Source organism: Harpia harpyja, chromosome 1 (assembly GCF_026419915.1).
Source record: "Harpia harpyja isolate bHarHar1 chromosome 1, bHarHar1 primary haplotype, whole genome shotgun sequence".
NCBI lineage: Eukaryota > Metazoa > Chordata > Aves > Accipitriformes > Accipitridae > Harpia > Harpia harpyja.
The window spans coordinates 85,327,648-85,539,700 of record NC_068940.1 but is presented as its reverse complement, the minus strand read 5'-3'; the positions used below and the strand labels follow the sequence as shown (position 1 = coordinate 85,539,700).

The window sequence follows — 212,053 nt, the reverse complement described above, 5'->3', positions numbered from 1 at the left end:
CCAATCTATGTATTTGTAACAGCTTATCTCCCCTCTAAATGGAGGGAGCCATGTCCCATGAGATGGAATCACCCATTGCTCTGGCTGGTGCTAATGCAGATGAGAGAGAACAAACATTTTCTTTACTATTGATGAATCCATGCATGTGCAGAGCTGGACATGAATTTTAATAAGACTGTGATTATTTCCCACTGTACTGAAGCACCTTGGCCTTTGCATGAAAATAAAAAAAATAACAACCTGAAGAAAAGGTACCGTGATTTTCCTAGAACACAGAGATGTTCTTTGAGCAGAGCAGACTTGAAAGAAATTACATGGGATGTTTCAGTGGAAAAGCTTTTGACATCTGGTTCTGCTCACACAAATCATTTGCTACCACAGTAACTCCTGGAGGCTGAAATGGCCTGACCTCAACGTAGGGAAGGGATGGAGGAAGAAGGGTCTTTGACTCCCAAAAGATACTATGGCTGGGAAGAGTTGGCTAAGGGTCCTTCTGGCCATCTACCACCCCTGAAGGGGGATTCTCAAATGCTTCTTGTGCAGGGGCTGAGGGCTAGGTATGAGTGAGAGAGTTGCCCAGGAGAGATGGAAAATCGAGGGTAAAGTGCAGCTCTAGAGAAGATGTTTTCCAGCAGTCATGCCTGTTACACCACCCTGCAGCTGCTTTGTCTTTTTTAACAGTCAGAACATGACTGCAAATAAAAAAAAAGAACAGTATGGGCAAGCAGGAAAAAAATAAATGCTTAGGAAGGAAGTGACTGGTGGATGGACTGTCAGAAAGTACCTTATCACCATCTCCGCATTTGCGGTCATTCTTGTTTAGTTGGGAAGGAGAACTCAGAAATCAACTACCTTGCATCTGCCCAAAACCAAGGATTTAGATGAGCACCAGACATGTATTATAACCTGTAATTCTGTGATTGATGACTAGAGAATTCTCTCTGAGGCAGTCCTTCTTCCAGCTTGCATGTCCTCAGAGAAGACTGCTGGTGAGGGCTGGGGATGAGGGGCACCCGACCAGGCTGGCTAGACCCAGCATCACTAGTTCTCAGCTGGGTTCCCATATCCATCTGTCCAGTACCATAAAGTACTCGGTTACTTCTTCTGCAAGAATCAAATCCAAGATATTGGTATCCAGTGCAAAAATCCTGTCCAACTCATCTAAATACAGACAACAGTGGGGGCACCGCTGGAAATATGGGTTTATCATCTTAGTACACTTTGATTTAATTCAACACTGCATGGCATTCCTGTAACTGGCTGGCTGTTCCCTTAGCAATTTGATCCAACACTTCCATGGGTCTGGGTGCAAAGACTGGTATTTTCTCTTTTTTGTTTTCCCTACGGAGCTGGAACATCCAGAACAGCCCAGTTCAGATCTACCTGGACTTGTGCAAAGCATTTGATACTGTCCCACACAACATCCTTGTCTCTAAAATGGAAAGATGTGGATTTCGCAGGTGGACCATTCAGTGGATAAGGAATTCGCTGGATGGTTGCACCCAAAGAGTTGCACTCACATAGTTGCAGTCAACGGCTCAATGTCTGGGAGGAGACCAGTGACAATGGTGTCCCTCAGGGGTCCATATTGACACCAGTATTATTTAACATCTTTGTTGAGGACATGGACAGTGGGATTGAGTGCACGCTCAGCAAGTTTGCTGATGACACCAAGCTGAGTGGTGCAGTTGATACTCTAGAGGGATGGGATGCCATCCAGAGAGACCTTGATGGGCTTGAGAGGTGGGCCCATGTGAACCTCATGAAGTTCAACAAGGCCAGGTGTAAGCTCCTGCACTTGAGTCAGGGTAATCCCAAACACAGATACAGGCTGGGTGATGAGTGGATTGAGAGCAGCCCTTTGGAGGAGGACTTGGGGTTACTGGTGGATGAAAAACTGAGTACAAGCCAGCCATGTGTGCTAGCAGCCCAGAAAGCCAATCGCATCCTGAGCTGCATCAAAAGAAGCATGGCCGGCAGGTTGAGAGAGGTAATTCTCCCCCTCTACTGCACTCTCATGAGACCCCACCTGGAGTACTGTGTTCAGCTCTGGGGGCCCCAGCATAAGAAAGACATGGACCTGTTGGAGTGAGTCCAGAGGAAGGCCACGAAGATGATCAGAGGGTGGAGCACCTCTCCTGTGAGGACAGGCTGAGAGAGCTGGGGTTGTTCAGCCTGGAGAAGAGAAGGCTCCAGGGAGACCTTATAGCAGCCTTCCCATACCTAAAGGGGGCCTACAAGAAAGCCAGAGAGGGACATTTTACAAGGCCGTGTAGTGATAGGACAAGGGGTAATGGCTTTAAACTGAAAGAGGGTAGGTTTAGATTAGATATAAGGAAGAATTTCTTCACTATGAGGGTGGTAAGGCACTGGAACAGATTGCCCAGAGAGGTTGTGGATGCCCCATCCCTGGAAGTGTTCGAGGCCAGGTTAGATGGGGCTTTGAGCAACCTAGTCTAGTGGAAGGTGGGGGGGTTGCAGCTAGATGATCTTTAAAGTCCCTTCCAGCCCAAACCATTCCATGATTCTATGAAATGGCATGCAATGATAACGGCCCAGTGCAAGGCTAGAGCAAACTACAGGGGCCACAAATACAAACTGGATGCATGCCAGCCTGTGAACAGGGTGGCATCTATGTGAAGTGACTGCAGATCAGCACAGCCAAATATCCCAGTTATTCTCAGCAGAGTACAAAGTAACTGGAAAAACACCAAAATAATTCACAACTTGGATACCACCACACTTTGACTGTAATGAGAAAGGCTGCACCTCTAGTCATTGCCAATATTTTAAAGATACGATCTGATGAAACTCAGAGCTGCATTTTAGTAACTTCATTATTCTAAAATTACAAAGAGGTTACAGAAAAGCGGACTTTTTGTAGCTGGACAACTCTGTTGAAGTTGGCCATTAACATGATATCCTAAATATCTGCTACTGAGACCCTGCTGTCTTCATAAAGAGTCAAAGAAGCATGAGATAGAGAAGACCTGCAAGGTCATCTAGTCCATCTCCTTGACAGTGTTTGTTGTTTTGTTCCTCCCTGGTTTCCCATGTCTTAATTTAAACTTATTTCCTTCTTCCTTATCAAACATATGGATCTCCTTTAAAATAACTGCCCTTCTCCTCAGTATCAGATCAGATAATACAGTACACATTTCATGTCTTTCTTTTGTAGAACCTGAAGTTAATCTGTTGCCATTAAGAGCTCAATTGCAATTAATCACTATTGTCCCCATCTCTTCATTTTTGCTTGTTCCATGCATTTTGCTTTTTGTCAGCTGTGGGCAATAGTCCCCCTCTCCCTTACCCACTCACCTGTGAAATTTTGCTTGCATTTAGTCACAAAACTTTTTTTAATCATCTTTTTAATGATTAGTGAATATTAAGATCTGCATCTGATTTTATTTTCACAAAAGCCAGCAGTGATGGACTTCTTGGGCCAAGATAATATGTCTGTTTTCACTTGTTCTTAGTCTGAATCCTTCTCTTCCTTGCTTGCAAGTTCCTTAGCTTGCTTCCTTTATAATTCCCTTGAGGCCAACAATGATGTCTTCTCTTGCTCTTTCTTTCCTTGTTCCCACTGATGAACATTTAATCTACTTGTAATGCTTCCATCATTATTTTTTGAACACTTTTATTTTAACCCCAGAGCCTGGGTTGTTGGCTGCTTGGCAAGGCTCTCCTGACATTTTCTAAAGGAAATTGACCTCAGGATAACAACTGCTAGTTACAACTAAAAACTAACGACCAGTCACAATTAACTGCCCAGTTACTAACTACTCTTTTCTTTGAACTTGTCTTCTTAATTATGCTCATTTAAAATGTTACTGAAAATTATAGCAGGTTTTCAATAGATTTCATTATACTGTAGCACAACAAATATATCTAAAAAAATGCCATTACCAGCTCCATTAGTACTCTAATGTGCAATTATCAGGTTATAATTGATTTGCCAAGGTAACCTTGTGAGTACTCCAGTTCCTGAAGCAGGAGAAACCACAGTAAAGATGAGTCATTTTCTCACCTTTATAAGCTGGCTATTCAAACAGCCATGTAAAAACATGAATCTGAACCATCTCTATGTGCAAAAGCCAAGGAACCCTCAGTATTTTGCAGTGCCTTTACTGCATTTTCAATTTCCCAAGGACATAAGAAAACTTGAATATACTGAGGCCATTTATTTTCACTTGGTCAAAATATTTTTAATATACCACTGTCTTAAGCTAATGAAGACTGGGCAGGCTGCGCATAGTGCCTGATGCATGTAAGATGGAGGGGCTGTCCTCCTCTACCTCTGTAACGAATATGTAAGATCATCTTTTTTGCTGAACTTCAGAGCAAAGATGCATTCCAGTATCCTTGCAGGTACTGGGGATTTTCAAGCTACTGGCACTCTTAATACTCCCTCTTACTAGAATGCTTTAGTGACTTTTGAATTACTATGAAGCTGGCCATCATTGCAGAGTTAGATTCCAATGAACTTCTTCTGCCCCAGCTTGCTTGAAAAAACAATCCATGAGGTTTTTCAGGGAGCAACATGTCCTCCAGAGAACAGGCTTCCATCATTTTCTGTGTCAAAGATCTTCCAAATCAAAAGCTGAAACAAAGTCCTTTGACTTAATCAAGACAAAATGCTCTGACTTCACTCAAATGAAATGTTCTGAAAGTCCACTTTGGTATTGCCAAAATTCAACTTCGGGGAATACATGGTATATGGGGGAGTATGAATTTTGTCTTTTCATTCCAACTGGAGATGAAAGCAAATTCAGATGGCTTTTTTTTTTTTTTTCCCCCCAGAACAGAACTTCAGCATTTCAACCAGCTCATGGCAGATTCCCATTTACAGTGTGGATTTCCTGTCTGCTCTACAACCTTCTCTAGGAGTTTGAGGCTAAAACTTTCTGCTCCCCTCCTCAGTAGATCAACAGATTAAAACAGTATCTGATCCTTAGTAACCAAGGGCTATAGCTTAAAAAACCCCATCATTTCCCTCTGCACTTTATTTTTGTTTGCCCAAGGGAGTGCAGAGAAAGCAAATATTATCTACAGACATTTTTTTGGTTTTCAGAGGCCACATGCACAAAGATCCCCCCCTCCTTGGAGTTGCAACTCCTTTTTCCCTATAGCTCTCTGCGATACCTCATATATCCTTCCTCTCGTTATTTGTTGTGTGTCTTCCAACACAAACACAACTGCAGAACCACAGGATAGCTTCAGATTGCAAGGCATAGGATCAAAAACTGTATTGACTTTAGGCTGGAGGCAATGCTGCTGCACATGGGGATTTGAGTTAAATCTCTCTAAAAGGCTGCTATTTTTTCCATTCCCTTGTAAATACTAGAGCAACGTTCACAACAATGCCTTCATGTTTTTCAAGAAGCAGCAGCCACTTGGTTTCATGTTTTGATGAACAGAGAATGTTCCTGCAGCAATTTTTAGTGGGAGAACTTTATCCCATAAATGCACTATAAAAGAACACTCTAGAGGATGTGGGATGGTTATTGGTATACTCAGGAGGGTAAAATCCTGTTCTGTTGGGCTTCATTTGTGTTTCTCAGATGGGAGTGTGGGGAACTGGAATTCCAGTTCAGATTGGTTCTGCATAAATTAATATGTGGTTGTGCATTGCACAAGACTGCATACCCCATACGCTGCATTGCCCAAGCACCCAGCATGAAAGAAACAAATGGCTTCACATCATCATAGCACTGTTGCTCAGTTCCTAAATAGCCTCTTGAAAGCGACTTAAGTACCAGTTCCCTAGACTACAGAAGAAGGAAATGGCACATGAACTCTAGCATATCAGCAGCAAGACAGTTTATTTTAGAAGCTTAGCTTCAGCTAGTAAACTCTGAAGAAGATTTGTTGGTTTAAAGATGAATCGGGAATATATGGAAATCAGTACCATTTGCACAAATGCGAACCAGGATGTATAGGGCAATCTGCATGTTCTGTGTGATAATGCATTTTCTTACCTTCTGGGAAAGTGGAGGGACTTAGGGCAGGTGGGTGCGGGCAGACACGTGTTCGTTCTGCCTGCACTCTGAGCTGGCAGGAGAGGAGCCAGCTCCCATCTGGAAGCTGTACCAACACATTAGCGCGGCACTGTGCCAAACCTAATGTTCACCACCTTTCAGCACTTAGTCCTTGTTATAGGCCTGTTATTCAACATACTGTTCACTATAAGGCCCCACGACTCCAGTCAAATGGGGGAAATGGATACAACTTCTTTGAGAGACCATCAGATAAATAAGCATCATGCATCATGGGGTTAATTGTATGCCAATATTAGGTTAGGAAAAGAAAAAAAGGTCTTAATATTTGTTAATAAAAATTTCTTCTCTTCTAGACTATTCTTTTGACTCACCTTCTCTTGACTTGCCTCTCAAGGCTTAGTCCTACTCGCTCTCCAGTCACCTGTACAGTCTTCCCATAAAAATAAAGCAAATACAACTTGGTGTTCTGATGTAAAACACAAGTAGAAAAGAAGACTTTCTGTGGCTGTAGGATATTTCCTATTTCTTTCAAGGGACAGCACTCATCATTCCCTATTTTATACTACGACTGTTGTGGAAGAATGAAAACAAGCAGAATTGAACCACAGAGCTTGATATTTCTAAATGTTTTCTCTGATTTAGTATGTCCTCACTTGACAGTGTAATTCAAGGCAGATAGATACTATGAATGAAGAGATTTTATTTCACACAAAAGTAATCTCAGTTACAGAAAGTTTACAGATCTCCCCCTTAGGTGACACTGTCTTCCGCAAAGGTTAGCACAGCCTCAGGTAGGATGTGCCAGTCAGTGCTTCCTTGGCACAGCTGCAAGTGAAGACTCAGCAGAACTGCCTAAAGATTAGAAATACCAAGAAACACGTAGTCTCATTTCTACCTGCTTATGATATTTCAAGAAGTCTCAGGAAAAAAAAAATCATTAAATGTTTATACGTATAATTTGAATGTTATGTTTGAAATAGAAAGCTACACAACAGCTTTGGCCAAAAGTCAGGCCGACAGCTGTAGCCAGCAGCCCATGACTGGTGGGTCTCTCAACTCACTCTCCGAGGTGAATATAGTATCCAGAAAGTCAGAATTCCCTAATTCTGGACCAAATAGTTTGGCCAGGATGAATGAGATCTGCTAGCACAAACGATCCCAACCTCCATTTTATACTGCTGTTGCTTTAATCAGCTGTGGAGACGGAGCTGGAAGAGGAACAGGGGCTGTAAACAGCACTTCTGAGCCACTTCACTGGCTCGGGGACCTTTTGGGTAGTGCTGTGTAATCACGGTCAAGCAGCAGAGTGGAGAAGAGCTGTCATAATATTCAAGTATTTGTTTTCACTATGAATAAGACACAGATGAAATATGCTGAAGTTAAAAAAAAAGTAAATAAAAGTATTTAGAAAGATCTCTAGAGGGTGCTTATGCTTACACACAAAACAGAAGAAAGCACTTTTTCTGTTTGAGAGTAGAAATAAAAATGCAAAAAAGCTTGGAGTAAGATATAAAAATGTGGAGGAAAAAAAAACAACGCAGAAGTTAAAATAAATCTCAAACGGATTAGGTGAGACAGGAGAATTTGCTTTTTTTTCTTTAAACCGGAACCAGCAAAGAGGACTCCCGCCCTGAGGCCAAGCGCTGTCCTTCCTGTCCTCCCGGGCCGCTGCTCCACGACTACGTCTTGCCATCAGACCTGGGCTGCGCCCACCCACGGGGCGGCTGGGCAAAGGGCACGGTGGGCCCAGGGCCGGCGGGGGGTGGTGGCCCCTCTGCCAGCGGCAGCCCCTCAGCCACACGGCCGAGGCCACAGGCAGCTGGCACCCCGGGGGTGCCTCCGGCCTGGGGCTTCGAGGGGGAAGCCACGAAGAGGTCCCTGCGCATTGCAGGCGGGCCGGACTAGAGGACCTTTAACGGTCCCTTCCGACCCAAGCCATTCTATGATTCTATAACCGCCCAGTGACCGCCGGCTGCCGCGGGGCTGCCCCGAGCCTTCAAGGGGGCCCTGAGCGCGCAGCACCGGAGGGCTCGGGGAGGGGACGAGGCGAGAGCCAGGACGGCGCCCGGGGAACCCCCCTGGGGACACGGCTGCCTCCGCTGCGTGCAAGGGGAGAGAGCAGGGGCCCCCCTCCCGCCCTCGGGCGCCTTCCCCCGCGCAGCCCCGGCCCCGCCGAACAAGCGCCTCCCGCGGCCTCGGAGCGGGACGGGGCTGCGGCCGGCCGAGGCGCGCTCCGCGCCCTCAGGCGCTCGGGCGGCGGCGGCGGCGCCGTAGCCGGTGGCGCAGCGCCCCCCGGCGGCCGCGGCGCTGCCGGGGCCTGGCGGCGGGTGGCGGCCCCTTCACTTCTGTGAAGAAGCAACGGTCTGGCCGCTGCTGCCTGCCCGGCGGCGCTTACGGGCCCCTTCGGTGGCAGCAGTTGCTCCGAGTTGTAAGTTTGGGGAGGCGGTCCTTCCGTAGAGGTACTTGCAATTCTCTGGCTGCGGTCACCCTAAGGACTGCCGCTCCCGCAGCCAGTCGGCGGGCTGGGGAGGCCCCGGTGCCCCGCTCCCGCTGCCGTCGGTCGGTGGCACCGGAGCCACCGGAGCCACCACAGCCTCTCCTGGCTGGGGCCTGTCTGGTCCCGCTGGGCTCTTCGGCGCCGAGCATGAGGGGGGACGCGGGGGACGCAAGGGTCAGAGGCGCTCAACGCCGCTCTACACCTGGCTTCCTATCTCTGGAGGCGATAAGTGTCTCAGTAATTTGAAATAATGACGATGGCAGCGCGCCGAACCTGCGGTGCAACTAGCGGGTGTCCAGTTGATCCAGAGAAGTAACATCAAATATTCTTACCTAAATATTTGCTATAAAACACAGTCCGTGTTTGTCATTACAAATAAACTGAGCGTTTCTGGGATAACTTAATGTGGCATTTGTCAGGGAAAAAGAGCCGTCTTGAAGCGAAGTCACTGGGGTGCATTTCTGGTGGAAATTACATTTATCTGATAGGCCATGACCAGTTTCGTCTCTGTTTTACTATGGAAAAAGTCACGGCTTACTTCATGAATATAAAATTTGATGAGCTACAGAAAATCAAATAAGTTTGGGGGACGACTTCTTTTAAAATCTGTTGACTTTACTACGTTTTAATCTTTATGAAATAAACTTTCCCTTAATTTGTAAACCAGGTCACTTACCAGATGGTAACACTTCTGTAATTATTATGCAAACCCAATATAGGGGCAGCTCAAAGGAGAACCATGCAGAAAAAAATTGGGAAAATGAAAAGATGTGATGACATCCCACCTTACAGTTACGGAACATTTAAAGGCTAAATTCTCCTCGTAAATGTCAGTCATTTCAGGAGAAACGTATTACCCCTGTGATTTACTTTTAGTGTCTGATGCTTAGCTGTACACAAGCTGCATCAATTTGTCCATTTCATACTGGCAATCTCTACTTTGTTACTGCACAAATTAACATCCATGGCTGAAGGTATAGTAATAAATACATATTCATTACATTTATTTAAATCAAAGATGTTGGCTTTTGGTGCTTATTCCTACCTGAAAGTAATGAGTTGTAGTTCTACTACAGTGGATGTTTTGGGGCTGGCTATTACAATGAAAGATGTCACAATGAGCTGAAATGATTTTACCTGTCAGTCATGATTTTTAAATTAGTTCCTACAGTGTATACCAAATATATCTACTCTATCTCAAGATACCTTTAAAAAAATAGACAAAATTTTAGGGACTTTTCAGCATATAGAATCATAGAATCGCTTAGGTTGGAAAAGACCTTTAAGATCATCGAGTCCAACTGTCAACCCAACACCACCATGCTCACTAAACCATGTCCTCGAGTGCCTTGTCTACATGTCTTTTAAATACCTCCAGGGATGGTGACACCACCACTTCCCTGGGCAGCCTGTTCCAATGCCTGACAACCCTTTCAGTAAACAAATTTTTCCTAATATCCAATCTAAACCTGCCCTGGTGCAACTTGTGAGTATGAATATGAACTTAACAATATGTGAATTGTTAAGCAACATAAGGAATACCTTAAGTGGCAGTAGGCGTATTGATTACTTTTTGCGTTCTTCATCCTCATTGCACATCGCAGGTTATTATTCTTATGGAATAGGCAAAATGTTCAGAATAAACAAGAAAAGGTGCTAGTAAATACAAAATATACTCTATTTTTTGTAGAAACCCAGGCTGTAGAATTCCAGTAAGCTGTTGAGGAAAGTAAAATATGTCAGGCCTTTTCAAAAGCAAAGAAACAATAACCCCATTGCCACTGACATTATTGGAGTCATCTATTGAGCAATTAGGGCACTTTCAGCTCTTCCAAAGTGGTCCAGAAATCATATGGAGAACCGCAATGTGAAGTGACAGAGGAGTCATGAATGGAAGCTTCTCAAACGCACTATGTACTTCTGAGTGTAGTCATCCAATAATAAGCATTAGTTCCTTTGTTTTTCCTGAAGGAATTGAAGATAAGTGTTCCTGTTTAATTCATCAAAAGATTCTTTTGCCCACTTTGCATAACTTGGTTATTGTACTACTTGGGAGCTGAGGCCGAGGCTGACTCTAAAACTGCAAACAGTGATCGCTCTCCAGCACGCAGCCGAAGGCTGTTGGTCGCAGTAACCATTCCTCCCGCTGCACTAGGAGGCAGCTCTGAGATCACATCTGCAAATCATTCAGATAAGTGACTTTGGTTCCCCATAAAATAATCTCTTACAACTGTCCAGTTCTGGAATTTATATGTGGTTAGTGTGATAAATGCTAAATGATCTTATATATATATACACACAACAGACAAAGGATAATCATAGGGTCAATGAAAAATGATAGTGAGGAATAGATATTGGGTGATAGGAAATAGCACATTTGTTAAACAGTTCATTTGTAGCTGTCTGCAGAAAGGAAAAGGAGGGTGAGAGTCTGCCCACGTGTTAGAGATAACAGCAGTATTAGCTGTAAAAATTCTAGATGCACTAAAAGCAGACAGAGCCTAAAGTCCAGATAATGTATATCCATAAGTTTTTAGGAGAGGCACATCTGCAGTCCTTTCACTGACATTTTCTAAAAGTTCACAGGGGTTAGGAAGAGATTCCTAAAGATTAAGAAGTAGAAGATTTGAATCCCACATTTTAAAGAGGCCAAAGGACAGGAAACTATAAACTAGCAAATGGAACATTGTTTGTAGAGAAACCTGGACGCTGCTTAAGTGATTTGGCTAAAGAACACCTGGAAAGGTTCACTCAGATTAACAAAAGCTAGAATGGTTTATAATTCATTATATTGTTTGAGGTCTTTAGAGATATTACTGCCATCGAAGTTCTTTATAGGTATGATGACTGCTGTGAATCAGATACATTCATTTGTATCATGATAATGTGAGTATGCTTAGCGTGAAGCAACAGCACATACTACAGCTTTTTGATGCTCCAGCTGAAGTTTCTGTGGAGATGCAAGAAAAGTTAAATGCTGGACAGAGGCTGCTGTTTTCAGTGGTAGGAAAGAGGTTAAAAACCAAAGGCTGTTAGAATACCTTTATTCTATGGATTTTTTTTTCATTCTCTTTTTTTAAATTCCGTTTTCACGAACATTTGGGAACATTATATTAAATCATTTTTAAAATAAGTATTTTATTCATCCCTTGGTATTTTTTACAGCAATACAGTGAATCCTAGTATCTTGCAGTCAGGGCAAAATTAATTTCACTGGCAAAGTCCACTGACATAGCAATGCATTCCCTTCCAACCAGAACTGAGAAATTGGGGCAGGGAGGTGAATACATAGTGAACACACCTGTGCCCCATGCAGACCTTCTGCAAAGCTGTTCTGTATTTGTTGTTTCTCTCAAGAGTGCTGGGTAAAACAAAGGTGCACGAGGAACAGGTGTTTCTCCACCTGTCCTGCTCACTGCAGTGAGGTTTTCTGCCAGGCTTTGCCATCTCAGGCAGAGGCGATGTTTCAGTGGGACTCTCTTCTTGCAGACTTTTTCCCTTCTCTCCTGAGAGTTGTTCTCCAGCCATACTCATTCGAGTAATACTTACTGCATTAGGGAGCTGTCCCTTTCCACTCTTCCGTCAGGACATCAGTTTTGCTTTCTCCACCAACCCCAGCCCTTTGGAAACAGCGGAGGTTGAGGCTGGATGCTGCTGTGCAAAGCAGACCTGTCAGGGGAGGCTGCTCTCCTGGTGCATCACAGGTGCACACACAGTCAGATTTTCTAGCCCTAAAAGATACCGTGTACAAGGAGCGAAGGGCAACTAGGATTTCTGGACACTTCCCACCTTCTAGCAGTCTGATTAAACAGGCCTGGCTGCCAATAAAGAAGGAAAACAAATTATTACCCCTGTGTATTGGAACCTACTGGAAAATTACTTACTGCTCAGCATTGTCATTAACTCAGCAATAGATTTTCATAAGGTTTCCATTTTCACAGGCTAAGGGCCAAATTCATCCCAGATGTAACTTCGTAAGTGCCAATACAGCTACACAGAATAAATTTGGCCCCATGATTTTAGGATCTCTGTGTGTGGGGAATCTTATATAGTCCATGTCACTAGTTGTGTCAAACCATGAAAAGGACGATCTCTTGGAGTCACCTAACTGTTCAGCAGAGATTTTATTTAAAACTAAACAGCTCAAGATCAGGTACCTCTCCAGTGACCAGGAGCTCCACAGCCAACAGTGCTTTTCCTGGTACAGCCTGAGCCACGGACAGATGAAGCTGGCATGTAGCTGGGAGGAGGCTATACAGCCCCATAGCTGTGTCCTCCCACCCCTCCCTCAGGACTAACGCCTGGCTAAATCCCACTCAGATTGTGTGATAATTCACTATTTCTCAACTTCATATGTGGTAACTATAGTTACATAGAAGGGGTAGAGAGATCAAATAGGTGATCCTAAGAGGGGTAGAGGGATTAAGATGTAGAAATTATTTTGAAGCAGAACTATCATGAGGGCAGTCAAGAATATGGAGCACCAAATGTTCCCAGAATTCTCCTTATTGATATTTCACTGTGTTAAATTTAAATAGCATATCTTTCAGGCATTGTATAAATGGAAGAAAACCTAATTTGTGTGTCCACACTGGTGAGACTTTTTAAAAATACAGTGATGTCTCTGACACTGCATGCTATTCTGAGTATCCTCAGGCTACCCAAGGTTTCATTCAGGTACTTGCCAATGAAAAGAGTGTTAACTTTTTATGAAGAGTTAAATTTCTGAAGCCAGAAACTGCACTCAGTACAGGCCTCAGTACACTCAGTACCCGGCATTCCTTCTGAGAGCTCGAACGGCTTCTATAAAAATACCATTGATCAGGCTTTTCTATCTGTAGCTCAGACAGGTCTTTCAACACTCTATTGTGCTTTGTTATTACCAGCAATGAGGATGACTTTATACCTGTGTTTAGTCAATGCTCACATTGACAAGCAAAGCCAGAAAGCATTTGCTCAATTTCTCTTCTGAGGTAGTTAAATGATCTCCACACAGTCTTTTAATTGCAGTGTTACACTCACATTAATGACATTTATTCACTTTATTAGAGTTTTTATGTGTGTATCTGAACACAGAATCAAGCTTAGATTTGGATTTCATTTAATTTCAAAATATTGGTCTTTCTTTCCTTTCCTTTTAAAAATTTGTTCTTTGCCAGAGTTTGTATCAAAACAATACATTGGTTTTATCTATTGCACAAAGGGTTACATTTGACTCTGCACACTCATTTTTGTGTTACTGCTCTGGGCCCTGTCTGAGTTTAATTGTTTAAAGTTAAGCAAGTGCTTAAATATTTTGTGAGGTGGGAGCCTCAGGCCTCACAGAACTACTGAAGAGATATGTAAGGGTTGTTTCTCTTTTAAAGAAAGGTGAATGAGTGATGCTTGAGGGTGTTTAGTGTCATGAAAGAGCTTAGGGCTTATTCCTAGACAGGAACTTTCTGTGTTTAATTTAGAAGACTTCAAGTTATGGAGGAAATAACAAAGAATTATGTAAGAGGAGAAAATACGTGTTTGGTTGGGGGGGGGGGGTGTCTGTTCTTGTTTTAAGTCCAACATCCGAAGCTGGAAATTTCAGGCAGTTTCTGGAGTAGTTCAGAGGTAGCTCCTGTGCACCATCATGACTGGTGATAGACCCATGATGCTAGGAGCTCTCTGTCATAGGAGGTTTTCTGCATGCAGTTTACAATACTAAGCAGGTTGGTAGCTCAGCCTTGTATAAGGAGCCTCAACAGCCTTAGGAGCTGTGGAGACTTCCTACCTGCTGGGAGTACTATGATCTGTTGCCACCTGGTCCCCAATCCCTTGTACTCTTGAATTCTTATCGGACATTTTCTAGAACACACTATCCCTCTTCCAGCTTTGCAGCTTACAGGTTAAGGCAGGGAAAGGAACAGAGAGTAGGATGGGGCTAAGGGACACGACAGTCCCCTTCAGGTGGTGGCAACTTGCTTGAGGTATCTCTTTCCTTTGGAGATAGGGCATAGATGGGACTGGTTTGTCCTGTGAAGATTTCTTCTCCATGTGCTGTGGCAGCAACACATCCCTGGAGAGCAGGCTAGTGGGCTGGGGGTGGAGTGGGTGCCAGGGCTTACTTTGCAGGGGAGAAAAACCTTCATCTTTTCTCATTTCTTTCTTTTCAGAACAACAGAGATGGAACACTCCAAGGAGGTGTTTCTGGTGTTTCTTTCTTATGAGTTTTAGCACTGGATGGCATCTGCATTTGCCCCAGTAACTGCTTTTCCCCTCTCCTACACATTGTCATAAGACAGCATCTTAGAGGGCTTTTCTGGCTGCCCTTGCATTCTGCATCAGAGATGTTTTAGTTATGTCACATTTGATCCATGATTTATCGTTTTTTGCCTCTATCCTCTGTCTTCTCCCTTTTTCTGATGTTTTATTTTATTTTTTGCTTTTTTCTCAGATGGACCTTGTTTAAATGGTAAGAAGCTGTTTCCATATTAGTGTGTTTATGTTTTCAACATATGTTTATTTTGCTGCAGAACACTCCAAATGACCTGGGAAAAGAACTGGCAGCTTTTATAAATAAAGCCATTACTGTAATTATTCTGATTTTTAACTTACAGTGTATTTTTATGTCACTTGAGAGATGCAAACAGAAAAAATTCCAGGCCACACTTAATCAAATAAGTATTACTTTGTTTAACTGTATTATCAGCAAGAAAGTCTGGTCTTGGCTCACTGCAAGCTGACTTTTATACTTAACACGAGAGGCTTTCAAAATTTCAGCCTGCTTCTTTCAGGTAACTACACTCAAATATCCTGGCTTTCATTAAGAATGTAGTAAGACATTATTTTTTCCTTTTGAACTTAGGTGATTTTAATTACAGGAGGTTTTACTGAGAAGATAGCTCCTTTATGATTTGGATCCAGATTGCTGATCGTAACTTCCATGACTTCTGTAAAATACTTCCCTCTCCCTAGATCCTTCACCTACTGTGGCTCTCACCCCCCACCTCAGGCTGTTTAGGTGCAGCAAACACTCTCTGCAATGATGAGTTTCCAGGGCATTTCCCCCTCTGTCCAAAGCACACTGGATCCAGCCCTATTTTTGCAGTGGAGTTCGATGAGTGAAGAACTAATTGAGCTTCTAAGTTTATGAGTTTATAATGGAACAAAATTCCTTTTGGACTCTTACTGTAGCATTCTCTTGCTAGTGCTGGAAATATGTGCAATGACACAGCAGTGGGTATTATGCACACTGCAATTCATTTCAGCAGTACGGCTTCTCAGAGCAGCCACACACTTTATTTTGAGAAATAAAGAGAAATGCACAGTTAGGAAAGAGCATTCAAGTAAAATCAGCCCATTCATGTGATGTGGATTTTGTAATGAACATTGCATTATGTATCCATCAGATTTATGTTCATAAAAGCCCAATGTTATGCTATATATGAGAACTACCTTTCAGTTATGTCTTAGCGTAAAGCACTTATCACTCAAGTATAAAAGTGTTTTCTGTTGACCTTTTGCTCTAGTGTCATTTGATGGATTTTGTGTCCATATGGGAGTAAAAAGACTATTGCAATGATGGTCTCAAAAACAAGCAGAGAAGAAATTCAGTATAAACATTAGATATACTTTGTGGTTATCCTGCTGTGTGATGTTGACTCCCTGACTGCAATACCAGTATTCTTCAGCTGGTGGACCAGTCTGTCACCAGCACCTTCTTTCTGTATTGTTCTTCTCCTTTTCATTCTTTGTCATCAATTTTTTCCATGTCTGGTAGAAAATAATAGACATTTCTTTGGCACCACTTCTAGCTAATCTCTCATGGGACTCAGTATATGCAAACTCACTCCTCTACTTACTGCCTGCGGCTTTCTCATTTGGACTCAGAGCTGTTCCTCAGAAGAGGTTTTTATGGTAATGAAAGACCCTCTTCTTTGTTCTTTCCATTCAGGTTTTCTCCTATAGACTTGACTTTCTTAGGGACCTATTATTAGCATTCTTAACACAAAAATTCTTGTGAATGCGAGATCCATTAGAATGTTATTAAGATCTCATAAGGCAAGAAAAATGTGGCCCCCACTGAAAACTGTACTATTACATGCCACCTGTAGGAGAAAAGATGGAAATTTTCGTACTTTCACACATGATCTCACAAAATTACAGGGTTTGGGGTAGAAGAGTATTGGGGTTTATGTTAAATTTTGTGTGTAGCCTATTTTTATTTGCTCTGCTTTGGCTTATTTATCTAAGAAGGATTTTTGTTGCCTAGACCTTTCATAGTAATTTGTCTGAGACATTTCAGGAGGGAAAAAATGAGGTGGTGGCAGTTAGACTTCTTCTTTTGAGACTATTCTATAAAAAGCCACAATGCTTAAGGTGAGCTTAATTATGGCTATTCTGACACAGCTGAACACAGTTTTCTGCTCAGTGAGGGAGAGCTGGCCACATCTCAGACTCTCTTAAGAGCAGGACCCAAATAAAGTCACTTCTTGAACTGGAACTAGGACTGCGTTTGTTTGGGAAACAGCCAAGGAAACTACAGGTACTGGTAAGCCAGTGAGAACATTATCAGGGACAGTATGCCAGTCTAGCTCCAACCCCATACATTATTTTACAGTGTCAGGAGGTCTGTAGGAGTGTTTATATTTGCTGTCTGACATCCCTCTATTTCATTTTTATGATGTGTGATGGACAACATGTTCTTATTAAGCAGAGAGCTTTCAGGACAGCTTCCCTCTAGATAAGGAATCAGTAAGCCAGAGAACAGTGGCCATCCCTTGTAAGCTGCAGCCAGGAGGGCTTGGGGTGAAAGACTCCAGCATGTATTTTCAAGGACTGATTGAAATTTGTTGATGCAGGGGAAAACGAGGAATTTCGAAGAGGCAGCAGGGCTCTACAGTCCTTAGGCAATATCTGAACAATCAGACTTGAAAAAGTTCCTGCATCCAGACTGGTAAGTCTCTTACCAGTGTGAGCTGTGGATGTGTGTTCTACTAGTCCTCTTTTCCCTGCCACATACCATGGTTTTTGCAAGAAGGAAAACTGAAGCCTGTGTTGGAGCATGTCAGCCAATTCCACAGTCAGGGATCAATATCCCCCACACATCCATCTCTCCTGCTCCAGGCTTGGATCATACAATAGCTGCCAAAACCAAGTACTTCTCATACTGCCAGTAGGCTTCCTATGTCAAAGAGCCATTCACAGACTTGGCAGTGCTTTGGCCCAGCTGGGAGCAAGGTCTGTCTGAGCAGCCCTGTGGTCCCAGTAGCCCACAGTCTTGAGTCCAACCAGGTCTTCTTGTTCTCCAGTGTCCCACAGGGTCCCCAAAGCATAATGCTGTCATGAAGGGCTACAGGTCTTTTTACAGGCCTTTCTAAATCAGCTGTAAAGTTGTCTACAAAATATGTTTAACATATTTTAAATAATAAAAAGAATCACTCATTTCTTCAAGAAAAAACTGAAATCCATAATTTTTATTCGCTAAAACATGAATATGTCCAATTCTATGCCCAATCTATGCAGTTGTGTGTTGTATGTATGAAAAAAATAGAACAGCAAGCTCTGAATTGCTTTGCAAGAGAAATATCCAATAAAGAGCTCAGTTATTGAAACAACACATTCTTGTGGAAATGTAATAATTAGATGACTGAACTATATTAGATAAGCAATAAGGTCTCAGGAAAAATTTTAACTACATAGGAAATTACAGTTTTTCTTTTATAGTCACTCTATATGCTGAGGATTCATAGCATATTCTGTAAGACATGAATCAATAAATGACAGGCTTTAAAATAGGGTTTTAATTAATGTGTTGTATTTAAACATGAAATAACATGAACATTGACTTTTTTAGATTTACAAGGATGTGAAATTTAACACAGACAAACCACCTTCTGCAAAGATTGCATTTCATTTTATGGCATTCACCTGATAGTTTGCAATCCTCAGTTTGGAGTTCTTTCAGCAGCGTTAAAAACCCAGCTCCTGAGCATGAGTGCCCAAAAAACTCCCACACGTGTAAAATCACACCCATGATATCTCAGAGTTCATTTCCCACTCCCTCACTGTAAACCCTTAGGGTCTGAAAATGAAACAGCTCTCAAGCCTTAGAAGTGAAATTCACTTCACCTGCATGAAATCATAGTAATCAAGTTTTTTATGGGTGAAGTATGGCAAGGGAGAGGGAGGAAAAATTTACACTACAAGAGTGTGGGGTCAAGTCAGGAGGTCCTACACAGCCGTTTTCCCTTCCTCCTTCTCTTGCAGCTGCTCCTTTTTCTGGCCTATAGGCAGTATCAGCAGCTGAAATTCTTCAACGAGCACAAAAATCCAGGGCTCCAGGAGCTGCAGACAGCTTACAGCCAGGGGCTCTCTCTCCAGCCCTCTGTGGCCTCTGCTGTAGTCTTTCCTGCACAGCTGTCCCCCTGGGGTCCCATCTATTCATCCTTACCTTGAGACTTGCTTGGTATCAGCTGCCTGATTAATTGAACCATTTAGGTCCTAATACAGAGCTCCTAAAGGTAGTAAGAGCTTTGCCAATGAATTTGAGATTTAAACTCAAGGTGGGTCCCTTAAAATGAGCAGGATGATATGAAGTGGCAAAATGAAAGTAACTGTGGAAAATCCAGGACTGGTGCTTGACAAAATTGTTGGGATTCACCAGCAATGGTAAGGGCAAACTCAGACTGTCTAAAGTAGCCTCCAATAAACTGCATTAACACAGACCTCCTACAGCAGTAAGGTAAAAACTGGACGTTAACAGTACATATGCCAGAGGTGCTATCGGAAATTAACTCAAATAAGTTGAGGTTGGTCTGTGGGTATAAAAATTTCATAGGAAATTTTTATAGGAAAGTATTAGATGAAACTGACAGTTGCCATGCCACAACAGGCATTGCAAACACTGTAATTAAAGTACAGAGATGCTTTTTACCCATCTGCAAATGCATGGCTTTCAAACAAGGTATGAACTTCTGAGGGCTGTCAGAAGTACAAATGCTATCTCTGCTATGGGACAGAAATTGCAGCAAAGCCAAGCAAAAAAACCTAGATTATATGTGCATTGATCTGATTTTAGAACACTCCCTAGATGAGACAGTGTTAGGTAAGATTTGCAAAGGCTACAACAGGTGGTGAAACCCTGCAGAAAGAAATTCAGACTTAGGATAGGAAGGATTGTACTGGATTGTCAGTCTTGTTTAGCAGGGTGTTGGACTGTTGTAGAAAACTGTGCTATGAAGAATATGTGAATGTAATCAGGGGATGAAGCAAGCTAGAAGTGATGTTTTATAATAACCTCAGATGAACAGTGACATTAGGGAAGCAGTGTTAAACATATGCCAAAATTCAGGCCAAATTAAGCAGCTATGTTCATGATGTGGTACAGGAAAATTGGCCTGTGGAAACAAAGTAACTGTAGATTTGTGTATGTCGGAGGGAAAAAAGTCTCTTAAATGTTTCCTAACCTATTATTCTTGCTTCTCTGAGGTGGCCTTGCCTGAAGAAACTACAGGTGATTGTGCATACCCAGTTTGATTTTGCTACATATGTTTTACTTGACCTGGAAGTATTTGAAAGCAGCTATGGGGCACAGGACATGATTTTAAGTGCTTCATAAAGAAACAGGCTTTTAGATACATCTTCTCATTTCCATGAACACCATATGACAGGTTCTTGGGGGAACTATGTCTGAATTGTAAAACGTCCATGAAAATAGTTGTAGAGTCAGACACTGATCATTGTTTAGCCCTTTGAAGATCCAGAAATGCGTGAAAGCCAGTTCTGCGGACGCCTCTGTGGGAGACCCATTTCCCTCTAATCACCAGCATTGGTTTTTAGAAGTTTTGGTCTGGACAATGCACTTCCCAGGCCAGGAACTAGTATTGCTGGCAGTCCTTCTGGTTGTGCAAGGGGGTCATGGCTCAAAGATCAGGAGGACAGTGTCATCTCTAAGGCCACAACCATTTAACATGCTCACCCTGGCACTGCTTGGGGTAAGAGCTGAGTCTCTGACATAGTGGTATTTCAAGATGTGTGCTTTGTTAGTGCACACTCATACTGAATTCTAACTGATATCCTGGGAAAACTACCAAATGAAACAATGGTTTTAAAGTCTCGGGGGACTAACATCGAGTGTTGGATTTAGATTTTAGTTTTCTGAATTTACATCTTTTTTCAATGTCTTGTTTCCTTCTGTCATTTTTAACAAACACTTAGACCTTGTGACAAAATCCCCAGTGCCCAAGTTTCAGTCCACACAGAGTTAGCAGCTAACCTGGACGCTTATATGACTTGCAATAATTCGGAGAACTGTTGGGGTATTTCCAGTAACTAAAGACTACATTGCAGAAGTCTGCAACTGATGGTGCTTATCACCAATTTACATTACAGATTTAAGTAAGAAAAAGTTATTAGTACCAGAGAAGAATTAACTGAAATATTTTGCACCTAAATTTTATTCTTTAACAAGGAAAATAGAAATATATCTATCTGTGAAGGTAAAGGAGATGTTCCAAATTATTTGTAAAATCATTTGTAAAAATACCTTGCATGCCAAAAAATAAAGAAATTCAATAGCTTTTTTCTATTTTAGGTTATCAGTAAGATTTAAACTAAGGTTTTCCCACCTGCAGGCTATGAAAGAAGTGATTATATGAAACCAGAGTACTGCTGCCTACTCCAGACATTACCAGTACCCTCAGTACCAATTACTCAGTCTTGGACCAAAGGCTTAGCAGTTACATATTTCTCAGTTCTTCTCTAATAATAGCGTTGCAGAGAGAGTGCAGGGGACCTGCCTCATGGCTGTGCTGTTCTCGTCACCTGTACCTTATTAGAGGAAAAAGGCTCCAGCACTAGATGCCAATATTTTAAGGAATGTAACAGCCCTTTCCATCCATGGGAGTATTTCCTGCTCTGCTTTCTCTGATATAGCCTGTGGTTCAGAAAAAGTCCTGGGTAAAGACTGCATTTGTAATATTTTCTAGCTGTATTCCCAGTGTTTAAACTTCAACATCTAGCCTCCAACCTAGCTGGAGCAGTTGGTGGTCAATCCATATATCAATTCTTAGATCTTTTCACAGATGAAGTTTTGGATGGTGGGTTTTTTAGTTATGGTAGGGTGGGCTTTTTTCTGATTTTTGTTTATTACACTTCCATCTCAAAGCCATTGCTGCTTTCCCAGTAACTTGTTTTCTGCTTAGTCTTGCCACATACTTCAGAAATTAAGACAAAGATGTTATAACACTGTTGGCCCCAAATACAGTCACCTCATTTTCAGGTATCTTCACAAGGACATACCCGCTCTAGTGGCTGCTGGTATCTCCAGAGGATAGCAACATGCCAATAATAACACACTGTAGTGTTTTTCACTACAGAGCCTTACTGAAGGTTTTAAACCCTGGGCAGGGTGCCTGCACGGCCCTGCACCCCTTTCCTTGCCCCACCTGGCACCCTTCACCCCAGGCAGCCCCTTGTGCACACTGCATGCCCTTTGTGGTGCAGAGCATGGACGCCGATGCATCCTTACCTTGTCACACAGCCAAAGGGGTGAGGTGGGTGCCCTCAGCAGTGCTGCTGCGCATCTGTCCATGGGGGCACTTAGGTCTGCAACCTGTCCCAGCAGGTCTGCCAGCTTTGATCATGGGCTGTCCCGACTGCTCAGGGCTCTCTTAAACACAGACTCTGTATGGGAGTGTCTGAATGTCTTCAAATAGTTCATCTGTTTTTCAGGAACAACTTTTTTTTTCCTAATAGTGCTTTTGCAAGATTAAGTAAGTGTGAAACAGGCATTTATATGATCCCTGTCTATAAAAGATGTTATCTGCCTGCTGAGCTTCCCTCCCCTGTTTGCTAATGGGAGTCAAGTCCTTCAATTCATGGTGCTAAATTTAGTGTAATTAATTATATCTCTATTCCAGTGCTGTCTTCATAATGGGTAATAATCGTATGCTCTGTAAAGATAGATGTTCCTATGGTACTGTCACAGGCCTGCCTGTGCTGGGATATGAACATGCTCACAGAGGTTACTGAAGACTGAAGTTTCAGTTTTATATTGCAGCAGGGAGTCAGACCACTACTATGTATTATTCCTTTTTTTAGGAACTTAATTCTTTCTTTGTAAGCTTTTCATAGGCTAAGAAACACAAATTGCAACAAAAGACAATTTCACACATGACACGTTGCTGTATGAAGTGCACAATACTTATACTCAATAGATATTGTACAGGGAAGTTTTACAAAGCTATGACCATTACAGGTGTTCAGGGAAGGGATAATACTGGCTGATTTTGTTCCCTGCTTTGTTTTTCAGGGGGACAAGAGGGAACTGAACTTCTGTACCAGAAATTTCTGTGGGTTTAATATCCAGATATCTAGGTATTTAGGACAATTGCAAAAGCTGTATCTAAACCTGTTTCTTAGGATACCATAACTGTAGAATAATTATCTCCTGTTACTGTTAAAGAAAAATAACAGTATGGCGTGCTCCAAAGCACATGGATGACAGATGCTCGGTCCCCCTGACAGGCACATTAAACCCTCCCTGGAGCCACGTAGGGCTGTTGATCACACTCTGCCAGAGCATTGGTATGTCCGCAACTGGACCTGTGTAAGTGAGCAGGCTGTGTTACAGACCTGATGCTGTAATACACTGTTCGCGTGTGTAGACTGTGCGTCATACTTTCTACTGCACATATAACTTGCTTTCTGGTGAGCAGGTCCAGTCAGGACTAAAGATCCCTTGATCTTTTCCTTAGCTTGGTTGCTAGTCTAGTAGATCAGCTTATATGTCATTTAACTTGTTTCTTCATTTCAGTTGTAGATCAGGGGTCTCAAACTTGTCTTCTTCTTGAAACCTACTGGTAAAAAGTACTACACAGAACTAGATGTTCATCTAATTGACATACAGTATGACATCTGACTTCTTGAAATATACTGGTGAAAAGTATTACGCAAAACTAGGTGCCCATATAATTAACACTGCTTATTCAATTTGTACAAATAAAAATAACTACTTGTATTCTATGGCTTACAATGGTTCCCACCCTGGTAGAACTGTAGCATTATAAAAAAATGCTGCAAATATATTTAAAGGGTTTTTTTCCCTTTAACCTGAACCGTACTTGATGAAATGGAAGGATTTCTCGGCTGAATCATGTACACCAAAGAGAAGTCTGGAAAACAGTTGTTAACATTTTACAACTGAGTTATGAACTTTTGAAAATACAAGCTTTCTCTTAAGTTTGGCAGGAGAGTATACCCTTTTACTAATCTGGCTTGCAAGTGATGCTGGGTTTATTAAGCTCAAACACTCTATTTTTTTGAAACTTTTGAGTGGTGCAATGTCTGTGTCTGTTGCCCTGTAGCTATACTTCTCAAGATTTATTTATTCACAGAGATTTCTTTTTCAGTGTTGAAAATGTAATGTAACTTACATTTTTAATCTTTCTAAAAGTAGAATTTCAACATAGTATTCCAGGGAGAAAATAATATCTTAAAGGAGTTCTGTGTGAGACTTACAAGTTTAAAATTGTTTAGCCTCTCAAGGGATGCTGCAGCAGGCTTGTATATTTGCCAAATGTATTTCTATGTGAAAGGCTACTGTTGCATCTTTTCTCTCCTTGTATTCTGGGGAGACTGGCCATGAGCCTGCTGCAGTATGGAAACTGGACATTTTAGATACGGTACTGTCCAACGTGTAATGAAACTTCCAACCTGTCCATATGGACATAGCCTAAGTTGTTCAGGTACACATTTTCCTGTTGGCCAAGAGTCATTAGCAAGAACTAAATACCAAAACTTCTACTTTGGGAAGCATAAAATCTGTGGAGGACTTCAGAGAGATCAAAAATGGGATTTTTCCAAGTCTCGTGTCAAAACAGTTGGGAGATACTTGGGTTAAAAATGTTAAGTGATATGGGCACCAAGGAACGAGGCCAGCATGAAGATGAAGTCTCTAAGTCTCCAACAGTGATTCATGCAGCATTCAAGCTGTACTTTGGAACCCTGTGGCCCCTCTAGCAGGCTTATGGGTGAAAGCTAGAGAAAATGGTGAAACAAACAGTGAAGAGACAGCAGTGAAATGTAAAATATTAATGAAATTAATGAAATGTAACATAATATTATATATTTATTTTTTAAGAAGAATGGAGATTGGCTATTTTTTCTTGGCATTCATATGGCATTGATTAATTCGAATGATGTGTGAGTGGGACACACTCTGAAGAACACACTGTGAAATTTGTGTTTCTACCTACCCTGTCAGTACCTTTTCTCCTCACGTTACTGTTCTATTTTGCTGCAGGTTTTGTTTTATTTGGGAATTTTGCCTTATTTCAATATGCTGTTTAAGCTCTATGGCAACTAGAGACATAGTGAAATGATGAATTCGTAAGAAAATCAGGTAATCAAGAGGAGAGAGTAATTTTAAGTCAAGCTGCTTAGCAATCTCTGCAGAGCATGATTTAACCTTACTTAACATTTAACAAGAGATTCAATTACGTAAAAGTGATGCAATTAAGGTGCCAGAGCTCCTAATAAAAATCCCTGAGGCTTCCTACAAGTCTTGCAGCAAAATCAAAGAATATTAATTTCAACTTTCTTGATCTTTCTAAGGCAAATATTTTGGACTCTTCAGGAAAAATTGAAAACTTATTTAGAAGAAAATACCTCACTTCATTGAAAACGGTTTCTGTGAAAGTTTTATGTTTCCTTTGAAAATATAAGTTTCCACTAAAAACGTGTAAAGTAAAAGTGCAATTTATTCAGTTTTCTGCAAGTCCATCAAGAAAAAACATCTGAAGTACTCAATAAAACCACTGTATTTCTTTAATCTTTTCATAAATTGAATTAAACTTCAAAGATTAAACACACACACACAGTATTTATATGGAGGAACGTAAATGAAGGAGACGTGAGAGGGCACAGAGGACTCCGTGGTGGACATGGTTCAAATGTGGAGTGAGCTGCTCCAGTGAGGACCCCAGAGCCCACCCATGCCATGCACCAGGTGTGTTTAGGATCCTGGTGGATGATTGGCATTACCAGTTCTACTCCATGAGGACAGACTGTCATTTAGATAGGCCTGCACAACAGACTTGGATAAAGAAATGAAAAGGTAAAAGTTTTTGGACAGTAGAATATAAAGTAGAAAAGTTCTAAGTACGTAGAGCATCGTACACATTCTGTCTGCCTCAAACTGTCATAAGGCATACTAATGAACACTTGCATTTTTCCTTTCGATGCAACCTTTCACAAGCTCCTTAGGGCACAGAATGTCTTTAATTTCCCCTCACAAAACTTCAGTGATAGTGTTAAACAGCAAAAAACCTTAAATAACTACAAATATATTAGCAGATAATTAAGTACTGATCTGCTTTTTAAAATAGTACATCATTTCTCTATGACCTGTTCTATTTTAGAAACCATTATGGGTAGGTCTATTCTAACAATGAGCTTACTGCAAGATACAATTATACTAACATACATGCCAAAAGTACACCTACAGATTACTTATGTGAAAAAGCCCAGTAATAGCATACTGATCATGTAGTTCTCAAAATAGCCTAACAGCCCTTTTTTAATACCCCCTCTAAATATTTTAGGGAAACAAAGCTATTGACAGCAGATAAAGTTGGAGGGGTGGGCAAAAGGGTAAAGATGCCTGACTCTCTGAAACATACTCTACTAATCTCAAAAACATAATGTAAGCAGTTTGTGCAGTGGTGTGGGGGGTTTTATTATTTTTAAGCTGGATTGCTGTTTCCCCATCTTTCTACAGCTTTGTACTAACAAAATAGTTTTGTGATCCCATTATGCAGGTCCATCACTATCACAGTGAAACATACTCCAAAAGTAAAAAAAGTAGGAAACGAAATTAGTTTGAAGTGATTTTCTGTGAAAAGCTAATGTTCAACAAAAGGATGTGATTTGCATTTTTTTCCAAATGTCCCCAGCAGGACAGTATTTCATAAAAAAAGGAGCTGTTAATTTCAGGCAAATGTCAAGGTACATCTGAGGACCAAAATAAATATTCTATGTCTTGGTGAGAAATAGGTCTTGGTAAAAACCCCTGAGGGCAGCTGACTCCCTTCTATGCAGTTCAGGCAGTAGTAGCCATAAGACTACCTTTGGGCACTGCGTCAATAGCCACTGAATGCATTATCCTTGAATACAATTACGACGATTAAACTTTTTCTCCTGTCAATAAGAGACAAAGAAAAGGAGGCTCTAAGCAGCTGGAAATTTCCTTGATCCCGTCAAGTGAAGCTCCCTCCTTTAGTCAAAAAAATCACATCCCAAGTGGGATTTCATGATGTAAAGCATCTCAAAGCCTGTTTGTGGAATTTTTTTCCCAATCCCTTCCCACAAAATAAAGCCGAAAATCCATGCACAGAAGCAGGCAAGGCAGTGTCTGCCCAGCCAGCTGGACAGGAGGCATGGCAGGAAGTCCAGTAAATGCTTCTAAAGTAAGTTAAGGTATGTTCCTGAAACACTAATCTCCCCCTTTCATTCAGAAATCCTCACAGGATAAGCTTTGCTGACTTGAGAGGAAAAAAAGGAAAACTTTTTCTTCCCGTAAATACTTAAGCAGAAGGGAAATTTCACAGGGGAAAATGATCATCATAAAGGTCATAAATCTTTAAGGAGCTTAGTAATACAAGGCGTCTGGAGTTAAAGAATCTTTTAATATCACCTTAGAGAAACTAGAGGTCCCAATCCTCAGCCTTCCTGCTCTTCAAGATACCTTCCCTCTGACACTGAGAGAAAAATGTGGGAATTATTACCTCCTTGCATCATTGCAAAGAAAAACTACCCCATGATGTTCACATGTCTGGCCACACAAGCGCAAAACAGTTCTATAAGTGATCCCTGAATGCATATAAATCCTGCGAGTCCATGTTCTATCAGCACAGGCTATACATTTCATATCTTTTCAGCCACCTCTGTTCTGACTGTTGGCTAGTGGATGGTGTAAACCACCCTCTCCATTTTCAACAGGAATTTTCTTTTTTTTTTAATGGTCTGGCAAATATGGAGATTGGTTTAAAAGTTAGAAATTAAGTTGGAAATAGCATAAGTGAGTGAAATTATCTTCCAAACTTAGTTTTGGTTTTCTTCCCTCCCTTCCACCCACTTTGGTCATCAGAAGATTTGCATTGGGACTGAATTACCTAGAAGTATATTCCCGGTCCTGCCAAGTTGTCCAGACTGGATAAGCATGACCAGTATCTTTTTCACTTTCTGGAATGGCAGAGTTTGCCACTGCCTGCAAGGTCTCCTAGACAAGAATAGAAAGGACAGCTGCACCAGCTGCAAAACCTCCTTTTACACTGAAATGTCATCAGTCTGAGTACTGGGGAAAAAAATCAAGCGAGTTAGGCTCAAATCTTTCCCAAATGCCAAGTCCCACTCCTCTGATAGGCCCCAGATTGGAAAGATTCATACATATTCATAGAAAATTATGAAAAGCTTCCTCTAAAACTGTTCATAAAGTGAGAGATCCCAGGCCTTTTGGTGATGTTGAAGGACACACAGTTGGGGTCTGCCAGTAAGAGCAAAAAACGGTTTAAATTTTCAGAAGTGATGGACACTGCTGCAGTTGAATGTCACAGATCTTACAGGCTGCAAAAGGGAATTATAATTTCTCTCTTGTATTATCAAGGTGCCTAGGGACCCCCAGACAAACCATTCCTATTTGTTGTAGTAGATATTTTGCAGAGGACAGTCTTAGTGCCAGGGCATTCTCAGCTCTGAGAGGAGACAGTTCTTCCTTTGGGTTGATCTGATCTGCTGCTCCAGCTAGATCTGCTCTCATGTCTATGAAACAGTGCTTCTGCTGCAGCGGAGAGGGCTGAGGATACTCAGGCTGCCTCTCCAGTCTTTCCTTCCAGAGACAAGAGCTGATACTGGCTTCTACAAGCAACACTAATTCCATACATCTGGAAGTGAAAGAAGCAAACTCATACCTCTGTGTTGCATCGTGTCCCTGGAAATGGTTTCTGTGGAGGAGAGTCTGTTCTTCTCCTGACTTGCTCCAAATAACAGAGCAGATGATTCTCTGTTGAAATTAAAGATACATCAGATACAGTTCCAAAGTCTGTCCAAGGTCTGGTTCTAGTTGGTTTTTTTTTTAATAATTTGTATGCTTGAAAGGAGAGTAGGCTTATTAAATTCATAGATGACACCAGGCTGGGAGAAACAGCAAGAGTAACGGAGGACAGGACTAAAAGTCAGAATTATCTTGACAAATTAAAACAGTGTTCTGATATGAAAAAGATGAAGTTCAGTAAAGACAAGGTACTTAGGTAATTGGGTATAAGGACGGAGCATGACTGGCCGGATAGCATTTTGCAGAGGAGAGAGCATAGAGAATCTAAAGTTGAACATAAGTCATGGACCTAAAATGTCACCTCCTGAGCTGTATAAACAAAAGCATTGCCTACAAAACATAGGAGTATTTATTCTCTTGTTATGTTAGTGAGTCTTTGGCAGGAGGATTATGCCTGATGTGGGGCAGCATATGAGAGTTGCTGGTTTCTGAATTTTAAAACACCATATGCCTTCCTGGTGCTTCAGGGCGTGCATTGCCCTTCAGACCTCCCCAGCTCCTTTAGGGATGCTCTGGCTTTCACTTCAGTCACAGCCACATCCAAGTCGTGACTCTGTGCTGCCAAAGGCAGCTCTGAAGAACGGGGCAGGAAAGCAGCTGCGGATTTTTCTATGTTTCAACCTCAAAACCCATGTCCCCTATTAAAATAAAGAGGAAATACGAGAGCAGGCAATATATCACGTGTTTTTAATAAGGCATGTGAGATTTGAGGCTTAAACCTGGGAAATCCTACATTATAAGGGATGTCTGGCAACTCCAGTTACTTTGAGAAAAATGTGGATGATCTGGAAGGGGTCCAAAGGAGGACAGTAAGAATGATTAGCTGTCTGGAAAGATTGACAGCCAAAAGAAGAGAAGACTGAGGAGGGAGACAGCAATAAGCTTCAAACATGTAAAAGTTGCTGCTGCAAAGAGGAAGTAATCTGTTTGCCGTGTTCATGTTGGATAGGACAAAAAATAAGAAGATTATGTGTCACTGAGGGAGATTTAGGTTAGATGTTAGAGAGTGTTTCTGAATAGACAGGGCAGAGAAGCATTGAAATCAGATTGCCAGGGGAGTGAATTGGGACATATGGTCCCGATCACTGTGGATGGCTGAGAATGGGCTGCAGAGACTGAGCATAGCCTAAGCAGAAGAATGGTGAGAGCAACCTCGCAGAGTCCTTCTCAGTACTGGAAGTCTTCCCAGTACTGTTTATAGGTCTGTCAACAGCAGCAGAAAGAGGTAATCAGCTGAGTGGTGATTTTGAAGTATTGCCTTGAAGAATTCATTAGCTCTTCAGGCAACAGGAAAGTTCCCATAGTGTGTCTTGGAAAGTATGAAACTTACCTTTAATACTCAATGTTGCTTTCTTTGAAACATTCTCAGGTAATAGTCTGCACGAAATAAATTACTAAATTCAAGTCAAAGTTAAAGACCAAATTTTGCCTTTTATCATCTGCCTTCCTTTACAGATAGGCATCGTGTACAGGAACAAGGAGTGCAGTACTGTGTCTTACAACATGGTAAGGAAGGAACAGAATTTTTTATTGCAATGTTGACAATGCTATTTTTCTTTAGGTAGTGCCTTGTCCCTGAATAATACACATTAATCAAGGAAGAACTGTCATGACTGTGGTTAACTTATCATTTTAATTATACTGCGTGATGAAACAGCTATATTAAATAACTTCACTAATGACTAAGCCTTACAGTACAAGTTGTGGTATGATTTTTCTTTAAGATATTAATTTTATCTTAAGACTTGATTTTTTTCTGACATGGATAATGTTTTTGCACTGACATCTTCATAGTGCAAAATTAATTACGTCTAGGCAGAGATGAGTTTCTGAATTCTAAATAAAATAGAATTGTATCTTATTGTATTCCCTTTTTAATATTTGAAGGTACCATGAAAAATTATTTAAATTTCCTCACTCTTTCACTGCTCTGTTTCATTTTGAAGCAATATACATTTTTCCAAGACCTAATAAAGGAGAAACTGTTCCTAAAATATTATTTTTATGGTTTTCCATTTTCTGTATTTAGTCATATAAAGGTGATATCATTACCCTGTGGGGACTGTGCTTTTTGTTTGCAGTGGCACCCAAGAGACAGTATAAGGATGCATTTACATAGCCATTGCCCTCAGGAATGTCATATTATCAAGTTTAACTTACTGAGCAATAAATTCTTACCAGCTTTCAAATCCAAAAGGGGCAGCATGGGAATTACTCTTTATACTACATCTTTAAACAAACATTTCTTGTATTTTCTATGTGATAGAAAAATTACAGTGAAGTAGGGAGGGAGGAAAGGGGAAAAAACAATAATCTGACTCATGGTGGGAAAATATGAAAAGGTCATTCCTTGTTTCTGGCCTGCTAGCCTTGGGGCACATTTTTCTCTGTTTCACTGCCCAACTTTTACTAGTGCTTTTGAGATGAGGCAAAGACTCATCTACCTTCATGATGCGGTTCTGTTTCTGGGTGAAGATAGGACTGAAAACAAAACTGAATAGGAACAAATACTGTGGGAAGATGCTTTCAGCCAAGTGCTCTGGAATTCCCCCTTCAATTCTCTTTTCTGACACCAGATTCTTCTTCTGACACCAGATGCTTGAGGAAAAGGAACAGTTTGGATCAGCTTCCTCACCCTGTTCTCAACTACTAGTTCAGCTTTGACTTACGCCTGTTTTTACCTCCATAACAGGTTTCAAGCACAGCCCAAATTAAATTTCTCTTTTAGCTTTGATTGTTCATGCACATAATCTGTCATTTAGGCAGCCTCTCTCTCCATCTCCCTCTTTCTAGTCAGTGTGACCTAGGAACTGAAAAAGTATTGCTTTTGACGGCATATGTGAACCCCAAATTAAAGGTATTAGTATGGTCACTGCCCAGTTCTGGAGTCATTACATTTAAAATTGTAAACAAAAGCCTAGAAATATTCAAACATACTCTCCTGTTAAACTATGCTTCATTCTAATTATCTGTCATATGTAAATACTTGTAACTACAAGCTGCAGATTCCCATTGCAGCAACAGGCAACTCTGCAGCCTAGCCAGTGGGTGGCAAACATGTTTAACTGGAAATCTGATCTGCCCCTGCTATGTGGCCCCTAGTCTGCAATATTTTAGATATCGCTTTCAGCATGTCACTCCCATCAGAGGTCCTGCTATAAAGCTTCAGCACCTGTACTGCTCAGAAAGGCAGCTCTAATCCAGTCATTTGTGGTCCTGGTCAAGACCTCACTTCTTCCACACTCAGTAGAGGCCCCAAGATCAATACAGTCCATCATCATGACAAACACACTGGCTCCAGATGCATAATGAGATATATATCCCTAGGAGGAAGGTCTAAAATACCCACAGCAGTGGAAACAGATCAAGCCTCTGAGATAAAGGCACACCAGAATCCCATACATGAACCAGCTGCTATAAAACAGGTGAAGAATGTCCCCAGTGCTCCTCCTTTCCATCCTACCTACCTGGGAGGACAAGACTGAAACAAGCTCCTTCACTCCCTTCTTCACCTCCAGATAGATGCCACTGTGACAAAGTCAACATGGGAGGCGAAGTGGCAAATAACCATGTTGGCAGGATTTCTGCAGTTTGACAATTGCATCAGGTATCTTCCCACTCTTTATAATATTTCTGCTTGCTTCTTTCATTTTGATTAGTATATGAAAATAGCAAAAGCTAAAGGACTTTCTTCCCACAGAATAAAAATACAGGATGCTGGAAAAGGAAGTTCAGAAGGTTCCTGAAACTCTAGGGAAAAAAAAAAAAAAAAAAGAAAATACAACTTTTCCATCATTCAAAAGAGGCAGATATTTAGCATTTCTCATTTCTTAATGTTCTGATGTATTAAAAACCCAGTCATCACCAAGACTCTTACTGGTCTGCTCTAAAAGAAAAATGGTTTAACAGCTGGGTACTGTCCTTGGACAACTGCATGAGGTGACAGTGCACCACCACCATCTACTGATCAACTGGCTGTACTACCAACAGAGGACCTCAGACCGATCTGGATTTGCAGAGATTTTAATTCACACGTTAAACTTCTTGTACTGAGCCAGAGTTTGTCACATGTTGCATATGCCTCAAAAGAAGAGCAAAGACAGCTGAATGCAAGAGTCTAGAAGAATCATGAAACTGAAAAATTTCAGGGAGCAACTATTTAGGTTTCTTGCATAATGTTGAGCTACTGCTGGAAAAACTACAGATACAAGTTATTCGAACAGCATTTTGCTTTGACTTTTACAAATCATGAAAAACTGGTGACAGTAGGGTAGGCAACACTTATTAATGTTGCACTGAAAGGATTAAAAACTTCTTTCTCTTCCTGCACTTTTACTCATGCTAATGAAAATAATCAGAAGTATTGTGTAAATTATTTTTGACAACTCTTCCAAGGTATTCAGCTATCTACATCCATTTAAAGAGCTCAGTAATGTAATGCATTACATTGCATAGGACACACACTCGGTTCTTCGTGCTAAGCTCAGAGCACATTTCTTAGGAGGAGCTAAGCTGTCGCTTCTCAGTATGTCTTCTTGAATTTGACTATATAAATTAAAAATTATTTCATAGCAAGGTATTTTTGTAGTTATGAAAGGACTAAACTGATGTCAAATTTCTTAGCTTAAAAAGGGTTATTTTGTTTTATATTCTTTATAATATCAGTTTTTCTTTTTCTAAGCTTTCAAGGTCTCTATGTACTTAGACCACCTATTCCCTTTTTTAAGAGGCTGCATAGAATCTTTGACTGCCTCTGTAGTACATGGAAAATTTTTACTGAAAAGGTTACTGATATTGAAAGTGTGATCTCTCAGCTTGTCTATGTTATTGATTCCTTTTGGTCTGATATTGCTGTAAACCAAGTTGATGTGAATGAGGATTAGCCTGGTGGAGTCAAAGTTGTGTAGAAGTGGGAGACAATTAACAAGAATCCTGCTGGGTAGTTTGTGCAGTATCTACACCTCTGCCAAAGGGATCTATCAAAAATACCCAGTCAGAGCACAGAATTTCACATCTATTCTGTGTTAGTGTAAATGTCTGTGCATTGTGTATGAAGACACAGATTGGTGCTCAGAGCCATCCCTTCCACTTCAGGTCTACTGTCTTTTGTTAAAGTGCTTCATAGGGCTACCCCTTCAATCCGGTTATCTTCTTTTGTCTGTGCTGATGGAGTTGTGCCAACTTACAGCAATAGATAATAAGGCGTTACGTTCTGTACAAGTGTTACCTCCATGTTTCACTTTGCTGTGTCTGTGCACTAACTTAGATGATGGGTATTTGAGGCCAGTCACCTTTGATTTACTGTTGAGAGTGCCATGCACACCTCTGTCACTGTAGACACAACAAATAGTGTGATAATAACAACTTACTCCCATTGAACAAGAAAGCAGACACATTACCTAGTGGGCTGTCTTGTCTTTGACTGCAACCAAGGGAATTTACAGGTGTTCAGCTGGCCACAGGAGGGCTCTCATATTCCCTAGATTCAGTAAGGAATAGAATGTGAACAAAGAACACGTAATTCAGATCAGACAAATTCTCTCTCTTCCTAGATTACACTCATAGCTTATGAAAAATGGAGTTTTTTATAGTTCTTAAACAAAGCCTTTCCATCAGGGTTAAGGCCAGCTGGGACAATTAGATCATCTTACAGAATATGAATCCATTATTCCCAACATTTTTGTAGCCAGAACTTCCTGCAGCCACCTTCTCCATTTTCCCAGTCCCTAGACTTTACCTTTGTCTGGTCCTTTCCACTTCTGTTTTCCTCCTTGTGCTCTCCCTCAGTTTAATGTGTCTTAATGGCAACAGCAGGGAGGTCATGCTAATTATCCGAGCAGGGTTTATTAACCTGGACTCCAGTCACTGCCATGCTTTGCCTCTAATGCCATGACTCTATTCTGAAGCACACCTTAGTGACTGGAAAGTAAGAACATGAGCTATAAGATTTTACCAATGTGCTTTTGTTTTGTCAAGATATTTTTGCTGAATACATGTTTGTGTGCCTTTACACAGTACAGTCATTTTTAAAGAATTATACTAACTCCACAGACTTTAGAGTGAACAAGGAATGAAAGCCTTTTACTTAGTTAATACTTTTCTTATATATATAGGTCTACCAGTGGCATGCATGTACAGATACAGCTGTATGCATACCTATATGTATTTATGTGTCTTGATATATATCTATGTATACATTAACAATATATACATAAAGATTGAAAAAGGACAGTATTGCACAGTGACGTTGCAAACACATAAACAAAAGCTTTTCATGGAGGGGAAATACAAGAAAAGCATGCTTGAATTGTACAACTTCCATGTTGATATTGCTGGATTTCCATTTTCAATAGTTTGTGTGTAGCCACAGGCATGTGCATGGATACATGGTTAAGTCTAACATCTGAAGAGTTCCAGTTCCCTACAGTCAATGTTTCAGTAGTGTTTATGTAGGTTATGACCACCCTGAGGCCTTAATTTTAATGGGAATTCCGTGTCTAAACTTTCTTGAGAACACTGTGCCTGACAGTCAGAGGTACTGAAGTCCTTCAACTCAAAGCCAGCACATCTCAAAAGCAGGCTGGCATGCGCTCAGCAAGTCTGAAACAGGCAGACAAATTCAGTGCACATTTGGACAGCGTAGCTTTTGGGACTACTCTGAGTCACTCTCATGCTGAAATGATGTCCCCACAACCAGGCCAAATACAGGGCTTCCAGAGCACATCTCACTCTTGTCAAGTATGTGATCCAGTTTTGGGCCGGTCTACTTTTCTTGGGCCAAACCCACTCATTTTTATCTTCATTTTCTCAAGCTAGAGAATATCACAACATCATAAGATACATGTAATGAGTTCACATCTCATTTTCTGGGTTTCCCCAGAAAAGTTACATTGATTGTGGTCTGGAAGACATGTTGCAATGGATGTCTTTTAATTGGCATAATGTTTTCAGTTGAAAGCAGAAACAGCCTGCATCTCATTTTTTGTGGCACACTGGTTCTGTACTCTGTTTGATAGCCATACCATTTCTGTCAACGAGTGAGCTCAATATATTTTCCCAGTTCCTGTCTCCTGTATTGTTCTTTTGCAGTTTACAGGGGTTGTAAGAGAAGCTGAGTAGTCCTTGTGTCCTTGAGCCCTGCACTACAGGGACAGCCTGGCTCTTATCTATTGACATTATTCCACAATCCCACGCTCAGCAGTCCCATAAGTTTCTTCCCTCCTAGGGAAAAAAAAGAAAATATTTTTAGATTTCTTATTAGCCTTTACCCTGTCTTCCCAACATATGGCCACAAACTCTCTTGCCTTCAGTAGTTTTCTCTGTGTTGGATGCAGGGGCTGATAATAACACTTCTTTCTTTTTTTTTTTTCCCCTTTACAGAAGGCATACGTTCAGCTGGAGGAATGTTCCTAGAGCAGCATGGGGTGTAGGAGTGCTCAGTGAGGGGCTGTGAATATTCCTCAGAAAGCAGCACAGAGTTTGGTGTAAGATTAAACTGGGTAATCCATAACCAGAGCAGGCATATGATGTGTCAGCATGGTGGGAAACACCAAGAAATCAGGCAAAGGCTGTGAGCAGAGCTAAGGGGAATGGCCTGGGAAATCCAGAAGTTTGCTGCCTTTCCTAGAAGCAGCTGATCCATGCTTCAGTGACATCAGCATTTTGTTGCTCCCAGGAGTCTGCTCCAGTAGGCAACTATCTACTTTGCCTTTCTCAGAGCCAGTCCTGCCCACATCAGTCTTCAAACGGTTCAGAATGCCAGACACAAAAGCAATTTCACAGCACTTCAGCCCCCATCTCCTGAGGCTTGTGCCTCTTGAGAAGCTTCAATGTTTTCCTAAGTAATCATGAAATGAGTCCCTCCCAGCCAGCTACATTTATGATGAATTACAATGCCTGGTCTTATTCACTCATGAGACAAGTAATACAGTCCTGCCCATCATTTCAGTATTTCGCATTTCACTGTGTTAATCTTGCACACTACTTAAGCTCTGTCTTTTCCAGATGATGAGTAATTCAGGCAAAACCACCTGCAGATGCTCCTTCTCTCATTCACGCTCCCCTCCCTTGGAAATCTGTGGAGGCATCTGTTTCAGACAGACAGTCCTCCAAAAGAATGGGAAGAGCTGATTCTCAGACAGCAACTGAGACAATAACTGCTCTCCTATCTTTTTAATGTCATTTAATAAAAATTTCAGCAAATGTTCAATTCTGGTACATTTGTAATCAACAGCACAGATATCAGGTTTAATCAGGAGTCAGTGATGGGTTCTGTATTTGTGGTTCAGTCAATATGCCCTACAGTATCAAGTATACTGCAAACTTAAAGTGAAAAGTATCGCAGTTCAAATGAACAGACTATTCAGCCGTATCTACATGCTCTGGACAAATATAGGAATAAAATGAAAAGGAGAGAACAGTGCAGACAGAGTTCTGTGCGTTTCTAATAAGTATACAGCAAAATACCAGGGAAGATATGGAAAACCTGACCTGAAAAAGTCCTGGCACAAGTGTATAAATATTTGCCAGTATGGTAATTAATGTCTTGATTGAATCTAGATTACATAAAATGTTCAGTCTCAGTGCACTCAGAGAAGAAAAGCAGTGGACCACAAAAAGAAGAGGAAGACTATTTAAATATAATATTGAATTTAATTTAATTTTTTTAGTTGTCAGGTGAACCCCCTTCATTTTAAATTCTATCATTTGTATTTTAAATGCATAGTGAAAGAGCTGCTATCTCCTTTTCACTAAAGCAGGGACTAAGTTAATTCTCTCCTAAACTCTGGCGTAGAGAACGCTGTCATGTCTCCTTTCCCTAGCTGACAAAAACACTTACATTGTTCATCAGTCCTTTGGTCACCTTCCTCCAACAGGTTTCTGACATTGCCTTCCTTCCTTCCATGCCAGATGCACCTTTGACCCTTTGCTTCCTATGTGCTCTCTCATTTCCATTGCTTCCTCCCTCTGTGCTATGCACAGAGAATGGGTGCACTTGGGGTCTTCAGGGGCAACCTGAAAACAGCACAACTGTGACTATCTTTACTTCCATGCATAAAAAAGGTTGCAGGGAATGGCAAAATCTTAAGCATGATGGGTTTGGCGTTTGATTACTTCCAAAATAATGGGAGATGGCGGGACAAGGAAAAGGCGCAAGTACACCGAGATGCTTCCTGAGACAATGACCTTGGGAAATCCTAAGACTCACAATAATAGCAAGTAAGCCATCAGAACCATTTATGAGCATAAATACATGTGAAAAAACAAGCAGTTTCCAGATATTAATATTGTAGGATTTAATACTTACATGTCACATGAAACAACTTGGTAGCAAACGCTATGAGAGCTTGAAGACATTGCTAATGAGCCTGAGTTTAGTGATAGAAGGAAAAAAAATCACTTTGCAATGTGCGTCACATTAATTGTGGTGGCACTAGCACTAGCTAATTCAAAGCTGGGCCCTTGGGATCTAAGAAACTAGTTGCGTTTGCTGGCACAGCTGTAGCTGTCTAAGAGATTACTAAGCTGTGGTGGGATGTATGTGGGAATCAGATGCAGCAGACCAGTCATTTGAGAAAAATTGTATCAGTAATAGCCTCGATCTTTTGGTTTTAACTAGGTAGATAAAATTAAAATATTCCAAACATTATTTCTGCTGGCATAATGTGGTGAAATAAATACCTGAAATATTTTAAAAGTCAATCTTAGAACCTGGAAGGTTATACTTTACAGAGGTTCCAGGATTACAATATAATTCTCTGTCTTTGTAAATTACCAATAACTGTGAATTATTTTCAAGTGGCTGCATAACTGCATTTGAAAAAAACCTGAGCTTTAACTTTAAAAATGGTAAGTCTCCAGTTCTTACGAAGAAATAACGAATCAAACTGATGCGGCGTTGTCTGTTTGAATCAGCAAGTGTATTGACACCAAAGATAAGGGGTTAATTCTGATCAGTCAAAACCAACCATTCCTCAATTTAGATTAAAGAAGGAAAGAGGTTGAAGTAGGAAGGTGGGAGTGGATAGGGATGGACCTGTAGTAATTGAGATCAGGTAAAACTTCTCGAACTGTAGCAGTAGGCATGTTTAGGATAAAGTAAAGTTTAAAAAGATAAACTGGGATAAATGTATGAGATAAAACAGATGAGAAGAAAGAGAAAAAATAGAAGTACTGTTTAGAAGTATGGGCGAGAGGTAACAATAAGCAGGTTTTAAATAAAAGAAATAAAGGACATGATTTTTGAGGAGAAAGTTATAATTTCCAATTGTAAAGCTGATGTGCTTGAAACTAAAAGGTTGAAGTAACAAAATTTGGAGTAGAAAGATAAATGAGATTTTGGTAATGTAGGCAGTAGCTGAAACCCTGAGAGTAAGTGAAGTATCCTGGGTGAGAGGAAGTCTGAGAGCAGAGGTAACAGGCAGGTGGGAGGAAGAGGAGCTGCAGAAAGATGATTGACACAATTGACTGGAGAACTTTAGTGAAATTCAGTTTTAAAAATCTTCCTAAGATTATGGCTTCTGAGAACGTTTGCCAGTTTTGTATTCATTTATAAAGTGGGTTTTGTTTTGTTTTGTTTCGAAAAGACTAAAACCTGTACAGAACTTCTTAATGACAGCTCGAGGCCATTAAGCAAGACTCTCTTGCATTTTATTTTTGCTGACTCAAAGGGAGACAACAGAAGGAACTATCATCAGGAGGCACAGGGAAGCACAGGCACTCGCAAACTCCCTGAACAGAGCTGTGCCTAGACGGGTGTTTCTATCTCCATAAACTTCCAGAAGAGCTGTACTGCTGCGGTGGCACAGGCAGGGACAACTGAGAGCAACGGTGTGACTCGGGTGAGGAACTCGGATCCAAACCGTTTTGAGTGTATTTCATCAAGGCAATTAAATAGTGAGTGGAGGCTCTTAGATTTAGTCAAAAGCCATTAAGAGCTTTAGGGAAGACAGTGGTTTTAGTAAGGCATTACACCAAAATGGCACTTTAGAAAGCTTCTGTTTTGCTGGTATGCTTTTGTCATCCTTTGATGTAGCACAAAAATAGTTTAGTTTATTTAAATCTGACATATTTTGTTTCATAACAGCTTTGTAGCAGTTCAGACAATCACATAAGTAGTGTCCAGCAGAATTTAAGCCAGGCCTTCTCCAGAAAAAGTTTTAAGTTCTCCTAGCTTATATCCAAATGATAGTCATCCCTTCAGCTAAATGGAGCCATAAGTAACAGAAAAGAGAAAAGGATTTTTGAGCTGAATAACAACTTCCTTTTAATTATAGTCTGTGTTAACCTTATAACAATCGTTAGTATGAATGTTGTCACCTTTTCTTACTTAATTGAGAATTTTGTTACGTTGGTGTTCTTACTAAATCCTTAGCTCTCAGAGTCAGGGGCTCATCTGGGACCCTCAGATATTTGCTGTTTGTTTTAAATTCAGGTTTCAGAAGTGCAGGAAAAAGCTGGAAAACATCGCTGCCCTAGAGGTTAAAAAAAAACCCTTGCCAGTCACAAAATGTGCAAAGTAATTCCATTTGGGGATGGGAGAAGGTGAGGTGTCTGGTTTTTTTTTTTATATTTAGGATTAGTGATACTGAATATCTGAAATTAATACACTAAGGAGTAAGGAAAACAATTCTCTGTGTGTGCACTTGATGCATTATACATGGTGCTATGTTTTCAGATACACAAGAACTGAATCTTAAGACCAGGACTTCCTTTAGCCTCTCAGCATTAAGCAAGACTAAAGTTTTGTATGTTTGCATGAGAACTGGAGCAGGAACTGGCAGAAGTTAAAAAGAATCATAACTACAGTTCTGTTTTAGAGCATCTGTGGTCAGATACTGAGACCTTGATTTGCTTCTCAGTGTTCTAATTTTGGATTATCTTAATGTTTTGTCTTTCAATTAAATGAAATCCCTTCAGCCTAGCACTAGTGGGTTCTCACTTGTTTGTTGTTAGTAAGCTGCCCACAAGGCTAGATTCCCTCTCTGGCCTGTCCTCTGCTCTTATAAAACTTCTTAGTTTATAAAATAATGATTTGATCATATCCCCATGTGTGGATTTTACTATCTCCCCATGTTTTATAGAGAGACTTCCAGCTGCTGAACACAGCTGCTGAATATATTCTGCCCTAACTCAGTGGCTGCAAACTGAAGTATCCATGCTTGTCTTACCAAGACATGTATTGTTACTGGGAAATATCTAGATACCAGGACTGGCATTTCTACACTGGACTGGTAGACTAATGTCTGAAAGCCTTTTTTATCACATGCTTCCACCAAATGTTTTTCCAGCAGAAGTATGGGTTGCTTCAAAAAAGTGATAGGTTATTGTATGGTATTTCTGGACTTGCATTTTCCCCTCTCAGAAATGCTGAACAGCAGGATATGGAGGTTTGGGTTTTTTTAAAACCTCTGCCCTAGACTCCTTACGATCCTTGGGGTTAGTCCAGACCTTTTCTTCTTCCAAGACAGACTGAGTATCATTCAGCTATTTGTTTCAGTCTTCAGGGAAATACAAACACTGTGCCTCAGCTATTCTAAGCAGACATTGCACAAACAGTGTTGACAGAGGAAACTAGTTTTTGATGTAGGCAGCTGCCTGGGGCAGCAGTCTACGGGAGCTGCCATTCACCCCAGTGAGGGACAGATGTTTCCCCATAGCTCACCTGCCAATGGGGTTAAGCACAGCTTACTGCTCTCAGAAGCGGACTTTGGTTTTTGCAGCTACGCACAGGGCCAGACTTGCTGCTCTTCCTGCTAAGGGAAGGGCTGGGGTGGGAGGAACAGGGGCCACTTTGAAGGGGAGTCTGTGATCCACTGGTAGCAGCAGTCGCTACTCTCTCGCTTCTTCCCTGGTGCCGCTCTCCCCTTCCATTGCTCTCGGCCCTGAGCCTGCTCTTCACCTTCATGTGTTGTCTCCCTCGGCAGGAGCAGAGGCTGCTCTTTCTGCTAAGAGGGAGAAGGGATCTGGGAAGGAAGACAGCAGGGATCTGCTCATCTTCTGAGCAGATCATGCTGGAGGGAGAGGCACAAGCTCACAGACACTGATATCTCCCATAGCTCCCAAAAGCTCCACAGACCCCACACAGCCCTTCCTTCATCCTTCCTTCCCCTTTCCCAAAGCCCACTGACTCCTCGGTCGTCCTTTCATCCCTGCTTCACATCTACCACTGTCTCCCCGTCCTTTCTCAGCTGCTGGAGCCCAGCCTCCTAAAACCCTCATTTTAAGTTCAAGACACCCTGCTAGCCTCTCCTCTGCAACCTTTAGGCAATGCTTACAGATCTTTTTTTTTTTTAATCTCACCCTAGTCCTACTCTGGTAGCTCCCACAAGATAAATATTATTTTATTTAATATAGAAATAGGGCAGTGAAACCTACTTTTGGCTCTAGTATTTATTGAAGCCTTGAGCTGGTCCCCATCTAGTTGTCTATCAAGGGATTTAGTGTGCAGTCAGGTATGGGGATGTATTTCACACATAACTGTTCCACACTGACTTCCCTATGTAAACAAGTACTTAGGTCTTGCTTAGGCAAACATTTCTTTACCTTATGAGCACGTATAGGCACTAGCTGACTTTCACAGCATGTGTATGTCAATATTGAAATGATCTGAGATCTTCAGGGTAAAAGGTATTTATGCCAAAGATAGCATTATGTTTTGGTATCCACACTCAGCATGGCTACAACTAAAACAACAGTCATACTCAAACGCTGCTAGATTTCTGGTACGGATAGGAAGTTATTGTTGTCCTGGCCATAAAACTTTGCTTTTCTTTTTGAAAGATCCAGGACTAAATAGCTTCTATAATTTCCATGTGAAATGTTGAATACCACATAATCAGTAACTGGGTCAGCTAGCAGGAGCATTGCAAAATAATCTTCAGTGCTTTGTACTCTTGACATTCAATTTTTTTTTTAGATTTAGTTTTGTGTGGTCTTCCATACGTAAAGTAACTTGTGCATTGGTAAACAAGGACTCTGCTAGAAATGATAAAAGTACTTCAAAGCCATTCTCAAATGCACAGACCAGTACTACCAACCAGAAACGCAAGATAACAGCTTGCTAGAGATATGTCTTTATCACAAATATTTGCATCTCTTGGTTCATGGAATTAACCTGCTATATAGAAAATATTTAACTGTTAATGCATTATAGATTTGTCACTGGTTCTCTAAACACTGCTTTCATAATTTACATTTGTGTACATGGACATAATACCACAAGAAAAACTGTATTAGAAGTTGGGAGAGAGAACAGAACTAATTAGCCCAAATTTTTGCTTAAGCATATCCAGCATACCATTCAAAAGTGTCTATGAAATTACTCATCATAGAAAATTGAAAATTTTAACTGTAGGCCTAACCTCAAAGTAAGCCATGTACTCTTCAAGGCACTCTTTGAACATGTCTATCTACTAATGATTGATACAGAGAGCCTCATTAATAGCTAATCATGTTGTAAGTACATTAGTATGCATGACTTGAATGGTCGACTATTTGGAAATTCATTTGTTTGTACAATTTAAAATGTAATTTACATTGTCTGTACAATGTAAAAATGTACAATGTGTAGCCTCAGCATGGCCTGGACAAATAGGAAATGCTGTAGAAAGGAAAAATTTCCTTTTGCACCTTGGGGTATGAATAGGTCCATCCATCTAGTTCCCATTGCATCTCAAGTACTAGGGCTGAAGTATTCATTCTGAATAGAAATCACAGAATCACAGAAGGGTTGAGGTTGGAAGGCACCTCTGGAGGTCACCTGGTCCAACCTCCCTGCTCAAGCAGGGCCACCTAGAGCCAACAGCTCAGGGTCGTGTCCAGACTGCTTTTGAGTATCTACATAGATGGAGACTCCACAACCTCTTTGGGTAACCTGTGTCAGTGCTCAGTCACCTTCACAGTGAAAAAGTGTTTCCTTTTGTTCAGAGGGAACCTCCTGTGTTTCAGTTTGTGCCCATTGCCTCTGGTCCTGTCACTGGGCACCACTGACAAAGTCTGGCTCCATCCTCTTTGCACCCTCCCTTCAGGTATTTATGGTACATTAATATGATCCCACCTGAGCCTTCTGTTCTCCAGGCTGAACAGTCCCAGCTCTCTCAGCCTTTCCTCATGGGAGAGATGCTCCAGTTCCTTCATCATCTTCGTGACCCTTCATCGGACTGTCTCCAGTATGCCCCTGTCTCTCTTGTGCTGGGGAGCCCAGAACTGGACACAGCACTCCAGGTGTGGCCTTACCAGTGCTGAGGGGAGGGGAAGGATCACCTCCCTCAACCTGCTGGCAATACTTTGTCTAATGTAGCTAAGGATACCATTCACCTTCTTTGCTGCAAGGGCACACTGCTGGCTCATGTATGACCAGAGTTAGAGCTGAGCTCTCACTAGAGCCTGACTTAGGTCATATTATTGTATTTATGTTATTTACTGAGACCTCTCCTGTGGTGTTTACTCAGACCGCAGTAAATTGGCTCCTTTTTTTCTTTAAAGGTGTCTAGCCAATGGGTATCAGCAAACAAGGCATGAAAACATGACTGGAGTATAACTGATATTTGCTTAAGCTTGAAGAGGATTTGAATCGAGCTCTAAGACGTGAACTATCCCATGTGTCACAGGGAGTGTTTATCAAAAAATCAATGGCATTACCAATAAGTCAGTCTAGACACTTCAGTGCTCATCGAAGCAAGGGAGAAAAGATCATTTCAAGAGAAGCTGTTTGGAGGAATAGCTCAGTTTCATTACATGAATGGGTGCATTTATGAGAATGCTACCATATAATTATATACATAAATTTAGCTTATTCAGGAAGGAGACAAGCCCTGTGTACCCAGCATAGTCTAGAAGTATATCTGGGCTGCAGTAAAGAGGGCTAATGCAAGGAGTGTGTGGTATTATATATAGCTTGTGTTTTCAAAATCTGCATAGCCTATTTAGGATCAGGTATCCACATCTCACTTCGGTAGGTCAAAATATTTATGGGAATATGATGAAAAAATATGGCTTTTCTTTTCATCCTCTGCCATGTTATTGTTAGATGGGATATTGTAATATCAAGATCTAGATATTAACTTTTACATAATTTGAAAATAAGAGATTTGTGAATAACCACTTCTAGAGAAGCTTTTATCCTTTCTTCATGTCTAATGGGCTTTTGTGAAGTGGTAGACGTTGTATGATGACATCTCCTAGTCATGGAATCCATATAGCTGAGCTATATTTCCCAGGCTAAATAAAACCCAAAAGCTATGAGACCACCCACCTAATAAAGTTGAATTTCCTAACTTTAAGGAAGCTTAGTCAAGTTCGGTAGCAAAACAGCATAGGAGGGCCAAAGCAGCCTGTAATTTCAATGAGTTGTGGTAGTTCCCAATGCACAGGCACAGGAGAGGGGAAAGTGCTACAGTGAGTGGCTCCAAGTAGTGTTCTTTCTTCTTTAAAGGAAGAAGGCAATGATGAAAATTTAACCTTTCATATGCCTGTAGCTTGTAGTATGAATTAGGAAGCATCCCTTGCTTGAACTGTAAATCCATTGCATAATGGGTCAAGTGAGCAAATGCTGCCAAAACTGAGTCTTGAAACAGACCATTTGTTTACTAGTGATAAAGCAGAATTTTCTGTTTTTGTAAAAGATGATTAAGGGAAGGGCCTAAATATAAATTCTAGACAATATTCAGTGCAATATCCTATTTCTCAGTGCAATATCTCATTTCTTTTCCAGCCCCAATCATTATGTGTTATCCACTGATGTTGCAAGGACCATGGTATCTGTTTTCTGTGAAAATACAACTATGTTCAGGAAAATGCATATTCCTCTTTGTAACAAATCGCTCTAGCTTTCCTTATGGACAGAAATAGGTTTAAATAAATTTCTGGCTATGAGCCTATCTTATTTATGTTAATTTAAATCAATGGGCATCCAGAGAAAGGGAAATGGGATGTCAAAAAAGATGCTATATAATGTGTGATTATTTACCACGTAGCCAACCTTCTTTCTTTAGGAAGGAGTTGCCTCACAGTCACTAACAGACAGCCCCTAAACTTTGATCAGCTTTGTTATAAATCCACTGGGCTCTTCAGACCATGCTTGGTACTCGATAACTGTTTAGACATGAGTTCACAATATTGAAATCTTTGTTTTATGATAAGCAGGAATAAGATCAGATGATCTGTATTTGCTCATTTGGTCTCCTCTGTGAACTGAATAGCCTTTTTGTACCTACTTTTCTTATAGAACCAAGCTTTACAAATAAAGCCTCCAAATTCTCAGGACAAAAAGTTGCAGTGTCTATACCGTATTTATCAACTCTCAGAAAATGTATTTGAACAACTTAACGGTAAAACCAGAGTGACATATATTGTAAACAATTGGAGTGTCTCTAAAAAGGAACAGGAAAATCAGTTTTAACACTTCTGGGGCACAGGAATTTCATAAAATTCATAAAAGCCTGTAGCTCATGGTATAGCTACTCTGGTCAACCACTGGAGTGACAAAGTAAACAACTATACTGCTTTCAAAAAATAAATGTATAACGCATTGCATTTTTATGGCAGATTTCATTTAAAAACAGACGTTACAAATAAAACCTGAAGCTTTAAGACACCTCTGTGAGAGATTAAACTTGTAGGTAATACAAACTTCAGTCTTACAGGCAAACTGAAGCATTGGCAGGGTTTGGGAGCAGATCGTGGGAAATCCATGAGCCGGCGGGGCAGAGGCTTTGCTTTGCACAGCTGTGTAAAGACTTGCCATAATAGCTGTCTGTAGCAGCAGTCCCCGCACTGAAGGAAACACGAGGAGTGCCTGTTCTCCCCCCCCTACGAAGCATAATGCTCAGCAGAGCCCGGGGAGGAGTGAGTGCTGTGGCCTTGTATTCTGTCTCCGCTGGCCTGCAGAAAAGTACACCGAGAGATGCTCTTACGGGTGGTGCAAAAGAACACCGGTGAGAAAGCCCCCAGGGAAACTGCCCTGCGCTTGCTGCAGTTTCCAGAGTGCTGCTTCTGCCGTGGCCTGGCCGGTGCAGCGGTGGGAGGCCGCCACACCGCCACTGCCGCGTCCCCGGGGATCCTGCGAGCCCCTGGCAGAGCCCTGGCTCACCTCCGCCTGCCACGCCAGCGTTTCGACCTCGAAGTTTGCCTTGCTTGTGCAGTTTGCGGTAGCACTTTTTAAACAATTTTGTATAAAAGCCAGTAGATGGATGCATTTTCTGTTGTTCTTTGGTTGCCTTTTTTTTTTTTTAATTTAAAAACCGCTTTAAATACACCACCAGCAGCAGCAGCAGCAGGGGAGCGGGCCGGGGGGCCGCGCACGGCAGTGGCGGCTGGGCCGCGGGGGACCCTGTGACTCGACACGTCTCAGCCGTGCCATTATAAGCCACCACGTCCATCTTCCCCCTCGTCCCTCCCGCTGGGCTGCGGCTGAAGGCGAGCGAGCCGCCGCGGCGGGGGACAGACCGTACCATCGAGGAGGCCATTTTGCAGCCGGTGAGGGAGCGGGGGGGAGTGAGAGAGAGGGAGGGAGGGAGAGGGCGGCGGGCGCGGCCGGGCAGGACCCGGCCCCCCGCGGCAGGTAAGCGCAGCAGCACCTGGCGAAGGGGAAGGAGCGGGCTGCCCGCCCGCCGGGGCCACGCGCCTGCCCCCGGGCGGCAGCCGGTCTCGCTGGGCGACGCGGCTCGGCGGGGGCCCGGCAGGCTCCGCTGATCGCCGGGGAGCCGCGGCCCCTGGCCCCGCGGCGGGCCGGCAGGGCAGGGCAGGGCTGGGCTGGGCTGGGCGGGGCGCGGCCGGCAGGGGGCGCTGTCCCGCTGGGCCCGCCGCGCGGGGCAGGGGGGTCCGCAAAGGGTTAAGGAGCGGGCGGCGGAGCCTGGCCGCCCCTGCCGGGAGACCGGGGCGGGGGGGAATAAACGGGGGGGGGGGGGGGGGGGATAAAAAATAAACGCAGGCAGGCAGCCGGGGCCACGGAGCACTCCCGCCTCTCCTTCCCCATCCCCCCCACCCCGCCGCTCGCCGGCGGGGACAGCGCGGGACGCGGAGGCCGGGGCGCAGCGGCGGGACGACAATGCAGCAGGCGGAGAAAGCAGGAGGGGCAGCGCACGGCAACATGGAGGGAGGCGCGGAGCGGGCCAGCCCCTGATGCGGCTCTTTCTCCTCCTCCTCCGGGCAGCGGCTCCGGCGGCGATTCCCTCCCTGGCGGCGGCTGGCGGCGGCGGGTGGAAATGAGCAGGTCGGCGGCGCTTCTCCTCTGCCTGCTGGGCTGCAACGTGTGGAAGGCGGTGACCAAAACCTTAGGGGCGCCCGAGGCGGCTCAAGGTCGGTGCGGGAAGGGCGGCGGGACTGGCCCGCTTTGTGCGGCGGCCCCCGGGGCGGCGGGGGGCTGCATTGTGCGGGCGGCGGCAAACTTGGGGGGCCGGACCGGGGGCTTGGCGTTGGGGGGGGAGGGGGCGGCGGACGACGGGCGGCGATACGAGACCTCTCCCGGCTCCCACCGCCCGCCGGCTGCGGGGCGCAGCGGGGGCGCCGCCCGCTGCAGACACCCTCCACCCCCTCAGGCCCGGGGTGGTGAAGGCAGCCCCGCGGCGGAGGCCAGTGCAAGCCCCGCGGCTGGGGAGCTTTTGTTAACGGAAGGGGCAGGAGCTGCCGCTGGCCTCATTTTGCTGCCCCCTCCCTCAGCGCCGCCGGAGCTGTTGCATTGCATCTTTCTCCCCCGGTTCCCCCCACTCCCCGCCGTGCCCGCTGCAGGGCCCGACGCGGCGGTGAGAGGCGGGCCGAGGGGCACCGGCGGCCGCGGGCCCTGCCCCCGGCCTTGCAGTGCCGCCTGCCTGCGGGTTCGCCCCCCGGGCTGGCGGCGCGGCTCGGCCCGCCGCCCCGGGACGTTTCCGGGCCTCGCCCGGGCCTTTTGTTCGGCGCGGTGGGCTGCCCGCCGGCCGGGCGGGGGTCTGTCACGGCGCCGGGCGGCCGCTGCGCCCCTCGGCAGCCGGGGAGAGACGCTTCACCGGCCAAGCAGGGTCGCCCTCGCCCGGGCGGGAGCAGAAGCGGCAGCGGGGTAGTGCCCGAGCTCCACCGGGAGGCCGCGGTGGCTCCCCCGGCACCTGGGGCAGCTCCTGGGCCGGGCCAGGGTCCGGCCGGGGGCTGCTCTGCCCTGAACCTCACAGGTGCCGTGGTGAGGCATCCCCTCGGCGGCGAGGCGCACCTGCCCTCCAGCCCTCTCCCCCTGTGGAAACTCGGCCGGGGGGAGATGCTCCCTCGTGCCCCGCTTGCCCTCGGCCTTGCGTGTGGTGGCAGGAGGGCAGCCCCTCCGTCAGCCTCCTCCTGCCAGGCTCCGACAGGGATCCGGCGCCAGCGTCACCCCTGCCGGGACCACGCCGCGCTACGAAGCAGAAAACTTGTCTACCTAAGGGTACAAAATGTGCTGGGAGGAAATGCGTCCTCCCCGATGGTCAGTGTTAGCCTCGCAGCATGGCATGCGTTGTCAAGTGGCTAAATGTGTCATCTGGGATGAGAAATAGTACGCCGGCTTAGCCTTCGTGGCCATGGGTTGGCAGCGTCCTTCCCGCTGCGGTGGGGTGGAAGTACACCACACGAAGAGTATACTTGCGTCCCGTTTCCTCTAAGATTTCCTGTCTCACGTGTCGGTAAGAATCAGTAAGCGATGCTTGCCACAGGAAGGAAAACGTTAAAAGTAACCTTTTTGAACTCTTTCTTTCGTGGTTGTATTTGCAGTATACTAAGTAAGATCTAGGCAGGCCTGTGCTCTCATACAGAGTATTCAAAAGGTATTGGTATCTTGTAGCAAAACCTACCACGCTAGGCCATCTGACATCAAATGTAATGTCAGATTCTGCATTTTTTTAAAGACAAAACAATAACAGTTCTGGAATAAGAAGTATTAAACTATAACTCAAGGGCCAGTAAACTCAGGACTATACTGAGTTTATTGATGAGCGTGCCAGAAAAATAGAACTGTCTTCATCCCTTGAAGCTAGCTCTTCAGATACCAAGGTAATATCAAAATCTATTGTAATTTCTGTATCATAAGGAAACTCTATTTCATATATGTGATCAAAGTGGTGAGGTATTGGCAAAATTAGTGCCTTTCAACTGCCCTGTCGATCTCATCTTCTATTGTCAAGCTCAAATCATGGTATGTGGAAAGACTTGTCTCTATAGCTGTTACATCCACATCAAGCCTGATAGCTGATTATTTAAGTAGTAGCAGCTATGTCAGTGAGGAAAGAATATTTCTATCTAAATAGAATGGTTTAATTTTATCTTCTGAGTAAGAACATCTGAGTTTTCATAGATAGCATCATTTTCCAAAGTCTAATTACGAGCCCAATCTTTACTCTTTGGACATGTACATTGGTAGTGGATATGTAGAGCTAATCTCATATTGAAGTGTATTCTGCTCTCTAGTTACCAGCTACTTACCATGAGTCTTTTTTTGAAAGTTTATGTGTTTATGGGATGCCAGCTTGTAACCTTGACTAAGTTCCTAATCATCAGGTGTGAACATCTTCTGGGGAAAAGAGTTTTAGTACCAAGCACATTCCTTGTTTGTATACTGAGCACAGTAAGTGCTAAATGGTTGTAAAACCTAAACCAACTGTTTTTCCCTCCTGCCCTTTTAGCACTGTGGTGATAGTTGTAGCTACAGGTGAAGGGCCATTGCAAAATTTCAGGGAAGTTTGCAGATGACTGACTTTGCCCTTGTGGCTGGGAAAAGACTAGTGAAAAACCAAGGGATTGGAATAAGGTGGCGGTGAGAAAGCTGGAGGATGCTATCAGGGATTAATTGCTTCAGCTGCAGTATTTACTATTGGACAGGTTACAAGAGACTAGGGCGGAGAGCCCTCCTCGTGGTGGGACACATTAGAGGAGACTCAGTTAAGATTTGGGTTAACAGACCAAATAAACAGGTCTTGAGTTTGGAGCTATTTGAAGGTGGGTTTTGTAGTCAGTATTCTGGTTAAGGAAGGGATGAGGAGCAATGCTTTGCATCGAGCATTTCTCTCTTTCACTGCTCCCAGCTGTATGTTCAGACAGTCCCAGCTTCAAATTCTGCTCGGCCAGACTGATTACATAATTTGTGAATATGGGAAGTACTGGTAATTAAGCTCTGCATTTAGCACTCTATTTAGAAAATTGGATGACTTTGGCAGGCTGTTACCTTATTTGATCCATTATGCAGATCTGTTGTGGCCTCTGAAGGTCACAGCGGTACCCTCTAAGTTTCAATAACTTATTTACTTTAATATGGTAAAATCCACACAGATGAGTTGTTCATTTTTGTCAGCGTTGATGCTTAGAGCCCCAGCAGTGAGGTTGTTGGAAGTCCATGAAGGTACACTTTAGGATTGGTAAGGCTTTACCTCTTTAACTTCTCTCAAATACTTAAAACCTGACAAGTGTTTCAGATGAGGACTTAAATGATGGGTTTGAAGGGTTTTTGGTGGTTTTGTTTGGTTTTTAGTTGTTCTGTCAGGTATTCCAGAACTTAAATTGGCTTGAATGCTGAAATGAATGTGTAGAAATTTTAATTAAAACACAAAAACAAACCAACCCTTAAGCTGCATTCCTATTTGGGACTGGTGATTTGTCTGCGTACAGACAAAATACAGAGTGAGTTTTCCTCATGTGAGCATATCCCTTTTAAACTTAGGGAGCCTTGGCAAATAGGAACTTAAGAGTTATATGAAGAGGTAACACTAACCCAGGGAGAATGTAAGCAAGATCAGTGTAATTTGAGAAGGGGTTAAATTTCTTTGTCGCCTATAAACTTACCTTCGCAGTAGATGAGAATGATTCGTTCATAGATGCTAGGGAGGCTCTTTTAAAAGAAATCCTAGAATATTGTGTTGTAGTGTGGAAGTCCAGTATGACTTTTGTCTGCTGCAGTGGGTTTAATTCATGTCTTCATATTGTCATTAGTCGTTCAAAACAAAGAAGTTATGAATAATAAAGTAATGTGTCTTGAGACAGTGCTAATTGCCATGTGTTACCTAACACAAAGGTTAAAACAACCTTCTCCCCCCTCTCTTTTGTCTTTTTTTTTCTTTAAACCTCACACTGATACCTCTTACTGCTTGTGACTAGAATCTGGTTCATGAAATTTTTAGGGACGGCTGCTTTCTGTGCCAACTTCTGGCCAAGTGAATGGTTTCAAGTAGCAGTCCCCTCTCTACAGGAGAGGCTTCTGGTAGCAATGAAATGCAATTTTACCATATGTTTGTTAATGTAACAGAAGCCTGGGTATATGTATTTGTGTGCTGGGGAGGAAGAAGGATTGTGCTTTCAGGTTTGTTGGAAAACTTAAGAAATCTCCAATGGTTTTGGTGCATGGAGGAGCAGAAATGTCACTCTGCCTCCTGTTAGTACAAACTTCAAGTTAGTTTTTTACTGTTGTCTTCTGTGGGCAATGACTAGCCACAGTCTTGGTGCATGAAGAAAACTGAGAGGAAAATGCATGGCAAGGAAACTCAATGCATAGGTCGTGTCAGTATAGGTATGTACAGTACCTGGCAGCTTGGTGGCAGCTTTAATGGCATTTCTTAACAACCCTGCTTGAAGTTTGGCTGTTAGCAATATGCTTGGGAATGATGCTTCTTTTCCATCTATCTCAAATTACTTTAGTACAGTTGATCAATACAGTTGTGTCGTGTACCTTGAGCTTATAATTTAAGGAGAGTGTTATTTTTCCAGTCAGCCAAAGACAAACTAAATAATCTCTCCAAAATACCTGCAACCTGAAATCAGAGTGTGCACTTTCAGTATTTCTGTTACCTTATACCCTGATTACTTTGTGCAAGCTGCATTTGTTTGAGGATTAATTTCCATTTGCTCCAGTATATATCAGTTCTGCACTGTCAGTGTTCTGCCTCTCCCACAGGTCTCAGTGGTTTTACTACTTACCTGTCAGGGAGCACAAATAAGGGAGACAAGAAGCCTGTATAAAGGGTTGTATTTACTAGAACAAATGACTTTAATAATACTAAATATAATACACACTAATAATATACACTAAAACATTTTGTTTTGGGAAATACCAAAGAGAACTGAGTGCTGCTTTTGTTTTAACTTCAGAAATTCCAGAAACGTTTTCCTGTAAGCTGGTTTACATTAAGTTTTCAGTTAATGTAATATCTGGCTTGTTGCGCAAGGGTAATAAGCACTATACACAACCTTTTTACAAACACCATCTTTAGTTTGATTGGAAAGTGGAAAGATATGTATATATTTGTTAATACAGAGTCATAAGAATGTGAACATACTGTATTTTCGTGTTGCTTTTAGTAAGTGCATTGAATCTTTCACTTCAAAATATCAAGACAGAATCATGTTTGACGTAATGGCAAGTCTGAGGCCTTGAAAGTAGTATTTAAGTATATTTCAACATAGAGCTACATTTTCATTTCATGTAAAATGCCAATGTTCTGGTTCAGATGTACCCATGTCACTTTTTTGTTAGCTTGAAGAGCAACAGATCTTGAGACGATCTGGAGGAAAAATTCATTTATGCACAGTAGAGCCTGTAAATTTGGCTCCCTCACTAGCTACTTGGGGGATTGGGTATATTTAAACAGAACTGCTGTGGATATAAAGCATGTTTTGAATAGAAGCAGTCTCTGCAGGCAGGGCACAAAAGTCCCTGGAAATCCAACACTGAAGCTACCTTTTAATTGTTCTTCCTCTTAGCTTTTGCAGTTCTGTGAGCTGTCACTGCCTGTGCCATACTGTGGAGGCATACTAGGGAGTGAAATGCTGTCTTTATCCATTATCTGTATGCCTTGCACACCAGGAGGTGAAGCCTCCCTGTCACTGTGAGTAGGAACCTGCACCATGGAAAACTCTGCTATGCTGCTGTAATGGTTGTTTTCCAGGTGGGGAGGCAGGAGCACATGACAGTAGAGAGGACCCCACATAAGCCTTGCTGGACTTGTGGTGACCCTTGTAGGGGCCACCCTCAGCTTCTCTGCCTTGTGGGAGCCAGGCTTTGAGGAGACACAGCGGCAACTGCAGTTAGCAGGGAGGAAATGAAGCGTGGGGGGCAAGCCAAGGGGAAGGAAGGAGCAGCATGCTTTTGGCTTGGGGACGACAAAGTAGCTGAATCCAATAAGGTGCAAAATGCTTCCAGTTTTCTTAAGTTCTAGCAGCAGAAGTGCTGAGAACTACTGTGCTGTGTGGTAGGTGTGAGTAATACAATAGCAATGTTTAACAGTAAAGGGGAGCTTACCTTGACAGTCAGTAAATGCTGAGATAAATAAGAGGCAGAGGCATAAGGTACTCCTGCTTTGTTAAACAGAGGCCTTTCTTCTTTGTGCAGTAATTAACAGAGGTGATAGCAGTGTGGGAGCTCCCTCTTGTTTTATCCCACCTTTGTGATTGTCATTACTGAAAAAACGGTGTCTTTCATCCTTTATAAGCAAGAGTGTATACTAATACAGCAACAAGTATTTCTCAAATAAGTTGTGAGATTTGCTTGATTATAAAGCAACAACAAATTAAGGTAAATGCTGTATTTGGACTGCTGCTGGGAGGAAATTAATGTGTCAGCAGTTTGTCCAGCCTTCTTGCTCTCCACCATACTGTGAACAGTTGTGCAAAGTGAAAGGTTAAGATCCAAACATCTCATCTCTCAGTCTGTACTTGATATGTGAATGTAAGACTTCTCATGCAAGGGATATGCACCTGTCATCCAGGGTAGGAGGCATCTCACCTAACTCAGGTGTCTGCAAGTATCTACATCTTGGCTAGTCATCCACGGTCCTTTTACAGAGATGAAGTTCTAATCTTTTCAGCTAATGGAGCCAAGGGTCATTCCTGTCACCAGGAGTAAGCACATTTGGTCAGATGAATCGTGCTGTGTGGATCTCCACTGAATAGCATGGCAGCCTAGACAATGCTGTTGTACTCCCATTTAGTCAGATGAATCCTCCTTCAGATACTGTAGCTGGAAGTTTCACCAGCGTGGTATTGCCCTCAGGCTCAGCCTTAGAGCTACTGAACATATACCATGTAATAAGCGATGTGAAGGAACACACACTCTTGGATTACCTGGCTGCGTTATCTTGCATTTCTCAAGACTCAAACAAGAGTTATTGTCTATTACATTTCTAAACCATTTGTCTTTGTAGCAGTATGCTTATGAGCCTAAGTGTTTCACTCCCAAGAGTAAATAAACAAAAAGAAAGGTTCAGAAACAAGCATGGAGTCTTGCAGAGTTGTTTGGGCTTGTCTAGGTGTTTATGCCATGTTTTTAATTAGCTTTGTATTCCCAGGAGTTGATTTATTCTGGAATAAGCTGCATTGTTACTCTCACCTTTGTCTGTTTTCTCTTACTGGCATTTGTGTAGCAATGTGGTAAACCAGACTGGGGAAGTTATGCAACTGAAAACTCCTGTATGCACCAGTTCAGTCTTCACCTGGATTACTTTCCGAGTTGGATTCATCGGGAATTACAGAAATGCTGTTGCTGGTGCAAAGGAAAGGGCTGAGAGGAGCTGATAAGGGAAAACAAGGACTTCATGGCAACGATGTCAGTTGACGCAGGATTAAATTGTTTGTAGAACTAACATGAGATGTAGGGCACAATATTTAGCAAGTTAACCATTTTAAAAGTTACTGCTCAAAGGACACAGCTATTGTCTGAAAATGTGATACCACCCCATTGCTCAAAGAAAAAGCATCAAGAATTTATTGAAAACTAATTTGCCTACAGCAGATGAAAAGACTGCATTAGAGCAGTGAATACTGGCAGACCTGGACCTAGGTACTGGCAGACGATTTGAGATGCTTTCAGCTGCGACTGTCTCCATCAGGACAGGTTTATGTCCCTGCCTCAGATATTCCAGTTTGTACCCTGCATGGGAGTTTAAACAGAGCTTCATCCACAGTTTTAGCTCAAGCGAACTGTGAGATGTAGTGCACATGAGTTTCTCCCACTTGTAGGGTAATGGGTGGGTTAGTACCCGAGTCATCTTTTTCTCTGCTCTCTGGATGTCCCAAATGGCTTGAGAGGAAATGATGCACTTTGGCCTGTTTAAACGCCAAAGAAATGTGGAGGGCAGTACTGGGCGCTTAGCGTAGCATTCTGGTAGAGTAACTTTTGTCAGCTAGCTGTGAATGTATGATTTGGCATGATTAGCGCATGATGCCTGATAGTGTCTGGTCATTCCTCTCTGAACTGTCTGTCAACCAGAGCAATTCCCACTTTCTTCCAGATAATTGCCTTGCTTTCCTTAGTTACTGCCCTTCTGCATTGATGTCTTCTAGATTATGGTGTCTGCTGAGAGATAAGAAGTTTTCACTACTTATCCTACCCTTCCTCCTGTCCCTGTGTTAACCCTCATGTATTTAAAGGCTTGCAGTGCTCTTGCTGCAGACCAGCAGGTAAGTCTGCTAGGGAGTGTTCGTGGCCATTTCTTGTTTCTGAGTTCGGCAAGCATTGCTAGGGAAATAAATAGGTCCAGGAGCTCTGGAGATAGGACTGATGGTCTGCAGGGGGTGAGGCAGACGAGGGCAGGAACACGCTGCTGGGCAGCAGGGTGATAAACTTGTCCAGGCGCTGCATTGTGTTTGCAGAATGGGTGGCATCAGCTCAAGATGGGAGCAACAGTTGCTCTCTGCTTTCCCTCTGAATTGTGCTTCTGGCAAGTTCTGAAACCCACTGAGTAGCATGCTGACCTGGACAAATATTACAGTAGTTTAAGAAGCTACTTGTGGTAATAATGTTGACAGACACAGTGAAGCACAGCAATATACTTGCTCTTTTAGCTTTACTGCTAGTACCCAGAGCATTCTTGCAACTCAGCTTATTTCAGTGTGTGTGCTGTAGTTGAGGTCCTGGCAAATAACTTAAGTTTGAGCCAGTCTCTAGGTTCATGATGTATGATTTACAGGAGCCAGGAACACAGATGTTTGAAATGAGAGCTGTATTTTCTTTGTTTTGCAGAGTGCCTGTGTGTGGGGACTGTTACTTTTTTACCTACCATTAAAAATTTAATACGAGGAAGCTCCTTTTCTTCAAAAGTTAAAATTTCCTTTGTTCTTACAGGATAGTTATTTCATTCTTTAATATACTGCTAGTTAAAACTTTTTAGAGGGAACTATGGCATTAAACTTACTTGATGTAAATATTGTTGTTAGCAGTTTATGTGAAAATTAAAAATACACTTTCTTCAAGCAGTCTGAAGCAGTAGGAGCAAGAGCTTCTAATGGGATGAATTTCAAGTTTACTTATTGCTGCAAGCTATTGAGTTATGACTGCAGCAGGCTTTGGAATATTAAACTAGTAAAAACACTTTAAAAATCAGTTGCTGAAGGAAGAGAACCTGATGTACTAAAATTCTTGTTGAAAACTATTAGTTTTTCCAGACATTTCATTAGATAAGGACTTCCTTCTTTATATCAGATATGAGTAGTTATCTGCTCTGTGAAACTTTACCTCAGCGAAAACTACTTGGCACTCTTTATCTATGTTCAAAATCTTGCTGTAGATCTTGTTTTATTTAGTAATTTTACCTGTGAGTATGTAATTAGTCTTTCAGTAACATTCTCCCCCCCCCTTTTTTTTTTTTAAAAAGCATGGTTTACTATTGCTGCTGAAATAGCTGAGTGAGCCCTCTCAGCAGATGTCATTAGAAAGGGGATCAAAGCAGTGTCATGTCACAAGCTAACTTTCTGCACAGAAAAACCCTTGGGTTTTGAGGGGTGAGGGACTAGGTAACAGACAGTAAAGCAGTTTCTGTGATGGTGTCGTAGAAAGGTAATGGTTATTCCCATGTGCAAGTTAATGCATGCTTTTAAGTGAATACTCCATACTTTCATAAATTCTTCTGTGGTGAAGAAAAATCAAAAAAGAGTGTATTTAAGCTCTCAGGACCAAACTCTTATAAATGATAGACATGTAGATTTCTTCAGAGCAGTAGAGAATCTTTGTTTACCACAGATGATTGCACATAAACAAAGATGCTTTTTAATATCTGATGCATTCAAGTATTAAGTCTTGCATCAGGCACTCAGAATGATCAAATGTCATCTTCCCTTACCCCTAGCCTAATTGCATGGTAGGAAATATTAGAGCTCAAATTCTTATGGCCACACTCTCTCGGGTGTTTCTTCAGTCCAGGTATTATTTAATCTGCAAGCCTGTGCCTTACAAATCTGTGGTGATTTTAGCATTTCCAAGAAGGTATGTATTGAATTGGAGGAAGACCAAATGCACAGCAGTGTTACCTGACCATGATGCTGACATGGGGCAGAAATTTCTTTGCCTCGCTGCTACTTCATGCCATTCTGTCTACTGCTATACAGATTAACGGTTAGTAAGGATATACTCTAAATAGTCCATCATGAAAGAGCTATGGTACATCTGGGGGCTGGCTATGAACAAATAGTATCTGACAGTATCGGGTTGCAGGACTGATCATTGCTTACATTCTGGTGTGTCTTTGCGGAGATAGTAAAGTGCAGCCTTCATTACTCCAAATCTTGTTAAAATTCAGAAGAGCTTTTAACAGTCCAAAGGCTTTGAAGGAAATGCGTACGTTTGCCAAAAGGAATAGCGCAGAAGATAAGGTCAGGAGTAAAGAGAAAGTGCAGTGATCAAGATGGCACACTGTCTAGGCCAGGGCTGGGAAGGAAACCAAGGCCACACAAGAGTCTGGTCTTAATTCATGCCATTTTTACTTTAATGACTAGGGGGCTTTTAACGAATTTACTGATACTCAGTCATGGCGGTTTCTTCTTGGACCCTTGTGAAATAATTTTCAGATTTAGTCACCCTTTTCTTGCCATTTCATGCTTTTCTTTGTCACGCTTGCATGAGTGTAAAGGGTAAAGGCAGAGAGCTGCCTGGCAGTGGGCAGCACAGTGGTGTGTCAGCAGTCTGGGCTTGCTTTCGGCCTCCTGGGAAGGCAGACAGCCCCCACCTGCTACACCGATGTTCAGATTTGAGGATATTTTTTTGTAAGTAGATGCACAGCCACTCGTCCCCAAAATGGATGGCAAGGTTGGTTTCTGAATTTATATATGTGTAATGAAAGTACGGAGAGGAAACAAAACGGGGGAAGAAAAAACAAAGATGATAGGTTGGCATGTTAAAGTTCCTATATAGGAAATGAATTTTGAGTGGGTTCCAGCCACAAGTACTAAGAAGCTCCTTCCTTTTCCTTTTGTTCTTTCCCTCACCTTCCCTTCCTTATTAAGTTGAGCTTAATTTTTAACTTTATTTCCGTCTGCCAGAAGACAACGTACTTTTTCAAAAGTAGTCATGTAAACAAATCTGTATTTCAGACATACTCACAAGCCTGATGTTGCTAGTAACATCAGAATCTCATTTCATGTTCTTAAGCAGCAGGAGGATAAAACACCTCAAAGCCAAGGTGCTGTTAAAAAGTCAGTACTTGTCTGTAGTTACAATGCGGAAAATACCATAAGAAGCAATTATTTTAATTCCAAGAGCAAGGCAACACAGGTGAATGTTGATTTCAGAGAATTTTGCTGATAGCTAATTGAACTTGTAAATAATAGTCTCTGTGCTCCTAGTATAATGTTTTGTTTAGCTTTTTTTAAAAAATTTTAAACCCAGACTGAAGACCTATGATTTTATGAGGTAGCCATGTATTGCATTCACTGGACCTTTTTGCCTGAGGGGGAAATAAAAATATTGTATGTTTTATACCACGTTAAACAGAATAGGGGAAAAGAAAAGAACTTAATAATATGTCCATTGATCTCTTTCCTTGATGTGAATTATTCAGATACTAGTGTGATGAGTTTTGTTAGGTTTTAGCAGGGGTTTTTTGAAGCTTTGTAAAGAAGAGGGCAAATACAAACAAAACTAGGTATTATTTTGATGGTAGGTATTTGCTTCACACCTTAATTTATCTCAGTTTGTGTTAATTACCAGGTTTCTGAGACAAAAATAGTGAGTTAGTATGATTAGCTTTCCTGTATGACTCTGAAAAACTATGAATTTAGTGTTTACTGGAATCTTCCTGTCTTCTTACTTCTGCTAGAAGACTGGGATGGATACAATTGCGGGTTGGAGACCTCAGCTTTTGTGCACACATGTGCAGACGTGCACACATGCTTGTCTTGTAAGGCCATATGGTATGAATCAAAGCTTACCTCACAGTAGTAAAACTGTAATGCATTTTCCACCATTTTCAGTTACGTGTTCATGGCATTGTATTCTGTACTTTGAACAACTTACAGTGATTTTCCTTTCTAAATGGTCATTATTCTATGAAATTAATGTGTTATCCAGGATACTTGGCTTCAATTTTGTCCTTGGATTGCTGTGGCTATTTCAATAACACCAGAAGTTGTGTCTTCTTTTCTGCTCACTTGCTTTGTTCAAAGCAGCTTTGGCTTGCAAACGTATACAGATGTGTTTGTTCTTTCTTGTTCATGGCAATAGATTTGAAGTAAACCCTTGCTAGCAGATAGAAGGCATGTGAATTAATTGAGTGTATGAGTATGTGTACTTCCTTGTTTAAGATTTTTAAAAAATCTGTTGAGGCCTCTAATTAAGCGTCACAGGCTTCTGGTCTTTTTTTCCTGCAGTTTTCATGGTATTTGCATACTATTATCAGGAGTTCTTACGAATTTCCAACTTTCTCAGGAAAAGTGGATTTTAATGTTAGACTTTTAAATCTTTTACATAAACCTGTACTGCTTAGAATTTTTTTCTCTCATTCTAATAGCTCAAGACAATTCAACCTTTAGTCTATGATAGTGCCTTCAGTGCCATTAAAAATTATCCTTTCTAAAACCACAAATATTCTTAGCATTAAAATGGAGAGCTGACCATCTTCATATCTTTTTATCTGTATTAAGATAAGTAGGGTTCCAGAGGTAGTTAAGACACCCTAAAATATGACCAGATGTTGAATCAGATGTATTTACCCAGAACTGGTGAATTCCATATATTTCTATTTCTTTTTCCCAACTCAGTGGTGCTTTGTGCTAGAGCCTATGTGATTCTGTATTGATGCTTTGGGACCAAAGAAAACAAAATAATACCATACGTCCAAGATGATATTACCCTGATGTAAGGTAAGACATTCAATTAAAGTCACAATACCTTGTAACAAGAGAATGGGAACTTCATGGATATTTTTAATACAGGTAAAAGTGACAGAATAATGTCTTACTCTGCAAGTTATGTTAGTGAAAATCAATACTAGTAGGTTCTTTTCTTTGGTACCATTAGTAGGTTCTTAGTTTCTAACTACTCCTGTACTCTCAGTATACCTGTTTGGAACTGATATGTTGTCGTGTATCAGAAATATAAAGTATCAAACAAAATCATGAATATTTAATGTAATGTGTCTTCTACATTGATCTTTTTGTACAGTTTGTAAACATTCTGATCCTTCTCTTCTGAATATGTCTGGTGGCTGAACCTTCTGCCATACTTGTCACTTTTGACAAGAGGACTTCTGTTGCCAGCAGCTGTGGTATAGAAATTGGCCTTGGTGGAGTGGCCACTAACTTCTTCACACAGTCGTGACTACCTTGACTTTCAGAGGAGGTGAACATCTGTCCTCCTCAGCATGCTCCCACAGTTCTCTTAGAGCAAGGAGCATACTCAGGCCAGAGTATGAAGGAGATGAATAGTTCATCGGGGAGTTGTGCTAAGACTTACTTAGTTGTTTCCTGATTCTTGTTTCTGGAGGCTGTCCATCCTCGTGGTGATTCTGGAGACATTTTATGCTTTGTCAGATTCACTTGAACTTGCCTCTGACTGGTGTTTCCAACTGTGCATTGTAAAAGTTGTATTACCTGGGTATTTACTCATGAGTTAGTTGTCCCTGACAACTTGGCAATGTTTCAACCTGTCCTTCCAGTTGCTTGAAATACAGCTGTGTTTCAGCTTCTGGAATACTTTCCTCCATGTGTCTTGTTCTTCTCCCAGATTCTTAATCCCTATCAGAAGAGATTGAGAAGGATTTGGTTGCTCAGTGGTTCCTGTAGTGAGAGATGCTGAATGTGTAGGTGGTATAAGGCATTTTGCTGGCCTTTACTAGCACACAGGGATGTGCATAGATGGGGCTGTAGCTAGAACAGTGTGTTTCTGCATGTGTTTTTCCTACTTGAGGGAAGCATGGTTAGCTTGATGGCCATGGCAGTATCTCATGGCTGCTAACTGTTGTGGTTTTGGCCAGTCCTTTTTATTCTTTTTGACACATTGCAGCCAGACTTAGAAAGGTCTGTCATGTTGGCTTTCTGCCAGCTGAGGATCCTAGACTGCAGCTTCTTCGGTGTGGGCTCATGTGGCAGAACATACAGCAGTGAGCAGGCTCTGCTCCTCTTCTTCACACTCATCCCAGCCCCACTGCTGCTTCTTTTTGAGGAACTCTGTATCCAGGTTGTATGGATCTGTGCAATAATTAAAATAAAAGGATGATTCTTACGAACATTTTTTGAACTCATTGGGGGAAACGAAGAAACAAAATCATCTTATTGGCTTCCATTCAGAAGAACAGTGGCTGCTGTGCAGTTGTTTTTGCCTTGCTGTGTGAGCTTGGAACAAATGTCTCATTGTTTTGCTCTTGGTGCTTGCAGGAGGCAGATGCTGGGCTTGCACTGCGTACCACCACTGTAAATTCTTGCTTGGCTATTATATATCTGTAAATAGCAGTAGTGCATGAGGGCCTCAGCTTGTGGTTGGGGTTCTGCTGGGCTGTAACCTGTCAAGTTGTTGCATTTTTTTTCCTTTTTCTGTTGCCAGGAAGCTAAACAGCAGAAGTTCTGCTTTGTGACCCCTTCTAATGCTGTAAGCTGTGCAGTAGGAAAAGGCAAATAAGGTAGAAACAGAGGAAAAAAAGTTCATATGAAAACACAAGTAGTTGGAAGAGGTAAACAAAATAGAAGAGCATACGTGAAAGGTACCCATCTGTGTCTTACTGGCTGTGGCTGCTTGCTCTAAACTGGTAAGAGAAGAATGTGTCCACCCTTACTTGCCAAAGGCTGGCATGCTTCAGGACTGCTTCAGAGCTACTATCCAGCAATACTGAGTAGGAGTCAGCGGGTAGTTTACTGTTCATTAGTTCTTGCTGACAGCTTGGAATTGATGGAAGTGGATGCTTTTAGAGGAAGTAAATTTAGTGTAAGGTTATGAAATGATGGGATAGCAGTTTATCTGTCTTTAAATGTTAGTTTCTCTATCTGCATTGGGTTTCTCTGCTTTAGGGAGGTTTGTATTGCCTAGATATAGGGGCTCGATGTAGCAATATGTGACGTTTGTATGATGGAATAGCCTTTCTCCATAGGTGCAGAAAAGAGGAGCTTATTGTAAAAAGGGCATTTATTTGAAGAATTATAAATATAAGCATTTCTTTTTCTTACTCAATTGTGCAAAAGCTTCTGTCTTGGATATTCTCGTCAAAGATGGTCTCTGATTGCTATGTGGCGCTTCCCCTTCAGATCTTGCAATGCTGACCTCATGTCTGATCTGATTTCACTGTGGCTGGGTTTTAGTGCTATACGTTGGTCTTTACTTTCTGAGCACCTTCAACAAGAAACTGGTGTGTTGTGTGCTTGAATACCACCTCAGACTGCTCCTTTTTAATAAGTGCTCAAGGTTTTATGCTCTTGTTTGTCCCTTTCACTGTAGAGTGCTATTTGGCTCTGTCCTTGTCCCTCCTCTCTGCATATCTTCCCCCTCTAAGAAATCATACTGCTCTCTTCGGCCTTACCCGTCACATCTATGTAGGTCATATCTGATTCTACATACTCTTAATTTTGATTTCTCTGTCTGTTTGGTCTCAGTCAGCTCCTGGCTACACCATAATTTATTACAAGTGACAGATTTGGAGGAGAAGGTCCTCTGCTTTATCGTATCTCTGATTATTGTACTGATGGCAGAAGATCGTGCTGTGACATTCCTCTGCATGGGTGTTTTAAAGTTCCAGGGTGGAGGAACTGACATGCTCTGCAAATTTTAAAACCCAAAGGAGTTCAAAGTAACAGATGCCAAACAGCTTTAACTCTTAACTTTCTGTCTTGGTTTATATTATGAGTGAGGAATAAAGTTAATATTTTTCTATGAAAAAAAAAAAAAAATTCAGACTGCACTGTGAACTGATGAGAATCAGATGCTAACTTTTTATTGTGTGATTCTTTAAAGAGTTAAAACATGATAGCAAGGGTGTTAATCTAGCAAATGTCTTCTGTTCATGTTTTAAACCCAGCATGAACAGAGATGGATGTTTTTAATAAAAAGACAGATATTTAATTCCAAGAAATATACAGGTCTTATGCCAGAACAAATGCAATTTGTGATTTCTGGTTAATTTTTTATTATTATTATTTTAGAATTATTTCCTCAGGGGCCATCTGCAGTCTTTGGAGCACTCTGTAACTTTCGGTAATAGCCTCAAGATTTTGTGTATTACATAAACTTCAGATTTCCTTGCTAGTAATCTGTGTTTGTTTGACTTTTCAGAAAGCCATTAGAGGCACCAGCAATAGCCTGTACTTGATTTTTGGAGGAGGAGGAGGAGGAGGAGGAGGAGGAGGAGGAGGAGTTGTTGTTGTTGTTGTTGTTGTTGTTGTTGTTGTTGTTGTTGTTGTTGTTGTTGTTGTTGTTGTTGTTGTTGTTGTTGTTGTTGTTGTTGTTGTTGTTGTTGTTGTTGTTGTTGTTGTTGTTGTTGTTGTTGTTGTTGTTGTTGTTGTTGTTGTTGTTGTTGTTGTTGTTGTTGTTGTTGTTGTTGTTGTTGTTGTTGTTGTTGTTGTTGTTGTTGTTGTTGTTGTTGTTGTTGTTGTTGTTGTTGTTGTTGTTGTTGTTGTTGTTGTTGTTGTTGTTGTTGTTGTTGTTGTTGTTGTTGTTGTTGTTGTTGTTGTTGTTGTTGTTGTTGTTGTTGTTGTTGTTGTTGTTGTTGTTGTTGTTGTTGTTGTTGTTGTTGTTGTTGTTGTTGTTGTTGTTGTTGTTGTTGTTGTTGTTGTTGTTGTTGTTGTTGTTGTTGTTGTTGTTGTTGTTGTTGTTGTTGTTGTTATACTTTTTTTCCCCAACTTGTTTGGTCTGATAGGTCTACCTTGTCTCCTTTGCTTTCAGCCTGGAGCAGGATGATTGTTAACTGCAGAACATGGAAAGCAAATATTTGCTAGCTAAAAGTAAAGGGAGGCTGTCTTATTTCTCCTTTTTGGTGTGCAAAATGATTGCATGTTGTTTTTGGAGCGAGTAGCTTGGTCTGCATGGTTGCAGCTGGTGCTTGTACGCAGAACAGAAGTGGGGACTAGGTGAAATTCCTTAGTGTTATATTGCGGATCATACCAAATGACCCTTCTGCCATCCAATCTGTGAATGTATTACTGCAGAAATTACAGGTGGTGTGCAAGATATGACCACAACTCTCTCTGTAGATGGGGTGAGGTAATGAAGTGCAGCAATATGTTAACTTCTGTGTTTGACCTAAATATGTGTGGAACGCAGTTTTGAATATGAATCGTGAGCTCGATGAAAGTGTAGGTGTATGGGACTGGAACAGACTGGATTGTTATCTCTATAGCAGGTGCCATGTGAGCTCTTCTTGAATCTGATTGACCTCATCTTAAAACTGAGTTCTGCTTGATTCCACCATTTGTGAATCAGAGGATGTTTCAAAGCATTTAACTGTTATTAGTAATATTATTAGTAATTTTGTACTATCCAGTATAAAATTTTCCAATACTTTTTATCTGCAACAGCAACTAAAATAGTTAAGTCATAGCTCATGAGTGAGCCAACAGCTTGATCCATCTGGCTGAGTTCAGTGAAAGTAGCAGTTGTACAAATGCCCTCATGTTTAAAAAAAAAAAAATTTACAAAAAAAAAAAAATTTACAAACTAAAAATTGGTCACATGGGGTCACTGCCAACAGAGATGCTGAAAACACTTTGTGGTACAGAGCCACAAGTGTTCAGAAAAAGCAAATAATTCCTATCCAGTTGGTATTCAGGAGAATTTAGGTAACTGAACTGTAGTGTTAAGCTAGTCTGAACCTGATAATCCCTTATACTTTCCTTTTCTAGTCTTATCCAAATGAATGTAGCTTGCACATGGTCCTGTTTCTTAGAACGGTAATCTTTCAGACCAGCTTGTGAAATAGAAAAACAGCAGACAAGCTTGTAGGCATAAAGGGTTTATCCATGTCTTGGACAAAGTTGGCTTTCCAACTTGTACGTACCTCAGTACAACTGCTCTGACTTTAATTTGGTTAAGTTAGTATCGAGACGAGTTGAAGGGGGGAAATAAAGTACAATTAACATCCATCAAATTGGGGAAAGGAAGGCATTGAAATAGTGGAGGGCTAGGATCACAGAATCACAATGATTGAGGTTGGCAGGAACCTCTGGAGGTCACCTGGTCTAACCCCCTGCTCAAGCAGGGCCACCTAAGGCCAGTGGCCCAGGATTGTGTCCAGATGGGTTTTGAGTATCTCCATGGATGCAGACTCCACAACCTCTCTGGGCAATCTGTTCCAGTGCTTAGTCATCCTCACAGTGAAAAAGTGTTTCCTGATGTTTGGAGGAAACCTCCTGTGTTTTCTGTTTGTGCCCATTGTCTCTAGTCCTGTTACTGGGCACCACTGAGAAGAGCCTGGCTCCATCATCTTTACAATAAAGTACGAGGTGAGGAAAAACTGTGACACATGATATTAGCATAATTATGCCACATTTGAAGCTGTTTTTTCCAAGCTGAACTTGGCTGGAAGGTGCTGCTACTGATAAGACCAGAAAGGGTGGAAAAACTTTTGTGTTTGAAAAATTATCAAACTTTCACTAATTATTCATTCACTAGAAGATATCTGACTTGGAAATCAAGCCTTGCATGTTTCCTTAAAATTATTAATTCCATACTGGAGCCAAGAAGTTGCCAGTATGCCAGGTTATTTTGAGTGGAGTTGCTTTCATAGCATTTGTTGTTAAAACATGAACAGTAAAGATACAAGGTGGACTGCCGGAAATTTTGGATGTTTAACAGTTGCCTGTGATGTAAAATGTCTCAAGGACAATGTTTTCACACTGCATCTGTCTGTCCAGAGCTGTGGCTATGTAGAACGTAATATACAGGGAGTTGTGGTACTACCCTGCTTGTATGGTTTTTTTAGTGCCATATGTGTTGACATCTATATCTTACTTGATAAGCAATTTTATAACATACTCCTTATACTGTTTCCTCCTTACAGGTAAGATACGATCATATTATCCTTCCAGATCTAGCAGGATCAGCTAGTTAGTGAGAGAGTGCTATTCTACCGTTTGGATAACTTCAATTGATTTTCACCAAAAACATGTCAGCTCTATTGGTGGATGGAGTCACTGCCAGGCTGCTTTTGCATGGATATAGATGAGGTGTGCTCAAGTAATGCTCTGCAATCCTTCAGCTGTAGAAGTAATAATATGCAGATGAGGGATGGTGCTAGACAGCTTGGGTATGAGCATCTTCATCTGCTACTGATGTTTGTGATTATGCCATTTCATATACCTTTGGTATCCATGGTGAATAGCTGTTATAACAGTATTTGATCCCGTTCAAAAGGCAGTCTTACTTTTGTGGCTAATCAGAAGCGAATGTTATTTACCTATACAGAAAAGGTTGCTGTTGCTAGCCTGAGCTCACAGCTTTGTGAAGCCATGTGGGGCTGTGTTTATTCTCTTGATGTCAGTTTGTGCCACCTGGCACAGCTCCATTGCATTCAATTTTTCCTCCTTTCCCAGAAAGGAGGAAACAGGCGCTTCAGGCCCTAAATAATCATCTAAACACCAGTGTGTGATGACTGGAGATAATAAAAGAATTATTAAACTTTATTTCTTGTTTGTACGATGTTCGTTGCTACCTAGCTTTTGAACTACAGATGAACTTGCTCAATCACGCTTTTTTTCCTCATGGCATAATTAACTTAGTTTTCCTCTAGTACATATTGCTCACATAAATCATTTTATATGATAGATTGTATCAGCATGTCAGAGTATATCATTGTGTTCTTTTTTGACTTTCAGCTTTCTGTGACCTAATGCTGCATCCCACCCAGTACTTGCAAAACTTTTAGATGTCTGTACCTCAAAAAAAAAAAAAAAGTGGGGGAGGGGTTGGAGAAAATTGAGCTGGTTGTCTGAAGGCCAGACCCTGCCACCCTTTCCACCATTTTGGAAAAGATTTTGGATAACAGCAGATGCTTGAGCTCCTGAGCGGAGTAGGAATTATTGTCACTGCCTCCTTGCAAGAGTAGGATGTGTAGCTGGAAATTCCCCATCTCAGGTGCTGGGCATGGAGCTGGGGACTTGTGCAGTTGGGGTCCTGGCTGCTGGATGGCCTGGCACAGAGGGCTTCTCTCAGGGTTACACCCTGCCTTTGCAGTTCTTGAGAGTGGACCACCTTTTAAAAGCACTTTTCTTTTTGTTATCAGTTGTAAATCCCTAAGACTTGTATTCATGGAAACATCACAGTTCAACCTATTTACAGCATTTATTACTGTAATGATGTACTTCCAGTTGTTAAAAATAGGAAGCTAATTCTCATATAAATTTTCCTAAACCTTTTTATCCCCAGATCTTTGTATTGTTTTGCTTACCTTACTGTCCTTAATGTTCTGTGGTCTTAGTTACGCAGTTCTGCTTTTCTTATGGAGTTGAAATGCTCTTTTCAAAGTTGATTACCAGAAAAGTATGTGCTTGCTTTATGCTGTTTTTTTAAGGGCAGTCACAAAATGAGCCTCATCATATTAATATTAAACAACATAAATACATCCAGTCATGTCCCTATCCTCCACTTAGCATATACATTAATGGTCTTGGAAATAAATGGTAGCATGAGAAAGCATCATATTTATCAGGAGCACTTTTTAGCAATTTGAATCTTAAATTTTCACTTGTAATCTTCTATCTAATTTTTAACTTGATAAAGGCTTCAATGTGTCTTCAGACTGCATTTGTATTTAGGCTTCCAGAACTGATGCCTTGGGCTCATGGTTTTGGTTTTTGGTTGGGTTTTGTTTTTTTTTTTTTGTTAGGGAAGTTGTCTGTCATTTTATACTACTTCTGCTCTTTTATTTGTAAGAGTCGGAAAATGGCTGTGACAAAGAACATTCATGACTGTTTTCCAGCTGTTTTCTACAAAGCTGAAACTTTGATAGATAGACTCTTGTAAAAGCTATTTTGGATCTTTCTCTCTAACATGTTAACATTGCACGTAAGCTTCTGTTAATAATTGGATGGGGCAATAGTGCTGTTCCTCTTCAGCTTATGGACCCCAAACCTTACCATACTTGCAGTAACAAAGCTGTTAGTAATGTTTCATAAGGATTTTGCCTTCCATTTGGCATTGCAAAAGTATTCCTGTGTGACCAAACACACTAGCCTGTGAATAGATACTGAATATTTTTACTAGTGGGTTTTCATTCACACTTCTAATAACATTTATAAAGCTTTAATTTTATAACATTCTTTACAACATGAGGCAACTATATTACAGTATGAATTTGTGTATTTTGGGACCAATAAAAAGAATTTTTAAGTTGGAGGCTTATCAGTTGTTAGTCACAGAGGAAGAAACAGATACAAGAGTATTGATCAATCACAGGGTGTTTTATGAGCCACCAAAGTGACTCTGCTATGGAAAAAGCAGATGTGATTGCAGAATGTGTTGGGTGAGTTCTCCTCAGCAGAAAGGGTGATATTAATGCTATTGTAAAGACATTGGCAGCACCTTCTCTGAAATTCTGGTTACCATTCTGTTCCTTATTTGGAAAACAGTTCAAACATTTGGTAATACCTTTTAAGTTGAGAAAACAAAAGAGGATGCATCTCAATTAATGGAGAACAAAAAAAAAAGGGGGGACTTAGCAAAATGAAGAGTGAAACGTGATTGCTCTCTGCAGATGTAGAAAGGACCTGTTTAAGGAAAGAATAACACTTGACAGTTTGGCCACAAGAAAAGTATGTAGGGAAAAGATGTAGCCATTGAATGGGGTTCTGTCACAGCAGCCAAGTGTGTAGGGGTGTAAGATGTGTAATTACCTTTTTAAGATGGAACTTGAAAAGCTTGAGCTTTTTTTTATTATGCATGTTTCTTGTGGTGACAGAGGCCTGGATTTGACTACCCACAAGATTCCTTTATGTCCTTTATTCTAATTTAAAACATTCTTACTAAGAACAAGTGAAAAGGATAGAAACAGAAAAGATGTAGTAGCACAATGAAGATCCAGCTAAAATATTTTTCCTTTGGTTTTCATTTTTGGTTTTCAGTGGAATACCAAAAAAAAAAATCCTTTTTTAAAAATGGCCTGAGGTGACTTAGTATTTAAATAAACTAAAACCAACACAAGAAGTCGAAAAAGTGACTCTCTAATTTCTTGAGATTTACACTTCCTTTTGTACTTGTATTGCAGTTTATTAGGGATTGTATGTTAGTATTTCTTGATAATTTCTGTACAGATTACTTTTTTTTTGAAGTGCAAGTCACTTTTGTCACTTCTTACTGCAATAGAGCTCATACTCTGTTGAAAATAATTACAGTTTTATTCCTGGTGCACATGGAAAATCATTAATGTGTGGATAAAGGACTGAAAGGAGGAATATTGTAACTGCATTTCAGTGCTGATTTGAATGACTATTGAATATGGAAGAATTTGCTTTCTTGTTTGTGCTGGGTTTGGTTTTTTTTTTAATCACAAATACAAAACCACCACTGGATAGCAAGAGGAATACAAAAAACTAACCAAACTTGTAAATGCAGCTGCTGATTTTGGGAAAAGTTAAATAGCTGTTAAACGGCTATTCTATGATCACACAAAGGTGTAACTACTGCGGATGTTATCTTAATGAGTTGATGGAATGAAATTTATATAATGGTGGCTGTGTTCTTCAGCAAACCTGCTTGCAGAACGTCAGTCTGTGGGTTTCTTTGTGTTCATTTGTAGTGTAAAAGACTTGGGTGATAAAGTGGCAAAGGTTGAAGCTTTAAATACACTATCCAAGTATTCTCAACACTTGGATGAGAACAGAGAGCTACTCAAACTTAGAGAGCTAATTGATGCAGTATTTAGCTATAGTTTGATGTTATGACCACCAAAGAGGTAATTCAGAACTTTAGAAACATTAGATTTTTTTGATGCAAAATATCTAAAGTTTTAATAAAGCTTAGCTCATTTAGTATACAGATCAAATTGCTTTTGAGAGGAAGTGGTCTGATTTGTTTCAAGAAGCTTTCTATGGTAGTTTGTTCTTTGCCATTCATAGTGCCAAAGATGGGACCCTGGGACAGGTATTGGCTTGGGAACATTGTGTTGCTGATTTTCACAGGGGAGCAACAGAAGTCTCTAGTTTCTGTCTATGGAAAATCATAGAATCATAGAATGGTTTGGGTTGGAAGGGACCTTAAAGATCACCTAGTTCCAACCCCCCTGCCATGGGCAGGGACAGCTTTCACTAGACCAGGTTGCTCAAAGCCCCATCCAACCTGGCCTTGAACACTTCCAGGGATGGGGCATCCGCAACCTCTCTGGGCAACCTGTTCCAGTGACTCACCACCCTCATAGTGAAGAATTTCCTCCTTATATCTAATCTAAATCCACCCTCTTTCAGTTTAAAGCCATTACCCCTTGTCCTATCACTACATGCCCTTGTAAAATGTCCCTCTCCAGCTTTCGTTGTAGGCCCCCTTTAGATACTGGAAGGCCGAATAAGGTCTCCCTGCAGCCTTCTCTTCTCCATGCTGGACAACCCCAACTCTCTCAGTCTGTTTTCATAGGAGAGGTGCTCCACCCTCTGATCATCTTTGTGGCCCTCCTCTGGACTCACTCCAACAGGTCCATGTCCTTCTTATGCTGGGGCCCCCAGAGCTGAAGACAGTACTCCAGGTGGGGTCTCACAAGAGCAGAGTAGAGGGGGAGAATCACCTGTCTCGACCTGCTTGCTGGTCATGCTTCTTTTGATGCAGCCCGTGGTCTCAGAAATAGCTAATGTCAGTCTTTCCCTCTGAAATGGTGTACTTTGTCCTGGGAAATTCAGTCTACTCAGTGTGCTCCTTTACCTTTATTTCACATCCACATTTAAAATTTAATAATATTTTATTTTAGCTCAACTTTTCTGCATGGTTCTTGGTGGGAATTGTGCTTACGGTATTTTGTGAGAATGCCTTGGATTATGGAATATCCTTCTTCACAAAGTTCCCTGCACAGCTAAGTCTGTCCAAGTTTACTGCAAATAACTATTTAACTGTTTTCAATAATATTTAATGTTTTAACTATTTTTCAGCCAAAGAATGTTCTGGTTTTACATTTGGTTTGACGAAATTGGCTGTTAGTTGAAAACCGATCCCAAGTGAAATTGCAATAAAAGTAGATACCAGGAACAAGTCCTTTTTTTTTTTTGCTGTGTGGCCTTGTCTTGTGCCTTGCTTACTGCTCCAGTGTGGTATGTACAGTCCACTATGGCTTGCCTGCAAGTTGATCTTTTCCTGGACAATTCTCTCAAGCAGTTTCATAGATTTATTGGAGGGGGGGATGGGTTGGGGTTTTTCTGGTTTCTGCTCACTCTTTCCTTTGCTTCAGAATTTTGTTGGACCTCAACAGACCATACAATGCCATTACATGGCCACTGTGTCTATTTACAAGAAGGTAGATTTTTAACATAGATCAGTCTGAACTGAGCAGTTTTTTGCCTGGGAAAGTTTTTTGGTTTTGTTTGTTTTTTTTTAATCCTAATAAAATGGATGTTGGAATTATTTCCTGATGATTTAACTAATTCCCTCATGGGGAGTTTCTTGATAACCATGAAACATCTGAAAGGATATATGTTGTCAGGAACTCTTTTCATCTCCCAAAATGTAAAACTGAGTGAGAAAAATGAGTACACTGGTATTCCTGCAAATGTGAAAATCAGGGTACACTCCACTGTTCTTGATCTTAGTCACTCATCTGTCTTCTGTACCACCTTTTGGCTGTACTGGCACCACCACTACCCACTACACCCAGTCAATGACTTGATCTGGGTTAAAAACAAATCCTCCCCTTCTTAGTTAAGTTTTTTGACTAGGGTCTGTTAACCAGCCCAGATATGTGGGGAAGTGGAAGGAATTGAAGGCCTATGGAGTTTTTCCCTACAAAACTCTCAAGTGCAACTGTACCCTGGTAAGTCCCTTCTGTAACCACATCTGAAGAAGGTCTCTTCTTGCACCTACTGGAAAGTTTTTGGGTTTTTTTTTTTCCCCATCAGTTCTTTTAAAATTCCTTTATCAAATGTAAGTGCTTGACAGATGGAGCCCCATCTGTCACAATGCCATTATCTGTTGTATTTCTAAACTTGCTCTCACTTGTAGTGCTTGTGAGAATACTTTAGCATTGTTCTTAATTGTTCCTTGGACTGCTTGCAGAGTTATAACCTTGAACAGTGAATTAACTCTTGCAAAACTGCATAATTTATTACATGACTTTATCTAAGACAATACACTTTCCCTTATCCTTTACTCTTTCACTTTTATATACATATGTTATGCAACTTTTTTTTTCTTTTTTTAATTAGGCTGACTTTGTCACTTTCTTGCCAATCTGTGGTATTGAGCCAATGCCAAAGGCAAATACCATGTTAGATACAGTAGTGGCCTGATCTGGTGTGGCAAATCCTATTGCCATTCTTTAATGAATGTTGTTTTTAAAAATATATCTGTTAGCGTAAGGTCTGATTTACCTAAATCCAAACCACAGTGAAATATTGCTAATTACTTTGTAATACTTCTGTATCTTGAGGCTGAGTGTAGATTAAATTGTGTCTAAAAGCATAAAGGAATGTGTGGCCTTTGGGAGTGTCAATATAATGGTTTAATCAGGTGAATAAGTCAGGTTTAATTATTTCAGTAGTCACACTAGTAAATTGCAGAACCCAACAAAAGATAACGCAGCTTATAGGCTCACTGGCTCAAGTTCAGCCCATATACATCATTCAGGAGTCCCTGATCTGTAAAGTAATATTTGCTGCTACCATAAAAAACCACTCAAACTTCCTGAAGGCACACTCTAGTGGTTCGGCCTCATTCCCCAGCTTTGATACTTGGTTTTAGTCACAACAGTGACTGAGTGCTGTCACAGAGCATCTATCAGGTGGACTGTACCTACCCTCTGGCTCTGGATAACCCTAAATTTGTGTGGCTAAAACCCATCTCAAACACACAAACAGAAATCAATGGATTAGTCAATTTTCTGCCTTGCTTGTTGTCAGTTAAAGGACACTGTACCCTGTGTTGCAGTAGGGAAATAATTGGCAAATGTTTTTGTTGAGGACCATACAGTCCTATTTTTCAAAAAGTTAATGCAATAGTGGAGTTGGTTTACTTTTAATGTTTTGCATCATTTTTGTCAATATCTTGACAAATATAAAACAATTGGCTAGTTAAGAGAATATCTGGTTTTAAGTGCTTAGTGGAGGTTGATGATAATTCATGGTCCACTGTAGATGTTGCTTTTGCTGTCAAGATATAACTTACCACACTTGACAATGACTTGCATTGAACTTGACTTCATAGACTCCTAGGACTGCGTGGGGGATAGTTTTCTTATTAGATAGTTTTCTTATCTTGAGAAAATGCCCTTTTCAAACATCTTATGGCTCAAGAGGCTACAAGCTTCTTCCAGTTCAGTGACTGGAACTGGGATGTCCATTTGTCTCCTTACACCAGCAAATGTGTTCATTTTGTGCTGTTTCTAACCCGCTGAAGATATATTCACTGGCAAGATGATTAGGACATGTGGAATACGGAAAAGTTGATATTTAAAGTCACTAAAACAACTATCATGACTCGTAACAGGGACATGAATCTACAGAGTAGACATGTGAGGACTATTGATACACTTTTATCTGTGTAACTCAGCAAAGGTGCAGCCCATCAGGTACTTTTTCAGACTCTTCTCTTTCTGATAACCAGACAAAGATGCAAGTTCAAAGTTACTGAAGTTAATTGTAATGACTGTTCACCTGCCTGTCTTTGCAACTGTTCAGGTCTTTTGTAGCTCTGGTGGATACGCTGTAGATGTTGCAGTGATACTGAGCCCCATCTTGTCACTTGGTAATATATATGTGCCTAAGGTACAGAAATTGGACTTTCTTTGCGGAATCAACACCAGGGAAGCAGCAATTTGAGTAAAACCAAGGAAGAGCTTGACGCTGCTGCTTTTTTATGTAAATGATATTGCTAAGTAGAAAAAAATAGCTTATAGTTGGACATAAGCAGAGAGAGGAAATAGATCTTTCTATCTGGAAAAAATGAAAGATCTTTAGACTGAATTGGAATCTCATCTGGAACCTCATGAAGGTCATCATGCATCAGTATTCATACAGGTTTCCCTCCTGCTTTCCCCCCCTACACACACTCACTCACTCTTTTTAGTAACAAGCCAAGGCTTGGAAAAAGTAATAACCGGCTTTCCTGAACCCGAGATGTAGAGGTCTCCTCGTAGCACTACTTCCTGTAAAGTTGGAGAATTGCTTCATAGGATCATGAGGCTACTAAAAGGATAAATGCCTTTACTTAAAATACCTATGAATATTAACATTCTTAATGCAGTTTTTCCTCCTCCTGTCCAGACCGTATAGCCGTATTCGGATAGTGTTGATAAAGTTACTAAGCAAGACAGGTGCTGAATGGACAGACTTACCGACCTTCCAGATCTTTCCAACCAAACTTCCTTTAGAGAAAAGGACTGCCTTAATGGTTCATTTCCTTGATGTTCATCCTTTCTGTGGTGTGTGTTGTCTGATCTGGAGTCCCAAACTGGATGGCACCTGTGCACTATTGCAGAAGGAGCTCAGAATAGTTCTGATACAGCCAAATATGGGGTTCTGTCCATTGCAAGTTGACTTGCTTAAAATGCTAGTTGGGTTTGTACTTACCTGTCATCAATATCGTGGAGAAAAAATGTGACCAGTTTAAAAAATGGGAAAGTCATTTAATTATACCTCAAAATCCTGTATGCTTTGCTTCCATGTGATTATTGCATCAATGCTGTTTTCCAGTGGTGCATGCCAAGAGGAGGCTTCTGTGCTCAGGAGAAGGAAACTGTGCACATTCTTTCCTTTTGTCCCTTTCCCCAACCCAACTGTCATGGTTTAACCCCAGCCAGCAACTAAACACCATGCAACCGCTTGCTCACTCCTCCCCTCTCCCAGTGGGATGGGGAGGAGAATAAAAAAAAAAAGTAATAAAACTCGTGGGTTGAGATATGAGCAGCTTAATAAGTAAAGTAAAATAAAATATAGTAATAAAATGTAATAATTGTAATGAAAAGGAATATTTAAAAAAAAAAGAGAGAGAGAAATAAAACACAAAGACAAGTGATGCACAGTGCAGTTGCTCACCACCTGCTGACCAATGCCTGAGCAGCGATGGGCTATGCCCAGCCAACTTCCCCATTTATATATACTGAGCATGATGTTCTATGGTATGGAATATCCCTTTGGCTAGTTCAGGTCAGCTGTCTTGGCCACGCTCCCTCCCAGCTTCTTGTACACCTGCTTGCTGGCACAGCATGGGAAATTGAAACGTCCTTAACTTAGGATAAGTGCTCCTTAGCAACAATTAAAACATCAGTGTGTTATCAACATTATTTTCACACTAAATCTAAAACATGCTGTACCAGCTACTAAGAAGAAAATTAGCTCTATGCCACCTGAAACCAGAACACTAACACATGAAGGCAGATGAGGGATAAGGGGTTGAGAGCTGTAGTATTCTTGTATACCCAGGAGAAAACATCCCTTCAGTCAAATGTTCATGCAGATCATTGAAGACATTTTCTGAAGATCTGAATTTGCTCTTTCTTTACTCAGGTAGTGTTTTCCCCCCCCCCCCACTCCCCTTCCAAAAGTAGGTTGTCTGAAGTCACGTGTATTGTGTAGCTCAAACACAGGCTAATGTGGTTAGTGAGACTTTTCTGCATTCAGCAAGAAAGTCTAATTGAAGGCATCCATTCAATAACTTTCCTAAATATTTACCAAAACTGTGGAAGTTTTGGTCATTGACCATAATGCTTAAATCAGCTAACAGCCTTAAAAAAGAAACTTTCTTAAAAGCCCACAAAAAACAAGGTAGTGACCTAAGCCAATTTAAGTTGGCTAAATGTGAAAGATTATATACAGTATTTTGTAAAAATACAATTAAGCAATGTGGGTTTGATTTATGTTATTCTTGGCAGGTAAGCGGTGTTGCTTTTGCATTGCCATATTGCCTTTTCGCTTGCTTGTATCGTGTTGACTTGTGAGCAACCATATTAACTTTACTTGAAACTGAACATTTCATTGCACTTTAAGCCCTGTTTGTGCAAAACATGCCTTTAATGAGCATGCGCATTTAACTGTAACTGATTGAAAACAGGAGGACTCTGAATAGAAAAATTTGTATTTTGAAAGCTTGCCCACTACTATCCTTTGTTTCCAACATTATGGTAAACTAATGCAGTGTTACAGCTCTGGCTTCTGCTTGTGGTTGGGCTTTTTTTGTTGTTGTTTTTTGGGGTGGGGGATTGGCTGTAATTAAGGCGATATATCCATTATATTCACATATAGGAACTGTTAAGTAAGGTACTTTTACCTTCAACTAACGTTTAATGTGTATGTTAACTCAAATGTCAAATGAAATTGAGGTGCAAATGCAGTCGTTATTGAAAAGGTCTTGAGGAGGCATCAGGAGTGAAAGCACCCCAAGGAGAAATGGAATCCAATTGATTTTAAAAAGTGGCTTGATGACGATAATGTTCTCTTTTAAGCATGGAGGAAAAACAGATTGCTTTTTAAACCAGTTTCCAGGCTGCTTTAGTGTTATGTCTTTTCCATACTACTCTTTCACTGTATTTTCTCAAAGGACATCTTTCAGCAAGACCACTCTTTCAGGATGGTTTAGAATAAGATAATTTATTGCAGCGCAATTTGAGTGAGGAGCATTTCTTGCTATATAAAATCATACAGTATCCACTTTGCTTTCTCCTTTGGACACAGTGGCCAGCAGGCAAAAAATATATGGTTGCAAGATATTGGGACACCTCAACTAAAATCTCAACACTGTTCTTTTCTAGGTGTAACTAAAAGGGGAGGGGAGCCTATCAAATGCAGGAGGCCTAATTTTGTAGGCAGGCTTTGTTTGTTATCAATGTGTTTGTGGATTGACTTAATGAAGACTCTAGGAAAGCTGGAATTGGACCATCTGAAAACTAGAATATCACTTCATTTCCTTGCCTCAGTGTATTCTCTTAATTAGGAGATGATTTTCCTGGAAAAATATGTGGGTTTTATGCATTGCTTTCACCCTCATAGTGGTATCAGTATTGATAACAGGCTGATTAACTACATTTTTAGTGACTTTGCAGTGGTCAGAAAGCAAAGGGAGATAATACCACTGAGGGTTAAAGATTGCTTTGTGAAATTACTCTAAACTGACAAATAATGGTTTGCTGTCTTTGACATCTGTTAAATAAATGAATACAGCTGAATTTAAGTCAACTAGAGGGAACGCTGCTCCATTAATCAGTCTCCCTTTCCCCTTTGCTTACCAAGTACTTCTTGGAGAGACAGTTTGACTACAAACTTTTTTTTCCAATTGCCACATTATTTTTCTGCATAAATCTTCATGTAGGTACATGGAATGAATGTTTTTCCATATCAATTTTAAACTAGTGTGGGCTTTTAACTTGCTTGCAAATCGAAGTACCAAAATAAGCATACTGTATTCTTTGCATTATCACTGGAGAAATGCTGACCTTCCCTGGAGGTGGTGGATTTGAATGCTTCTGGCAGCTTAAAACTTATGATATAAGACCCCCTCCTTATGTCTCCACTGCAGATTTTTACACTGTTAGAGCTTTATCTGATAATTGCAACACTTTTGATCTGCAAAGAAAAGAAGTCAGAATAAGGTAAAAGATCTGAAAGGCAAGTCAGATGTCAGGGAGTAGCAGTCCTGCATTGAACGGTCCTGTGGCTTTCTTCTGGTGATGAAACCTCCAGAGCCCCTGGGGAGCTGTAGTCATGGGGAACAACCTCAGTAGAGCTGGAGAGTCACCGAAGACCATTGTGGTACAATCGTCCTGCTCACGTCACTGTCTTGTCAACCACATGTATGTGCTGTCTGGTTGACAAGAGGGAAAGGTGGATCTTCACAGAGTTCTGCTTCTGGCTCTGTCACTGTAGGATTTTACATCGAGGTAATTTTTTTATCAGTGGGTATGCTGTGCATGGATGGTGCGATTCAAGCAGCCACACCACATTGCTGGATCCATCCTGAGGTGTGACATATTTCAATTCTTAAATATATTGTGTTCATATGGTACTGCATAAATATTCCTGGTTTTGAGCTACAAGATCGAGAACCTTCCAGTCCTCAAAATGTCAGATACAATAAGTTTTTGCTTGCCACTTAACAATTAAATGACTGCCAGACTGAATGGTGCTGAACTGAAGTTTGCCTAAAATTGTAGTACGATTAAGGCCTTTCTGGTCAGGTTTCTTAGCTCTGTATTAATACCATATGATGAAGTGTTCTAGCCCTGAAACAAAGCCCACATGAAGTGGAAACTGTGGTTTCTTGATTTAACTGCAAGGAAGTTGGTCCTCTCTCTCCTTTATGCATCTGAGCCAATACTTCTATTAAAGATGTAATGCATAAGGAGTGTAATGCATAAACCCCACAAAGTTTTGTAGGAAGATAATCTCCAAATTAAGAGAATACACTGAGGCAGTGAAATTAAGTGATATTCTCATTTTCAGATGTTTCAATTCTACCTTGTCTAGGCTGAAGGAAGTTACAAACTTCCCATTTAATTGTTTCCTTCTTAATAAATGACTCATCTTAAACATTCTTTCCTTGTCCTGCATGAAAATATAATTTTAAGATAGGCAATGTGGTAGTATCACTAATAGCTGTAAACTATGTGAGGGTGTATACTAACAAAATAGGTTGAATTCCTGTGGTGGCCAAGTTTTACTCTGCCTCTGGCACAGAGCATAACAAAAGCACTTGGTGTGCAGCAGCGGGCTTTTAGTGCATGTCCTGCTGTGGTGAACTGTTGCCTTCTCCTCCCTGTAACCACAGATGCAATAGTAATCTTCTCAGGAGGGAAACTGCTACTTTTAAAACACCACCCACAGATTCGGTTTTCTACATTGCAAAGTCTCAGCAACCTATTATCTCTTTCACTAGCTGTCAAGGTATTGACTGTGTAAGTTTATAATGCAAAATTAAAAACTCTTTATCCTTGTAGAGTTGTCAGAAAGCTGCAAATCTATTACAAGTAAAAAAAGCAGAGCATAATTAGATGTCTTAGTGATCTGCACCGCCTTTCTTTGCCCTCCACCATTTCTCTCTTTTTTTTTTCTTCCTTTTTTTTTTTGTAAAGTGAAAAGAGGCAACAGCATCTCTGTGTAAAGCTAGCCCAAATCACAATAGCAGCCTTTATTTTCCATTGAGGTGCTGTGTAAGTTTATAGGTCTTCCAGTCAGCTTAAGGCCCTGCTGAGAAAGCAGTGATGTCCTCAAAGGAGAAGAAAAGTCAAGAGTATTTTTCTTGTCTAGTATGGCCTTGGCTTCAGGATGGCTGTTTCCTTTTGCCTGGTTCTGCAGTGTAACCTGGGGCTCCATGTGCTGTTGAGGCTGATTAATTGAGAAGATTTGCATAAAGAAATGTTTTGTTTCTGTTTATGATAAACCCAGAATAACTCCTTTATTAGTCTTGATATCTTTGCCCAATTAAATTTAAAAAGAGAGTCAGCAACTCATCCTTGCCCACAAATCAGACAATAACCACTGATCAAAATGAGCCCAGTCTAAAACATTGCCATGTAGAAATCAACTTGATAGATTTTTTCATGTTGGTTGGTGTTGGGGGGGCAGGGGGGTGTGTGTTTGGGGTTTTTTTAAGGCTGGGTAAGGGGAAGAGCCTCAAACTGTGTCTTTGGGACTTGAATGTGGTTGAGCCCACAAGATGGTAGAAGGGTGGTTCTTGGTTTCCCATCTGCTGTTGGGGTCTCTTGGTTTCAGTAATGCAAGGAAATCCATTTTCAACACTCCCACATGATAGCTCCTGTGTTGCTGTGGCAGCAAAGCAGGGTGAGAGTTGGCTTCCGAAACAGGCACATGAGGGGTTCTGCAGTGAAAATTCAAGGCAGCGATTAGTGCATCACCAGATTCCTGCTTGTTCTCGCAAAGAGGTTGTCATCCGCAGCCCACTCACCCCATTGTGAGCCCTCTTGAGCTAGCTTTGAATAAAAGAGACATTGTGAACATACTTGCCTGGGAGGCAGTCTCCCCTTCAGCTCAATGAAGAAATACTTCCATGTGGTCACCACGCAGTTCACAAAATATCAAGCCTTGTTGATCTCTTTTATTAAAAACTAAAAAAATAAAGGACGTTAATAGAAACATCCATTCCCCCTGCAGTTACCTGGTTCTCTCTTGGTCCCGTGTGTCATACTGTAGTATCTCTGTCACACTTCCCTGGAGGAGCAATGTGGGAAAGAGCATGTTGGCTAGATGTGCAATACAGCCAGGCTCCTTGGCATGAGGAGTGTCTAGAACTGAGAAACTTCTCCCATGTCTGCCCATGGTCTATCCCCCTCAAACCCCAGGAGTGCTTGTCATCCTTTCTTCATTATAAAACTTTAGCCAGTCACCTTCCTGCCTGACTCTGTCTCCGAGTCTGGGCAGAACCCAGGCTGGAAACTGGAGGGGTCTGGTCACTTGGTGAACTTCACAGCTGGTTTTCCTACATTAAAACTACTATTAAAGTGGTATTCTTAGAATTAAGTTTCATACACATCAGATGATTTAGTTTTTTTTTTTATTTTTTTAAAGATCAAGTTCTGTGAAGAAAGGACTTTCTTTACTAGATGTGAATTATAAATATGAACGCAAGATTTTTCAGACCAGATGTAAGTGAGAACAATTTTACATACCCTGTTTTGTGGGGGTTTTTTGAAGCTCTTTTGTAAGCTATGAATTTATTGTGTGTGTTCTATTTAAAAACACAGGTTGATTAAATCTTCAGATTGTAGTGTATAAGGCTTGAATTATAGCTGTTTATTAATAAGCTGTCCTCGCTAATGGTGCTTTTGAATCTCTCAAAAATCCCAGTATAGCCAAAATACTGCAAATGAAGCCTGTGAGTCTGTAGAATGTAGGTATGATAGGCAATGCTACTCACACTTCTAATGCTGTTGACCTTGGTGATGTTGTCCATGTGCTCACACCTTAAAAGCTTGCTTTTCTGGGTACTCATCTGTGGTGGTCTGGCAGCTAGACGTGAGTGTAGAACCAAACAACTGCCTGGTAAACACTTTCTATATTCTGTATGGTCTCTGACACTTCAAAGTAAAATTGGATTAGTGTTAAGAACTAATTATTTTCTTCGTGTACTAACCTCTAAACACTTCAGAACTAGTTTGTTAGATGTATACAGGCAGAGCATTCAAAAATACTTGCCTAACCTTACACTCCAAACATTGCTTGACTTTTTCCCAAAGGTATGCTGGTGAAATAGGAGCGTGAATCCCTACAGCCTCTGGAATTGTGGAGGTGTATACAGACTACTTGAAAAACTTCATTTTCCAGACTTGCTAAAGCTTGTGGTTTCTGAAGTAGCTTAACCTGGAAGTGAGAGAGTCCTACAGTTGTCCTTTGCAGCACCAGTGAGCATTTCAAATAAAACTCTAATGGAAAATTCCTGTGTAAAAGCTATCAAATGTTTTACTGGCCATGAGGAACATAATTAAACTAATGAAAAAATATATATATAATCATCATCTGTAGTCATTTAACATCCAAAAAAACACGAAGATTTTTTGAGTTAAGGCAGCTATGACATATTTTGCATTTAAGCATACTGTTTTTACTAGTTTTCACTTTAGGTATTGCTTCATATTTGATTGCTGATGTGTTTCAAAGATGTATAGATGTTTTTCACCACCATTCACCACTGTGAGTGACAAATCTATTCCATTTAACTTTTTTTTTTTTTTTCTCTCCATAAAGTAATATGCAGATCATCTTCTGGCACTTACTTAGCTGCTTAACTTATGGGTTACTTAAGTGTTTGAGAGAGCCACGTTAGTGTTAGATACCTTTCTCATTGCAACTTGCTCTGGTTTTATCTTGCAAACTGCAGCAAGTGTCCCAGATGCTGAGTGCTGTCACACAGGCTATGCCAAAGCTTCAGAGGGAGAGGGCTCTACCATGTGCCTTGCAGTTCTGGCTGGGGTGGGACACAGATGGGTTAGAGCTATTCCAAAATTTCATCTTGTGGAAAGCAAGCTGCAGAAGTCCTAGGTCTCCTCCCAGCATGGGACTGGGATCTGTCAAAGCAGTGCATACAGACCTGAGAGCCAAGAAATTTCCCTAGGTCCCATAGCAGAAGACTGGAGTTGGTGGTTTTGCACAACTCAGATGGTTTCAGGGCATGCTGTTTGATATACCTTCCCTCACCCCGCATACCCTGCTGCTGGTTTTGACGCTTGCATGATGTGCAGTCAATGTTTGTATGAGTCATTCTGTGCCTCTGGAGGGAGGGAGGGATAGAAGGGTGTAATATTCCTGCAGTCCCTGAGCAGCATCAGAGCACAGTGTGTGGGTAGAGAAGCGTTTGTATCTCTCACAGCCTGTCTTGACTGCTGCGAAGGGCAAAGGCAGAGCCTTGGATTATTTTTTCTCCCCTCTCCACATCACTTCCTTACCCGCTAGCTGACAGCCTTGAGATGGTGGGGTGAGGGTGGTATCTGTGGGAGATAAGAGGCCAAAATGACCTGGTGGGCAGGAGAGTACGCCGGCTGCTGAGCAGAGCTGCCTTGTTCTGCAACCTGGCTCCACGACAGCACGGCTGCATACAGCCCTTGGGCTGAAACATCTTGGGCCACAGCAGTAACGTAGTCCTGTGCAAATCAAAGGGAGCAGCCTGAAATACTCAACTTTTTTTTTTTTTTTTTTTTTTTGTCCCGATACTCCCACATCCAGGGGGAGATGATACTTTGCATATACAAACCCCACATGCGTAGGAGGATCTTAAACTTGAACAGCCAGCTGCTGTAATAAATAAAACATAGCAAATGATCCCAAAGAGAAAGGGGAAATGGGAGTCAAAAGGCCAAGGTGTTCTGGCCCAAAGCAGATGTTGGCAGTATCTGGGGTGGACGTGCTGGAAGAGGAGTGAATCTTGGATGATGTCAATGAAGTGTGTAGGTCCAACGATGGGGGATGGGGCAACCCCCCCAGCAGAGCACTAAGGAAGCCCAGCTGCTTTTTGCTATCTGTGGGGAACATAGCTTTGCGCTGCCTCTGCTGCCTTACACCTCAGTCCTGAAGAACTTGGCAGGTAAGGAAAGGGGTGCAATGGGTGTATTGGAGAGCAGGGCCTGTGGCATGGTGTAGGTGTTATTCTCTCACTACTGCACCAAGGAAAAATTTTCTCTGCATCTTCTCTTGATACTTTTGGATCAGTTTTAAGGCGAGTCCAAGTAAGAGCAAATTGCAACAGTCAGTCTAGAGCTGATGGGAATTACTGGAATATGATAAGGACTTACAAAGGAAGGAGAGACCAGTATTCAGGGAGAAAAATGCTTATTTTTTTTAAATGCTCCAGCAAGACAGAGGGACAGCATCTGCAGACCTGTGACTTTCCCGTAAGCATCTCTTCTCATTCTCGTTTCCTTGTTGCAGTGGATGGAGACTGTCCACCTCTTCCCATGTCTTCCTGTCCCCTCCCATCCTTCCCAGCTGACCGACATGGCAGGTAACCGGGTGGCCTCCCAGCTGTGTTAGTTGTCTGTGCCTGTGGTGTTAAAGTCCATTTACTGCCCACCCCAACTCAGCCCAAAGGCCTTTCCCTTCACAAGGATACATTCACTCATCTTTTTTATCTAATAGGAGGTGAAAGTCCCACTGAACATGAAACATGGCGTAGATCCTCTGCAAGCTAACAAATTGTTAGAAGAAATTTATTCATAGGCTTTAATTTAACTCATGCAAAAGCTAGATGCTCCCCTATCTTCATTACATTTTCACCTTCTCTTAGTGCACTATTTTTCTTTCTCCGAGTTTGGAGCTCCTTTTTCTAAATAGAGTCTGTGAGTATCTGTTTCTTAAGAACCCCAAACCAAGAAGCAACCCCACTGCTATCTTAATACACTTCCTTCATCATTCAGCAATAGTTTTTAGCCTTTTTGCTTTTATGGATCCTATTGAAAATATTAAAAAATCCAGTAACAGTAAAAAAGCCAGTGTAACACTGGTAAGCCTCATGGGTAACTCTGGAGCCCCTGTAGCAAGGGGCCTTCCTGCTGCTCTGAACTTCATGATCATACCATGTTCCAGATATTCAAAATATTGTGCTACGTGATTTTGTGAGCTGCTTTTAACTCTCGATTTAATTGATTTGGGAAAAAGGTTTGGTAACTTCAGAACTGAGCTGCTACACTTGCTGGAATCAGGGTGCCTACTGTCACTGTAGCAAGTGATCTGAAAAGGATACGTGTTTTCAAGAGGACTCTCTTTGGGAGCAAAGTAGCAAGGGTTGCAATGAAGCTGTTGAAAAATGAGCAGTCTTAATTTAAAAAGCAATTTCAAATTTCTGTGCACTTTGTAGGATGAACTTCTGAAACCTGTTTTTCTCTGCAGATTGGTACAATCTTATGTGAAAATTGGGATGGGTTGTCCCAAAGTTTTGCAGAGAGCACCAAAAGTAAAATATATGTGCTTTGTTGGGATTTTTTAACTGTGGCAGGTCTGCTATTTAAATGTATTTGCTATAATTTGCTATCACTGCTACTTAAATAAAATTACGTTTAAACAAGACATATTGCTCTAGTGTAAATGCATTTATTTCAGGTTTTTAAACTTAATCACTTGACTGAATTTACCTCTAGCACAGCTTTCTATTTTTCTTTTTTAAAAAATGTATATTAGTAAGTGATGGAGTTTTGGAGTGGGATGACAGCAGAGCAAAGATACCTAAATGTGAAGCAAGATGTTTGACGAACAGCTCTGAAAATTCATAGCTGAGGCACTAAGTCATGTCATCTCATCCAAGTCATTTCAGCAGTAGCTCATCAGGCCAAAGAGGTGGTGGTTTTAAGCCAAATGAGAGTTCAGCACAAGAGTGGAAAATAACCCAGACCAAGATTCCTGGGTGACACCATCGGCCTTGAGCACCTTCTTACGCTGTGCCAGGAGCCTAGGCCGGTGAAGATGCTGTGCAACTGCCCTGCCTGCCAGAGAGGCTTCCTGGCTTGGAGCACAGCTGCCTTTCACAGACCCTTTCCCCATGCCCCCTGACGTAGCCTGGGCAGCAGAAACAAGAGAACTATCAAGGCCAAGGCCACATCTTCAGAGTCCAGGCTTTGTTATGGCTGATGTAGCAGGCAGTCCCCAGGGCATTTTGCCAGGAAACACCTCTAATTTGTGGAAAAGGATAAGCATGGTGCAGAAGTAGCGTATGGCCCACAAAGCCATCTGCTCCTACCACTATCTGTGTTGACGGCAAGTTTAGCACTGCATCCCTAAGTGAATCATGAAATCTCACCCATTATGCTTCACAGGTACCTATTTGATTTTCTAAAAGTCCCTCCTACCAAGGTAACTGGAGCAGTGGCTCTAGAAAATAAGTTTGCTGAGGTTCCTAGTTGAAAAGAGATTTTAAGAAATTCCACCCACCTCACTGCAGTTTTAACATGGCAGTAACAAAAATTAATTTCAAAAGCAGCCTCCAAAGTAGGCAGCAGTATTTTATATGTAAGCATACCAATTTAAAAGAATACGAAATGTGTTTTGCTTGGCTTTGGTACCGCAGGTAACATAAGAATCATCATGTTTTAAATGAGTTTCTATACACTATGAGTGTCTATGCTTAGCTGAGTGATTATCTTGCATGTTATGTGCTATTTGTGATCCCAAGTATTTTGTGGTCCGTGTGAATATAACCACAAAATAATTTCAGCCCAATTTTAGTACTCATTTAATGGCTAGAAAGATGAACTTAAAGTTCAAATATTAAAGGTTGTTTCATTCACATTATCTATTAATGATTGTTACTTGCCATGCTTTTTCTTTATGTAACTACCCACTCAGATGGGAGTATCTGATTGAATGGTCCAAAGCCGAAGTTAAAATCCTTCTTGCTCACATTGAACATCTTGGGTTTAGCATAACTCAGTCATTTCTGGGTGAATCTGGTGTCTGCAGATATGCTGTTTTATGTTGCCACTTAAGGCAATTTGATTTTTAATTATTTTGTCTCTCCTATACTGCATCCACATGTATGTGGGTAGATGATGTCAATGTGCCTGTATAATTTCGTTGTAACTACATAGAATCAGAACTATCACTGTTTTGCTATGCTGCGTTGGCTGATACTGTACTAGAGCAGTGGACCCGGAGTCTTTTTGTGAACATCTAAGGGAACTCAGCTGATTGTCAGCATCCTTGGAGTAGACATCAATTCCTACTGGATGAGTGCTGCCACATTTCCTGACCTCTCTACTTTGTATGCTCTTTAAAATGATGCATATTGTGCTCTGCCAGCTGATGTCTAGAAGTCTCTGTCATGCTAGTATGGTAGCACAAGGCTGCCTGGGAATTTGGGCGGGCTTTGAGCAATAATAGCAATCTCCTCTCCTTTTACTCTTCCCTTAAGTAATTTCATAACCTCAAGAGAACAAGACCAGTTGTTGAAATAAATACATCAGCTTTCCTGTAAAACTGCTTGCTGCGGGTTGTGAGTGTGTGTATGCACACACACATCTATTGGTTTATGTGTTTAGGTTTTTTTCCCAGGGCCTAATGTGAAGAGGGAAAAAAAAGTGAAGAGTGATTTTGATTTAGAGCATATGCTCAGCAAAGCAGGAAGAATACCTTATTTTTGTATTGCGGAATGTTAATTTCCCAAATCCCAGGACATGTTGAAATTATCTGAATTTTAAAATTAAGTGTATAGTAGTTCAGAGAAGTGGTTGTCAAATAAAATATGTAGCATGAAATGATACTGGATGTATTACTAAAAATTGGTATTTATAGATTTCCTAAAGCTCTTAAATCTCAGAAGGAAAGATGAGGATTCTGTATCTCTATTTTACATATTTACAAGGTGGTTAGCACTCCTGTACTACTCACTGGAATTGTATTTATGACTAAATATGGTAGAATAGGTTTTAAATTTATTTGGTTTGTTCCTTTAATATATTGGTTAACTGCTGTATACTGTTATTTTTCTTAACAGTTTATTTGTAAGTGTGAGAACAGAATTAACTGCAAACAAACAAACAAAAAGATTATACCACTGTGTGAAATACATATTTTCTTCAGGAAAGTATCTGTAAACTTCTTAGAATGGGTTTCAGGGCAGTGATATGGACTGATAGTGTCGAGGAAACTTTTAAGTAAATGCTGTCATTTTTAGTGTGATTAGCTGTACCTTGTATTTTCAGTTTAATTTCGCTTACATACATGTGTGCATGTGTGCATAACATACATGAACCCTTCATCTGCTAACCTTATATTCGTCTTAGGCACAACATAATAGAGTATATTTTACCCTTTCAGAAGTTGATTATTGGTCTTGTACTTTTTCATTTGCTTCCCAGCAAATTCCCCCAGCACATCCTATTAATACAGCTTCTGTGTATAAGTTTAGTGTCTGTATGATTTGGTTATTTAGAAACTCCTTCCCCCTGCTTCCCCTTTAAACATTGCTTGCACACAGTAGATCACTTTCCAAACATACAGCTGTTTGTTTAAACCAGTATAACACTTTAAAATTCTTGCTTAATGCATAGACTAAATGGCCGACAAAATATTCATGTTGCTGTCTCTGCCAAGGAAGCAGAGCGCACCACTGGAATGTTTTCAGTTCTATGTATCTGCTTGTTAATGGGGAAGTGGATGTATTTGTCAAACTAAAAATGCCAGCAGCCCTTCGTGATAGTGTTACTTTTAAACAGATGTGTGTTTTGCAGTACGAGTATAAGAAACAGAAGAGGTATAATGAAAGAATTTGAGGGATTCTGTGCTGTGGGAGAGAGCTTGAGCAGAGTGATATTTACGGCTATATCTAAAATGGGTTTATGCCAGAGTGTAAGCAATAACTTCTTTCTTTTGGCAAATGGACAAACTAGTAAATAATACGAGCATTATGAGCATTTGTCAGAGTCCTGTACTCTCTGATCGGACTCTTTTAGGTAGACCACATGTGGTGGGTATAATGTTTAATATCAAATGTACTTATCTGAAGATATTTAATGTTATATGGGGTTTTTATTTAGCACAGTGATACAAAATACACTGAAATCACAATACCAATGTAATTTGCACTTAGCAAATAGGAAACACAGCAATGGCAGTAACAGTTCAATCACAACACCAATGTGTGATACCTGTTGCTGGTCTCTATAATTTGCTCACTGCCACGATGCTGGGCGTCACCAGCTACCGAGAAGGAATGTGTGGGTTGAAACCAGCTCAAGCCCATTGCTCTCTTCAAATTTATTTATTTCTGTTGTTAGTTGTTCGGTTTCTATACTCTATGCTGGGCTGAGCCACATATACACCCCCTCCCCATGCTGGTCTGCGAGACTTTCTCACTCTTAATGAACTCTGGGGAAAGATTTGCTCCACTCAACTGTGGTGTAGTCAGTTGATCCACTCAACTGAATAGCTGTTCATTTTACATGAACAAAGGCCGCCCTCAGGTCCCATTTGTGTTGAGATAAAGTCAGCTCTGTTTGCGGCAGCTGTGGTCAGTCACACCCTGCATTATTGCCTGAGCTTCAGGGCATGTCGCCCTTGCCCTTCTCCTCTCAGCCTTCTTCCATCGTTTATTGGCCAGTCACAGCATTTTACATTGAGGTTTATCTCTGAAGAGAACAGGTAATTCACCGATTTGTTTGATCAGCCATTTCTGCTGTGGTTCGTTCGTTTTCAACATTTTGATTTGTGAACCGCAAGAGTCCTGCAGCAGAGTGCCATCCCCTTCAGGCCCCCCTTAGGTAGGCAATTATGCAACCTAAACGAACACGCTTCTCCAAGTCACTTTCACACCATTCCCAAAGCCTGGACCATGGACCTCCAGGTTAAAAACCTTTGTCTCTTAGCTACAGTGGTAGTCATGGGACTGTGATAAGCACCACTGGGAATCAGAGCTGCGAGGTGACCAAGAAATGCAAATGCATGCTCCAGTGCCCTTCCCAATCATGGAAAGCAATATAAGCTGTGTGAGCAGCGTATCAAAACCCTGGTTGTTGTCGCTTTGTGTTTTTTATATAAAATGAGTCTGTAGAAAGATGAATGTTGCAAGTGTAACTATAACTGTACTTTCCAATTATGATTGTGAATTTGTGGAAGAGCCAATAACTTCTGATTTACATAATTGACTTCCAGTGTAGGGGAATAGAAAGCAACTTTTTAAAATTCACAATTTTAGTCTGATTAGAAATTTTTTTCTCATGAAATCTTAACAGCCCTAAAATTAATCTGCTGCCAAGAATTAAGATCACCATGGCTGCTATGATAATTTAAACTGAAGCAAGTTTTGGTTGCTGAGTCAGTTGTTATGCTCTGCATATATATGCAGTCATTACTGGTGAAATATAGACAGTACAGCAGCCTGGTTCAAAAATATTCATTGAAAAATTAATTGACTTGGATGAGAGGGCTTCTTCTGTGTGACTGAGATTGGATGAAGGGGTAAACAAAGGGTAATGACAAATGACCGTGTGTCAAGCTGGGGATGCTTTACAGTGTTAGGATGAAGGCAACTGTAGTGGGTCCTGTTTTATTTAAAGTCTTTATGCGTTATCTAGAAGAAGACCTAGATCACAGGGGTTTTTTTAGTTATTCCAAATGAGGAAATATAAACATTGTTTTGAACAGAAAAATCTCAAAAACTTGGAAATATAATAAATATTTCTGGAGGATAAGAAAGTTTCAATATAGGTAAGTTGGGGAGCGATTAATCCTGGTGCTATAGCGAGAAGAACAGAAGTCACAGCAACTGGCTTGTAGAGATGTTAATGAAAGCATGCTTTTTAGGGTCAGGAGGAACCAGCAGTAACCTCCTCCCTCCACCCAGACAGAAATGCCAACTGTAGCTGTAGAGGTTTTTCAAGAGCGGTTGTAAACCCTGCATAGTGCCCGTGCAAAATCCTCACTGCTCCAAATCAAACCCTTCTCTGGCATTGTCACAAGCATCCTATCCTTATGGAGCCAGGAGATTTTACTGCTGCGGTGCCCATATGCAGTGGTAGAAGTACCATAGTCAGGAAGTTATTTGGGATTCAGTTTGGGATTTGGGACTAACACAGAATAAAGGTCTACTGCAACTGTTCACGTCAAATACTGACCTAAGACTTGTCTAAGTCAGGCAGCCTTCCAAAGTGACGGTAGGGGTGCGGTTCAGTGGTACAGCTGAGCTGACCTAATTGCCCCTGAACCAGCAGGAGTGGTCCTGATTCCCTTCTTCTCCACTGGTGTTGCACTTGGCCAGAAGACTTCATGCCTCTTTGCCCCCACACCTGCCCATTCTGCTGATTTTGGCACTTGGGGCTGCATTGCTTCAGCAGTTCAACCTGATAACCTGGCAACAAGCTGCTCGTTTTGTTAGGCTGGTGCTGTGCTGGGTTAGTAAATGGAACCGACATGGTGACAGGTCCAAGGAGCAGCAGAGCAGCACAAGAGAAGGAGCAGAAGTCCACAGCTGAGCCATGGAGGTGGGAGGGGAAGGGATGCTCCTGATTTTGCCCTGGAGTAGCTGAGCAGCAGCGCTGAACTCCTCATCACCCTGCAGAACTCTCTGCTCGTGCTGGCTGGGCTGGAGGAATGAGGTGGTTACCACGTGTAGCTTCGCCTATGCTTAGTTTTCCTGTGTGCCTGCTGGGGATAACCACTTCAAGGAATGAAGTGAATATAAATTGACTATTTAGTTATTTGGGAAAAAACTTGAGAGTGCCTAGATAAAATTTTAAGGCAAGAATTTGCCTCTGTACCTGTATTAGCTTACATCAGTGGAGTACTGAGATGAAAGGGGAAGTCCGTGCTGCAGACTGCAATGGGAATGTAGAGAGTCACTTGAGTTGGATTTGTTTGAATTGTTACAGTGGTTTGTTTAAAAAAAAAAAAAAAAAAAAAAGACAATTCAAGTAAAAATACACTCTTCCAAAGTGACATCTAGCTTTGCTTTCACAACAGGTTTTGGAAATAAGTAGAGATTAAACCTAAGATTGAAGCTACTTGGAAGTAAGCAAAAAAAGGTGCTTGTCTCCTCCCTGCCCCACTGCACATACACCCGTTCACTTAAACATAGAATACATCTGCTTTAAATTGTTTTCATCAGATGCATACCGTTATTAATGGCATTAGGAATAAGTTGTTCCAAGAAAATGTAACACATCCATTCATGGCTAAGCAAATCCAAGCTTTCCCTTTCCACCCTCCCCCAAACTAGACTGGTGATACAGTAGGTATAAAGTTGGCTTAAAATCCCTGCGAGCTGTGCAGCGGCTGAGCTCAATGTGTTGTTATCCTCAGAGCTGATGTTGCAAAATCAGCTGTGGTCTTGTTTGAGTCAGTGGAGAACTCTAATGCTCAGCAACTGAAAAATATTGGTGCATTAACTTTTCATTCCATATTGATCTCCAAAACAGAGTTTCAAAGGACTCTATTAGGAAAAAAAGAGGGGTTTAGGCAGGGATTACTTTTTCATGTCTTGCAAAGAATGCATTATGCGTGTGGCAAGCTAAAGCTTTGAAACTCAACTTCCATCTGCGCTCCATGACAGTATCTTTATATAATTCCATGTCTAAAAGGCAAGGTTTGGAAATGAAATTAGTTTGTGTCATGCACAGTTCCTGTAGAGATCAAAGGCAGACCTGTTAATGCAACTATTGCTATTCATGAGTTTCATAGCCGTGTGAGTTTCAAGTTAATTATAAATGGTCGTTTAATCACTTAACAATAGGGTATCAGAGTCTCATCTGGGCATTATGCATATAGCTGTCACTTTTTTTAATTAAAGCAAGTTCCTACCTTTTTTTCCAATAAATTATTTTGGTGGTAATGCTCTAGGCTCTAGCAGGTCAGGATATGCAAATCCCCTTTTAAATGCTGGACAGTTGTGTGATGAATGTCTTTATTTTATTATCCTTTAACTGCCCCTCCCTCCCCCTTGAGTACATGGTTGTGTAGTAGTCTGGTTGTCACTGGAGATGGCATAAATTGCTCTAGTTCTTATACTAGAGTTCCTTTTGTGACATTTTATTAAAATTTGTGTGCATTATCACTAGGAGGTAATGTATTTTGAGATAAACTAATGTATTTATCATTTTTGTTTCCAAATGCTTTGTTCAATAGATTTTAAACCTGAAGAGGCAAATAGGGCACCTGCCTGACCTTCATATCACAGACCACTGTGCTTTATTTGAATATTGAGGATTGAGTCCAATTATTTTGGTTAAGATAAACCATTTCAGTCCCCTGGAAATTCAATCCTTGTGTACTAGAGGAACTAGCTACAGTGCCAGCAATGCCTGAGGCACTTGCAGTGGCAAGGAATGCAGAGATGAGAAATGCAGATGAACCAAACTGTGCTGCAGAGAAAGGCAAACAACCCTCAAGTGCCACCCGAGAGCAGCCTCGTCCGCAGCCTCAGAACCTCCTTGCCCAGTGAGATGAGGTGAGCAAGATGCATTGGTCGGGCATCACAGAGGGGCTTCTCTGCGCCAGTTAAGAGACTGGACTATGCAGCTCCTGTTGAATCAGATCTCTAGGAATAAAAGAAAAACTTAGAAATCAGAGTCAGTTGTGCATTTGGGGAAAAACGTTCCTTCTTGACTTCTGAGGTGTGAGAGTTAATTATAGTCATCACACTACAAGTGCTCAGAGTGTGCAGAGGACCATGCTGATAGTCTTCCCCATGACCTGCAAAGCAGAAAAGTGTTTAGCAAATTCAGATTGCAGTGCTAAAAAGAAGCACCACAGACAACCATTTGGGCTGGCTTCGTAAATGTTCTAGAATCAAACATTATTTCTCTTAACTCCAGAATTAAACATTAATTGTAAGCCTTAGTTAAACACCTAGAACTATAGTTAAAGCTATTTAAAAAAAAAAAAAAAGAAAATAAATCTTCCCATAGTTTGTCAGCATGAGTAAATCTGCCATCTAGTAAGTTGTTCTCTTGTTGCTAAGAAATGACACCTGAATTTGCTTAAGTTCAGCATACAGCTGTTGGGTCATACTGCATCTCTGTCAGCAAGACTAAAGGTCCTCAGCTGACTTGTTTTTTGCAGTTTCCCTGTTATGCACAGTGATCCAGCCTTCTCTTGCAATAACTGAAGAGGTCGGGTTCTTCAGATGGCCAGTCCTAAGGCTGCTTCCCTGTCCTCTGGATTTTTATGTGGCTCTTCTCTGAACCCCTCTACTTTCTAAATCCTTGAAGTCTGGGTCTGAGAACTAAGCCCTGTTGTGTGGTCCTTACTAAAGTTCTGACCAGTGCTGTGGACAGAAGTAAGGAACTTTCTGCTTGATGGTAGGGATGGCAGCAGCCCTGGTATAATCTCAAGAATTGCTGAACAGCCAACGAGCAGAAGCAGAACTCCCGCATCCCACCCTCTGCATGGTTGGGTTCCCTGGAAATCAGTGGCAGACGCTCACCCCAGTTGAAACCTTCATCACCTGTGGTGAAGGGGAAGGCTGTGTAGCACCACTGGTGTTCCTGTAACATGTTCAGAACAGAGGATGTCATTGTCTTTGTTCTGAATCTTCTACAAGCACACCTAGTTTGCCATTTGAGGTGGTACTTGTGAACTTACTTTTCAGGTGACGACATCAATGAAGATCAGAGTCTGTGTGCTTCTGGAGGGATTTTACTTACGCATTTCCTGTTTCTTCATATGAACTTACTCTGCTGCTATTTTGAAGCATGGTTGTCAGTAGAGCTTTCTTGATGCAGTACATCAGAAAGATATGACGATATGTAAATGCTTGAGTTGGCATCTGTGGCTAGAGGATGGGGAGCACTCATTTTTCTAGGAAAATGTTTTCCTTTAGATAAATGAAAATCCTGTTGTTTGGCTGAGGAGTGACCTTGCACATGGGCGAAAGGTTGAGAGGCAGAAAGGCTTATCCTTTTGGCACATAGGATTCAAAACCAGGCATGTTGCCAGTAAGCTCAATCAGAGCAGAGGATACAATTTTAAATAAAGTTCATAATGGCATTTTTTAAATGAGCAGGAAGTTTTCTTTCTCTAATCAAACCCTAGATAATTTAAATATCTCTTTCTTTGGTAATATCCTGACATTGTCCATGGATAGGGGACCCCCAGAGGAAAAGATAAGTGATAACGGCTGCCTGTGTCAGCCGTTTCCCAAAAGAGATCATCTGTCCAGCAGACGCCAGTGGGAGTCTGCTTGACAGAGGGGTGTGTGCACAGAAACCAAATTGCAGGATTGGGATCTAAATAAGATTGTGATCTTTGACTTCCAATCTGTGTCATAACTTTTCTCTGTTTATTTCAGTATTTGAGATCTGACAGTGTGCCACCACTCAGATCGCTCAGGATTTTTCTTTCTATGTAACATTACTGGCTTATTTAAAAAAAAAAACAACCCCAAACCAGTGCTTTTCACTTTTCAGGAGTTTGGTTATAGAAGTCAGCACTGATGATTCCAGTTCTGAAGGAAACTGTTTCCAAACTGGGAATTCCCACCAATATAAAGAGCAGTTGTGAGTCTAAGAGGGGTTGCAACTGCAGAAATAGTTGTCTTAAGGTTTCTTGTATTTCAGAGGAGGCAGTGTGGTTCATAAAGCAGATGGCACAGGAAGGATTGCTCAGAGAAAGTTTAGGCTTAGTAAAATCTCAAAAATCAGATTAAGAAGACAGATGGGATTCTGGATTGGAATGCTAACATGTGGGGGGTTTTTTGTCTTTTTTTATTTCACTTTCCCAAATTATAACCTTGGAGATGCTGGGGTTTTTTATATAGCTGACAATAAAATTAGTACTAGAAAACTGGGAGGGAGTTACACTTAAGCTGCTGTTTTCACTCTAACTGGTAGTTTTGGTTTGTGCTTGTTTGAAAAACAAGTGAGATGTGATTGCTGAAAGAAGACAAAGGAATATAACTACAAGAAGAGATTTAGGCTAGACTTGCTAGCTTGAGCATACACATAGCACAACCTTGATCTCTTTGTGGAATGTACCCCTGTATTTGCTGTTTTCCCACTAACGTCCTTTTCCCACTTTGCTTTGGGATTCTTGAAGCTGAATTGCAGGGTTTCCCAGATGGCTTGCACTATTTAACATTTGCAAGTGGCCCATTCCTAGCTGCACTTTTAGACAGGGACACAGAGTCTTTTTGCCCATCCAGATATCCAGGATATCTTTCCCCGTGGTTTATCTCCTGGAAATGAACAGTTATCATAAGTAGCTCTTGCTTTGGACATGAAACATTCCTGTAGGAATATAATGGCAGGGCATGCGCTAGTGGTGCTGGCAAACTACGCCGGCTCTACCTGTGCCCACCTGTGTTGTGCTGCAAGCCAGCCGGGAGCCACGTGCCAGACAGCCCAGGTCTGAAAGAGTCACATTCACACCACACTGGTCAGGAGCCAGGTATATTAGAGGGGGCTGTCGGCTCAGGCATGGCGTGTCCTGAATGTGGCTGGCCTGTCTGGGGAGGTGGAGAGATCACACCTGCCCTGGGTTAATTCATCAGTGCCGGGGTCTGTCACCTCAGCTGTCTCTGCTTTGCTCTGTGGTGAGGAAACATCAGCACTGTGCACCTTTATGTCCCCTTCCTTCCTCCAGGGCCTCACTAGTAGCACAGAGCAAAGCTCTTTCTGAACTTAGGAATTTAATATTCCCGCTGTAGTAAATAATAGAAAGCACAACAGTCTCACAAATCTGTGGAAGAATGAAGCACACTTCTCTTTAGCAGTTCACAGTCTCGGAGTTCATCTGCAGTGCTTTCGGTTCTCTGCCTCTGTCGTGTTGCCCGCTTACTGCAGATGTCCTTCCTTCTCTGAGTCCCTGTGTCTTTAATTCTGTATGAGCTCCTTGCAGTGGTAGGCTGTAAAACTCAGGAATACTGTATCTGCTTTATCCTCACTGTTTTGCTGAGAGTACCAACTAAAAAGTTTGCCAGATACTTTAAAGACTCTATTCCTTAGCTAATAATGAGTCTTCTAAGCAGCTTTTTCTAATTAAATACTTCTCTTAGTATACCTAATGCTTCGGTCTAAGACCTCACTATTAATCTGAGGTCAGACTGATCTTGGATCACTTGCTGTCCTTACTCTGCACTCTTCTTTCCCTTCTTCAGTCCTCCTGTTCTTCTTAGTGCCTGAGTATCTCCTAACAATTCTGAAACTTACTGTATAGCTTTAAGTTTTCATAGTAGTCTCTCTTTATAGATTGTTCTCATCACTCTCACTGTTTGAGAGGAGGTTTTCTTCAACAATTTCTCTCCAGTTTAAAGCTTGTAATCATTCTGTTGCTGTGGAAATTACTGTGATAATGCAGGTTTAGTGTTCATGACTTCACTGCTGCGTTAGATAAGAAGAAAAAGGAGCTGTTGCGTGGGAGAAAGCCCTGAATTAAGCAAGTTGTGTATATTTCACACGTATGTCAGGGAAGATAACACATGAAAAGGAATTGGGGTTGTTCAGGCTGCTAGGATTTTCTCTATCTTCTCAGGAAAAAACAAGTCTAAATATTAAAAAGGAGGAGAAAAAAAAGCCCAGTGTCTAATTTAGGGACCGTGGTTTGGAACAGCAGTTCCAGTCTGCTGCCTTTCAGGATATCAGTCTTCCATCTTGGGTGATGGCCTTTGTTGTTTCTCTTTGGAAACAGGATTTTGGAAACCCTTATCCTTCCTTATCAGAAAGAGAGTAGGGTGCAGACAAAAGTCCTTATATAGCTATAGAGTGAAGGATAAAGGAATTTCCTACTGGAGATACCTATGGCTAGCTCTCTTGTTTGGGAAGAGACAGCTGGACTTGTGTATACAGGAAAATTTTTCTTTATCGGTCTTTGTCCCTTGATCAATTTTAGTAGTAGTCTCTACTCTAGAATTTTGGGTGTCTATAAGGAATTAAATAGATTTGATACTTCTGTTGTTTTCTTATCTTCTTCCTTGATTAGTATTTAATATTCCAGAGCTCCTTGGTTCCTTCTTATATGTGGTTGTTTTAGAAAAGACTAAATTGTCATGGTACTGAAATTCCTAACCACAATGTTCAGCTTGTCATGTTTCCTTGCTTTTTCTTTAATGCATGACCCATTATTCTTAACCGCATCTGTTCTTCAGCATTCTTTGCTAGGCAATTCAAAGTAGGAAACATTAACAGCACAGCTATCTGGCTTTGGATCTAAGCATATTGTTCCTGCACATTTTGAAAATAAAAATTCATATTGCTTTTTGCCCTCGCATCTGTAAATGCATGTACAGTTTATAAATACATACATGTTCCTTTGATTAATGTGGCTGCCTTTCACATGCACAAGATTTCACAAGTTGCTTGGTGGTCAAGGCAAGGTTTCTACGGAGGCATTCTGTACATGTACACCAGAGTGTATAAACACTGTTTTTCAATATACGTTGTTTTCTTTGACTACTAAATGCAAAACTGGGAACAAGTCCAGAATCTTTAATAGCTAGAATGCATTTCATGCTGATCCCCTCTAAATTGGCGTCCTCCATTGCCAAGTTCTAAAGTGAGGGCTGCAATGATGATGAATTTCTCTAATGGGGTTTTTGTTCAGGGCTGCCTGATATTTATATTTTCTGTACTGTAGGATTCAGACAGAAGGTCTCCACTTATAAAAAGGCCCAATATCTTTCTGGCTGAAATGCGCTTAGGACAGAGGTGCTGATATTTTTGTATTAGATCCTGACATCCTTTTAAAATTTTATATTGTTACAGTATGTTTCTCAGCATACTCCGTTGTGTCATTTCACTATTGAAATTCACAACAGAGATTTTTATTAAGTTCTTTGTTGTTGTTCTTGGTGTTATGTCTTGCTGGCTCAGGGCTTACACCAAAATAAGTTCTTAAAATCCTAAAGCACAGTAGTAATATAACAGAACTGTACCACCAATAGTGTTCTGTAGAAATCAATGTATTGTTTTTAAATATATGTGAAAAGGAGGTCATGCTCTTTTTTCTGGGCAGCACGTGAAGAAATGAGTTGCACGTGGAGTGTGAGCAACTTGCTTGTAGTGGCTGAATTCCGCTGACACAAAAAGGGAGTTTGCAAAATACCATCTACTACCTTGGGAAATGGAGTAAGCTGAGGTAGGGGACTTCATGCAAGAACAACAAAATTTCCAAAGATGAGGGCGAGAACAAGAAAAAGGGGAGAGTGGGAGAGAAGAGAAAAGAGGGAGGGTAGGTACTCATTTAGGAGAACAAGGTGACTGTAAATGAAAAAAATCCAAGGAGTGGCTTGGTGGAGGCATTGGACCGTTGCTGGGTCTTTTCAACCCAGCATTGCATTTAAGTTGTAGTTATTGAAGAAAGGCAACAGCTGCTACTTTAGAGCATGCAGCAGAGGAACTATTGGAGGGGCAGAAAAATAATCATAGATATAGAGGAATGCCTTCCAGAGGGACTGTCTTGCACAAGCCATTCTGCTTTATGTAACAAAAGCCTGGTGACACAATGCATGGTTTAGTCATAGGAGTGCCCTGGAGTGGACAAATATTGTCCATCTGGAAACATTTAAACAAGTAATTAGTTTCTGGAAAAACGGCAAATTACTCAGGGAAAATGTAGTCCATTGTGTTAGCTTCTGACTGCATGTCTACAAGATGTATGATTCTCCTGACTGCCTTAACTATCACTTCTTGGCTTCTCATACCCACCAGTTGTATGTGGGGACAGGTAATACAGTAGTGTCAGGGCTGACAAGCAGGTATCACTAGGGGCTGTGACATTTTTGCCCCTTCAGAAAAAAGGCCAGGGAACCCGGAGGCGGGGGGGGGGAGGTGTTCCTCTCTTCCTCACTGCTAGCACTCTGAATCCCACCTAGTCATCCTGTGCTTTGAGGACAAATCCCGATGCTGTGGGATTTCACCGTCTTGGTTAGACATCACCAGGGAAGTGCTGTGCCAGCTAGGGCAATCTCTCTCACCAGGGTTCAAAATCTCCAACTGTAACACAGCCGGCTCCGTTGCCCGCTTTCTTCCTGGGCTTCTGTCACAGCAGATTTCCTCTGTTCCTCTGCTACACAAAGAGAGAAATGTTTGGGGGAAGGGGTGAGGGAGCACAGCCCACTTCCAGGCCTTCCGTCTCCCCACTGCTAGTGGAGAAGGCTGGCTGGAGCAGAGGTACAGCAAAGCAGGGGCCTTACAGAGAGTTATGATGCCGTGCTATCTGTGACTAATACATGATGTTTGATAGCACACACATTTAGAATTATGCTACTGTGAGATTGACGTGTTGCCCATCAAAGGGAATATTGCCTGCCCCCGGTGATGTGCTGCCCAGCTGCATGTGGGTCATAGGTAGAATATAGATGCCTCCACAGCTGGAGTTAGCTGTGGGGCAATAATTCAGGACCTGGTGTGGCTTGTGGCAGAATCTGCAGTGTCTCTAAAGAGTGACTGCCCAGAATGGAGAACTGCAGGCCAGGACAAGAGGTCGTACTTGGCACCGAAGTGTCAGAGGTTAGCACTGAGCCCTGTGTCTTTTTGGTCATTGGTGTGCTAGCATGTTCTAACTGCTGCCTCCTGCAGAAGCTTTTCGGACGATAATTGCTGTGGTTGTTTGTCATTACAGAAGTAACGCTGAAGGTCCATGTAAGTGATGCCAGCACACATCAGCCAGTAACTGAAGCCTTCATTGAGATTTTTACCAACCAGATCTCCATTGCATCTGGAACCTCAGGAGCAGATGGCACTGCCTTCCTCAAGTTTCAGTATAAGTTGGGCAATCAGCTGATAGTGACTGCTAGTAAACATGCATATGTGCCAAATTCTGCACCATGGAAACCTGTAAGATTGCCTGGTAAGAGATCTTTATTTTTGTTCTGAGGTAAGATTTTGCATCTAAAGGAATTTACGTAGATTTGTATGATGTGTTTTAATGCTTGCGATCCTGGGTGGGAGGAAGAACATCTGTGCGTTTCAAAAAAAGCGAGGTTTCTTCCTCAGTTAAACTGTGCCATCGGGGCTGTGCAGAGATTTGCTTTCCTCCTGGCTGTCCTTGATACAGTGCTATGTCAGTTTTCAAACAACTGCTGGTGCTCTTACATCTCCACAGAAAATACAAATCTATTCCAGATATTTTTCTTTATGGGAACTCTGTTTCCAAGTGCTTTGTTTCAGCAGCTGTGATGTACTCGTTTGTTTCTCTCCCAAGGTGCAGCAACAACTGTTGCACCGTAGGCTGTAGTATACAAAAAAAGTCCTGGCCTTTCAGTTCTTGACCGTGTCCATAGGACAGTTTTAATCTGCAGTTATGTTATCCAGATGTAAAGATTTTTTCAAACTTAATTAGCATGGTTTGTTTCTTCCGCAGGCAAACAAATATAACGATAATACTTGCATGTTAGTTTTTATCAGAATGCCTCAAAATTTTATGGGAAGTAGGAGACTTTACATTAGTTGTACAGGAGGGGAAACTGAGTCACAAAGACTATTTCTGTAATGCTAAATAGAACAGATTGAGGGTGGCTTTCAGACCTTGAGACATAACATCTAGATGAAGGTCACATCCCCAGTTTTCATTGTCTTTTCCTCTAATCCCCAGCCACAATTACGGCCCAAGTAGTGTGGGAATGGTCCCAGGCTTGTATTATACCCAAATCACAGCTAAATATCAGATTTGATAATTAGCCCAGGACAAAGCCATGCCAGGTTTTAAGTGCACTAATATTTAAACAGTATAAATGGTCACGGGGCAGTGTTCAATCCCATGCCTTGGCTCCATTTTATTTATTAATATCAGCATAGCCAGAGGGACTGTGTGACTTGCCGCAAGGTCAAGCAGCAAATGTATTTTCAAATGGGGAAAGGAACTTGAATCTCTTCAAACCCAGAATTATGCTTTAAGCATTTCAATATGCTGTTTACTTATCTGCATTCATTTGCTTCAGATAACGTAGACTGACTTCTTCCACATTTCCTCTACTGTATTCTGCCATGTTTTCCAGCTACTTAATGGAGCTGTAGTAAAGACTAAGCCAAGCTCTTAGGTGCATAGTGAAAGAATAAGAAGTAACTGAAATGAGTTGGAGCAAGGAGAGTTTCAAATAAATAAAAGGGAACAATTCTCTACAGCAGCAGTAGTGAGAGACTGGAACAAGTTGCCCAGGAAGCTTGTGAAATCTCCACCTTTAAAAATATTCAAAACAACTGGACACCCCCCTGCTTGCTTGAAGCAGGTGACCTCCAGAGGTCCCTTCCAACCATAATTGTTCTGTGACTCTATTTAGAAATTTCCTTGATGTTTTTTTCTGTTTAAATAAGATGAAGTCCAGCTTCCTCAGCATATTTCATGTACTTCCTTAAGACACAATCATATATGATTAAAGCATGCAATAACCTTTTCTTGCCTGAACCTTTTCTTGCCTTTTGTCTCATATCTTTCTGACTCATGCCCTAGATCTTTTGAATGCGACCTGCTCTTCCCTGGCCTGGAGTTTGGTTAGGTTTTTTTGCTAGTTGCTTTTTCGTAAATATTGATTTTGAGGGAAGGGAATCAAACATGGCATTATTGTTTTGGTAAGTCATTGAAGTTTAAAGAGCAGTAATTGTATACAGTTTTCCACAAAATCTTTCTTTCCATGGCTGAAATGTGAGCTTAACTCAGAAAATAGATTCCTTTCACCTCTGATCTTCCCCCATTGAAACTAGCAGATAGTTTGCCATTGATTTAATTGGGAGTAGAATCCTTTCTTTGCTTTCTGTACCTTGAACTTAATCCTTTCTTTGATTAAAGAAACAACAAGTTACAACTTGATACGCCCCATGTAGATTTACTAGGGTTGTTCTTTGTGTCGCTCCTTAAAAGGGACATGACATAAAAGTTCAGGCCCAGGATACTTGGGCTGTTATTTTTTGTATTGACTAAGATGCCTATAGTCTTTAAAAAACTTTCCAAGAACTGTTTGTATTTAAATGCTGATCATGCTTGTAACCAACACAGTATTGAAGTTTTGAAAACCATGCAAGTTTTGTTGTTGTTGTTATTTTTAATCTGGGTTAAATGATGGGGAACAGGCAGCATATTTAAACCTTGATTCTGCAGTGTGCAGTCTGGGCACACACGTACAGCAGACTCCTCATTTCCTGAAAATGCCTTTTAACAGTACTAGTAGTTGTCACCCCACAGAGCGGATACGCCATTCTGAGCTGCATTCCACCCACGGCAGTGGTTTAAGCTAATGTGCCATCCTATGTGCTGTGGTAAATGAACTATGGGCACATTTACTTCAAATGTGGAAATGAAAACCACGAGCAGGGAGTAGGTTTGAGAGCTATAGGGTGGTAGTGTTTAAAGTGCTGTAACAGGACTTCGCAGAAGGATCAGGATTCTTCCATCACAGTCAATACGCATTAGTTATAATCTTATGCTGAAAAGCTGTGCAGCCACTGAACTCGTGATACTATTGTAGTAGCTTTAAGGAGTAAGCATCGAGGGGCTTGTGTTCTTATAATTCGGCAGAAATGAACTTTTCTTATATTAACCAAAATAATTACTAGCTCTTTACCACTTAAGCAGGAGAATTATTTATTTACATAGTGATAAATGGTAGGAGGAAAAGATTAAGATCTCTTTTTCCATTAAACTATTTATCAGCAGAGCCATGGCTCCACTTATTATTAACAGTTCATTAATTTAACATCACTTGAGTTGTTGAAGTGTTCATGATGGAAGATGTGCTCATCTGTCTGCTCTTAGCTACGCATAGATTTTTCTTTGTAAATAATTTGGAAGAAAAAAATTTGTGACTGGTAGACCATATTTAAAAGGATGTTTTTGGAGCAGTGTGTGCAATGAAGAAAGGGAAGTTGCTGAGGCAGCACAGTTCAGGCTAGCTGGTAGGGTCAGTCAAAGCAAACCATAGTATTCACTGTGGTGAAATGTAGTTCTAGGAGCAGAGGATGCTCGTGGTATTTCTGGGAGAGGAGAGCTCATCTGGAAAGCAGTGACTCTGCAGAAGACACGTGAGTCATGGTAGATGAACAGTTGAAAATAACCTCCCAATGCAGCACTGCAAGAAAGCAGAATAATCTGATCCTTAGCTGTAAAATAAGGTAAAGACTGAGAAGGCGGAGTATAGTATTTCAGAACTTGTCCTTGGTGCCGCCACTCAGGGAAATGTGTGTCCAGTTCTGGATCCACGCTTCAGGAAAAGTGTTTAAAACTGCAGGGTTATATCAGGAGTGATTAAAAGATGGGAAAATACAGCTTACAGGGAAAGACTTGGACGTCCTTAATTTATTTTGTTCACCAGAGAGAAAGTTCATGGGGTAATTTGATCGTAGTCCATCAGTACCCACACAGAGAACAGGAAACGGGTAAGAGAGAATTCTTCTGTCTAGTGGGCTTGTATAAAAAGAAGATCAAATGGCTGGAAGTCTAACCTCAATAAATTTTGATGAGTAAAAAGGCACATAGTTTAACTGCCCTCTTATTTATTTACTAGAACATTGATGTTGCGGTGTGTTCTTCAGCACTGGACACCTTTAAAAGAAAATTGGATAGTTTTTCTACAACATGTTTTCTAGTTTAAGCACAGCTATTAGATCCAAAACAGTAACTAATTCAGGGAAGGCTGTAGTTATACAGGAGTAAGACTGGATCCTCACAGTCATCCTTCTGGCCTTAAAAACTATGACTTTCTGCCTTTGTCATGCTGAGCAAAGATTGTGCAGAAAAGCCCAAGGGAAGTCTAGAGCTTATATATGCATTATAGTCTGGCATATATGGAAGAACATGTTGGCATGGTTTATTGTATTGAGCTCCCCAGGGTGTCTAAATTATGTTAGCTTTCTTCATACAAATTAAGTTATTGGAGTAAAGACAAACAAATTTTGTAATTGTGTGGCCTTAGTGCTACTTACACTAGGCTTTCTTACTTACGTTGCCTGATGTGTAGATCTGTTTCACATGTAGAGCATTGGAAAGAAAATTCTCAGCTGTACTTGCAATAACATGATTTTTTATTATTTTTTTTTTTAATGTTCATATATGTTGTTTAGACCGTCTTTTAGGTGGTGGTTCTTACCAGCGTGTTTCTCCTAGTTTCTTCTACTTTCTCTTGTATTTCTCCCAAACACTAAAATTTCTGGTCTTTAAAAAGAAAATATATTTCTTAAACCAGAAATAGTGTACAGTCTCCCTTTTTATAGCTAGCATCTATATGGTCTCTTGGATTAAGTAATAATATTAATTTAGAGGAAATTTATGAAGCTCCAGAAAATCAGAAGAGCTTGCACTGTTCTTTTATTAATCGGTTCTGGAAATGTCTTCCTCAGCTTGTGGTCACTTCAGAATGGGATGAGTACTTTCCAGGTGCAAATGTGGGATGCTGCCCAGTTACCAAAAATTACTAGTCTGCATTAATCTCCTCCTCTCCTATCTTTGAAAGCCATGCATGGACTGCAGGCAGGTCTACTTCTTACTGTTTTCATGGGTGGGGGAGTCAGGTGTGCTTGGTGGCTAATTCCATACGTATTTCTGGTCTTCTGGGTCTGAAGAACTTAGCATGAAATTATATCATGTTCTTCACTCTCCAAAGATGTGTGTGCATACAGACACAGCCCCCTGTAAGGAATGTCAGTACCCAGTGGCAAAGGAGGTCCTTGCAGGTAGATTTCTTGCAGCAAATACCATTTATCTGTCCTCTTTCGCACCACTGGTAGAATGACAGAAGTTCTGCTATATATAGCACTTCTGTAGTGTAGGTGGTGACTCAGTAAGGACATGCTGTATTTTAAAGCAAATTATTCAGACTTATTCATCAGACTTTGCCTTTCTGTATGACTCTTTATGTAAGCATCTCAAAGTATTTAAAAGTTAGGTTTCATTAAAATCTTCCTGAGGTAAGAAGTATAACCATTTCACAGAAAAATAATTCAGTCAGACTGAGTTAGTGTTTCACTCCTCTTTATGTAATGACAAATCTTTCTGTGTAGCTGGGAATTATAACCCGAAACCCTGCTTTACACTGCACTCTTCTGTACTTTGAGCTACCACGCATGACTTGCAGGAGTCAAAGCGTAGAACATGTTGTTTAGTTCAATAATAATTACCCTGGCAATTTAATTATTTGGTTTAGAAAATGCACATGGTTTCTGTCACACATACAATATGATTTTAAATAGTTTGGGTGGCCTGCTTTTGCAAAAATGTAGAAGAAAGTAAGTGCTGTTGGTGCTGGGTTATGTTTATAAGAATTCAAATATATCCCACCTAAACCACTTCTCTCCCACAGTGTTCTCTTCACTGAGTCTCGGCCTTCTTCCTGAACGCTCAGCTACTCTAATGGTCTATGACGATGTAGTCCAGATAGTCTCAGGATTTCAAGGTATGCTGGTTTTTGGAAGTCAGAATTGAAATTTGAGTGATGCTAAACAAAAAGCCTGACAGCCCAATACTTTCTGAACTCTATCCCGTGGGTGAGACTGGTATTTCATGGGGAGTTCTTCTGAGTTCCCTCAGGAATGCTCCTCTGTGGGATGGTTTTACCAAATTGATTAATAGCTAAATTCATCCCTAACTGCTGTGACTGGGGAATTTGGGTTTCTTGGTAATGAACAAGTTTGGACTTTAGTGTGCCATTTGAGAGCTAGAGATTAAATTTCTTTTGCTATCTGTTGGATATTTTTTCATCTAGCCTCATTTAACCATCCTTGCAGTAAACATTTTCTGATGTTCTTATTGTCTAAGAATTTTCTCTGTTTTTATTTTGTTTCTTGCTTCCTACTGTGAATGCCTTAGAAATTTAGGGCATAGAAAAATCAAAAATTTCTCAAATCTGCATTGTTGTATACACCTATGTAAACTTGCTTTTCTTAAGTACTTCCTGTGGACCCCTTATCAGACTGCCTGCAAACCCACATACTACAGGATGAAACCCACTGTATTAGAATAATGAAGTTCAAATCATGTTTTTGTAAGGCCAAGCACAGAAGTTAAAGCAACTGTAGCATCAGTCAGATGAACACTGTGTTTTCTGAATTGCACAGTAAAGAATAAAATGTTCATCTGACCTAGGAATCTGACCTAACTTAGCCCAATTGATGTGATAGCTGAGGTAAGTCTGTTAACAAAAGAACAGAAGTTTTTAAAGATACCTTGATGAGCCAAAATAAGGGAACAACCTTCCTGTGAGCACTCGCACTTGTATTGTGCATAAACTCTTATTCACATGTATTATGATTATCATCATTTTAAACTCTACCAGGTAGTTAATAAACAGGGGAATACTACCTTCAATGATATTCCAAGATAGTTGTGTTTTATCTGAGGGAATATAGTACAATTATGCCTTCCTGACATCTTTTTTTACGGTTAGAAACCATCCGTACACAGTAGGCTTTTCATTAATGATAGCACTAGATATGACAGTAGCTGAAAAAGCACTAATTAAATTAGGTAGCTGATGGAATGCTCAGAACAAGCTGGAGAACAGCACAGCTGCCGTACGTATATTCTGCAATTTGAGAGCTGACATTGTCTAATGGGGTAAATTAGATGGATGGTGAACTGTGTTAAATCACAAGGGATTCCATTAGACAGAACATGAAACGTTGTTTACCAGCAGTATTCTACTAGCATGGTGTATTAAATACTCTTATGCAAATGTGCTAATATTACACAATTAACTTAAAAAGAACAATCTTTTCATGTTTACAGCTTCCTTTCTTAAAAAAAAGGGGTATATTAAAGGGCTAGTGAGACATTTAACAGCCAAGTGACACTCATAAATATTTTCCACATAACCTTGCTCCCTTCAGTGAATTGATTCAGGGTGTTCCCAATATATTTAAATTAGAATAATATAACTGGTTCTGCTAGTACAGCAAAGAAAGAGGTTAAAGGAAGAAAGTGGTACCTGCAATATTCTAAGCGTTGGGATTTGAACTCTCAGTCTTGCCCAGTAAAAACTATTTTATGGGACCAGCCCACACTCCTTTTCTTGGGAATTCTCTTGTGATGAAACCTAAATGAAAGACAGCCTAGACATTGTACCAGCATTTGAATGGAGCCTCTCTAGTCTCGATCCAAAATCCCTGTGACCTAGTTTTTCTCTGTTAATTCTCCAATTTATTTCCCAGTAACTTCACACTGCTTCAAAAGAGCTGATCAGAAGTTACCTTAGTGCAAAAACGAGAGCAAAGCAGAACTCATTATACCAGGAACAGACTGGGAACACTGGTGTTTGAAGCACCAGTCAAAGGGAAAGAAAGGCCTGTCTAGTACAGTAAGTTACCAGTTGCTTTTGAATAATTAATCAAGCAACTTCCTGCGCAGTTGAGAAGTTTGTCTGAGTTGATGCAGCCAGCTTCATTTTCATGATGGCATTACAGTCCGCTGCTGTGCTCTGTCAGTAATTGTGAGGGATGGAGCTTGCCAGCCACTGGGCCATTTAAGTTATTTAATACCAGCACAGTGATGAGCTGAACCTCAGCATTCAGTGACTGAGAGATATATGGGTGCCCTCTATCTGCCTCTGACATACAAGCAATCAGAGCATGAATTGATGATACTTGAGTGTTACTTCACATAGATTGAAGCTCAAATGCCGGTGTAGTGCCACGTGTCATGCATCCAGCGTGACAAGAGGTGCCTTACAGGGACTCCTTGAGATGGTTACATCTTCAGGTGTGCCCTGGCAAACTGGACCTGACAGCATTTGGATCATGGCCGGTGTGTTGACAAGAGGATGTTTAAAGAAGAGAAGATCAGTGCTCAGCACTCCTTTACCTCATGGCACTTACCAAATGGAGAGAGCTCACATGCTAATTTTATACTTGAATGTATTTGGGTTTTGTAAGTCAAAACTAGATATCTTCAGTAATAGAAGCAGCAATAATAATAATCCACTCCCAGTGATAAGTGTTGACTTGTTGAAAAATAAGAGTCTGGTCAGCACAAGTCTTTCTGTCCATTTTACCACTTCCAATTCCCTCAATAAATCAATTCCCAAACATATGCCCCCAAATCTTCTATGACCTCTGCTAAAGGAGTACATTGGACTATCTTCCAGCAAGGTAGTGAGACAAGGAGAAAGCCTTCGTAGCTGCTTCCCTCGCAAGCCTTTTGCTGGTAGCTCCCAGTCTTCTTCCTCTTTGAAGTCTCTTGCTGGTTTTGGGGAGACCCAGCTGAGGAGCCGAGGGAAGAATCAGGGCGAGTGGCAGGTTTCAGGTGAATATCAGTATCAAGGAGCTTGTTTGTTAATCTAGGGTGTGCATTAACTACTCTGCACTGATTTATTGCATGTATATGCACTCTCTACAGAGGAAGTTGTTTCTTCCACCTTAAAACTTGCATCTGAGTTGATTGCTGCACAGGTTTGCTGCCAGGTTTGGGGCTCAGCTGTAGGAATGCTTTGCATTGCTTGTTGGATTCAAGAAACTGAGGTTGGCTTTCTGAGTCTTCTCTATGTAGTTAAAATTTGGCAACTCATGGCTCTCCCAATGCTACAAAACAACCATTTTTTTTGTAGAAAACCCCAGAGCCTCTGCGTAAACTACTGTGTTACAGACTCAACAACAGTTACTTTGGTTTTAATTCTTAATTAGTTCAGATCTTCAGAAATATAATACCAGTTCTTGGCAACTTGAATAATTCATCTTAACCAGAGATTTAGACAGCAGAAAATCCTACAATTTTACATTGAGCTGTTAGTGATAATCCTAATGCTGGTTTCTTTGTTGTGTTTTTTTTTCTGTTTTGTTACTGTGGATGCTTATCCCTATGGGCTGTAGCAGCCTGCTCAGCAGTGCAGTCAGAGGTTCCCGAGTGCTTGAACAGATTTGTCCCCGAGGTACAGCAAACTACTACGGTATTGCAGAGCACTCAGGAGATAAGTCTTCCCCGATTTCATTGCAGTCAATGTATTTAGTCTTTTATGTTGATTTCCATTTAAGCCTAAAAATTGGGTAAGGGAGATGTCTTCCTGTTTCACATGGCTGTTGTTTAATGACCATCTTAAACACTTCAGGATACTACCAGTCTCGAGAGCCTGCTGTAAATACTTAAATGTTTCAGAAATTAAAGAAGTGGTTTTATAGCTTTTTCTTGCAGAATTAGCAAATAAATGGCAGCTAAACAGCAATCAGCTCTTTGGAGATACTTGCCTGTCTACATTGCAATTTTTGTTGTCCCATACAAAGTTTGTTCAGTGGAATTTTATGTTTTCTCATAGCTAGAGCTCCTGCTAGAAAATAATGCAAGAAAAGATTCCAGTCTCCTGGTTTATGACATTGGCAGTTATAAAGCTTAGGAGTTGTGAGTCAAGCTCTTTAATCTTTCTTGCAGTGAAGTTACATGTAACCTAAAAACACTGCCAGAGACTAATAGGGGAAAAGAAGCAAAATTGTTTTGACTTGACATCCTTGAACTGCATAGTCAAATGTGAATTAAGAAAAAAACTGTTTGCCTCTTGATTTTGTGCTGTGTGGGGAGTGTTCTGTGAGTATTCAAAATGAGGTCTGGAGAATACAATAGCTTTTGATTTAAAAATTAATTTGCATGTTGCACACACAAACTTGCAGATGGAGTCTTGCTGTGTGTTGCTAAACAGTATGAATGGGGAGCATCCATTGAAAAAGACTATTGACTGTAAAAACTGGGATTTAAATGAGACATGAAATGCCATAGTACATGAAACAGTCTTAAATCATGTTGCAGCAAAGACCCTTCAATTAACACCTAGTGATCTTGAAAAAAACATTAAAGCTGTACAAGACAGAGGAAAAGAGAGAAATCTTATGTGCCAAGTAATCTGGTTCTGTTTAGATGTGTTCTTTGCGTGGGAAAATATGGAGACTCTTTTCACCTAAACTTTGTCAAGTGAATCTTTTTATCCAGTGATTTAAATAAAACGTGACTATTATCTCAGTACTAGAGATAGTTAACGTGGCCAAAGCTTTGTAAAACTTAAATACAGAAATTACACAAGTTAATTGGGAGTACAGGTAGAATGGTCTTTTAGAAAATAGCTTTAAAGAGTATGAATTACATTTATCTTGCTATTTCAGGAGAAACAAGATTTAAACAATTATGGTGAACTGGATGATTTTTTAAGCTTTCACATGCCCTACCTCTGAACTCAGTTTTAGTTTCACTTATATTCATTAAAAGAAGCATGTAATGAAATTAGAGGTGATCTAGGGGAATAACATAGTCAGAAAAGCTTCTGATATTAGGTGTCTTCACAATTTTTCTCTGTAATACTTGTGGAAAAGTAATGGCAACTGCAAAATAAATGTAAAAATACTGTTTTTCCTCCACTTTCATAATAGCCTTCTGATGTCTCTGTCCTTCTCAAGCCATTGCAATTTATAACGAAAAAAAGCTGTAAATGTGCTTCCATAAATATGAACACCTAAATATTCTGCCTGCCTTGGATATAAAGTCACTTTTAATTTTTTTAGGTGCACGGACTCAGCCACAAGTTCACTTTCAAAGAAGATCTGTGAAATTACCAGAGAACACTAGCTACAGTGATTTGACAGCATATCTGACTGCAGCCAGTTCACCCTGGGAAGTGGACAGTTTTCCTTATTTGCAGGGATTAGATGGAAATGGAACAGGTAACCCACTACTTTGGTTTTGCTCTGATTTCATATTGGTCCAGGGATCAACTTTTGACCATACCATTTTTTCCATTCCCCATTCCAGCAAACATTCTTTAAAATTTGGGTGATGTGATAGGTTCACCTGCCCTACCAAAATGCTGTTCCAATAAGCAAGAGAGCAAGGTCCGCTATCCCTTAAATGGGGCCACTGAATAGCAACAATGAAGACTCCTTGGCCTTGGGAGATCAGAAAAGTTTGTTACGCTTATAGTTTAGAGCTAAGTCTCCACATGTGTCACACATACACATACAAGAATGGAGGTTAACGTGAAGGGACAGAAGAGAATTTAACTTGAGGATGCCATAGAATTCTTGTTCAATTTTTTTCTAAAAATAAATAAAATGCCTATATATCAAGGATTTAATACTCTGTTGTTTCAGCTAAGAGTTGTTTCAGTGGCTTTGTTAGTACTTTTGAATCTAGCTTCTGCCAAAAATGTGCAAATTCATCTAGCACCAAAGGTAAAACAGTGAAAATTCATAGTGGAAACACAACTGCTGTTAAATTCAAAGCTGTAATGCATTTTTATGACTGCAACTGCCTGTTACTCTTCTTCCACTTCTCATTTAGTCTTGATTGAAATAATTGGTGTTGTGCAGGCTAGAGAAAAATAGAAGAATTGGGCACAGAAGTCTTCAAATTCTTAAAACACTGGTGTGAAAAGGAGAATAATGTTTTCTCTGTGTCTTATTGGGTTAGAAAGCAAGCAGTGGACTTGTAGTGCAGCAAGAGAGATTCAGACTAGTGATTAGGAAACCCTTGCTATGGTGAGGATAGTTTAAGCTGTAGAATCAATTGCTTGAGGGTGTTGGACAGAGTTAGACAATCACCTGTGAGGATGGCATAGGCATAGCTGAGCCTGCTTTGAAGCAGGCTAAATAACCCCTTGAGGTCCCTCCCTGCTGTTTCTCAGGATGCATTTACTTGTGATGTGTTGATCTCGGTGACTTTGAATGCTAGGTTGTGTGCATAAATGGTATGTACTGATGTTGCTAGCTTTTCCCTGAAAAAAAAGGCAAAATAAACTTCCTCTTCCCTTTGTACAAATCTGAATATCTCCTTTTCTATTACAATTAGAAATGTGTCTGCTACCTTACTCCAATCCTTCTGTCTGCTCCAGTGAGTACATGTCATCCTATCTCATTCTATCTCTGTCATTTCCCTGTTCTCATCTTCAACCTTCAGTTTTTGTCTGGCTCTTCATACTCAGACGTGATCAAATATCTCTTTATCTTTTTGAAAATGAAGGAATGCACTTGATCTCACTCGTCTGTCTACTTCTTCATCTCCTTTCTTTTTATCTCTAAACCCACTGAACAAACTGTTGACAACGTGTGTGGGATTCCTCTCTCCAGATTTTTCCTTAGTACTCTGCAACCCAACTTCCCACACTTGCATTTATTTAGTGAAAACAGATCTTGCCAAGATTTCAGATGATCACCTCTCATGGGAACTACACAACCAGGACATCATCTTTCTCCTGTTTTGCCTGCTAGCCTCCTACAAAAGAGATGAATGCACCCTTGGTTTTTTAGTGTTCTGTATGCTTGCATGACGGGAACTTTTCTACTTGAGCATGGGGTCCCTGGATTTGACTTTTATTAGCCTTCAGGTAAAAATATGTCACAAAAGACCAAAATGACCGGCAAAGAAATGGGGTGTAAGAGACTGAGAAGAGCCTTGTTTTCTGAATACTGTAGTATTCAATATGGTATAATTCAGACTACAAATACAATATATTTGTATATGCACTATAATATAGGTGAAACATCCTCTATTTTTAGTACAAGTTTCTCTTGCTGTGGAAACATGAAACTTTAAAATCCTAAACTTGGATTGACTTCTTTTCTTCATCTCCAAGTGACTTGGTGAAAATTTCACCTGAAAAACTTTTGAAGGACTAAAAAATGAGATCACCACCTGCTGGGGATTTTTAAATATTTCTCTTCTCAAGAGAAAAAGAAAAATTTGTACGAATTCTAGAATTCTATAAAAACTTAGCATTAATTTGCATGGGAAATTTTGGAGTCTTCCTGAACACTACCCCTTCTCCCCTCTCTCCCCTTTCTCCTCCCCCCCCAACTACTGCTCTGTGCTTTCACAGTTTATTTACATGTCTGTAGAGTTTTGGAGAGGTCCTCCCATTTGTTTGTCAGCTCAGTTCTCTGGCTAGTATTTATCCAGAGTAACTTTACAGTTGTTTTAACTAAAACCTACTCTCTATGAGTTCAACAGTTTTCAAAAAAACCCAGCTGGGTGTTGAAGTAGTAATATGGAGCAGTGAAAATATCATTGCATAAATCAGCATGTTCCAAACAATAAAATTCAAAGAATTTAGCTGCAAATAGTGACAAGCCTGTATAGTATTAGCTTATTGTTTGTATTAATCACCAATTGGAGAGCAGTAGGATGGTTTTACAAAATCTTGTCCTTTTAAGCAAACTAAACAAAACTTGCCATCGTCTGCAGTAATGGACCAAGCTGGCTAATAACCATTACTCCTGCTGGTTTTGTAGGCTGTTTCTTTATGAAGAGTGAAGTCTAAGTCACAGTGGATTTTCCTCTGATTATTTTTAGAGCTCTTCACAGGTCACCAGATGTCAAAAATGACATGAAATAAATGAAAGCTGGCATTTCTTGAAGTCCATTCCCATTTAATCTGTGCATGTGCTTATCAGTTTTATAGCATGGGAGAATTTCATAAGCATTGATTTTAATTTACCTTCACAACAGAAAAGAGAAAAATTTATCATTTTAATGAGCATTTACATACTGTGCAAGGTGGCAAACGAAGGATTATTTCTTCTTGCCAGAGGTCAGTGGATTTCAGAAATTTCTTCATCTTCTGACATAACTTGTTCAGCCCAGTACTGAGCAGTGTCAGTGCATCTTAAGTAAAAAAGTTGCCAACAGTGTTTCACCACCAGAATGCTTTTTCTGGGGCTGAAAACTCATTTTTACAGATATTAGGCAGGTATGCTTTATCAAGACAGTACTGAAAGAAAAATTCAAAACTTTCAATATCTAAAAATAGGTAAAACATAAACCATAATTTAATCTTAGATATTAATCTAAATGTTTCTAGAATCTGAAGTTACACCTTTTGTCATTAGGAATTTGTATATGCCAGAACGTGGTCGGGTTATGATACTTGGCAAGAGGAATTTATTTCTCTGATACCAGCCTGAGAAACTTAGTGGCCCAAGTCCAGTGACCTGGGGACAAGCATCAATCTGACAGAAGTTATACGTGCATGGCAGAGGCACTGCATTGAATGATCAGGAATAAAGGAACAACTTTCTCCCCACAGATTCCCTCCTCTATATCTCTAGTTTATATTCTAAGGTTGTAAGGGGATGATATTGTGCACATTGGAGTCTATAATATACAAGTGGTTGGGTAGGCTGGCAGCCTTCCCCTATACCCTAGCTGAATTTCCAAACCTTATTTTTCTGTTTTTTTCTCTGTTAGCTCTGTGGCTGTCTTACATGGCCATCTTCAGAGTTCCTGTTTTCTCAGCACTTCACTCCCCCTGGAAGATATGCTTCTGCCCCTGCATTTGCAGTAGATCAAAGCAGTGTGTATGCCCATTGTGTGTCAGCTGTGCAACAGTGACTCTTGCCTTGAAATCTAGGGAAAATGTGTGTCAGAGTAGGTGCTATAGTAAATAAGCCACATGCAAAGTTACTTCTGGTTATTTTCTATGTCTTCAGTTTGGCACCTCTTGCAAAATCCAAAGAATTTAAAATTCTGAAGAAGTTTTGTCTCTTTTTTCCTTCCCTTTGCCACTTCCTGCCACCCACCCCCCTTTCCTGGTGATGTCTTAACTTTGGTGAGCTATTACTCAGGGACATTGAATTTAATAAAGGCCATTCCTTGAGACTTACTCACTGTTAAGAGAAATCATAAAGGTCTTAATGCTTTCCCACCATTCCCTCGAAGGTACTCATCCTAAGGAACACTGTCGCTGAGATACTGCATGTTCCTGCAGACCCCTTGTGCCTTGGTGTCGCAGGTGGCATACCGCTGTTGGGTGCGAATGTGCTTTTACAGGCAGTTTATGCTGATGTAAGGCACCAGGATTACAGGAGAGGCAGTATCCCGCTCCCTGCCAGCCAGGCACCCCTGTTCCTTCTCTCAGAGTAGCCCTGCGGCGGGATGAGCGGCCCAGGAGGCGGCAGAGCTGCAGCTCTTAACAGCAGTGTGGACCTGGGTGGCTCAAGCCCCTTGCAGAACTGGAAGCTCCATCTCTTCCAATTTAAGCTACTGCTGCTGTCACTTTGAGCTCCAGATCTCCTTGGTTTTAAACCTCAAGCATTTTTTTCCCCTGAATACATATATATATCTGTGGTATTGTCCCCTGTCATTGATTCATTTGGTTAAACGGTTGAAGGGTTATAGCGCATTTTTAAATCGTGTTGTCATGAAGTAACGTCCATTGGCATGCAGTTTAAACATAAAGAATAATTATTATCTTAGATAAGAAGATAACACTGTGTATCCTAATAATCCGCTTAGCTTGGTTTATTTCAGTGAAAGGCCAAAGGAAATACATCCTGGCATTCTTAAACATATGACTGATCATCCTTGCGGTGTCACTGCATGTTTGGGTGTTCGTTAGTTACAATATGGGCATGTGAGGCTGTAATAAAGGCTTGTGAGATACTTTTTTTTGCTGTGATTATGGCTATGATACTCGTACATATTTATTTAAGATGAATTAAGACAAGAAAATATATGCAGGAGATTTTTGCATTGTAGTTTTCTTGTCTTCAGAATTTTCCAAAATCAAGTGAAAAATACAGAAGCCTGTACATCTTTCTTGTGAATTTTGTAAGGCAGGGAGGATAGCTACTACCATCCCTTGAGAAGTATGTTGGTGCAGTACTGCGGTGTTGAACCACATGGGTGTATCTTAAATTCTGGGAAATGCTGTAGTCACAATGTTCATTCATTCTCTCGGTAGGAAACAGCACTAGGTATGACCTCACTCCTGTCACTGCAGTCAGTGTTCATCTCCTCAACAGCGATGGGACTCCAGTCCCCGTGAATGGCCCTATCTATGTAACAGTGCCTCTGCCAACAAACAGCAACTTGAAGCACAATGCACACGTTCCAGCATGGAGGTTTGACCAAAAATTTGGTAGGTAACATCTCATTGTGATTCCCTAGATGGCTTCATTTGTCTGAAACTAATGTCTCACTGCATTTATTATGTTAATACAGTAAGGTCTTCACTCGAGTGTACAGAAATCTGTTTTCTGTCTAAAAGGAGAGAAGACTGAGTTTTATTGATCAAGTAATATATAGTATATATGCAAATATACTTCAGTAGCATTGTGTGCCACTTCTAGACAAAATTTTTTTTAAAGTACCATTTTGCAATTATTAAACATTTTACGTAAAAACTATCTTGAAAGAACTTGATTTCACCCACAGACAGAGAAGCAGAGAGACGTATTCACTACGGCATTGAATTGGAAGTCTGGAGAAATGGAAACTAGCCTTATCTTTGCCAGCAGCCAGCTATCTGACCTTTGGTGCATCTCTTGTCTCTAGCTCAGTTTCCTGCCTGTCAGATAGGAAACATAATACTGACTTTTGTAAATCACTTTGAGATTGACTAACACTATCAAGAAGGAAAGTACATGGAAATGATTTTAAAAAAAAAGCAAAATTCATTAAATATTTTGAAAGGACAGAATGACTAATCAATATAAGCTGTAAAATGCACTCAGTTTTTTATATTGCGGGATAACGTTTGCTATTGTGAACAGGACTTTTTCCAGAAATGTGTGGTTTAGGCTCTCTATTTTTGTTTTTGTTTGTTTTGTCATTGCTGGCTGGTATACCATGCTGGCCTTCTTGACACCTTCAAAGTGTAAAGGATTATGGGGTGCATAAGTCTTGTCCTGGTGTTTCCCCTTCAGTTATTGCACTGTGCCTTCTGAATTATGTACCAGAAGGTTGTTGAGAAAATGAAGTGAATAAAGAAGAATGGAAGGTGAGAAAGGTAGATGCTGTGAGGAAGAGAGGAGGAAAAAGGAGCCAGAAATGTGGATCTGTATAGACAATTGGTAGGGTTTTGTCCGTGCAAGGCAAGTGTTTTGAGCCAGTTCATGATCACATCCAGAAGTAGAGCAATGAGCACAAAACCAGCGTGTTGGAGGAAGGGGGGCGAGGGCTGGTGGTGAAAGGGGAAATAACATTTTTGCTTCCTTCCTGCCTCTGTTTGCTGAAGAAGGTGATGTATTTTCAAACAGCATGCTTGTAAATCTTTTGTCAGAAGTTGGCTGTATTAGAGAGTAAAGCAGTAGGATTTAATGAAGAATAAATTTGAGTATGATATAAAATTGAATAGGAGAAAAAGAGTGCAATGAATGGATTCGGGGTTTCCCTTAACTGTGGAAATGGCACTTTTCTTGTGGTGCCCTAGCGGTAAGTGTCACTACATTCTTCCTGAAACTGATTTTGATCTGTGATTCTAGAAACTATTTTGTTTTCCTTTGTTCAGAAAAAGATGGGGAAGACTGACTCACGTTTACTTTCTCCACAAGAAGCAGTCCATCCCGAGTCCTTCCTGTCAGCTGTGTTATAGCTGCAGCCTGCCTCATTGCTAATTACTCACTGCTAGTAAAATGGTTCTGATTTTGATTATGGAGCTTTCTCATTTATGGCCAAATTTCCATGCCCCTGTGGTGGGGACACAAAAGCTCTCTCTTAGTATGGAATATGGTTTTTACTTTTGTATATGAAGAGCTACTTACCCTATTGTGTGCAGTATATATTAGCACAGATCAACGCAGGTGTCGTGGTTTAACCCCGGCCAGCAACTAAACACCACGCAGCCGCTCACTCACTCCCCCCCACCCAGTGGGATGGGGGAGAAAATCGGGAAAAGAAGCAAAACCCGTGGGTTGAGATAAGAACGGTTTAATAGAACAGAAAAGAAGAAACTAATAATGATAATGATAACACTAATAAAATGACAAGAGCAATAATGAAAGGATTGGAATGTACAAATGATGCGCAGTGCAGTTGCTCACCACCCGCCGACCGACACCCAGCCAGTCCCCCCGAGCGGCGATATCCCCGCCCCACTTCCCTGTTCCTATACTAGATGGGATGTCACATGGTATGGAATACACCGTTGGCCAGTTTGGGTCAGGTGCCCTGGCTGTGTCCTGTGCCAACTTCTTGTGCCCCTCCAGCTTTCTCGCTGGCTGGGCATGAGAAGCTGAAAAATCCTTGACATTAGTCTAAACACTACTGAGCAACAACTGAAAACATCAGTGTTATCAACATTCTTCACATACTGAACTCAAAACATAGCACTGTACCAGCTACTAGGAAGACAGTTAACTCTATCCCAGCTGAAACCAGGACAGCAGGTTAGTTAATTAGTGTTGCAGGCTTGAGGCTCCCAATCTTGAGACAAGTCCAACCTTGTTTGCTTCATGACAAACTGCTGGAGCACTTGTGTTATTGGGATGGGAAGGCATGAACACCACTAAACAAAATGCGTCTTTGTCAGGCCACTTAGCTTCACAAAGCCATAGAGAGGAAGGTATTGAAGGCGTTATGCTTAGGCTCCAGCTAACACTTCAGCTGAAGTAAGCATCTTCCCGTGCAAGCAAAGATGTTGAACAAAGATGCATTTAAGCCCTGACTGCAGCATGCCAGTTCTAGCAGAATTTTGGCCTCATCCCAACCAATTTAAATTAGAGTAGCCTAATTTAATAAGTAGAGCAGCCACTCTATCTTGTGCGGGCTACATTAGCACCCTAAGGGCTGTCAAACTAGCAATATGCAGCGTGAACATGGTGGTACCCTGTCATTCGCCATCCCTATTGTGCTTGGACTGGGAAGGGAAGGAGGATGGATGATGACTGGGATGGCTCCATGCTGGAGAAATCCTTAACTGGCAAATAAGTTGTTGTAATTCATTTGCACTGCCAGATCTGTGCCTTGTCAGGATAGGACCTCTACCCTCATTATTCTGATTTTGTCTTTCATTTCAGGACCTGCTTTCTTCAGTGCTAGTTATGTTGTTGTCTCTCCTTAATAGATTTTCAGTGGCTTAAATTTTCACACTTTTATCTGAAAATTGAGCAAATACCAGAGATGGAAAGCTATGACTGTATTACCAGGAAATAATGCAGTGCTTCTCTCTAGTGTATTAGCAGTACAGTGGGTACTTGTTTGTGCAAGCCATTGTTTTTGTTTAGAATCCATGTGGTTGTCATCATTACTCCATGAAGTATAATTTCTGCTCTAAAAAGCAGAAATACTTTTCACTTTTAGAGGATGGAGAAAGGACAGAAATACTACAAATATGTTTTAATCCTTAGAATCTCATACATTTTGCTGAGATCATGACATACTAATATAAACCCAGTGGCATCTGATTGGAAGTGCAGGGATTTTCATCGTTTCTAGAGAAATTAGGCATATTTGCTTATTACGGCAGCCAAAAATAATTAATTGCTTTTTAGGATGTTTACCATAAACAATCTGTATTTTCATGACCACAGTTTCTGTCCTTGAGAGAGAACTGGGGAGAGAAGGGGGAGAAGCAGCATAGTCTACTTAAGGCTGAGGGTGGCTCCATTGACACTGGTGAAAGACACAGCCAGAAAAAGCAGGCTGACATCAAAATAAGACAATCTGCTACATCTATTTTATACTGTTCCAAATGAGATTTTTTCATTACAAAACAAACTTGCTGCCTTGCATGCACAGCAAGCAAATTAAAGCAGTAATACCTTTTTGCATAATTAATAAAATGAAGAACAAGTATCTATGCCCTGGAGAAGTTTTAGGGTAAACGAATATGTCCAACCTTGTTCTTGTGTTGGAGATGCACTCCAGCACCTTTCTCTGCTGCATTTCTCTAGTGTTGGTAATAATAAGGACAGATGCATTGATGTTACGGAGACGTATACACTAAAACACAACTTACTCATTCTGTGCTGTTGACATACCCATATCTCTTGTGTTTCACACTACTGTGGGAGAGTGGTTTTATTTCATAGTGCACCTTAAAGGTTTGAACAGAAAGAGGTACGGATTCTCATTTTTATAATCAGGATTGCTTAGTAGGGTTTTATGGGTTGTTGGCTTCTTTTTTTTCCCAAGCACTGTCTTGTTTTTCTCAAAATCTGAAGGGGCTGAAAAACTTTTTTCCTTTATCCGTAAACAGATGGTTGGGATCATGACTTCCTCCCTGTATATTTGCCTTGATGTCAGTAGGATTTACAGCAATATAATTAATCTCTCTATTCTTGGACACCAAATTTCTGTCCAAGACTTCTTTCTAGCCTTGTCCTCTTCAGTCAGAAAAGAATACTACAGATCCCAGTAGAAATGAAACTTTGTACCTCCTGTATCATTTCCAGCTCCCACCAGCTGGACTGAACAACCAGCACTTGCTCAGCTGTATTCTCCTCAGCCCCCATTTAAATGGTTTATGCTTTATATAAAGATGTCTGGTTTTTATTGGCTTCAGTGAGCAAAACTGTAAGACCAGCATTCTCCATTTTAAGTCCTCAGTTCCATCCCATGTAGTATAGAGGCATTATGTTGCACCTAGACCTCTAGATCCACATCTAGAGCTGTATGAAGGACTTTAAAGTACTACCAAATATTCCACAGTGTGTAATATGGAAATGGGATTTATTCTTCGCTGACAGTATCAATGCATTTGCTAGTTCATTAATCACACCAAATGCCAGAAAAATATTTTCAACACTGTTTTCAACCTTGTGTGGCAAAGGACTCTGGAGTGAAGGGGTTAAACCTCCACCCTTTTGCTTGTCCTCCTGAAAATGTGTTATTTCTTGTGCACTGTGTGTAAATGAAGTTCAGATACTGTTTCTCTGTTCTTCCTCCTCCCTGAACACTTAGTGTACATCTTTGACATGACCTTGTTGTCTTTAAATTACTAGCTCCTTCACAGAGGAGGATGTTTCCCCTGTGCCTGATATCTCAACCATGTATTAATGTAAAGTGATGGCAGAATATGGAGAAGAGTATCTTGGGGAACTCTTTTTATAGCTTTATAAAGCACAATACTTTATGTACTCTGCTGTGCTTGGTCAGTGCTTTCTGACTGCATTTAATGCCATAATAGATTTCTAAATACACTTGAAAGTCTGGTATTTACTTTTTCTGGGTGATGTCCTGCCTTCGGTGGTAAAATTGCCATTGATTTTTGTAGAGTCAAAATCTCTTGATGTTCCTTCCTCAGCAAAATGGAGATAATATTTTCTGTGCTCAAAAGAAGTAGTGAGGATATACTTATGTATAAACAGTATCAGTGCCTACGTAAACTGGACTGCGGTATGGTTTTGCTCTGTTTCATGGAGGTGAAATGATGCTTGGTTTTTGTTCATAGTGTTTATAGGGAGAGAGTGACAGCTGCTGTCAGGCAGAAGATGTAAGCTGGTTACTGTACATCTCTACCCGTGAGTTCACTGCACATTATTTGTAAATAAGATGATTTGTAAAAGTCGCTGATTTAAGCTTCCCATGTGGTAGCAACAATAATCCACCCAGAGAAAAGATTGACTTATATTTTCATAGTTTAAAAATAAAACATATTCCTCTCTGTTGTAAATTCGGTTAACTTCTGATTGCCACCACATTCATACACTCCATGACAGACAGAAAATAATCATTTAACAAAAACTTTTGCAGGCTGTTGCTTGATCTGACACTGGGTACAAGTACATGCCTCTGAACTTGGATAGATGGTCTGCATTTGGACTACATGCAGCTGCTCACATGGCCTGGGACTTCAGGCACTTCTCCACGGGTTTTATTGGGTTTTCTACACGTGAGAAATGGACACGTTCAGGAAAAAGCATTGCCTGCCCCCAAAAGTTTGAATTTAATATAATCAGATCCAGAACATTTGGTTCTAGATCAGATTCACTGGTAATACGAAGATTGATTTGCAAATTGCAGAGAGAAAACCAAGCCTCCACAAAGCTCATAGTTACACTATTTCTGTAGTTTACAAGTTCCTTGACAATTTGATTTTTACTTCCTTTTTTATCTCAGCTGTGAAAGTTAAATTATTCTTAAAGACTAAATACACTGAGGAATACAGATTTTTTAACTAACTGCTCTCAAAGAATTTCCTATTTTATGTGTTGCCATAGAAATGGCAGCTACCAAACCCAGCTTTTTGCCATGTACGATGTCTACATAATAGGTGCAGATACAATTGCAGAGTAGTAGACAAACCTCAGCATTGAAAGGAAAAGAAGCTCTTCCTCCGATGCTTCACGGTGTAGCTTACTGAGGTATGTTCTCACTATCATGATTCCTCTGGAGAGGTGTAGTGGATCACAGGAGGCAGTTATGCTTGTTTCTCAATATGTATGTAGTTTTTAAATGGATGTTGTGCCTTACACAGATGAAAGTGATGTGAATGGATTGTTTGATCCTCTCCCCACCTCATATACCATCTGAGTTGCATTTGTGGCAAAGCAGACGTGGTATGGCATGATGGTGGAGCTTAAGAGGACATTGAAGGAATCAGGACGGTGCCAAAGTGTCGTGATATATGTAAATAATCTACTATTATGTAACTAAGGGAATAAACCTGGAAACAAATAGTATGTCCTCTGGGAACAGGTTTTAATAATGGATTATATGTTGTATCATGTAGATGGCCCTGTAGCTCCACCTACAGAAGGCATGCAGTAGGAGGTGAGAAGAGGTGGACATCAAAATTTCAGAAGTGGAAAAAAGACTATTGTGCTTGTGCAGCTGCTTGAGTTGGAGAGGACTTGGAGATTGGTGGAAATACAGGCAGGAGTGCATAGAGCAGGAGTGTGAACTGTCTGTGTGGGGCTGGAAGAGGCTGAGGAGGACCTGGGACATTGTGCATCTGCTTCCACTTCCAGCTTGAAAAACAGAAATTGAACATGAGCGTGATGTGAGGCTGGGTGAAGGAAAAGGCATGCAGTGTTTTGAATTGCCTTGTGCTTTTATTTATTACTTGTTCTAATAATTTTGTCAATAACTGAATGTGATTAATAATGTGATAAAGTGAATACTAAGGCAGTATCTTTCACATACACCAGTAACTAGGGCTGGTGGTCCAGCAAGCAGAGCTAAACTTTCCCTTTTGAAATATAATTATTAACCAGTAATTACGTATGGAAGTCACTTTCTCTAATAAGTCTCTTCTGTTCTGGCATTCTGGAAGGAAACGCTGAGGGAACGAAAGCAATGCAAGCAGTTCTCTGGACAATGTGCCCTGCCTTCTGCCCCAATGTAATTAAAATTATTAAATAATGAAAACTGGTGTATTCTTTTGTTAAACACTTGACAGGTGATTTAAGGGGGAAAAATTAGTAGAGATGGCAAAAACTACAAAGCTTCTCAGACACTAGTAATAAACGGAACCATTAGACTTCCTTGCAAAAACCTTGAGGGTATGATGTTAAAAACGTTTCCCTTACAGTACACCAAGTAATGGTGGTGCTGCTAGAACAGTAGCGGGATTTGGCCCTGGAAGGCTTATGTAACAAATTCTGTAAGAGTGGAAGAATAATGAAGGTATGATCTCAGAGCAGGGACGTTTGTTTTTTGATGTTGCCTAGCAACTCCAAAAACAAAATTGTAATATTAACTTAAATACTATGAATTTTTAAACCCATGTGTATTGGGGGGAGGGAGAGGAGGGGAGTAATCTCTACCAATATTCAAGAAGGAATTTTTCAACTTCCAATTTCAGTGGCTTTTAGCTTTTTAGAAAATGAACAAAAGTAAAACCAAAAAACCCATCCTTTTGTAGTAAAACTTCCCATGCTGATGCAGATTAGAGGTGATTTTTGTTTGGAAGAAGAAATCCGATAAGCAGCTTTCAGCTGGTAGAATGAAAAGCTACAATTTATGTATGTCAGAACATGCTTTAGGAAGTTATTTTCACAAACTTGCCCTTGATTAACTCTCCATAATAACATTGCCTTTTGAAGTGTCTAAATCAATTACTTCTAGAAACACTGTTGGTATGTTTTGAATATCCTTTGCTGTCCCAGACTCTGTCTGATAACAACCTGCCTCATTCCTTTTGACACGTATATCTCCATTTAACTGTGAATCTCTGCCTAAGCAGGGCAATCTTACAAGACATCGTAGACATCACAGAAGAGATGTGGGCTGAAAGAAAAGCACTTCTCATTAGGGGATATTTATTTAAAACCTCTATGCTATTAAGTAGTATAGTTAAAAGTATCTTTCTTTTCTTTCCAAAACTCTTTTGTCCAGGGAAGATAATCTTGAGAATAAAAATATATTCATATAATGGGATTATGCTTAATTTGCTCTCTGGCTAATTAAATCCTCTTATTTGTCAAACCTATTGGATGGAAATAATTCATGCTGTAAATAGCACAGTTTTGGTTCCCTGCTTGAGTGGGATTGGATGATCCTTTTGCCAGTTAAAAGAAACAAACAAACAGAAAAAAGCAAACAGTATGTGATCAATGGAAGAGTTTCCTACCAAAAGCTCACATGTGAAAGTAATTTGAGGAAAAAAACCACCATACCTACCATATATTTAAACACTAGCAATATTTAGATTTTATGACTGTCCTTAGGGGAAGCTGCTGGCTACAGCACACTCCTCTGACAGTCATTTACCAGAACTGTTTTGATCAGTGATAGGAAGAATACACAATCAATGTCAGCAGAAGTCCCTGCAGCAATAGCGATTTGGGAGGCTCTGAAATGGTCACCTTGGGAAGGTAAACCTGAAATAAGCAGTATTATACATCCTCCCAGAGAGCAGAGTTCTGTGCTGGGGTGCCAGCGTGCAAACTCCCCTCGAAGCCAGCAGGCAAGAGGGGAATTTCTCTCCTTTCTTCTTGACTTCAATAGGAGTCACACGCGTCTCTCTAGAGCAGACGGCCTGGTGTGGCAGTCCTGCCTGAAGTAAGCGCGGTCCTGCCCCACATAGGCCAGGAGGAAGTTTGCCATTTGCTTGAGCTGGAGCAGCGCTGGATTGTCGGCATGCACGGTCACACACATGGGAGCCAGAGAGGTGTACGATTCCCTGGATCTCACTACAGATTAATTTAAAATAATAAGGTCTAGCTTTAAAATATGGAAGTAATGTCTTATTCAGAGGCATCGTGCGTCTAGACCACAAAAGCAGATCCATTTGTGCTGCCTGGATCCAGCAAGCTGTCACATTGAATAGTTAGTGTCTTTGAAGACAATAGGATGTCTCTTTTCTGGGCAGACTGGCCGCATGTGCAGTGACCTGATTGTGCAGGGAAATAGTCTAGAGTAGCTGTTCTCTAATGGCTTTTCTGCAATAGCTGCCCATCCGGACACTCTCCTTGCTGAAAGTGCCATTTTCCAATCTGATTTAGAAGTAAACTAAATTAAATTACAAAAAGCCATTTTTAGTGCAGAATGTGTGTTGAAACGGAGATTTAACTTGCAAAACTCTTGCTGTTAAATTTACTCATGATAACTGCCTCTTGCCCCCATTGGCAAGTCCTAAAAGCTGCCTGAGATAAGTAAGTGTGTTCATCAGAATCAGTTACTGCAAAGTATTAAGATGCTACTCTCTAGCAGAATTTATTTTTCCTGCTCTGCTGGATTCTTCAACTTGTCTCTGATATTTGGGTATTTTTGCAGCCAGATGGAGCTCAGCTTTATCTGATTGTTTTTTGATTTGTATTTCTTTTAAAGTGCTCTCATTTTTATATTCTTTGTAGTGTTAATGATGGTAGCTCTCTTACCTTGCTTTTAAGTTACATATACAAAGGAGTGCTGGGTAGCTGTTTTATAAGCTTTTTAAGAAGAAATTTATTAAATGACACCATTTATTCCAAAAAGTCAGTGACACTAAATATAATTTTGGTGAGGAAAGAGTTAAGAAACTTCTTGGTTCTCCCCCTGCCATCAGTTTGAGCCAGGAGACAGCTCCCCTGACTTGAATCCTGGATCAGCATGTTGGCTTCACGGAGCAGTAATAGAGGAAAAAGGAAGAGAAATGTAAAAATGATCTATAAGCAAGAATGTCTCTATATATAGAAGTTTTCCGTGAAGCACGAGACACTCTTTAAGAATTAATGGCAAATTGGCCCAAATCATGCAGTGCTTACAAACTATACTGGACTTGCTGTTTCTGCTCCAAAGATGCATTGACATGTTTTCTTTGGACCTACACAATCAGTCTTGAACAAAAATTATCAGTTCCATTACATCCAGTTATTTGTACTGCTTTTTATTTATAATCCTGTATTGCTTGTTACTTAACAATTATTGCACATCATGTATAAAACTTAATAAGCAGTGAAGCTAGTTGATTGTGCTGACTTGGGCGGGGGGAGGAAGTAGATGTTATAGGGTATTTGGAGAATAACAAATTAAATTATCGTAACAGTTAGCCATGCAGGGAGGTAAGACCTCTCTTCCCTCCTAAATGCTTCTGCTTAGTTCTCCTGCAGTTGTAATCCTGCCTGCACAGAAAAAAATGAATGCTGCTCTCCCTTACTCCATTTGCAGGCTACTGGATAGGAAAGGACAGAAAAATGGAAGTTGTTCTTTCCTCACTGCCCCTCAGTTTTCTCCCTTGCTTACAAGAGCAAGTATGTGAGGACACAGAGGGTAATTAGCTGCATTTTTATAACAGGAAAACATCTTGTTTCCTGCTGCAAGGTAGAATCTGGGATGAGTTAGGGAATTCATTCTCGAGGCTGCACAGCAATGAACTCTTGCTTACTAAAGGCAGCTTGAAATGCTAGGAGCATAGCTAGTAAGTACAGTGCGATTGGGTTTTGCTTGGTAGAAGGTCCAACATCAGTCATTACAGCAAGGCATTGCATGTAGGGAGTTACAAGAATGCTGCTTGGTGTTTAATGGTAGTTGAAAAGCGACCAAGATATTAGAACCTGTAAAGGATGAAATGTGAGAGACACCTGGAAACGCCCCGATGGGTTTGCAGAATACTGAAGGCACATCAGTTCCCTCCAGTAATGCTATGTTGGCTTTCAGCTATTTGATCACACAAGAAACAATACAGGACTTTGTGTTTCAACTGTTTCCGCTCAAACCTGTTTTGCCACTGCTGTCGTGAAGGATAGAGTTCTTCATTCTCTTCATCATGCAGGAGGATGCTCTGTTTTATTAGTGGATTATTGGTAAGAGATGGTGGAAATATAAGAGGCGAGTTTATCACAGATGTGTTGGACCAGGAAAGTATTAAAAAAGGCAGCTGATGAGACTCTGTACCCATGGTTTCCAGGAACCCGCACTTGGTGTTGTCCTGATGAAGGAACTTGGGACAGTGCCATTTAAAAAGTAATTATTTTCTAGCTGTCATCACATACTAATATGTAGGGTATGGTCAACAAAAGCTTCATCACTCTTATTTAAAGATGACCAATATCAGATATATCTGTTACACTTTTGAAATTCTTAACTGTCCATAACAGAGAGAGGGAGAATTACATTTTTCCCTAGTGTTATACAGACGGATAAATTTCCTTGAGTGTATCCAGTGGTTGGCAAAAACGGGTGACCTAAATGAGCAGAAGACAAGCATGAAACCTGACTGACCTTGTGCAGTAGACTATTATTTTCTTCCATTGCAAATATAGGGATTCCTTTTGTTGCTAAAATATGAGCAATCTGAGCTGCTGCTTGTTTGGCAGGATGGTAGCTGAGCTCTGCTCGCAGTGATAAGAGTGCAGCCTCTGTTAGCTTCTTGATTGCTGTATTATGCAAGCAGAGTATTACTGAGCAAAAGGTTTTTAAAGAGACATTAGGAGGACTGTGTTCATTAGAATGCAGTGTAATGTGAATAAGGCAAGCTGGACACAAGTTCCCCCTAGTGAGGGAATCAATAATAGCTTCTGCTCAAGGAGGTAGCTATAAAAATAGACTACGAAGATAATGAACTTTGCTAAATTACATGCGTATGTGTTCTGCTTGTGTGTGAATTTAAAGGGCTTAGAGATGGTAAGAGAAGTATGGGAAGCATGATAAATTCATCGCCAAGGTCCCTCCATTCTTTTTTTTTTAATCAGCACTTTTATATCTCTCTTAGTCTTAAAGTTTTGTTTCACGTGGCTGCGTATTTGAATAGTTGGTGCATATTCTCATTGTCAGAACCTTGCAGGAAAAAAATGACAAAGTTCAAGCTTACAGGAGTTTTCTTATCAAATGGCATTTTAGGCACAAGATAGAAGCAGGTTTTGACCCTATGGGCTATTTTTCACCTTGTGGTTCAGTGCTATTAGTATGACATCTTCCCCAAAAGCATGGGTAGAAAATGTGAAGGGATAATGGCCATCTTAGTGGAGAAAATGAATCTACTTTTCCTAGTTTTTCCAGAAACTTCATGCATAACTGTGCATTCTTCCCGATAATGTTTCCCTAAAAGAGGTAAACTGATGGCTACATCAGGGTGTTCTGATATGACAGTTATGGATGCCATATGTGCAAATCTGTGTACACAGATTTTGGTCTTTTTGGTACTGTGAATCAAAATTACTTGTCTTTTGTGACTTTCTTTATGAAATAACAGGTTATTACTACCCTATTACAGACTGGAAATGATACTTGGAAAACCGAAAATTACATCAGTAATTCCTTTCCCCTGTTGCCCACCAATTCAGTTTGGTTGCAAATACAGAGTCACTATCTGGCAATAATAGTCACCTGGATCTAGAAATTCTCTCAAATGTTTATTTTTCTAAACCTTTCACTATATGCAGATGCGTTTATTATTAGCCAAAGATGGTGGACTTTAAGGGTGTACTTACATAGGAAAAATCAGTAGTAGAGAGGAAATAAATACGCAGAAGAGCCATTGTTGTGGTTTAACCCCATACAGCAACTAAGCACCACACAGCCTCTTGCTCACTTCCCCCCCACCCAGTGGGATGGGGGAGAGAATCAGAAGGAAAAAGGTAAAACTCGTGGGTTGAGATAAGAACAGTTTAATAGAACAGAAAGGAAGAAACTAATAATGATGATAATAAAAAAATGACAATAGTAATAATAAAAGAATTGGAATATACAAAACAAGTGATGCACAGTGCAATTGCTCACCACGCTCCAACCCATGCCCAGTTAGTTCCCGAGCAGCAATTCCCTCCCCCAGGCCAGCGCCCCACAGTTTATATACTGGGCATGACATCATATGGTATAATACCCCTTTGGCCAGTTTGGGTCAGCTGCCCTGGCTGTGTCCCCTCCCAACTTCTTGTGCCCCTCCAGCCTTCTTGCTGGCTGGGCATGAGAAGCTGAAAAATCCCTGACTTGGTCTAAACACTACTTAGCAACAACTGAAAACATCAGTGTGTTATCAATATTCTTCTCATACTGAACCCAAAACATAGCACTATACCACCTACTAGAAAGAAAATTATCCCAGCCGAAACCAGGACAGCCATTCTCACATGTACAGGGTTTGCACAGGTGGATAACCTAAGGAACACAGAGGAAATCAGCAGGATCTCGGTGGTATTAAAAAACCAAAACACCAGCAGCATCTCTTCTGTGTGTTCTGCTGTCACTGCTAAGTGTTCAGATGACTGTCATCCACAAATGCTCATGCTTAGTCCTGAGTGACGTCTGATGAAAAGCACCGTTTGGGGAATTACATGCAGGAGGCTATTTAAAGGAAAGGGAATCACAAGTACAAGAAGCAGCTTGCCTTTAAAGTGAGCATTTGAAGCTGAGTAATGGAAATGCAGCATTCTGTCCTGCGCCCCTTGCACAGAAATACAGAGCTATGCTGCAGAAGTGCAGAGGGGTTTATCCCGTCTCTATACACAGATCAGTCGTACTGGTAGTGGCCGCCAACGTGTGCGAAGAACGTCCTTAGTGAGTTCATGCCCTCTGTTTCGGCACCCATGGGAGATGCCAAGCCAGGATTGCAGCTTCGGGAACTGCTGCTTGGCACCAGGGGTGGCTTCCCAGCGACTGCTCTCACTGTCCAGGCCAGCAATTCTGTGTTTCTTTCAAAGAGAATAAATATGGGAGCAGTCTACAAGCCATACTGGCCATTTAATATATCAGAAACTAATTTTTCTCCTACAGCCCCAGAATCAGGGGGCTTATGAATTACAAAAAGGCATGCGGCTGATTCAGTTGTAAAGGTTTTTCATAGCCCGATTCTTGTAACAAAATTTATCTTCTGAAAGTAGAACAGCTCTCAACTAGGGCAGATTGTCAATCTGGACTACCTAAGGGTTATATGAACTTAAACACATGGCTTTAAAATTGTTAATCTTGTTTATTTTGAAATGATCATTTGATAATTCTAAAAACTCTATTACATTTCCTTTGAGAAACATGTTTTAAAAAACTCATCATACATTACTAAACAGTATTCCTGGTTGTATACACATTCTGAATGACTAACATTGCTGAATCAAAGCGATGGTGCAACTTATTTCTACATTTATTGGCAGTAACATTCATAAGCTTGTTTTCTGTACAGGAAAACCAACATTTTGAGGAAGCATTCTCTTCAGTCTTCTAGAAGTTGACAGCCAGAGCTGACAGAAAGGTGGTATGCAGAACTCACATGTGGTCTGGGAGATGTGATATCTCTTGAAATACAGTTTTTAAGTGGGCTGTCTACGTAGAATCAGCTTCAGGAATATCCTTCGTCAAAGAAGGGGAATCTAATATGACAATAATTATTTCCTTTAACCCTTTTTGAAGATTTATTAGTTTTATTTATTCTTAAATGGTTTTTGCGTACAAAGCTTCTGAGAAGGCCACGGGGATGACTACTTGCGGGAGCTCTCAAATGCCAGCAACAAAAAGGCACGATCTCCCACTTCCCAGCAATGCACACACAACCCCTACAGCACATTGATAGGTTTTGTTACTGCTTGCTTTTCCACGTGTTTGCAGAGGAAGGTGTGAATACATCTGTAATACCTTCCTACAACCTTTGTGTTTACAGGGACATGGCTGAAGAGTAGTTTGGGCCTTGTACAACAAGAAGGAAATCAGTTGACTTGGACTTATATTGCACCTCAGCTGGGCTACTGGGTTGCAGCTATGTCACCTACACTCCCAGGTAAGATGGAACTGAATTTTATTGATATTCGCAGCATTGAGTAACTATTTATTCATATATAATGTTTATATTTTTCAGAATGACCTCATCTGAGATGCCACAGCTTGATCAATAATGGATTATTAGAAAACAGAAATCTGAAAGTAAAGGGCTAAAATCTTTTGGGGATTGTGGGGGGCAACCCTTGGGCTCAAAACCTCTGAGTCTTTTCAATGGGAAACTTTTTGAAGTGTTCCTGCTTTGCTGCATTTATGTCACCACTGCCTGGCAGAGCCATTGCTAGAAAATGAGGGGAGGTACAACATCAATGTATTGGTGTTCCAGCAGGTAGAAAAATACATGCTGTCAAGTTTCCGTACAGAAACTCCCCAAAAAATGGATTTACCTAAGACCAACATCATCCTGGGTTAGACATCTACTAATGGATTGATTGTAAATTTTTTTTTTCTTTTTTTGCTGAAGATGCCCATTTTGCCCTGACTTACGCTTTGCATAGTCTTGTTGACTGTTTAATTTACACCACAAATAATTTAGCGTGGAAGTTCTAGGAAGTGTTTTAGCAGAGTGGCATTAGTAGATGAGCTGACAGGTTGCCATCTGCAAGCCTCTTGGCATAACTGTAGAAAATCACTTTGAACTAGGCATTATATATACTTCTGTGCCTGTGGAGATTATTAGTGTTGCAGCTTGCTTTTCCTTTTTTCTGTCTGTGGCTGCCTCAGATTTCTTAGTATTAGTTCTTCAGCCACCAATAGAAGAGCCAATCAATCAAAGAAAAAACTCGTCCTCTTACAGATTTTCTTTATTAGGTTTTCTGGATGAAAACCAAATACAGTAGAAATGAAAACATTCTTGCCTTGGCTGTGCAAGCTAAATAAACTATATCTAACCAACAAAACAAACTCTAACATGAGGCCTGTTTTTAAAGTCTGCTTGTATATGCCATGAAGTTGTTTCATGATATGCAAGCTTTTTTTCTGAGGTTATATTAAATGAAACTGCTGGAATATTCAGCTGATTCACTGCTGAACAGAGTTTAGAGGCAGGTGCAGATCTGAATTTAATGGAATTTTACAAAATAATTGTGCTTTAAGAAAAAGCAACTGTTCTGTGCCAAACATTTCCCGGTACAGCTCTGTGCCAGACTGCAAGGAAGTTACACTAGTCCTGAAAATTGTGCCTGTAACTCTAAGGTTAGAAGGCTTGTAACTCTAACAGGAGAAGGCTTATTTGTCCTTGCAGTTTAACTTGTATGGCAGAATTTCTACTTGTATTTTACTTTTCCTTCTTTCTGAGGGCTAGATCTGGGTTCCTAAAACTTTGTTGCAATGGGAACAACATTTCCATGAAAAGTTCAAGTGATTTATGTCTTCTTTTTCTTAATGTCCTGAAGCAATAGTATCAATCAATTATGTAAAGGTAATGGCGGGACAGAATGTGTAAATATTTAGATTTCCCAAATGCAATATCCTTGATGTTATTTTTAATGAGCTTAATGTCTTTTTGCTTATTTTATCTCCTTATTGAATCTGTTTGATTTCCTATCTCAAAAAATGGACAAAAATGAGCTTTGTATTCCTAGCAGTGGCTCTACAGACCACTCCAGATCCACAGATGAGGTTTTACAGACCTCACGATCTAGAACTTTAATGTTGGCCAAGATTGCTGTCCTTCACAGTACATGCATGTTACTCTCTCAGCTGGTGCTGTACCTCCTTGCCTGCAGATGAAAATTTGGGCCTTTATTTCAAAATCATGATAAGGATTTTACAAACCGTCAGGACTACACATGCTGTCCACATGTGTGCATTCCTTTGTATGTTAGAACATTTACTAAGCATTACTGAAACCTGGACTTATAACACTGTTTCACTAGTGGCCTGGTTTTTAAATCTACTGAAGATCTGCTTGGCTTGGCTTGATCTAGACTTCAGAGCACCAACACATCTTCCAGTGAATCCTGTACTGCACTGTATGTACTGTTGAGTACAAAGCACCGCAAATGTTGTTAAAGAGAAGTTGTTGGCCACAGTGCTACTACATACACTACAGTGCTGGAAGATGCTGTGATGGCTTTTCTCCAGTGATGCAAGCTTTGGCGCACTGTGTCAGCATCAGGGCCTGGAAGGCAGCATTCACTGATGCATGCTCCTATTGAAACTAACTGCTTTTCCACAGAATGATCTATTTGGACTTGCAGTCATGAAAACCAGCACACGCTTTCTCCACAACTTGCTCCCTTCTCCAGAGATGGTGTGCTCAATAGGCACCAGGGCTACGAGCAGCAGTGTTGCTCACTTAGCACCCTGATAACAAGGGAAGATGTCCCTCTCTTTGTTTAAGTGTTGTTCCTCTTCCTGTTTGCGGGTTGTTACAGGTCTAAATTCTCTTTTCTGGCCTTCCAGGTCCCGTCGTAACACACGACATTACCAGCTATCACACAATGTTTCTTTTGGCAATTTTAGGAGGGATGGCTCTCATACTTCTAGTCTTGCTGTGTCTGCTTTTGTATTATTGCAGGTAAGATTTACTGTCCTGGTTACTTAGTTCGTGTTGGAAATACAAGGGGTTTTGTGCTCGTGAAATTAAAAGCTTTTGTATTGAAACATTTTTACTTCGGGAGGGGGGAGGGAGAGTGGGGGGAAAGCAAGCAAGCATTTGAAGAAGAAAGAAACAGTGAGATAAACCTTCGTATCTTCCTGGTTATATGCGGCATATACAATCCCTGCCTTTGGTAGGATGCTAGTTGAATGAATCACACACACCCTACCTGTGTTTTCCTTGTAAGATGTTCTAAAACCTCCTATCGAACATGGGCATAGGTCCAAGATCTCTGTCATTGTATCTGCTACACATTTGCAAGCGATCTTTCTATTAGTCTTATAGTAAAATAAATGTTAACCTTTTCTCAGCAAGTGTATATTAATGAGTGATTTTGTATTTGCCTCCTCCAGACATTTGCTCAAATTTGTAATTGGTGCTTGAGATATTTCCCAATTGACATTATTCTTTAATTTTATCTTCACTGCTAGGATAAGCTTTTAATTGTTAGGTTATGTAATAAAAGCTCAGTTCCCCTAATACTAATCACTGCCTAAAAATCTCCCATTAAGGCACACTTGCTGCTCTTGTTTCTGTGTACAACAGTCACAAATGTGTAACTTCTTTTGTTACCGGCTTTTATAGAAGGAAATGTTTAAGACCACGTCAGCATCATAAGAAACTGCAACTTTCAACAGCACTGGACACTTCTAAGAAGGATCAAGCAACCTCAATGTCCCATATAAATTTAATATTTTCACGTCGCGAGTCAGAATTTCCTGGTGGGTTGTCCGTTGCTAGCAATGGACACACTGAAAACTCAGGTGCAAAGGAATTAATCAGTGCTGTCCACATGGAGATGGTATCGCCTAGTGGAGAAGCAGATATGCATACACCTATGCTCAAACACTCATTCAGTACTTCCCAGGAGTTTAGCTCCCGAGAGGAACTGCTCTCTGACAAGGAGAAAGACAAGAGCAGAATTTCCTTGGATGACCTGACCCCCAGTGGGTCTCTGAGAAAAGACTACCACAAATCAGCAGATAGTTTTCCTTTAAAGACAAGAAAATCTACAGAAACAGCTGAAGGCTATGAGTCCCCTGTCAAAGATGAGTATAGGAGAAGTTACAATGCTATGCTGTCTCAGCCTTTATTTGAAAAGCAAGAGAGAGAAATTCAAGTATCTATGAACCATATTGCTACTGGAAGTAAATACAATATTCAGGAACAAATATACCCCACACCTTCAGCCCCTGAAAAAGAGCTGCTGGACTGCAGACCTACTGATTGTATGATGTCTCGTTCAGTTGATCACCTTGAAAGACCTACATCTTTCCCTCGACCAGGTCAGTTAATCTGCTGCAATTCTGTTGACCAAGTCAATGACAGTGTTTACAGAAAAGTTTTGCCTGCATTGGTCATCCCAGGTCATTACATGAAATTGCCAGGAGAACATCCTTTTGTTAGCCAGCCACTGGTTGTCCCAGCTGACCAGCAGATTGATATAGAAAGACTTCAGGCTGAGCTTCCTAACCCTCATGCACGGCTTTTTCCACACCCCCCACAACAGCTGCAACCCCAACAGTTAGCATCCCAAGCAATATCTCAGCAACATTTGCAGGAGGCAGGTGCAGCTGAGTGGAGTCAACAAAATGCTTCCATGTCTGAATCTATTTCCATTCCTGCCTCACTTAATGATGCATCCCTGGCTCAAATGAATAGCGAAGTGCAGCTTCTTACAGAAAAGGCTTTGATGGAGTTAGGAGGTGGAAAGCCATTGCCTCATCCTCGAGCATGGTTTGTTTCTCTAGATGGACGTTCAAATGCTCACGTTAGACATTCATACATCGACCTCCAAAGAGCTGGTAGGAACGGGAGTAACGATGCCAGTTTGGACTCCGGTGTTGACATGAATGAACCAAAATCTGCCCGAAAGGGAAGAGGAGATCATCTGTCTGCACCACAGGGTCACCCACCAGTGCAAGAGCACCAGCAGAGAGAGCGGAAGGTTTCAGATAGCACAGCTTACACACAACTTGTGTACTTGGATGATATGGACCAAAGTGGCAGCGAGTGTGGAACAGCAGTTTGTAGCCCTGAGGACAATGCTCTACGATGTCTACTAGAAGGCACTAGTAAGAGAAGCGGTGTGCAGCTGCCCAGCCTGCAGGAGGAAACAAGAACTGTGGATACCAAACCAGAGCCATTAACTAGTCCTGAACATGGAACATCTGTTCAAGATGATGAGGAGGATGAGGAGGATGAGGAAGATGACCAAGGTGAAGATAAGAAGAGTCCTTGGCAGAAACGAGAGGAAAGACCACTAATGACTTTCAATCTTAAGTGAGCTATTGTGAAAATCCACCATTCAGTGGAGTATAAAATTGCCAAATATTCTTTCTGTGGAAGTGCTTGATTTTTTTTTGTTTGGTTTTTTGTTTTGTTTTGGGGTTTTTTTTGTGGAAAGAAGAGAAAAACAAACTGTGGTGAGCAACATTTGAAAGAACTTAAATGCATTACTGTGTAAATGTTAGAAAAGAATTAAAATCATTCCTCTGATTTAACAGCTGCCTCCAGTGAGATAGCTGCACAAAGAGTGTGATTGTTATTCCATATACTTGATATTGGTCATCCAGGATGTTGAAAATACTGACAAATTGTTTTGGTTGGTTTATGACCTCAATCTCCTTATGAATGGGAGCTGGTAAAGCTTTTGTTTTGTAGGCCAATTTTATGTTGATAATGCTACTGAAAGTATCTTAAAAACAAGAGTTTGACACATGGTGTCCAAAATTGTGCATTATCTCAATGAAAGGCTATGCATTGCTGCTTTTAGTAATATTTTGCTTATACTATGCTTTTCTTAATTTTACAAGTTGGTTGTAAACATTTTATGTCCTTTATTATAAACTACTCAGCAATTTATTTTAATGTGAAACTGCAGGAAACTTGAGTAGCATCCCTTAGCATTGAAGCCTTTTTATGAAACCAAACTGAACTTTGTGTCGACTAAGATTCCTTCAATTCTGGTCCCATTTACTCAAAGTGCCTTTTTTACAGTAACAATGAACAGTCCCTTCTTTTGGTAACTCCTTTTAATTGACCCCATTTGGGATTTTATAAACTTCTGAACTTCTACCTTTTATTTTAAGCTGCATGCCAAGAGTCCCATTTTGTGCTGAGCATTTCTCATTTCAATACAGTATATTCTGTAGCTATCATGTATATTGTGGATTCTGTTTAGCCAGGATAGACTTAGAAGACATTTTAAAGGGCCCAGAATAGCCAAGAATAGACTGTATATATTGTTAGCTTCCTCTGGAATCATATGAGCTAATCATGCTCATATAAAATGGACTATAGACCGAGCAAGTGGACTGAATGTGTCTAGAAAAATTTTGGAATGAAAAAAAAAAATGTACTATCCAAAAGTGCCAGAATGACTCTTCTGTGCTTTCTCCATACAGAGCTGCTTGGTTATCCAAAAATTATAATTGAAAATAAACTGCAAAAAATATCTTTGTGGATTTTTTCCTCTGTTGGTGGTCATCACATATTTTATGTTATTTAATAAGAAAAATACTTTGGTTTCAGTTTTGGTCTGCATATTTATGCTTGTGTGACTTACTAACACACTTTCTTATGCAGTTCTCCTGAACTTCAGTCAATACTGAAATTTAGACCCCTTTTCAGAAAAGCATCCTCCCTCTCTTGATAAACATGTAACTATTCGCTTAAGTATCACTGAAGACTTTGGAAATGAAATCCTGGTATCACCAAAATTCTCTGTGGAGTAACGCTTCCTGTGGGACCAGTTTCCTTTCTGAGATTTCTGCGGATACTCACACTTATTGCACACTTCTCACTTCTTCATGAATTGGGTTCAAAGAAGGGAAAGTATGTGACTTCCACTCTTGTGGAATCCTTTGTACACATGCAGTTTATCATGTTTCATCCAATTATTTTTATGCAGCATTAGCATCAGTCATGCTTAATAAAGTTAATTATTATGCAATCTCTAAAGTGATCAGAGAAAGTGTTATATAGTTCCTATTTGATCTTTAATAATAAGCCCTGGCTCGGATTCATTGCTCTTTTTTTCAGTAGATTTCAAGGTTTTCTTAGGAGGCCAGTGTTGTAATTTCCGTCTTACTGAATGTCTTACCTGGGAGCCTGGGCGCAAGCCAGGAACTGAATCCTGATTTCCTAGTTCCCAGGCCAGTGCTCCTCTCCATCCACAAAGCCACATCACCTCTGTTTTGCTTTGATCCATGTTTGGAAGTGGTATATGTTGTGAAAGAAATCTAAAATAATATTTGTGGTGTGCATTGAATATTGAAATCACCATATTAGCAGTAAGTTATGTTTTACTCATCACATGCGTTCCAGGTCCTTTCCTGTTCTGTTTAGAAATTTTGCTACTGACCACATGTGAACTGGCTCTGGGATCTGGGTTACTTATTGTCAGTCTGTGCAAGATCACTGAACAGAAAAATGCTACTTTAAAGGAATAGTATTTATCAGATGTCAGTAAGTGCTGGTAATACAGTGTCACTTATTAATCACAATGCTGCATCAAGTAAACATTCTGGTTAAAATTTCCGCATACTAGAATTATTGTGCTGTTTAATTTTCAACTTTCTGTTGTCTTAAATTTGTCATTTTTAATTACATTCTTTTTCAGATTCCTTTGCAAAGTTTCCATCGTTATTATCTTGTAAAGTGAGATTGTTGCTATTAAATTGCAGTGGTTTGTTTCTTTAATTGTGTTGGTTTTATGTTCAAAACACATAGTTTGAAGGTTTGATTATTTGTGGTCCTAATACAGCAAATATACTTGAACAAACACAATGTGGGTATTTTGCAAATCTTCTTTAAAATAGCATTTTTTTAATTGCGGTCATATCACCAGCCATATAATAGTTGGATTTTGCAGAATATATAGTTTGTGGAATATAATTCTCAGTATATCCAACACATCTGAGCCACATGTTAAATGAAATTGGAACAGAGTAACACAGATCAGATAACGGATTGAGATTAGAGTGTGTCCATTGTACACACTTTGCCTAATCTTACAGTCCAGTGACAAGTTCTGTGTTTTAATTTATGTAAACATACTGAGGAAGATACTTCAGTAAAATATGAAGAAATTTTGTTGCTTATATTTTGCAGTTGCACAGTGTAGCAAGTACCAATAAAACTTAAAAAACATAGAGAACAAAGTATAATTTGAAAAGGTCTTGGCATCAGCAGCTCCAAGTGATCTTAGTCCATGTAGAAGATAACCTAGAGAAGCAGTTGTTTTTGTATTTTTTGATGGCAAGTATTAATGGGGAAAAAATGCAAAAGATTGTAATGACAAAGCTTACAAAAGTAATGAAAATATGTTGGACTTAAAAAAAATACTAGGAACAGGTCTTCAATTAATCTATCCGCAATCAGGATTTGCAAATGGATAATGACTGAAAGAGTAAAGATAATTTTTTAAATCTTAGGTTTTATTATCCAAAGTCCATTTATATCATAGGGCCTATGAAATGTTAGGACTGTTGGGAGTTAATACACTCATTAAGAGTCCATTCACTGTATGGTTGTCCCCCAGTTCCCACTTCGTTCCTGCTGAAATACTTGCTTCTCAAAGCTTATTAAAGTGTCTGTAAAGCACCTTGACTTATTGTGATAATGACCTTTTATTATTTGATTTAAGTGCTTTGTCAGGGTACCAGCATGCTAAACCCTCTACAAATACAGGGAAAAAATGGTTCCTGCCTCAGAGCATTTGCAATCTAACACGTTACACAAATATACAAAATCGTGGTGCTGAGCTTAGATGAACAGCTTAGCAAGAAACCCCACCATTTGGAAATTGCTCATGATGCTTTTCTCCCTTACAGGAAGGACTGAGTAGCTTTAGTAAAGTGAATTAAGCTCTCTTGAAATACCTTAGCAGTATTTTCATTTTCTGCCCTTCATTCTATTCATGAATGCTCTGAAAGACCAATTTTATATCACGATCCTAAACAAACATGGTTGAAATTGGTAAGAAATTGCATATCCCATGTAGGGTTTGGCCTATAGAATAGTACAGGTGTAAATGAGCAAGTATTGGATTAGATATTTACCCTTTCTCTAGGAAGGTCCCTAGTGAACCAAAAAAGGCATTATTTTTTTCTTAACCAACGAGAATTCATCTGAGGATTAAAATTTGTTGTAACGTAGTAGCTCTTAAACTATCAATAGGCTGTAACCTGGGGCATGGGGCATGGAATTGGGAATCCATCCAGTACAGCCTTGGACTTGGTCAAAAGAGAAGAAGAATGTCAGTTTGCTTTTCTAAAATGTATGGGTGACAGGTAGGGGTTTTTTTGAATCAGTGCTGCTGTTTGGGTCCTTTTAGCATTCGAAATTCTTAAAGTCGGAATATCTGCCACCTGGTGGTGAACTGTTTGAACTGTTTCTCCATACATACTGGGTATAAAACACAGTTTCTCATTTCAATATAAGCACAGTTTATAACTTCAGTAACACCAGTAGGCAGCTGGCACAGGATCATCAGTTGTTTCATGGGCCTGCTGTCAGTCCAAGTGCAGAGATCACTGTCAGCTTGAGAGACCTTGCCCAGCCTCTTAGCTGGGGCAGTATCCAGCTCATAACATCTCCATTCAAATCAAAATGCGTCATCACTGATGGCAGTGTAGTGTGCTCAAGTGTAAATGTGCCTGTGTTCTCTCACCTCGTGAATAGCACCTTGGTTTTAGATAAAGTTAAAACAATTTTAACTACTAGTTGTTTCAAAAGTTGAGAAAAATAAGAGCAACTCAATTATTATTCTCTTCCTGTTCTGCTTACAGACAAATGTAAGCTGGCAGGTTCAGTGCTAACCTTACTCATTTTTTTTTTTATATATATATATGTATGATATATGATTATTATATAATATGATATATCCTATATCATGATAGATAGATATACACACAATATTTTCATGATATGTCTGATATTTTCATTTCTAGGCTGCAAACCATTTTGAGCTTTGGGTAGACAAGTAGGCAGCAGCCAAGTGCCATTTTCAGACTAGGGGAGCATTTTTTTATTTTAGTCGTGTAATTCCAAGTGGTAAACTGACACCATGTACTGTCTTCTACATGACAGTAATAACAGAAAGGGTATCTAGTTCTTTTTAGCTGTAATCTTCTGGTATCCACAGCTTATTAGCTTGCAAAATGTGGTACCTGGTCTATTATCGCTTAACTGAAGTACTCTTGTTTTATTGATGTGCTTTTTTTCTAGGAATAAACAGTGCCAGTTAGCTTGTTTGATCATTAAATATCTCTTCTGCCTTGGAAACTTACAGCCGCAGGGAAGGAAAATGTGATGACAACAGGGAGGTACAAATGAAATACTTGTTTACAGTTTATTTTTGTAATTCTGGAGAGAAGCACTTGGTGTTCACGTGACTGGAAATATGCACTGCTGAATAAACCCAACTGAGGAATGGTCCTGCCACTCCATTTTATATTATAAAAGTAGGAAATGGTGCCTGAAATACTGCTGTGGGATGAGAAATCCCACTTTCAAAGGAATGGCTATTCCTGCTGCAAGAGATGTTGGGTATGAAAGCTGGAAGAAGTTGTTTCAAAGGGCTCCTGTTACAAGCATTGGTTTTTAAAGGGTTTTGGTGATTCAGTGGTTGTAGGGAGTTTAAAAAAGCGTCAGGACTGTCTTCTCCCCAGTCCCCCCTGATTTTCACAAGCACACTCCCAGCAGTGTTGGCCCCTGAGCTTCTCCTCTCCCTGGGTAGAAATCCATTATTGTCCTACTCTTACGCTGGAGCTTACAGCTCTGGCTGTGGCATATGCGCCACAAGCTACTCCAGGTAGATTCTATTCCCTACACATTTCTTCTGGAAGTTTTCTGTCAATAAAGGAAGAGGCTGGAACCACATCTCAAACCCAGGAAAGCCTGCATGAAAAGAAAGTAACACAGCAGGAGATGTGCCCACATACTACCCTTACCTAGATGCTTAGGGCAGGGCCTTTCTCCCAGTGTTCCCTGCCCCTGGAGATGAGAGAGGCTACGGGTCTTGGCTTCCCTCTCCCTGGTCTTCAGGGAATGCCCCTTCCATAAACCCAGCCCCCTGATTCCACCTTCAGTTTCATGCCATGCTGTGAGGCCAGCATTGATGGGATGTGCAATGTGACACTCTAATGACATTTCAGTAAAGCTGCTTGTAGGTGTTGGTTGAGGGTGAGCTTTCTCAAGCTATCTGCCTCTTTGTGTCTATGCCACTAGCTGTGCCTTGATTTTAACACCTCATAATCCTATAACACAAATAAATAACACAATAACAATGAGGAAAGCAGAACATGATAGCCAAGTTCCCCCGCGTGAGGAGTGTTTTTCTTTTGAGAGCTGGATTTGGTCTTTTATTCCTAGAAATCAGCAGAGTATACCTACATAAATATATGTGTATATGTGCATGCGTGTGCGTGCATGCATGCCTGTGCACATGTATGTAAGTGCATTTAATATAAAAGCTGGCTTAAATGCTAGTTTCAGCATTTCAACATCAAGCAATGCCAAAGTAAAGGTTGCTCACCTAGGCTGACTGGAAAAACCAGCAGAAGAGCTCATAAAGGCTTGTATTAACTAACTTAATTGTCCTTGTGGTCTGACACTGCAGGGCCAAAGACATGCTTGATGCTGTTTCTGCTGTGCCTATGCCCCTGACTTCCATGAGATTTATTCACACTTGCCTACTAGCCTAGACCTGACGTCTAAATTTTGTGCTTAAAGCTTGTCTAATGTCTAATTTTAAGTACTTTACTCTGCAATTGTTGCAACATTTGACAGAGGCTTTTGTTTTGCAGAAAGTTGTAAAATTTTGAAGGGTAAAATCTTACTGTAAAAATCTCCAAAAATTTTGCATAGAAATGGAAGAGTTATAATAGAGTCTGGTTTCCCTTTTTCTTCATGGGGAAGACATTGTGTCCATGAGACACTTCTTAATTCACTGTAATTCTCCATGCAGTAGGTGTGCATCCCGAACAACGCTGTTAATCTGCTTCTAACCAACCAGAAAGGTATGCAGAACCTTTATTGGCATTATCCATTTATCTGATTTGTAAGTTAATGGGATACTTCTAGTTGGAGCAACCTACAGAACATTGGAGACGATCTTCTGTTGGCTATCATGGAAATGTGGGAAATAGAGCATCTAACAACATACTGTCCCTGAGCAGGTTGTCACCACAAGGAGTATTCTGTTTGTTCTAAAATACTATTCTCATCCAAGGTCTGCTTGGCTTTAGACTGCAATCTCCGAAGCCTGGAAGAACACCTTTCCAAATAAAAGTGGTTTATGCTAATGGGAATAGGTAATGAATAATAAAGTACTGGATAGACATACCATTTGTTTGGGGATAGCCAGACTTTTAGGTTTCCTTCTCTGGACCTGAACTTTGAGAACTATCCTCCTCGATATTCTCAGGGTTTCCAGGCTCTAGTCTCTATTTCAGGGTGTCTAACAGTGTTAAATACTCTAGGGCAAACAGGACATACAGGAGCACCCTAATAGTTCTAGTCTGTTACAAATGCTCTGAGAGTTGTAGTCAGGCTGTAGCCTCTTCACTCTAGCAGGAAAAAATGTACATCTATCACAGGAAAGAGCCCCTTTTTGTTTGGGGATAAAGAACTATCAGAAAGAGACAAAAATAAAACTGAAAACTTTCATTTTGGAAAAATACTGAAACGGTCAAGAGATGAAGAATAATTCACATATCTATCTCTCCCTCCATCCAGAATCAGGGAAAGAAAGCACTTGGCTGTACCTGCAGCCTCCCTGCAAAGAGGAGGGAACAGCAGGTGCATTGATACAGGGGAACTGTAAAAGGCTGATAGGAGAACTGATTTAGGAGCTGACAGGAGTAAATTGGATTGATTTGGAGATTGGATGTGCATAAGTAATTGCTGAGTATTGGTCAGAGCTCTTGCAGCACCAGTGTCAACACTGTCTTTGTCAATACATCTGTCACCACTAATTCTCATTCACATATATAGTTTGAGAAGGGTCTGAAAGACAGGAAAAAAAATAGACATAGAAATGCAAAATATGTATATATTTGTAATAATCATTATTTAAAAGTCAGTTCTGATTATTAAGTATCTTTTAATGTAAAACATGATTTATTTATTTTTTACCTTTTGGGGCTAGAGACCCTAGGAACAGAGGAATTGCAATGCTGGAACCAGTTTGAACCTGTGTTTGATCTAAGTCTTGTATCCTGCTTCCAACAATCATCAAAAACAGATGCATCAGAAAACTGGGGAAGAAATCTCTGCTAGTGATAATAACCCCACAGGATAAAAGTCTTCCTATCCTTATCACTTATACCCTTAAGCATGAGGGTTTGTATTTATCATACACATTTTTTAATGCTACGATATGTTTTCAATATGCATGTAAATGTCTAATGCTTTTTTAATGCTGTATAGCCCGCGGCCCTTGCCAATGCAGGCACCAGCATGGAGAAGTAGATGCTTCAGTGCAAAAGGTAAGATGTAAAATAGAAGAGGTGTGGTATGAACTGCATTTTAAAACAGAATTCAACAAAAATTTGAACATCAGAGTGCAGCAGAAAGAGCGGGCTGTTTTGAGAGTGCTTGTCCCCCAGTCTCAATGCTGCAGCCAACACAGGCCAGCAGCAAGTGGGCTGTGTGAGACAGGCGAGGCTGAAGCTCACGAAGTGTGGTATGCAGCAGGAGGCTAAAAAGATGTACAGTGGGTGAGACAAACCATAAAGATCAGAGACGTGATCGCACATGGATACAAGTGTGCAACATATGGGATCACAAGCTCATTTCATTCCCTAACCATTTCTACCTATTCTGTTGTTAGCTGTGACATCTATATACATTTGTTTTGGTGCATTTGTTCAGTGTATTTTCAAACTGTATTCTCTCACCCTTGCATCTCATTCAGGATTAAAGAAGGCAGTATTTAAGTTCTCAGCATAGAGAGCCACCAATAAAAAAAATCATTGAGAGATAGTACTAGTAGGTACTTGTGTAAGGCAAAGTCTAAACATATTTGTTTGCTCCATAACTTTTTTTTTAAATATTAGGAAAATAGAGAAAACACTAAACTATTAGCTAATTTTCAAATTGGATCAGTTTTGCTTCCGATTTACAAGACTACAAAAAGTTCACACCAAGTTGTTTATTATTTACTTGCAATATTAAATCTATTTTAAATTATAAATGCCATGAATATTTCAATGTGGTGTATAAAGTTAGGAGCAGTCCTATGACTGCATGGAAATTTCAGGTACTTTTCTTCTGCAGTGTTTAATACTCAGAACACATAGACTAATCAAATGATGCCAATAGTCTGAATGATATATATCACTAGCTCACTGGGATGTAATTAATACGTATCACTAGGCAAGTAAACAAGTCTGGATTATGCCTGGCTGCTTGAGGGAAACTGTATCAGTGACTGGCTGGCTTTATTCAAGTCGCAGAAGAGCAAAGAGAAGAAGGGTATGACCCTGACCACGTACTACACAGTCTCACTTGATGGTTCATCCAACAGGCAAGATCGGACAAAGCTGCGTACGGCCCTGGGAGTTAAGGCTTCCCAATCCTCAGTATTTCTCACCACCAGCCTTAGACAGCTCCTCCTCAGTAGCCTAGGGTTCTTTTGAACTCATGGCAGCCACTGAAATGCCCAAAGTATTTGAGTGTTTGTAGGGTTTCATTTTGAGTCCTGGATTTTGCTGTGGGAGCCAACTAGGAAAAAGTTAAACATGGCAACACCAAAGTCCATTTGTGGATCTGGGCCTATACTCATATACTTACGTTCAAGGTGGCTCAAAGCCTCTCAGACTTGTTGGCACAGGTTAATTTTGTGTAGCCATGACAGACCCATGACTGCATCTGTTATGGAAAGCAGAGGAGAGACAGAACCTGGGAAGAGAAGTAGGATGGGGAAAGATCCAGAAAGCTGAGATTTATGGTGGTGTAGAGGGTCCCCTATACACTGGTCTGTTCGTTGCTGGCTGACAGTGGTGGGAGCAGCGAGGCAGAGCTACATCTGTAATGCTTCACTGACCTTTCTCTCTTGTTTTCTTCCAATTTGTTGCCATAAGCAACTGGATATTTTGGCTACATCTAGCAGCAAACCCAGAGTCACTACTAAAGCTCTAAGGAGACCTATGAAAATAACCAACCAACCAATGAATAATTCATCAAATGCTGGAATTATTTTAATTGATTTCATGATATGCTGTTTAGTATTAAGTGAAGTGTATCTCCTGATTAGGAAGTCTATTTTCCTTTGTTATTCATTTTTTACCTTTTGTGTAAAACAACTGTGCTTTCTTCTTTTTAATCTTCATAAAATAAAAGGCTCTTATGTTCCCCGTACATCTAGGAAGAAGTCTTCTTAATCAGTTAAAAACTAAATTCACATCTTCACAAACACAGGCTCTTTACCTGCTAGGTTTAAAATGAAACATTTCTGATAGCTTTTGATGGTCTGCTTAGACTGGTGCGAGTGCGTGGGTTATGTCTGCATCACTTGTATGCAGCAGTTTGGGGAGTTCCTGGACATACCCACCTGCGACAACAGAGGTCTTGGAAGTACAGATGCCCACAGACAGCCTGTTTGGGCACATCAGGTGCCATCCATGCTGCTTACTGTCCTAGTGGTACATACTCCATTAACTCACTGTGGTTGAACATGTGGGGTCCTGAAGTTCAGGGGTACATTTTTTCACCTTGCTGCTCTATTTTGGGAAGACATCTATACATGTGATAGCTAACATTTATCAAGTAGTGCAACTGCTGAGCAGTGTCTGTAGAGTGAATTTAAACACTCTGGGAATCTGTCTGGTAATTTCAGAAATGCAAAACTACATCAGAATTCCTCAATGCAGGACAGATGCATACCTCTCACTTCTGGTCAACTTCTGTACTTGTGGCATAAGCAAAAGTAACATATTCACGAAATGCAGAGCACAATTCAGTGTTGTCAGTTGGCCTTGTAACAGTGGAATCTGGAGTATAATCTGTTGCGCCTCTCAGGAGATAAACTGTAATATCCATGAGGATATTCTTCATGCATGCTATGAACTCTAGAATAGCAGCCATTCTGCAGCTATACTCTGCCTGATCCCCCTTCCAGGGAGACCTTCTAGCAGGGACAGCAAGTGATAGCTTGCTGGGAGAGATTCGTATTGCCTCTCTTATTGTCTCTGTGAACTGCACAAAGAGTCAGGAGCCAGGCTTCCTATACTCCGTTCAGCTCAATGAAGTGAGGAAAATTGTGGTAAAGGACAGAAAATGGTTAAACTGACAGTTTCTCCAACACAGTGATTCAATATAGCTGTTTAGTCATTGACATACTGTTCTTCACTTTCTCCTACACATTATTATGAGGGGAAAAAAAATCATTAGTAATCACTGGATTAACTTCACTCCAGGCTATGGGGCCACTGTTCACGATTGTTTTTTGTTATTGAAAACTATTGGGTATTGTGCCTTTGTTTTGAGATTTTCTTTCTCTCCTACACATTACAACTGAGTGAAGGTTTAGTTCTAAAGGTCATTTCAAACTGTGGTAACACGGTAGGCACATTTCCCCTCTGAACTACAGTGATGGCTTCACATTGGGAGGTCATACTTGGCCACGTGTTAATTACAAGCCTCCCATCAGTTTTGCAATAGTTGAGGGTAGGCCACCTGTCTAGAATTTTTTTCTCTCTCCCTTCACTCATTTGTGGAAGATCAACACCACCTTAACAATTTAGCCATATTCAGGAACAACTGCTGGTTTTAAAGATACATGTGCTATGTTACAGTTTATTTTATTTGGAACGTGCTGGTTGAATATTTTCTAGCTTTATTGATTTAGTACCCTTGAATTTTCCAGTCACCGCAGCTAGTACTTCAAAACTGTCAAGACAGAAAATACCGGTCAGATGATAGAAGTCCAGCATACATAGCAGTCACTGAAGGTTTGAACCTAGTCCTGAGACATCAGAGTGTAACGTAATAGATTATACAGCTGATAAACCCATACTCCATTACCCATTCAGAATTGTCTTTCCTTCCGTCCTTTCACAACAAAGCAGGAAGGGCTTCCCCAAGTCCACCTGCGGCAGGAAACAAATATTCAGTAATTATTTGGCAGCACGAGGGCAGCACTTTCTGGATGATGCAAGTGACTACTTGGTTAGACCAAGAGAAGCTGGTAGGTAGTTTAGGAGAATTGTTACAAACGACATACAGCTTGAAAGGGTGACCTGGGCATTGGATTTTTCATTATTATGTTGTCTGCCTTTGATTCTTCAAGAATCTTAGGCATTTGAATTACAAGTTCCTGTGGCAACTTGCATGTTGTAAAGGACCAAGCACAGTGGGACACAGAGCGGCCCAGGGCTGGTGCTCAATACGCATAGGTGCAGAGTTTGACTGCGAGGGCACAGCTGGAGAGACATCTAGCTGTCTTCTGCTTGGCCAGTGAGATCTTTTACTTGACGTGTCACCCACAATATCTGATAGAGCAAAACATTACACCACCCTAAATCAAAAATAGGAAAAAGAAATCCAAATCACCACCTTAAATCAAAATGCAAGGAAGCAGCATCTTCCTCACATTAAATGACTTCCAAGAGGGCAGTGGGGGTAAGGAGAAATTACAACCAATGCATACTATTCTTATGTTTTAACGTGATGTTTGGCAACACTGCCAAACCACGCACTCAGAAATTCTGAATCTCTGCCAGAAATCTTGATATGACCCTGGAAATCACGGGAGTTCAAATAATTAATACGAGTTTCTCTTTCTTTGTTTTCCTGGGTTCAAACCATTACCACTTAACTCCAGTTTTTCTAGCATGGAGCTTGCAGAAATACAAAAGGCTTCGGGAAAACAAGGGCTGCGAGAACCAGTGGCCACGGCTGTGAGGGGGATCGCCGCGGCAGCCTCGGCAGCGTCTACCAGCGGCACCTTTGGCGTCGAAGTACGTATGGCGTGAGAAGGAAACACAGGGAGCTGCCAAAACGCGCTCCGAGGCTCCTGAGGCCCGGCAGCTGCCGCCCCACCGAGCGGGCCCTCGCCTGCCTGCAGGCCCCGACCCCAGGGCGCAGGGACGGCCACCGCCGGGCCTGCCCCTCGGGCCTCCCCCGGCGGCGGGGGGGCAGCGCCCTGCCTGCGGGGACCCGAGGCCCGCGGAAGTCAGGGGGCGCGGGTCAGATGTCGGCTACGAGGGAGTCGGACGGAGGCCGGGCCCCGAGGCGGCACCGCCCGGCTGTGAGGGGCAGGGCAGGGCGGGGCGGGGCAGGGCACCGAGCCCCCCGCGGCAAGGCACGGCCCGGCCCGGCCCGGCCCGGCCCCACCCCGACCCGACCCGGCCCGGCCCGGCCCCGTCCCCTGTGGGGCGCCGGGGAGCGGCCGGGCAGCCCCGGCGGCCTCCGCCTCCTACGGCAGGACGGGGGAGGACAGCAGCTAGAGGGAGCTCCTCCGGACTGCATCTGCCCGTGCGCCCCGGTTCCTTTCATAGGCTCCCCCGCCCCCTCCCCTCCCTCCTTCCCCCGTGATGGCGGAGGACAGCGAGTCTGCGGCCAGCCAGCAGAGCCTGGAGCTGGATGACCAGGATACCTGCGGTATAGACGGCGACAATGAGGAGGAGGCCGAGCACGCCAAGGGGTAGGGGCGCGCTGCGGGCTGGGCGGGCGGGCAGGCTCGGCTCGGGGAGGCAGCCCCCGCGTCTCCCGCCGCGGCAGCAGTAGGGCTGGAGGTGCCGCCGCGGCCGCTGTTGCGGGCCGGGCCGGGCCGGGGTCCCCTCGCCGCCCGGAGCGGGCCCCGCGGCGGGGCGGGCAGCGGAGCGGAGGGCGTGCGAGGCACGCTCCTGTCAGCCGGCGGGCGGCCTGCATGGCGCGGCGCGGCCCGGCCCGGCCGGGCGCTCCACCGCGGCGCCTGCGCGTGTGCCGCCCGCGGCCGAGGGGCTCCGCCGGCGGCACCCCGCGCCCTCCTCCCGGGCCGCCTTCCGCCGCAGTTGGCAGCGTGCGAGGACCCCGCCGCCCGGCTCGACTCGGCTCGCCTCGCCTTGCCGTGCCCCCCTGGGGGTGGCCTCCGCCGAAGGGAGAGGCGGGGGGCCGGGCCCCGGCCTGAGGTGAGGGGAGCGGCGGGGCTGGCGCTTCCCCGCCGGACACTGGCCTTAAAAGCGGGCCCTAAAAGGGAGGGTAAATTCTGTTTTGTTGTCAGTGCTTTTTCAGGATTTGGGGGCTTTTCTTGGGTTTTTTTGGCCGTTAGGAAGCCTGCCGTAGCGGGTCACGGCGCTCTGGGGAAATGCCCCCTTGCTCCCTAACTTGTTCCGGTTGGTTCCAGCTCCCTCAGGGCGGGCGCCCTCAGAGCCCCCCACACCCCCCTCACACGCTCCCCTCCCCGGCCTGGGGACCTGTCCAGGCGTCGTCTGTGTCCGTCTGTCCTGCAGACAGTCCTCCTCAGTGTCACCTATTGTCCAGAAGGAAATATTACCTCTAAATGCACATGCCGTGGAGAGTGGAGCAGAGCGTGTGTTTTACCTAGGTGTTAGCCGGAGCAAACGCTGTTGTTCTGGTTGTAGTTCCTTCTCAGCTAATCTTGCGCCTTAAATCTTCCCACGCTGCGGATCAGGCGCTGTCTCCAGTTGCTTGGGGAGCTGACAGGAGAGGCAGCTGGCATAAATGCGGCCCCTTGCACCCGACCCAGGGTGTTGGGCTGCGAGCAGCCTGGCTCCATCCAGGCATGAGGTGCCAAGGGTCTGGCTCGCTCTGCAGTTGGGGGCTTTGGGGGCAGGGAAATAGGAGGAACGTGTTTTAAAAATCGACTTCATTTACGTTTACTTTTTTGCTTTTTTTTGAGGGATTGGAAAACGTGATTGCAGAGAAAATGCTTTGTTGTCGCAACTAGGAGTGGCTGGAGTAACCTAAAAATAGGTTAATCTGTACACAGCTACACAAATATCTCCCTCATGAATTTCTGATTCATCTGGTCGAGAGCATTTCTGTAGGTGATTGATGATTGAGGATGTACATTGTTTGTTGTCTCCTGCCCCTAGGATTTGCTTGGCAAGGAGCAGCTCTGCATCTTAAATGTGGCAATAGAAATCTAAGAGACTTAGGAGGACTGACTTGTCTAAAAGGCAGGAAAAGGGAAAACTTCGATGCTCGCTGTTCTGTCAGTGAATTCGTGGCATGCATGCTAAAATAGTTGTGTCAAAAATAATTATAGTAATATAAATCTGGGATATTAAGAAGGGACAAAATAGTGTTTAATTATCGTGGTGCTTTTGTTACGTTTGTTTACATAAATACGCCACAGTTGATGATTCCCAAATATGTAAAAGTAACACCGCTAAGAGCAGAGAATGATTATTTATTGCTCTTTGTAGGAGCCAACCTGATGTGCCAGGGGAGATAGATTGATAGGCGGGTGATGCCTGTCTAGAATTCATTCGTACCTTATTTCTACTCCAGTTTCCTCTCTGTGTGTGTGACCAAGCTGTAGCTGCCCTCTGCAGTGTAGCTAGGCTTGCAGCTACGCGCTCAGGCTGCTGTGACAGCAAGTGCAGAAGCAGTGTGTAAGAAGCAGCCGGGGAACAAAGAATTGCACTTTGGTGTGTTCTGAATCGCAGCTTGCTGCTCTACTCCAGCTTGGGTCTCACTGAGCTTTGAGGGACAACTGCTGTGGCTGCGGGTTGTACGCCATTCTCCCCAAAACTTGTTGTTGTTGAATATCCCCAATGTATTTTAATGAGTATTTCAAAGAAGCTGCTTTATTCATCTTTAAATAAGAAAGTGAATGCTTCCAAGTAATATGAAGTTTCATTAAATTAGTGGTAGATCATTCCAGCAGAAAAAGCCTTGAAGTATTAGTATCAGTTTTCTATCATGTTTCTGATATATGAAGTCTAATGCTGACTTTTGAATTACTTTATTTTCCTGTAATCTTTGAGAATCTTGTTTACTACTATTTGTCTGCAGGCTGAAGTATTCAAACAAATTCTATCAAATGAAAAGAAAAATCTTACACTACAGCAAACACAAAGATCTACTCTTGATCTGGGAGATTAACCCATGGTAATAGGAGCCTAATTATTCCCTGTTTTCTCCCTATCATAGTGTATTAATTTTTGAGGTAGCTTTAAAGTTTGCTTTGAGCTTTTAGATAAGGTTTTATATAGCTAAGCAATTTATGAGCATTCTTATTACTTGAGACTATGACCGTGTCAACTGACTTGCTAAATTTTGAATGGTCTCCATTGCTGCCGATCAGTGTTTAATCTCATGCTATTTTAACCCTCATTTTTTTAGAATGAGGTAGAGTTTATGTGTTACATATCGGTCTCTAGTAGGATTGCTTTGCAAATGAAGTTACTTTCAAGCTGTTCTTGACATTAGAAAATAGGTTCTTATAATATTGACCACAAAAAAACATTGTTTGTACATGTATGTATGACTTCGAATATTTTTTTTAATTTGTAGCTTTTTCATGTGCTTGAGCACTGAATGACTGCAGCAGAAAATACCATTTTATAGCTCTCAACTGTGCAAATGTCTGTCCTCCGTTTCTGCTCCTGTTTTTTAGATGCAGGATTATGTATGTTGTGTGACTCATTGCTGTTCTATTCTGTGTCTGCAGCTTGCTCCTGCTAGATGCATTATGCTGTACTTGTTCTGTTTCATAATAAAATGTTGTTTACAAAATAGCTTTGTATGCTCTTACAAAATGCAAAAATGTATTTATTGCACCTGAATCCACCCTGCTGAGCATCGCTTTGTAAGGTGTCTCAGTTCATTCTAAATAGCTCCTTATGCTCAATGTCAGGAAGGCTTTGGGCACAGAACATTTAGTAAACGGATGAGGAAAATGTATGACCTTTAAACAACTCCCCCCAACCCTCACAAATTATTTACTTTGAATGTTTTAGTAGTATACCCCTTTGATTGTTGTTAAATGGCAACTTTATAATCAGCACTACTTTTAGATTTTATTTTATTTTTTTAATAAATATTTCTGTGGTACTGGAGGCAGTGCTCAGTTTTAGCAGGTGAGATTTACATCTTGGAGTACAGCCTTACAGACTTGAAGGGGGAGGCAGAGGAAACACGCAGAGCTTTGAGGAGTATCTCTTGGGTTAGGTTTTAAGGCCTTGCTACTAGGTTTTCATGCTCAAAAACCTTGCATTTCCAAGAACTGAAATGTGTGAAAGTTTCATTTGCATACAGAGAGGTTGTTAGTAATGGTAGTTTGTTAGTAAGTGGAATTTGAAGCACTTAAGCCCTTCTGGTCAGGACCTTCTTATTCTCTCGAAGTGGTGGTAGTCTAATACAGTAATGGGAAAGTCCTTTGCATCTAAGCCTCCATTTTCTTTATGAACCAAGGACAGCCTTAGTATAAATAATACTACTTTGAAATTTTTTGCAGTCTTGCCCATATACATGAGATCTGATTTTTGTGATCAAAAAGATCTATATAACATCTTCAGAAATGTAGTTGTGCAACCTCACTTACTCACAGAGAGAGGAAAAAATACTGTAGAGGCAAAAACCCCACACAGGCTTAGGCCTTTGCAGCTTAAAAATAAACATCTGAAGTACATGTTTGGTTTTAAATTTGAGAAATGGCTAACTTAAAATTACTATTCCATGTAATTTAAAACAGATGTTGATATTACAAAACGCTGTTTCTGCTAAAGCAGATTTTGGTGTCAAGGCAATTAAAATAACACTGACAAATATTCAGTGGGAAAGATAATCTCAAATCAAAACCAAGGGAGCCAAAACAGTTTGACCATCTGAGTAGGGTAACTGTCATGCTCCTCCTGATTATTTCACCTCAGCTTTTCATGGTTTTGCTCAAAGCTCCACAAAGTAAGTTTTTCTGCCTTTGCCACACTCCTCCCCAAATGCCTTAAGTATCCCCATTTTTCAGTTAAAAAAAAACCCCAAAACCAACAAAACCCCAGCACATGCAGGGAGAAGCAAAAGTCTTTTTTCACATTTATGCAAAACACCAGATGTGTGTACATAAGTGGAAAGGTGTGTGGGAGTGATCATGGGCTTGCATTTGTAACTTGCAGACAAAATCATAAAACTGTGGGCCTAAGTGACTGTCTCAGAGTCATATCCACAGCCTGTTTCTGTGGCAAGGTTAAGTCTTTTTGGGGCAGAAAGAGGTGTTTTGACTCTTCTTTTGCCTCGGCTGAATTTTGATTTGCACGTCACTTTTGTGCTGGCCTTACTTCTTCCTTATTCGTCAGACTGACAAAATTGTCATCGTGGATGCAGTTAAAAATACCTTAGACCATGTCTGCACTTAGGTACACCTCCGCCTCAGTGTGTAGGCTCGCCCTCCTGTCAGTGAAGTGCTCCCGGTATAAGCGTGTCTCCACTGGACTGACACGGTCAAAATCTTCCCCAAGTCTAATGTTGAATATTTTTCTTAATATAACCAGCTGTGGTCTGTGTGGTGGGCTGGACTGGGGCAGATGTGTTGGTATGATGCGTGAAAAGGTTATGTTTCCTGACCTGACAGCTAGACGTAGCATCCACCTGAGTTGCATATCCTTTTCCTGCTTCCCCTGTGGGACCTGCAATCCAAGTTGCGTCACTTTGGTGGTGACAGGGTAGTTCAGCAAAAGAGATTTCACATTTAAAGATTAGCTTTCACAGAAGTGGGAAACTTTTTTTTTTTCCTTCCCCAAACTTCTAAGAGTGAGATACCTATATGATGACACCATGAAATGTGTATCTGACCAAAGGAGAACTCAGATCTTAGCATACAAGAATATTTAATGAAGAGAAAAGCTTTTAATAGGAGTCTTTGCTTTTAATCTTGTTACCTTTGCATATCCTTTGTGCTGTCATGTCCAGTGTAATTACTACAAGTTGAGCAACAAAGTTCCTCCCTTCCCAGCCATTCTCACTCCCTGTTTTGGAGCCTTTCGGTTCTTTTCAAGGCAGAGTATGAGAAGGACAAAAAGTCCTGAGATGTTTTGGTTTTGCTTTTGCCCTAATTTGCTTGGTATCTCTGGTTGTAACTTGGGTTGGACAAACCTGTTTACTCAGTAGCAGTTTCTGCCTGCTGCCAAATCTCTGGGTTGCAGGCGTGCCTAAATAGCTGAAGGACAAGTGGATCCCGCTTTAAACCCTCTTTTTACATTCTGTGGCCTGCAACACTAAAAAAAAGACTGACCCAAGCAGGGGACTGTGCATAAATAACTTCTCTGAATGGTCCCTGGGTAACTGTCAGACAAAGATACCAGTATTTATTTTGCAAGAGGCAGTGTGAAAGCTCTAAACCTGAACATCATAAGCTGAGGACTGGGATTTTGGAAGATTTTTTAAAAAATTAGTAGTTTTAAATGCATGTATATTTTACAGCAATTTAGTCCTGTCTTCTCTCTTTCCTAGCTAAAAAATTATGCATTTCTATATGAAAAAGACCTTGAGCTGGTCAAAGAACCAACTAAGATTATACTGGTAAAAGTATAGTTTAACTGGGGATAACATTAGTAAAGCTTGGCAAAGCTCCTTTTTCTCCATAGCTGCCAAACTTTTTTTTGAGTAGTCGTTCATTACTTCACCAAACTAAATAAAACATTGACCCTCAGGTAATCCCAGTGAGCAGAATTCCCCTGTGGTGTAACTGGGGCCAGCTCCTTCTGAAAGGCAAGAGGACAAGTGAGATGCACTGGTGTGACTTGGGGCTCGGTGCCTGCTGAGGGTGTCTGTTCAAGAACGGCATTTGCTGAAACTCCTAGTAGACTTATGTTTGACACAAAAGCCCTTGGGAGTCAGCTCAAGGACACAGTGGCATCATTTGTTTGCTGTATGTGAGATGTTAGAGGAAAAGGCAGAAGTCTGTGGACAGTTCAAGAAGGTAGAAGGGTATCTCATTAAATGAACCTTAGCAAAGGTGAAATTGCTCTCCCCAGTATTTTTATCTCAGTTTTGCCAGAGGTGGTGAAGTCCTAGGTCTTGTACATGTTTGGTTTTTTACTCTCTTGTATTTATAACCTCTTGCCAGGCCTCTGGGTCTGTCTGTGTTTAAATTCTGTACAAAATGTCAGCTTGGTATACAGGCCTTCAAATAGATTTAAATTTGATTATTTTAAACTGAGAGTGTAGAAATTCTTAACAGAATCGTCTAGGTGATCAGGCAGTATCTTCATTCTACAACAGAAAATTTTCTCCCTGCCTCAGTTACACAACTCCATCTTTTGTTTCTGCAGACTTCTACTAAATACTACAGATTATCTTCTCTCTCCTGTGTGAGTGTTTGGGCTGCTACACTGCTGTCGGTTGAGTAGCTCCTTGATCTGGTCCCAGAGGGTGCTGCGTTTGTAACTCTCTCCCCTCTTCCTGGGAGCATAACTTAACCCAGTGTAACTGTGAATGTTAAGGACTTCTTGGAGTTGATCTTTCACTGCAGGCTGTTCTAGAGGACAGTAATGATCTCACAAAAATGAGTCTTTGTTTAGTTGCATGTTTGATTAATTGCAGGCTTTTGGCCTCCCAGTTGGACATTTGGGTGTTTTCTTGCCAACTTCAGCTCTGACAAGGTATAGATGCTAAGACTGGACATCGTAATCGTAAAAGCGGGCATGTTAACAGTGAATAACATGGCCCTTGCAAACACATTGATCTTAATAACTTAACTAAAGTTCTCAGTTCTCTTTCTTTTGGCTTGCAAGTATCATACCTGATATTTTTTTTTTTTGCCCTCCAGAATTAAAAACAATTGTTTGTTGCATTGACTTTTTTCTTTTCCAGTGAAAAACACCCAAGCCCCCCAAACCCCAGTATCTGTCTTGAGCTCCATTATATACGTATGCTTTTGCTGGGAGGTTAACCTCTTGAAGAGGATTCAGTGTTAACTGACTCATTGCCTACTTATTTACCTCCCATCTGAGAGCTGCCAACACCTCCCACACTTTGCAATTTCTAATCTAATCTTGATTCTATATCTTGATTATTTGTCAAATTAGGATCTTCTTAAAGAAAGGAGATGTATTATCAATAGTCAAAATGTGTCAGAATCTGCAAGTGCAGTGTATACTTCGTTGTTGGGCTTTTTTAATTAAAGTTGATGCCATTGTACTTACTGTTTTAAAGCACAAATATTTGGTTAGTTTTGTGTTGTTTCTTACTGAGATTTCAGCAAGACTTTCATCACTACTTAAATTAGAAAGAAAATTCCCTGAAAACAGAATGTTTTTGTTTGTATTCTTCTCAAATTCAGGTATACCTGATGGTTGAGCAGGTAGGGGGAAAAGTATGGGGCCACTAATCGTTACTGAATTTCCAAGGAGGTTACTTTTCTCAGTTCCTGCACTTCCCTGAGTTCCTCCAAACTCTGTTGAATTTGGTTGTTCCATGTTTGTGCTGGGTAATAGCCTGAAGAAGAGCACTGGCTGTTACATAGTGTCACAATTTGATGCTGCTGTGTCAAAACACCTGGTTGTGCTGGGGTCTTGAGTATAAAACAAATCAGAAGGCACTTGCAGGGAGTTTTTCATCAATGCTCTCAGTTCCCCCCTTCCTTCCTTTCCCCTGCCTTTTCTTCAGATTCAAGCTGCTGTTAGATTTTTCATATTAAAATGGTGGCTTTTCCATATTTAACTTTTTTTAATTTTAAGCTTGGTGGTATTGATTTTTCTCATTGCACATTCTCTGAATCTCTGGCAGAAGTCCTGGAGGGGATTTGGGAGCGAAGAAGAAGAAAAAGAAGCAGAAGAGAAAAAAGGAGAAACCAAATTCTGGAGGCACCAAATCAGATTCTGCGTCTGACTCCCAGGAGATTAAAATTCAACAGCCTTCAAAAGTGAGAGCCTGGTTCTGTTTTAATTTGTGCTTGCTTTCTAATTTAATTTTAATTTGTGTGTTGCTTTTTGTAAAAGCGAGTTGGTAGTTCTGCCTTAACACGTCAGAATTAAGCAAATGGCTACTGTCCTGAACAGAGACAGAAGCAAGGTAAGACCTGATGTTTGCAGACTGTATGAAGTTAGCTGGAGAGTCGGTGTCACCACCACGGTGGTGTACTTTGAGAAAAGCAGAGGAGGAGGTGTTTTGTCTTTCTTTTCCAGCAGCTAGAACTCAGGCTAGTGATAGCTTCGTCACAGGGAATCTTAATCTGCAGTGGTAATGCTTTTAAATAGATTTTGTGTTTGGGAATTGCCTTTAGTTTAGCCACCATCTAACTTGGCTTAGTGCAGTTTCAGTAACTTGTACAGCGTAATGCTATCTCATGGTGAGCATCAGCAGTAGGAGGGAAGAAGGTGTACTTGCTGTGCTAACCAGAGTCTCATTTGGGCAAACGAGCAGCATGTCATCTTACATAAAATGCGGTAATCTCTAACATGGAGATACAGACTGAAGAAACTGCCATCTGAAAGGCCTCTGCTGTAAATAAGAATGCAAAATTATGTGAGGGATGTACAGTCTTTGTGGGCTTTGTGACAAAATAGCATTGTCTAGGTGCTTTTGACTACCATGTGAATGCATGGTGAATAATATGATGTGGTGGCTTTTTAACATACAGCTTTTATCTCAAGAGAAATCTGAGCCTGAGAACTGAAGTTTATAACATGATGATATGAAAGTTTATGGACCATTGAGCCTGTTGAAGTAGTTTTATTTGCTTTATCAGATTAATGTGGAGAAAGTTACACTGTTGTACCAGTAGTACTATTCATTCTGTAAGATTTACCAAGTACATTGGGGCTACCAACTAATTTTAGGGAAAAAAGTTGTGTTCTGGCTCATTAACATACTGATAGATTTTGTGTTGTCCCTTTAGATAATCTCTGTGTCACCCCCATTGCTTTGAACGGGCACATTTGGCACAGGGGACACTTTAAAATATGTAGAGACATCTTAAGTACTTCTGATTTCACAACATGTTTTAATACTGTGTTTCTATAAAGCAGGTGGCATGAATTGCTAATACAAGAGGACTGTTTGCAAGCGATGACCAAGTAACCTCAAACTCTTTCACAATTGGAGTGAAGTCAGTTTTAATGTTAACATAAAGACATAGTTCATTGCTGTGGTGTCCTGGGAGTTCCTTGGTTCCCTGCTGACCAAGCTTACTGTTCCAAATGTTGCCTCTATTGCATTAAAAGGAAGCTGCTTCACTTTTTCTGTTTTCATGTGCAAGATTTTGGTCCTGAGCACCTTGCAGTCTTGCACACCATTTCTCTAGCATGATGTGTTTTGCAAATGTGGAAGCCTATCCTTGTTCTAAGTTGTGTACTTAGGATGGCACTCTCTGTGATTATTTCACTGTCACAAGAAGTTTAGCCAGTTTGTTAGCAATGTTACAAAACCTTCTCTTTTATTGGCATAAAATAAAAGGTCTTATTTAAGTCTTTCTCTCAAGCTCTAGGCAGCTAAACCATTTTACTGTTCTGATATGGCTTCCACTTTTCTCTAGTTGCAAGTGCATCAGCGTTGGCTGGGGGGGGGTTGCCTTCTCTGCTGTGTTCCAGGTGTACACACTGATAAGTAGATGAGTTTCTCTGTCTTGGACAACTTTGCTGTTTCAGATTTTTTGACAGCATCTTAGGCTGCTGATCTGGATCAGTGTGGAGAAGTATATTTATTTTCTCTGCTACTCAAGTGATATTTAGATTCTGTATTCCTTGTGCTATGTGAAATATAGAAAAAAAGGCTCTTAGCATTTGCTTGCTCTTTGTTGAAAAGAAGTTTACAAAATATTTCAGAGGAAACTGACATCGTACACCTTACTAAGAGAATATATGCAGGATCATCAGGTAATACTCAGTGGGGCTTCTGAACTCATTGAAAACTATTTTTAAAAAAGACTTTGAGGTCAGGTGAGTTCATAAACAGGTGTACCAGTCTGGAGAAAAACAGAACAGCAAGTCATCTTGGCTTGTCCCTCTCTTATTTGTGATATTGGACTTTTTGAACACTGGCATGAGTGTAACCACAGCAATAAATGCTTGTTAGCACGTTATGCTTATGATGACCTTTAGGACACTTCACTGCCCATCTCACAAGACTTTAATCTCTCCCCATTACAAGTCCCAGTGATGTAGACTGTCCACGCTGACATAAATGAAGCTTGCCAGATCTGCAATATTGTCAGTCATTACTGTAGTCACTAGTGGCCTACACAACATAGTCACAGAATAACTTAGGTTGGAAGAGACCTCTGGAGATCTTTCGACCAACCACCTGCTTAGAGCAGATCCAACTAGATCAGGCTGCTCAGGCCTAGATCAGGTTGGTTGTTCTCCAAGGATGAAGACTCCACAACCTCGGTGGGCAACCTATTCCAGTGTTTGACTACACTTGTGGTTTAAAAAAAATAGTAATTCCTTATATCTAAATGGATTTTGCTGGTTTGCAACTTTTGTCCATTGTTTCTCATCCTATCGTTGTGCTCCTCTGAAAAGACATGGCTCAGTTTTCTTTACATCCTCCCATTAGGCAGTAATGAGATTTCTCCTACTCCCTTAACCTTCTCTTCTTAAGGCTGAACAAACCAAGGTCTCTCATCTTCTTGTACGTCATGTGCTTCAGCATTCTGATCATCTTGGTGGCCCTCCGTTGAACTCGCTCCACTATGTCAATGTTTTCTTTCTAATGGGGAACACGAAACTGTGAGATGTGATCTCAGGGGTGCCAGATAAAGGGTAAGACTTGCTGGACAGTCTTACTGGTGCAACCCAGTATGCAGCTGTCCTTTGCTGGGCAGCAAACTGCTGACTCATGTTCAGCTCTCTGCCCACCAGGACCTCCAAGTTCTTTTCTGCAGAGCTACTTCCTAGCCAGTCCGTGTTGGCCTCTGCCATTGTGTGGGCTTTTTCTGTCCCAGATGCAGGACTTTGTATTTGCCTTTGTCAAACTTCATGAAGCTTCTGTTTCCAGCCTGTCAAAGTAGCTTTGAATAGCAGCTCTGCTGTCCAGCATATCAACCATTCTTCCCAACTAGGTATCATCTATGCACTTGCAGAGAAAGCACTCTTTGTCACATCCAGATCATTAAACAGTATTGACCTCTGAGTTCTCAAAATCCTCTTCCCCCTTGCCTTCTTGAAGATGGGTGTGACATTTCCCTTTTTCCATTCATAAGAAACCTCCACCAATTGCTCTAACTTTTTAAACTTGAGAGGTGCTTGTTGCAGTAACATCAGCCAGCTCCCTCGGCACCCTCAGATGCATCCGGTCAGTTCTTATGGACCTGTCCATGATTAGTTTGCTAAGTGATCCCTAACTTTCTCTCCTGCTGTGGTTAATGGGAGTCTCACAGACTGTGCTACCAAGCTGAGGGTCATCAAAGGTCTGAGGTCAGAACTTGTCACCAAAACAGAGGCAAAAAAAGCATTCCATACCTCAGCCCTGTTGCACAACAGTGCCGTCTTGTGCTGTGAAGAGATATTTCCCCTAAACTGAAATTAAACAAAATCACTCTTCTTTCTAATTGATATGAAGTTCTGTATAGGTTTTTCTTGCTTTCCATTAAAGGAAAACAAAAAGGGTTGCAAGTAAACTTCTTAGCAAGGCTGATCTCTGAACATTTTGAAAGGAAAGGAGATTCCTTCTGATGTCCCTAGCCATGTTGTATTTGGTACCAGAACATGAACTTTTTACTTTACATATGCTAGTAAGATCTTTTTAGAACTTAATATCTTTTTTTTAGATTTCTGTTTTCTTCTTCATAATGTAGAAAAAACATTAGAGACTTAAAATAAACATACAAAATAAATTACAGTATGTCAATATTTATGTATGATTTCAGAATTTATCTAGTGGCATTAGAAGTATTTGTATCAGGCCAGTTTGTAATAGACAAATTGATAGTTGCGAAAAGTAATTTATGTCACTGTAATCTGGATCTAGAAATAGGGTAGGTTTTTTATGCTGCAGTTGTGTTGCTCTGAAGAGTACAAATATGTTAATTCATAACTACTCAGATGACAGGTGTTTAAAGTATGCTCACAGGTAAAATTTCACAATACTTAAATTAATGAAGAAAATTGCATAATATTTAGAGAATACAAGTTTTTATAATAAATAAAAATGATGGCCTGCGTGAGCTACAGGCAGGGAGTTTTGCTTCTTTTGTGGCTGAGGATATTAGAGGGAGATGCCCATCCAAATGAAGCTTTACATCATTATTACATGTAATTTTTGTTGGTTTTTCAACACATAATTCCTAGAAAGAAGATGAAATACGGAAATAGTGATCCATTGATACTCAGTAAAAAAAACCCCCACATCTGGCTTGATGCAGAATTGCTTGAAATTTTCCAGTGCATTTGAAACTATTCCTTCAGGTGTATTTTTTGCACTGCAGTCTGGGAAAACCTGAACACAAGCATGCTGTTAGTACGCCTCAGAACAGGACTTGCCATTTGGGGGATAACGAAACAAAACAAGTGAATAGATTAAAAAAGAGAGAGAGGAAGATCCCTTTAGATTTAGAAGTCCGTTACTATTATTCCTCTGTACTTCCCTATGCAGGTAAAATTCTCGTTCCAGTTACACTTACTCGGAGTGATCAAAAGTGAGGGTGTAAGAGCTCAGTTTAGAAATGTTTAGCCTTAGGTTTTATGCTTTTCAAATAACTTTATAGAACAGATTTTTCAACTTTTAAGTGGGAAATTGGTTTGTCAGTCTGCTTCTATCAGTTAAAATTATCTTCAGTTGTGAGTGTTGGCACAGTTGGCATTAGTGGCAAGATGGTCAACTACATACGGTACAATGCAGAAGGGTACCTACTATAATAATTGCAAGCTAATAGAAGGCAGATACAATATAACTAAGGTTAAAAAGTGGATATTTGTAGCAGTACAGTGTATCTGAAATACTGAACCATAGTGAATTTAAATATTATTTTATATTGTATGTGTAAAGTACAACTTCAAACATCTCTGTGTACCAGTGGTATCTTTAGATTGTTAGATGTCTAAGCTGATGTGCTTTTTGCTGTTTTATTGTATTTCACGGGGCAGGGAGGGGCAGGGAATATAAGAAGCTTTTTATTGTGATACTGGTATCCTGCCTTAATGCTGCAGTATTTGTGTTAAATGTGTTAACACTGAAGTTTCATGGTTAAATGCAAGTGCTACTCAAAACCATTAAGTATCTTATGAAGTTGCTTGTCTGTTGCCCACCTAACTTTCCACCCTCCTGCCTCCAAAGGTTATACCTAAACTAACCATGATGAAAAGAAAGAACACGTAACAGTAAAATAAATGAGCATGTTGGTACAACTTGTTCAAAGTAAATATTCTCAATAAGCTTCCTCTTCTGTTTGTCTCTGTGTCCAGAATCCAGCCATTCCAATGCAGAAGCTTCAAGACATCCAGAGAGCGATGGAGCTGCTCTCTGCATGCCAAGGCCCAGCAAAGAATATTGATGAGGCTACCAAACGTAAATACCAGTTTTGGGATACGCAACCTGTACCTAAACTTAGTAAGTATAACTGGACCTGGGCATAAGATCTGTCTTACTGACCACTAAAAGAATGTGTGCCAGCTGTGTGGCATGTTCTCCAAAACAGCTGTGAGTTGGACTGTCTGCAGTAGAGATCCTTAATCTTTTCTGTAGTTTATGTGGAAATTCTTGATGTTCTCTAGGAAAGTGCTTGCCCCCCGCCCCGCCCCAATGATATGCAACAAAATATGGTGTTAATAAATCTCCTTCTGATGCTCTCTATAAAAATGGGAAATGCTATTGAAATAGCATTCCTTTGTATATTTTAGGTCTGAACTCTTGAACAACAGAACATAGAAGTCCTTTCCACTTCAGGGAAAATAAGAACCTAAGTGGTGACAAAGAGTAAACTTTGATTTTATTTATTTATTTATTTATTTTCCCTTAATGTTGTTTTTCAATAAATAGATTTGCTATCACAGAGAGAATGACTGTCCTGCTGTAGATTACACTGTTTTCATGCAGCTTTAAGTGGATAATGGCACTTCTGTCGTCTGTGAACACTTCTACTGCTGTGTGTTCACATGCTTCCTCCACAATGTATACTATCTTGAAGACATGCTTTCACAGAGTCTGTTCTCTGTTCTTGGTATCAAGTGAGATGGTGAGGTGACCTCTCCTTGCCTTTAATTTTGTAAGGAATTTGGCAGATTACTTTTTATACTGATCTGATCCCTGATAATACAGTTGGTAAATCTTAGTCTTTGTTGGAGAAGGTAGTTGCTGACTGTCTTGCTTTTTCTGAATTGCTTTCTGAACTTTCTTCTTCCCACTTCATTATCTTCAAGTTAACCAGTTGTAGCTCTTCAGTGCCAACAAAACTTGAGGACCCCACAAGTAAAGCAGTCTCAGTGCAATAGCTGTCATTGTTCTGTTCTGCAGATGTCTCTCCATGGCATTGGAGACTGGTGTAGAATAAGCAGAAATAAGGGAGAGTCTAAAGCACAGGAGCGCTCTGCTCTCTCTCTCTCCACAGGGCAGCATTTCATATTAATCCATTTCTATAGTTTAATCCGCAGTGATCTCATTTCTCCCTGACTTCCTTGCATAGAGAAGTCCAGAGCAGAGTCCCTGGATGCAATATTTTTCACTGGATTGAACTGACCTGCCCTGGCTCTTCTCCATACAAACTCTATCCAGATACCTCTGTAAACTAATGGTAATAATTGTCACAGTAATCCTGCCTAGGTGGAGGAAGAGCCTAGTTGAATTAAGTTGATGTGTAAATCAAAAAATACTCTGGCCATAACAAAGCTTTTTCAGACCTAGTTCAGGTGTCTGCGCAGCAGTTCCAGAAGTTCAGTTCAGGTTAGTCAATGTATCTTACAGCACTTCTAGATGAGAGTCTGTCACTTGCCAGCCTAAAAGGACCAATACATTTGCTCTAAAAATGATTTGTTAGTGTTGTTCAGTAGAAATATGTTTTGTTGAATTTGGCCAGCAGAGGTTTTGTTCAACAGTATTTATGAATTGCTTCTTGATCCCATTGGAATTTTTTTTTCCCCCTCTCCTTCTTGTAGTTTTTCCTTTATCTGCTGAATGAACATATTGGGAAGTCTTCACTATTTGATATGCTGGATATGTTTAGGTAGAAAAAAATCATCTGTTGATTCAAGAAATAGCTCTAGGGATCTTTGCATTAAATTAACTTCAGAATCCTTCTGCCTTCTGGTTAAGGTTGTTAGCAGTAGGTTCTTCAGTTAGGCAAGTCTGCCATGTAGTGGCAGTAATGTTTAGGCTGTTGATACTTTCCAGAGTTTGCATAAAAGTGCTGGTAATTATGACCTTCCAAACTGGACAGCAGGCCATAACTATTTGTGAGGATTGCACGTCATTTGGGGAAAGTTCATACTACAAAGGAACACTTGACTGTCTAGAGCTTGATGATGGTGACAATAGGGTTGAGTGTGTATGGCTAAGAATCAGGGGGAAGGCCAACAAGGCAGATATCATGGTGGGAGTCTGTTACAGACCACCCAAACAGGATCAAGAGGCAGGTGAAATACTCTGTAAGCAGCTGCGAAAAGTCTCACAATCGCTAGCCCTTGTTCTCGTGGGGGACTTCAGCTTACCAGATGTCAGCTGGAAATACAATGCAGCAGAGAGGAAACAGTCTAGGAGGTTCCTGGAGTGTGTGGAAGATAACTTCCTGACGCAGCTGGTGAGTGAGCCAACTAGCAAAGGTGCGCCACTGGACCTGTTGTTGGCAAACAGAGAAGAACTTGTGAGTGATGTGATGGTTGGAGGCCATCTTGGGCACAACAATCAGGAAATGACAGAGTTTTAAATTCTTGGAGAAGGAGGGAGTTAGCAGAACTGCCTCCTTGGACTTTTGTTGGCCACTTGGATCTTTGTTGGTGACATGGACAGAGGGATTGAGTGCACCCTCAGCAAGTTTGCTGATGACACCAAGCTGTGTGGTGCAGTCGACATGCTGGAGGGAAGGGATGCCATCCAGAGGGACCTTGACAGACTTGAGGGGTGGGCCCATGTGAACCTCATGAGGTTCAACAAGGCCCAGTGTAAGGTCCTGCACATGAGTTTGGGCAATTCCAAGCACAAATACAGGCTGGGCAATGAGTGGACTGAGAGCAGCCCTGTGGAGAAGGACTTGGGGGTAATAGTGGATGAAAAAAGTGAATATGAGCTAGCAATGTGTGCTCGCAGCCCAGAAAGCCAACCGTATCCTGGGCTGCATCAAAGGAAGTGTGGCAGGTCGAGGGACATGATTCTCCCCCTCTACTCCGTTCTTGTGAGACCCCACCCAGAGTACTGTGTTCAGTCCTGGGGCCCCCAACATAAGAAAGACGTGGACCTGTTGGAATGAGTCCAGAGGAGGGCCACGAAGATGATCAGAGGGCTGGAGCACCTCCCCTATGAGGATAGGCTGAGAGCTGGGGTTGTTCAGCCTGCAGAAGAGAAGGCTCTGGGGAGACCTTATAGCACCCTTCTAGTACTTAAAGGGGGCCTACAGGAAAGATGGCGAGGGACTCTTTACCAGGGAGTGTAGTGATAGAATGAGGGGTAATGGTTTTAAACTGAAAGAGGGTAGATTTAGATTAGATATTAGGAAGAAATTTTTGACTGTGAGGGTGGTGAGATGCTGGAACAGGTTGCCCAGAGAAGTTCTGTATGCCCCCTCCCTGGAAGTGTTCAAGGCCAGGTTGGATGAGGCTTTGAGCAGCCTGATCTACTGGGAGATATCCTTGCCTATGGTAGGGTGGTTGGAACTAGATGATCTTTAAGGTACTTTCGAACCCAAACCGTTCTATCATTCATTCTCTGATTCTATGACTCCCAGAAGGCAGACTTTGGCCTGTTTAGGAGCCTGGTTGACAGAGTCCCTTGGGAGGCAGTCCTGAAGGGCAAAGGAGTCCAGGAAAGCTGGACATTCCTGAAGAAGGAAATCTTAAAGGCGTAGGAGCAGGCCATCCCCATGTGCCAAAAGACGAGCTGGCAGGGAAGAAGACCAGCCTGGCTGAACAAAGAGCTTTGGCTGGAACTCAGGAGAAAAAAAAAGAGAGTTTATGGCCTTTGGAATAAGGTGCACACAACTCAGGAGGACTACAAGGATGAGGTTATGCAGGGAGAAAATTAGAAGGGCCAAAGCCCAACTAGAACTTAATCTGGCTAGTGCCATAAAAGACAATAAAAAATGTTTCGATAAATACATTATCAGCAAAAGGAGGGCTAAAGAGAATCTCTATCCTTTATGGGATGTGGGGGGAAACATAGTGACAAAGGATGAGGAGAAGGCTGAGGTACTTAATGCCTTCTTTGCCTCAGTCTTTAATAGTAAGACCAATTATTCTTGGGGTATCCAGCCCACTGAGCTGGAAGACAGGGAGCAGAAAAAACCCCCATAATCCAAAGGGAAATGGTTAGCGACCTGCTACACCACTTAGAAACACAGAGGTCTATGGGGCTGGATGGGGTCCACCCAAGGGTACTGAGGGAGCTGGCAGAAGTGCTCACCAAGACACTTTCCATCATTTATCAGCAGTCCTGGCTAACCAGGGAGGTCCCAGTTGACTGCAAGTTAGCAAATGTGACACCCATCTACAAGAAGGGCTGGAAGGAGGATCTGGGGAACTACAGGCCTGCCAGTCTGACCTTGGTGCTGGGGAAGGTTATGGAGCAGATCATCCTGAGTGCCATCACACAGCACGTACAGGACAACCAGGTGATCAGGCCCAGTCAGCCTGTGTTTATGAAAGGCAGGTCCTGCTTGACCAACCTGATCTCCTTCTATGACAAGGTTACCTGCTTAGTGGATGAGGGAAAGGCTGTAGATGTTGTTTACCTGGACTTTAGTGAAGCCTTTGACACTGTTTCCCACAGCATTCTCCTGGAAAAACTGGCTGTTCATGGCTTGGACGGGCATACTCTTGGCTGGGTAAAAAACTGGCTGGATGGCCAAGCCCAAAAGAGTTGTGGTGAATGGAGTTAAATCCAGTTGGTGGCCAGTCACAAGTGGTGTTCCCCAGGGCTCAGTATTGGAGCCAGTTCTATTTAATATGAGTTCTGTTTATCAATGATCTGGACGAGGAGATCAAGTGCACCCTCAGTAAGTTTGCAGATGACACCAAGTTGGGCAGGAGCGTTGATCTGCTTGAGGGTAGGAAGTGTCTACAGAGGGATCTGGACAGGCTGGATCGATGGGCCGAGGCTGCTTGTATGAGGTTCAACAAGGCCAAGTGCCAGGTCCTGCATTTGGGTCACAACAACCCCGTGCAATGCTACAGGCTTGGGGAAGAGTGGCTGGAAAGCTGCCTGGGGGAAAAGGACCTGGGGGTGTTGCTTGACACCTGGCTGAATGTGGGCCAGCAGTGTGCCCAGGTGGCCAAGAAGGCCAATGGCATCCTGGCCTGTATCAGAAATAGTGTGGCCAGCAGGACTAGGGAAGTGATGGTTCCCCTGTACTCAGCACTGGTGAGGCCACACCTCGAGTACCGTGTTCAGTTTTGGGCCCCTCACTACAGGAAAGACACTGAGGTGCTGGAGCGTGTCCAAAGAAGGGCAACCGAGTTGGTGAGGGGTCTAGAGAACAAGTCCTCTGAGGAGCGGCTGAGGGAACTGGAGTTGTTTAGCCTGGAGAAAAGGAGGCTGAGGGGAGACCTTGTCGCTCTCTACAACTACCTGAAGGGGGGTTGTAGCGAGGTGGGGGTCGGTCTCTTCTCCCAAGTAACAAGTGATAGGACAAGAAGAAATGGCTTCAAGTAGTGGCAGGGGAGGTTTAGATTGGATATTAGGAAAAATTTCTTTACTGAAAGGGTTGTCAAGCGTTGGAACAGGCTGCCCAGGGAAGTGGTTGAGTCACCATACCTGGAGGTATTTAAAAGATGTGTAGATATGGCACTTAGGGACATGGTTTAGTGGTAGACCTGGCAGCGTTAGGTGTACAGTTGGACTTGATGATCTTAAAGGTCTTTTCCAACCTAAATGATTCTATGATTCTGTTATTTGGCAGGTGCTGCTCCATAGAAGAGGAACAGCTTCTGTTTATAGCTATATGCTGAGGGACCAGAGTTGTAAAGTAAGGGAAGAGATGAAAGCATGCTTTCATGTAGGATTTTAGGAACAAATTTCACATTTCACCAGCATCTCTTAAATGCCCTGGCTTTGCCATGCCACTGCTCCTGAGTAATCCTGTTGAGTTCAGGTCTGTTCAAGTCAGTGGTGAACAGGATCCGAGCCATAGCTTGTTAGCTGTGAGTACAACATCTTTCTCATGATGAGACTGTGGATCTTGTGGCTGGCTAAATGCTGTGCATGTGCTGATAAATTGCTGTCTGCTGTCCTGTGTTACAAAATACTGGGTCTCAGTTGAGGTAGAGCTGTTCTGTGTGTATCTATAGATATTCTGATGAGATGGTCATTAGTCTGAATGCAATCTGTGAGAATGAGTAGTATAAGCTAATATTATAAATTTTTTTCAAAATTTTTAAAAGCTTCATGTTCCTGTCACGTAATTATGAGAAAATACATGTTGTGAGTTAAATGCAGTTTTGAGAACTATCAGGAAAGCTAGCAATGTAACTGTTCTTTTGGTTTGTGTTTTTTAATTTTTTTCCTCCTCCTCCCTCAAAAGATGAAGTTATAACTTCACACGGTGCAATCGAACCAGATAAGGACAATGTCCGCCTAGAGCCATATTCTTTGCCACAAGGTTTTATGTGGGACACATTGGATCTTAGCAATGCTGAAGTTGTAAGTAAAACAATTTTTATATGTATCTAAAATTATTGAAGTTTATTCTGATTGATGTGTGTGGATAAATCTTTGGATTTTTTTGTGTGTGTTTTCAGCTGAAGGAGTTATACACACTGTTAAATGAGAATTACGTAGAAGATGATGATAATATGTTTAGGTTTGATTATTCACCTGAATTTCTTCTGTGGTGAGTAGCAAGTTCTACATTCTGCTCTGGCTGGAGTGCAAAGAAGAGTGTTTTTATTACATCTTCTTAGGCAGTAATTTGTAATTATTTCTGTAATCGATTCTAGGGCGCTACGTCCTCCAGGCTGGTTACCCCAATGGCACTGTGGGGTTAGAGTGTCTTCAAACAAAAAACTGGTAGGATTCATAAGTGCCATCCCTGCAAATATTCGTATTTATGACAGGTAAAATGCACCATTACTTTTGTACTTGTAAAAGGATAACACCGTGAAACAAATCTTAAACTGGTATCCATTGCCATAGAGAACTTAAAAAGAGAGAAGGAGGCTCACTGACCATAAAGAGTCAGAAGAATCCTGTGTATGTAGCAGAGACTTCTTTCACTCTTCTTCACCCTTCCCCCCAAAAAAGCTTGTGGGCTCCTTACAATGAAGACTGATAATACATATATAAGAAATTTGCTTATTGATGGATGATACAGATAATGACAAAGAATTTTCTGATCCTACTAGAAAGTATTTAAAGGATAGTCAGTCAGCTGGACTTCCTTGGCCAGCTCTTCATACACTGACAATCATAAAGTATTAATGATACCACGTAGCATGTGCTTGGATGCCATTCTGCATCTTAAAGTAAGGCAATTGGTTAAGCCTCGATAGAGCTCTGGAAAAGGAGTGTTGCAAATAGCTTAGACACAGCTTGCATATTGCACAATTTGCCAATGCAGTCACTGTATCATAGGTTAGTATTTGTTGCAGATGTACTTTGTCACAGACCAATTTATTTTTACCTCAAATTCTTCTGTCACAACATGGAAAACTGCAATTATGGAAATGAAAATATGCAATGTGCAACTCTTTGTAACTTTTCCACTATTTAATGTCCTTTTAGTGTGAAGAAAATGGTAGAAATCAATTTTCTGTGTGTCCATAAGAAACTGAGATCTAAACGGGTAGCACCTGTACTGATTCGGGAAATAACCAGAAGAGTAAACCTGGAAGGAATTTTTCAGGCTGTTTACACTGCTGGAGTGGTACTCCCCAAGCCTGTGGCCACTTGCAGGTAACCTAAGTGATGTTCATAATAATATAGGTTCCTATAGCAGTCATTTTAAAGAATATTTTATGTAGTTGGCTGGAAACAATAAAAACATAAAATTCAAAGAAACTAAATGTTGTGGCCTTGACTAACCTGAAGGCCTGAGTGTTTTTTCAGGGTTGTTTTCTTTTGTTACTTTCCCTCTCGCTCCCTCCTGTGCTTCTCCCTGCTTCTCTCCCCTTCTCCCCCTGTGCCTTGGATAAAACAGCTTCTCAGACTAAAATCTAATTTTGGTTTGTTTATCGTACCTTAAATAGACTAATAGATGTTTCTGTTGACCTTCTGGTGGAAGCCATGCTAGCAATGACAACAATGTATACCTGTGTTTTTCAAGTGGCCTGTTTCCCTGCTGGGATGCTTCCCTGTTGACCTGGTTGCTTGCCAAAGATGGCAGGGCATTTGTGGGAATTGTATGATTTGCTTTTTTGAAATACTTTCATCTGTCCTGGAGAAGAGAGGATTTAATTGGCATTTGATAAAGATCGGAAAACTATCACGTGAGAAGAGTTGTATGTAATGAAGTGTAATTTTGTTTGCTTGGAATGCATTTTATTTCTAACGGGAAAAGTTCAGTTCCAGCAGTATTAGTTCAGCTGTCTATCCTTCTGGAGGACAGGATACTTTTTCATTTGCAGTTGTGTTTGTACCTATGAACACCAAAGGTCCTGTAAGTTTCTGTAAGGAAGGATGGGAAAAAACCCACCAGCCATGCTGTGTTAGAGTAACCATGGATGTTCTGTTGCACAATGATCTAGGAAGAGGAGATCTCCTTCAACAAGCTACTTAGACATGAGCAGAGGGTCCTGTCTGTACAAGAAAATAAATGTTACCATGTTAAGTATGGTGAGATTGGTAGGGCTATGGCAAGTACTAAAATGTTTACCCCTGTGATTACTGATTCTGTAATGAAAAGCATTTGCTTAGATTCAAAGTGATAGCAGGCCTGTTTAAAAGCTATTGCTTGCATATAGCTTTTCCTTATCTTTTGTTGCTCAAGCTTCTTACAGACATAGTACAGGCTTGCTTAGAAACAAATTTGGAGAGGAGAAGGAGCAAAGCGAGAAATGGATGCAAGTAAAGCTGACACTTAAAATACTATTTAATCTCATTATTAATTTTATTTCCAGGTATTGGCATCGATCACTGAATCCCAGAAAATTGGTGGAGGTGAAATTTTCACATTTGAGTAGAAACATGACTCTACAAAGAACAATGAAGCTCTACAGACTTCCTGATGTAAGCTGATGACTTCTAGAGAATCCCCACAGTTACTGTGAGGCCCAAAATAACCTTCCATCTGTCTCTGACAGCACAGGCTTTTCTGTGGAAAGGCAGTGTGTGCAGGACATTAAAAAAAAAAAAAAAAATCTCTGGTTGATGAAAAAGACCTTAAGGGCTATACTAAACAGAAGAGAGTATTGCTGGAAATGTAGATCTGTATATGGAGAAATTTTGAACTAAAAGGCTTAAACAAACAAAGAAAAAAGAAACAGGAGCCTTGACTTCATAAACATGTGGGATTGAATTGAAGATGCATAAAACTATTCTTGGTATGGTTAATCTGATTATTGGAACAGAAAATTAATAGTTCATGTCTTAAAATTCTCTGAGAAGTCCATCAGAAAGTTGGCTCAGTGCAGTGGGATTGTTGATTACACTCTAATTCACAGCTTTTTCTGTTCTGTCAGAGAACGTTCATCTTCTGCAATAAAGAGGCTCAGCAAAAGCCTCTTCAGTGTGTTGTGTACCACTTATTTGCGTGGTCTAGTAAAAAAAAAAAAAGAGTGCTCTGGCATAGCTAGATTAGTTAAAAATAATTTTTCTCATGTTTGCAGCTAATAGTTAGGCTGGCAAACAGCCTTAGGATGCATTTCCATGACAGGGCAAGTCACTGTAAGTAGTCTGAAATGTACTATTAAAAAAAAAAAAAAATCTCATTGCTGTAATTAATAGCCTATAGAAGCTAGTCTAAGCTTTATGATTGAAAACAATTTCTTTGCTTGTAAAAGCTACCTTTCTATTTGGAGGGATTGCAGAATATCCTTTACCTGTACCATATCAGTAAACCTTTTTTTATTTAAACAAACCCTTCCTTTTGGTTAAAAAAAAATACTTTTTTCCTCACTCATAGTACTTTGTAATGATTCATCTGACTTTGGAAAATTGTGTCTGTTGGTTATATTTAGCTTGGTGCTGCAGGTTCTCTGCTACTTACATATTTGAGTAATACACTAAGCACTCCTCGGTATGAGCTACGTGCCATGGCTTGATCTGAACTCCTGCTGCTGTCAGAGAGACTAGTTTCCTGTGCTGCCTGCATGCTACCTGTGCCTGCACATGCAGGTTCTCCCTTGTGTGCAGGGCAGCAGTTTTCAGAGCTTAAGAATTAATAACCAAATTAATTAGGTTTTAATCTTGGAGAGCTAAATTTAGCTTCCATCAAATCTTGAAGACATTTTTAATAGTCTAAAGTGCAGTAGACAATTTCAAATATAGGTCTTGGTGACAACTCTAGTACTGTTTCTCATGGAAACAATACAGGAAAAGAATAGCTTAAAGATTAAGGATCTTACTTACAGTACAAAAAGTGTAACTACAGAGAATAATTAGAAACAACAGCAGCTGTACCCTGATCATCTTCCTTTATCATAAAACTCAGATTTCAACAGAAAAATAAACTATGGAAAACAAAGAAAACACTGTATCTCATTCGTAAAATATAGCTAAGGCAAACATACTGTACAGAGAAGTGCAAATAGAAAAGAGGTGCTTTGAAAATCAACTTTTAAAACTAAGTGATGTAGAAGTCCATATGCCTCAGCTGTTTGTTTATTTTTAGATTGGACTTGGGAGCTTCTCCCATGGAAAACAAAGATTTAGTCTTTGTGCTAATGTTTTCTCTTTAGGTCTTGTGCTTTAGTTTTTCTGGAGTTTTTTTTTCTGAAGAAAGGGTTTAAGTGCTATTGAGGCTCCTTATCCTCAGTTTCAGGCTGTTATCATAAACAGTACTGTCACACAAATTTGTTCATTCAGGCCACACTGTCCTGTCCCTCAGCACCAAACGCTGTTTCTTGCATTTTAACCTCTTTTCTTAGCGTCCTTGGAATATCATTGCCACTGGGAGCTCATCTCCCTTTAAGAGGAATTAATCATTCCTAATCACTTGAGCAGTCTGAATTAAAAAAGGTTTTCAGAAATAATAAATACTGTAATTAATAAATACCACCCTCACTGAAGGCTGTGTTTATGCATGTACATATAGGTATAAAAAAAAAAGGGTTTTTTCTAAGTATTTGATCTCCTGAGCAAGGAGTTTTCTGAAAGAGGTGAATTCTGGCTGTGTTTAGAATAAGGACAGGGGCGTGTTTGTCTCTGTATGTATGTCTTTTCTTGACTGATGGAGATCCTAAGCCAGGATACTCGCATGAATATATGCCTGGTGCAGCTTGATATGTGAAGCAGAGAAACAAATTTTAGCCCAGTTCTGTACACTTTGTCTCACTTCTGGGGCTGCAAATAATCATTTACTGTTGGCCATTCTGAGCATTGCTGGGCCATAAACATGTTCCAGCCCAGCCACTTCTCCTCCCATCCTGTTCCAGTGTATGGCTTTAGAAGAGGTACGAAGGCTTGGAGGGAGCTGAAATTAACCTTTCATATTGTAGTTCATAAGGAGGTTATGAATGAAATATGGCATAGGAAGCGTCATGTTGATGAGTCAGGTGAATACCCTTATGGATTCAGGGCATTTAAAAATCTAGGTGATGTGCTCTTGTGGAAGCAAACCATAGTCCCAGGCTGCTCAGGAAAGCAGGAAGACTAAAATGTAATACCCAGGCTAGAGCTGTGGCAAAACGTGCCTTGATTTTTCATCTGGCTGCTGACTCCCAGGGTATGTGAATAAATACCTCCCCCAGAATAATGCCTTTTGAGCAGAGTGTAATCAGCTACACTAATTTCAGGTTTCCAGTAATCAAGTCTCTACCTGGCTGCTCTTGCAATTGACTTTGCTATGATTAATGTGATACGTGCCCAAGTATGTAGCTCAGACAGATGAAGGAGGATAAATGAGCTCTGAAGAGAACAAGACTTAGCCTCCCTAAAAGGAAATATTCAGAAAAGCTAACAAAAGCAAGGGAGAAAACTTTAATCGCCTTTGCTTGTTTAAACATTAATTGCATAGTACTGGAAAGCAATTTTTTCCTCTTCTGATGTTTAAAGTCAAATAAATAACTTTATTTGTTAAAATACTGTAGGTTTTTAATTTCAGGCACCTTCAGGGAGGAAGCTTTCTTGTTAACAGAAGAGCAGTTGTGCCTGTATAGGAAGTTGAGTAAGCAAGGGAGTTTGCAAGTGTTAAGAACAGGTGGAATTTTTTTGTTAAATAATTTCCAATTAAACTTTATCCACTGACTTTGGTTTATAGCTTGACTGTAATTTTCATAAGTTTGAATGGCAAGTGTTCCTGTCTTCAGATTAACTTCAGATATGCAAGTTGCTTTATGTTTTGTTTCTGTGTCTGGGCCCTAGGTAGTTTAGAAGAAGATAAGAAATAAAGACTGACCTAAAAAAAAAAAATACAAAATGCGTGAAGTCTAGGTTGTTGGCAATGGTATCTCTTTCTCTGGAGAAAAGCAGTTGTTTCAATAATGAAATATAAAGACTGAAGTGCCCCAGACTCTCAATAATTAGAAGAGAGGGAATTCTGATTGAAAGCCATTTGTAAAATAGCATAATGAATTAGGTGGCTGGGGTAAAGTAGGCTAATAATGAATGCATTATAGCAAGTGGAGTGACTCTGCAACCTACTTTCAGCCTTTGCTGTGTATGCAGTTTTCCTTTCAACATCTCAACATTTATTTTTCTTTTGTTACAATAAGGCCACAAAGACTTCAGGTTTGAGACCAATGGAACAAAAAGATACTAAAGCAGTACAAGAATTAATCAACACTTACTTGAAACAGTTTAATCTTGCTCCTGTGATGGATGAAGAAGAGGTAGCCCATTGGTTCCTGCCTCGGGATCATATTATTGACACTTACGTAGTAGAGGTAAAACATGCCCTAACTACTTCATGAATGTGTATGTGAATGCCACTTACAAAAGTTCATATCAGCATCAAGTTTTTGAAATGTGGACAGTATGAAAAAATTTGTGCTATAGCTAGAATTTGATATCACGATTCCAAGTTTTGTTCTTTGTATTGCATTCTGTTAATGAGAAAATGTTTGGTTGTGATAAACTGCAGTGCTCTTACAACAGAATATTTTAAAGAAGAATTTTGAAATCTCAAAATATCACTGTCTTGGAAATACTACAGCAAAGAACCTTACATAATTTAAAAACAACCCTTCCAATTGCATTCCTCCATTTTTTTCCATAGAGATATGACATGATAATAAGCAGCGGTCTTCAAATCTCCTTTTCTAGAAAAAAGGAAAAATGATACAATGACTGAGATAAGGATTTGGTTTGAACTCAGTATCATTCTCTGAGGTGTCTAAGTTTCTGCCGTACACCAGTTCAAAATTCTTTATTTTTAAAACCAATTTTAGGGTTACCTCCTGGGGGAATTATGTTTTTTGATGGTCTGCTTCTGTAAATATATTTTTTCCAGTAAAAGAGTGTGTGTCTGTATACACACGTATTTGAATGAGTAATAGAGAAGTAAAGTTAACATCCCTTGGTGCTGTCATGAGTTGCTGTCAGCTAGTTCAATTATCTTGAAAATTATAATCTTTGTCCACTAACAAGATGGAGAGCGTCATCCGTTCCTACCGCTTACTCTTCCCTCCCCTCCCCACCCTACCACCCCCACGCTCCAACCTGTTGGTCACAATGCTTCTTGCAAAATAAGCAGTACAGGAATAGATTAGCATTTGGGTTGGAAATCTCCAAGGCATGGTTGGAATAGCTGAGTTAAAGCTAGTGGAGAAAGATACACTCTTCCCTTTGAGTCCATGCTAAATCAGTTGTAGACATCGTATTTAGATAGTGTATTACTTTGTTTAAAGTGATAAGGTTATTTGAAAGTGATCAGCACTAACATCCTTAAACCTACCAGCTCATCACAGAAGCTGCAGGTTGTGAAGCTCACAACCTGAAGTTCCTACACTGCAACTTGAATTTCTGCAGGAGTCTCAGCTGAATGGAGATGAGAGGTCCTGCTCATTGGTTGTCATTGTCCAAGCTTGGTTTTCTACCTGTTTTGTAGTAGGTCTAGTGCTCATTGGACTCTTCCATGGTCCAGTTTAATTTGTCCTGCCTTCTTTTGCCACCCCTTCCTCCCGCTCTCCCCCAACCCACCTCTCCGCACCCTGGGTTGTTTTTTGGCTTTGTTGGCGAGTTGAAGCCTACAGAAGAGTCCACAAGCACCAGGATCAGCATGAGTGTGCCATTGTCAGTGTGATTTTAACTGAACAGTGCAGTCTTCGCTTGCTTATTTTACACTGTCTCTTGAACTAGGTTTTTCACTATACAAAATGTAGGTTTGTTAGTGCTTAAAATCTTTGTAAGACCTGTGTGACTTGGAGAAGTTGGCGTCAGATTTTTCAGTCATCTTTGTAATGTGCAGAGCTAAAACCTTAAAATACTCTGTATAATTCCTGAATTAATATTTTCAGCATCCTTACTGAATTTAGTGAGTGACTTAATAATTTTTCTGTTATTTGTTGTTAGTTTATCTCTACTACAGAATAATAACTTTTCTGTTATTTGTTGTTACTTTATCTCTACTGCAGAATCTGTATCTGCTCTAAGACAATAGCTTTTTTGCATGTGATGGGTTCAACTCTTTTACTTTTTACTGTAGAAGTACTATCAATTTAAGGATCCATGTGAGGTCCTTCATTGAGCTCAAAACAGTGGGCACCAGTCATTCAAAAATAAAGCAAACAAGCAAGAGCAAGCATTTTTGTGTCTCCTTTGCCTTATCTTCTTGGATATATCAGGAGACCCAATCAGAATAGGAGGAGTGAAAATCTGGGTAATTTTTTTGTGCTCAGCATGTCGGTCATAACCCATGTAATAATTATTTCCCATTTCCTACTAATCTACACTCTTGAAGATGGTTAAACTTCATTAAGCGTGTGAAACATTAAGAAAGTTTATGTAGGATACTTTAGATTTCTGTATAAGTACCTTTTTTGATGACTATTGGTCTTACTAGAATTTCAGTGTGATTTAGCACTGCTGTCTAGCAAATGGATTGTGCTTGTTGATAAGGGCAACCAAGCTGCTGAAGGGCCTGGAGCACAAGTCTTATGAGTTGCAGCTGAGGGAACTGGGGTTGTTTAGTCTGGACAAAAGGAGGCTGAGGGGAGACCTTATCGCTCTCTACAACTACCTGAAAGGGGGTTGTAGTGAGGTGGGTGCTGGTCTCTTCTGTCAGGTGGCTGGAGATAGGACAAGAGGAAATGGCCTCAAGTTGTGGCAGGGGAGGTTTAGATTGGGTATTAGGAAAAATTTCTTTACTGAAAGGGTTGTCAGGCATTGGAACACGCTGCCCAGGGAAGTGGTTGAGTCACCATCCCTGGAGGTATTAAAAAAGCACGGAGACAAGGCACTTCGGGATATGGTTTAGTGGGCATGGTTGATGGTTGGACTGAATGATCTTAAAGGTCTTTTCCAACCTAAATGATTCTATGATTAATAATCACTACAGCTGATTTAAATATGCTTCATATACCAGCATAATATATTTTTTTCTTTTTCTTTAGAAAGTTGAGAAAATTATTCCTCGATGTGAACTTCATCAGATTTAAAAAATATTCTTTTAAAAATAAGTTAAATTGGGGAAAAAATGTCTATACTTTTTTCAGAAGTGTGCTTTGTTAGCTTTGTTTATAGCAGGCTAAGCTTGGGAAACAAATTGAAATGCTTTGGCAATTGGTTGTCAAAATGTTATTGGTGTAATAGACTAGAAGAATCTAAATGTTTGTTTCCTTTTCTGAAGTGACCTTTTCAGGCTTCAGTCTTGCTTTGATGTATAGATACATCCTTGGCAAGAATTCAATTTCTTAGCCAGGATTACCTGTTATACCATAATACTTATGGTGTGCAACTGTGCTGCATTTATTACTTATTTTGTGTAGAACTGCAATGTTAGCCTAACCAATAACTAAGCGGTTATTTCTTATTAATTGACTTTTTTTTTTTTTTTTTTTTTTTAGGGCTCAAGTGGTATTTTAACAGACTTCCTGAGTTTCTACACATTACCTTCAACAGTGATGCACCATCCTGTTCATAAAAGCCTCAAAGCTGCCTATTCCTTTTACAATATTCATACAGAGACCCCCCTCTTGGACTTAATGAATGATGCACTCATTATAGCTAAATTGGTAAGTTGGCGGGGGGGGGTGGTGTTCTGGTTCTGCTTCTTTCACAAAAGTATTCTTAGGAGTGGTGGCAAGGTGAGAACTGACAGCAATTTATCCATGCCATTGATTCTGTTTTCTTCTACTGTCTGTAGCACAGAATGCAGTTGATGAGCATATACAATATATATATTAAAATATAAAACACTATGCTTGTTTTTCCTTTTTACTTTGAGTGATGCTAGGGAATGACAAGTGCATGAAGATCAAGTGTTTGCAATAGCTTGAACTGTGTAAACATCCAGGAGCACACTGATGACCATATTCACTAAGTATCAGAAGAATGGAAAGTATCACTAAAATAGTCTCCCTTGGAGATGAGCTAATAAGTTCTATTAAATACCTTTTATTTGTTTGTTTAAACTATTTTTTATTTCTACAAAACGTAGAAGTTTATTTATGCAAGCTTTATCATTTTATCTTATTAATAATTGCTGCTTGTAAAGCTGTGTAGATGATGTCACGTTGTAGCTTTTAAGCACACCTTCATGCATGGCGTTACACTGATAGATGGTTTAGTTGAATGGAAGGGAAGAGACTATAAATGAAGTTTTTAAACATAAGAATTGTAAGAGTTTATCAGTGCTGTCTGATGAAAAACTAACACTCGGCCCTTAATCATTAGGGTGTCATGGGAGTGCAGTGCAAACACCAATGGCAAAGTAGTCTGTGGTACGGAGCTGTGCAGGTGATGCACATCCCAGCACTCTGAATGAATTCTCAGACACCTGTTGAGCCCTGGCAATTCACAGCACTGCACAGGCTTCATCCAGTCCATGGTATCCATTCTAGCAACCATTCCCAACGTGCTGCAGAGCATGGGCATGTTTTCTGCTCCTCATGCTTGAAGCTTGCCCCTCCTAGCTGAACTGTTGCTGTTGCACTGCTTGTGGTATTCCACCTACCAGATGAGTGCTCAGTGCAAGCAGATGCTAGCTGTGCTCCAGCTGACCATGTTCAGAGCCATCTGCACTGCACTGCATGTGGCACAGGATTTCTGTGTTGATCCTGTATGAAGCCAGTGATGGTCTGTCAAGGGCTGTATCTGTTCAGACTTCAGGCTGCATGAAAGCAGTCACATAGTCTTCAACTTGTCTGTCTCAGCCATGTTCGTGCAGCACTGCAGCTGAGCTGATATCTATGATGTGAACTGCTTGCTGAGGCTTGTTGACCTATAAGCAGTATTCAGTTGAATAACTATTTTTGGCAAGGAAAACTCCTGGATAGTCATGGGGAATATAGAACCTTGTTACTCAGGCTCCAGAATATTACCAAAGGAAGTTCAGAGAGGGACTTTGAAAGGTGTTAAGATACATGAAGATGTAGGAAGGTGGCTAGCATAATTTTCAGAAGTGGCTAAAAATGCTAGTACTACTTATTCTTAAAAGTCAAAGTGGAAAAAGGAATAAACATTGGTCTCCATTTGAAGTGTGGCATAAAGAGCTGAGTGGCTGGCCATTCACTAGGCCACAGATGGAATGGGCAAGGAAGCAGTTACATGGTCTAACCGCAAGGCTTTGCACCTTCCCCTGTCTACATTTCTCTCTAAATGTGACGTGTGATTCTTTTCTTTTAAATGGACCATCATAAAGTAAGAATACCGGTATTTAGACACCTGTGGATTTCCAAAGTACGTGCTGGGCCTGTCTGCATCATTAGATGCCTAATTACATTCGCAGATCTGGCACTTGGACTTTTAGATGAGGAGAGGTGAGGCAAGGGAAGAGAAATGATAAATGCAGTCCTATTCACAGTTTTTTGTTTACAAAAGTACTGGGTCTGGCTGGGATGGAGTAAACTTTCTTCCTAGTAGCCCATGTGGTGCTGCACTTTGCATTTGTGACTAAAACAGGGCTGATAACATACCAGTGTTTTGACTATTGCTGAACAGTGCTTGCAGAGCCTCAGAGCTTTCTTTTTCACCCCCAGCAAGTAGGCCGAGGGTGGGCAAGAAGTTGGGAGGGGACACAGCTGGGACAGCTGACCCCAACTGACCAAAGGGATATTCCACACTATATGATGTTGTGCTCCGCAATAAAGGCTGAAGGAAAGGAGGAGGAAGGGGGGGATTCTGCTGGTTATGGTGTTTATCTTGCCAAACAACCATTATGCATGCTGAGACCTTGCTTTCCAGGAAGTGGCTTGACACGTGCCTACTGATGGGAAGTAGTGAATTAAATCCTCTTTTTTCTTTGCTTGTGCGTGCAGCTTTTGCTTTCTCTATTAAACTGTCATTATTTCGATTCACAAGTCATCTTGCCTTCCTTCTGTTTTCTCCCCATCCTGTGGGAGAGGAGCAAGTGAAAGGCTGGGTGGGTGTTCAGCTTTTGGCTGGGGACAACCCACCACAGTCCTTTCTGTACTCCCAAAGAATGCATTTTGGAGGTACAAATTCAACTCAGCAAATTGCTTTCAGGGTTTGCATGTCAGTTTAATGTTGATTTTTATCTTCATATTACACTATATAAAATTAGCTTAGAACTAAGTCTAGTAAAATCTTGGCAATTAAAGGACAAAATGCCTGACCTCCAAAGCAAAACCCCAAACTTGGAGTTATGCACTTAGTTTCCATGTATTCTGCATGGAGAGAGTGGGATTTTGCAGCAGGATAATCCTCCCAAAACCCTGCATATTTTATTGTCAAAGCTGACACTAAGTTTCTAGATCTAGAACAGGAGAGAGCTTATAAACAGGGAAGTTCACTTCTGAGTCTGCCCTAATGGTCTGGCAGAGCTGTGGAGCAACTATCTTTCAACAGGAACTTTTTTATACCTCTCAGATACTAACCTGAACCTAACCTGCTGGTGTTTAGATACTGAATTAAAACTACATCTGTAGACATTATTATTTATTTGAATTTTGAGTGCTTAATTGCAGAGCTTCATTAGTGTGTCTGTACCTACAGAGTCTCTATTCTCCCCTGCTTCCCTTCCTGCCTTCTGAGATTTCTGTTACTGTCTATTACTAACTCGGAATATTTCAAAATTTACTTCTTTAGATGCAAAGTGTCAAATCCTTGCCACCTTATTTGTCTTGTTTCTGTGTGTTTTTCACAGTATATTTAACTTAGCATAGCTTCATCTGCATACAGAATGATCTTTGTGTAAGGTAGCGGGAAACCTTACTAAACTTTTTTTTCCAACCGAAATGATTCTATGATTCTGTGATTCTAAACTCACTGTCTGTGCTTTGTGACTTTCTTTTAAATAGGCCTAAACCAATGGAGAGCTTAAAATGTTCTTTTTCTTCAACCCCCTTTTTTCCTAATGTTGGATGCTTATTTAAAAGAAAAAAAAAAAATCTGGTTTTTATACTGAGTAAAGAATGTTCCTTACTATCTTCTTGTGCTTAAGTAACTGAGCATTATTGTTTTGTAACTTCTTTTTATCTCAGAGTATAGAAGGTCCTGCTGGTGCACTGCCTTTGTGCTGTTAAGACTCCAAGATCTTAGGTCAGCTCCCTTGCAGTTCATTGCAAATAAACGGACTCCTATATCCAGACCCCCAAGCAAATTCAGCTATTGAGACATGATGATTGTCACTGTGATGGCTTAACTGACCTTGTTTTTATGTTGCTTGTTAAGAGTTCACAGTGAGTTGGGATTTGAGTGTGTTTGTGTTGCCACACAAAACCTTGAGACTAATTTGGCTGTGTGGCTGTTCTGAGAGCAAAATGGCTCTTTGAGTGGTGAATTTGGGAGGTTGATGAAAAGAGGAGTTAGTAGAGGGTGTGCACGAGTAGAGGAGGGAGAATAACATGTCAAAGATCGGAGTTCTAAAGACAATGGCATTTCAGAAAAGGACCAAATCGCAAAAATATGTTTGTCATTAACAGAGTGATAAAGGCTGAAAAACATCGTAAGCTGTATTTAGGCAGCTTTAGCTGAAATAGGCCATGTGTGTCAAAATACTGTATGTGACTGTAAAAAATGCATATCTATAAGGATAATGCTTTAGGGACCCTTCAGACCTTTAACCCTGAAAGTGGTTTTTAAAATTCCTACCCTTTTGGAGATAATCTTCAAGCAAAGTTGTGCCTTATACTTCACTTTTTATTGGGAGAATTTCTTTGTGTGTGTACCTAATTAAAAGGCAAGATTTATTCCCTTGTCTTTTTTTCCACTTAATTAGCCTAGTCTCTTGGATCTTGTATGCTGCTGTGTAAAGTATCGTTTGTGCACCATTTGAAACTTTAAAAAATAAAATTTTAAAAATGTTTTGCTGTTGCCAGAAAGGATTTGATGTGTTCAATGCACTAGACTTAATGGAAAACAAAACATTCCTGGAAAAACTCAAGTTTGGGATTGGAGATGGAAATTTGCAGTATTATTTGTACAACTGGAGGTGTCCTGGCATGGAATCTGAAAAGGTAAGGGAGAAAAAAAGAGCTTCTGAATTCTGTTAGGTATAATGGTACATTAATCTACACTGGGCAAAATGGGCAGAAGTCTTAAAATAACTTTTTTAATTGGTCATATTTAAGATCCATAATTGAGGTGCAGAAGACTAGTGATGTTTAGATTTATTGCCATACTTGAACTAAAATACTGTATTTTTCTTCTTCCTTTTAGGTTGGTCTTGTATTACAATGAGGACACTTATGTTTCTAGAACTCTGAGGTCATCGTTTGAGTTAATTTGATCTCCATAACTCTTGGAACGGTATTGTTCAAGAGGAGTAAAAGCACAACGTCAGTGATACTGAAATAGTCCATTAAACCTGAACAATGAAGACGTCCATATGTGACCAAATTTATGCATTTTCAGATAGATCAGAAGGTCCATGAAACTCTTTTATTGTCCATGAAAAGAATAAAAGCACATTCATTTAAGTTTCAAAGCTTAGCTTGCACCTTGATGAGAAGAAGGTATTTTTTTTCCACTCTGTAGAAAAGACTGTTTTGTACAAACTGAACTTCAGTGGTGGATTAGGGTACAAAAATATTTGCTATTATGTGGATGAACTGCTGCATTTCTATTTATTAAGTGGTGGTGTATGTTTGTCAGTGTAACAGAATGAAGGATACAAACTTGAGTATCTTTGCTTATTTACTTCACATGGATATCATCATTTGGGGGAAAATCATGAAGTACGATACGTTTGTAGCTCTATGAAAGTCCTGGATGTTTTTGTAACTGGAGCAGTATGACAATGTACTGGTTTAACTAGTGCATTTGTTTCTCCATAAGCAACGCTGCCAAATCAATAAAAATACAGATTTGTACTTTGATCTTCAATAGATCAGTGGATTGATTTAACAGTATCGCACTGTTCAGTGCAGGTGTTACCTATGTTGCCGGAATGATAATACATTACTGTACTTAATTTACAGTTGTGGCACAAAACCTTAGTTTTGACTCAGTAGAATAACATCAGCCTGCGTGTAAAACTAAGAATTTTAGTAGTGCTGTCAGGATATTTATAGTTTGAATGTTTTCAACGCTTCTGCGAAATTGCACATATTCCTTTGTCTACTTTGATTTCCTATGAAGTCTGTAATTCTAATGAAAAGTATCTTGTGTAAATACGTATTCATAAATTGTTCCTGGTAGTGTTTTTATCCTGACTTTGGAACAAGAAGTTTTGCTATGTATGTGGCTGGTAAGCAGAAGAGAAATGCTCTACCCTCAGTCCTTGGAAGTCTCTGTACTGCGCTTCCTGAAACGTAGGAGGGCTGATCTTTGTTGTTGGGGGGAGCTGTTTTAATTCCCTCATGAATGCTCAGCAACCAGAGCGGCTTCTGAAGCACTTTATATGCATTCCAGTGTAGCATCATAGCTAGATATAACAGCAGTTCTTTCAGCTCATGGATGCTGCAGTAATGTGAGCACTGAGAAAATCTGCAGTAAGAAACTTCTAGCTGAAAGTGCCAAATTGTGGTAGTGAAGCCTCTGTGCTATGAGCATCGTTTGAATGTGACTTGAATATCTCATGAAATGCAAATGTCTAAACTTTCGTTTTAAACATGCCTGTAATTCTGACAGCAGATTTTGCTGGAAGTTGAATTCTGTACCTGAAAACATCAATTTAGATGAAGATAAATTTGTCTGTTCTTCATAACTTCTAGCCCTACCCACCTCCTTATAGCAGTGGGGTTTTTCTTTCTTTCCGCTGCTTTTCCAGTGTGTGAAGGGTTTGTGGTTTGGTTTCTTTTTCTTGTTGAATTGTGGTGAGAGGATTCTGCCCTAGGGACAGTGATAAATACTTTCCCTTATTGCATTATAGCTCTGTGATTAAAGCATTCAACCTCCTTCAAACAAAGGAAGGGATTGAACGTGGTTTGTCTGACCCCTGGGTGTGCACCAGCTTGGGACCTCATGAATTTAAAAGGGCTTCAAAGGAGATCTTTCAACATCTAATGATGCAGTTGAGCTTTACAACTTTGGCCACTCTGATACCCATCTGCTAGTAGCAGCCATAACAGATGGTGTAGAGGGAGCTTGGACTCCCTGTGTGAGGCCTGAGCAGAATTAAGTGCTTGAAAATGTAATCGATGGTAGTAATATCTGAGGTAATAAGAAGGATTTAATCTCAACTCCATCGAAGACTTAAGTTCTTAATTCCCAAAAGGCAGGAAGGTGCCTTCCTGGCTGGGCATTTGCAGTGGAGCTTGCTGGGATGAGGAGGTGGTTCACCAAGGGGCTCTGTGCGTTCTGCTTCGGCTCTAAAGGCAGAGCCTTGGCAATCCTCACTGAGTTGCTGCCTAACGTGAAGTGGGACAGCAGGGCATAGCTCTGTCCTTGTGGCTAAGCTACTTCCTTGCTAAGAAATGATCACGGCCTAGCTCTCCCTAATCTGGATGGGTGGTCTTGAATGCCAGGTGAAAGATATGCACATGTTCTCTGCCCTCTCTCCCCACAAAAAAATGCAAGTGGAAGAAATGGTAGGCAGACATTTTCTTTTCTCCTCTCCTCTCTTCTCTGAAATCGGAAGGCAAATCCTCCCCAGTACTATTGTTTGGAAAAGCATTGAGGCCATGATGGGACCAAATACATCCAGGTAGAAGACAAGACTTGAACCTGGTTTTCCTGCAGCCTGGCTTTCTGCTCTAATCTTGGGGTAACTGCACATGAAGGAGTGTGGCCACTCTTGTCCTGTCTTCTGGGAAAACAGTGCCATTTGCGTCTAAATCTGAGCGGTAAACTGTCTCATTTTCTGGCTCATGCTGCATGTTAACTGAGGGGAGGTCGGGCAGAGTCATGCTCCTGTAGAAGCTGTGCAGGACTGCAGCTGAGAAAGAAAACTTACCAGGCCAGAGAGCATGAGGGAAGCGGGCATCTGAGCCTGAGTGTTGGGGCAGTTCCTGGAGAATTCTGTTCATGAACCTGTGTGTTACCCAACAGCTGTGTAATCCAGCATGGTCTTTTCTGTCCCTGTTGAGTGCTCAAACCTTTTGGCTAGCCACACTCTTCAGCCCAAGGGCTTTGCTGAAGTATCACAGCATCAAGAGGATGTGAATCTTGAAGGTGTGTCCCAGCCCACACCCATGCAGTGAGACAGTTACTCAGGAGGTGGAAATCGTGGCAACTCACTCTCGCTTCCTAAGCAGGTACTTAATGAAAGGTTATTATCCATGTGGGTGCCACTGTCAGCAGCTCAATAGGAGAGGGTCTTCTGTTGTTTCCAAAGTCGAACCTGTCTGTGCATTAGGCTTGCTCCTGAAAACCTAAGAGATGGTTTCACAAAGATTGGCAAGCCACCTTTCACACCAGTCTTTTGAAACATCTAGAATTTCTTTCCCAGAGTAACTTTCTATCACCTGTGGAGGTGACACAAATCCCTGAAGAGAGCTCTAGACCTGGGCAGGCAGCAAAGTGGTGTGCTTATGTTCTTTACCAAAGCTAATCCTCATGCTCTGTTTAAAGGCTCAGATTTAAATGTTAGTTAGCCAGCATGAGAATTAAATACACAAGTGCTAGCATGCCTTCAAAGTTTTATCCATCCAAAAACCCAGAACAAAGGACATGTATGAAAGACTACAAAGCAAGGCAAAAACCCCCTCACCTTTTCTTGCCACCCTCAGCCAGGGAGGGCAAAAATTTTGGCATTAAATGTCTTAGTCTTGTTTAAACTTCAGGGAGCATCATGACTAAAGAATCATTGCTACTGCCTCTCTGTAGTTGCTATCGTGAACTGAAGTCACGTCTAAATAAATCCAAAATACAGATTAGCAACTCTCTGAAAACTACGAGGAGTAAATTCCATCATCTTTAAGCAACAACAAAGTAATTCAATTAAGGTACTTTATGCTTTCTTCTACAGTACCATACTGACTTTTGCTTAAAATACAGAGCGCCAAGTAAACTCCTAGGCTGTTGATTTTGGTTGTCTGAATTGCAGCACTACTCTCTTTCCTTGCTACAACACAACTGTCTTGTTAGGAAACTGTTCATAGTCCCCAGTAAAACTAAACCTCAAAAGTTATGTGGTATGTTTTCAATCTTGTAGCGGTTATAGCTGTCATCTACTTTATATACAACAGTATATGGCTTATCTCAATTTCCTGGGAAATAATTTTAGACTCCGTTTAGAAATCAAATTGAGTTTAGGTTAGTTTACATTTTCTCACAGGATGTGTGTTCATAGTTTGCATACAGAAGTCTTTTTTTCAAAATGCAGCAGTGGTAATTTGGTTGTGTTCTGTATTTGAAAATAAAGCTTTTCCTTCAGCATATTGGACACCAGGTACTAGATGGAACCCAAGTCTGCACACATTCTTGACCAAAACAAGTTTATTGTTCAGCAGAGCAAACTATGAAAGTTCAAAAGGGAAGTCTGCCTGTGCTTTTACAGCTGTTTACTTGAAACAAGCATTGAACCAGCTTTAAAAGTTATACTGATATGGACCTTTGTTTAAATAAAATTTCACTTTTGGTATTGATTTGTTTGAATAATACTTGACCCAAAGCTGTTTTGCTTGAAGCACGTTCATCTGTGTAAATGTGTTTAATGCCTTGCATTAATTCCAAAGATGTACTTATTATGTCTTAAATTACTTTTGCATATTCATTACCAATTTTAACTCTGTAAAATGAAGACTCTGCAAATGAAATATTTACCCCCAGATAAAGACTCGCACCCAAGTTTGAGCAATATTCTTTATTAAAGCAGAAAGTACCTCAACTGAATGCAACATAAAGTTCACCTTGTATTCAAGTGCTTTACACTGTTAAAGCCTAACAAATAGCTCAGTTAGAGCTGTACTCCATACTGCATTAAAAAAATCAGTTTATTATGAAGAACTAAACTAAAATCAGTTATGCTGAAAAAGTTTTTTCTTTTTGCGGGGTGGTTTCTTTATCTTATTTGGATTTGGAACAAGTTTCTTGATTTTCAAAGGCTGCAAAATTACATTTGAAAGATCGAGCTGATTGCTTTCTGTACGCTTCCGTTTCTGGCTTGTGAGCTCATCCCCCAGCGCCTCTGCAAGCTGCTCGGGTTCCTGATTTTCTGAAGAATCTGTATGTGCATACGCCACCGATTCTTCAGTTTTGTACTGAAACCACGGCACTTCCAAAGCTGGTATCTTTGGAATTATTGCTTCTATTGCGTCAGTAAATTTATCAGACTGCTTTTTAAAGCCTAGTGCTAAAATGGATGTTAAGCCAAGAAGTGGTGCAACTGTTTCACTGAGACGGGGAACCTGGCCTGCTGGTGTGGCTCGACTTGCACTCAGCTGAATAAGGTGCGATGTGATCATGGCAGGTTTTGCAGACTTGCACACCAGCAAGAGAAGTAGTTCATTTTTTTCCAATGCTTTTGTAACTTCGTTAACTCCAATAGCAAGCTGTCTTCTGACACTTATGTCAGTCCATCCTGGTTTTTGTAGATGGCCTTCTGTTTCCTCCTCTTTAGGGAGTTCATTGGTGCTAGCATCACACTTTCTTTCCATTTGTTTTTTTGTAAGGGAACGTTTTTTCTTTCTTGGAGTCTCAATCTTTTTAAGTCCAATATGCTTAATCCTTTCTTCTAAAGTCTGCAGTATAAAATGCATATCTTCTCCATCTATGGTTTTCCACTGAAAAACAAAGGGGTTATCTAGACATGTTTTTACAGTGATCTTCTTTGCTTTACGAAGTGTTGCCATCCCTCGCTGAATTACAGACATGCTGAGGTTCTTTTGTGTTTTGCCACCCTAGCTGTGAAGGGAAGAAAGAGGTAAACACTAGTTCAAATACTGTACTGTTTGCTGTGGACATCATTACCAGAAGTTTCTCTTGGGAATGCAGAAGAGAAACATCACATATCAAACTGATGCTGGCAACTATCACCCTCCTCACATTAGCAGCTCAGTGCTAATCCTTAACAAATCTTCCACAAGGCACATGCTGTGCTGCTTTTTTTTTTTTTTTTAAATAAATAAAAAACCCCAGCAGACTGGACAGCAAGGCAACACCAGTGACAAGAGACCCTTCTGAAGCTGAATGAAAGCACGTGGAGCTATTACAGATTTTAAAAACCAAAACCCCTCCAGAACCACAAGTTGAAGGACCACTCAGTTTTCACTGTTGCACAGCTGCATTGTAGCAGTATTATAACATGAAAGAAAAAAAAAGCAGAATCACAACATGAAACAAGCTCCAAGTTCCTGAATTTATTAAGGATTTTTAAAACTTTAATTTGCCTTTTCATTCTTTAATCTGTGTCTTGTGTTTGTCTGCATTTAGAAGGTATGATAGAAATCTGCAGGCTCTATTATTATGCTTTCAGTGAAGGAAGGCAATCCTCTACAGGCCCCCAGAAAGTTCAGAACAGGTCTTTTACTCTTGTGTCACCTAGACCACACCTTTAGGGATGAGAAAAATTAAACAGGAGCAAAGAAAGTATAATTGTTCTAGCTCTGACTGATCTAGTCCAGAGTAACAGTGAAGACATGAAGGCAGGCCTCATTACAGGCCCTGGTAACTCAGTAAGTCCCCATACTCCTGTTTGGGTTACTACTCACCATCTCCTTGCTAAACTAGTAGTATCTTCATTGTTGCACAGCCAAGCTTACAGAGTAAGAGCAGCTCAGGTTTCAAATCAGGAGAAATAGGACATGACTCTCTCCTAGGTTTCCTAGTTACCAAAGTAGGCATAGGCATAGCATCTACATACATGTCTTGAATGGCAGCCTTTAGATATTCACAAAATACCTTTCTGCTAGTCGTATCAGTTCTCTGTGTACTGGTAGTAAGCTACCTTGATATAAAAAAAAACCCAAAAAACTAAACCCCATCTTCACTGAAATTCCCCCAGCAGTGTGTACTGCCATAAGGCAACATCTAGCTGGAGGGATTTTCCTTCAGTTAAACCCTCATCTGGAAGCCAGTAGGGGAAATGCATTCAACAGAGTTGTATCAATGCAATGTGAACTGTGAAGCTGTTATCCACAATGAGAATCAAAAACACATAAGTAGTTTTCAGAGAACAGTAAAACTGAGTCAGTATTTCAAAATACAACAAAGCACCGTGTCCCTCTCTTGGTACTCTCAGAAGAGCCTACGAAATGCCCTGCAGGGCGATCCAGGCAACGGGCGACCCAGCCCTGTTTGCCTCCAACACTGGGAACTGGAAAAACTGTCTGGGGAGGGCAGGGCTGCAATTCCCCTCTGCTTCCAAGCACCCACAATGGTTGCATCAGGCATGCAAGACGGAAGATCTGCTGACTTGTTTTATTAGACCTTTATGGGGATATTGTCCATGAAGTTATCTGATCCCTTTTGCTTACCATCACAGTGGCAACAACCAAAAAGTGGGAACACCTAAAGAATGGAAATGACCACTAGAAATCTTATGTGTGACTGAGTGAGAAATGGAAACTTATTTAAAAAAAAAAAAAAGAGTTCTGGGTCATCGTTTTTAAAAGCTTGCAATTAGGGATGCTCTGATGACCTTTTACAGGGGGTATCCAGCACAGTCAAGCAACAGACTTGCATATGAGAAAGCAGCACAACATGAGAGATTTCACAGTTGAAAGATTACATTTTTCTTTTCAAAACAGGCACTACTGAGGAAAACATGCACGCAGGAATAGGAAATAAAGCAACGAGGCAAAAAAAGCCAGAAACACGAAGCTCCTCCACCTCGCACCAGAGTCACGACCCCCTCGCTTCCTGCGGAACGGAGAAACGCGGAAACAGCGCCCACGTTTACCTCCGCCAGCAACCCCTCTCCAGAGGCTCGCTCTCCAAAACGCTCCGTGAACGCCTTCGGCCAGCTCCTGGCAACAAGAAGGGCACGCGGGTCACAACGCGGCCCCGGCAGAACGCGCTGCGAACGCACCGGCGGGCCCCTGAGCGAGAGGCTGCCACCCGCCTCCCCCGGCCCCGCGCCACCTCACCGCCTGGCCCGCGGGAGCCGCCACCCCGCGGGCCGTGCCCAGACCGCCACTGCCGCCGCCGCGGGAGCGGGCCGGCTTCCCCAGCCCGACAGCAGTGCCCGGGCCGCAACCGCCCCGCTCCCGCCGGCGGCGAGCGAGCCCCACCTCCGCCGCGGCCTCCGCCGGCCGCCCCGGGCCCACGCCGCCCGTCGCAGCACGCCGGCGCTCAGCGCGACCCCGCTCCGCCCCTCAGCTCGGCCCGCCTCTCCCCGCCGCCACCGCCCCCCTCCGGCCGCCCTCAGCCGCCGCTGCCCGGCGGGGCGCGGCGAGTCCTCCCGCCCCGGGGGCCGCGTCCGGGGCGGGCTGAGGCGCAGGAGCGGGGCCGGGGGCGGGAGCGCCGGGCTCGGAGCGGAGCCCCCGGGGCCCGGCTGGGCTGGCTGGGCGGGCCGAGAGGAGCGCTGAGGGGCGGAGCGAGGCGGGCGAGGCTCCCCGGCAGGCCGCCGGCTGCTGGGCTGCTGCGGTCAGTCCCGTGTGGAGAAACGGCGCGTTGCCGCCTGACTAAAGGAGGCATTGAAGTGCTGATGCTAGAAGCCTGCACTTGGCGGGTCTCACCGCAAGTTTAGCGCTGGCGTTTCCTCATGTTGAGTGCTACCGTAAATTGCTTTATAGGTGATAGTAGGTCTGCTCTGTCGCACGTCATCGAATGAAATCATGGCCAAGTCAGCAGGTGCTTCACAGGGACTGTACAGCAACAGGGGCGGCTCTCGCAGCCCTTTACTGTGCGACACATTGTGTGCATACATCGTGTTCTGTGGGTAACGATGGCAGGTAAGAACTGGTTACCTTCAGGGTTTCCCACAATCTGCCGTGAGCCGTTCACAAATCTTTACAAACACATTCAGTTTCTGTATTCACTTCAGCGCACAACACGGTTGGGCGCAGCCTCTCGCACCTGAAAGAGCCGCGCTTCCCCAGCAAAAGTAACGGCATCGTCGCTTCGTGTGTTGGAGACGAGACTTGATGGAGTTGTTTTAAAATTTTTTTTATATCCTTTTATATTCTGAAATTTACTTCATTTGTTTTCTCATTAAGTCCTGGCTTAATTTAACTTGGACTTAAGTTGAGGGGAAACCCTCTTTTTATGTGGGTTTATGGAAGTCAGTGGATTTAAAAATGCTGAAGCATAGTATTGTGAGTAAACCATGCTCAAGGAATGATGAATATAAATGTATAGAGGTGTGAATATAAATAATTTATGAATTGATCTAGATAAGATCTAGATAAGCAGGGATGGATTTTTTTTCTTTAATGGTTACAGTTGTAGGCTAGTTTATCAGTTCATTTAATATTTTTTTTTTTCTGTATTTAGGAGAGCAAAGAAAAAAACAGCATCCTCAATGTATCTTGTGCATGTAACTAACTGCTCGTGTGTGCTATCTCTGGGATGACCTGCATGTTTTTCAGAGTTGCACCTGGAGGATGCAAGCTCCCAGGCAGGGCTGGACATGGGCACGGGCAGGGGCTGTGGCAGAGAGAACAGTAGCAATAACTGGGCTGGCTGCAGTTCAAATCACTCAAGAAATTCCTTTTTCAAACAAATGGCTTGGAAATCTTGCTGCATCTCTGCTCTCAGGCTGGTGGCCTAATCCTCAGAGATATGGAAATGAGCTCAGGCTTTCTGAAGAATCTAGTGTGGGCTGAATGCCCCCGCCGTCCCTTCCCCGGCATTCGTAGCCCCTCAGTTGTACCCGCAGGTCCCGTGAGGCGAGGCCCGTGTCCTGCCTTGGCGTGGCTTTGCTGCAGCCAGCAAGCTGAGGTCACTCGTACCCAGCCCAACGCCCTCCGTGGAGCACGGCCCCCGCTGCCACGCTCGCGCCACCGGAGCCAAGAGGCAGAAGCGCCACGTCCCCGACAGAGAAGGAGCGAGGCCATTCCTTGGGCATCCTCACAGCATCATGACTCTCCAGGTAAGCAGTTCTGCATCTGGTGAGACAGAGATGCAAGGAGAGGAGAGGGAGGGGTGCACTGTCCATCTGTGCAATGCTGTGTCAGAGACAGCGGTATTTCTTCAGCATAAAGATTATTACTGCAAAATGAAGGTTACCTTGCAGCATGTGAAATTTGCCTAAGCCTTTGGAGGTTAAATAATGCATTACTTTTCGCAAGTGGAGGGTGAGAGACATGCTGCTTATTTTGAACTATTCATGGGTCATGTAATTTTTTGAAGCCTTACCTGTTTAGAGCATGCATGAATTATTTTTCTTTACAAGTGCATCTGAGTTTGCTAGGACTGGATAATGCATTGAAAGGTAGGTACATACTTATTTTTTTAGGATCTAGCTAGCTACTTGGAGCTATAGAAGGAGGAGGGAGACTTCTAACACTGAAGCAGTGGTATGTGTGCATTTGGGATGCAGGAATAATTTTTAAGGGAGTTGTGCGTATTTTTTTAGGTCGTGTGCATCTTTGGAGTGGTACATTTTGATGGGCTTGTGTTTTGGCAGGGAAGCTTCTACTTTCTACCTTCTGGCTTGAGAGAGCTTCCTACTACCTTCTTTCTGACTATAGATCTAAATAGTTCTTCAGGAAATTATCTTCATTGCTGGCTTTTAGCCTCCTGCCTTTGTAGCAAACTATGAATACTTCCCTTGTCTTGCCCATGCCCTGATGGATTAGGCTGTTTTTCTTCATTAGGCTTTCTGTTATCCCTTTCACTTAAAGATCTGCAAGCCCTTTTATCCCGGTCTCATTATAATGTCTGTCTCAGCTTGGTTAGTGTGCGTGTTTTGCAAAGAGTGAGCAACATAATGCTCTGACCTAGATGCAGGGAGTGTATTGCCAGTAGCTCAGCAATTTTCTTCTGAGCTGCAATTATGTCGAATGGCACAGAGGTTTCGTTGTGGTGGTTTACAGCTAAGAGGAAGAATCCTATTTCTTCAGTGGGTCAGAATTGCCAAATCCCAAACATAACACCACCTTTGTTTAAATAGTGATCACTGAAATTATAGTTTGTTTTAGTCTGCCTTGAATTCACTCTAGAAAATACATTTATTAGCCTGATGATTAAGCAATGAGCCATAAATCACTATTAGAAAGAGCTGAGTGCTGTATGATATGCCATTCCATTGCTGTATACAGTTACACTTTCACATAAAAATCAGTGGTTGAAATATTATGATATCCTACACATTCCGCATTAGACATTATAGAGGTTTTCTATCCACTGTCACTTTGGTTGACAGCTACCATCCATATCCATAAAAATTCATTAGATCGAGCTGTATGGGAATGAGGACAAAATGAATAATGTTTTCATCAGGGGGACTGTAAAAGATTTATAAGTTTTGCAAACTGGTAAAATACTCTGCTGTAAATGAAGAATTCATTCAAGCTTTTTTCTTTGCAAAAAGGGAGTATGGGATAATAGTATGATGATTTGTGCATTTATCTTTAATGCATGTGTGTGTGTTTATGTCTGTATACATACTTACGCTTTTAATTTGAGGAGTTAAAGGGAATTTTATCGGCACATGATTAAAAGGAAATTATATTTTTATAGGCTGCTCCTAAGCATGTTGTGTAAGCAAGCAAATCCTAAGCAACAGTCTGTGCACAACGATTAGCTAGAGGGAGATGAAGAAAGAAATGTTTAGTATTTAATTTTCATTTCTGCGTATTTCTTGCTGTGTAAGATATGCATTTGCATATTTTTACTTCCCTATAGATCCAAATAGAATAAAAGTATATGAAGATAGGGAGCTTTTTAACTTAACGGTTTCCTTTCTTAATTTATTTGAGTTATCTTTTGTCTTGTACAAGTCTAACAATGCTTCTGTTCATTCTTACTGTGAAGTTTAGATCAGAAAACAATTCAAGGCATGTGGAATATTTCCAGTGACTTGAATGGTCCTTGTACGTCAATGCTGACAGAGGCTCCCATGCAGTAGTGTCCACAGTATAAAGATGAACATAAAACTTACTTAAACTTTAATCAGTTGTGGCAACTCAGTTATGTTTTATTATTGATACCACTTCTTAATCTTACTATTAACAGAGCATGAATGCTGCTTTTGTGTGTACATGTATGGATAATGTTAAGAGTTGTCTGTGATGTAGGAGTCAGTGATAGGTATAGTCAAGAATGTCACATTACTGGTGTTTGGATTAAGAATGAAATATTTATTTTAATAAAATTTTACCTATAAAAGAAATCTTAAGACTGGTGGGCCATCACATTTATTTTCGTAAGCAAATGTACATTCCTTTTATATATCTGTACCAACAGTGTGAGTGTAAATTCTTTGCTTTTAGGAGTGTCAAAGATGTACAGTTCCAGGTTCTTTTGGACGCTGTCTTTAATTCAGTGATAAGTTAGTTGCGTTGCTGATTTTTGTTTCCCCTCATTGAGCACTTCTCCATAATAAATGCTATACATCTGTTAAAAATACTGTTGCTAGTGCATATGTGGACATGTGGTTTTGTGTAATTAGACTACAGTTTTGGTACCTGAGTACAAAACTGCTTTGTATCCTAATGCTGCAGTGTCTGAAACACTGCACAGCAGCAGCGTGGCATGTCTGGAGTGACTGGAGTAAGCCGGAATGTAAATTCAGAGCATGTGAGTTCCTCTGCAGTAAGTGCCCGTGTCCTTGCTCCTGCCCTGAGGTAAGCACAAAGTGGACCAGACCTATTTTCACGGAGGGATAAGCTACCTCTCTGTCAAGGTATATAGTGAGGTAAAAAGTGGTACTAACAGTCTCACAAGTACCGTGAGTTCAGACTCCTATTTACCTTATAGTGACGTGTCCATCCACCCCTGTGCTCCCAGACCAAAGGCACCCATGCTGTGACTAAGGCACAGGGCACTGTGCTCGTGCCCCAAAGCCCTGAATTCTCTCCCTGCACTGTTGGTGACTTGCTGGCCTCAAGCATGTGTGTTCACCTCGCTGTTTTTGCTTCTGAAAGGAAGGGTAGTGATACTTACTTACTTTCTATGGCCCTTGGCAATTTTTGGTGAAAAATTAAAAATTAGTTTAACATCTGAACTTGCTGAAGCATCTCAGGTGGTTGTAGGAAATTCAGGTACAGTTCCCCTACAGAAGGAGAACAAGAGAAAATACTGTACCAGAAGAAAAATAAAGATTGCGAGGCTTTCATGAAAGCAAATATTATTACAAATATTAGGAATTCCTCACAGGGAGGACTTTATTATATTGCTTACAAGAAGCACACATGAACTATGGACTGTGATTAATAACTAAAGCACTGGTTTTTTTCTGTTATGGCCAAAGATACTTCTCATTTGAACATCTAGGATAAGCCAAGGATTGAATGATGCATAATTCAAAATGGTTTTGTTTGCATCTAAGCTAGAAGCTATCAAAGCTTTAACTTCTGGAGAAAGAATCGATCTCTTTAATCAGATTTGAGATTATGGTGTTCTTGTTTGTACAGATTTTTCTTCTATGGCATCAATAACAAGTAGATGTAGAGAATACACAGTTTTCACATTAGCCTAACAACTGATCCTAAGGGAAATACTATTACAACTTGTGCTGTAAACTTCATAAAGTCCAGTGAAATTCTAATGCCAAAGCTTACAGAGTAAATAGCGGGAGTTTCTTTGTACCATTCTTTACTTAATTGCTGTTTAGCAGATTCAGTATTTAAAGAAGAAATTAAATTATCTGAAATACCTGTCTGTACCCGCAGCTATTGCAACCATGGCAGTCCAGCCATGGTTACACAGATTTTGCAGCAGGAATTCTTTAGGGATCAGATCATACTACTGTATGCATCATGGAAACTTGGCCAGCTGACAGGAGATTTCTAAAGTTTTTACTATTTATTGATTTGACCTGAAATATAAAGATTTTCATTCTTGTATAATTACGTTCATAAAATATTTCTATATTTAACTATTTCCTTTTAACATCTGCAATTTAAAGGGGTTTTAGAAGAACAAAAATTAATTGACTTGCAATTTGTGGCAAATACTAAAACTGTGTCTCCTGACCTATACATTGAGATATTTCACCACCAGCAAGACAACAAAACCATCCATTCGTGAATATACGTATCTGAAGTTCTTCTAAGTAAGTACTGACTCTACATCAACTTTAATGTCACTACTGCTAATTTAAAACATTAAATCAAACTGAAATTATTTTGTTTAGCTAATTTGTCAGAAGTATTTGTTGTCAGAAGATACAACTCCTGCTCCACACAGCTTATTACTTTAGGATAATTACAAAATTTTTTTTTATGGCAGTGAGGAGATACACCCTTGCTTTCGGACTACAAAATGCCACCCTATACAGGTTCGAAAAGGCCTCTCAATACTAACATAACTGTACAAAAAGGTCACTACATATTGTGAAGGTTGAGGACTCTATGCATGCTATTGTATACCTCCTAACCCTCATACAATCCTGAAAAGTGTTTGCTATTAAGTATCGTGTTCTCTTGAGTTTCTTTTCTGTGGTAGGGGTCCCTCCCATTAATAAGCAAAAGATGATCAGAGGTAAGGTACAGTTATGGAAAGAACAGAGGAAATCCTTAGGCTTAGTTAGTTGGTAACAACTAGATGCTTTAATGATGCTTGAAGTGGTTTTTGGCAAATGTTTGTTTTTATTATTATTTAATTTAAATTATTGAGCTGCTAACATGGCTACTTTTAAAATGGGACCCTCCATAGACTTTCTACGATTTATTTACTTCTACCAGTGTGACTATTTGTAGGGTTCCGCCTGTGGAATTTGTACTTTGTCAGGCTTCTAAGGGGAACATCAGGCAACTATTACTGTCTGTATCATAAAAGTATTTGAGAGACCTTGTCAAGAGTGCTCAAGTTCTGCAATCAGAGAGGAGAAAGTTGGTATAGACTCCAAGAGCTTGCAGCTGTCAGAAAAGCTGAATTTAACTTCATTGCAAAGAACAGGATCTGTTCATATCGCATGTATGTAATTTGTGCAGTAATGGTGTATTACTGCAACTTCTGCCTGAAAGTTCAAGGACTTCTTATCATGTAGACCACTTTTTTTTTTTTTTCCCCCAAACTTGGTTTAGCTGCAACTCAGAGTGAAGATAGATTGTGTTTGTGTTTAAAACAGAGCCAAACAAGCTCCTCAAATGTTACTTAAACTCTTTGATGAACTGGAACAGAAGACGTTTTATGAAATGTTTAACAATTTACTCTTTCAACTGAGGTGAGAAAGCTTGTACTCCAGTTCTCTAGCCTTTCAGGAAAACAAATAATCAGGTTTCATATTTTGGACATTAAACTTTGTAGAAGAAAATATTTACATTTTCTTTATCCAGAACAAAGAAGCAAAAGAGCTGTTGTTGTCCATATAATCCATTTTTAATTCTGATCCAAGCTGACTAAATCCAGTTACTCCAATTAAAATAGTTTTCATGATCAGTTTAATTCCTGCTAGAATGCTGATTTTTTTTTTTTAAAGTAAAAAATAGAGAACATGGAAACAAAAAAAATGCTGAGAGATGCTGTAATGTCATTTCAACATTATTGATTCAGCTTTTATATGTAGTCTGGAGCACAGGATTTTGGTTTATCTAAATTATGTATAACATTCTGGGCATTTTGGTTTTTAGTTCTAGAAAAATCCTGTATTTGTCTTGCAGCACTCCCAAATATTTGGTTGGTTAAAAAAAAAAATAAAAAATCCACAGTGTTTAGTTGTTCTTAAAAGTTCTTAAAAGAAATCAGACACAAAAAGTTGGACTTAAAACTTCATGTTTTTCTATGATTCTATGGTATAGTTGCATTTTATTAATATTGAGAATTATTTTTATTAAAACAGGAACAAACTGCATAAGCATAGTTACATGTTTTCAGTCTATAAAGTTATAGATTTAAGAATGTAGTTTGGAAGTCACTTGATTCAGAATTTAATGTGGTATCTCTGCCAAATTGTGTACTTTATTGAATGACCAAGTTTCAAAGCTTTAAGTGGACAAAGGGCACTTGGAATCTGGCTAATTCTTAGTATTGTACTGAGTAGAGAATGAAGGGTCATTATATTCAAAATATCTCCACGTAACAGCAGCATTTCTCAAATGTAAAACTGATAAAGACTGTTTTAACACCCTAGCTGTATTCTGTACTCCTGCATCCACTACTGGGCACTTGGTTCTGGGAGGCCTTGATGGGAATCTCCTGAAAACTTCTGCTTGTCAGTTATGCAAACACTGTGGTTCTTGCTGAGTTGGAAGATTATTTGTTAATAAGCATCTGCACTTCTGCAGGATTTGTGTTTGAAGAGCTTTCCTTCCATTGCATTTTTAAGGGTGCTGTAAACTGACAGAACTAGAGATGTGGATTATCATCATAAACCCTTCTAGAACATCTAATGTTCTGTGAAATTGTAACTGCAGTTTAAAGAAGATTCAAGATTTGTTTTGAATTGCTGTCTTGCAGGGAGCCTTCCTTTGCTAGAACACCCTTTTAATCACGCATCATGATTTTTTTTAAAACATCCCTTTTAAATACACTTGTCTGCCTGCTGTTCCTTGTTTCAACTCTGGTGTTACAGATGTACATCCTCCTGTGGTGAGCACTTCTAGAAGACTTGTGCTTTCTCTTTGTGGGTTTCAAATAGCAGTTGAAAATTTTGCAAAAAGTTAGAAATTCCTCATAAGTCTGTATCTGGGAACTTTACTCACTAGCCAAACTAAATTTCCAGGCCAAAAAAAAAAAGTTAATTCCATCACAGGAGGCAGAGATGACTCATTTGGTGGGAGAGTGGCCAGGTTTTTGTGCAGGATGTATCTTTACATCAGTGAATGTGTAGTTTTGTGATTCCATGAAGGGGCCTTTCTTTGAAGAAAGATACTTGAGCATCAGTCTCTAATTAAACTCTTTTTCATTTCTCCTTCTTAAACTTAAATACAGAAATAACCTTTCTCTTGTACTTTATCTCTGTTTAAATACAGAATGCTATAGTGAACCCAGCTCTCATGAGTACTTGCTTATTTCTATCACCTAGTCCACCCAGCAGTTACTTGCCAAGGAGAAAGGCATCAATTAAGGACACAAATGTGCATTAGGTTTTCGTATTTAAAATAAAAAAAAATAAAAAAAATCTTTCCTGTAACTAAAGAAAGGAAAAAGTGGTCTAAAGAAGTTAGTACAGACTGCTGAAGTAATGCCAGGGTCTCAGTTATTTAAACAGAGCCACACCACTCATGCTGAAACCATTGCTGAATACGTCGCTGATTTTAGCACAAAGTTGTAGGCTGGTTTTGTACATATTAAATATATGTGTAATAGCACGTCTTGCAGGATATACTATGCTTCTGCAAATGCAGATCCAACTCAAAAGCTAAAATAATTACTGAAACCAGCATATAGCGTATTAAAGTGCCTGTATCTGTTTTGCATTGTAGTAGTGCAGTGAGCTGGTGGGTCTGTGGTCACTGTACAAAATCTAGCTGTCTCCAAAATGTCCTGGGCATGAAACAGGACTCCAAACTCTATGCTGAAGTGTAGCCTGAGACCTAGTCTATAGACAGAATAACGGCTGTAGCCTTGGGTTGATGTGAATGTGGGATGCATGATGATGAAGGGAGTAGATTTATACTTGTGCTCCGCTGTGTTTGAGTTGAAGGTGGTCCTGGCAGTAGCACTGTTCATCTCCGTGAGGTATGTCTCTGCCAACTCTTGGTCACCTACTGCACTGCCAGCAGAGATGAAGGGGAGGTGGGCAGTACCCCTCAGAGGGTATTCAAGCTCCGCTGCTCGAATCAACACTATGCAGTCAAGGCCAAAAGGATTCAAAGATTACTGCTGGGGTGTAAAGTTCAATGAACGCCTTCATACCCACAGCGTGACTGTGAAACACATATACACTACATTCATTGTATAGGCTGCTTGCATGTATGTATCTGTAGATGTCCTGACACTACACAGTCTGTAATGGTTCCAAGGGTTCAGATGTAAAACTGTTAGAAAAAAAGCGGTTTAATTATTTTAGCAGTGCTGATCCTATCAGCTAAGTAGGCCTAGTTCCCTTTCTAATAACTTACAGGTTTTTAAGCTCCTTTCATGGGAAAATGCCTAGACTTCCCACTAAACCCAAATGAGTAATTGAGAGTATCTAATGATACTACCGTGCGTGCTATACTTAATGCTTTAAAGCACACCCCTTCAGAGGAAAACTAACACTTTTTCTTTCATCAGGATGACTTTGATGGTGCTGCAGAAGATGTAAAAAAATTGAAAACAAGACCAACTGATGATGAACTGAAGGAACTATATGGATTCTACAAACAGGCTACTGTTGGAGATATTAATATTGGTATTCCTACATATACTTCACATTTAATCCCATATCTTGATGAAATCAAGCAAATGTTATGTAAATCTGCATGATAATCAAAGATATGCATTTATTTTGGCAGAATGTCCAGGAATGCTAGATTTGAAAGGCAAAGCCAAATGGGAGGCGTGGAACCTGAAAAAAGGTGTTACACCAATTAAATTTACATCATGTAGTCACGTTTATAGGATGACAAATGAGGAAAGATAATGACTCCTACTTTCCTTTGCAGGTCTATCAAAGGAGGATGCCATGAATGCCTATATCTCTAAAGCAAAAGCAATGGTAGAAAAATACGGGATCTAGAATACTCAAAATAATTCCCACTAATAACTAACTCTTCAGTAGCTAATGAACTAACTCTGTTGAGAAAAATGCAATACTAACTCCTTATTGTATAGTCTGACAGTGAAATCTTTTAAACATAAGCTGACTGTAAAGGGTATTTACATACAAATCTATTTTTAGATTGTATCTTATTCTAAATAAATTTGAACCTAATAAATTAAGGTTTCTGTAAGAATTGTGGATTTTTGTGGGTATTAAATTGTATTTAGCATTTTTATGGGAGCACACAAACAGAGAAGTTCTAAAAGTAAAATAACATAGCTGTCATTTTTTGCAAACAAGGTTATGGAGTGAAGTGAAGGGTTTGTGCACATGCAAGAGGACAAAAGATGAAAACTTTTATTTTTAAGACCCAAAGCCAATGTTTCTTTTCAAAAAATCAGAAAAAATCCCCCTCTTAAAGAATTACAGAGGAGGAACAGAACAACTTAGGCATAACTGCATGCAATTGTACAGAAAGAACGACTTCTTATGAAGTGCTGTGGACTTATCTTACACCCTCTGCCATTAAAATAGACAAATACTCATAGACCAGCATTTTCTATACATCTTGTTACATGTTTTGTCAAGAAAATTTCATTAGAGGGTTCCAGCAGATAAAAGTGATCTCCGGGAAGCCTGTAAAAGGAAATAGCTCCACTTGTTAGATCATGCCAGGCTGAAAAAGATATTTAAAGTCAGAGAAATGTCAACTATTGTGGTCATTTTACATAAATATTTCAAAGTTATTATTTAATAATTATTTTAAATCCCCTATCAACTGTTTTGGTTCACACATTGAGACTGGTCTGTTGATTTGTTTCATTTAAGAAGGAGACAAAAGACTCTAGAAACTGATTCGATAAAACAGGAAAATGTGGAAGTATAAGAGGAAAACCATTTAAGCAAAGTACCTTTTAAATCAGTGGTTTGTCTTCAGACCCATTAAAGCAGGTAATATCAGAAGAGAAAGGGATATTCCTTTCTGCTTTCTCAAAACTGTGAACAGAAAAAGTAGTAATAAAACTTTCCATAAGATACCTATATTTGGGGTTTGCTTCCACATACAAAATAGCTTTTCCTTTCACCTCCAAAACGTAACAAACTTCAGGAATTAGATTGTGCAGAACATCAGGAGAAGGAATTACTGTTATCTGTAAGATTCTCAGCTCTTTACCCTAATGCTATTAGGTCTAAAATTTTAAAGAAAGAATGACGCAATAGTTAGGAAGAAAAGACCCTCAACCTGCAATAAAAATTCTCACCTACAATAAATGATTATGTTGTCTGCTTATATTCAAGTTCTAATGTTTCAGGGCCTTAGCAGCATCACGCATTCCTATGGCCAAAATGGGTCCTGCGTCCAAGAGTGTCCGTGTCTTTGCCAGGGTAAGAAACCTTAACTTTGCTCAGCTATGTGAACTGTTGTGTAACATCCAGCGGGGACAGCAGTTAGGACAGAAGCAGCCAGCTGCTCTCTAGATGCCTAGAACACAGGGATTCTTTGCTTCTGGTTAAGCTAGGGGGCCTTGGATCAGGAGGCTGAATGCAGTGATCCTGAAGCATGATCAGTTGAGCTTCTTGGCCTCAGAAAACAATAAAACATGCGAGAATATCCTTCTAGTGGCTACTAACTTCAGGTCCTAAGTAGGATTTAATTCTACCATGGTATGTTCACTACTGTAAGAACAGCAGTGGTTGCTACAGTAAGCAGTGTTTTCATCTAGGGCTTAAATACTAGAATATAAACGGAAAAGCACACACAGGAGAAAACTGTTTACTGTTTCATATTCTTTTTACAACAGAAATGAGAACAAATTACAGAGAAAGAAAAAAGAAAACCTGAAATGATCAGACAGAAGTAGAACTGTGAAATACAAACATAAATGTAATACAAAATTGTAAAACTTACAGAAATGTCTGAAGAACTCCAAGGTCTTCTCTGAAAGTATGTATCAGAGGTTTCCTAATGTCTTCATTTGGCAGAAGCTCAAGAAGAGTTCCTCCTAAAATTTGTATAAATGTAAGAACATCTTCATCTTCTGTATCACATATGGATATGCTTTTGATGGGAAGAAATGCTTCAGACTGTCAGCACCAGACAAAACAGATCAGCTGTTGTATATAATGTGTTTTAAATAATATTTTCATTAAGAATTGTTTTAGTAAAAAAGTACAATGATTCTCTTGTCTCCAAAATACAATGGCTGATTAATTAAACATCAACAGAGAATACTTCTTGGAAAGGGTTCGTAGATTGTGTTTGCTGAAAATACAGATTACGAGTGAGCCAAGTTACCCTCAAGGTCTGAAACTTCCACAGACAACCATTAAATTTTGATCAAAGTTTGACTCTCACTATTGAAATACAACTAATAAAATAATCTCTTTAAGAGAAAGAAAAGCCTAGCAGTGGACACAAATCTGACTAATGTAGGACTGGAGAGAACAACTGATTATGGAAATTTGCAGGAATAATAATTGTTTCCATGAAGTAGAGCTCATACTCAGGATTGCTAAGAAGCCCCAGAAACAGAAGATTGGAAATAGCAAATGCTGACTGAGGACAGGAGGACTGGGAAAAAAGCCACTTCGCTGTTGTTTTCCTGAGAAAGACTAGCACAACCACCAGAACCTCAGGAGAAACTGAGGATAGATTAAAAAGCCAACAAAGAACGATGAGGGAAGGAAAGAAAGAAATGGACAAATGTACTGAGGGCTGGTGCAGGAGGTTTATGAAAGACTAGGTTAAGACAGTTATTTCACATGTTGCAGAGTAGGGAGTGGCACTTTAGATTTTGCTTTGATTAATTTTTAGTATTAAGCTAAAGGCCATAGTAAATAATACAGTATTCAAAAAAGGTAGCATTTGCTTAAGGAGACTGTTCTCCGTAGGCTAAGGTTAGCAGCAGTCAATATGCTGTAACATGAAATTCTCCGTCCGCCTCAGAATTAATTTCCCCTAAGAAAACAGAACCTTTTTCTGCATACATTCAGAAGCAATGCTTGTTTTGTATCAAAGCCAGTCTGCATACCATGCTGTAAAATGTTATTTTTACTCTTGGTAGCTAATATACAGTTTTGTTTCGTACTATTAATGATTCTGTAACTTAGATTTGGGGCATGTGCCTCTGATACAAAAAGATGGATTGGCTCTAGCCCATACTTACCTTTCAAGTGTAGCTGTCATGGTTTAACCCCAGCCAGCAACTAAGCACCATGCAGCCGCTCACTCACTTTTCCCCCACCCAGTGGGAGGGGGGAGAGAATCGGGGAAAAAAAAAGTAAAACTCATGGGTTGAGATAAGAACAGTTTAATAGAACAGAAAGGAAGAAACTAATAATGATAATGATAGCAATATTAAAAAGACAATAATAATAACAAAAGGATTGGAATATACAAGTGATGCAGAATGCAGTTGCTCACCACTCGCCAACCAACACCCAGGTAGTTCCCGAGCAGCAATTACCCCCAGCCCCATTCCCCCCAGTTTATATACTGGACATGACATCACATGGTATGGAATACACCGTTGGCCAGTTTGGGTCAGCTGTCCTGGCCGTGTCCCCTCCCAACTTCTTGTGCCCCTCCAGCCTTCTTGCTGGCTGGGCATGAGAAGCTGAAAAATCCTTGACTTAGTCTAAACACTACTTAGCAACAACTGAAAACATCAGTGTGTTATCAACATTCTTATACTGAACCCAAAACATAACAACACTCTACTAGCTACTAGAAAGAAGATTAACTCTATCCCAATCAAAACCAGGACACCAACACAGATATCTCACACAAATAGAAATATGCTAATAAGGTATGGAAACAAATACAAGATTCCTGTCAAAAATCAGTAATGGGGCGAGGTTTGTTGGTCACAGGATGACCTACAGTAATATTTGATGACAATAGTAGTATAACAGTATTCAAAATCGATGTTGTCTTTGCTGCAAAGTTCTCATCACAATGTTTAATGCCTTTGTATGAATAAAGGCAAGGAAGTCTGTATTGCATCTACAGAGCTGATACAACTTTCTTCTGCTGAACAGAGGATAATTTACAGAAAAAGGAACTGGAGAGGGTATCAAGGCTCAGCACACAGTGTCCAGAGGGACTTCCCGTTGGCAATCATCACAGTGGTTAGGATGCTTGTGAAGTCCAAAGCTAGTAGAAGTAGTAAGGCAGCTACTGCCGCAATAGTGGTCACAAGTCAAATCTAACTTTGTTGCAAAATCTGTGGGGAAGGCAAATATGAGGAGCAGATTAACTGCGCAGTTCAGAGACAAACCTAACCTAAGACAAAGCTGTAACTGAGCTGCAGATTTGTTGTCAGCTTTGTTTGATCTTCCCAATGATGAAAGAGACAGTCCTGCCTTTCCAAGGTTCTCGGAGCATAAATTTCTACCCTAGTCTTCTTGTCAACACTAGCATATACATAGCTGTGTAGTAAGAGCACATTGTTTATCAAGCTGAAAACTAATACTTACACTGTAGGTTAGTTTTCATTTACATCAGTCAGCTGACCCCATACCGTCTCACCATCCTCCTGTTGATGAGGAAAGCATCCTTTTATGACTTCTTTGCAAGCTTTGACCCACTTAAACCAGTGGGAAAGGTGCATGCTGAGGTTACATCCAAGGTCTGGATGTAAAAGACACATCTGTGCTAACCTAATGGAGTAATTTGCCCTTAAGAATTATTTTACAATTCTTACTGAAACAAAAAACCTGCAGAGTCTGTCTTACTGGTTTGAAAGACACATTCAGCCGATCTAGTTTTCATTCAGAAAAAAAATATCTGTCACACACAAGAAAGAATTATTGCAGGAATAAATAATCTTCTTTGGAATACATTCAGCTGAATCTGGATTTATTTGAAATCTAACCATATCTGGTTAGGGAAATGTCTTTTTTTGGGGGCCTTTTTTTTTTCTTTTCTACAAGACAGCAGTTCTAAAAAAAAAGAAAAAAAAAAGAAAAGATTATTTCTAAATTGTCTTTATCTTTCCACTACTTCCATCTATTGGCCTTATACCTAAGACCTGACTTAGACCCTATTACAATGAAGAAAGGATACATAAGAATTCCTCTGCATTATCAAGATTTTCCTGGATTGTAAAGTTTTCAAGAGAAACAAGCTTTCATTTTATTACCTATACATTTTAAGTTAGATATGTGATCTGATGAATTAATGGCAGACAAAATCTGCTTGAGAGTGTCCACAGTCAAAAAGAATGTTTCTTTGTTGAACTATTGGCAAAGAAATGGCTTAGTGTAAGAAAAAAAAAAAAACCACCGAATTTTGTTTTAAGAAAGTATTCCCTGGGGAATTCTCTTCACATTTAGAATAAGCTGAAAACAAAATTCTAGTTCTATAAAGAGCTGTATAAAAGATTAAAAGAGCAATCAGATAAATCACAGAATAATTTACATTGAAAGGGACCTCTAGAGATCATATAGTCCAAGCACTGCCTCGCTGAGTTCTGAGTATCTCCAAGGATGGAGACTCCACAACCTCCCTTGTTCCAGTGTTCGACCATGCTCACGATGAGGCTATTTTTCTATCTAATCCCTTGTTGCACCTTTCATCTGCAAGTCTTCTGTCTTTTTGCTGAGTACATCCAAGAAGAATCTGGCTCTGTCCATCCTCTTCATACCCTTCCATTAGGTAGGTGGAGACATTAATAAAATCCTCATTTAGCACTCTCCTCTTAAGACAAAACCATTTCTCTCAGCCTCTCCTTGTACACCACCCACTCCAGTCACAATCACAGGGGCTGCTGACACACTCACTCCAGTATTTCAACATCCTTCTAGTACAGGAGAATCCAAAACGGACACAGATGTGGTATACTAAAGAAAATTTGGATTATTTTTTAATCACGCTTTTGAGACATAGGTTTTCAGGGCATGATGAGCTTTTACATTTACTTTATTCATTGTCATGGCACCACCTTTTAGTAGGTGGGCAAATATTGATTGAAAAGTACAATTGAAAACACAAGCAACAACCAAACTGCTTTTGTACTGACCTGCCACTAGGACAAACATAGCAGCACACCCAACAGCCCCACCCTGCAGAGAACATACAGCCAAAGGTAAAGAAACAGTGACTGCTTGCAGCACAGTGCTGTTTTGGTATTTCCTAAATGAAAACATATTCTATACCACACAGTCTAGAAATCTATGGAATGAGCCTTTGTGAACTGCAGGAGCGTGGCATTTGCCAGTTGGGCAGTCCAGGACCAGAGAGGCTTCTCAGATATCTAGGGACTTGTAAATCTTACGTACCAGACACATCCCCTTCACACATACATGGGTTAACTGCTTGCCTGGAAGCCAGGCAAAAACCAAAGCTATCCCCAGAGGGCTGCCTACTCACTGAATTTAGATTTAAGATAGTCCATTTACTAGCCCACCAATAAGTGCAGAAGTGGACTAGGGAGCCCAGGAGTCAAACGATCCACTTTACTGGTAGGTACGGAGTCTGCTATTAAAGCTGCTGGGTTCCTTACAGCCAGACAGGCATCTGAGACACCTGGCTGGGAACATGGAAGTCTTAACAAGTCAGGGCATCGACAACTTGGTATCTGCAAACCTGCAATAACAGAGCTGGCAGGCTGTAGGACAGCTAGGCCATGTCATTCTCTGCTGATTTTCTTGCCACAACAGAAACGCGGCTTGTGCAGCCTATGGATACGAGCATGTCTGTGTCCTAAACATTGTGATCCAGTTGGAATGTCTTATTTCTGCAGCTGTATCAGTACCTTACACATTACTACATCACACACATGCTTGTTCACATTCATCATTCACATAATCATTAATAAAAGTAAAAAAATATCTATTTTCCAAGGTAGGAACTTGGGCTTTTTGGAAAATAATGGGGACATGAAAAGAAGTGTCCAGTTAGAGAGAAAGCACATCTGTAACTTGCATCGTAATATTCATTACAGGTTTTTTAGGATTATGGACTCATGTCCCAGAAAGTTTTCCTACTCAGGGAAAAACAATGGTGTGATCTTGCATTTAGGAGACAGCAAAATGAATAAACCACAGGCAAAAACTCTGTAGGAAACCATGACTCAGTAGCTCCTGAGTTCAGGAAACTACTGGTCTTTGCTTCTTGAAAAATAAACACGAAGGTAATCTTTCATCATTATATCTAGACACTATAAAGTAATGGAGAAAAGTATGGAGTATACTCAACTGTTTTCTCCATTCGTCATATTTTTCCCAGCAATGTATCACTCATGGCTACATTTTTAGCAGATTATACTCCAGATAGGTTAATATCATTGCTAACATCTAAAAGCTGCTGCTGGGAAAAAAAAAAAAACACAAGTCTGCCAACTGAAATTCTGTTCTCCAGAAAGCTGTCTACCCATCCCTTTACTTAGACTTGGAAAAAATGTAGGAAATTATAAACTTATTCATGGAAGACTTGCAGCTGATGTGCTCACAGCATCACTAATGCAAAATTACCGAAATAAATATTAAAGCCACACAACACACATTCCCAGTTTTACTACCAGGACCTTCCAGGGTGTTGAAACTGCAGAAGTAAAGGCCATGTGGATGCTTCAAAGGCGAACATGAAAAGGAGCAACATAACCTCCCCTCCTTTCCTACTGTTTCTGCTGTCAGCCTAGTTCTGCTACGGCACAGCTGCATAACCTTTGCTCAGATTTTTGAGGAAATTGTTAAATTGAGAGAAAGAGCTATGAGGAAGTCCATAGAGTCGAGCCGTGAAATGTAAGAAAGGTAAAATGGCAGATAAAGGTAAAGACTGAGGAGATGGGGCCAGGTAGCAGCTCAAGGATCAAGAAGGACATCAATGTGGAAAGATAATAACATCTCAAGGGAAAAAAATGAGGTTGAAGATTGCAACATCAAGCACCTGCCACAGGGAGCAGTGAAAGCTGACCCTTTTCCATCTGACTAGCAAAGACTCTATAGGTGGTTGACATACTAATTTAGTAGTTCATTAATCCTGGCTATCTTTTGTGTGTATTAACCACAAAGTAACTGCTTTACATACAACTGCACATAGCAGTGCAAAAAATGGCTCAACAAAGTGGCCCAGGGAAAGAAAGATAGTGAGGTAGGTAGTGGGAAGCCATTTTGGCAGCAAAGGCATGTAGCAACAGGGAAGCAACCAGAAGGTGCCACTGCTGCAGATGGAAAGAGGAAAGAAGTCAAGGAACAAAGCCCTGTTCACATAAGCTGGGAGTGATAATGCAGTATAGCAATGCTGACATTTTGTTCTGAGCGTGGCAAGTTATGTCACAGAAAATATTTTAAAATTGATGCCAAGGCCATGAAGGAAGTGAATAAAGGAGATGAGGTGATCCCTATTATGCCACCTTCTGTCCTTAATCTTTCTGCTCTAAAAATGTACAGATTTAGATAATAATCTTTGTTTTTAGGAACAGAAGAAGAATACAATTAAGTAGCAATTCAGCAGGTGAACAGTTTACCTTATCTACTTTGCTTTCACAGTACCTATGCTAGGTATGCTCCTATGCAAGTACAAGTGAAGAACGATGAAAAAAACAACCTAACCTTCCTACTTCCATCTCTACAGTCTGAACAGAGTATTGGAATGTCTTGGTGTTATCTAAAAGGTGTGGATGGAAAATTTTTGGCTAGGGCCCAACTTAGATAACATCATACCAATTCCCATAGCTACAACAGACGATTTGCCATTTGTGATACAGAATATGAAATAGTAATCTTTTTTATTTCCCAACTACCAATGCTTCAGTGGCAAGAATAATCGAGAGATTGTAAGACTGCAAGTTTGATAGTGTTTTCTATCACATGCTGACTTTGCTACACTCAAAGCTAGACTTACCGCTGTGAACTGAAACCTGAACTAAACCTTAAATCCAATAGCAACTATTACTACAACCCCCTGTTAAACTGCCTTTTTTTTTTTGAAGAATTGTATTATACCTTTGATCTTTTGCACAGGCTACTAATTAGATTTTTAGATGAAGATGTGATTGCCCTTGATTTTAATCTCTTAGCTGCCTTTGGACCTACCTGCAAATCAGCGAGAAGGATCAAGCAAATGTTTAGCATTAAAAAACAACGGGTGATGGGAACCTTTGATGAAAGGGAGGGCCACGGGGCTCTGAAGTCTACAGTCCCCCCAAGAGAAGAAGGAGCCATAGGAGGCTGCAGTCCTCATATGGCCTATAGTAGCAAAGACATCTGGAGCCTCATAGGGATGGAAATGAGTAATACGGTCTGCAATCTGGTCAGGGTTATACAGGGTTTCTGCAGGTCCCAAGTCTCTGCCTGGAGGCAGTGATGGCAGGCATCAGGCTACATCCTTAAGCCTGGTCCAAACCTTCTACCTCACATAGAGACTCTTGTATGATGCAGATAGCCTGACACGCACCTCCCTCTCCTGCCCTGATGGCTATGTCACATCAAACTGCTTCTATTACTACTTCAAGACCTACCCGAGCTGCCAGTCTTTCATCAGGAACTCCTCAGGGCTTGGGAGCTCTTCAGAGCAGCCACATCCCCCAGCAACAGTGGGAGAGGGGGAAATCTCTGGGCTGAGCCATAGCTCCATAGCTCTCCATCACACATCACCCACGTATACATGCAGGTGGCAGAGACCCCTTCGGGGTACCAAAGGGCAGTACCGGCAGGTGTCTCTGAAAGCAGAGACCTCATTAACGAT

The 212,053-nt window shown here is 40.9% G+C and overlaps 5 protein-coding genes across 12 annotated transcripts; 3 read left to right on the top strand and 2 right to left on the bottom strand.

Moving 5' to 3' along the window:
• Positions 1-46,928: 46,928 nt before the first annotated feature.
• FAM171A1 (family with sequence similarity 171 member A1) lies at positions 46,929-137,779 on the top strand. Of its 4 annotated transcripts, XM_052803146.1 has the most exons (9): positions 46,929-47,056; positions 47,733-47,878; positions 100,343-100,570; positions 106,008-106,100; positions 111,178-111,336; positions 116,349-116,525; positions 131,340-131,456; positions 133,862-133,976; positions 134,643-137,779. In XM_052803146.1, the coding sequence occupies exons 2-9, from the start codon at positions 47,785-47,787 to the stop codon at positions 136,342-136,344; spliced, it is 2,685 nt and encodes an 894-aa protein (XP_052659106.1). In that variant the 5' UTR covers positions 46,929-47,056; positions 47,733-47,784; the 3' UTR covers positions 136,345-137,779. The 4 variants fall into 4 exon arrangements, with proteins under 4 accessions (XP_052659106.1, XP_052659095.1, XP_052659116.1 ...); XM_052803135.1 differs by lacking the exon at positions 46,929-47,056 and having other exon boundaries at positions 47,495-47,878; XM_052803156.1 differs by lacking the exons at positions 46,929-47,056; positions 100,343-100,570 and having other exon boundaries at positions 47,495-47,878.
• An 11,660-nt stretch (positions 137,780-149,439) lies between these two features.
• NMT2 (N-myristoyltransferase 2) lies at positions 149,440-188,272 on the top strand. The gene is made up of 12 exons (XM_052803071.1): positions 149,440-149,712; positions 157,740-157,875; positions 163,355-163,499; positions 169,612-169,730; positions 169,829-169,920; positions 170,027-170,143; positions 170,811-170,981; positions 172,145-172,253; positions 175,898-176,068; positions 179,189-179,356; positions 183,623-183,760; positions 183,963-188,272. Exons 1-12 carry the CDS (start codon positions 149,603-149,605, stop codon positions 183,981-183,983), a joined length of 1,497 nt encoding a protein of 498 aa, XP_052659031.1. The 5' UTR covers positions 149,440-149,602; the 3' UTR covers positions 183,984-188,272.
• Positions 188,273-188,471: 199 nt separating this feature from the next.
• Positions 188,472-191,969, bottom strand: RPP38 (ribonuclease P/MRP subunit p38). 5 transcript variants are annotated; one of them, XM_052803085.1, is made up of 3 exons: positions 191,858-191,969; positions 191,457-191,593; positions 188,472-189,530 (listed from the first exon to the last, which is right to left on the bottom strand). In XM_052803085.1, exon 3 carries the CDS (start codon positions 189,497-189,499, stop codon positions 188,645-188,647), a length of 855 nt encoding a protein of 284 aa, XP_052659045.1. In that variant the 5' UTR covers positions 189,500-189,530; positions 191,457-191,593; positions 191,858-191,969; the 3' UTR covers positions 188,472-188,644. The 5 variants fall into 5 exon arrangements, with proteins under 5 accessions (XP_052659045.1, XP_052659055.1, XP_052659065.1 ...); XM_052803095.1 differs by having other exon boundaries at positions 191,527-191,593; XM_052803105.1 differs by lacking the exon at positions 191,858-191,969 and adding an exon at positions 191,714-191,810.
• Positions 191,970-193,443: 1,474 nt separating this feature from the next.
• On the top strand, positions 193,444-202,541 carry ACBD7 (acyl-CoA binding domain containing 7). Its single transcript, XM_052803056.1, has 4 exons — positions 193,444-193,659; positions 201,894-202,011; positions 202,115-202,177; positions 202,265-202,541. Exons 1-4 carry the CDS (start codon positions 193,648-193,650, stop codon positions 202,336-202,338), a joined length of 267 nt encoding a protein of 88 aa, XP_052659016.1. The 5' UTR covers positions 193,444-193,647; the 3' UTR covers positions 202,339-202,541.
• Positions 202,542-202,717: 176 nt separating this feature from the next.
• Positions 202,718-207,893, bottom strand: OLAH (oleoyl-ACP hydrolase). The gene is given in 6 exon segments (XM_052780175.1): positions 202,718-203,038; positions 203,258-203,358; positions 204,272-204,449; positions 205,476-205,542; positions 206,455-206,588; positions 207,785-207,893. Coding segments are annotated over 6 exon segments (723 nt in total). The 3' UTR covers positions 202,718-202,904.
• Between the last annotated feature and the right edge of the window lie 4,160 nt (positions 207,894-212,053).

Excerpts from the sequence above, each read along its gene's own strand:
- FAM171A1 (XM_052803146.1), top strand. The coding sequence starts at position 47,785 with ATGAGCAGGTCGGCGGCGCTTCTCCTCTGCCTGCTGGGCTGCAACGTG. Across the intron at positions 106,101-111,177 it reads GATAGTCTCAGGATTTCAAG|GTGCACGGACTCAGCCACAA; the intron begins GTATGCTGGTTT and ends TAATTTTTTTAG. Across the intron at positions 133,977-134,642 it reads CTGCTTTTGTATTATTGCAG|AAGGAAATGTTTAAGACCAC; the intron begins GTAAGATTTACT and ends CGGCTTTTATAG.
- NMT2 (XM_052803071.1), top strand. The coding sequence starts at position 149,603 with ATGGCGGAGGACAGCGAGTCTGCGGCCAGCCAGCAGAGCCTGGAGCTG. Across the intron at positions 169,921-170,026 it reads TCACCTGAATTTCTTCTGTG|GGCGCTACGTCCTCCAGGCT; the intron begins GTGAGTAGCAAG and ends AATCGATTCTAG. Across the intron at positions 172,254-175,897 it reads AGCTCTACAGACTTCCTGAT|GCCACAAAGACTTCAGGTTT; the intron begins GTAAGCTGATGA and ends TGTTACAATAAG.
- RPP38 (XM_052803085.1), bottom strand. The coding sequence starts at position 189,499 with ATGTCTGTAATTCAGCGAGGGATGGCAACACTTCGTAAAGCAAAGAAG.
- ACBD7 (XM_052803056.1), top strand. Across the intron at positions 202,012-202,114 it reads TGTTGGAGATATTAATATTG|AATGTCCAGGAATGCTAGAT; the intron begins GTATTCCTACAT and ends TTATTTTGGCAG. Across the intron at positions 202,178-202,264 it reads GGCGTGGAACCTGAAAAAAG|GTCTATCAAAGGAGGATGCC; the intron begins GTGTTACACCAA and ends TTTCCTTTGCAG.